General features: G+C 43.9%; 1 protein-coding gene and 1 long non-coding RNA gene across 2 annotated transcripts; both read right to left on the bottom strand.

The window, feature by feature from the left end:
- Nucleotides 1-59,574: 59,574 nt before the first annotated feature.
- On the bottom strand, nucleotides 59,575-141,126 carry BBS5 (Bardet-Biedl syndrome 5). Its single transcript, XM_089660442.1, has 12 exons — nucleotides 140,916-141,126; nucleotides 123,697-123,779; nucleotides 115,029-115,094; nucleotides 111,328-111,377; nucleotides 108,565-108,692; nucleotides 91,790-91,925; nucleotides 86,565-86,660; nucleotides 80,020-80,082; nucleotides 73,669-73,803; nucleotides 62,899-62,982; nucleotides 61,445-61,468; nucleotides 59,575-61,352 (listed from the first exon to the last, which is right to left on the bottom strand). The coding sequence occupies exons 1-12, from the start codon at nucleotides 140,975-140,977 to the stop codon at nucleotides 61,251-61,253; spliced, it is 1,029 nt and encodes a 342-aa protein (XP_089516568.1). The 5' UTR covers nucleotides 140,978-141,126; the 3' UTR covers nucleotides 59,575-61,250.
- A 3,660-nt stretch (nucleotides 141,127-144,786) lies between these two features.
- On the bottom strand, nucleotides 144,787-217,530 carry LOC149470836 (uncharacterized). Its single transcript, XR_016308009.1, has 4 exons — nucleotides 217,435-217,530; nucleotides 169,748-169,895; nucleotides 147,387-147,455; nucleotides 144,787-145,099 (listed from the first exon to the last, which is right to left on the bottom strand). It is a non-coding gene; the product is annotated as an uncharacterized LOC149470836 (long non-coding RNA).
- Nucleotides 217,531-227,758: the final 10,228 nt, after the last annotated feature.

Genomic DNA, 227,758 nt, shown 5'->3' with positions numbered 1-227,758 from the left:
ACATTGGGCGGGCAGTGACATGTGGGAGGTTAGGGACATGTGGGGGGCCAGGCATGGGGAGGACAGTGACGTGGGGGAGCGTGGCATGGGGAGGACAGTGACATGGGGGGGGGGGCAGTGACATAGGGAGGACAGCGACATGGGGAGTGGGTACTGACATGGGGAAGACAGTGACATGTAGGGGGGGGGGTCAGTGACATGGGGAGGACAGTGACATGTGAGGGGGTCAGTGACATAGGGGGCCGTGACACGTGGGGGCAGTGACATGGGGGGGAGTGACATGAAGGGGGGACAGTGACGTGGGGGGGGGCATGACATGGGGAGGACAGTGACATGTGGTGGGGGGGCCAGTGACATGGGGGGGGCATAACTTGAGGATGGTAGTGACATAGGGGGGAATTTACATGGGGGGATGAGGACAGTGCAATTGGGGGGGCAGTGACATGGGGGAGTGGGCCTGACATGGGAAGGACAGTGACATGTGAGGGGGTCAGTGACATAGGGGGCAGTAACATGTGGGGGCAGTGACATGGGGGGGGAATGACATAAAGGGGGGACAGTGAGGTGGAGGACAGTGACATGTGGGAGGGTCAGAGACATTAGGGGGGTAGTGACATGGAGAGGGCAGTGACATTTGGAGGGGCAGTGATAGTGACATGGGGGGGCAGTGACATTTGGAGGGGCAGTGATAGCGACATGGGGGGGCAGTGTCACTCACACTGTCATCCCCATATCACTGACACTGCCTCCCCCATATCACTACACTGACACTGCCCCCCCCCATGTCACCGACACTGTCCTCCCCCCATGTCACTGCCCCTCCCCTCATGTCACTTCACTGCTCCCCCCCATGTCACTGACGTTGTCCTCCCCATGTAACTGCCACTGCCCCTCCCCCCCATGTCGCTGACACTGCTCCCCCCCCCCCATGTCGCTGTCTGATGCTGCCAGATTGTGCTGTAGACTGCTCCCCCCCATGTCACTGACACCGTCCCCCCCACCATGTCACTGACACTCCTCCCCCACCATGTTACTGACACTTTCTCCCCCCCATGTCACTGACACTCCTCCCCCCCATGTCACTGACACTCCTCCCCTCCCCCCAATGTCACTGACACTGTCTGATACTGCCATATATCGCTGCAGAATCCCCCCCCCCCAGTCACTGACACCATCCCTTTATGCCACTTACACCCCTCCCCCCATGTCACTGACACTGTCCGATGTCGCTGCAGAGAATTTGGCATGTAACAGCCCCCATTTGTGGGACACACAGATTACCTCTACACCGGCCTCCCTGTCAATCTGGCCCCCTTGTGTCTCTCAGTCCCCCTGCGGTCCATGCTGAGATTTGCAGTCTACCCGCCGAGCTTCTCCTCACCCCATGAAGACAGATCTCATCTCTCTGGCCGAAGCTCTGTCCGAGATAGAAGCACAGCATGTCCCCTGTCTGTTAACCTATCACCCTCACAGCACTTTCGGGAATGGGGGGTTAAGCCACGCCCTCAGCGAAAGAGGGGTGGAGTCCTAGCTAAGGCACCTGCGCACAACACAACTGCGCACACAGGACCTCCTTGTCATTTAGAGCCGGGCAGAACTGAGAGGAGGACGCAGAACGGAGAGCAGGAGGAGTCCTGAGGAGCGACACACCCCCGGCCATTACCAAGGGGCGGACTCCCATAATAGGCACACCCACTTGTTGTCATGGTGACAGACGCCGTCTTTTATTTCTCCCTCAGAACGGATCCCTCTCCGCCAATGGACGGGATTTCTGTTCAGTGGGCGGGACGAGGGAAAGTTTCCTTGTCATGTGTGCCGTCCAATCACATCTCTCCCATCTCCGATGACAAGCGCGAGCCCCCCACAAGTACTACAAGACCCAGCATGTCCAGCTTAGGAAAGAAGAGGACTTCTACCGCTGGATGGACCCCCCGATGTCCGGACACAGCGTCGCACAGGACCGTCCTCTGAGCGCCGGGCTGAGGGGAGGACGGGAACCGGAGCTACTGGAGCCAGGAGCGGGGAGCCCGGTAAGAAATCCCCTTCTATCTCCGATTATTCTTCTATCTGTAATTGGGGTGATTTTATTATTGTCTGTTATTAGCGATTCTATCTACTGCTAATATTTGATGTACTATTATTATTGTTTGATTTCTATTGGGATGATTATTATTTATATCTATTATTCTTCATTATATGTAATTCTATTCTATTTATTGTTTATTAATATTGATTATAGCGATAACTGCTATTTATATAAAACATAAAATAACAATATAGATTTAAACAAGAAATAGAGATGAAACAATACATACAATAATAAGATATAAATAATAATAATATTGATTATACTTATTATGATTATTTTATATTTTATCAATACTATTATTGATTTTATCTGTTGCTAATATTTTATTATTGTTTATTGATTAACTAATATTGCTATAATTTTATTGGTTATTATCATTGATGTGATCTGGTATTGTTATTTTATTTTTGATTTAATGTATTTTTATTATTGAATATATTTATATCTATTATTTTTTATTGTAAAGCATAAAAATAAATTAACAATATTACATGAAGACATAATCTATATCTAGGTTATTGATCAATATTTATTGCATTGATTATTATTGCTATTATTTTATTATCTATTATTATTGATTATATCTGGTGTTATTATTGACTTTTATTTATCATTTTATTATTATTGATATTTATTAATATAGTATTGATTACTATTTTATTACTATTATATCTGTTATTTATTATTGTCTTAGTTTATTGATTACATATGTTCTTAATATTTTAATATTAATATTGTTTATTATTGTCTTTTATTGTTTTATCTATTTTTAAATTTTTTTTTGTATTTTACCTATAATGTTTATTGATACAGTGAATATTTTATGTATTATCTATTATTGTTATTTGATTTATTAGTTTTTTTTTATCTATTATGGATCCCTCATGGATGTCCATTGGGACATCAGTCAGACTGCATGGATGTCCATTGGGACATTAGTCGGACTGCCTGCATTGAACATCTGTGCATCCCTAAGCAGGTTAAAACAGCTTCTCCTCGGTATTTGCTGTGGGATGCCCCCTGTGAATAAGGAAATTTTCCCCTTACGTCTTTCAGGCCAGCACCTTGAGAGACCTCGGCTCCTTCCCATCTGAGGAAACACCTCCACCCTAAAATAAAAGACCTCCACTCCCCTCCGACCTCAGTTCAGGTGTTTCCTCCGGTGGGGAGACACGAGGAAGCTCAAGGTGCTGTCACCCAGATGGCAGGGGGGCCTAGGGCCGGATAGCCGGCTGTCAGGCCTATCGCAGCCGGGAGTGAAGGCCGGAGGGTCCGGCTGCTCATCCTCCCTAGGCAGGATGTGTGGCAGTGGGCGCGCACCCCGGGTGACGGGGCTCGGCACGTACCTGCACTTCGCCCCCCGACCCCCTCCGGCGAGATGGGGTGTCGGGGTGGCCGTGGTACGGTCTGGTGAGGATCGGGGTGAGGTCTCGCTCCTTCCCATGCTGGCAGGCTTGTTTACTGGGCCGGACGCCGGGAGACGGTGAGTTCCGGCGGAAGGGGCGTGGCTTCACCCCGGGCCGCGACTTCCGCTTCCGGTCGCGGCCCTCAACCATGGCGTGCGAATTTCAAATGGCGGTGCGGTGCATAGTAGCCTGGGGGACAGGCCTGCACCTAGCGACCACCCTCCCGGAGCGCGATGTCGGAGGCACCGGGACCAGGAGACGCAAGCACCAGCCAGCTGCAGGTAAGGTGCCTCAGTGGAGGCCTCCCCTATCTGTTGCCCCCTAGCTCCAGAGGCATTCCCGGTAGGGTAGGGCAGGGGGTCTGCGGTGGGTGCAGGCCCTTAGGCTCTGCCAGGGAAAAGGATCCGGTGGGGATATTGGGTAGTATGGTGACTTCCCCCCTGCCCTTTTATGTTTTTCAGGGCAAGGCTCGGGCTAAGACTAAGCACCAGGAGCCCAAACGGAGATGCCCATCCTGCAAGGAGGTGTTAAGAGAATCTTGGAGGAAGGTGCTGTGTGGCCCATGCATAGAGGGGTTGGTGAGGGAAGACAGGCCTGAGCAGGGGGACTTAGCTAGGTCAGTGAAGGAGTTGACTAGTACAGTTGACTCCTTTAAATCACTCATGGAGCGGTTTGCGCTTCCCCAGTCTACGCATCCCCCCCCCCCCCGGCGACCTTAGGTCGCAGCACGGAGCCTCTCGTGGCTAGGGACGAGTGGGAACCATTAGGGGATTCCCGGTCAGAGGAGGAGTCCGCAGGGGAGGGTCCCTCGGAGGGAAGTAGGGGTCCCTCCCGGTATAAATTGTCCTTAGAGGAGGTGGATGAGCTCTTGGGGGCTATTTATGAGACCCTGGACATAAAGGAGGAGGTTAAGACCCTATCTCTCCATGACCAGATGTATCAAGGGTTGGAGGAGCATAGTTACAGAATCTTCCCTGTACATGACGTCTTAATCGAGACTATTAAGAAGGAATGGCAGGACCCAGAGAGAAAACCGTTCTTTTCTAAATCGTTAAAAAGACGGTTCCCGTTTAGTGAGGATCCCGCTGCAGTGTGGAACAAGAACCCCAAACTAGACGCAGCCTTCTCCCAAACGACTAGGAGGACTGACCTGGCGTTTGAGGACATGGGGGTCCTACCAGACTTGCTGGATAGGAGAGCGGAATCCCTTCTTAGAAAAGCCTGGGACTCAACCTTGTATAATCTAAAACCAGCCATGGCCTCGACGGTGGTAGCCAGAAGCTTGGAGTACTGGCTTACTCAGTTGCAGGCTCATATAGTGGTAGACTCCCCCAAGGAAAGGATCCTGGCCTCTTTTGAGACCCTTCTGCAGGGGGCAGGTTATATAGCGGATGCATCTGTTGAGTCGGTGAGGTTGGGGGCGAGCTCTGCGGCTCTCACCAATTCAGCTAGGAGGGCACTATGGTTAAAGACGTGGCAAGGGGACATCACTTCCAAGGTCAGACTGTGCGGTATCCCTCTCACAGGAGATTGTCTCTTCGGCCCAGGGTTAGAGGAATCACTGGACCGAATGGCAGACAAGAAGAAATCTTTTCCCCTCAAAAGGAAGTTACCGGAGGGAGGGACACGTAGGTCCCGTCCATTAAGGAGACTGGGCCTTAGACCGGTGGGCCAGGGTAGGCCTACTGGACAGAGAGGTCGGGGCAGGGGAGGAGCGATTTTTCGCCCTCCTGAGCAGCCCCGGAAGCCACACTGAGTCGGTGCCTCCTGTGGGAGGAAGATTGGCGGCCTTCCTCCCGCCGTGGGAAGCGGTGGTCACCAGCCCCTTCATTTTAGATATTGTCAGAAGGGGTTATCGGGTGGAGTTCGTAAGGACACCGTCCGAAAGATATATGGTGACGTCGCGTCCGAGAAGCCCGGCAATGGCCGCTGCCCTGATCGCTGCTTTAGAGGATCTAGAGGACCGAAGGGTTGTAGTCAAGGTCCCAGAAGGGGAACAAAGGAAGGGGGTGTACTCCCATGTATTTCTGGTTCAAAAGCCGTCGGGAGCTATCTGGCTGATTTTGAACCTAAAACCCCTAAACAGGTCTGTGCGTTACCGGAGGTTCCGCATGGAGTCTATATTTACAGTCAGGTCCCTGATCCCACCAGGGTCCTTTCTGGCATCCATAGACCTGCAGGACGCATACCTGCACGTGCCCATTGCGGAAACTTCTCAGCGGTTCCTCAGGTTGGCAGTAGAGGGAGAGGGAGGAGTGCGACACGGGCAGTTCAGGGCTCTTCCATTTGGCCTGTCCTCCTCCCTGCGAATTTTTACCAAGGTTCTGACGGAGGCACTAGTTCCTATTTGTTTGATGGGAATTTCAGTGGTAGCCTATCTGGACGACTTGCTGCTCTTCGCAGATTCAGAGGCTCACCTTCTGCGGAATCTGGGCATAGTGCGGGGCCATTTAAAACACCTGGGGTGGATGGTGAATCTGGAGAAGTCTTGTCTGGTGCCTTCTCAGAGGATGGTTTATCTGGGTTACTCTCTGGACTCGGTGAGTCACAGGGTCAGCTTGACCTCGGAGAAGGTGGCCAAGCTGGAAGCTGGGATCAGACTGGTGCAGGGAAACGGGCCAATAGCGATAAGGCAGGTCATGTCAGTGCTGGGTCTACTGACGGCTTCCATCCCGGCAGTGCAATGGGCGGGTCTGCATATGCGTCCCCTCCAGTTATGGATCCTGAGAGTTTGGGACGGGTGTACTCTCTCCTTGGAGGACCGAGTACTGGTTCCCCCCAGTGTAAAGAGGTCGCTGTGGTGGTGGAGAAAGGCGTCCAGTATAACCCAGGGGTTATTATGGTGCTTCCCAGTATCCAGGGAGGTAACGACGGATGCCAGCTCCAACGGATGGGGAGCCCACCTGGGAGGATTGGTGGCTCAAGAGGAATGGTCCTGGGAACAGAGGAACATGTCCTCGAACTGGAGGGAGCTGAGGGCAGTGGCAGAGGCTCTTCAGGCCTTCCAGGGGAGAATCAGGGGCCACCATGTGCGAGTCCTGTCGGACAATGCCACGACAGTGGCGTACGTAAACAGGCAAGGGGGAACGAGGAGCAGGACCCTTGAAGCCTTGGCAGCGATGCTCTTGTCCTGGGCAGAGGTGACCTTGGCATCCCTGTCTGCGGTGCATTTAAGAGGAGAGCTAAACAGGAAAGCGGATTTTCTGAGCAGAACACGACTCAGGGAATCGGAATGGGCCCTGAACCCCGAGGTGTTTCAGGAAATTGTGCTGAGGTGGGTGTCCCCGGACGTGGACCTTTTTGCCTCAGGAGGGTACAACAAGGTCCCGGCCTTCTTTTCCCTATCTCGCGGAGACGGTTCAAGGGCGGTGGATGCGCTGAGTCAAAGGTGGGACTACCGGCTGTGTTACGCCTTCCCCCCGGTTCCCTTGCTTCCCCTAGTTTTCAGGAAATTCAGGACAGAGAGGACCTCATTGATTCTGATAGCTCCCTTCTGGCCACGGAGGGCTTGGTTCGCCACACTGAAGAGTTTAACCTCCCGTCCGCCCTGGGAACTGCCACCAAGGGAGGATTTGTTATCACAGGGACCGGTCCTTTGCCCCAACGTGAGGAAGTTGAGGTTAACCGATTGGTTTCTGAGCAGCAGCTCCTCTTAGGGAAAGGTTTTTCACCCAGGTTAGTGGCCACGTTACTGGCCAGTAAGAAAGAGGAGACCCAGGCCATTTATGGTAGGGTCTGGGGTCGCTTTACTGCTTGGTGTGATCAGATGTCGCTGACAACCCACAGCTTAGTGTCTGTGTTGGAATTTCTGCAGGTGGGGGCTGACAAGGAGTTATCGGTTAGCACGCTCAAGGGACAGATCTCTGCTCTCAGCGTGTTCCTGGAGACACCCCTGGCCAGGGAGGCGCTGGTGGCTAGATTTTTTAGGGCTCTAGTTAGACAGAGGCCTCCAGGGGCCAGTCCATTCCCGATGTGGGATTTGGCCAGGGTTCTTGGTGCGATGATGAGGACGCCATTCGAGCCCTTGGAGTCCTGCTCGATTGACGAACTCACCATCAAGACTGCCTTCTTGGTAGCGGTCACCACGGCAAGGAGGGTGTGTGAGTTGGAAGCGTTGTCCATTAGGTCACCCTATCTCCGTGTTTTTCCGGACAGGGTAGTTTTTCGAACAGACCCATCCTTCATCCCAAAAGTGGCACAAAGATTCCAGAGGGAACAGGACATAGTCCTTCCCTCATTTTTTCCTGACCCGGTTGGGGATGATCAGAAAAAGTTTAATTTATTGGATGTCAGGAGGTGCGTACTCCAGTATCTAGAAAGGACTAGGGAGTTTAGGAGCACCGAATCCTTTTTTGTTTTTTTCAAGGGAACTAGGAAAGGGAAAAGGGCGTCCAGAGGGACGCTGGCAGGGTGGTTGAAGTTGGCAATTTCTGGAGCATACCGGGCAGAAGGCCTGGAGGTTCCGGACGGTATCAGGGCGCACTCCACACGAGCGGTGGCAGCTACTCAGGCTGAGTTTGCAGGGGCGTCTCCGGGGCAGATCTGCAGAGCGGCAACATGGTCCAGTTATGACACATTTGCCAAACATTACAGGTTGGACCTGGTCTCGGTGCAGGAGCAGGCCTTTGGTCGTAAGGTCTTGCAAGCAGTTAGCCCGCCCAAGGGGTGAGTACTCGCTTATCCTCTCAAGGTGCTGGCCTGAAAGACGTAAGGGGAAAAATCAAGTTACTTACGGTAACATCTTTTCCGGGAGTCTCAGGCCAGCACCGGTTTCCCACCCAGTATTGATATGGTTTATGTGAGCATGATTTGCGGTGATTACGTTGTCTCACGTTGTGTCTCCGGCAGGTGACCGGAGGATGTTTGGTGAACTGAGGTCGGAGGGGAGTGGAGGTCTTTTATTTTAGGGTGGAGGTGTTTCCTCAGATGGGGAGGAGCCGAGGTCTCTCAAGGTGCTGGCCTGAAAGGCTCCCGGAAAAGACGTTACCGTAAGTAACTTGATTTTTTTTTTGTGTTGCAATGTTATTATTACAGCCCTGGTGGGGGATCTTTGGTGAGATATCAGTGGGCAGCACAGTGGCTAAATGGTTTGCACTTCTGCCTGGCAGTACTAGGGTCATTGGTTCGAATCCCAGCCACGGCACCTCCTGCCTGGAGTTTGCATGTTCTCCCTGTGCCTGCGTGGGTTTCCTCCCACACTCCAAAGACATGCTGCTAGGTTAATTGGCTCCTGTCTAAATTGTCCCTAGTATGTACTGTATGTATGAATGTGAGTTAGGGACCTTAGATTGTACGCCCCTTGAGGGTTAGGGACTGATGTGAATGTACAATATATATGTAAAGTATATGTAAATTGATGGCGCAATATAAGTACCTGAAATAAATAATAATAAATATCAGGGGTCCAAATAGACCACCAAAATAGTTTTTGAGACACAGAAAAAGGGACTGAAGATGGAGTCTTTACTTATTTTTTCTCTGCAGCCTCAGGTGCACCGCAGATAATTAGGAAGATTCTGCTTTCTATTTCTTTATAAACGGAAGCATAGTAAAGTAAAAACTATGCTTCAGTGATAAACACAGCAGCGATTGCTCACTGTCTTCATTCACGAAAGGAAAGGGCTGGTAATCCTGATGTGTTTACCATCGCCCCACCCCCCCCGCACATTCTTATGCAATGCCCCTCCCTGCCTGCTCGCTGTCCTGTCACCTGAGCTGCACATACTCAGCTCAGCTTACAGCACTGGGCCTGTCTCTGTATGCCAGAATGACTAGCCTCATCCCAAGCTGACCAACGAAGATAGCCTGACACAGGAGAAGATGCTGGGAGGCAGTGCAGCTTCCACATACGTGTACAACTAAAACCTCTGTTTTGTAATGTATATTGTTAGGGTCAAATTGTGTTTTGTTTTCAGGCTAGCTGGTAAGCGTGCTGGGAAATTTCAGTTTGTTTGTACTGTGCAATGCCCTCCCATGTGCACCTTACTTCAAAAGCTAGTTATTAATTGAGGTGCTTCAAATTCCTGTATAGCTTGTTCACTGGATTCGGTGTGGGGGACATACTGGACACCATTAACCCTTTCACTGCCAGGTCTGTGGATGGGGGCGTCTGTATATCTGACAAGTATACCAGTATGGTAGGGAAAGACTAATGCAATGCGATCTGCACTGGATTCCATTAAGTGGAGCACAGGGGAGAGATCAGATGTTTCATTAAAGAGTACCTGTCACCACAAAAAAAGTTCATGGACTTACTGTGCGATGGGCCAAAGAGAGCTTGTAGACAGTCCTCCTTTGGGCTACCTCGAGGGAAATTTACTTAAAATGGGTGCAGACAGGATCCAGAGTAGTTGTGCATCGTAAGCAATCAGCTTCTCACTTTAGCTTGTTGAGTGAAGGTTTGAAGTGGACACAAGGAGCTGAGTGGTTGCCATACTCAGTGGCTCCAGATTCTGTCTTCTCCCTTTTTAGTAAACTCCCCCTCAAAATACTACAAAGCTCTTTACTGCTGTCCCGTCTGTGTGTGCACGCTCGACTGTAAAACGGGGAAGAAGGTGTACCCCTTTACGGAGGATAGACAGCAGGACCTGTTCGCCTAAAGTGTGGTTTTCCCATAGGCGTGGTCAACCCATCATTCTTTACACAACAGTCACTGTTGTTAGAGAGATGGATGGTCAAAGTTGGCCTGAAAAGTGACAAACTGCCAGCCGTTTTATTGCAGCACGGGTAGGGCGGTTGCATGCCTCGTGCGCACCCCCTACTTGTTTTGCAATATCCGGTTTTAAATGTGATTTTGCCCAACGGTGCCACCTTGTGGCCGTTTTTCCACAGTGGCTGGATGGCAAGCAGTTAAATGCCCCTATCTGCCTGCTCGATGTCATCTCCAGCTCTGTAACCTGATCTGCACATGCACAGCTCAGCCTACGGCTCCGGGCCAGTCTGTGTGTCAGAATGACTAGCTCCTGTGCATGCGCAAAAGTGACGTCATCTCGTGCCAGCCAATAGAGATGGAGAAGATGCAGGACAGGATTGTTGGCGGAAACATGAGTATATCTTTCCTTTTAGTTCCATTTTTATTTCTGTTGTGAATGCTCCAACAGGAAGACTCTCACATTTATAAATTGGACCGCACTTTACAGAGGAGCCTTGGTGAGGCAGTGCGGCTTCCACATACATTTGCAAATGGCTGCAACTAAAATCTCTGTTTTTAATGTAAATTATTAGGTTGAGTCATTTTTTTTTCAAGCTAGCTGGTAAGTGTGCTGGGAAATTTTCCGTTTGAACTGTGCCATGCCCTCCATGTGCACCTTCAATAGCTAGTTATAAATTGGGATTGTTGTCATTTTTTTTTTATAGCTTGTTCACTGGATTTGCTGTGGAGACACATTGTAGGCCTTCAGGTGCCATTGTGCTCCTGCTGGGCTTCTATTGGGAGGAATGGGCTCCCTCCAGGTATACTTGCCTTTACCCGCTTGATGCCAAATCACGTACATGTATGCCATTTGGTGTTAAGTGGTGGTACTGGGATGATACATGTAGCTGCATGCAGGTTAGTGCAGTGTAGGTTAGGGTAGAGTAGTGTATTTTAGTGTAGTGTAGGTTAGGGAAGAGTAGTGTAGGTTAGAGTCGAGAAGTGTAGATTAGGGTAGAGTAGGGTAAGTTAGTGAACTGTAGGTTAGGTTAGTGTAGTGTAGAGTAGTGTATTTTAGTGTAGGGTAGGTTAGGGCAGAGAAGTGTAGGTTAGTGTAGTGTAGGTTAGGGTAGATTAGTGAAGGTTAATGTAGAGTAGTGTAGGTTAGGTTAGGGTAGTGTAGTGTAGGTTAGGGTAGTGTAGTGTAGGCTAGGTTAGTGTAAAGTAGGTTAGAGTAGTGTAGTGTAGGTTAGAGTAGTGTAGTGTAGGTTAGAGTAGTGTAGTTTAGGTTAGAGTAGTGTAGTTTAGGTTAGTGTAGTTTAGGTTAGTGTAGTTTAGGTTAGTGTAGTTTAGTATAGCGTAGGTTAAAGTAGAGTACACTAATCTAACCTACACTACTCTACACTAACCTAAATTACACTAACCTACACTACACTACCCTAACCTAACCTACACTACACTAACCTACACTAGTGCACATTAGGGTAGAGTAGTGTAGTGTAGATTAGGGTAGGAAGTTGTAGTGTAGAGTAGTGTAGATTAGGTTAGTGTAGGTTAGGGTAGAGTAGTGTAGTGTAGGTTAGGGTAGAGTAGTGTAGGTTAGGGTAGAGTAGAGTAGTGTAATGTAGAGTAGTGAAGATTAGATTAGGGTAGAGTAGTGTAGATTAGGGTAGAGTAGTGTAGGTTAGGGTAGAGTAGTGTAGTGTAGGTTAGGGTAGAGTAGAGTAGTGTAGGTTAGGGTAGAGTAGTGTAGTGTAGTGTAGGTTAGGGTAGAGTAGTGTAGTGTAGGTTAGGGTAGAGTAGTGTAGAGTAGTGTAGAGTAGTGTAGTATAGATTACGGTAGAGTAGTGTAGTGTAGATTAGGGTAGAGTAGTGTAGTGTAGATTAGGGTAGAGTAGTGTAGTGTAGATTAGGGTAGAGTAGTGTAGATTAGGGTAGGGTAGAGTAGTGTAGGGTAGGGTACAGTAGTGTAGGTTAGGGTAGAGTAGTGTAGGTTTTGAAAATGAGCGGTGTGCTCGAAACATGTTAGGGGATCCACCCTACTGACGCCTATACCACCAGGGAACCACTAACCACCAGGGAATTCTTTTATTGGATCTGGGTGGTCATTTTAACCCTGGGATCTATGGGATATATATTTATATATGATCCCTTTCTGTTACTAGCCACCAGGGACTTTTAATTAAACCTGGATGCAAGTCTTTTATGTTGGTGGAACCACTAGCCACCAGGGAACCTATGAATGACACCTGGATGTACCTTTCTATGCTGATGTGAGTTCCTTCCTTTTGTTTGTTTTTTTTTACTCTGAATAAAGGTACTACACCATTGATACCTTCTTGCCTCCTGGCTCGTTTATAATGAGCTTTGTAAGGTGGTGATCTGGAACAAGGAGCTACTAGATGCCTGGACAACGTTGGACCCACTGGCCTTGATGTCCTTACATGACCAGATGCTGCTCATGCTGCTGACCAGACCATGATGTCCTGTTGCTGATTTACATACAATGCTCGTATTGTATGTATCTGTGGTAAGCGCATAACCGCACTATATACATTTTCCGTTCTGTCAAGTTGGATTGGGGACACCATAGGATCTTATCCGTCTGCCCTCCGGATAACTTTATAAACAATATATGCTTGATATTTCTGTGACGATATATGATGACACTTTGTTTGTTTGGTATTTTTAGCGCTACATACCCCATTTTATATGTTAGTGTAGGTTAGGTTAGTGTAGTTTAGGGTAGAGTAGTGTAGTGTAGATTAGGGTAGAGTAGTGTAGGTTAGGGTAGGGTAGAGTAGTGTAGTGTAGGTTAGGGTAGAGTTGTGTAGTGTAAAGTAGATTAGGTTAGTGTAGAATAGTGTAGTTTATGTTAGTGTAGGTTAGGGTAGAGTAGTGTAGGTTAGGGTAGAGTAGAGTAGTGTAGTGTAGATTAGGGTAGAGTAGTGTAGTGTAGATTAGGGTAGAGTAGTGTAGATTAAGGTAGAGTAGTGTAGATTAGGGTAGAGTAGTGTAGTGTAGATTAGGGTAGAGTAGAGTAGTGTAGATTAGGGTAGAGTAGTGTAGTGTAGATTAGGGTAGAGTAGAGTAGTGTAGATTAGGGTAGAGTAGAGTAGTGTAGATTAGGGTAGAGTAGTGTAGATTAGGATAGAGTAGTGTAGATTAGGGTAGAATAGTGTAGTGTAGATTAGGGTAGTGTAGTGTAGTGTAGTTTATGATAGAGTAGTGTAGGTTAGGGTAGAGTAGTGTAGTATAGATTAGGGAAGTGTAGATTAGGGTAGAGTAGTGTAGTGTAGGTTAGGGTAGAGTAGTGTAGTGTAGGTTAGGGTAGAGTAGTGTAGATTAGGGTAGAGTAGTGTAGATAAGAGTAGAGTAGTGTAGTGTAGACAAGGGTAGTGTAGTCTAGGGTACAGTAGTGTAGAATAGAGTAGTGTATATTAGCGTAGAGTAGTGTACATTAGGGTAGAGTAGTGTACATTAGGGTAGAGTAGTGTACATTAGGGTAGAGTAGTGTAGATTAGAGTAGAGTAGTGTAGATTAGGATAGAGCAGTGCAGATTAGGATAGAGCAGTGCAGATTAGGATAGAGCAGTGCAGATTAGGGTAGAGTAGTGTAGATTAGGTTAGAGTAGTGTAGATTAGGATAGAGTAGTGTACAGTAGTGTAGTTTAGGGTAGTGTAGTTTAGATTAGGGTAGAATAGTATAGTGTAGATTAGGGTAGAGTAGTGTAGGGTAGATTAGGGTAGAGTATTGTAGATTAGGTTAGTGTAGTGTAGATTAGGGTAGTGTAGTGTAGATTAGGGTAGAGTAGTGTAGTGTAGATTAGGGTAGAGTAGTGTAGTGTAGATTAGGGTAGAGTAGTGTAGGGTAGATTAGGGTAGTGTAGTGTAGATTAGGGTAGAGTAGTGTAGGTTAGGGTAGAGTAGGGTAGTGTAGTTTAAAGTAGAGTAGTGTAGTGTAGGTTAGGATAGTGTAGATTAGGGTAGAGTAGTGTAGATTAGGGTAGAGTAGGGTAGAGTAGTGTAGGTTAGGGTAGAGTAGTGTAGGTTAGGGTAGAGTAGTGTAGTGTAGTGTAGGTTAGGGTAGAGTAGTGTAGTGTAGGTTAGGGTAGAGTAGTGTAGTGTAGATTAGGGTAGAGTAGTGTAGTGTAGATTTGGGTAGAGTAGTGTAGTGTAGATTTGGGTAGAGTAGTGTAGTGTAGATTAGGGTAGAGTAGTGTAGTGTAGATTAGGGTAGAGTAGTGTAGTGTAGATTAGGGTAGAGTAGTGTAGTGTAGATTAGTGTAGGTTAGGGTAGAGTAGTGTAGGTTAGGGTAGAGTAGTGTAGATTAGGGTAGAGTAGTGTAGATTAGGGTAGAGTAGTGTAGTGTAGGTTAGGGTAGAGTAGTCTAGATTAGCGTAGTGTAGATTTGGGTAGAGTAGTGTAGTGATTAGGTTAGGATAGTGTAGATTAGGGTAGTGTAGATTAGGGTAGAGTAGTGTAGATTAGGGTAGAGTAGTGTAGATTAGGGTAGAGTAGTGTAGGTTAGGGTAGAGTAGTGTAGGTTAGGGTAGAGTAGTGTAGGTTAGGGTAGAGTAGTGTAGATTAGGGTAGAGTAGTGTAGATTAGGGTAGAGTAGTGTAGTGTAGATTAGGGTAGAGTAGTGTAGTGTAGAGTAGTGTAGACTAGGGTACAGTAGTGTAGATTAGGGTAGATTAGTGTAGGTTAAAGTAGAGTAGTGTAGTGTAGATTAGGGTAGACTAGTGTAGGTTAGGGTAGACTTGTGTAGGTTAGGGTAGACTAGTGTAGGTTAGGGTAGACTAGTGTAGGTTAGGGTAGACTAGTGTAGTGTAGATTAGGATAGAGTAGTGTAGTGTAGTGCAGATTAGGGTAGAATAGTAAAGTGTAGATTAGGGTAGAGTAGTGTAGGGTAGAGTATTGTAGATTAGTTTAGTTTATGATAGAGTAGTGTAGTGTAGGTTAGGGTAGAGTAGTGTAGGTTAGGGTAGAGTAGTGTAGGTTAGGGTAGAGTAGTGTAGTATAGATTAGGGAAGTGTAGATTAGGAAATAGTAGTGTAGGTTAGGGTAGAGTAGTGCAGTGTAGTGTCGATTAGGGTAGAGTAGTGTCGATTAGGGTAGAGTAGTGTAGTGTAGATTTGGGTAGAGTAGTGTAGTGTAGATTAGGGTAAAGTAGTGTAGTGTAGATTAGGGTAGAGTAGTGTAGGTTAGAGTAGTGTAGATTAGGGTAGAGTAGTGTAGATTAGGGTAGAGTAGTGTAGATTAGGGTAGAGTAGTGTAGTGTAGAGTAGTGTAGATTAGGGTAGAGTAGTGTAGTGTAGATTAGGGTAGAGTAGTGTAGTGTAGATTAGGGTAGTGTAGATTAGGGTAGAGTAGTGTAGTGTAGAGTAGTGTAGGTTAGGGTAGAGTAGTGTAGTGTAGAGTAGTGTAGATTAGGGTAGACTAGTGTAGATTAGGGTAGAGTAGTGTAGGTTAGGGTAGAGTAGTGTAGGTTAGGGTAGAGTAGTGTAGTGTAGATTAGGGTAGAGTAGTGTAGTGTAGGTTAGGGTAGAGTAGTGTAGTGTAGGTTAGGGTAGAGTAGTGTAGGTTAGGGTAGAGTAGTGTAGGTTAGGGTAGAGTAGTGTAGTGTAGATTAGGGTAGAGTAGTGTAGTGTAGATTAGTGTAGATTAGGGTAGAGTAGTGTAGTGTAGATTAGGGTAGAGTAGTGTAGGTTAGGGTAGAGTAGATTAGGTTAGAGTAGAGTAGTGTAGATTATGGTAGAGTAGTGTAGGTTAGGGTAGAGTAGTGTAGTGTAGATTAGGATAGAGTAGTGTAGTGTAGAGTAGTGTAGTTTAGGGTAGTGTAGTGTAGATTAGGGTACAATAGTATAGTGTAGGTTAGGGTAGAGTAGTGTAGGGTAGATTAGGGTAGAGTATTGTAGATTAGGGTAGTCTCTGACCGTCTTCTGTATCCTGTCCGCAGTCTCTGACCGTCTTCTGTATCCTGTCCGCAGTCTCTGACCGTCTCCTGTATCCTGTCCGCAGTCTCTGACCGTCTCCTGTATCCTGTCCGCAGTCTCTGACCGTCTCCTGTATCCTGTCCGCAGTCTCTGACCGTCTCCTGTATCCTGTCCGCAGTCTCTGACCGTCTGCTGTATCCTGTCCGCAGTGTCCGACCGTCTGCTGTATCCTGTCCGCAGTGTCCGTCCATCTCCTGTATCCTGTCCGCAGTGTCCGACCGTCTGCTGTATCCTGTCCACAGTCTCCGATCGTCTCCTCTACTATGTCTGCAGTTTCTGACTGCTTCCTTTACTATGTGCGCAGTCTCTGATCTCTCTTCTATCCTGTCCACAGTCTCTGACCATCTCCTGGAGTATATCAGCAGACGCTGATCATCTTCTGTATCATGTCTACAGTCTCGGACCATTCCCTGTATCCTGTCCAGGGGGGGGAAGAGAGAGAGAGGGGGGGAGAGAGAGAGGGAGGGGGGGGAGAGAGAGGGGGAAAGCATACACAAGGCTGGCTGGAAGTGTGGGCAGGGGAGACACAGGAGGAGAGGCAGCTTTCTCTCTTCTCTCCCGCCTGTATGTGGGGGGGGGGGGGGGACTGTCAGCACTGGGGAGTGCATATGCTGCTGACAGATCCCCTACAGTGCTGGAGGGGGGGCCGTGGGGGTGCATGCAGGAGATGGATAGCGGAGGCACATAGAGCAAACAAGAAATGCACAGTCCTCTATGTGCCACCCGTCTCCCTCTCCAGCCGGCTCCATGGCTGACAGGTTCTCTGTCTCCTCACTGCCTGTTAAGTTGTCCCGGAAGTTCCCCGGAGGTCCATGTTGAGACTTGCAGACCCCCCGGGCTCCTCCTCACCCCCAGAAAACGGAGCTCAGCTGTCTGGCCGAAGCTCTATCCTCCGGAAGAGAAACACAGCATGTCTCCAATCTTGTAACCACCCACCTTCACAGCACTTCCGGGAACGGGGTAAGCCACGCCCCCGCACAAAAAAGGGGCGGAGTTCTAGCAGAGGCACCTGCGCACAACAGAACTGCGCACACAGGACCTCAGTCAGAGCCGGGATTTGCTGACAGGAGGATGCAGAATGGAGAGCGGGAGAAGGCGGAGTCCGGAGGAGGAGCGGCACACCCCGGCCTTTACCTTCTATCCAATACATGTAAATCTTGTTCCACAGAGTCACCGCCAATCACCGGATGTCCGGGAACGGGTAACGCTACACCCCGAGAACTCACTGAACAGGGGCGGAGTCCACTAACAGGCACACCCACTTGTTGCCATGGTGACAGACGCTGTCCTTTATTTCTCCCCCAGAACAGATCCTTCCTCACCAATGGACGGGAGTTCTGTTTGGGAAGTTTGCTGGTCATGTGTGCCGTCCAATCACATCTCTCTCATCTCCGATGACGAGCGCGAGCCCCCTATAAGTACTACAACTCCCAGCATGCCCACCTTAGTCAAGAAGAGGACTTCTGCCACTGGATGGATCCTCCCTCCCAATGTCCGTATACAGCGCCGTCCTCTGAGAGCCGGGCTGAGGGGAGGACGGTGAGCCAGAGCTACCTGAGCCAGGAGCGGGGAGCCCGGTAAGAAATCCCCTTCTATCTCCTATTATTCTTCTGTCTGTGATTGGGGGGATTTTATTATTGTCTGTTATTAGCGATTCTATCTACTGCTAATGTAGCCCTGTTTTGGGGGGGGTTATGTGAAATGGCCCACACCAAACAAGCTATGGCGCTAACCTGTATATGAGTAGGCAATCCTGAGCCTTTGCTATATGGAAGAGGGGGTTGTGATAATACAAATGGCAGTGCCTCCACCTAGACTAGGGATCCTGCAATTGAGGAGACTCACCCCTTTCTAGGAATGTAACAGGTAAACAACTTAAAGTAACTATACATAGCAGTATTAATGCACCCAGCTTATATTTCTAACATGAATACATGTCACCACACCTGTATGAGATTAATGCAAAGTTTATATAAAGCAGCCATATAAAACAGGATGCATAAGAATAACATTCAGGAATTACAATTTACCATAAATTGGGAGGTTGCAATTATACCCGGGTATATGTGCATGTAGTATACAGAATACCTCCAACCATGGGTTATAGCGCAGTCCGGTTGCAGGGGCCCCTGGAGAGGTGAGAGTCAATAAGATGCACGCTTCCACTTTAGATGCTGTGATGGCGTCCAAGTAACATGTGGATGATTGCACGGCTTGTCTGAAGATCAGCGATGCATCACCTAAAAGGATAAAATGCCCTATCTATCCTTACTCTTAGTCCCTATCCCTAAACTGGGCTGTCACTGCAACCGGGCCTCTATCTGTCTAAGTGGCCATCGGATGCCTAACCTACCTCTAGCCTAATCTATCCAACGCTCCCTATGCTAATTCTAGCTAAAAGGAGATCCAGACCAATAAGGATGCTATAGCTTTAAGCAAAGAGGCTGCAAAGATACACTGCAATTAACAGAAAGTTCACCTGACAGTCTTATGCAGGTGAAAACACGGATCTATCTATCTATATAGACAACTATAAGGATTCTGCAGTGTGTAAATAGAATAATGATAATGAACCACAACTCTCTCTCTTACAGAGATATTAGGGTTCCTATACAGAAGTTGAAATATAACAGAGGCAGACCTAATCTGCTTCAGTAACAACTAGATAGATAACAGCCTTGTTAATCTGGATCATTACTCACAGAATCCCCATACAGTTCTCCCCAGATACATAGCACATGGCAGGCTGGTACCCTCTGCCTGATACTTCCTGGAAAAACAAACTATATAACATCCTGGGGTTTCTTGACCTCCTTGTAGGGGGAGGAAGCACACCTAGGGACTTGTCTGTAATGGGACCTCTATGGTAGTGGCTGTATATGAATGTAAACATACCACAACTAGTGTATAAAATAACAGTTCCCTACACTAATATTTGATTATTGTTTATATCTATTATTCTTCATTATATGTAATACTATTCTATTTATTGTTTATTAATATTGATTATAGCGATAACTGCTATTTATATAATAAATAAAACAACAATATAGATTTAAACAAGAAATAGAGATTAAACAATACATAAAATAATAAGATATAAATAGTAATAATAATATTGATTATACTTATGATTATTTTATTATTATCTAATATTAATATCATTGATGAGATCTGGTATTGTTATTTTATTATTGATTTATTGTATTTTTATTATTTATTATTGACTATTTATATCTTTTTTTTTTAATTATAAAGCATAAAAATAAGTTAACAATAGTACATATAGACATAATCAATATCTAGCTTATTGATCAATATTTATTGTATTATCTATTTTATTAATTATCAATTATTATTGATTATATCTGGTATTATTATTGACTTTTGTATTATCTTTTATTCTTATTATTGATTATATCTATTAATATAGTATTGATTACTATTTTATTACTATTATATCTATCTGTTCTTTATTGTCTTTGTTTATTGATTATATCTGTTGTTAATATGGTATTATTAATATTGTTCATTATTGATTATCTTTTATTGTTTTATTTATTTTTAGATTTTTTTTTTGTATTTTACCTATAATTTTTATTGATACAGTTAACCGCTTGCCACCCTGCCACTGTATATATACGTGTGCAGGGTGGCACTCGGGCGCAAAACCACGTTTTAAAACGGGTTCCGCGCTCCTGACGTTTTCGCCGGCAGGGGGCGCGCGCATGCTCCCGCCGAACCGCGGGTGACACCATTCGATCCCGGAGGGATCAATCATTAGATTTCAGCCAGTGATGTCTGGCTGAAATCAGATGATCGGTCCCTGTCCTATCCTGTCCTGTGTTGAAGTTTACACAGGAGAGGATATGATGTCATTCTTCTCTGCCTGGGCACATTCGTCCCAGACAGAGAAGAAGACACAGTAAAAGTGAGTAAAACAGCACATACCCACAGTCAGAACACACCTAGGTCACATTTAACCCCCTGATCGCCCCCTTGGCGACTTCCGATAGTGTTAGCGCCCCTCCCAGATAGTGCCAGATTGCCCGCCAGTACACCAGTAATCCTGTTTAACCCCTTGATCGCCCCCCCCAGTTAACCCCTTCACTGCCCTGTCACCAGTGTCATTGATCAGTGAACAGATTTTTACTGATCTCTGTATCAGTGTTGCTGGCGACTTCCAATAGTGTTAGCGTCCCTCCCAGATGGCGCCAGTTTGCCCGCCAGTACACCAGTAATACTGTTTAACCCCTTAATCCCCCCCCCCAGTTAACCCCTTCACTGCCCTGTCACCAGTGTCACTGATCAGTGAACCGATTTTTACTGATCACTGTATAAGTGTCGCTGGCGACTTCCGATAGTGTTAGCGCCCCTCCCATATAGCGGCAGATTTCCCGCCAGAACACCAGTAATCCCGTTTAACCCCTTCACTGCCCTGTCACCAGTGTCATTGATTACAGTGAACAGATTTTTACTGATCACTGTATTAGTGTCACTGGTGACTTTCGATATTGTTAGCGCCCCTCCCATATAGCGCCAGTTTGCCCGCTAATGCACGGGATTTTTTTTTACCAAAAACATGTAGAAGAATACATTTTTGGCTTAAATTTATGACTAACTTTGAGTTTACAATATATTTTTTATAGCTGAAAGTAGAAAATAGTTTTTTTTCAAAATTTGTGTTTTTTTTTTTTGTTTATAGCGCAAAAAATAAAAAGCGCACAGGTGATAAAATACCACCAAAAGAAAGCTCTATTTGTGTGAAAAAAAGGACGTAAATTTCATTTGGGTACAGCATTGCATGACTGCGCAATTATCATTTGAATTAGTGCAGCGCTGTATAGCAAAAAAAGGCATAAATTACAGTATCTATACCATAGTTTGTAGACGCTATAACTTTCACACAAAGCAATCAATATACACTTATTGGGATTTTTTTTACCAAAAACATGTAGCAGAATACATTTTGACCTAAATTTATAACTAACTTTGAGTTTACGATATATTTTTTATAGCTGAAGGTAGAAAATATAGTTTTTTTTCAAAATGTTTGTGTTTTTTTTGTTTATAGCGCAAAAAATAAAAAGCGCACAGGTGATAAAATACCACCAAAAGAAAGCTCTATTTGTGTGAAAAAAGGACGTAAATTTCGTTTGGGTACAGCATTGCATGACCGTGCAATTATCATTTGAATTAGTGCAGCGCCAAACAGCAAAAAAAGGCCTGGTCATTAAGGGGGGTAAATCCTCAGGAGCTCAAGTGGTTAATATTTTATGTATTATCTATTATTTGATTGCTTGTTATATCTATTATGGATCTCTCATGGATGTCCCATCTGGAGTAGCTGCTGTGTCCCAACTGACATCAATTGGACTGCCTGCATGGGGATGCATGGAACATCTGTGCATCCCCAAGCAGGTTAAAACAGCTTCTCATGGGTATTTGCTGTGGGATGCCCCATGTGAATATGGCCATTTATTTTGTGTTGCAATTAGGGTCAAATTTTTTTTTTTTTTTTTTTTTTTTAGGCTAGCTGGTAAGCGTGCTGGGAAATTTCAGTTTGCTTGTATTGTGCAATGCCCTCCCATGTGCACCTTAATTCAAAAGCTAGTTATTAATTGAGGTGGTTAAAATGCCTGTATAGCTTGTTCGCTGGATTTGGTGTGGGAGGACACCTTTAACCCTTTCACTGCCAGGTCTGTGGATGGGGGCGTCTGTATATCTGACAAGTATACCAGTATGGCCGGGAAAGACTGTAATGCAGTGCGATCTGGACTGGATTCCATTAAGTGGAGCACAGGGGAAATATCAGATGTTTCATGAAAGAGTATGTGTCACCAGAAAAATCAACACCTTAGGGGACGTTTTGTCCACTATGAAAAAAAAAAAGTTAAAACAAAAGTTTTCAATTGTAAAAAATGTAAATTTACACCCAAGCATCCCCCCCCCCCACATGCAACGTCAGGGGTGCCTACGCATCAAAGGGTCCTTGGCTTGCCCAGGACCCTTTGATAACGTGCACTGCACGAAACGCGTCAAGGGGCTGCATTATCTGGACGTCCTTTACAGTATCTGGTCAGTGTTCCATTTTACTCCTTTGTATTTTTATCATGCTGCATCTTGAATAAACTTAGCTCATACGGTATTACACTATGTGGTGTCCCTTATTGGGCTCTCCTCTATGAGAGTCCCCACTTGCAGAATCTGCCTTAAAAGGGGGACCCCGGATGGTGATATGCCTGAGATGCGCTTATGAAACTTGAAGCACATACCCAAGGGGCGATCTGGAAGGTGTAGGATTCTATCCCTATCTTGGCAACGGATGATCGGTCTCTGACATTACAGGATAAAACCTACATGCGTTTTTTTGACGCACTTCTGGTGAGTGCGTAATCCTTACCTCAGATTCACCGTGTGCTGCACAGAATCTTATCCCACGCACATACTAGGATCGTTTGGATCCCCACTTCTGATCAATTCTGAGACTATTATTTATCTCACCTAACTTCACCGCAGTGTGATTTGATATTGGCACTTTTATGTTTTTATAATTTTATATGGTATTATAGCGCTGCACCTTTTATATGGTCTCTATATATAAATGTCTTTGTACTTTATTTGAAGGTTTTCTATTGGTTACCTTTTGGTGTTCTAGCCGCTTTCAGACTTCCGGATAGCGCTCGCTTTTGATTTTATTTAATATACAGTCAGGTCCATAAATATTGGGACATTGACACAATTCTAACATTTTTGGCTCTATACACCACCACAATGGATTTGAAATGAAATGAACAAGATGTGCTTTAACTGCAGACTGTCAGCTTTAATTTGAGTGTATTTACATCCAAATCAGGTGAACGGTGTAGGAATTACAACAGTTTGCATATGTGCCTCCCACTTGTTAAGGGACCAAAAGTAATGGGACAGAATAATAATCATAAATCAAACTTTCACTTTTTAATACATGGTTGCAAATCCTTTGCAGTAAATTACAGCCTGAAGTCTGGAACACATAGACATCACCAGACGTTGGGTTTCATCCCTGGTGATGCTCTGCCAGGCCTCTACTGCAACTGTCTTCAGTTCCTTCTTGTTCTTGGTGCATTTTCCCTTCAGTTTTGTCTTCAGCAAGTGAAATGCATGCTCAATCGGATTCAGGTCAGGTGATTGACTTGGCCATTGCATAACATTCCACTTCTTTCCCTTAAAAAACTCTTTGGTTGCTTTTGCAGTATGCTTTGGGTCATTGTCCATCTGCACTGTGAAGCGGCGTCCAATGAGTTGTGAAGCATTTGGCTGAATATGAGCAGATATTATTGCCCGAAACACTTCACAATTCATCCTGCTGCTTTTGTCAGCAGTCACATCATCAATAAATACAAGAGAACCAGTTCCATTGGCAGCCATACATGCCCACGCCATGACACTACCAACACCATGCTTCACTGATGAGGTGGTATGCTTAGCATCATGAGCAGTTCCTTTCCTTCTCCATACTCTTCTCTTCCCATCACTCTGGTACAAGTTGATCTTGGTCTCATCTGTCCATAGGATGTTGTTCCAGAACTGTGAAGGCTTTTTTAGATGTCGTTTGGCAAACTCTAATCTGGCCTTCCTGTTTTTGAGGCTCACCAATGGTTTCCATCTTGTGGTGAACCCTCTGTATTCACTCTGGTGAAGTCTTCTCTTGATTGTTGACTTTGACACACATACACCTACCTCCTGGAGAGTGTTCTTGATCTAGCCAACTGTTGTGAAGGGTGTTTTCTTCACCAGGGAAAGAATTCTTCGGTCATCCACCACAGTTGTTTTCCATGGTCTTCCGGTTCTTTTGGTGTTGCTGAGCTCCAGGTGCATTCCTTCTTTTTAAGAATGTTCCAAACAGTTGTTTTGGCCACGCCTAATGTTTTTGCTATCTCTCTGATGGGTTTGTTTTGTTTTTTCAGCCCAATGATGGCTTGCTTCACTGATAGTGACAGCTCTTTGGATCTCATCTTGAGAGTTGACAGCAACAGATTCCAAATGCAAATAGCACACTTGAAATGAACTCTGGACCTTTTATCTGCTCATTGTAATTGGGATAATGAGGGAATAACAGACACCTGGCCATGGAACAGCTGAGAAGCCACTTGTCCCATTACTTTTGGTCCCTTAACAAGTGGGAGGCACATATGCAAACTGTTGTAATTCCTACACCTTTCACCTGATTTGGATGTAAATACCCTCAAATTAAAGATGACAGTCTGCAGTTAAAGCACATCTTGTTTGTTTCATTTTAAATCCATTGTGGTGGTGTATAGAACCAAAAATTTTAGAATTGTGTCGATGTCCCAATATTTATGGACCTGACTGTATATATACATAAATATACAGAGAACAACAGCACAGCAAAGGGATAACAGAGAGAAGTTAGAGGGTTAAAGTACTTGCAAAAGTCCTGGGTTAGCAGTGTCTCTGAAGTCAAGGACCAATACCTCGTTTACGGAGGGAAGGTCTGGGCGTAGACCTAAACTAGAGCCAAAATCTCTTATAGTTCATATTTTGGCTCATAACTTTCTCTATGCAGAAGTGACATTCCACCCGCGGATAAATTATTATGCAGACACATCTGAGGAGTGGGTAGATATGAAATAGATATTTGAAGGGTTCCAGAGATCTAGTTTTCTGCTTTCCTAGGTATTCCAGTCAGGGAGTGTGACCTATCAAACTGTCTCCTCGTGGCCAATCTGAAGATATGCCTGGTTTTTATGTAAGTTTCTCATATTCCAAGATATGAGACATAGGGGAAAAATGGATTTTAAAAGTGCTATCTGGTTCGTGCTTCTCTGGAATGTCTTTGAACTCCTGGGAAGGCTTGCGTTATCTATTACGAGGTGCTATATTGCACAGCTCTCTTAGACAACCAGGCGCTTTAGCTCAAAAATGTTTTATAGCTCTGGGTTCCCTGCTGTGCCCTGGCTGGCCTGTGACACTCCTAACACATAGGCCATATGTCAATGTGTATGAACAGAGAGGAAGGGGGGAGAATGAGGGGGAAATATGTTTGTCAGGATGGTTGACCCTTTCCCAAGATGGAGGTTGAAGTCAAATTGGTTGAACCGCGTCCATCTCTGGGTGTACGCCTGCTACACCTCCCCCCTCAGGTGGTTGCATTGGAGGGGACTGCAATTTCCCTCCTGACGCAACTCACTTCTGCCGTGGGCTTGCCTGACCAGGGCAGAGAGCCACTGTCAAACTAAAAAAATCCCAGCGCCAATCAAAGAAAGTATACAATTATGCAGCTGTGCACCAGTGAAAACCACCAATAATAAATAACACAAAAAACAGCGCAAAAATTAAATACATAAAAATAATCGCAAATAAATAAATGTCCGTGCAAAAATATATATATAATATTTCAAACATAAGTCCTTATTTTCCCAAAAGGATTTTCAAAACAATGTTCCAAAATGTGCTTCCACCTAATCACCACGTGAAAAATAATATTGACCGCACTCACCAGATGGAGGTGAGTAATAAGCCTCATAGGATATAAGGGATCCTATAGCCCCTCAGGAGGAACTCAAATCGCCTTCACCCTGCTTAGATACAGCAATCGACTCCACTCTACTTCTCCATGGAATCCTCAATAGTGTGCAAGGAAAGAAAGGCTACATAGTGTAATACTGCCACTCAATACCATATAAATCAATAGATAAGGACACTCACATGTTTCAATAAAATAACAGGCCTTGTTTAATAGCCTCAAAGGCTTCAAAGGAACAAGTTTCCAAATTGTAAATATAGGGATCTCACGCTTTAAGGATCACTGTAGAGGATGACCAGCTTTCCACCTCAAAAATGGCTGCTTTAACCGCAAAAGTCAGCATGCGTTCCAAATACCGGAAGTGACGTAGGCCAAGAAGACGGCAGACCAGAAGTGCGTCAATGCATTTCGCCCCACCCACAGGGCGTTTTCAAGACCACTTGAAAGCTGGTCATCCTCTACAGTGATCCTTAAAGCGTGAGATCCCTATATTTACAATTTGGAAACTTGTTCCTTTGAAGCCTTTGAGGCTATTAAACAAGGCCTGTTATTTTATTGAAACATGTGAGTGTCCTTATTCTATTGATTTATATGGTATTGAGTGGCAGTATTACACTATGTAGCCTTTCTTTCCTTGCACACTATTGAGGATTCCATGGAGAAGTAGAGTGGAGTCGATTGCTGTATCTAAGCAGGGTGAAGAGATTTGAGTTCCTCCTGAGGGGCTATAGGATCCCTTATATCCTATGAGGCTTATTACTCACCTCCATCTGGTGAGTGCGGTCAATATTATTTTTCACGTGGTGATTAGGTGGAAGCACATTTTGGAACATTGTTTTGAAAATCCTTTTGGGAAAATAAGGACTTATGTTTGAAATATTATATATATATATTTTTGCACGGACATTTATTTATTTGTGATTATTTTTATGTATTTAATTTTTGCGCTGTTTTTTGTGTTATTTACAGAGAGCCACTGTACCCAGGGGTTCACCTTGGGGTGATATGCACTGCAGGAGAACCAAGTTCCTTTTGAAAAGTAAGCTGTTCTCCCCGGCAACACTGCTGTGCCAACCAAGTGAGTGGTCACGGGTGAGCACCAGTCGGCTGTGACTATCCGGATATCGTGGCGACTGCCGGGGTGCCCACCTGTTCACGAAACACTTCGGCTCAGGGGTGTCATCTGCTAACATATTAATATGTAGCTTCTTGTCGAGGTAGAGATTTCCCTCTCCCATCTTCTTCCTCAGGCCTAGCACTACATCTGGCCCGAAGGTAGTGGTGCCTGTGTGCACCGGAACCGGACAGGCGAATTCTGGAACTCGCCTCCCAGATGTGTCCACAGGTACCTTCATCCAAGATGAACAGTCCTCTTTACCTGCTAGCATCCAGGACACCAGTTCCGCCAGTTTCCTGTCTACCAGGTCAGTCACAGGTCCAGCTGAGCCAGGATAGTTGCACTCGGGTGTCTTACTGTAGCCAGCTGTACCCAAGACTGACGTAACCTGCTTTTTGGCCTGGGGAGTAGACCAGGCCACACCTGCCTCAGTCTCCCCATGCCCAGACCTCTGGGGGTCTCTTCCTACCGGTGGGTCCCAAAGCTGAACCACTGACTTGCCCCTCTGACAGTTACCCTTCTCGACTGTCAGAATAGGCACGGGCAGTTGGTTCCTGACTAGTGACAGGGGCCCAAGTTGCTCTTCCCAGACAGGGCCGAACACTGCAAGGCCCCTAAAGTGGGCAACTGCACCCAGTTCCACTCCACATTGCAAGTCATTCCTGACACTTGGGGAGGTGGTTGGTGCGTTCTCAACCCCAACTAGCTTTCCCGTGAATTCAGGTAAGCCATATGGGGTGGTGAAGGCTGACTCGTCCTGAGCCTCCTGGGTTAGAGATGGTGGCCCATACCCTCTGCTCAGGTCCATGATGGTTAAACAGTGGGCACCTTCCGGAGGCTTCATAACGTCATGGTCCCTGAGCATGGGGTGTGCCACACCCACAGGGCTGGCGCTCAGTTTTCCAAGGTCCTCAAAAAGCCTGGTCATCTGATCCGGTTCGGGGATCGAGACTACCGGGGATGCCCAGACTCTAGCTGACCCCTGGATTCCTGACTGCGCCATTCCCTCTGTCTCTTTGGCCAATTCAGCCTGCACCTCCTGGGAGATGAGGTTGGCAGAAGGCAAGAGGGAGGCATGCATTCTGCCATCTAACTCCTGAACCGCACAGTGAGCTCTCCCCGGGTTTCCCAGAACCCAGACACCATCTATCATAGGCATTGCCAGCAGCTTCTGTACCTGAATAGAAAGGAGAGGTGATTGTAGCTGAGGGCCGCAGCCCCCTCTCTGAGATCCGCGGATCAGCTCCAATGATGTCCCTCGCACTTCCAATCCAGGTGTGCGGTCACTGCCTAGGACACATGTTTGTCTGCCTAGTGGCACACCAGGACAGGTCAGATGACATGCTTTCAGGCTCCAAGCCCCCTGCTAATAGGCCATTCATTCCATCCTCCCTGTCAGGCCTTTGTTTACCCTTCGCAACAGGGAAGCTCACATCTAGCTGAAGGCTGAAATCCCTGTGTGAATTGCTTCTCAGTGCTGATCTGCACGTGGGACTACAAGTATTAGCCAGCTGTTTACCCTTTTCAGCAGGAAAGCTCTCAGCTAGCTGGCCTCTGAAGTTCATTTGTGGATTGCTTTTCAGGGCTGCCTTACGCGTGGAACTACAAGTCCCAGCCGGCTTCCCAGTACCATGCAAGGCCAACGGCTGGGCACTTATCAAGGCATAATCTTCTGGGCCTGAGCAAGGAACAGACCTATCCAGACCATCCCTTTGCTCAGCCCCCAGAGATTGTACCTCTGCCCCCTTCACAGCACTGTGGGTGACCCCCAACAATGAAAATGCATCATTTGTTTCATCATGACCATCATAATCATTAGCATTACCAACATTCTCATCATTACTGACATTATCAATATCAGCATCATCGTCATCATTTGTATCATCATGACCATCATAATCATCAGTAGCGTTACCAACATTATCATCAACATTACCGACATGATCAATATCAGCCTCATCGTCCTCATCATTATCAACAGTCACGTTTATAATATCAATGACACATGCGTTCGATACCTCCCGAGGCAAAGGGATTTCTTTTCGTTCTCCAGCTAATGGAGAATCCTGTAGCCCCTCTCCATTCCCAGCCCCCTCCCTCTGTCCATCCACAGGTTGCCCAGACATTACCCCAACATCTGCACACAGTACCTTGGCATGTCCAAAGAGTTCCAGGGGGCCCTTCCAGGTATTCTCGGTAGGGGCATAATAGGCAACAAGAGTGCCTAGATCAGCACACAAAAAAACAGGTGTGGGAATTTTATCCAAGACCCCCACCTCCCTCATTCCCCTTCCCGCACCCCAGTCTATGAATACCTTGGCACAGGGTATGCGTGAACGGGTCCCCCCAACTCCTGTGAGGGTAATGAACTTTCATGGGATGAGGTTCCTTTGCTCAATCACCTAGTGAAGCATGCTTCTCACATCCTCTAGAGCTTTGAAGGTCAGTAGCCAGGTTTTAACCTAGCAGCTCTCCCCCCACTTTGTGTCTTTTTGCCTCATGTTGGCATTGTGTCCACAGTAGCATTTGCTTTTGGTAGAGTAGGGTTTGGCCAGAAAGGTTTAGTTTGACGCAGTTGGCCAGCTTAAACATGTATTGCAATATGTGTGAACTAAAAATCTCTATGTTTATGGCAAAGTTTGCTGGAAAGGATATATAGCAGTGTGCAGAGGGTTGTTCCTGGATCTTCCCATGTCTGTGTGGAGCACAAAGGTGCCATTTTACAAGTGTGACAACGGTTGCACTGTAGGCCCTAGTGGAGCTCTGACAGAGTCCTCTTTGGGCTACTTGTTGGGATTTCTTGAAGGTGAAAGTCAAGCTTTCACCTGTAGCCTCTAGAGGTTCTCTAAAGGTTGGATGTTTCTGTGGATAATCTGTTGTAGAGAGGAGAAGAGCTTGGTACCAAAGCCAATGTCTGAGACAGGGAACCAGCTCAGCACCAGTGTCCTAGACAGTAGCGTCCGAGGCCCTGAAATAGGGGATGAACTCCACGCTAATGTTGGAGGCTCTACAAGACAAGTGTGAGAGGCCCTGAAACAGGGGATAAACTCCACTCTAATGTCGGAGGCTCCGCAGAGACACAGGAGTGCAAAGCCCTGAATATGGGGTACGAGCCTAGTATCTGGTCCAGATTAAAGGCAAACTGAGCGGCCATGAGCTGCAGCCAAAGAGCGCGGGATGCCCTAGTGAAGCATGCTTCTCACATCCTCTAGAGCTTTGAAGGTCAGTAGCCAGGTTTTAACCTAGCAGCTCTCCCCCCACTTTGTCTCTTTTTGCCCCATGTTGGCATTGTGTCCACAGTAGCATTTGCTTTTGGTAGAGTAGGGTTTGGCCAGAAAGGTTTAGTTTGACGCAGTTGGCCAGTTTAAACATGTATTGCAATATGTGTGAACTAAAAATCTCTATGTTTATGGCAAAGTTTGCTGGAAAGGATATATAGCAGTGTGCAGAGGGTTCTGCCTGTATCTTCCCATGTCTGTGTGGAGCACAAAGGTGCCATTTTACAAATGTGACAACGGTTGCACTGTAGGCCCTAGTGGAGCTCTGACAGAGTCCTCTTTGGGCTACTTGTTGGGATTTCTTGAAGGTGAAAGTCAAGCTTTCGCCTGTAGCCTCTAGAGGTTCTCTAAAGGTTGGATGTTTCTCTGGATAATCTGTTGTAGGGAGGAGGAGAGCTTGGTACCAAAGCCAATGTCTGAGACAGGGAACCAGCTCAGCACCAGTGTCCTAGACAGTAGCGTCCGAGGCCCTGAAATAGGGGATGAACTCCGCGCTAATGTTGGAGGCTCTACAAGACAAGTGTGAGAGGCCCTGAAACAGGGGATAAACTCCACTCTAATGTCGGAGGCTCCGCAGAGACAGAGGAGTGCAAAGCCCTGAATATGGGGTACGAGCCTAGTATCTGGTCCAGATTAATGGCAAACTGAGCGGCCATGAGCTGCAGCCAAAGAGCGCAGGACACCTCCAGCACTGGGGCAGGGGGGGACACCTCCAATACTCGAACAGTGGGGACATCTCCAGCACTGGGGCAGGGGGGACACCTTCAGCACGGGGGATACCTCCAGCACTGGGGCAGGGGGTACACCTCCAATACTCGGACAGTGGGGACATCTCCAGCACTGGGGCAGGGGGGACACCTTCAGCACAGGGGATACCTCCAGCATTGGGGCAGGGGGGACACCTCCAATACTCGGAAAGTGGGGACATCTCCAGCACTGGGGCAGGGGGGGCACCTGACACCTCCAGCAGGGTGGATACCTCCAGCACTAGGGCAGGGGGTACACCTCCAATACTCGGACAGTGGAGACATCTCCAGCACTGGGGCTGGGGGGGCACAGTTAATACCAGGGGCCACTCCAGTACTGGGGGGGGCAGCGGCCACCTCCAATGCTGCAAAAGGGGTGGACACTGCCAAATCTAGGACAGAGGGGATATCTTCAATATGGGGAAAGAGGGGACACCTTCAATACTGGGAAGGGGGGGGACATGGAACATCTGACAGCTCTAATACCAGGACACATCCAATACCAGGGGCCACCTCTCCAGTACACCAGGATGGGGGGGGGCACTTGACACCTCCACAACCAGGACACGGGGCAGGTCCCCTCCAGTACATGGGGGCGATATCGGACACCTGAGATAATAGGACAAGGAGAACATCTCCAATACCAGGGTGGAGGGGGACCTGACGTCTCTTAATACTGCAATGGTGGGGGGGTGGAGGAACATCCAACACCAGGGAGACAACACTTCCAATACTGGGATGGAGGGGACACCTCCAATACTGGGGCAGGGTAGAAAAGTGATAACTCTAATACCAGGGGGATACCACCATTATTGGGACGGGGGCATCTGATACATCCAGTAATGGAATGGGGGAGGGGGCGGCATTTTAAATATCACAGAGACACTGCCATTTCTTGGGTGGGAGGTTCCCCACCAATACCTGGATGGGGGAAGGGGGTACACCACCAATACCAGCAACTCTCTAACACCAGGGAGACACCTCCAGTACTAGGATGGAGGGGACACCTAACACTAGGGGCACACTTCTAATACTAGGATCCCTCCAACACCAGGGAGACACCTCCAATACAAGGACAAATGGGACACTGCCAACACCAGGACAAGGGGTAGGGACACCTGACACCTCCAGTACCTGGATACGGGGTAATATCTGACACCTCCAATACAAAGGGGACCCCTATAGGACTGCTACTAATGATTGTTTTTAGAGATGAGCGAATCGAAGTATCCGAAGTGGAATTCGAGTCGAATATCTGAAAAATTTCGATTCGTGCCGAATCCGAAAAATAGCCTAATTCGGACGCGCGAATCGAAATTTTTCAGAAAATGGCGGCTGACATGTGCGGCGACGGAGCGGGGATGTCTGGGAAGGCGCGCAGACAAGGCGCGCTGACCCATAATGCATGCCTCAACTACATGTGATCGCATCAGCCTATCAGCAGCCAGCCAGCCAGCACTGTGTAATGGTCGAGCTATAAATAGCGGCCATTTTGGAATTCTTCATTTGCCTGCAGTTATTGAACAGAGGCAGACCGCTCTGTACTAGGGACAGGGACAGAGTTAGGGCCACAGAAACGATAATTGGGGACAGAGAAAAGTTACTTAGGGACAGAGAACCATTACTCAGGGACACAGACTTGTTAATGAGGGCCACAGAATCGTTATTTAGGGACAAAGAAACGCTAGTTAGGGCCACAGAATTCATAATCAGGGACAGACAGAATTGTTACTCAGTGCCAGAGAATTGTTACTTAGGGCCACAGAAACGTTATTAGGGCCACAGAATTGTTACTCAGGGACAGACAGAATTGTTACTGAGTGCCAGAGAATTGTTACTCAGGGACAGACAGAATTGTTACTGAGTGCCAGAGAATTGTTACTTAGGGCCACAGAAACTTTAATTAGGGCCACAGAATTTTTACTCAGGGACAGACAGAATTGTTACTCAGTGCCAGAGAATTGTTACTCAGGGACAGACAGAATTGTTACTGAGTGCCAGAGAATTGTTACTCAGGGCCACAGAAACTTTACTTAGGGCCACAGAATTTTTACTCAGGGACAGACAGAATTGTTACTGAGTGCCAGAGAATTGTTACTCAGGGACAGACAGAATTGTTACTGAGTGCCAGAGAATTGTTACTTAGGGCCACAGAAACTTTACTTAGGGCCACAGAATTGTTACTCGCACAGACACAGAATTGTTACTCGCACAGACACAGAATTGTTACTGAAGGCCACAGAACTGTTACTTAGGGCCACAGAATTGTTACTCGCACAGACACAGAATTGTTACTCGCACAGACACAGAACTGTTACTGAGGGCCACAGAACTGTTACTTAGGGACAAAGAAACGCTAGTTAGGGCCACAGAATTGTTACTCAGGGACAGACAGAATTGTTACTGAGTGCCAGAGAATTGTTACTCAGGGACAGACAGAATTGTTACTGAGTGCCAGAGAATTGTTACTTAGGGCCACAGAAACTTTAATTAGGGCCACAGAATTTTTACTCAGGGACAGACAGAATTGTTACTCAGTGCCAGAGAATTGTTACTCAGGGACAGACAGAATTGTTACTGAGTGCCAGAGAATTGTTACTCAAGGCCACAGAAACTTTACTTAGGGCCACAGAATTTTTACTCAGGGACAGACAGAATTGTTACTGAGTGCCAGAGAATTGTTACTCAGGGACAGACAGAATTGTTACTGAGTGCCAGAGAATTGTTACTTAGGGCCACAGAAACTTTACTTAGGGCCACAGAATTGTTACTCGCACAGACACAGAATTGTTACTGAAGGCCACAGAACTGTTACTTAGGGCCACAGAATTGTTACTCGCACAGACACAGAATTGTTACTCGCACAGACACAGAACTGTTACTTAGGGACAAAGAAACGCTAGTTAGGGCCACAGAATTGTTACTCAGGGACAGACAGAATTGTTACCGAGTGCCAGAGAATTGTTACTCAGGGACAGACAGAATTGTTAATGAGTGCCAGAGAATTGTTACTTAGGGCCACAGAAACTTTAATTAGGGCCACAGAATTTTTACTCAGGGACAGACAGAATTGTTACTGAGTGCCAGAGAATTGTTACTCAGGGACAGACAGAATTGTTACCGAGTGCCAGAGAATTGTTACTCAGGGACAGACAGAATTGTTACTGAGTGCCAGAGAATTGTTACTTAGGGCCACAGAAACTTTCATTAGGGCCACAGAATTTTTACTCAGGGACAGACAGAATTGTTACTGAGTGCCAGAGAATTGTTACTCAGGGACAGAGAGAATTGTTACTGAGTGCCAGAGAATTGTTACTTAGGGCCACAGAAACTTTAATTAGGCCCACAGAATTTTTACTCAGGGACAGACAGAATTGTTACTGAGTGCCAGAGAATTGTTACTCAGGGACAGACAGAATTGTTACCGAGTGCCAGAGAATTGTTACTCAGGGACAGACAGAATTGTTACTGAGTGCCAGAGAATTGTTACTTAGGGCCACAGAAACTTTAATTAGGGCCACAGAATTTTTACTCAGGGACAGACAGAATTGTTACGGAGTGCCAGAGAATTGTTACTCAGGGACAGACAGAATTGTTACGGAGTGCCAGAGAATTGTTACTCAGGGCCACAGAAACTTTACTTAGGGCCAGAGAATTTTTACTCAGGGACAGACAGAATTGTTACTGAGTGCCAGAGAATTGTTACTCAGGGACAGACAGAATTGTTACGGAGTGCCAGAGAATTGTTACTCAGGGACAGACAGAATTGTTACTGAGTGCCAGAGAATTGTTACTTAGGGCCACAGAAACTTTAATTAGGGCCACAGAATTTTTACTCAGGGACAGACAGAATTGTTACTGAGTGCCAGAGAATTGTTACTCAGGGACAGACAGAATTGTTACCGAGTGCCAGAGAATTGTTACTCAGGGACAGACAGAATTGTTACTGAGTGCCAGAGAATTGTTACTTAGGGCCACAGAAACTTTAATTAGGGCCACAGAATTTTTACTCAGGGACAGACAGAATTGTTACTGAGTGCCAGAGAATTGTTACTCAGGGACAGACAGAATTGTTACGGAGTGCCAGAGAATTGTTACTCAGGGCCCCAGAAACTTTACTTAGGGCCAGAGAATTTTTACTCAGGGACAGACAGAATTGTTACTGAGTGCCAGAGAATTGTTACTCAGGGACAGACAGAATTGTTACGGAGTGCCAGATAATTGTTACTCAGGGCCCCAGAAACTTTACTTAGGGCCAGAGAATTTTTACTCAGGGACAGACAGAATTGTTACTGAGTGCCAGAGAATTGTTACTCAGGGACAGACAGAATTGTTACTGAGTGCCAGAGAATTGTTACTTAGGGCCACAGAAACTTGAATTAGGGCCACAGAATTTTTACTCAGGGACAGACAGAATTGTTACTGAGTGCCAGAGAATTGTTACTCAGGGACAGACAGAATTGTTACCGAGTGCCAGAGAATTGTTACTCAGGGACAGACAGAATTGTTACTGAGTGCCAGAGAATTGTTACTTAGGGCCACAGAAACTTTAATTAGGGCCACAGAATTTTTACTCAGGGACAGACAGAATTGTTACTGAGTGCCAGAGAATTGTTACTCAGGGACAGACAGAATTGTTACGGAGTGCCAGAGAATTGTTACTCAGGGCCCCAGAAACTTTACTTAGGGCCAGAGAATTTTTACTCAGGGACAGACAGAATTGTTACTGAGTGCCAGAGAATTGTTACTCAGGGACAGACAGAATTGTTACGGAGTGCCAGATAATTGTTACTCAGGGCCCCAGAAACTTTACTTAGGGCCACAGAATTTTTACTCAGGGACAGACAGAATTGTTACTGAGTGCCAGAGAATTGTTACTCAGGGACAGACAGAATTGTTACTGAGTGCCAGAGAATTGTTACTCAGGGACAGACAGAATTGTTACTGAGTGCCAGATAATTGTTACTCAGGGCCCCAGAAACTTTACTTAGGGCCACAGAATTTTTACTCAGGGACAGACAGAATTGTTACTGAGTGCCAGAGAATTGTTACTCAGGGACAGACAGAATTGTTACTGAGTGCCAGAGAATTGTTACTTAGGGCCACAGAAACTTGAATTAGGGCCACAGAATTTTTACTCAGGGACAGACAGAATTGTTACTGAGTGCCAGAGAATTGTTACTCAGGGACAGACAGAATTGTTACGGAGTGCCAGAGAATTGTTACTCAGGGACAGACAGAATTGTTACTGAGTGCCAGAGAATTGTTACTTAGGGCCACAGAAACTTTAATTAGGGCCACAGAATTTTTACTCAGGGACAGACAGAATTGTTACTGAGTGCCAGAGAATTGTTACTCAGGGACAGACAGAATTGTTACCGAGTGCCAGAGAATTGTTACTCAGGGACAGACAGAATTGTTACTGAGTGCCAGAGAATTGTTACTTAGGGCCACAGAAACTTTAATTAGGGCCACAGAATTTTTACTCAGGGACAGACAGAATTGTTACGGAGTGCCAGAGAATTGTTACTCAGGGACAGACAGAATTGTTACGGAGTGCCAGAGAATTGTTACTCAGGGCCACAGAAACTTTACTTAGGGCCAGAGAATTTTTACTCAGGGACAGACAGAATTGTTACTGAGTGCCAGAGAATTGTTACTCAGGGACAGACAGAATTGTTACGGAGTGCCAGATAATTGTTACTCAGGGCCCCAGAAACTTTACTTAGGGCCACAGAATTTTTACTCAGGGACAGACAGAATTGTTACTGAGTGCCAGAGAATTGTTACTCAGGGACAGACAGAATTGTTACTGAGTGCCAGAGAATTGTTACTTAGGGCCACAGAAACTTTACTTAGGGCCACAGAATTGTTTCTCGCACAGACACAGAATTGTTACTCGCACAGACACAGAATTGTTACTGAGGGCCACAGAACTGTTACTTGGGGCCACAGAAACGTTAATCAGGGACACAGAATTGTTACTGAGGGCCACAGAACTGTTACTTAGGGCCACAGAATTGTTACTCGCACAGACACAGAATTGTTACTCAGGGACACAGAATTGTTACTCAGGGACACATAATCGTTTAATTAAAGAGTATGTCAGACAACATGCAGAGGAGTGGCAGAGGAGGCAATGTTTTAGGAGCGAGCAGACGTGGCAGCAGAGGAAGGGGTCGAGGCAGCACTATTCGCAGCCAGAGGCCAGTGCTCCCGGTGTCATCCAGCGGTCGTGTCTCCACCGACAACCCTGCCGTCGTCGATTGGTTGGCTCGGTCGTCTTCCTCTTCCCAGGTCACCTCTGACACCTACAGCCAACGGTCGGTGGGTACGTCAGACACAACCGTTAGTTGGCATGGCCCGGGACCAAGCCCACTGAAATCACGTGTCCTCTACCTGCCCCTGTCCTTTGGTGTTCCCTCACCAAGCGAAGTATCGCATGCTGTGGGCTCAGCCCCACTGTACAGTGAGGAAGAGCTAACAGAGGGCGGTCAGGAACGGGGGGAGACATCCGCCTTTTCAGCAGCCAGGCGAAGAAGTAGTGGCGAGGAGAGTGGCTCGGTAGCCGGTCTAGAGACAGGTCTGTCTCCTGACCCAGACGCAGCCGAGGGGGCTAGTAGTGAGGCGGAGACCCTACTTGATGATGAGGAGGTTGATCGCACTTGGCAGCCTCGTCGTCATCAGGCAATTTCTTCCGCATCATCAGGAGAAGAGGGTGGCAGCTTGGCAGCGAGCAAAACAGTCGGTGGGTTGCCCAGGAGACAGCAGCAGGGTCGCAGCAGTGTCAGTGGAGCCAAACGGCCACGGAGTAGAGCACCAGCTCCACTGCAGCCTACCACCACGGCCAGTAGTGGTGCCAGTGTGCACGGAGGAAGCAGCAGTCAGCCAGTGAGGAGTATCGGGGGCAAAGTTTCCTACTCGGCGGTGTGGCAATTTTTCGTCAAGCCGCCCGAGGAAGTAAACGTAGCCGTATGTCGACTATGTGGCCAGAAAGTCAAGCGTGGCCAGGGGGCCCATGTTGGGACTACAGCGTTGCGGCAGCATATGCAGCGTCGCCATTTGGTGGCCTGGGAAAACCGTGATAAAGATACGGCGGTTCTGCCCGCCCCAGCCCCCGCTCCATCACCCGCTCCGTTACTTGCTCCGTCACCCGACGTCAATCGCCCTCCATCAGCCAGTCAAGGCTCCAACACCTCTGCTGAGGGGAGTTGTCGCTCGTTGGCATCTTCCGCTCGTTCAGATGCTCCTTCTCCTGCTACTCCTCTTCACGGATTCCGTCAGCAGTCTTTCTTGGAATCCGTTTCCAAGAGACAACAGTTTGCGAGCACGCACCCGACGGTGCAAAAGCTGAACGTCCTCCTGTCCAAATTGCTGGTGCTGCAGTCCCTCCCTTTCCAAGTGGTGGACTCAGCACCTTTCAGAGAAATGATGGCTTGTGCCGCGCCGCGGTGGAGAGTGCCAAGCCGTCATTTCTTCGCCAAAAAGGCAGTGCCAGCCCTGCATTCACATGTAGAAGACATGGTGGGCCAGTCTTTGAGCATGTCGGTCTCTGCCAAAGTGCACGGCAGCGCCGACGTGTGGAGCTGTAACTACGGTCAGGGACAGTACATGTCATTTACGGCCCACTGGGTGAACGTGGTGCCGTCACAGCCGCACCAGCAACTTGGACAGGTCACGCCGCTTTTACCTCCACGTTTGCACGTCCTTGGTCCGGCAAAGATGTCCGCCTCTACCACCTCTTCTTCCGCCGTGTCCTCAGCCGCCACCCCCGTGCCAAGTCCCATTACCCGACCGGCATATCACATGTGCAGGGCGCAACGGTGTCACGCTGTTCTGCACCTGGTATGCCTTGGCGAACGTAGTCACACAGGGGAGGAACTTCTGAGTGTAATGAACAGAGAAATCGACAGATGGCTGTCTCCGCGCAAACTGAAAATCGGAACCATGTTGACCGACAACGGAAAGAACATGGTGTCTGCTCTGCGTCAAGGAAGGTTGTGCCATGCGCCATGCATGGCTCACGTGTTCAATCTGGTTGTCAAGCGGTTCTTAAAATCCACCATCCCACTGCAAGACATCCTTAAAATGTCACGTAAACTGTGCATGCATTTCAGCCATTCCTACACCGCAAAGAACACCCTCATTGAGCTGCAGCGGCAGAACGGAATTCCACAGCATCGCCTGATCTGCGACGTTGCAACAAGGTGGAATTCAACACTACACATGTTAGACCGCCTTTACGAACAGCGAAAGGCCATCACCGATTTCCTGATGTTACAAGCGGATAAAGGTACTCCCCTGTGTAACTTAGATGTCAGCCATTGGCAGCTCATGCGTGACACCTGCCGCTTGCTCAGGCCCTTTGAGGAGGCCACGCTATTCGTGAGTCGGCAGGACTATGGGATGAACGACGTCATTCCTCTGTTGCACGTCCTTGAACAAATGCTGTTAACAATGGCTGGTCAGGGTGCGGTAGACGTGGCGCACAGATCTCAACGCCACATGACCCCTGTGGGGGCAGGACAGGAAGAAGAGGAGGAGGTAGAGGAGGACATTTGTGCTCAGGAATTATTGAGTGAAATGGGTGGTTTTTCCACTCAGCGGACAGGAGTGGAGGAGCAGGAGCATCTGGTAGAGGAGGAGGAGGAGGAGACAGAGGACCCAGACGCACCGTGGCAGTATGCTGTGGAGATGGAGGCAGGGAGTCCCTCGCATTCCTTGGCACAAATGGCCCATAGCATGCTCGGTTGCTTGCGTAGCGACAGCCGAATAATAACCATCAGACAGAGGGATGACTTTTGGCTGTCCACCTTGTTGGACCCTCGCTACCGTTCCAAAATGGTGGCCTTTTTCACACCTGCTGAGAGGGAGGCCAAAATAACGTACTATAAAAACCACCTATGTAGTCAGTTGGTCTCTGCCTTTGTGCGCCAACGTCCATCCTCAGACACTGTGGGCCCTGTGCGCTCGCGTTCCGCTGCCATGGCAGAAGGGGAGGGGTGGGGTGGTAGGAGCAGTGGCAGCTCCACCAGCAGCAGCTGCCTCAGTCTGCAGTCGATGATGAGTAGCTTTCTTCACCAGCGCAGTGAGGAAACTACTAACCAGCCGCAGCAGCAGCAGCAGCATCAGGTGGACCTGGAGCAGGACCTCAAACAACAGGCTTGGGCCTACTTGGACAGCACCCTGCCAACCGAGGTAGACAATCCCCTTGACTACTGGGCAACGAAACTTGACCTTTGGCCCCAACTAGCTGAATTTGCCCTTGAAAGGCTGTCATGCCCAGCCAGTAGCGTGGCATCGGAGCGCGTGTTTAGTGCGGCAGGAGGTATTGTAACTCCGCGGAGGACACGACTGTCCACCCAAAGTGTGGAGAGACTCACGTTTGTGAAAATGAATCAGGCGTGGATTAGTCTGGATTTCAAACCACCAGTTCCTGACACAACTGACTAAATCCGCCATGAATCATGCCTCAAACATGTGCCACTTTGAGGTCTCCTCACACACTGCTGGTGTGTAGATTTTTTTGACATAGGGTGCTGGCAGATTATGGGCCTCCTATAGCTGCTGCCAGGCCCCTAATCTGCCATAGGCCCCTATATACCGCTTCCTCATGCTGCTGCCAGGTCCAGAGTCTCTCATGGGTCCCTGTACGGCCTCCCATTGCTGCTGTCTCCATCGCCACACTCTGCCATGTGCCACTTTCAGGTCTCCTCACACACTGCTGGTGTGTAGAATTTTTTGACATAGGGTGCTGGCAGATTATGGGCCTCCCATTGCTGCTGCCAGGCCCCTAATCTGCCATAGGCCCCTATATACCGCCTCCTCATGCTGCTGCCAGGTCCAGAGTCTGTCATGGGTCCCTGTACGGCCTCCCATTGCTGCTGTCTCCATCGCCACACTCTGCCATGTGCCACTTTCAGGTCTCCTCACACACTGCTGGTGTGTAGAATTTTTTGACATAGGGTGCTGGCAGATTATGGGCCTCCCATTGCTGCTGCCAGGCCCCTAATCTGCCATAGGCCCCTATATACCGCTTCCTCATGCTGCTGCCAGGTCCAGAGTCTCTCATGCCATGTGCCACTTTCAGGTCTCCTCACACACTGCTGGTGTGTAGAATTTTTTGACATAGGGTGCTGGCAGATTAAGGGCCTCCCATAGCTGCTGCCAGGCCCCTAATCTGCCATAGGCCCCTATATACCGCTTCCTCATGCTGCTGCCAGGTCCAGAGTCTGTCATGGGTCCCTGTACGGCCTCCCATTGCGGCTGTCTCCATCGCCACACTCTGCCATGTGCCACTTTCAGGTCTCCTCACACTGCTGGTGTGTTGAATTTTTTGACATAGGGTGCTGGCAGATTATGGGCCTCCCATTGCTGCTGCCAGGCCCCTAATCTGCCATAGGCCCCTATATACCGCTTCCTCATGCTGCTGCCAGGTCCAGAGTCTCTCATGCCATGTGCCACTTTCAGGTCTCCTCACACACTGCTGGTGTGTAGAATTTTTTGACATAGGGTGCTGGCAGATTATGGGCCTCCCATAGCTGCTGCCAGGCCCCTAATCTGCCATGGGCCCCTATATACCGCCTCCTCATGCTGCTGCCAGGTCCAGAGTCTGTCATGGGTCCCTGTACGGCCTCCCATTGCTGCTGTCTCCATCGCCACACTCTGCCATGTGCCACTTTCAGGTCTCCTCACACACTGCTGGTGTGTAGAATTTTTTGACATAGGGTGCTGGCAGATTATGGGCCTCCCATTGCTGCTGCCAGGCCCCTAATCTGCCATAGGCCCCTATATACCGCTTCCTCATGCTGCTGCCAGGTCCAGAGTCTCTCATGCCATGTGCCACTTTCAGGTCTCCTCACACACTGCTGGTGTGTAGAATTTTTTGACATAGGGTGCTGGCAGATTAAGGGCCTCCCATAGCTGCTGCCAGGCCCCTAATCTGCCATAGGCCCCTATATACCGCTTCCTCATGCTGCTGCCAGGTCCAGAGTCTGTCATGGGTCCCTGTACGGCCTCCCATTGCTGCTGTCTCCATCGCCACACTCTGCCATGTGCCACTTTCAGGTCTCCTCACACTGCTGGTGTGTTGAATTTTTTGACATAGGGTGCTGGCAGATTATGGGCCTCCTATAGCTGCTGCCAGGCCCCTAATCTGCCATGGGCCCCTATATACCGCCTCCTCATGCTGCTGCCAGGTCCAGAGTCTGTCATGGGTCCCTGTACGGCCTCCCATTGCTGCTGTCTCCATCGCCACACTCTGCCATGTGCCACTTTCAGGTCTCCTCACACACTGCTGGTGTGTAGAATTTTTTGACATAGGGTGCTGGCAGATTAAGGGCCTCCCATAGCTGCTGCCAGGCCCCTAATCTGCCATAGGCCCCTATATACCGCCTCCTCATGTTGCTGCCAGGTCCAGAGTCTGTCATGGGTCCCTGTACGGCCTCCCATTGCTGCTGTCTCCATCGCCACACTCTGCCATGTGCCACTTTCAGGTCTCCTCACACACTGCTGGTGTGTAGAATTTTTTGACATAGGGTGCTGGCAGATTATGGGCCTCCCATTGCTGCTGCCAGGCCCCTAATCTGCCATAGGCCCCTATATACCGCTTCCTCATGCTGCTGCCAGGTCCAGAGTCTCTCATGGGTCCCTGTACGGCCTCCCATTGCTGCTGTCTCCATCGCCACACTCTGCCATGTGCCACTTTCAGGTCTCCTCACACACTGCTGGTGTGTTGAATTTTTTGACATAGGGTGCTGGCAGATTATGGGCCTCCCATTGCTGCTGCCAGGCCCCTAATCTGCCATAGGCCCCTATATACCGCTTCCTCATGCTGCTGCCAGGTCCAGAGTCTCTCATGCCATGTGCCACTTTCAGGTCTCCTCACACACTGCTGGTGTGTAGAATTTTTTGACATAGGGTGCTGGCAGATTATGGGCCTCCCATAGCTGCTGCCAGGCCCCTAATCTGCCATGGGCCCCTATATACCGCCTCCTCATGCTGCTGCCAGGTCCAGAGTCTGTCATGGGTCCCTGTACGGCCTCCCATTGCTGCTGTCTCCATCGCCACACTCTGCCATGTGCCACTTTCAGGTCTCCTCACACACTGCTGGTGTGTAGAATTTTTTGACATAGGGTGCTGGCAGATTATGGGCCTCCCATTGCTGCTGCCAGGCCCCTAATCTGCCATAGGCCCCTATATACCGCTTCCTCATGCTGCTGCCAGGTCCAGAGTCTCTCATGCCATGTGCCACTTTCAGGTCTCCTCACACACTGCTGGTGTGTAGAATTTTTTGACATAGGGTGCTGGCAGATTAAGGGCCTCCCATAGCTGCTGCCAGGCCCCTAATCTGCCATAGGCCCCTATATACCGCTTCCTCATGCTGCTGCCAGGTCCAGAGTCTGTCATGGGTCCCTGTACGGCCTCCCATTGCTGCTGTCTCCATCGCCACACTCTGCCATGTGCCACTTTCAGGTCTCCTCACACTGCTGGTGTGTAGAATTTTTTGACATAGGGTGCTGGCAGATTAAGGGCCTCCCATAGCTGCTGCCAGGCCCCTAATCTGCCATAGGCCCCTATATACCGCCTCCTCATGCTGCTGCCAGGTCCAGAGTCTCTCATGGGTCCCTGTACGGCCTCCCATTGCTGCTGTCTCCATCGCCACACTCTGCCATGTGCCACTTTCAGGTCTCCTCACACACTGCTGGTGTGTAGAATTTTTTGACATAGGGTGCTGGCAGATTATGGGCCTCCCATTGCTGCTGCCAGGCCCCTAATCTGCCATAGGCCCCTATATACCGCTTCCTCATGCTGCTGCCAGGTCCAGAGTCTGTCATGGGTCCCTGTACGGCCTCCCATTGCTGCTGTCTCCATCGCCACACTCTGCCATGTGCCACTTTCAGGTCTCCTCACACTGCTGGTGTGTTGAATTTTTTGACATAGGGTGCTGGCAGATTATGGGCCTCCTATAGCTGCTGCCAGGCCCCTAATCTGCCATGGGCCCCTATATACCGCCTCCTCATGCTGCTGCCAGGTCCAGAGTCTGTCATGGGTCCCTGTACGGCCTCCCATTGCTGCTGTCTCCATCGCCACACTCTGCCATGTGCCACTTTCAGGTCTCCTCACACACTGCTGGTGTGTAGAATTTTTTGACATAGGGTGCTGGCAGATTAAGGGCCTCCCATAGCTGCTGCCAGGCCCCTAATCTGCCATAGGCCCCTATATACCGCCTCCTCATGTTGCTGCCAGGTCCAGAGTCTGTCATGGGTCCCTGTACGGCCTCCCATTGCTGCTGTCTCCATCGCCACACTCTGCCATGTGCCACTTTCAGGTCTCCTCACACACTGCTGGTGTGTAGAATTTTTTGACATAGGGTGCTGGCAGATTATGGGCCTCCCATTGCTGCTGCCAGGCCCCTAATCTGCCATAGGCCCCTATATACCGCTTCCTCATGCTGCTGCCAGGTCCAGAGTCTCTCATGGGTCCCTGTACGGCCTCCCATTGCTGCTGTCTCCATCGCCACACTCTGCCATGTGCCACTTTCAGGTCTCCTCACACACTGCTGGTGTGTAGAATTTTTTGACATAGGGTGCTGGCAGATTATGGGCCTTCCATAGCTGCTGCCAGGCCCCTAATCTGCCATAGGCCCCTATATACCGCTTCCTCATGCTGCTGCCAGGTCCAGAGTCTGTCATGGGTCCCTGTACGGCCTCCCATTGCTGCTGTCTCCATCGCCACACTCTGCCATGTGCCACTTTCAGGTCTCCTCACACTGCTGGTGTGTTGAATTTTTTGACATAGGGTGCTGGCAGATTATGGGCCTCCTATAGCTGCTGCCAGGCCCCTAATCTGCCATAGGCCCCTATATACCGCCTCCTCATGCTGCTGCCAGGTCCAGAGTCTGTCATGGGTCCCTGTACGGCCTCCCATTGCTGCTGTCTCCATCGCCACACTCTGCCATGTGCCACTTTCAGGTCTCCTCACACACTGCTGGTGTGTAGAATTTTTTGACATAGGGTGCTGGCAGATTATGGGCCTCCCATTGCTGCTGCCAGGCCCCTAATCTGCCATAGGCCCCTATATACCGCTTCCTCATGCTGCTGCCAGGTCCAGAGTCTCTCATGCCATGTGCCACTTTCAGGTCTCCTCACACACTGCTGGTGTGTAGAATTTTTTGACATAGGGTGCTGGCAGATTAAGGGCCTCCCATAGCTGCTGCCAGGCCCCTAATCTGCCATAGGCCCCTATATACCGCTTCCTCATGCTGCTGCCAGGTCCAGAGTCTGTCATGGGTCCCTGTACGGCCTCCCATTGCTGCTGTCTCCATCGCCACACTCTGCCATGTGCCACTTTCAGGTCTCCTCACACTGCTGGTGTGTTGAATTTTTTGACATAGGGTGCTGGCAGATTATGGGCCTCCTATAGCTGCTGCCAGGCCCCTAATCTGCCATAGGCCCCTATATACCGCCTCCTCATGCTGCTGCCAGGTCCAGAGTCTGTCATGGGTCCCTGTACGGCCTCCCATTGCTGCTGTCTCCATCGCCACACTCTGCCATGTGCCACTTTCAGGTCTCCACACACACTGCTGGTGTGTAGAATTTTTTGACATAGGGTGCTGGCAGATTATGGGCCTCCCATTGCTGCTGCCAGGCCCCTAATCTGCCATAGGCCCCTATATACCGCTTCCTCATGCTGCTGCCAGGTCCAGAGTCTCTCATGCCATGTGCCACTTTCAGGTCTCCTCACACACTGCTGGTGTGTAGAATTTTTTGACATAGGGTGCTGGCAGATTAAGGGCCTCCCATAGCTGCTGCCAGGCCCCTAATCTGCCATAGGCCCCTATATACCGCTTCCTCATGCTGCTGCCAGGTCCAGAGTCTGTCATGGGTCCCTGTACGGCCTCCCATTGCTGCTGTCTCCATCGCCACACTCTGCCATGTGCCACTTTCAGGTCTCCTCACACTGCTGGTGTGTTGAATTTTTTGACATAGGGTGCTGGCAGATTATGGGCCTCCTATAGCTGCTGCCAGGCCCCTAATCTGCCATGGGCCCCTATATACCGCCTCCTCATGCTGCTTCCAGGTCCAGAGTCTGTCATGGGTCCCTGTACGGCCTCCCATTGCTGCTGTCTCCATCGCCACACTCTGCCATGTGCCACTTTCAGGTCTCCTCACACACTGCTGGTGTGTAGAATTTTTTGACATAGGGTGCTGGCAGATTAAGGGCCTCCCATAGCTGCTGCCAGGCCCCTAATCTGCCATAGGCCCCTATATACCGCCTCCTCATGTTGCTGCCAGGTCCAGAGTCTGTCATGGGTCCCTGTACGGCCTCCCATTGCTGCTGTCTCCATCGCCACACTCTGCCATGTGCCACTTTCAGGTCTCCTCACACACTGCTGGTGTGTAGAATTTTTTGACATAGGGTGCTGGCAGATTAAGGGCCTCCCATAGCTGCTGCCAGGCCCCTAATCTGCCATAGGCCCCTATATACCGCCTCCTCATGCTGCTGCCAGGTCCAGAGTCTGTCATGGGTCCCTGTACGGCCTCCCATTGCTGCTGTCTCCATCGCCACACTCTGCCATGTGCCACTTTCAGGTCTCCTCACACACTGCTGGTGTGTTGAATTTTTTGACATAGGGTGCTGGCAGATTATGGGCCTCCTATAGCTGCTGCCAGGCCCCTAATCTGCCATAGGCCCCTATATACCGCTTCCTCATGCTGCTGCCAGGTCCAGAGTCTCTCATGCCATGTGCCACTTTCAGGTCTCCTCACACTGCTGGTGTGTAGAATTTTTTTGACATAGGGTGCTGGCAGATTATGGGCCTCCTATAGCTGCTGCCAGGCCCCTAATCTGCCATAGGCCCCTATATACCGCCTCCTCATGCTGCTGCCAGGTCCAGAGTCTGTCATGGGTCCCTGTACGGCCTCCCATTGCTGCTGTCTCCATCGCCACACTCTGCCATGTGCCACTTTCAGGTCTCCTCACACACTGCTGGTGTGTAGAATTTTTTGACATAGGGTGCTGGCAGATTACGGGCCTCCCATAGCTGCTGCCAGGCCCCTAATCTGCCATGGGCCCCTATACCGACTCCTCATGCTGTGACGTTGCAACAAGGTGGAATTCAACCCTACATATGTTAGACCGCCTTTACGAACAGCAAAAGGCCATCACAGATTTCCTGATGTTAAAAGCGGATAAAGGTATTCCCTGTGTAACTTAGATGTCAGCCATTGGCAGCTCATGCGTGACACCTGCGCTTGCTCAGGCCCTTTGAGGAGGCCACGCTATTCGTGAGTCGGCAGGACTATGGGATGAACGACGTCATTCCTCTGTTGCACGTCCTGGAACAAATGCTGTTAACAATGGCTGGTCAGGGTGCGGTAGACGTGGCGCACAGATCTCAACGCCACATGACCCCTGTGGGGGCAGGACAGGAAGAAGAGGAGGAGGTAGAGGAGGACATTGGTGCTCAGGAATTATTGAGTGAAATGGGTGGTTTTTCCACTCAGCGGACAGGAGTGGAGGAGCAGGAGCATCTGGTAGAGGAGGAGGAGGAGACAGAGGACCCAGACGCACCGTGGCAGTATGCTGTGGAGATGGAGGCAGGGAGTCCCTCGCATTCCTTGGCACAAATGGCCCATAGCATGCTCGGTTGCTTGCGTAGCGACAGCCGAATAATAACCATCAGACAGAGGGATGACTTTTGGCTGTCCACCTTGTTGGACCCTCGCTACCGTTCCAAAATGGTGGCCTTTTTCACACCTGCTGAGAGGGAGGCCAAAATAACGTACTATAAAAACCACCTATGTAGTCAGCTGGTCTCTGCCTGTCTGCGCCAACGTCCATCCTCAGACACTGTGGGCCCTGTGCGCTCGCGTTCCGCTGCGATGGCAGCAGGGGAGGGGTGGGGTGGTAGGAGCAGTGGCAGCTCCACCAGCAGCGGCTGCCTCAGTCTGCAGTCGATGATGAGTAGCTTTCTTCACCAGCGCAGTGAGGAAACTACTAACCAGCCGCAGCAGCAGCAGCAGCATCAGGTGGACCTGGAGCAGGACCTCAAACAACAGGCTTAGGCCTACTTGGACAGCACCCTGCCAACCGAGGTAGACAATCCCCTTGACTACTGGGCAACGAAACTTGACCTTTGGCCCCAACTAGCTGAATTTGCCCTTGAAAGGCTGTCATGCCCGGCCAGTAGCGTGGCATCGGAGCGCGTGTTTAGTGCGGCAGGAGGTATTGCAACTCCGCGGAGGACACGACTGTCCACCCAAAGTGTGGAGAGACTGACGTTTGTGAAAATGAATCAGGCGTGGATTAGTCTGGATTTCAAACCACCAGTTCCTGACACAACTGACTAAATCCGCCATGAATCATGCCCCAAACATGTGCCACTTTCAGGTCTCCTCACACTGCTGGTGTGTTCCATTTTTTGTCATAGGGTGCTGGCAGATTACGGGCCTCCCATAGCTGCTGCCAGGCCCCTAATCTGCCATGGGCCCCTATACCGCCTCCTCATGCTGCTGCCAAGTCCAGAGTCTCTCATGGGTCCCTGTACGGCCTCCCATTGCTGCTGTCTCCATCGCCACACTCTGCCATGTGCCACTTTCAGGTCTCCTCACACTGCTGGTGTATTCCATTTTTTGTCATAGGGTGCTGGCAGATTACGGGCTTCCCATAGCTGCTGCCAGGCCCCTAATCTGCCATGGGCCCCTATACCGCCTCCTCATGCTGCTGCCAGGTCCAGAGTGTGTCATGGGTCCCTGTACGGCCTCCCATTGCTGCTGTCTCCATCGCCACACTCTGCCATGTGCCACTTTCAGGTCTCCTCACACTGCTGGTGGGTTCCATTTTTTGTCATAGGGTGCTGGCAGATTACGGGCCTCCCATAGCTGCTGCCAGGCCCCTAATCTGCCATGGGCCCCCGTACCGACTCCTCATGCTGCTGCCAGGCCCGTAATCTGTCATGGGCCCCTGTTGTCGCTTGTTGGCATATTCCGCTCGTTCAGATGCTCCTTCTCCTGCTACTCCTCTTCACGGATTCCGTCAGCAGTCTTTCTTGGAATCCGTTTCCAAGAGACAACAGTTTGCGAGCACGCACCAGACGGTGCAGAAACTGAACGTCCTCCTGTCCAAGTTGCTGCTGCCAGGCTTGTAATCTGTCATGCGCCCCTGTACCGCCTCCTCATGCTGCTGCCAGGTCCAGAGTGTGTCATGGGCCCCCGTACCGACTCCAAATGCTGCTGCCAGGCCCGTAATCTGTCATGGGCCCCTGTACCGCCTCCCCATGCTGCTGCCAGGTCCAGATTATGTCATGGGTCCCTGTACGGCCTCCCATTGCTGCTGCCAGGCCTGTAATCTGCCATGGGCCCCCCTACCGACTCCTCATGCTGCTGCCAGGCCCGTAATCTGCCATGGGCCCCTGTACCGCCTCCTCATGCTGCTGCCAGGTCCAGAGTGTGTCATGGGTCCCTGTACGGCCTCCCATTGCTGCTGTCTCTATCGCCACACTCTGCCATGTGCCACTTTCAGGTCTCCTCACACTGCTGGTGGTTTCCATTTTTGTCATAGGGTGCTGCATGGCCTCCCATTGCTGCTGCCTCCACCGCCACACTGTGGCTCCACACTCTGGTTTTGGCCCCGTGACTGGCCAAATGAGTGAAGTGTGCGGTGATTCTAAGATCGACGGCACTCATCTGCATGTCATACTGCCTGACAGTATTATTTCTCTTCCCCAGCAGACTCCAAGGGCATTTAAATTAAAGGTACAGTGTTCAGCACTAATATTAAGTCTCTCTGAAGCCTAGAAACACCCTTTTTTAAGTTAAATTCACAGCGAATATATTCGACTCGAATCGAATTTTTTCTACGAATTCGCCGAATCAGTCGAATCGAATTTTTGAATACTTCGCTCATCTCTAATTGTTTTCATAATCGATTAGTTGGCCAATTATTGCTTTGATTAATCAGATAAAAAAAACCTTGACAAAAGTGTGTTAGTTAGTATGTAAAGTTTAAAATAGACAATTTCTTGGATATCAATATGCAGTGGTAAATATAAATAACCAGCTATGTGGTTAAGGAACAAGATATCTTATCCACTCTGAGAATGACAGAAGAGACTTATATACTATTAGAGGTTGAATCTGGTACATATCAGACTCAATTTTTATTTAACCACTTCAAGTCCGGACACTTTTGCCCCCTTCCTGTCCAGGCCAATTTTCAGCTTTCAGTGCTATCATATTTTGAATGACAACTGCGTGGTCATGCAACACTGTACCCATATGAATGTTTTTTAGGATTTTTTGGAGACCAATAAAGCTTTATTTTGGTGGTATTTATTCACCACTGGGATTTTTTTTGTTTTGCTATGTAAATGAAAAAGTCCAAAAATTTTGAGTGTTTTTCTTATAAATTTTTTAAATAAATATTTCATCATAAATCTTGGCCGAAATTTATTCTGTTATCTTTTTTTTTTTTTTACATACTGTCACTCTAGCAGTACAGTGTCACCATGGTGACACTGTACTACTTGTGGGGGATGATTTTTTATTTATTTTTTTACACTGATTGTTTTTACAGCCTTTATGGGTATAAAAGCAATCATTTCTCCTTCTCTCTGACTACATTCTTGCATCCATTGAGAACTACTGTGTGAGCTGTGATTGGTCCCAGCTTGTCACATGGTACAAGGCTGTTCACAACAGCCTTGTACCATGTGATCTCTGTGATCATTCACAGATTTCACACGTAGTAAGCAATGTTGTCAGAAGTGACATCTTACTTACTCCTAGATTGTTAGCTCCGAGGAGCAGGGCCCTCAAACCCCTCGTGTATTGCATTGTATTGTTACTGTACCCCACTATAATGTACAGCGCTGAGCATACTCTTAGCGCTATATAAATACCGTATAGTAATAATACTTTGCATGTGATCACTGATTGGCCAATCAGTGATCACATAATCGGGACCTCGCACAGAGGTTCCGTATGACGATCGGTGTTTCACTGTGTCCGGAGGACACAGCGGGCACCGGATCGTGGTGCTGTGCGATCCCAGGGAGCGCGCAAAGGCAGGGGGCGGGGAGGCCGTTTATAACCGGCCGCTCGACCTTGCACTGCCACAGTCCGGCCATTTATATACAACGGCCGGACGGGAGGTGGTTCAAGAAATGAACAGATCTAAAACACTGTTGCAGATTTTCAGACAGGACTGTACATGGCAGATTCCCTTGTCATAGGCAGGTAGCTTGATACAAGTTACCTGCTCCTGCTTTCACTTATGTTGGCCATAGACAAACACATTTTTCATTCGAAAATTTTTGTCCTAAGAATTTCTTTTCATTGCCGAAATATGGTCACCTAGCCATGGCCAAATTTTGGCAATTATGCCACCATTTTCCTGCCTCCTTATTTATATAGCTGTGAACAGCTTGGAAAGCTGCCATTTGTTAGTGTTACCGTCGGGGATCAGTCGCGTGTGGCGGGTTTTCTTTTTTTTTTCTTTCAGTGTGTCAGTAATGGCGGACATCATGATTAATGATGGATTTAGAAAGAACTTTTTTTTTTTATGAAAGGGGACTTCCAGATTCTGGTAAGTCTCCCAACCGCAGTCCCTTGCCTAGTGATTGTAAGGATAAGGCCCTTGTACTCATTAACATGGGGACAAAGTGTTTTGCCAGTGGGTACACCCTTGCAAGGTACCCCCCCCATGTTGAGGGTGTGTGACCTAGTATGATTCAAAAGGGGGGGTGCACACTTGTCTCCATCTTTTCCTGGCCTACAAGGCTGCATGATCTGATTAAGGGTCTGGTGTAGATTTCCTAGGGGACCTCACACAACTATTTTTTGTCTGTGTGTGTGTGTGTGTGTGTGTGTGTGTGTGTGTGTGGTACCCCCTTAAAATTCATACCAAATTCAAAGGGCTGGTATACTTTTGGGGAAAACCAAGCAATTTTTTTATTTTTGCTGTCAGATGTGCTGCAGCAAAAATTTTATTTCTAAGGGAAAAAAAGACTCAGTTTAAATTTTCAGCAAATCACATTCAAACTCCTCCACATGATAAATGAATATCCTTGGCTGAATCCCTCATAAATATCCCAAATTCATGGATGCACTCTCCCTCGGTTTGCATCAAACACCAAGCTTCACTGTGGATTGGATGGCCCCCGACCATGAACACAGGCTCTCTCAAGCATTAGATGCTAGCATGCTTAAAGAAGAACTTTATAGCACTGTTTTTTGCAGTTAAAAAATTAGCTTTTTTTTCCGATTAGTAGGTCGCGGGTGCCCTGCAGGCTTTAAGTACACTGTCTGTCCGTACCTCCCATACAGGCAGACACTTACTGAAGTTCAGGGCTCTCACCAGTACCCTCTCAGTTCATTGACAACTACAAGCCATCTCCCGCAATGTATGGCCTTGCAGTCCATTCATTCACAGAACTCTGCTGCACGGCCATGCTGTATTTTATTGTGAGCGGATGTGGGAAGAAGATCCCCTGTTCGCTGTTAAAAAGGGGATCAGATTGGGGTGCTCTGAATATACCTGTAACATGTAACATGTTAGTAAAGGTGGACTTATCCTTTAAGCATGTTGGGATCTAAGGCTTGAGAAAGTGTCCATGGTCATCGGCCATCTGATCTACAGTAATGCTTGGTACAAACCGAGGGAGCATGCCCCCATGGCTTTTGAGATATTTATGAGGGTTTTAATCTGAAGATATTCATTCATCATGCGTGTTTGACATTTGTAATAATACTCAAAGGATGACCTGAGAGCACACACCTGGGGGACCATAAGGAGGTGTCGATGTGATCTGGCACTTCAAGATTTACAGTGGATATTCCAGTGCTGACTCACCATGCTTTTCTGAGCGCTGACACTTTTGGGACATTTTCACTTGCATGGTTGATGTGCCACTGCCGATTTGTCATGTTTTTAAGCCAGACTTTCTTCTTTCAGTTTTCACAATGTTGTGTAATTGATTTTTTACACTTGTTTGCATTTGTTGTTAATAATATGATTCACATTTATTGTACATTTTATAGCACAGCACACTTTATCTTGTATTGTATCTTCTATTTGATTTTCCACATACAGTATATATCTTTGTGCGTACAGCTCAATTTGAGAACTAGTGTGCAAACTTCTTTCACTTAAATCTGTACTGGATTGATTCTCTATGCCTGAAGTTTTTTTACCTTTGTGAATATATTGTGAGTTTTCTTTTGCTTAATAAACTAATTTTATGGTAAGACACTAGGCTAGCACACCCTCTCTTTTTGTCTTTGTTTCAACTATAGTAGCAGTGCCTACCTATTTCCAGTGATTGGACAGGTATGGCACATATATACATACATTGGTCTAAGCTGGGCCATTGTAACTAGTCAAAAATATCAATGCCTAAAACGGCAGCTTTAAGAAATAGTATTCAGTAATTTCTATTAAAATGTAAATGTTTTCCCAACTTAGTATAGCACTGATACAATTATTGTATGTCTACAGGGACAAAATATGTACACGTCTGTGTAGACACAATCAATACTGTACTGACACAACCAGGAACATGTCTCTAGAGACATAATCAATACTGTACTGATGCAAACAGAAGTATCACCGCACAGACACAATCATTACCAGGAACACAAAGAGTACCATGACAAGAGCAGGTATACAGCCAAAGAGATAAAATCAGCACAATATTGTCAATACATTGAATGTGGCCGAAGACACAGATTTATTACTGAAAGTCCACAACCAGGAATATAATAATGTTCATACTGACACAACCGTAAGGTTGTTTTGATGTTGTTGTGGTTTTAGTATGGTGTTAGGGAAAAAGGTTTTTGCTGTTTAGGCATTTGCATGTTTATTTCTTTTGTTTGCATTGGTATGACACAAAAAAGAGGAGAAACAAAAAGCATAATCTGACACATTCCACGCAAAACTCCAAAAATGGACTGGACAAAATTAATGAATGTCCTGGCGTGCTGTTACAAAGATAGTACAGTTCCATCATAACCTGAGCTGTGGTGCACTGGCATTTCATTCAAAATGAATAGGCTGCCTTACTACAAGGGATATTAATGTGTATGTTTTGGCACACCATCAGACAGGCACTCTGAGCACAGTGCAGTGTGCTAGAATGAAAGAGATACAGTGCATCCAGAAAGTATTCACAGCGCTCAACTTTTGCCACAATTTGTTATGTTACAGCCTTATTCAAAAATGGATTAAATTAATTTTTCCCCTCAACATTCTACAAATACCCCATAATGACAACGTGAAAGAAGTTAGTTTTGAAATCTTTGCAATTTATTAAAAATAAATGAAAAAACACATGTACCGTATTTGCCGGCGTATAAGACGACTGGGCGTATAAGACGACCCCCTACTTTTCCTGTTAAAATATAGTGTTTGAGCTATACTCGCCGTAAAAGACTACCCCTCTTCCAACGCACACCAAATAAAAATGAAAAAACATCAGATTTGATTTCAATATGGTATGCTATTTCAGTATGGTATTCCAATGATGGGGTGCTATTCCTCCCACTGACACCAATGATGGGGCATGATTCCTCCCACTGATACCAATGATGAGGCACTACTCCTCCCACTGACACTAATGGTGCCCCATCAGTAGTGTCAGTGTGTGAGGAATAGTGTCCCATCATTAGTGTCAGTGGGAGGAATAGTGCCCCATCATTGGTGTCAGTGGGAGGAACAGCGCCTCATCATTGGTGTCAGTGGAAGGAATAGTGCCCCATCATTTGTATCAGTGGGAAGAATCATGCCCCATCATTGGTGTCAGTGGGAAGAATAGCACCCCAACATTGGTATCAGTGGGAGGAATAGTGCCCCATCATTAGTCAGTGGGAGGAATAGTGCCCCATCGTTGGTGTCAGTGGGGAGGAGGAATAGTGCCCCATCGTTGGTGTCAATGGGGAGGAGGAATAGTGCCCCATGGTTGGTGTCAGTGGGGGAGGAATAGTGCCCCATCATTGGTGTCAGTGGGGGAGGAATAGTGCCCCATCGTTGGTATCAGTGGGGAGAAAAGTGCCCCATCATTGGTGTCAGTGGGGGAGGAATAGTGCCCCATCGTTGGTGTCAGTGGGGGAGGAATAGTGCCCCATCATTGGTGTCAGTGGGGAGAATAGTGCCCCATCGTTGGTGTCAGTGTGGAGGAGGAATAGTGCCCCATCGTTGGTGTCAGTGGGGGAGGAACAGTGCCCCATCGTTGGTGTCAGTGGGGAGGAGGAATATTGCCCCATCGTTGGTGTCAGTGGGGAGGAGGAATATTGCCCCATCGTTGGTGTCAGTGGGGGAGAATAGTGCCTCATCGTTGGTGTCAGTGTGGAGGAGGAATAGTGCCCCATCGTTGGTGTCAGTGGGGGAGAATAGTGCCTCATCGTTGGTGTCAGTGTGGAGGAGGAATAGTGCCCCATCGTTAGTGTCAGTGGGGGAGAGGAGCGGCTGCTCCTTCTTTCAGTTCGGCAGCTTGATTTTCACGGGGCCATTTGGCTCCGCCTCCTCGCCGGTGATTGGTCGCCTGTGTGCGCTGGCGCCCAATCACCGGTGAGGAGGCGGAACTGAGCAGCCGCACGACCATCGAGCGGCCGAACTGAAAGAAGGAACAGCCGCGCTTCCTGGACCGGATCATCGTGGGACCGGGACCGAAGCCAGGTAAGGTACAGCAGCCCCTCTGCCCACCCCTGTACTTACACCGCCCCTGGAAAAAGTGCCGCCCTGACACACCGGCTCACCGTATACCGGCGTATAAGACAACCCCCGACTTTTCAGAAGATTTTCAGGGGTTGAAAAGTCGTCTTATACGCCGGCAAATACGGTACATAAGTATTCACAGCCTTTGCCATGACACTCAAAATTGAGCTCTGGTGCATCCTGTTCCCAGTGATCATCCTTGAGATGTTTCCACAACTTGATTGGAGTCCACCTGTGGTGTAAAATTCAGTTGATTGGACATGATTAGGAAAGGCATAAAGGTCCCACAGTTAACAGTGCATGTCAGTGCACAAACCAAGCCATGAAGTTCAAGGAATTGTCCATTGTGACGGGAGTGACCTTGGGTGGGGGGCACAGCTCACGTTGAAGGGGTGGGGAGACCGATCTCAGCTCCCCATATCCCTCCTATGTGTAAGTCACCCTGTGCCTGTTAGGGGTACAGGGTGGAATGTCCTGATATTGTGTAGACATGTATAGGTGGGGTGTGGGGGTTGTTCATTGTCTACTGCCATGTGGTGCATCCCATTGTTCTATTGTGTGTCTTGCTTGGGAGCAAACTATTATGGGATGTATGCGTTTGTGTGGGGGGGGGTCTGCTGATATGTCTCTGGTTGCTAGATTTGGTTTGCCCCGCCCTGTGTCCATACGCAGGGAGGGGGTTGTACACTTGAATGTTTATATCTTGTGTCTGTGTTAAAATAAAGCAGTCTATTTCCTGATTTTTACTTTGAGTGGTGTCCGTGGATCTGTGTTCGAACAGGGAAGCGGGAGTCTAACGGAAATACCCTAGTGCAGTCGGGGTCCGGTTCCATTACATCCGTAGACCTCCGAGACAGGATTGTATCAAGGCATAGATCTGGGGAAGGGTACAGAAAATTTTCTGCAGCATTGAAAGTCCCAATGAGCACAGTGGCATCCATCATTCCTAAATGAAAGAAGTTTGGAACAACCAGGAATCTTCCTAGAGCGAGCCGCCCGGCCAAAAAATTGAGGGAGAAGGGCCTTAGCCAGCGTTTCTCTGTGGAGAGAGGAGAACCTTCCAGAAGAACAACCATCTCTGCAGCACTCCACCAATCAGGCCTGTATGGTAGAGTGGCCAGACGGAAGCCACTCCTCAGTAAAAGGCAAATGGCAGCCCGCCTGGAGTTTACCAAGGCACCTGAGGGACTCTCAGACCATGAGAAACAAAACTCTCTGGTCTAATGAAACAAAGATTGACCTCTTTGGCCTGAATGCCAAGCACCATGTCTGGAGAAAACCAGGCACCGCTCACCACCTGGCCAATACTATTCCTACAGTGAAGCATGGAGGTGGAAGCATCATGCTGTGGGGATGTTTTTCAGCGGCAGGAACTGGGAGACTAGTCAGGATCGAAGGAAAGATGAATGCAGCAATATACAGAGACATCCTTAATGAAAACCTGTTCTAGAGCTCTCTGGACCATAGACTGGAGCGATGGTTCAACTTTCAACAGGACAACAACCATAAGAACACAGCCCAAATAACATACAGGTGGCTACGGGCCAACTCTGTGAATGTCCTGGAGTGGCCCAGCCAAAGCCCAGACTTGAACCCAATTGAACATCTCTGGAGAGATCTAAAAAATGGCTGTGCACCGACGCTCCCCATCCAACCTGATGGAGCTTGAGAGGTACTGCAAAGATGAATGGGAGAAATTACCCCAAAATAGGTGTGCCAAGCTTGTAGCATCATACTCAAAACAACGTGAGGCTGTAATTGGTGCTAAAGGTGCTTCAACAAAGTATTGAGCAAAGGCTGTGAATACTTACAGTTGTGTTCAAAATAATAGCAGTCAGACATCACTAACCTGATCAATCACTGTTTTTGGTAGAAATCATATTTCTACATGGCAAATAATTTACTAGCAGGTGTAGTAGAGTAATAGAAATCCAACAGACCCAACAGTCATGACATGCATGCTGCTGATTCTGTGTAATTGAATCACTAATTGAAAGGGGCATGTTCAAAATAATAGCAGTGTGGAGTTCTATTAGTGAGGTCATTCATTCTTTGAAAAACAGGTGGCAATTACTGCCCTTATTTAAGGAAGGAAGGCAGCAAATGTTGTACATGCTGGTTACAGTGTATTTCTCTCTGAAATTCTGAGGAAAATGGGTCGTTCCAGACATTGTTCAGAAGAACAGCGTACCTTGATTAAAAAGTTGATTGGAGAGGGGAAAACATATAAAGAAGTGCAGAAAATGATAGGCGGCTCAGCTAAAATCATTGCAAATGCTTTAATGGCAACCAAAACCTAAAAGAGGTGGAAGAAAGCTAAAAACTACCATTGGAATGGATAGAAGAATAGCCAAAATGGCAAGGACTTGGCCAACAATCAGCTCCAGGAAGATCAAAGAAGGTGTAAAGTTACCTGTGAGTACTGTTACAATTAGAAGACGCCTATGTGAAGCCAAGCTATCTGCAAGAAGACCCTGCAAAGTCCCACTGTTGAAAAAAAGACATGTGCTGAAGAGGTTACAATTTGCCAAAGAGTACATTGACTGGCCTAAAGAGAAATGGCGCAACATTTTGTGGACTGATGAAAGTAAGATTGTTCTTTTTGGGTCTAATGGCCGGAGACAGTTTGTCAGATGACCCCCAAACACTGAATTCAAGCCACAGTACACTGTGAAGACAGTGAAGCATGGTTGCACAAGCATCATGATATGGGGATGTTTCTCATACTACGGTGTTGGGCCTATTTATCGCATACCAGGGATCATGGATCAGTTTGAATACATCAGAATACTTGAAGAGGTCATGCTGCCTAATGCTGAAGAGGAAATGGCCTTGAAATGGGTGTTCCAACAATACAACGACCCCAAACACACCAGTAAACGTGCAACATCTTGGTTCCAGACCAACAAGATTGACGTTATGGAGTGGCCAGCCCAATCCCCGGATCTTAATCCAATAGAAAACTTGCGGGGTGACATCAAAAATGGAGTTTCTGAGGCAAAAGACATAGAGAAGAACTGTGGAATGTAGTCCAATCATCCTGGGCTGGAATACCTGTTCACAGGTGCCAGAAGTTGGTTGACTCCATGCAACACAGATGTACAGCAGTTCTCAGAAACAGTGTTTATACAACTAAATATTCATTAAGTGATTCAAAGGAAAGCAAAATCTTCAAACATTTTTCAGTTTATATAGTGAATGTTTGCGTTTGTAAAGAAGAATACAAACACTGCTATTTTTTGAACAGTCTAATATTCACTTTTCTTCAAATTTTTTAGAGGAACAACACAAATTTGATATATTTTTCTTCATGTTTTGAATTGGAATAGAATGTGTAGTGTTTCCAATGCATTTGTGTGTATGAAATAAAAGCTATTAGAAGGATTTTGAGCTTTATTGACTTTTTTCAACACACTGCTATTATTTTGAACACAACTGTATGTACGTGTTGGTTTTTTTTTCTTTTTTTTTTTTTAATAAATTGCAAAGATTTCAAAACTAACTTCTTTCACATTGTCATTATGGGGTATTGTTTGTAGAATGGTGAGCGAAAAAAATGAATTTAATCCATTTTGGAATAAGGCTGTAACATAACAAAATGTGGCAAAAGTTAACCGCTGTGAATACTTTCTGGATGCACTGTACTTTCATGGTTGAAGTAGAAAGCCAAGTTAAAGATTAAATAACCCTTGCCATTGAGGGTATAGTCACACCAGGTGCGGTGGGATTGTGTTGGGTGGCAATTTCAGCACAGTCCCACCCCAAGACAAGGCAAAATGCTTTGTCTCCTATCTGGCCGAATCACACAACTGCATAACAGTGAGGGACATTTCAATAAAGTTTGTTTAAAAAATAGGCAAACAGTGTGATGCGCTGTGATCGATGCATTCAGGCTGTTTTCACATCGCATCGCACACCAACCACTGCCTTGTAATGCAGCGGCTGGTGTGAATAGGCGCTAAACTATTTGTACAACTTTCTTCTGCTGGATGCACCTGAAGCTCACATGAATAAGGATGAACATGCGCAAACGCACCAATACAATAATGGATAAAACCATACTGCATTTTTTCATTTATTTCTTAAAGACTGTAGAAGCAAAGATAACAAACAGAAACATATACATCACATTATCCACATACTAATTAGAAAAAAAAAAAAAAAAGTATAAATTTCCCTGCATAAAGTACAGTAAATTATACAGCATAACATTTTTGTTCTATACAAGATGCCCTCGTCTAGTATCTATAAATATAGAAAGATATTCTCTAACCGCTTCCCGACCGCCCTATAGCAGATATACTGCTACAGCGCGACACGGGTGCACAAAATCACGTATAGTACAGTGACAGCGCTTTTTTTTTTTAGCACTGATCACTGTATTGGTGTCACTGGGGATGTCAGTGACACCAAGTCAGTTCCCCCCAGTGTCTGAATGCCCGCCGCAGTCTCGATATAAGTTGCTGATCGCCGCCATTACTAGTAAATATTAAAAAAAAAGAAAAAATTCCAATATCTATATCACCATTTGTAAACGCTATAAGTATATCGCCAATTAATTTAAATGTATTGGGATTTTTTAGCAAAGGCATGTAACAGAATAGATTTTGGCTTAAATTTATAACAAAATTAGATTTTTAAAATTTTTTTACTGGACATGTTTAATAGCAAAAAGTAAAAATATTGTATTTTATTTTTAAAATTTTTTTTGTTATAGCGCAAAATATAAATATACGCACAGGCAATCAAATACCACTGCCGCGGGCTGCGAATGGTTGCGCGAGTAAGGTGCGCACACCCCCTACCCGGAGATGGAAAATCATGCATATATACGTGATTTTGTGCACCCGTACCACCCTGTAGCAGTATTTCTGCTATAGGCCGGACAGGAAACGGTTAAAAGGCTCTGTCCACTATTACTTAGGAAAATGAAAAGACAAGATTTGTGCACCTAAGTTCCCAACTTCAGCCACATTTCACAATCAAAGTGTCACTATCTCCAGATCTTTAAATTATTATACAGTACAGTAAATACAGCAGAAAAAGTGAGGCTCTTCAAAAAGTGGGGAAACTAGGAACTCCTGCACTAAGATGTAATATTGGTGTCCCCGAAAGAATTCAGCAAGCGGTTCGGACAGCCAGCATCCCCCTTGAAAGATTAGTTTGGGCTGGATTGACTTTCCATATGTATATTTGTAAAAGACAACATCATTAACCACTTGACGTCATATGACTTCCTTAGGTTTGAGTGGAGATATCTGGATGAGGCCTGCAGGTACAGGCATCATCCAGATATCTTTTTTTTTAGCCAGCGTTCAGGACATATCCCCCTAACCGTCTCTCTACACCTGGTCTGGGTGGGAAGCAGTTAAAGCACCTGTAGCCCTACAACACGTAAGAATTTAATATGCAACTACCATCTTCCACAAGGAAGTTAGTACATACACCCACCCCTCCTGTACCTCACAACTGGTCTACAAGACCGCCTTATAAATTGATCAACAGATCATGAAGCAAAGAGTTGTGGCCAGTCTTATTCTGTCACTTATAAATAGAGGAGCTGGCCACTTTAGCAGAAGACACATCTACACAAGCTTTGGAATGCTCATGGCCATAATCAAAACTAAAAAATTGTTTTTATAAAATGCACAGTGTCTCTCTCTGGAATATTACCCTAAAGAACAGTATTTTCTTCTTTGACCACTCTATCATAACTGGGCAGCTACTTTTAATGGATATCATCCCATGACATCCCATAGTCCTTGAAGAGTGAAGCCATCCTTTAGTTTTTCCACGGCAAGGCCAAGCTCTTCAGAGAACACCGGTTCACGATCTTGTTGCTGGAAATATTTACAGTACAGGGCAGAAAAGAAAGAGTCAGTTTGTTATACTACCATAGCGGTATAAATGCAGAAAATCAACATAAACCTACCTTGTTTCCATCAGCAAAATATGCCTGTAATCAAGAAAAAGTAAATCACAATGTTACATGAAAAACAAAGACTAAACTAAACAGTAAAACACACACTATGAATAAATTAAAGTACATTTGTACAATTAGCCTCTTCTGTTTTGAGCTTTTATATAATCATATAATATATAGCTTCTGTGAGTGATGGTACGAAAAAGAAGGCAGTGACTATGACAGAATAGGGATCATTAAATTATCTATATAAATTTTTTTAGTTTTGGAATAGGAAAGGACTAGATACCTCTGTGCTGTTTTTATCGCTGTCTGTTTCCCAACTAGATAGATTCTTGTGCCTCCAGAAACGCAGGCAAAAGGTCCCTGTAGCATTTTAGAAATTGCAGCCCACATGGGAACAGCAAGTGCAGTGCGGTTCCCGGGGAAGGAGCGATTTCCATTGCGTGCAGCTTGCCATTAGGATTAATGGCACCCGCACACATCCAGCACGTTTTTCTGTGCAGGTGGTTGCGGCTGCGGAAACAGGTGCAGACCCGCTGCAGGAACCATCCGCACAGATATGAACCTACCCTCAAGCTTAACTTCAGGCAAAATGATACACAGTTCAAATACATATATAATCTGTCCAATCTGTAATTCTGTACACTGACAATTCCTAAACTCTCTAAGACCTGCCTGCAGACTACAGTATTGTTAGGAAATGCTGCTTGGTCTAGCAATGGCCCCAGCTTGTAATTAGGCAAAGGAAGGAGCAACAACCCCCTGGTCTGGTCATCATTCTGTTTCTTCCTCTTCTCAAAACAAGCCTAAGAAATTGGCAATATACTGTTCTTGACTTCTGCTCTAAGGCTAACCATACACAAAAAAACTAACTGGTTCCTCCATCCACACAAACAAGGTGGATGGAGGAATAAACCCCCTTCTCCCTCTTCGGGACATTGTATTCTGACAGCAACACCCACTACTGTCAGAATACACTGATCAGTGGCTGCAACTGCTGATTATCTGAACATTTTCTGACATGTCTCTTAAATAATCAAAATCTGTCCAGTGGGGTAGGCCACACACTGATTAATATTCCTCTGATCCAGCAGGGACTGACTGCATTTTGATCAGTGTGTGGGCAACTTAAGTCTTGATCCTTCCTGAAAATTTACATTCAGTATAGAACCTCTGCTGCCAACTGAGGTTCCCTCATTAGTTTGTTGTATTTCAAGGGAATAGAGATTATTTCCACAAAGTGGCAGCTATTTTAATGTATTGTTAGTACGTTGTATATTACATTACCTTTAGTCTGAACTAAAGTGTTCACTTAAAACAGAAGTATCAAAGTGGCCAGAACTGGCATCCACAGCTTTACAGATCATGGCATCTTGTTGATATTACGTTTATCACATGACACATGGAAAGTCACCATTAACAATTAAATGTTTTCATTTTCAATGGAAATGCAGTCTTACCACAAAAGCATCTGTGTGTTCCTCAGCTTCAATTTCCACATCATCCTGAACTTGTTCTACAGTCAGCTCCTCCAGAGCTTGTGGCTGAAAAACATTAAAACAGTTTATTATACTGCAAATCAAATAACAAAATCGGAATCTTGGTTTAACAATTTATGTAATTTAAATAGATCAGTCATTTTATTTGTAACTGGATTGATAATTGTCCATCCGTTAGAAACATGAAAAGGCAGAAGTAGACAAAGCTACTGTCACATAGTTTTATAGAATGTCACAATTCTAAATAATACATTAACCCCCTGCTGTCCGCCCTACAGCAGATTTAGTGCTACAGGGCAGATATATATATAGATATATATATTGTGACAGTAGGCAGGTGAAATCACCTGGTTGCGTCCTGGATGGACGATATATTTGTCCAAGGTTCAGGCTTTATGGGGATTTGTACCACTAGAGGGAAGTGCTGAGTCCTTCAGCACTGAGGTAATGAGCCCAGCTGAAGGTAGTGGGCTCATTAAACACCTCTATAAAACCTCCCAGAGTGCTTAGGGAGTTGCTCCACCCTGGAACCAGATCTGTGCCTGAACTGTCTGGGGAGCTGACCTGTTATCTGTGTGCAGAGAGACCAAAGCCTGTGTGGCTAGCCTCCAAGTACTAGCAACTAGGTATAGCAGCAGGCTGTACCTAGTGGGTAGCTAGGGAGAAGCTGTTGTTGCAGTAAGTAGCCAAGTTGGCCAGGATTTATTTTGATGTTTCTTTTTGTTTATCCTTTTTTCTGTAAATACTGTAAATAAATTGCACCTGTTGGTTTTCACCTCCACTATTGTTGTGCTGTGCCTATTTTTTTTTGTGTTGTGCACCCATCCAGGGGGTCACACACACCCGCTGCCGAGCTAACCCTGTTACATATGGTGGAGGACGGCGGGCAGTTGTGGTAACTAAAGGCCAGCATGGAGGAGATAATCAGACAGTTGGCTCTGGCAAATGCCAATCAACAACAGGCAAATGCAAGTTTCCAGCAGAGCATTGCAGCCCAGCAGAGGGCCTTGGAACAAGCAGAGGTCCGCCATAGGGAATTGCTGGTGCAACAGGACCAGAAACACCAGCAACAAATGGAGGCTGTTTTGAAGCAGCTCCAGCAGAGGCAGCAGACTGAGGCTGATTCTGGTAAAACACCATCATTTTCTGTGGGCCGTTTATTGCCAAAAATGACGGGAGAGGATGATCCGGAGGTGTTTCTAACCACCTTTGAAAGGACTGCTGAAAGGGAAAAGTGGCCTAAAGAACAGTGGGCTGGACTGATGGCCCCATTATTAACTGGAGAGTCGCAAAAAGCTTACTATGACCTGGAGCCGGACCAAGCCAAAAACTATGATGTGCTAAAAGTGGAAATTTTGGCCCGGTTGGGTGTTACCCTCGCTGTCCGTGCTCAGCGGGTACATAATTGGACTTTTCAGCTTGGGAAACCTCCCAGGTCACAGATGTATGATCTCATTCACCTGAGCAGGAAGTGGCTGCAGCCAGAGACTTTGACCGCCCCAAAAATTGTGGAACGTGTCGTCATGGATCGGTTCCTAAGGTCTCTGCCTACTACTATTCAAAAGTGGGTCAGCCATGGAGACCCAGAAACTGCAGACAAGCTGGTGGATCTAGTGGAGAGATACTTGGCTACTGAGAACCTGACCTCCTCTTCCAGAGACTCACGGACTTTCCACCCTAAGACCAGACCATCCCCAGCGGCGGGTAAGATGACTACAAGGGGTGAGGGTGGAGAGAGTGAGAGGGTGGGAGTGTTACCCAATGTCTGGCAAGAGCGGCCAGGAAGGCCAAGGCTGCAAGAAGCGGGGAAAAAAATTGTCTGTTACCGCTGCCGGCAAGAGGGACACATTGCAGCTAATTGCCCAGTGGTGGATGAGCCTATGCAGTGTGACTTTCTGAGCAATAGACGTCAGTCGCTGTTTGCGACAGTGGTATGCACGGCCAGCCCGGGCACTGAGAAACATTTGTGCAAAATGACTGTTAATGGAAATAATATTGTGGGGTTGCTAGATTCAGGTAGCCTGGTAACCTTGATAAGAGAGGAGATGGTCACTACAAAGGTCTCTGGGCATAAAAAGGTGGCGGTGATTTGTGTGCATGGGGACACTAGGGAGTATCCCGTGGCTACTGTGTTTTTTGAGACCCCCAAAGGTAACCTGTCTCATCAGGTAGGATTGGTACCTCATTTACCACATGATGCCATTGTGGGGAGGGATTTTCCAAAATTCTGGGAACTCTGGGATTGTTCTGACCCCCCCACTGTCTCCCCTGCAGACAAGGAAGGTGAATCCCAGAAAGCGTCTGAGTGTGGTGAGGTCTCTCCTAAGTTCCCCTTGTCGGTACTAGCTGGGGAGACCCAAGGAACTGAGGAGGAGCCCGCCTCCTCAGATGAAAATCTGCCGGTTGTGGAGTTCTCGGACTTAGAGGTGCATAGGGAAAATTTTGCAACCGAACAGCTGAAAGACCCCACACTGATAAAAGCCCGGGAAAATGTAGTAAAAGTAGATGGTCAACTAGTGAGTCCTGAGAAAACTGCTGCTTATCCATACTTCCTTGTGGAAAGGGACCTACTCTATCGAGTTGCTCAAGGGGCAGAAGAAACCATTGAGCAACTGGTGGTGCCCAGACCTTACAGGAAGTTGGTGTTGGAGTTGGCCCATGGACACATCCTTGGGGGTCATTTGGGGGCGGAGAAAACACGGGAAAGAGTACTGCAGCGGTTCTATTGGCCTGGGGTCATTAAGGAGGTGAAAAATTACTGTTCCTCTTGCCCTGTGTGTCAGAAGTCGGCCCCTATGCCCCATTTCCGTAGTCCACTGGTACCTCTTCCCATCATTGAGGTCCCCTTTGAAAGGATTGCCATGGATTTGGTAGGTCCGCTGGTGAAATCCGCTAGGGGGCATCAGTACCTGTTGGTCATACTCGACTATGCCACCCGCTATCCAGAAGCAATTCCACTCCGAAATACCTCTGCCAAGACAATAGCTAAGGAGCTATTCCTCGTTTTCAGCCGAGTGGGTATTTCAAAGGAACTGCTGACGGATCAGGGAACCCCCTTTATGTCCCGGGTGATGAAAGAGCTGTGCAAACTGTTCAAGGTCAAACAGTTGCGCACCTCTGTGTATCATCCCCAAACTGACGGGTTGGTGGAAAGGTTCAACAAAACCCTGAAACAAATGCTAAGGAAGGTGGTAGATAAGGATGGAAAGGGTTGGGATTATTTAGTACCCTATTTGATGTTTGCCATCCGGGAGGTACCCCAGTCCTCCACAGGGTTTTCACCATTTGAGTTGCTCTATGGGAGACACCCAAGGGGGCTGTTAGATATTGCCAAGGAAACTTGGGAAAGTGAGAGTTCTCCCCATCGGAGTGTGATTGAGCACGTCGCCCAAATGCAAGATAGAATTGCCCAGGTCATGCCTATCGTAAAGGAACATTTGTCCCAAGCACAGTTAGCGCAGCAGAGGGTGTACAATCGGGGGGCCCGGACCAGGTCATTTGCTGAAGGAGATAGAGTGCTAGTGCTAATCCCTACGGTTGAAAGCAAATTCCTGGCCAAATGGCATGGCCCCTACGAGGTGATTGAGAAAGTGAGTGAAGTGAATTACAGGGTCAGACAACCAGGAAGGCAGAAACCGGAGCAGATCTACCACATTAATCTGCTAAAGGCCTGGAGGGACAGGGAATCCCTAGTTGCTGAGGGTTTGTCACCAGCGCCATCTAACTGCTTGGTTCCGGAGGTTGGAATAGCAGTCACGCTGTCTACAGTTCAAAAACAGGAGGCTAAAGAGTTTGTGCTCCGCAACACAGATGTTTTTTCTGAGCTGCCGGGACAAACCTCGGGGGTGGAGCATGACATTATCACCCCACCGGGTGAAAGAGTAAAACTGAAACCCTATAGAATCCCAGAGGCTCGACGGGAGGCAATACGTGGGGAAGTACAGAGAATGCTAGATTTGGGGGTGATAGAGGAGTCCCAAAGTGACTGGTCCAGCCCCATAGTGTTGGTGCCCAAACCAGATGGGAGCTGGCGATTTTGTAACGACTTTCGACAGTTGAATAAAGTTACAAAATTTTACACCTACCCCATGCCAAGGATAGATGAACTAATCGACCGACTGGGAGCAGCCCGGTACATGACAACGCTAGACTTGACAAAAGGTTATTGGCAAATTCCCCTAGCTAAGTCGGCAAAGGAGAAGACTGCATTTGTAACCCCAGAAGGGTCATTCCAGTATAAAAGAATGCCGTTCGGGTTACAGAATGCACCGGCCACCTTTCAGCGAAAAATGGATCAGATTCTTCGTCCCCATCAGAAGTATGCTGCAGCGTACTTGGACGATGTGATTATCCATAGCGCAGACTGGGCCTCACATTTGCCAAAAGTTCAGGCTGTGCTAGACTCAATATGGAAAGCTGGGTTTACGGCCAACCCAAAGAAGTGTACGATTGGACAGGAGGAGGCCAGGTACCTGGGGTACACTATTGGGAGAGGGGTAATAAAACCTCAGATAAACAAAGTGGAAGCAATACAGAATTGGCCACGCCCAAATAACAAAAAGCAGGTACGGGCTTTTCTAGGAATTGCTGGCTACTATCGGCGATTCATTCCCCATTTTGCTTCTATGGCAGTACCCCTAACCAACCTGACAAAAGGGAAGGAGCCTGTCATGGTTAAGTGGTCCCCTGATGCTGAAGCAGCCTTCCAGTCTTTAAAAAGGGCCTTATGTAGCCAGCCAGTCCTATACTCCCCAGACTTCTCAAAAGACTTTGTGGTCCAGACGGATGCATCCAATGTTGGCTTAGGAGCAGTGCTGTCCCAGGTTTGGCAGGGGGAGGAGCACCCGGTAATCTATCTCAGCCGAAAGCTAAAGTCTCACGAGGAAAATTACGCCACGATTGAGAAGGAGTGTTTAGCGGTGAAGTGGGCCCTAGATTCCCTTCGGTACTATCTGCTGGGCAGACATTTTGACCTGATCACAGATCACGCTCCCTTGAAATGGATGGCTCAAAATAAGGAGACCAATAGAAGGGTAAATAGGTGGTTTCTGGCCCTACAGGAATTTACCTTCACGGTGAAGCATCGCCCTGGTGTTCAGATGGGAAATGTGGATGCTTTATCCCGGGTACATGCCTGCCTGGCTACTGGTGTTACAACCCCAAGGTTGAAACAAGAGGGGGGGTATGTGACAGTAGGCAGGTGAAATCACCTGGTTGCGTCCTGGATGGACGATATATTTGTCCAAGGTTCAGGCTTTATGGGGATTTGTACCAATAGAGGGAAGTGCTGAGTCCTTCAGCACTGAGGTAATGAGCCCAGCTGAAGGTAGTGGGCTCATTAAACACCTCTATAAAACCTCCCAGAGTGCTTAGGGAGTTGCTCCACCCTGGAACCAGATCTGTGCCTGAACTGTCTGGGGAGCTGACCTGTTATCTGTGTGCAGAGAGACCAAAGCCTGTGTGGCTAGCCTCCAAGTACTAGCAACTAGGTATAGCAGCAGGCTGTACCTAGTGGGTAGCTAGGGAGAAGCTGTTGTTGCAGTAAGTAGCCAAGTTGGCCAGGATTTATTTTGATGTTTCTTTTTGTTTATCCTTTTTTCTGTAAATACTGTAAATAAATTGCACCTGTTGGTTTTCACCTCCACTATTGTTGTGCTGTGCCTATTTTTTTTTGTGTTGTGCACCCATCCAGGGGGTCACACACACCCGCTGCTGAGCTAACCCTGTTACAATATATATAGATATCTATCTATCTATCTATACACACATACACACACACACGTGATTTTGCTCTTCCACTGTGGGGGGCGCATGCGTGCAGCCGAAGCGGAAGCAGCAGAGGACGATCAACAGGTGCTAGGCAATGGATGAGCGTGGACACCCGTTGATCAGCGAGGAGAGTGACAGGACACAGCTCTGCCTATGTAAACAAGGCAGAGCTGTGTTCTCTCACCGGCAATGTGCTGGATTGTCTGTTCCCTGCAGAGCAGGGAATGCAATCTATCACATCAAAGAGTAAAAACAGCACATAACACACAGTAAAACACAGGTTAGGCACATATTTCACCCTTTGATTGCCCTAGATGTTAACCTCTTCACAGCCAGTGTCATTGAATACAGTGACAGTGTAAACAGTTATTTTTAGCACTGACCACTGTATTACTGTCAGACTGTCCGCCGCGATATCGCAGTCTCTGTGGAGAAAAAAATTATATAAATTTCATTTATGGACAGCGTTGCATGCAATTGCCAGCTAGCCCTTTTGCAGCCAGAACAATTTTTGCATTTTTTGCACAAGTTTAAAAAATTATTTCACCTATAACTGAAATACCATGTTTGGACTGGTTGACTCTAAACAAACAGTGTAACATATCTGTTCTGGAACAAACATGAGTGACACTAATCCAATCTTTTCTAACATCTATATATATTCTTGAAAGGACCTTTAAAATGATTCATAGTACAGAAATGTGCTTCTGTGCCAACAGTTTTACAGAATACACATAAGCCATCTCGGAGCGTAGAGGACAAGGATTGGGACAACTTACAGCAACTCTGTTGCTAAAACAAAATTCCCTCTTTAAAAGGGTCCCCTGCAAAAAATAAAGTATATACACAGTATCTCTTTCGCTGATGTAATGAACTGTAATTACCAAAGATTCTTCAGAATCCAACACTTTAGGGTGCCAGCTTTCTCCCACCAATGTTAATACTGTGCCCTGCAGTGATCAAGTGACTGGAAGGAGGAACCGCATAGCGCAGCAAAGGGCCAAAAAATGTAAACTCTTGAAAGTGGCAGATTCTAAATAATCTTTCGGTGGCTATTTATTTTCATTACAGTGACATTCAGTGGTGTGGGCAAAGGAATAGGTATTTACTGACTCTTTACAGGCATCCCTTTTATTAACAGTTTTTAGTCACTTGAAGCTGAGCATTAATGTAAAATATACATTTTGAAAACCATGCTTAGTTTCTGCTGGCATGCAGCTTACAGATGAAACTTAATCTGCTTATATATAAAATTGAGCCTGCGCAATGGACTATAATTAATATATAGAGAAACTGGCTGCTACTAGCAATACCACAAGTGTATATACAAACAAATGTGTAAATACAAGTACAGGCGTACCTTGGCTTACGAATTTAATTCGTTCTGCAGGACTTTTCGTATAGCGAACAATTCGTAAACCGAAACGCCGTTTCTCATAGGAATGCATTGAAAACCAATTAATCTGTTCCTGAGGTCAGAAAAAAGTGAACGCTACTAAAATACCACATGAGTTATTTTATAAAGTCATGTGGTATTTTAGTAGTGTAGTGACAACCATGTGTTAATGTTTCAGCTGTCAGCAGAGTTCCCCACTGACAGCTGAATGTGTGAAAAAATTGTGAAAAAAGACAGGACACGGTCTTTGACAAGTCCTTTATTAAAAGAAAAAACTAAAATAATGTCCCCCGCAGTGGATTCAACGTCAATCACGATGCCCGCCACCGCTGCCGACTCGCAAAAAAAAGAATTTAAAAAAAAAAAAAAAAGGCTCCGCTTCTGACGATGGCTTCCAGCCATCTGTCTGCTCTGGTGGTTTGACAGTTCTTAAATAGGTAAGGGGCGGGGCCACCCAGCGACATCACCCAAGTGACCCTGTCCCATGTGGGGTAGAGTGTTTCACATTGGGACTTTAATTATTTGGATGTGGAAAGTGGTGCACTGGGACTTTAAAATTTGTATTAAGTGCACTAGATTTATGTATATTAATATTAATATGTTTGACTGATATTGGTTTAATTTGGGAGCATTGATGTTCATGATTTTTTTTTTGCACATTACTTCACTAATATAGCACAGGCTTAAAGCATTGGTCTAAGCACACGATATATAAGAATGTCATATTTCCCCCTGTCATAGGGATACACGGAGGGGTACACTTTAAGTTTTTATGTTATATAAAGGTCACATTTATTTGGGGGCCACCATCACGAATGGAGTGTGGCACACTTAATCTCTATTGGCAGCGCCGCATTTATTTATATTTTGAATCTGTTTATTTTTTGTCATCCCTAATTCCCTCTTTACACCATCATCATGCTGACTAATAGCTTCAATAAACGTTTTCATCTTTAATTACAGTGGATATAAAAAATTCTACACACCCCTGTTAAAATGTCAGGCTTCTGTGATGTACAAAAATGAAAAAATAAATAATTTCAGAACTTTTTTCACCTTTAATGTAACCTATAAACTGTACAACTCAGTTGAACAACAAACTGAAATCTTTTAGGTGGAGGGAAGTAAAAATAAAAACTGAAATAATATGGTTGCATAAGTGTGCACACCCTTAAACTAATACTTTGTTGAAGCACCTTTTGATTTTATTCCAGCACTCAGTCTTTTTGGGTAAGAGTCGAGCAGCATGGCACATCTTGACTTGGCAATATTTGCCCACTCTTCCTTGCAAAAATACTCCAAATCTGTCAGATTGTGAGGGCATCTCCTGTGCACAGCCCTCCTCAGATCACCCCACAGAATTTTGATCGGATTCAGGTTTGCTGGGCCATTCCAAAACTGTAATCTTCTTCTGGTGAAGCCATTCCTTTGTTGATTTGGATGTATGCTTTGGGTCGTTGTCATACTGCAAGATGAAGTTTCTCTTCACGTCCTGCTTTCTAGCAGAAGCCTGAAGCTTCTGTGCCAATATTGACTGGTATCTGGAACTGTTCAGAATTCCCTCTACCTTGACTAAGACCCCAGTTCCAGCTGAAGAAAAACAGCCCCAAAGCATGATGCTGCCACCACCATGCTTCACTGTGGGTATGGTGTTCTTTTGGTGATGTGTAGTGTTGTTTTTACGCCAAACATATCTTTTGGAATTATGGCCAATAAGTTCAAACTTGGTTTCACCAGACCAAAAACAAATTTTCCCACATGCTTTTTGGAGACTTCAGAAATGTTTTTGCAAATTTTAGCCAGGCTTGGATGATTTTCTTCGTACGAAGAGGCTTCTGTCTTGCCACTCTACCCCATAGCCCAAACATATGAAGAATACGGGAAATTGTATTCACATGTACCACACAACCAGTACTTGCCAGAAATTGATACAACTCCTTTACTGTTGTTGTAGGCCTCTTGGCAGCCTCCCAGACCAGTTTTCTTCTGCTCTTTTCATCAATTTTGGAGGGACGTCCAGTTCTTGGTAATGTCATTGTTGCACCATATTTTCTCCACTTGAGGATGCCTGTCTTCACTGTGTTCCATGGTATATCTAATGCCTTGGAAATTCTTTTGTACCCTTCTCCTGACTGATAAATTTTAACAATGAGATCCCTCTGATGCTTTGGAAGCTCTCTGCGGACCATGGCTTTTGCTGTTGGATGCGATTAAGAAAATGTCAAGAAAGACCTACTAGAACAGCTGAACTTTATTTGGGGTTAATCAGAGGCACTTTAAATGATGGCAGGTGTGTACTGACTCCTATTTAACATGATTTTAAATGTGATTGCTTAATTCTGAACACAGCTACATCCCCAGTTATAAAAGGGTGTGCACACTTATGCAACCACATTATTTTAGTTTTTTTATGTTTACTCCCCCCACCCTGAAAGATTTCAGTTTGTTTTTCTGAGTTTACTGAGTTGTACAGTTTATATGTTACATTAAAAGGTGGAAAAAGTTCTAAAATTATTTATCTTTGTCTCATTTTTTTACAATGAGAGCTGGGAGTATAATTGAGGGGGCTAATGTGCAGAACATTCATGGGTGTGGCCTGAAAGTGGGCATGGTAAAAAATGTGGGATTTGTTTCATGTTGTATAGCTTGTAGTATGCCACCTTTCTCCCTTGGTTTACACACAATAGGGCATAGGGGGTATACTGAACAAACTGTTGCATTAACTTTTACTTAACAAGTAGCAGAGTGTTCGTTTTACCACCCCCTTTTGTTGCAAAGGCAAGTGGAGGAGTGTGCACACATGTAGCGGCAATAATGCTTTAAATGGGTGTGACAAAAATTATATCTTCAACTGAATGGTGCCACCCCAAAACCACAATGGTGACACTGTACTACTTGTAGGGGTGATGAAGATTTTTTTTTTTTTTTTTACACTGATTGCTTTTACACCCATAAAGGCTGCAAAAGCAATCATTTCTCCTTCTCTCTGGCTGCATTCTGGCAGCCATTGAGAACTACTGTGTGAGCTGTGATTGGTCACAGCTTGTCACATGGTACAAGGCTGTTGTGAATAGCCTTGTACCATGTGAGCTCTGTGATCATTCACAGATTTCACATGTGGTAACCAGTTATGTCAGAAGTGACATCTTGCTTACTACTCTGCATGTGATCACTGATTGGTCAATCAGTGATCACATGATCGGGACCTCGCACAGATGTCCCGTACAATGATCGGTGTTCCACTGACAAAGCAGGCACCAGATCGCAGTGCTGCGAGCTCCCAGGGAGCGTGCATAAACAGGGGCGGGGAGGCGTTTATAAACGGCCACCCGCCCCTGCACTGCCACCGTCCGGCCGTTTACATACAACGGCCGGACGGGAGGTGGTTAAGGAGCTGTGAACAGAAAGTGCCTATTTTGCACTAGCTGTCCTTTAATAAGGACATTTTTTGTTCATCTGTTACATGCAAATATTTTTACAGATGTGGCCATGTGACATCAAAATCTTAGTCAAGCCTCTTAAAATGCATACTTGTACAAAATGTTTCAATAGCCTTGAAAAATTACCTTCTCCTCCATTTCATAGTCAACTCCGAATATAGGGCTTGCAGAGTAGACTCTGTGCAGAGAGTTTATCTCTTTTACCGAATCCTGCAGTTTCTCCACTGGATCAATCTTAAAGCCAAGTACATAGCCACCACTCTGATTTTCAAGAGAAGACAAATAACACAATAATATGAAACAGTGTTACATTTCAAGAACATTGCAGTTTTCTTCAGCATTCAGTGCAACTATAGACAAAATACAAAATTACATATATAGCATTAAAACAGCATCTTCATTTTGAGTCCACCCCTGTAACAGGTTCATTCTGCAGCAAAATCACATAGCAGCATTTTCACCCTGTGTGCAGGGTAGTCTTAGAAGGACACAAGCATAGTTTTAAATGGGCTTTAAAGTGGAACAAAACTCTCAATAAACATTTTAATTCATCTGCTGCTAGCATTAGTAAATAGGAAGGTATATTATATTTGTTTTAAACTTTATTTTTGCATTTCTTCAGTTGCTTTCTTGTTTCTGGCCTAGACCAAAATGATGTCATATATCCCAGAAGCCTTGATGTGCAATTGTTTTCTTTCATCTGGAGGAGGGACTCTCTAACTTAAGCACACTCTCCTGTCTGCAGATGGATTTCAGGAAGTAAATGCTACACGAGTCATCTTCCCTTACTTAAGATGGCCATGGCTTAAAAAGCTATGGGGATGTTTTCCAAAGTGATTTCTCACCAAAATAAAGCATGGGACAAGGATGGATGGGAGAGTTTGCTTTAACTATTAAAAATGAATTAAACTGTGTTTTCAGCTTATGGTTCTCAGATTCAGTTTAGTTCCATTTTAAGTAAAAGACAAACAAAATAAATACCCACTATTGCAAAATCCCGCCCACCATAATACAGGCTTTAGTTCCACCTTTAAGCCCAACTGCAGCTAACAATTTTTAAAGGCAGGAAAAGAATTCAGACACTTTGTAAAATATGCAACGGTGTGCATGACACCTCTTGGACTTGTCTCTTACATTTACATCTCACTTCTTTTGGACTTCGGGAGGACAGCTACATTTTGGGAGCTCTGATGCTGGACACTTTGGTGTTAGCTTTTTCAGCTGCAGAGTCCTTTCCAGCTGCTGCCCCCCCCTCCCCCATCCTACTGTGCAATCACATACTGCTTGGTATTATGTAAGCTCATTAAAAAAATACAAAAGCTTTGAAAAACAGGCAGAGGACGGGGGGGGGGTGTCAAAGCCAAGTGTAGTGCCAGGAGTGCCAGTGGAGGACACGAAAAAAAATAGGATTAGGGCTGCTCTGTGCAAAACCATTGCACAGAGCAGGGAAGTATCACGTTTGTTATTTTTTTAAAAAAAGAACACTTCCAAAAAACAAACCTTTAATATCACTTTATGCAGTTACAGCAATATTTTTTTACTTCGGGAAAAATACAAATAAAAGGTGATTATTAGAAGCAACCTGCCAGTGTAATATGGTTTTTTAATCCCCTCCAACTTCCACTTTTGCTGGACAGCTTAGTATGCTAAGTGGAAAAATAAGGCCTCATTCACATGGTGTTTAAAGTGATATTAAAAGTTCATTTAAAAAAAAATTAAAATAACATACATGTCATACTTATCTGCTCCGTGCAATGGTTTTGCACAGAGCAGCCTCAATCCTTCTCTTTTCTAGTCCCCCGCTGGCACTCCTAGCTCCTCCCCACTGCCGAGTGCCCCCCATAGGAATTACCAATATAGTAGTGCAGTCCTAAATAGCAAAAAAATGGCCTGGTCATGAAGAGGGTAAAACCTTCCGGAGCTCAAATGGTTAAACTTCAGCTGTGGTGGTAAAAATCCAACTCATGCCTGTGGCTGGCTTCACAGATGCATGCAATTGTTGGGATATATATGGAGAGATTACCTGTGATTAGGGACAGATGATTGCTCCAGAACACAAGCTGTTTGCAACCAGGAGTAAATATCTGTCACTAACTGCAGGTAATCGCTCCATGTGCAATTACATCTGAACACTGGCAGACAGATGCGGCCACTGTCAGCTTGTCATTGCTTTCTAGGGGCTGAGCAACCACAGCTCTTTGCAAGCATCTGTAAATCAAGCCGCAGGAATTGCTGGATTCTTGCCAGAGCTAGAGTTAAAATTCTGTGTGCACAAGGCCTAACAGATCTATCTGTAGAATCAACAGGCAATATAACTATATTATAGGGGGACTCAGAAAATAAGAAATCTGCTATATAATGTTATTCATAGACTGTATCTAACATTAATTTTAAGAATTTTGCTTATAGCTACTATAAAGGCTACTGAAAATATGTATACAGATCACTGCAGTGAGTATTAATTGTAATTTTGTTTAATTAATTAATTTTTTGTTTAATTAATTCCATTTTACATTGTTTTATATCTTTACATTTACATGCAGACTAAGTTGATCAGAAAATGTGGGAGGAGTTAGAACAAACTGTAACACTGTCAGGGATTTGTGTGTATGAAAGATGAATGTAGAATCCCTGGCAGCTTGGGCTAGGTTAGATTCTTGCTTGCTCCAGGTATTTGGAGATGTGAGTGTTTATGCTTTGTGTTTTATGGTCACATTAGAAATACTTGGATCAATCAACAGTTTACCTTTGTGTATGGCTTAACTCCCTGAAAATACAGAAGTAGACCAGTGTTTCTCAACCTTTTTCAAGTCGAGGCACACTTGAAAAGTACTTTCAGTCCCGACGCACCCCATACTACAGCTTGATTCATGTTATGGTGTGTCACGGAACACATGCAAAATCCTACTCGTTCCTGACACACAGACAAATGTTCTGCTCTTTGGGGGTGCCATTAATCCTTAATGGTACCCCACAAATTGGCAAACGCGGTATGTTTAAAAAAAAAAAAAAAAAAGGGCCAGGGACTTCTTTCCCTGCATCTCTGAAAATGAAATGAATGGCCTGCCCTGTACACAGACACACAGATGTGAACCAAGGGCTTTTTCACACGTGAGGTTGGAGGGCAGTAAAACCATGCAGTTGAGCTGTTTTTACCACCCCCAACTGCTCCCTCTTTAGCTACAGAGATAGCAACTGGGGATGTATGCAGGCTGGGGCACAGCTGAAAGTATACCCAAAGAGGAATGGGGCTGCATTGCACACAGTTGCGGTGTGATGTTGCTGAATTTATGGGGTTAAAACAGGTATTGAGGAGTCAACTTATTGTCTCCTCATTGTCTGTCAAATTCCTGTGAAAAATAATCTGAGCATGGATTGCTTTTCAGAGGAGCGGCAGTACTTGCTGCTATTACAAATGATAAAAAAAAGCAGTTCTGATAGTACAATAGGGGGGTCACATGTACAAACACATACACACACAAACACATGTATATACGTATACACACACACATGCAAACACGTACATGGACATGTACACACAAAAACATGTACAAACACACACACATATACCGGCCACTTTATTAGGTACACCTTGCTAGTACCGGGTTCGACCCCCTTTTGCCTTCAGAACTGCCTTAATTCTTCATGGCATAGATTGGAATCTCCTCAGAGATTCTGGTCCTTATTGACATGATAGCATGCCTTTCTATCATCTCGAACCAATCTGCCCATTCTCCTTGGACATCAACAAGGTATTTTCATCTACACAACTGCAGCTCACTGGATGTTTTCTCTTTTTCTGACCATTCTCTGTAAACCCTGGAGATGCCTGTGTGTGAAAATCCCAGTAGATCAGCAGTTTTTGAAATACTCAGACCAGCCCGTCTGGCACCAACAACAATGCCACAATCAAAGTCACTTAAATTCCCTTTCTTCCCCATTCTGATGCTCGGTTTGAACTTCAGCAAGTCGTCTTCACCATTTCTAGATGCCTAAATACATTGAGTTGCTGCCATGTGATTGGCTGATTAGCAATTTGTGTTACCAAGCAATTGAACAGGTGTACCTAATAAGGTGGCTGGTGAGTGTATATACAGCCCTTTAAAATTTGTAGTACAGTACATTCCCTCACACACCGGGTATAGCACTCTAGGGGGAGGCAGACAGCACAACACACACTCCCCTCCTTTCACCTTGCTTAGCTTGACCGAGCTCCCTCATAGCTGAGCTCAGGCTCATCTGACCGCTTTTCTCTACCAGGATGCCACGGCACCCCTGTGGACCTCAGGCGGCTCCCCGGTTGAGAACGGCTAGACTAAACAACTGAATTCCACAGTACAGGACAAACATTTACTATTTCTACGACATCACAAGATTCTAATCTCTGCTTCCAAATACCTACTCAAATCCTGCAAACGGTAATCAGTGCACATTATTCAGCAACCTACTTTTCTGTTTCCATTCTGATAGTGCTTGACTACATTAGTCATCTTACTACTACCGTATGTCTTAAAATGATAGAGTTACTGCTGTACCTTTAAAAAATGGTTGAGTGAATTAGAAACTCTTCTGTTAAGGTCAGAACATAATAAATAGGTATCTAGCACAGTGGCTAAATGGTTAGCACTTCTGCCTGGCAGTACTAGGGTCGTTGGTTCGAATCCCAGCCACAACACCACCTGCCTGGAGTTTGCATGTTCTCCCTGTGCCTGCGTGGGTTTCCTCCGGGTACTCTGGGTTCTTTCCACACTCCAAAGACATGCTGGCAGGTTAATTGGATCCTGTCTAAATTGGCCCTAGTATGTGCATATATGAATTTAAGTTAGGGACCTTAGATTATATGCCCCTTGAGGGTTAGGGACTAATTTGAATGTACAATTGACAGTGCTATATAAGTACCTGAAATAAATAAAAATAAAAAAATCTAGTTACTATTCAACACTGACTTTGAAAGATAGTAGTCATAGGACTAGGGAACAGAGGGATGCATTTATACCAGACCTGACGAAAGAGATGTAGTTGGAGGTACTCAATTCATATGTAGCTACTGTCATCTCCTCCAAGGATAAAATGATACAGCTATGTTATTATGTATTATACACCATTGCATTTATTCAAGATGGGCAAATGAGACACTGCGACCTGTCAAGTGTTTAGCAGCCGAGGGATCCTTCCGTCACATGGTGTGGGACTGGAAAAGGTTCGGCCACTCTGGTCACAAGTTACTCAGTTTATATCTATCATTTCTGATTTTCTAAATATATGTAGCCCATTAATTTGCTTTCTGGGGGTAATTGAGGATGATATTATGAATAATGATAGAAAAACTTTGAGACTTTTTTTTGTACTTAAACGAATTGTGTTAAATTGGATACAAACTTATGTTCTTGGCTTGGTAGGCTGGAAAAAGTTGGTTAATTTTATTGTCCCTTTATATGAGATGACCTATGAGGCTAGGGAATGCCCAAAATAATTATGCAAATATGGTCTAGATGGATAGAGACATCAGACACGGTAGAGGAATGCCCTTGAGGGGTAGAATTAGTATAATGTATACGACATGTTAACTGTTGGTCTATTATATACATTTGCTTCTTTGTTGTAATAGGATAATTAGAGACAGTAAATCACTGATGCAAGCACATCAGTTTGCTAGCCTTTTTCCTTTTATATATGAAGTGGTTGTGCTGAGTCCATCTCTCTGGGAACCCAGTTAAGCCACACTGTGCAATGTTATATTGTACATGGACATTGATTGTAGATGTAGCTTTGTACTGAGCTTCATAGATTATGCAACATGTGGTGGATGTTTGAGTGTTTACAAAGGCACTTCAAAAACACAGACAGGGCCAGTGTGCCAGTGAATGGCTGTGAACTGAGCCACCATCAGACAGCTCAGATCACAGAGAGTGCACAGAGCTGATCAGAGTAGATCTGTACTGTGTGAAAATACTTTTGTGAGAAGAAGGGAAGGTGCAGCATTAACCAATGACCACTTGCCACTGCTCACACTGTGCCGTAATGCAGCTTCTGGTGCTGTGTAGAAATGTTTTACAATGCCGACCCCTATACTGGCTGAAGGGGGCAGTGGAAAATAAGGATCATATAAAGGTACATGCAGCGGTAACTGGAGGGGCGGGGAGGGTGGTTAGTGCACATTTTAATTTTGTGTGAAAAGGCAAACTAACCATTTAAACATACTGTAGTACCCACCCTTACTTACATTATACTTTAAAATAAATCATCTGCAGTCAATAAAACACATTTTACATGGAGGCCCCTTGCAGATGCTGGCCAACAGCACTAAAACTATCAGGTTCACATTCACTGTTAACAAACACTGCACTGTCAAACAGATATTAAAAGCATGTAGACTTATGCAATGGGAAAAGAAAACATATGAAGAACATTTGGCATTACTGTTATTGGATTTTACACCACTGCCTGAATATGTTTGAACTTTAAAATATTTATTACCTGTTGGGAGCTTTCAATAACCAGTGCTAAACCAAACTTGGAGTCTCGGATCTTAATGGAGCGCTATTTAGAGAAAGGAAATGAAATAGTAATTTATTAATAGTTTTTTTTAACAAGTGATTTTTTTAATAATATCTTAATATTTCACTACTAAGCATACACAACTTTTTAGCTATCAATGACAGACAAGGAAATCTGTAAACTCTCATACCATTGGCAGTTTTAGTTTTTACGCTCTTCTTTTAAATTGAGAAAAGAATAAACAGTGATCAGCCATACTTTTATGACCATCCACCTAATATTGAGCAGGTCCTCCTTTTGCTGCCAAAACAGCCCAGACCCGTCGAGACTTGGACTCCACTAGACCTCTAAAGGTATGCTGTGGTATCTGACACAAAGCCATCAGTAGCGGATAATTAAAATCATGTAAATTGAGAGATGGGGTCTCTATGGATCGTACATGTTTTTCCAGCACATCCCAGAGATGCTCAGTTGGCTTGAGATCTGGAGAATTTGGAGGCCAAATTTGCAATGTTACAGGCCACTGCCATCAGGGAGTACCGATTCGACAATGAAGTGTACTTGGTCAGCAACAATGTTTAGGTAGGTAGTACATGTCAAATAACAATCACATGAATTGCAGGACACAAGGTTTCCCAGAAGAACATTGCCCAAAGCATCACACTGCCACCACTGGCTTGCCCTCTTCCCACACTTCATCCCTTCTGCAGGAAAGAGACGTACACACAATCAGCCATGCACATAATGTAAACGAAAATGCTATTCATTAGACCAGGCCACCTTCTGAAATTGCTCCATCATTCAGTTCTGATGCTCAAGTGCCCATTGTAGGAGAAAGAGTGGAATGTTGATAAAATGTAGTAAATGGTGAACTTGATTTGTGATTAAAAGATGCATATTTAGAATTTTAATTTCACAGTATGGGGTTACCACTCTTTTTTAAAGCAAGATCATATCCCAACTAAACACAAGGCAAATAGAACCACATCACAAGTAATAAATAATTGCAATCAAATATTATGATGAAACTGCAAAATACCAAAAAACCTAAATAAGATAAAACTTGAAGTTATGTTTTAACATCAACTAGGTGGACAAAAGCCACTTGAATGGATATAAATCAAATATATTGTTTTCTTAGGTCCTCAGACTATATAGTTGATTGTTAATGGAACTAATGAAGATTATACAATCATAGTAAAACTCATGTGTGATTAGGGAGGCGTGGCCAGGAGCAGCATGGAGTATCATGCTATAGTGAAGAGCTTGCTAGTACGATATCCTGCATTGCTTATTCTGGAACCCCACAGTCCTCTGTTCCATCTCATTGTGTCCCCTGTGGCTCCTGTGACCAAGCTTGCCATGCCATCCCTGAGAAAAGTCACAGATTCTAGCTCTAAATTGGATAGATTCCAGCGGCAAGACAAGGAACCTCCCAGAAAACATGACAGTGCTTCATCTGATGAGTCAGATCCTGCAGGAAATGAGACAGCGAAGATCTTGGGGGCCATTTCATCTTGCCAAACTACATTACCTACTAAAATAGAGGAGGTGAAAGTGGACATTTCACTCATACATCAAGATCTGCAAATGCTTAGAGACCAACTCAAAGAATCAGAGACTAGACTCCGTAGCATGGAGGAGGCTCTTCCCCTATTTCAAGATGTCTCAGATTGACTCCAGCAGTAGGTGAGACAGCTTTTACAAAAGCAGGATGATTTGGAAAACAGGCTACGCAGCAGTAATTTGCAATTTATAGGACTGCCTGAGGGAGCGGAGGGCTCAAAAATATCGGCCTTCACCTCCTGGTCTGTATGTTTGGTTGGGAGGCCTTCTCTCCCACATTCATGGTGGAGAGGGTGCACCGCATTACGGCAAGATCTCCACCTCAGGGGGCACCTCCTTGTACATTTATTGTCAAGCTTTTGAAATATAAAGATTGGGAGCTCTGCCTCACAAGGTTGGAGGGCAATATTCCTTTTGGGAATGTGAAGATAGCTGTATTTTTGGACTTTTTGGTGGTCTTCCAACGCCAGCATAAGAGCTTCACGGCAGCTAAATGCTGCCTCATGATTCAGCACCTCAAGTTTTCCATGCTGTTTCCTGCCCTCTGCGAGTGGAAGGGGATGAAAGGGTACATTTCCTTGATGATCCTGAGCCAGTGCTGACCAGCTGGAACACAGAGTGGTAGAGAAGCTTCCTGATCTCCACACTTCTATCCACTGCTTGTAAGTGATGAAGATTGCCTCTCATCTTCTATGTGGCCACTGCTTTTGTGCCTTGACTCAGAGAGAACAGTTACTGATGGGTTCCTTGTTTCATCCCTACCTTCCCTTCCTCTTCTTTCGAACTTTTTCCTTTCCTCCTCTCCACAAATAGTGGAGGGTCCCTGAAGGGCCCACTATTGGCTGTCACAGATTGTCTGTTTCTCAGCACAGGCAAAAGTCCTATGATGTGCTTTGCTGGTCAGCTAATTTTCAACCCCCTTTCCCTCCCAGAACATTCATTGTTGTGACTTGTTTGGTTTACTGTCCATCCACTGGTCATTACTGTTTCATGTTAATGGGAGTGTCTGATCCACTGCAACAAAGATGTCGGATTGTTCCTGATCATTTTTTTTCTCAGGATGGACTTTTTCTTTCATTGGCTGTTTTGGGGGGTGTAGGGCAGGGTATAAGGGATTCTATAACCTACTTGTAACAGGCATAACTACTCCTATTTGGTGGCTTAACTGTATCTTTATGTATTTGTTTGCACTTCGGTAACTTAATTGTCCATTGTGCACTGGTGTGCTGACTCCGAGGGTAGAGGGATCTCCCCCAGCATTCATGCTTTGTTACTACGACCATGGCCTCCCTAAAATTTCTTACGTGGATTGTCCATGGTATCAGGGACAAGGTGAAGAGATCTGCAATTTTCTCTTTCCTTATAAAACAATGTGAGGACATCTTGGTCCTGGTAGAAACCCATGTGAAGGGCCGCTTACAAATGGATCTTACATGGCCCTGGATAGGCTGGGCCTTTCACTCAACTTACAGGACTCATTCCCAAGGATTTTCCGTCCTTATCCCAAAATCCACTTGTTTGAGCTGTGGAGATCTGTTTTAGATCCTCAAGAAAGATTTGTTTTTCTGGGGAACCACTATTGTTGATAGCTACTACAGTTGCAAGAAAAAGTATGTGAACCCCTTGGGATTACGTGGATTTTGCATGAATCGGGCATAAAATGTGCTCTGAACGTCATCTAAGTCACAACAATAGAAGAAAATAGTCTGCTGAACATAATAATACACAAACATTAGATGTTGCCATGGTTTAATTGCACATAACATGTAAACATTCACAGTGCAGGGAGGAAAAAGTATGTGAGGCCCTAGCTTAGTGACTTCTCCCAGAGCTAATTGGAGCCAGGAGTGAGCCAACCTTGACTCCAATCAGTGTGATGATATTGGATGTGTTGCTGACAGCTGTCCTGCCCTTAAAAAACACACACCTGTTTTGGGTTTACTGGTTTCAAGAAGCACTGTCTGATGTGAACCATGCCTCGCAGACAAGAGCTCTCAGAAGACCTACGATCAAGAATTGTTGACTTGCATAAAGCTGGAAAGGGTTACAAAAGTATCTCCAAAAGCCTTGATGTTCATGTGTCCACGGTAAGACAGACTGTCTACAAATGGAGAAAGTTTAGCACTGTTGCTACTCTCCCTAGGCATGGTCGTCCTGTAAAAATGACTTCAAGAGCACAGCGCAGAATGCTGCATGAGGTAAAGAAGAATCCCAGAGTGTCAGCTAAAGACCTACAGAAATCTCTGGCACATGCTAACATTTTTGTTGACACATCTACAATAAGGAAAACATTAAACAAGAATGGAGTACATGGGAGTACACCACGGAGGAAGCCATTGCTGTCCAAAAAGAATATTGCAGCACGTTTGAAGTTTGCAAAAGAGCACCTGGATGTTCCACAGCACTACTGGCAAAATATACTGTGGACAGATGAAACCAAGATTGAGTTGTTTGGGAAGAACACACAACACTATGTGTGGAGAAAAAAAGGCCCAGCACACCAACATCAAAACCTCATCCCCACTGTAAAACATGGCGGAGGGAGCATCATGGTTTGGGGCTGCTTTGCTGCCTCAGGGCCTGGACGGATTGTTGTCATTGATAGGAAAATGAATTCCAGAGTTTATCAAGACATTTTGCAGGAAAACGTACGACCATCTGTCCGTCAACTGAAGCCCCGCAGAGGATGGGTGATGCAACAGGACAATGACCCAAAGCATACAAGTAATTCAACAAAACAATGGCTGCAACAGCACAGAATACGCCTTCTGGAGTGGCCCAGTCAGAGTCCTGACCTCAACCCGATTGAAATGCTGTGGCATGACCTTAAGAGAGCGATTCACACAAGACATCCCAAGAATATTGCTACACTGAAACAGTTTTGTGAAGAGGAGTGGTCCAAAATTACTCCAGATCATTGTGCAGGTCTGATCTGCAACTACAGGAAACGTTTGGTTGAGGTTATTGCTGCCAAAGGAGGGTCAACCAGTTATTAAGTCCAATGGTTCACATACTTTTTTCCTCCCTGCACTGTGAATGTTTACATGTTATGTGCAATTAAACCATGGCAACATCTAATGTTTGTGTAGTATTATGTTCAGCAGACTGTGTTCTTCTATTGTTGTGACTTAGATGACGTTCAGAGCACATTTTATGCCCAATTCATGCAAAACTCCACGTAATCACAAGGGGTTCACATACTTTTTCTTGCAACTGTATGTACCTCCTCCCTTTAGTTCTACAATCCTCAGAGAGGGGTTTTCCTTTATTTACAGCTAGGAAATTGATAGCAAGACAGTGGATGTGGACAATACCAAAACTGAGAGCCTGGATCTGTGAAGTAAATAATACTTTGCCCTACAAGAAATTTCTATACATCCATAGGGGTTGCCCATTAAAGTACAAGTTTTGGGATCGTTGGCTGCAGTCCACCACAACATGCATGTGATTATACCACACCGCAGTAGTTTTCTCTTTGAATAACTCAAAGTCCAATCTTATCTGCCTTGTGCACTCCTTCCTCACATTTTTAATTTACAAGAATATTGTGTACCTGATACCCATGCTCTTTCCTTGGAGCAGCTGTTAATACTGTATGATTTTTGAGACCTCTTTGGCCTTTGGTGATCTATTATGTCCTGTTGCACATTATTATGGTTGTTTTTTTCTGTGATCCTGCCTATACCTACTTTAATAAAGATTGCTGTTTCCATAAAAAAAAAAAAACTTGTGTAACTTTTATCAGACACCCACTCAGTATAATTATTTATGTTTACCTGAATGTATAGATAATAGTGGTAAAATCAGTTATGAATGGTTTCATTATCATTTGAAAATAGAGAGTGAGGCCCTGTGTGGGTGGGCTTTTGTTTGCTTCAATCTGGTTTTGCATTTCAATACTATGGGAAAGCAAAACCAGCTTAAAGCAGTTCAAATGCAGGTCAGAAAGAAGACCACTGCAGGTCAAATGCACCTGTCAATGAATCCTGACTGATCTCTGAAGCATGTCAAAGTGATGTCAAAGTGATTCCATTGACTCAAGCCCAAAGACCATTGGCTCAAGTTTGATAGCTGGCTGGAAAAACTTACTGAACCCTAACTAAAATGTTGTTAGTAATTAAGGAGGAACTTCAGCCCTCCCCATCTTTTACTCTTCCCCCCACCTGATTTGATAGGTTATCCTCAAGATAAATACTCACAGGTCTAGCAAATCCAGTGTTGTCCTGCTGCAATCCGCTGATCTACTGTTGCATTCTGGGTCGCATATCTCCTATTTTTTTACTTACGTAATCAGAGGCCCACTGTTGTTTCTGGGTACTTGCATCTAGCCCCCTGATGACACACATGTGCCTTGCAGTGTCATAAGTGGGCGGTCTGCAGGAACTAGTAGGAGGAAAATTGGCCCTCTGATGACACACACTGGTGTATGAAAGAGTACCCTGACATATCCTGGGATGCATGATGTTGGGATACAAGGAGGTCATGGGTGAGTGGGACATTATACTGGTTCTGGTCAGCTCAGTGGATTGCTTTAAAAAAGGCCTGTATTCTTTCTTAGACACACATAATATAACTGGTTCGTAACATTTATAGGTAAAGTTGATCCAGGGAATATCCGATTGCCTCTCGGGGGATCAGGAAGGAATTTTGTTCCCCTGCAGGAGCAAATCAGATCATGCTTTTCTGGGTTTTTTGCCTTCCTCTGGATCAACTGTGGGTACAGGATATTTTTTTTTTTTTATGGTTGAACTGGATATACTCTTGCCTAGGCGAGAAACCTGGAAGTGCTGGGAAATGTTCCTAAAAAAAAAAAATAACATTTGTGACAGGGAGGAGTGCAATGATGTTAAGTGAGTAGGGAGGGTAAATAAAAATCTGCAAAGTACCTAAGCTGCATGCTTTTCAGAGTGTACTATTTTATGCAAGCCATGAAATTAAAAAATATTTGGAAAACTTACAATTTGCAGGTAAGGAATGCTGACATTAAAGCTGTCATTCATGTTGGCATGCCACACAATTCTGACATTGGTTATGAAGAAAGTGCCAAGGTTACCCTTTGAAGAAAGAAAATGCTTGTAAACTTGAATCTGTCATACAATAAATACGCAGAAGCAGCAATGGCTGTATAAAATATATGCCGTTTGTTATCACTGAAATCCAGACAAATAGATAAATACACAGCTTAAAGCCAACCAAACATAAAAATATAAAGTCCACTTTTTCCGCAGTCCCCTACTCTGGGATAAAAAAAACTAAAAGAGTAAACCACTGAAAGAAACAGAATGTGCTCACCTAGATGAGAGTGACATGAGAAATACTGTCATCCCCTGAACATGGTGCCAGGAGGCTGTTAAGCATAGGAGCTCCTGATGCCCACCATGCAGATCTGGCCTGTGCCGGACTTCCCTGGATGGTACCCCCGTGAGCCTACCTGTTAAGTTCAGTGGCTCTAGTCGGGGGTCTGAGAGGTGTGGGCGGTGCTGGTGAGGATCACGTGGCGGCCGGCGGTGGTGGTGAGCCCGGTGAACAGGGCGGTACTACGGCAGCGTGGGGCTGTGATCCCGGAGTTGCCGGTGGGTCCGGCGCTCGCTGACAGAGGCACTCCCTGGAGGCTGGAGGAGCGTGAAGAGAGTTGGAAGGTGGAGGTGCCTGAAGGATTGAGCACGGAAGGACCCCGGGAGGGACTGCACACACGGGGCTAGACGCCCCACCGGCCCAAAAAAGGCTGAAACCCTGGGAGACCATGAGACCCGGAGACATCTGAATACTAGGTACCCTGAGTAGCACCCAGACCCCCCTTAGGATATGAATCGGGACACGAGTCTCAGATTGGGACAGAAGAAGAAGGTCCATGATTTAAGTTGTACATATCCCCTTTCCTTTGAACAGAAACGCGGAATGAAAAGAGAAACATCAAATGGGTATCAGCGGGATTAATCTCATGACCTATAATGTGAAAGGTTTAAATTCTCCCACTAAAAGGCATAAGATACTCAGAGAAATCCACTAACATTCTATAGATGTAGTGTTTTTACAAGAGACACATTTAATATATGAATCCAATGTTAAGTTATATTCGAGGTATTACCCAACCTGGTACTATGCAGACTCACCAATAAAGAGGGCTAAGGGAGTAGCGATCGGGATCTCGAGGAGTGCGGGCTTTGATGTGGAGGGGAAATTGGTAGACCCAGAAGGTTGTTTTTGTGTGTAAGAGGGAAAGTGTAGGGACAAAACTATACATTGGTTAACATCTACTGTCCGAATCAAACCCCAGAAGTATTCTTGCAGGGAGTGTTGGGGAAAATGATGGACTTTAAGAGGGGTAGTTTGATCCTGGCAGGGGATTTTAACTTATGTTTGGATCCATGGATGGATACGACTTCAAATGCGCAGAAAGGAGGAGGAAAAAAATTAAGATTAAAAAAGATGTTACATCAAAGTCAATTAATAGATACATGGAGGGTGAAACATCCCAGAGAAAGAGATTAAACCTTCTTCTCTGTAGCGCATAGATAGTATTCACGTTTAGATTATATAATGGTCGAGAATAGACAACTGGACTTTTTGGTTAAATCTAATATAGAAGTTATGTCTATCTTGGATCATGTACCTGTCACAGTGAGACTACAGGTAGGAGAGGATGGGAATAAGAGGGCTATGTGGAGATTAAATGAGATGCTTATACAGGAACCTGAAATAGAGAAAAGGTTGAGGGATGAAATAGAGGGAGTCTCTGTGGCTACTATCTGGGAGGCACATAAGGCTTACATCAGGGTATTTTTGATAGCCGCAGGGACCAAAAAAAAGAAAGATCGTGAGAGAAAAAATAAAGGAGTTGACAGAGTTATATAGATTAGAACAGGAACATAAAAAGAGACAAGATACAGAGATACATCAGAAGACCATCCTTAAAAGAGAAGAGTTAAAGTACCTGTTGGAACAAGAAACGAGGAAGATTTTTAATAGGGTCTCAAAGGAAAGATATCAGTGGGGGAATAAACCAGGAAAATATTTGATGAAAAGACTGAAGGAAAAGAAATCTATTAACTATATCGAAAAAATAAAAAAAAAAAGGGGAAAAAGGAGAACTGGTATATTCCACCACTGATATTGCACAAATATTCCAGAAATATTATAGTAGGCTGTATGATGTGAACCCCAAGAACCAGAAGGTAACAGAGGAAGAAAAGTGAGGGAAAAGGTGGGAATACTAGCGGCAGCAGACCTGCCAAAAATATCAGAGAAAAAGTTAGCATCCCTAGAACGAGCAATCTCCCAGGATGAAATAAGTACGGCTCTGAAGGATACAGCGCAAGGAAAAAGTCCAGGACCCGATGGGTACATGGTGGGGTATTACAACAAGTTTAAAGATCTATTGACCCCTAAACTCTGTACATATATGAATGCCGTAGGAGAAGGAATGGGAATAAGAGAAGAATCGCTCCAAGTGCATAAAACAAGTATTCTTAAAGAGGGGAAGGATTGTTCACAATGCGCCAGTTATAGACCCATAGCATTATTAAATACAGACACAAAACTCTTTGCGAAAGTATTAGCTACCAGGTTAAAGGAGTTGATGCCGGAATGGATACATTTAGATCAGGTGTGTTTTGTCCCAGGCAGAGAAGGAAGGGATAATGGCCTAAGAACACTGCTTTTACAAAAAACAAGGAGAGAAAAGCTGCCGACCATCATCCTGTCGATTGACGTTGAAAAAGCTTTTGACAGGGTGGACTAGGGAATTATGATAAACACACTAGAGGCTTTAGGAATAGGGACTAGGATATTAGAGTGGTTAAAGGAGCTTTATAATGATCCATCAGTGGCAGTTAAGGTAAATGGATCCCTTTCAGGGTTTTTTAAAATGTATAATGGCACTAGAGAGGGATGTCCTTTATCCCCGTTGCTATTTGTTATATCCCTGGAACCTCTGTTGGTGACAGTAAGAAAGAGTGTAGATGTTAGAGGAATTAAAATAGGAGAGGTGGATCACAAGGTGGCAGCGTATGCATATAACATGATGTTTTATATTGTGAACCACAGATTAACGCTACCTAACCTAATGGGATTATTAAAACAGTATGGTGAGCTCTCAAATTTAAAAATAAACCCTACAAAATCAGAAATTTTGAATGTTAATATTTCAAAGAAAAAGAAGCAGATCCTACAAAAAGACTTTCCATTTACATGGAGGGAGAAGGAACTAGGTTATCTGGGAATACAGTTAACCCCCTCAATAAAAAATATATACCAGGTAAATTATATTCCACTAATAAATTAAATAAAGGAAGAGCTGAGAAGAATTTCAAGGGGTAGGGTCTCCTGGATCGGGCTTATAAATCTGGTTAAGATGGTGATAGTCCCAAAAATTTTGTATAAATTCCATATACTCCCAGTTCTTATAACAGAATTCTTTTTCGCAATAATAAAAAAAATTGATACTTAAATATATATGGACTAATAAGAAACCAGGAATCAAATATGAAGTTTTGTGTAATAACAAAGGGAAAGGGGGATTAAATCTGCCCAACATTAGGAATTATTATATTGTGGTTATGCTGTCACGAGTTGTAGATTAGACATACAATTCACAGGTGAAAAGTTGGGTTAAAATGGAAGGTATTTTAAGTAATACATGTCTTGAGAAGATTATCTGGATAGCACGAACGTTTCACACTATTATTATACAGGAATTATATAGCGCCAACAGTTTGCGCAGCGAATTGCAAAATGAAGGTAGAAATTACAGTTACAATATAAAATGGTACAAAAGTAAACAGAGGGCCGTGCTCTATGGATGAGATTAGCAGCATGTTGACACGGGAAGTTTTGAGAGTCTGGGATGGAGTACACTTGTTTATGGGGTGGAAGTATAATTTTTTGTTGATTCCCCTGGTGGGCACGGAGTTTTTCCCACCAGGGAATGACAATATTTCAGGAAAGTGGTTTAAAAATGAGGATGCACATCGGATGTTGCCAAGGCAACCAGGGTTGTTCTTCCGCTGCCGAAGCTGCTGGGAGGTCTACGCTGAGGCCAGACTCCCGCAGCCAACCCCGCTGAGCACTCTGCATAATACTCCGGGGAGATTGTAGGAATATTATCCGCTGGGCACTCTGCACAATACCCCGGTAGATATCAGGACTGTTACCCGCTGAGCACTCTGCATGATACTCCGGGAGATATTGGGACTATTACCCGCTGGGCATTCTGCATAATATTCTGGGAGACTCAGGATTATTACCCGCTAAACACTCTGCTAATACTCGGGGCTCAGGAGGGGTACCCGCTGCTACACTGCCGGATACTGTGGGGCCAGGATTGCCCGTGCTGCTGTGTGCGGAGGCTGCTAATACTCGGGGCTCAGGAGGAGTACCCGCTGCTACCCTGCCTAATACTGTGGGGCCAGGATTGCCCGTGCTGCTGTGTGCTAGAAATACCCGCTGTGTGGATCCTCTGGTGTGTGCTGAGAAGTATCGATACCTGCTGTCGGCTGCTGTGAGCCAGGAAAAACCCCTGCCAGAACTGTGAGTGTCATTTGCCCGTTTTCCCCCTGTACGAACTGTCAGTGAACTTTCCCCCCTTTCTCTTCCCTGCCTGGATTACAATTACCTTGGCCCTTCCCTGCTCCAGAGACTTGGACGCTACCCTCAGACCCAAATTGAAAGATTGTCATAATTCAATAAAGCTTTGAGTGTTCGTCATCTTCTCTTTGTATTCTGTCCTGCCTACGCTCCGTCACATATATGGACCGGGGAAAACTGGTTGGTGGGAAGGGACTTGGGGGGGCGGTTGGGGGTCAGGGTGGGATAATGTAGGAGAATGGCTTGTATTTCTTTTTTGATAATTATGAAAGAGTGTTGTTTTAAGTACTGAAAAAAAAATTAATAAAAGATATAATAAAAAATAAATAAAAAAAAAGAGAGAGGGAAAGATTAATTAAACTCATACTGGACTTGTTAAAAACTTGTGGCGCTCTTACCTTCTACATCCTGTTAACCACTCCGGGCATACCCAGTATATTAGAAAGATTCCTTTAAGAACTGGAGATCACCCTTGACTATACTCTCTACCCTTGCGTTCAACACTCTGTTAACACTTTCTAAGCACTGGTTTCAAAGGCAAATTCACAGTTGTCACTAAAGCTATTACTTCTACAAAAGTTTCAATGTGTTGTGTTACCTGATCACTGGATAGATTCCATACTCCGTTGATTTTATCATAAACTTGTTCTTTGGGAAGAAGTCTTAGCTGTTTATTCTGAATCAAGGCTCCTCTTAGTTTGAGATCTCTATACATTTTGGATGTTTCATATGCTCTATAATAAAAGAACAATTAAGGTTAAATCGTTAAAATCTTTTCTTCTTTGAGGACCCTTTCACATCTGTCCACTGATCACCCACTGAGCAAAGTGGAGCAGGTGGATGACAGGTCCGTGTTGGCTCTGCTAAATGCAGAGCAGACACTGACACAGCCTGCTCTGCTCTATGGGCAGCCATATGTAAATAAACTGGCTGTCCGTTTTCACCCGACTGCCTTCCGATCCACTTAGATGAAGTGGATTGGATTCCCTTCCATTTGTTTTCAGCAGATCGGGTTGGAGGTAGGCAGGTATAAATGACACACGTCTGTTTACATCCGCCGCTCCATAGAGATAAATGAAGGGTCCAATTGGGTCCGCCTGTAAAAAAACCAGACAGGCACACATGATCGGAATGCTAGTGTGAACGGTGCCTAAGGATCATCATTACTTAAAAAGTAGTAATTATTCCATGCTGAAAATTATCTTACAACATTTACAATGCAAACAGCAAAATTCCTAACCATTTAGCTTGCAGCCAAAAGCATTTCCCTATATCCATATTCTCTGCTTGCATAGTGATTTTAGCCATGTCTTTCCATGTTCTTAAAACCCACAGGCATGTTGTATATTCCTGGGAATTCACTGGCTTGTCATTGGTTATTGCATGTAGGAAACAGTCCAACTTCAGGGTATCCAGACATTTATCTAAAAAAAAATTGTTCTGGAGAAATATGGCGGAAGCGAAAAGAGCTCTGAATCGGCAAATATGCTTCTGAAAATGCAGTTTGCCTGGCTGTAATGTTGACCTGTGGCCTCAACGTTTCTGACCCAGAACAAAAATGCAGGTATGGGGTAAGAGTACTCTGGTTTTATTTGCTTACTTGATCACAAAGTTTTGCTTTTGGACATTCAGACTTAATATTTATGGTGCTTTTATTATTGATTGCATGATTTATTAAGTGTTCTTGCATGGCAAGACTTCTTACTGTTATCTCACATATATATTCTTATTATTATAGCCAAAATTACCACCCTAACTCCTCCCACAGTTTTTACACTACATAGACAGTAATATACCGAAACGTGCAGATTGTTCCCGATTGGTGTGCTATTACTTTGTGGAACGAAAAATCAGGACATGATTTCTAAACTGCCATCACTCCCTCATTTTCAAGCCCACCTACACAAATCTTATATCAAAACGTTCAGCTATCCCTGCTGCCACTAAAAATGTCCATGGCTAAGCCATAGTCCTGATAGTTTTCACAATATTACCATTTGTTTGTAACTCACGCCGCCCATTGACATTCATTGAAACTCCACTCTAGCCACCTCAAATTTGAAGGGCAATTTCTAAACTGCGACTGACTTCATTTTTAATATTTCAGAGACATACTATGCATCAAAATGTAGGTCTGGGTCTTGTGATTCTCACAATATAAAGCTCTTCTGTGTAGGATTTATCATTTTTAAACTATAACCGTTTGAAGATGGCAACGGCCAGTGAAGTGAGCAAGTTGGAGCAGTTTGTTTTTAAACACTCTTCTCTGCCCTTGCTGTAGAGTGAGTTGCCATAGGAACCCAGGTGTGTGAGCAGGCAGCAGAGTGACAAAAGCTAGAGTGTGAGTTGTAGACTACTGGTGAAGGAAAGAACACTTCACACAATTTCCCCAGAAATTGTAGCTTTTCCAGTTATACTAATGTAATTGTATGTTCACAAAGTTGTTAGCATATTTAAGCACTTTGTGTTTGTTTTATTACTAGTGGATTAGTAGATTGCAAGGCTTATTCTTTTAAGCTGACCATACATGGATCGAAATTTGGAAGGTCCACGCTGAACCAGCTGAATTTCAATCCACGTATGGGCTCCCTGGTTGTACACAAGCTGATCTATCAATCGATTAGTGTACAACCATCCTGTCAGGTTATTCCCAAACAATTAGTGCTGCCAGCTATAGTCAGCAACACTAATCATTGTGTTCTGCCACCAGGGAAGGCTCCCTGATGGAAGAACACAACACATTCCCCAATCAACACTGACTGTGTTCATGGGGGAATCTAGCAATTTTCTTTCCTTTCACTTGTTGTGGTGGGAATCTAGCAATTTTCTTTCCTTTCACTTGTGGTGGAAGGAAAGAAAAATGTATGGCTTCCTTAAGTGCTGCAGTATTATATATGAGAGAAATATATAGGTAGCTTTCCACTGCTGTCCTTTATCTTTAAAAATGCTAACTGACTGCTCAGTGCTAACTAGAGATGAGCGAAGTATTCAAAAATTCGATTCGACTGATTCGGCGAATTCGTAGAAAAATTTCGATTCGAGTCGAATATATTCGCTGTGAATTTAACTTAAAAAAGGGTGTTTCTAGGCTTCAGAGAGACTTAATATTAGTGCTGAACACTGTACCTTTAATTTAAATGCCCTTGGAGTCTGCTGGGGAAGAGAAATAATACTGTCAGGCAGTATGACATGCAGATGAGTGCCGTCGATCTTAGAATCACCGCACACTTCACTCATTTGGCCAGTCACGGGGCCAAAACCAGAGTGTGGAGCCACAGTGTGGCGGTGGAGGCAGCAGCAATGGGAGGCCATACAGCACCCTATGACAAAAATGGAAACCACCAGCAGTGTGAGGAGACCTGAAAGTGGCACATGGCAGAGTGTGGCGATAGAGACAGCAGCAATGGGAGGCCGTACAGGGACCCATGACACACTCTGGACCTGGCAGCAGCATGAGGAGGCGGTACAGGGGCCCATGGCAGATTACGGGCCTGGCAGCAGCATGAGGAGTCGGTACGGGGGCCCATGGCAGATTACAGGCCTGGCAGCAGCAATGGGAGGCCGTACAGGGACCCATGACACAATCTGGACCTGGCAGCAGCATGGGGAGGCGGTACAGGGGCCCATGACAGATTACGGGCCTGGCAGCAGCATTTGGAGTCGGTACGGGGGCCCATGACACACTCTGGACCTGGCAGCAGCATGAGGAGGCGGTACAGGGGCGCATGACAGATTACGAGCCTGGCAGCAGCAACTTGGACAGGAGGACGTTCAGTTTCTGCACCGTCTGGTGCGTGCTCGCAAACTGTTGTCTCTTGGAAACGGATTCCAAGAAAGACTGCTGACGGAATCCGTGAAGAGGAGTAGCAGGAGAAGGAGCATCTGAACGAGCGGAATATGCCAACAAGCGACAACAGGGGCCCATGGCAGATTAGGGGCCTGGCAGCAGCTATGGGAGGCCCGTAATCTGCCAGCACCCTATGACAAAAAATGGAACCCACCAGCAGTGTGAGGAGACCTGAAAGTGGCACATGGCAGAGTGTGGCGATGGAGACAGCAGCAATGGGAGGCCGTACAGGGACCCATGACAGACTCTGGACCTGGCAGCAGCATGAGGAGGCGGTATAGGGGCCCATGGCAGATTAGGGGCCTGGCAGCAGCTATGGGAGGCCCGTAATCTGCCAGCACCCTATGACAAAAAATGGAATACACCAGCAGTGTGAGGATACCTGAAAGTGGCACATGGCAGAGTGTGGCGATGGAGACAGCAGCAATGGGAGGCCGTACAGGGACCCATGAGAGACTCTGGACTTGGCAGCAGCATGAGGAGGCGGTATAGGGGCCCATGGCAGATTAGGGGCCTGGCAGCAGCTATGGGAGGCCCGTAATCTGCCAGCACCCTATGACAAAAAATGGAACACACCAGCAGTGTGAGGAGACCTGAAAGTGGCACATGTTTGGGGCATGATTCATGGCGGATTTAGTCAGTTGTGTCAGGAACTGGTGGTTTGAAATCCAGACTAATCCACGCCTGATTCATTTTCACAAACGTCAGTCTCTCCACACTTTGGGTGGACAGTCGTGTCCTCCGCGGAGTTGCAATACCTCCTGCCGCACTAAACACGCGCTCCGATGCAACGCTACTGGCCGGGCATGACAGCCTTTCAAGGGCAAATTCAGCTAGTTGGGGCCAAAGGTCAAGTTTCGTTGCCCAGTAGTCAAGGGGATTGTCTACCTCGGTTGGCAGGGTGCTGTCCAAGTAGGCCTAAGCCTGTTGTTTGAGGTCCTGCTCCAGGTCCACCTGATGCTGCTGCTGCTGCTGCTGCGGCTGGTTAGTAGTTTCCTCACTGCGCTGGTGAAGAAAGCTACTCATCATCGACTGCAGACTGAGGCAGCCGCTGCTGGTGGAGCTGCCACTGCTCCTACCATCCCACCCCTCCCCTGCTGCCATGGCAGCGGAACGCGAGCGCACAGGGCCCACAGTGTCTGAGGATGGACGTTGGCGCAGACAGGCAGAGACCAGCTGACTACATAGGTGGTTTTTATAGTACGTTATTTTGGCCTCCCTCTCAGCAGGTGTGAAAAAGGCCACCATTTTTGAACGGTAGCGAGGGTCCAACAAGGTGGACAGCCAAAAGTCATCCCTCTGTCTGATGGTTATTATTCGGCTGTCGCTACGCAAGCAACCGAGCATGCTATGGGCCATTTGTGCCAAGGAATGCGAGGGACTCCCTGCCTCCATCTCCACAGCATACTGCCACGGTGCGTCTGGGTCCTCTGTCTCCTCCTCCTCCTCCTCCTCTACCAGATGCTCCTGCTCCTCCACTCCTGTCCGCTGAGTGGAAAAACCACCCATTTCACTCAATAATTCCTGAGCACCAATGTCCTCCTCTACCTCCTCCTCTTCTTCCTGTCCTGCCCCCACAGGGGTCATGTGGCGTTGAGATCTGTGCGCCACGTCTACCGCACCCTGACCAGCCATTGTTAACAGCATTTGTTCCAGGACGTGCAACAGAGGAATGACGTCGTTCATCCCATAGTCCTGCCGACTCACGAATAGCGTGGCCTCCTCAAAGGGCCTGAGCAAGCGCAGGTGTCACGCATGAGCTGCCAATGGCTGACATCTAAGTTACACAGGGAGTACCTTTATCCGCTTTTAACATCAGGAAATCGGTGATGGCCTTTCGCTGTTCGTAAAGGCGGTCTAACATATGTAGGGTTGAATTCCACCTTGTTGCAACGTTACAGCATGAGGAGTCGGTACGGGGGCCCATGGCAGATTACGTGCCTGGCAGCAGCAATGGGAGGCCCGTAATCTGCCAGCACCCTATGTCAAAAAATTCAACACACCAGCAGTGTGAGGAGACCTGAAAGTGGCACATGGCAGAGTGTGGCTATGGAGACAGCAGCAATGGGAGGCCGTACAGGGACCCATGACACACTCTGGACTTGGCAGCAGCATGAGGAGGTGGTATAGGGGCCCATGGCAGATTAGGGGCCTGGCAGCAGCAATGGGAGGCCCGTAATCTGCCAGCACCCTATGTCAAAAAATTCTACACACCAGCAGTGTGAGGAGACCTGAAAGTGGCACATGGCAGAGTGTGGCGATGGAGACAGCAGCAATGGGAGGCCGTACAGGGACCCATGACAGACTCTGGACCTGGCAGCAGCATGAGGAGGCGGTATATAGGGGCCTATGGCAGATTAGGGGCCTGGCAGCAGCTATGGGAGGCCCATAATCTGCCAGCACCCTATGTCAAAAAATTCTACACACCAGCAGTGTGTGAGGAGACCTGAAAGTGGCACATGGCAGAGTGTGGCGATGGAGACAGCAGCAATGGGAGGCCGTACAGGGACCCATGACAGACTCTGGACCTGGCAGCAGCATGAGGAGGCGGTATATAGGGGCCCATGGCAGATTAGGGGCCTGGCAGCAGCAATGGGAGGCCCGTAATCTGCCAACACCCTATGTCAAAAAATTCTACACACCAGCAGTGTGTGAGGAGACCTGAAAGTGGCACATGGCAGAGTGTGGCGATGGAGACAGCAGCAATGGGAGGCCGTACAGGGACCCATGACAGACTCTGGACCTGGCAGCAGCATGAGGAGGCGGTATATAGGGGCCCATGGCAGATTAGGGGCCTGGCAGCAGCAATGGGAGGCCCGTAATCTGCCAACACCCTATGTCAAAAAATGCTACACACCAGCAGTGTGTGAGGAGACCTGAAAGTGGCACATGGCAGAGTGTGGCGATGGAGACAGCAGCAATGGGAGGCCGTACAGGGACCCATGAGAGACTCTGGACCTGGCAGCAGCATGAGGAAGCGGTATATAGGGGCCTATGGCAGATTAGGGGCCTGGCAGCAGCTATAGGAGGCCCATAATCTGCCAGCACCCTATGTCAAAAAATTCAACACACCAGCAGTGTGAGGAGACCTGAAAGTGGCACATGGCATGAGACACTGTGGACCTGGCAGCAGCATGAGGAGGCGGTATATAGGGGCCCATGGCAGATTAGGGGCCTGGCAGCAGCTATGGGAGGCCCATAATCTGCCAGCACCCTATGTCAAAAAATTCTACACACCAGCAGTGTGTGAGGAGACCTGAAAGTGGCACATGGCAGAGTGTGGCGATGGAGACAGCAGCAATGGGAGGCCGTACAGGGACCCATGACAGACTCTGGACCTGGCAGCAGCATGAGGAGGCGGTATATAGGGGCCCATGGCAGATTAGGGGCCTGGCAGCAGCAATGGGAGGCCCGTAATCTGCCAGCACCCTATGTCAAAAAATTCTACACACCAGCAGTGTGTGAGGAGACCTGAAAGTGGCACATGGCAGAGTGTGGCGATGGAGACAGCAGCAATGGGAGGCCGTACAGGGACCCATGACAGACTCTGGACCTGGCAGCAGCATGAGGAGGCGGTATATAGGGGCCCATGGCAGATTAGGGGCCTGGCAGCAGCAATGGGAGGCCCGTAATCTGCCAACACCCTATGTCAAAAAATTCTACACACCAGCAGTGTGTGAGGAGACCTGAAAGTGGCACATGGCAGAGTGTGGCGATGGAGACAGCAGCAATGGGAGGCCGTACAGGGACCCATGACAGACTCTGGACCTGGCAGCAGCATGAGGAGGCGGTATATAGGGGCCCATGGCAGATTAGGGGCCTGGCAGCAGCAATGGGAGGCCCGTAATCTGCCAACACCCTATGTCAAAAAATTCTACACACCAGCAGTGTGTGAGGAGACCTGAAAGTGGCACATGGCAGAGTGTGGCGATGGAGACAGCAGCAATGGGAGGCCGTACAGGGACCCATGACAGACTCTGGACCTGGCAGCAGCATGAGGAGGCGGTATATAGGGGCCTATGGCAGATTAGGGGCCTGGCAGCAGCTATGGGAGGCCCGTAATCTGCCAGCACCCTATGTCAAAAAACTGAACACACCAGCAGTGTGTGAGGAGACCTGAAAGTGGCACATGGCAGAGTGTGGCGATGGAGACAGCAGCAATGGGAGGCCGTACAGGGACCCATGACAGACTCTGGACCTGGCAGCAGCATGAGGAGGCGGTATATAGGGGCCCATGGCAGATTAGGGGCCTGGCAGCAGCTATGGGAGGCCCGTAATCTGCCAGCACCCTATGTCAAAAAACTGAACACACCAGCAGTGTGTGAGGAGACCTGAAAGTGGCACATGGCAGAGTGTGGCGATGGAGACAGCAGCAATGGGAGGCCGTACAGGGACCCATGACAGACTCTGGACCTGGCAGCAGCATGAGGAGGCGGTATATAGGGGCCCATGGCAGATTAGGGGCCTGGCAGCAGCTATGGGAGGCCCGTAATCTGCCAGCACCCTATGTCAAAAAACTGAACACACCAGCAGTGTGTGAGGAGACCTGAAAGTGGCACATGGCAGAGTGTGGCGATGGAGACAGCAGCAATGGGAGGCCGTACAGGGACCCATGACAGACTCTGGACCTGGCAGCAGCATGAGGAGGCGGTATATAGGGGCCCATGGCAGATTAGGGGCCTGGCAGCAGCTATGGGAGGCCCGTAATCTGCCAGCACCCTATGTCAAAAAACTGAACACACCAGCAGTGTGTGAGGAGACCTGAAAGTGGCACATGGCAGAGTGTGGCGATGGAGACAGCAGCAATGGGAGGCCGTACAGGGACCCATGACAGACTCTGGACCTGGCAGCAGCATGAGGAGGCGGTATATAGGGGCCCATGGCAGATTAGGGGCCTGGCAGCAGCTATGGGAGGCCCATAATCTGCCAGCACCCTATGTCAAAAAATTCTACACACCAGCAGTGTGTGAGGAGACCTGAAAGTGGCACATGGCAGAGTGTGGCGATGGAGACAGCAGCAATGGGAGGCCGTACAGGGACCCATGACAGACTCTGGACCTGGCAGCAGCATGAGGAGGCGGTATATAGGGGCCCATGGCAGATTAGGGGCCTGGCAGCAGCAATGGGAGGCCCGTAATCTGCCAGCACCCTATGTCAAAAAATTCTACACACCAGCAGTGTGTGAGGAGACCTGAAAGTGGCACATGGCAGAGTGTGGCGATGGAGACAGCAGCAATGGGAGGCCGTACAGGGACCCATGACAGACTCTGGACCTGGCAGCAGCATGAGGAGGCGGTATATAGGGGCCCATGGCAGATTAGGGGCCTGGCAGCAGCTATGGGAGGCCCGTAATCTGCCAGCACCCTATGTCAAAAAACTGAACACACCAGCAGTGTGTGAGGAGACCTGAAAGTGGCACATGGCAGAGTGTGGCGATGGAGACAGCAGCAATGGGAGGCCGTACAGGGACCCATGACAGACTCTGGACCTGGCAGCAGCATGAGGAGGCGGTATATAGGGGCCTATGGCAGATTAGGGGCCTGGCAGCAGCTATAGGAGGCCCATAATCTGCCAGCACCCTATGTCAAAAAATTCAACACACCAGCAGTGTGAGGAGACCTGAAAGTGGCACATGGCATGAGACACTGTGGACCTGGCAGCAGCATGAGGAGGCGGTATATAGGGGCCCATGGCAGATTAGGGGCCTGGCAGCAGCTATGGGAGGCCCGTAATCTGCCAGCACCCTATGTCAAAAAATTCAACACACCAGCAGTGTGTGAGGAGACCTGAAAGTGGCACATGGCAGAGTGTGGCGATGGAGACAGCAGCAATGGGAGGCCGTACAGGGACCCATGACAGACTCTGGACCTGGCAGCAGCATGAGGAGGCGGTATATAGGGGCCTATGGCAGATTAGGGGCCTGGCAGCAGCTATGGGAGGCCCGTAATCTGCCAGCACCCTATGTCAAAAAACTGAACACACCAGCAGTGTGTGAGGAGACCTGAAAGTGGCACATGGCAGAGTGTGGCGATGGAGACAGCAGCAATGGGAGGCCGTACAGGGACCCATGACAGACTCTGGACCTGGCAGCAGCATGAGGAGGCGGTATATAGGGGCCCATGGCAGATTAGGGGCCTGGCAGCAGCTATGGGAGGCCCGTAATCTGCCAGCACCCTATGTCAAAAAACTGAACACACCAGCAGTGTGTGAGGAGACCTGAAAGTGGCACATGGCAGAGTGTGGCGATGGAGACAGCAGCAATGGGAGGCCGTACAGGGACCCATGACAGACTCTGGACCTGGCAGCAGCATGAGGAGGCGGTATATAGGGGCCCATGGCAGATTAGGGGCCTGGCAGCAGCTATGGGAGGCCCGTAATCTGCCAGCACCCTATGTCAAAAAACTGAACACACCAGCAGTGTGTGAGGAGACCTGAAAGTGGCACATGGCAGAGTGTGGCGATGGAGACAGCAGCAATGGGAGGCCGTACATGGACCCATGACAGACTCTGGACCTGGCAGCAGCATGAGGAGGCGGTATATAGGGGCCCATGGCAGATTAGGGGCCTGGCAGCAGCTATGGGAGGCCCGTAATCTGCCAGCACCCTATGTCAAAAAACTGAACACACCAGCAGTGTGTGAGGAGACCTGAAAGTGGCACATGGCAGAGTGTGGCGATGGAGACAGCAGCAATGGGAGGCCGTACAGGGACCCATGACAGACTCTGGACCTGGCAGCAGCATGAGGAGGCGGTATATAGGGGCCCATGGCAGATTAGGGGCCTGGCAGCAGCTATGGGAGGCCCATAATCTGCCAGCACCCTATGTCAAAAAATTCTACACACCAGCAGTGTGTGAGGAGACCTGAAAGTGGCACATGGCAGAGTGTGGCGATGGAGACAGCAGCAATGGGAGGCCGTACAGGGACCCATGACAGACTCTGGACCTGGCAGCAGCATGAGGAGGCGGTATATAGGGGCCCATGGCAGATTAGGGGCCTGGCAGCAGCAATGGGAGGCCCGTAATCTGCCAGCACCCTATGTCAAAAAATTCTACACACCAGCAGTGTGTGAGGAGACCTGAAAGTGGCACATGGCAGAGTGTGGCGATGGAGACAGCAGCAATGGGAGGCCGTACAGGGACCCATGACAAACTCTGGACCTGGCAGCAGCATGAGGAGGCGGTATATAGGGGCCCATGGCAGATTAGGGGCCTGGCAGCAGCTATGGGAGGCCCGTAATCTGCCAGCACCCTATGTCAAAAAACTGAACACACCAGCAGTGTGTGAGGAGACCTGAAAGTGGCACATGGCAGAGTGTGGCGATGGAGACAGCAGCAATGGGAGGCCGTACAGGGACCCATGACAGACTCTGGACCTGGCAGCAGCATGAGGAGGCGGTATATAGGGGCCTATGGCAGATTAGGGGCCTGGCAGCAGCTATAGGAGGCCCATAATCTGCCAGCACCCTATGTCAAAAAATTCAACACACCAGCAGTGTGAGGAGACCTGAAAGTGGCACATGGCATGAGACACTGTGGACCTGGCAGCAGCATGAGGAGGTGGTATATAGGGGCCCATGGCAGATTAGGGGCCTGGCAGCAGCTATGGGAGGCCCGTAATCTGCCAGCACCCTATGTCAAAAAATTCAACACACCAGCAGTGTGTGAGGAGACCTGAAAGTGGCACATGGCAGAGTGTGGCGATGGAGACAGCAGCAATGGGAGGCCGTACAGGGACCCATGACAGACTCTGGACCTGGCAGCAGCATGAGGAGGCGGTATATAGGGGCCTATGGCAGATTAGGGGCCTGGCAGCAGCTATGGGAGGCCCGTAATCTGCCAGCACCCTATGTCAAAAAATTCTACACACCAGCAGTGTGTGAGGAGACCTGAAAGTGGCACATGGCAGAGTGTGGCGATGGAGACAGCAGCAATGGGAGGCCGTACAGGGACCCATGACAGACTCTGGACTTGGCAGCAGCATGAGGAGGCGGTATATAGGGGCCTATGGCAGATTAGGGGCCTGGAAGCAGCTATGGGAGGCCCGTAATCTGCCAGCACCCTATGTCAAAAAACTGAACACACCAGCAGTGTGTGAGGAGACCTGAAAGTGGCACATGGCAGAGTGTGGCGATGGAGACAGCAGCAATGGGAGGCCGTACAGGGACCCATGACAGACTCTGGACCTGGCAGCAGCATGAGGAGGCGGTATATAGGGGCCCATGGCAGATTAGGGGCCTGGCAGCAGCTATGGGAGGCCCGTAATCTGCCAGCACCCTATGTCAAAAAACTGAACACACCAGCAGTGTGTGAGGAGACCTGAAAGTGGCACATGGCAGAGTGTGGCGATGGAGACAGCAGCAATGGGAGGCCGTACAGGGACCCATGACAGACTCTGGACCTGGCAGCAGCATGAGGAGGCGGTATATAGGGGCCCATGGCAGATTAGGGGCCTGGCAACAGCAATGGGAGGCCCGTAATCTGCCAGCACCCTATGTCAAAAAATTCTACACACCAGCAGTGTGTGAGGAGACCTGAAAGTGGCACATGGCAGAGTGTGGCGATGGAGACAGCAGCAATGGGAGGCCGTACAGGGACCCATGACAGACTCTGGACCTGGCAGCAGCATGAGGAGGCGGTATATAGGGGCCCATGGCAGATTAGGGGCCTGGCAGCAGCTATGGGAGGCCCGTAATCTGCCAGCACCCTATGTCAAAAAACTGAACACACCAGCAGTGTGTGAGGAGACCTGAAAGTGGCACATGGCAGAGTGTGGCGATGGAGACAGCAGCAATGGGAGGCCGTACAGGGACCCATGACAGACTCTGGACCTGGCAGCAGCATGAGGAGGCGGTATATAGGGGCCTATGGCAGATTAGGGGCCTGGCAGCAGCTATAGGAGGCCCATAATCTGCCAGCACCCTATGTCAAAAAATTCAACACACCAGCAGTGTGAGGAGACCTGAAAGTGGCACATGGCATGAGACACTGTGGACCTGGCAGCAGCATGAGGAGGCGGTATATAGGGGCCCATGGCAGATTAGGGGCCTGGCAGCAGCTATGGGAGGCCCGTAATCTGCCAGCACCCTATGTCAAAAAATTCAACACACCAGCAGTGTGTGAGGAGACCTGAAAGTGGCACATGGCAGAGTGTGGCGATGGAGACAGCAGCAATGGGAGGCCGTACAGGGACCCATGACAGACTCTGGACTTGGCAGCAGCATGAGGAGGCGGTATATAGGGGCCTATGGCAGATTAGGGGCCTGGCAGCAGCTATGGGAGGCCCGTAATCTGCCAGCACCCTATGTCAAAAAACTGAACACACCAGCAGTGTGTGAGGAGACCTGAAAGTGGCACATGGCAGAGTGTGGCGATGGAGACAGCAGCAATGGGAGGCCGTACAGGGACCCATGACAGACTCTGGACCTGGCAGCAGCATGAGGAGGCGGTATATAGGGGCCTATGGCAGATTAGGGGCCTGGCAGCAGCTATGGGAGGCCCGTAATCTGCCAGCACCCTATGTCAAAAAATTCAACACACCAGCAGTGTGAGGAGACCTGAAACTGGCACATGGCAGAGTGTGGCGATGGAGACAGCAGCAATGGGAGGCCGTACAGGGACCCATGAGAGACTCTGGACCTGGCAGCAGCATGAGGAGGCGGTATATAGGGGCCTATGGCAGATTAGGGGCCTGGCAGCAGCTATGGGAGGCCCGTAATCTGCCAGCACCCTATGTCAAAAAACTGAACACACCAGCAGTGTGTGAGGAGACCTGAAAGTGGCACATGGCAGAGTGTGGCGATGGAGACAGCAGCAATGGGAGGCCGTACAGGGACCCATGACAGACTCTGGACCTGGCAGCAGCATGAGGAGGCGGTATATAGGGGCCCATGGCAGATTAGGGGCCTGGCAGCAGCTATGGGAGGCCCGTAATCTGCCAGCACCCTATGTCAAAAAATTCAACACACCAGCAGTGTGAGGAGACCTGAAACTGGCACATGGCAGAGTGTGGCGATGGAGACAGCAGCAATGGGAGGCCGTACAGGGACCCATGAGAGACTCTGGACCTGGCAGCAGCATGAGGAGGCGGTATATAGGGGCCTATGGCAGATTAGGGGCCTGGCAGCAGCTATGGGAGGCCCGTAATCTGCCAGCACCCTATGTCAAAAAACTGAACACACCAGCAGTGTGTGAGGAGACCTGAAAGTGGCACATGGCAGAGTGTGGCGATGGAGACAGCAGCAATGGGAGATCTCCCATTGTCCCAACATGGCCCAAATAGTCCCAACAAATTGACTTTCTGGCCACATAGTCGACATACGGCTACGTTTACTTCCTCGGGCGGCTTGACGAAAAATTGCCACACCGCCGAGTAGGAAACTTTGCCCCCGATACTCCTCACTGGCTGACTGCTGCTTCCTCCGTGCACACCGGCACCACTACTGGCCGTGGTGGTAGGCTGCAGTGGAGCTGGTGCTCTACTCCGTGGCCGTTTGGCTCCACTGACACTGCTTCCACTGACACTGCTGCGACCCTGCTGCTGTCTCCTGGGCAACCCACCGACTGTTTCGCTCACTGCCAAGCTGCCACCCTCTTCTCCTGATGATGCGGAAGAAATTGCCTGATGACGACGAGGCTGCCAAGTGCGATCAACCTCCTCATCATCAAGTAGGGTCTCCGCCTCACTACTAGCCCCCTCGGCTGCGTCTGGGTCAGGAGACAGACCTGTCTCTAGACCGGCTACCGGGCCACTCTCCTCGCCACTACTTCTTCGTCTAGCTGCTGAAAAGGCGGATGTCTCCCCCCGTTCCTGACCGCCCTCTGTTAGCTCTTCCTCACTGTACAGTGGGGCTGAGCCCACAGCATGCGATACTTCGCTTGGTGAGGGAACACCAAAGGACAGGGGCAGGTAGAGGACACGTGATTTCAGTGGGCTAGGTCCCGGGCCATGCCAACTAACGGTTGTGTCTGACGTACCCACCGACCGTTGGCTGTAGGTGTCAGAGGTGACCTGGGAAGAGGAAGACGACCGAGCCAACCAATCGACGACGGCAGGGTTGTCGGTGGAGACACGACCGCTGGATGACACCGGGAGCACTGGCCTCTGGCTGCGAATAGTGCTGCCTCGACCCCTTCCTCTGCTGCCACGTCTGCTCGCTCCTAAAACATTGCCTCCTCTGCCACTCCTCTGCATGTTGTCTGACATACTCTTTAATTAAACGATTATGTGTCCCTGAGTAACAATTCTGTGTCCCTGAGTAACAATTCTGTGTCTGTGCGAGTAACAATTCTGTGGCCCTAAGTAACAGTTCTGTGGCCCTCAGTAACAATTCTGTGTCCCTGATTAACGTTTCTGTGGCCCCAAGTAACAGTTCTGTGGCCCTCAGTAACAATTCTGTGTCTGTGCGAGTAACAATTCTGTGTCTGTGCGAGTAACAATTCTGTGGCCCTAAGTAAAGTTTCTGTGGCCCTAAGTAACAATTCTCTGGCACTCAGTAACAATTCTGTCTGTCCCTGAGTAACAATTCTCTGGCACTCAGTAACAATTCTGTCTGTCCCTGAGTAAAAATTCTGTGGCCCTAAGTAAAGTTTCTGGGGCCCTGAGTAACAATTATCTGGCACTCAGTAACAATTCTGTCTGTCCCTGAGTAACAATTCTCTGGCACTCAGTAACAATTCTGTCTGTCCCTGAGTAAAAATTCTCTGGCCCTAAGTAAAGTTTCTGTGGCCCTGAGTAACAATTCTCTGGCACTCCGTAACAATTCTGTCTGTCCCTGAGTAACAATTCTCTGGCACTCAGTAACAATTCTGTCTGTCCCTGAGTAAAAATTCTGTGGCCCTAATTAAAGTTTCTGTGGCCCTAAGTAACAATTATCTGACACTCAGTAACAATTCTGTCTGTCCCTGAGTAACAATTCTCTGGCACTCGGTAACAATTCTGTCTGTCCCTGAGTAACAATTCTCTGGCACTCAGTAACAATTCTGTCTGTCCCTGAGTAAAAATTCTGTGGCCCTAATTAAAGTTTCTGTGGCCCTAAGTAACAATTCTCTGGCACTCAGTAACAATTCTGTCTGTCCCTGAGTAACAATTCTCTGGCACTCCGTAACAATTCTGTCTGTCCCTGAGTAACAATTCTCTGGCACTCAGTAACAATTCTGTCTGTCCCTGAGTAAAAATTCTGTGACCCTAAGCAAAGTTTCTGTGGCCCAGAGTAACAATTCTCTGGCACTCCGTAACAATTCTGTCTGTCCCTGAGTAACAATTCTCTGGCACTCAGTAACAATTCTGTCTGTCCCTGAGTAAAAATTCTGTGACCCTAAGTAAAGTTTCTGTGGCCCAGAGTAACAATTCTCTGGCACTCCGTAACAATTCTGTCTGTCCCTGAGTATGAATTCTGTGGCCCTAACTAGCGTTTCTTTGTCCCTAAGTAACAGTTCTGTGGCCCTGAGTAACAATTCTGTGTCTGTGCGAGTAACAATTCTGTGTCTGTGCGAGTAACAATTCTGTGGCCCTAAGTAAAGTTTCTGTGGCCCTAAGTAACAATTCTCTGGCACTCAGTAACAATTCTGTCTGTCCCTGAGTAACAATTCTCTGGCACTCAGTAACAATTCTGTCTGTCCCTGAGTAAAAATTCTGTGGCCCTAAGTAAAGTTTCTGTGGCCCTAAGTAACAATTCTCTGGCACTCAGTAACAATTCTGTCTGTCCCTGAGTAACAATTCTCTGGCACTCAGTAACAATTCTGTCTGTCCCTGAGTAAAAATTCTGTGGCCCTAATTAAAGTTTCTGTGGCCCTAAGTAACAATTCTCTGGCACTGAGTAACAATTCTGTCTGTCCCTGATTATGAATTCTGTGGCCCTAACTAGCGTTTCTTTGTCCCTAAATAACGATTCTGTGGCCCTCATTAACAAGTCTGTGTCCCTGAGTAATGGTTCTCTGTCCCTAAGTAACTTTTCTCTGTCCCCAATTATCGTTTCTGTGGCCCTAACTCTGTCCCTGTCCCTAGTACAGAGCGGTCTGCCTCTGTTCAATAACTGCAGGCAAATGAAGAATTCCAAAATGGCCGCTATTTATAGCTCGACCATTACACAGTGCTGGCTGGCTGGCTGCTGATTGGCTGATGCGATCACATGTAGTTGAGGAATGCATTATGGGTCAGCGCGCCTTGTCTGCGCGCCTTCCCAGACATCCCCGCTCCGTCGCCGCACATGTCAGCCGCCATTTTCTGAAAAATTTCGATTCGCGCGTCCGAATTAGGCTATTTTTCGAAATTTTTCCGATATTCGACTCGAATTCCACTTCGGATACTTCGATTCGCTCATCTCTAGTGCTAACTATTGGATCATGATGGTCCAATAGCTTTGGCATTTTCTAAATCACTGACCTGGATCTAGTATGCACTTACTCAGAAAAGTATTGAAGACACCAGGCAACCAGCATTTTTAGATGAATGTCACCAATGGCAGCCTACACATTTTTTAGTACAAGTTTCCTTTATAGCATCTAAAATACAACAATATGTGGCTTACCGATGCACAGCAATAACTGAAGTGAAAAGCCGAGGGCTTCCTGGTACCACATTTGTAAAAATAAACTCAAAGCGTGTGTTGTTGCACTTTGTCAATATATACAGAGCCTCTGTCTGTCCCCTCAATTTCTATTAGAAAAAAAAAAAGAGAAACATCAGCAAGTTCTACCCACTAAAATCAGGATTAAAAAAAAAAATTGAGGTAAAATAATACAGCTGGATTAAAAATCTATGATGGAAGCTGCAGTACCCAGAGAAACTGGGCTGAATGCATTTCACAGCAGGAAGTCTGTAACTATTTGTCATGTAGCCCTACTGCAAAACCATTCCGGGGCACCATGTCTCTCTAATAGAGACATAGAATACCATTCAGGGGATCAGGAAGGATTGGGGCAAATTGGACCATGCTTTATAGGTTTTGTTTTTTGCTTTCCCCTGGATCAACTTTAGGCATAAGGCTTCGTATATTGACATTATTTATTCTTTTTTTTCTATTGGTTGAGCTTGATGGACTTTCTTCAATAGGACTAACTATATAAATTGTGTGCCGGTTCATTATAAATACACATTCATGTGCTTGCTGCTGACCGAGCCCCAGAGTGCTCACATAACTTGCTATGGCTATAGCTATTTTCAAATCTAAGAAAGTAACATCTCTTCATAAGTTTTCATTTTGTTAAGGGCTCGTTCACACAATGCCAGTGACCTGCATTCTTCCACACTGGATAAATGCAGGCCACTTCTTTCTATGTACCCTGTTCACACCACAATGCTGGTATGATGTGCAGTGTGTTGCAGTGTAGAATAACGCAGCATGTCTTTATGTAGCACACCAATAGGTCACTATGTCACTTTTCAAATATAGTTGAAAAAAAAGCAATGGAATGCATTGGCATTGGCACTGACTAGCCTGCATGTTAATATATTGCATTTTACTGTGCAAGCTATACTGTGATCATAATCTTAAAGCTGCAATGTTGACAGAACAGTTTCCTCTTTCAATAACTGTGTTTTAATATTACCAAGGAAATATTTAAAGCAGAATCATTCCTCATTATTTTCCCTTAATATTAAATCTGTAGCACATACAGTTGCAAGAAAAAGTATGTGAACCCCTTGGGATTACGTGGAGTTTTGCATGAATTGGGCATAAAATGTGCTCTGAACGTCATCTAAGTCACAACAATAGAAGAACACAGTCTGCTGAACATAATACTACACAAACATTAGATGTTGCCATGGTTTAATTGCACATAACATGTAAACATTCACAGTGCAGGGAGGAAAAAGTATGTGAGGCCCTAGCTTAATGACTTCTCCCAGAGCTAATTGGAGCCAGGAGTGAGACAACCTTGACGCCAATCAGTGTGATGATATTGGATGTGTTGCTGACAGCTGTCATGCCCTTAAAAAACACACACCTGTTTTGGGTTTACTGGTTTCAAGAAGCACTGTCTGATGTGAACCATGCCTCGCAGAAAAGAGCTCTCAGAAGACCTACGATCAAGAATTGTTGACTTGCATGAAGCTGGAAAGGGTTACAAAAGTATCTCCAAAAGCCTTGATGTTCATGTGTCCACGGTAAGACAGACTGTCTACAAATGGAGAAAGTTTAGCACTGTTGCTACTCTCCCTAGGCGTGGTCGTCCTGTAAAAATGACTGCAAGAGCACAGCGCAGAATGCTGCATGAGGTAAAGAAGAATCCCAGAGTGTCAGCTAAAGACCTACAGAAATCTCTGGCACATGCTAACATTTTTGTTGACACATCTACAATAAGGAAAACATTAAACAAGAATGGAGTACATGGGAGAACACCACGGAGGAAGCCATTGCTGTCCAAAAAGAATATTGCAGAACGTTTCAAGTTTGCAAAAGAGCACCTGGATGTTCCACAGCACTACTGGCAAAATATACTGTGGACAGATGAAACCAAGATTGAGTTGTTTGGGAAGAACACACAACACTATGTGTGGAGAAAAAAAGGCACAGCACACCAACATCAAAACCTCATCCCCACTGTAAAACATGGCGGAGGGAGCATCATGCTTTGGGGCTGCTTTGCTGCCTCAGGGCCTGGACAGATTGTTGTCATTGATGGGAAAATGAATTCCAGAGTTTATCAAGACATTTTGCAGGAAAACGTACGACCATCTGTCCGCCAACTGAAGCTCCGCAGAGGATGGGTGATGCAACAGGACAATGACCCAAAGCATACAAGTAATTCAACAAAACAATGGCTGCAACAGCACAGAATACACCTTCTGGAGTGGCCCAGTCAGAGTCCTGACCTCAACCCGATTGAAATGCTGTGGCATGACCTTAAGAGAGCGATTCACACCAGACATCCCAAGAATATTGCTACACTGAAACAGTTTTGTGAAGAGGAGTGGTCCAAAATGACTCCAGATTGTTGTGCAGGTCTGATCTGCAACTACAGGAAACGTTTGGTTGAGGTTATTGCTGCCAAAGGAGGGTCAACCAGTTATTAAGTCCAAAGGTTCACATACTTTTTCCTCCCTGCACTGTGAATGTTTACATGTTATGTGCAATTAAACCATGGCAACATCTAATGTTTGTGTAGTATTATGTTCAGCAGACTGTGTTCTTCTATTGTTGTGATTTAGATGACGTTCAGAGCACATTTTATGCCCAATTCATGCAAAACTCCACGTAATTCCAAGGGGTTCACATACTTTTTCTTGCAACTGTAGTTGTAATATAACCAGCAAAGCATTACATTTTATAGATCTAAATTATACTTACTGAGTTAGCAGTCCTTGTAGTAATATTTATAATACAATTGTAGCCAACAGCTATAAAACAAAACAAGGATATTTAAAAGTAATTACAGTATGAAACAAGTTGTGATATGAGGTGTGAAATATTATGTAATATCAAATACTAATAAGGGAAAATGAAGTATTCTAAACATTTTAAATACATGTGAAAAAGACCAGCTGTATCTAAATCAGGGGAGGGCAAACTTTTTGACTTGAGGGCCGCAATGGGTTCATATATTGGACCCGGGGGCCGGACCAAGAGTAGATGAATGATGTGTATGTGTCATCCATAGTAAGTATAGTAATATTCCCCCATAGTAAGCATAGTAATTAATCCCCCATATAGTAATTCATCCCCCATAGTAATTCATCCCCCATATAGTAATTCATCCCCCATAGTAATTCAACCCCCATAGTAATAATCCCCCATAGTAATTAATCCCCCATATAGTAATTCATCCCCCATAGTAATTCACCCCCCATATAGTAATTCATCCCCCATAGTAATTCATCCCCCATAGTAATTCATCCCCCATATAGTAATTCATCCCCCATAGTAATTCATCCCCCATAGTAATTAATCCCCCATATAGTAATTCATCCCCCATAGTAATTCATCCCCCATATAGTAATTCATCCCCCCTATAGTAATTCAATTCACTTACCTTTGCTCCGCACGTTCCTCTCGCTGTGTTCCCGCGCCGTTCCGGTCTTCAGGGCGGACTGTGAGAGGAGCCTAGCTCCCCTCACGTTCGTCACGCTGCCCCGCCTACACACATCCTGACAGCCATCCTGACAGTATCACTCCGCGGGCCGGATTAAAAGGTCCGCCGGGCCGTATACGGCCCGCGGGCCGTAGTTTGCCCATTGCTGATCTAAATAGTCTAATCAATTTGTGCTGGTGTTTTAAAATTCTTGTTTTTATACAGTTTGTAAAGATATATGTACAGTTGCAAGAAAAAGTATGTGAACCCCTTGGGATTACGTGGAGTTTTGCATGAATTGGGCATAAAATGTGCTCTGAACGTCATCTAAGTCACAACAATAGAAGAACACAGTCTGCTGAACATAATACTACACAAACATTAGATGTTGCCATGCTTTAATTGCACATAACATGTAAACATTCACAGTGCAGGGAGGAAAAAGTATGTGAGGCGCTAGCTTAATGACTTCTCCCAGAGATAATTGGAGCCAGGAGTGAGCCAACTTTGACTCCAATCAGTGTGATGATATTGTTGCCGACAGCTGTCCTGCCCTTAAAAAAACACACACCTGTTTTGGGTTTACTGGTTTCAAGAAGCACTGTCTGATGTGAATCATGCCTCACAGAAAAGAGCTCTCAGAAGACCTACAATCAAGAATTGTTGACTTGCATGAAGCTGGAAAGGGTTACAAAAGTATCTCCAAAAGCCTTGATGTTCATGTGTCCACGGTAAGACAGACTGTCTACAAATGGAGAAAGTTTAGCACTGTTGCTACTCTCCCTAGGCATGGTCGTCCTGTAAAAATGACTGCAAGAGCACAGCGCAGAATGCTGCATGAGGTAAAGAAGAATCCCAGAGTGTCAGCTAAAGACCTACAGAAATCTCTGGCACATGCTAACATTTTTGTTGACACATCTACAATAAGGAAAACATTAAACTAGAACGGAGTACATGGGAGGACACCACGGAGGAAGCCATTGCTGTCCAAAAAGAATATTGCAGCACGTTTGAAGTTTGCAAAAGAGCACCTGGATGTTCCACAGCACTATTGGGAAAATATACTGTGGACAGATGAAACCAAGATTGAGTTGTTTGGGAAGAACACACAACACTATGTGTGGAGAAAAAAAGGCACAGCACACCAACATCAAAACCTCATCCCCACTGTAAAACATGGCGGAGGGAGCATCATGGTTTGGGGCTGCTTTGCTGCTTCAGGGCCTGGACGGATTGTTGTCATTGATGGGAAAATGAATTCCAGAGTTTATCAACACATTTTGCAGGAAAACGTACAACCATCTGCCAACTGAAGCTCCGCAGAGGATGGGTGCTGCAACAGGACAATGACCCAAAGCATACAAGTAATTCAACAAAACAATGGCTGCAACAGTACAGAATACGCCTTCTGGAGTGGCCCAGTCAGAGTCCTGACCTCAACCCGATTGAAATGCTGTGGCATGACCTTAAGAGAGCGATTCACACCAGACATCCCAAGAATATTGCTACACTGAAACAGTTTTGTGAAGAGGAGTGGTCCAAAATTACTCCAGATCGTTGTGCAGGTCTGATCTGCAACTACAGGAAACGTTTGGTTGAGGTTATTGCTGCCAAAGGGGGTCAACCAGTTAATAAGTCCAAAGGTTCACATACTTTTTCCTCCCTGCACTGTGAATGTTTACATGTTATGTGCAATTAAACCATGGCAACATCTAATGTTTGTGTAGTATTATGTTCAGCAGACTGTGTTCTTCTATTGTTGTGACTCAGATGACGTTCAGAGCACATTTTATGCCCAATTCATGCAAAACTCCACGTAATCCCAAGGGGTTCACATACTTTTTCTTGCAACTGTATATGAAGGCAGTCCTATTTTCTCATTACCTGCTTCCGGCTAAGTAGTACTGCTCTGTGACTATGCCTTGATCTGCTTTCCCCACTACAATTCTACAAGACGTGGTCTGTCTGACCAATATTAATAACATGCAGCAAACGTTACAACAACCCTGAGGATACAGTGTTACCAAATATTTGTCAAACAAGAGAAACTATCTGCAAAGCAGGGATACAGCAGAAAACAGTACACCACCTCTGCAGTCTCTTGATGTAAAATCAACCAGAGTAATCCTGGACAGAGAAAATGAGAGCTTTGTCTAAACTTTAGCTCAAATGATGGAACTCAGAAGTAGATATTTTTTTCTATTTAATACAGAGGTTCTTTTTTCAGTAAAAAACACTGATTAATGTCAAAAATTAATTTAATAAGAGTTCCAATTTGGGTTTAGGGTTCCATACACACTAGCTTTTTTTCAGCTCCTAGAAGCTATTATCAGCATATATTTTTCTGCTCCTAGAAGTTAAATAGTGATATCTTATGTGTCCATGCACACTACTTTAGGCTATTAGTGTTTTTTGAACTTCAGTGACTAAGAGCAGAACAAAATAGTTTTTGTAGAGGTTTTTTGGAGTTTTTCCAGCAGAAAAACAAATGCTAAATGCTCCTATATGCTACTAAAACGCTCATACCAGCTTTTTTTCTTTCCTCTACATGTATTGTAAAACGCTAATGCTCCTAAATGCTCATAAAACGCTACTAAACAACACTATTGCCAGGGCTTTGTGTCCAGCATTTTTTGAGCTTAAAAAAAAATGCTAGCGTTCATTGAGGCTTAGAAGTATTACTGCAAAAATATGTGAATTTATCAATTTTTCCTCAAAAGTGAACTTATCCTTAAAGGAAGATACAGCCATGTTTTGTCCTGCTTAGGTGTCTCAAACAGTCAGTACATTTGTAGACAGCCTACTGCCAGAAATGTTTCCGGCTGTGATTATAATCAGCCAGACTGGGTATCGTCTGAGGATTCAGAAACAAGTAAAAACTTCAATTGGCAAAACATGCATAACATTGGGATTTTACCGGACAGGAAGAACTATAGAGTGTGAGCAAGTATATCAGTACAAACAAACCTATTCTACTTACCAAGATTGACTCGAGGTAGTGCTATGGAATGCCATATTATCCGCAGATTAGTCACTAAAAGTCTGCCTGGAAAAACAACACATACACAAGTAAACAGAAATCCTGTAACTACACTATACTGCCAAAAGTATTGGGACACCCCTCCAAATCATTGGATCCGGGTGTTACAATCACCTCCATGGCCACAGGTGTATAAAATCAAGTGGTATTATAACAAAGTGGAAGCAACTGGGAACAACAGCAACTCAGCCACGAAATGGTAGGCCAAGTAAAATGACAGAGTGGGGTCAGCGCATGTTGAAACGCACAGTGCGCAGAACCCCGCCAACTGTCTGCAGAGTCAATAGCTAAAGACCTCCAAACTTTGTGTGGCCTTCAGATTAGCACAACAACAGTGTGTAGAGTGCTCATAGAATGGGTTTCCATGGCCGAGCAGCTGCATCCAAGCCTTACATTACCAAGTGCAATGCAAAGCGTCGGATTCAGTGGTGTAAAGCACGCCGCCACTGGACTCTAGAGCAGTGGAGACGTGTTCTCTGGAATAATAGATCACGCTTCTCTATCTGGCAATCCAATGGACATGTCTGGGTTTGGCGTTTGCCAGGAGAACAGTATTTGTCTGACTGCATTGTGCCAAGTGTAAAGTTAGGTGGAGGGGGGATTATGGTGTGGGGTCGTTTTTCAGGGGTTGAGATTGGCCCCTTAGTTCCAAGGAAAAGAGCTCTTAATGCATCAGCATACCAAGACATTTTAGACAGTTTCATGCTCCCAACTTTGTAGGAACAGTTTGGGGATAGCCCCTTCCTGTTCCAACACGACTGCGCACCAGTGCACAAAGCAAGGTCCATAAAGACTTGGATGAGCAAGTTTGGGGTGGAGGAACTTGACTGGCCTGCACAGAGTCCTGACCTCAACCAGACAGAACACCTTTGGGACGAATTAGAGCGGAGACTGTGAGCCTGGCCTCACAAATGTGCTTCTGGAGGAAGGGTCAAACATTCCCATAGACACACTCCTAAACCTTGTGGACAGCCTTCCCAGAAAAGGTAAAGCTGTTATAGCTGCAAAGGGTAGGCCAACTCAATATTGAACCCTATGAACTAAGACTGGGATGCCATTAAAGTTCATGTGTGTATAAAGGAAGGTGTCTCAATACTTTTGGGAATATAGTCAGGGATGTTCAATTCATATCGCCCAACACCCGGGACATGTTGTTCCGAGTGTTGGACAGGTAGTTTTTTTTTTTACCTTCAGGGCTCACCAGTCAGGTGGAAGCATTCGGGCGGCAGTGCTAGCGCCCGATTGCTTCCACACAGCCCACTATCGTGCCAGCCTCAGCCCCCAGGCTCGCTATGTCTCCCAGGCTCCACTTGCTCATCTGCAGGCCCGTGACCAGTTCAGTGGCTGCCGGCAGGCATAGGGGGAGGGAGGAGAGCGTACACATCTGCTCCCCTCCCCTTTTTGTTCTGAAGTGATGTGACGTCACTTCCGGGTCCCCGTTGACAGATTCCTAGCCACTGAGGCTGGGAATGAATGTAATGCAGTGCAGTGTGGTATTTGATCATCACTGGGTTTTTTTATTTATTGCGCTATAAACAAAAAAAAAAAGACTGAAATAAAAAAAAAAAACAAAATTAAAAAAAATATTTTTTACTTTCTGCTATATAACATATCCAATAAAAAAGTTTTTAAAAATCAAATTTCTTCATGAATTTAAGCCAAAATGTATTCTGTAACATATTTTTGGTATAAAAAAAACAAAAAAAAACCCCAACATTTAAATAAGCATATATTGTTTGGTTTGCGTAAAAGTTATAGCGTCTACAAACTATGGTACATATACACTAGATTTATTTTTAATACCAGTAATGGCGGTGATCAGTGACTTATTGCGGGACTGTGATATTGCGGCAAACAGTCTGACACTTTATGGGAACCAGTGACACTAATACAGTGATCAGTGCTAAAAATATGCACTGTCACTGTATAAATGACACTGGTTGGGAAGGGTTTAAACATCTAGGGTGATCAAAGGATTAACTGTGTGCCTATCTATGTGTTTTGTGTACACACACTGCTGTTTTTACTATGCAATCTGCTAGATTTTCTTTCCTTTCTTTGCAGGAAAGAAAATCTAGCAGATCGCCACTGACAGGACACAGCTTTGCCTTGTTTACATAGGCAGAGCTGTGTCCTGGGCCTCTCCTTGATGCTCAACGGGTGCCAGCAATCATCCATTGGCCAGCACCTGTTGATCAGCTTCTGCTGTGTCTAATCACAGCAAAAGCAGTGTTCCAGCAGCCTTCGCGCACGCCCCTTCGCGCATTTATATATGTGATTTTGCACAGAACATCCACCCTGTAACAGTAAATTTGCTGTAGGGTAGACCGCAAGTGGTTAAAGCAGGGCAAAATGTTTACATATTGGTAAGGAACATGGGAATAAACGCTCAGAGCTGCCTTCTTTTAGCACCAATCAAAAGAGCAGATTTTTTTTTTAATAAGATAGGATATATAACCAAAAAAGTAGGGAAAAAATGGAGCTGCCTCTTTTTTGCTGCAAACCCTTCAACTGCATTGCTATAATTTTCTTTAATATGCAATGCAATATGGCAACCTGGAGGCATTCTGTACAAAGATGGTGTATAGAACGCCCCCCAGAAATGTCATTTCCTGCTTGTGTGCTTGGCTCAATGATTTTCCCAGAAGTCTGCAACTAAGATACAAGATTTTTGGTGAGATACTCCCAAAGGGAAATCACATCTAAAGGGAGGCAGACCCTTTCATTACAGCTCTGCAAGTACAGCAGCTGATTGATAATAAAATTACTCCCATAAAGATTCTCTCAAATCAAACAGCTACAGTATTTCTTCATAACAAAAAGGTAGGAAACTGCAACAAAGTTAAAATCCCTGCAATTTCTCAACAAAAGTGGAGTTATTCTATACCTATTCAATTCCCACCACCTCCCGCCCATACGGCGCTGCCTACTTCCAGGTTTCGGGTGCACAAATGTACACCCCCCCGGCCAGCACCCACTGTTATTGACAATCAACACAGAGCTTTGTAAAGCAAGGAAGAGAAACTTCAAGATCTATTAGTAAAAGTAACACACTTTACACATAGTTAGGCACATATTTAACCCCTTGATCACCCTATGAGTTAGCCCCTTCCCAGCCAGTGTCATGAGTACAGTGACAGTGTATTATATTATCACTGATCACTGTATTAATGTCACTGGTGATGTTAATGGCAGTTAGGTCCCCCAGCGTCAGTTAGTATCAGATTGCCCGCTGAACTATTGCAGTCCCATTGTAAATCACTGATCACCGCCATTAATAGTATTTTAAAAAAATAAATAAAACTTTCAATATATATACTATAGATCGTAGGTGCTATAACTTTCACACAAACCAATCGATATACATTTATTGGGATTTTATTATCACATGTAGCAAAATACATTTTGGATAAAATTTATGAAGAAATTCTATTTTTTTATTGAATATGGTTCATAGCAGAAAGTAAAAAATATTGGGGCTTTTTTCCCAAAAAATTTTGGTCATTTTTGTTTTTAAAAAAAAAAACAGCAGTGATCAAATACCACCAAAAGAAAGCTCTATTTCTGTGAAAAAAAATTATATACATTTAGTTTGGGTACTGTGCTGCATGACTGCACATTTACCAGTTCAAGCAGCGTAGCATTAAATAGCAAACATTGGCCTGGTCATGAAGGGGATAAAATATTTTGGAGCTCAAGTGGTTAAAGAAAAAATATTTCATGAAAGGAATATGAAAGCTGTCATTGCTGAAGTTCTTTTTTTTAATGTTGGTTATCTAGTTGTCTTAGACTTAAAGCGGAGCTTCACTCAAAAGGGGAAGTTCTGCTTTAATGCTTGTCCCCCGCTCCCCATTATGGATTGGCACCTTTGACAGGTACCCACTACCACTTCTGCTGGGATCGCCTAGGCGATCAGAAGCGGAAATTGTTTTCCCTCCCCGTAGTCTTCTGGGACATGTGACAGGTCTCAGAAGACTACAGGGCTATTCACAAAGCGCAGCGCTTCTCGTGCATGTGCAGTGGGAACCAGGATGTGAAGCCGCAAGCTTTCACAGCCGGGTGCCCACACTAAGGATACCGGCGCTGGGGAGAGAAGATGGCCGGTGAAACCAGCGGTGGTGAGGACACCGCTGGACTGAGGGACAGGTAAGTGGCTGTATTTTAAAAGTCAGCAGCTACAGTTTTTGTAGCTGCTGACTTTTATCTTTTTTTTTTCAACTGGAACTCCGCTTTAAGTACTTTGAGCCCCTCACCTAGAACTATCATATAGCTGTAATGTCCATGTTAAATCAGGATTACTAATCTGCATTCTTGTTCTGGGTTAGTAAAACTGAAGCGAGCAGATCAGAATAGCAACTAGGAAATTAACATTTTCAGAAGGCATTCATCCTGTGTATTTCTTTTAACACAGGCTTCCCTTAAGCTGACAAGTGAGATGTCAACCCCGCGCGACTCTTGGGGGAAATCCTAAACTGGTTAAACCTTACCATGTTCCTATTGTTCCTCCTTACCCCACAAAGACTTGCAGCACTGGAGTGTCTAGGTGCTTCTGTTTTCTCTTTTTTCTAGTCCATCTAACAGTACAAGTGCATAGAAACTGTTGTAAAATTTTAGTTATATCTATACTCTTGTCACAGCTCTCTAGTAATCACTACATAGCAGCTGTGAAAAATCAACCTTACCTTCAGATCTGCATTGTCTGCCCAGTTACAATCACATCATCCCTCCTTTTTTGACTCACTGATTTTTTTTTTGTCTGAAGTTTTAGGAAACCTGTACTGAGAGAAATATTCAGACTTCCACTGCAAATTTCATTATAGAAATGCAAGTTGGGAAGTCATGTTGATCCTCTTGTTTCAACGCTTTCAGAATCTAACTTCACCCTGACATGCATCCTGTATGCTTGACCAGTTTACTGAAAGATCACTCCCTGACCCACTTATACTCATGTTCTCTGTGTTCCCTGAGTAGCTCTGGGTGGTAAAAATAGGTGGTTGTGCTGTGGTTTTATTGCTCCCCTAAGCTGCAATGGAAACTTTGCTTCCTAGCAAAAATTATACCTCATGGCGCAATGCAACTGTCCTGCAACCACATGTAATGCCCACAGTTATGGTGCTTTGGTGAGGGCTTTTTATGGTTAAATGCAGTGGTGAGGAGGTGACATATCACCTCCCAGCTGCCTGTCTACTGCTCTCTGAAAGTAATCCATTGTGGATCACTTTTCAGAGGGGAGGCAAGCGCTACCACAAGTGCAAATAATCCCTTAACCTCCGGTCACATCAAAGCCGATTTTAAAATCGTGTGACTTACAGTGAAGTTGTGTGATTTCAAAATCGGGTGACCTGCCAATTTCAGTTGCGATTTGCAAGACATCTGACACAGATGTCTATGAAAATCGCAACAAAAGTAGTGCATGCACTACTTTAGAAATCGGTGTGGCTCAGGCCAAGTCGGAACCGCACCAATATGACCACTTTAATAGCAGACAATAGGATGCAACTTGGCATACGATTTGCAAGTCGCATGGCATGCAAATCGCATGCAAAGTCGCGCCCGATGTAACCGGGGTGTTAAGCGTCCTTGCAAAAAATATTTCTGGGTCTGGTAGAGCAAGCGACCTCCTCCCAGGATGCAGTGGTCAGGCCTGAACACTGTCATGTGGAAGGAGGATATTATGAATTCTGTGCAAACTTCGGACGTTTGTCATGAAGCTTACACAAGGTTTAGACTCCAGAGGAGTGTAGCAAAGGTGAGTGTACAGTAAGTGAGTGTGGGTTGAATTTCAAGATTCCCCTAATGGACAAAGTGACCGGGACTCCATAATCCGAGTAACAGGAAACTGAAAAAGTATATGGAGGATGCCATTGCTTACTTCTAAAAATATCAGCTGCCTGGCTATCATGCAGAATCAGTCAAGTTTCAGTACTTCAAATGCTGACTCAGAACCATTATGCAGATTTCTGACTTTTTATACTGTATACAGTTGCAAGAAAAAGTATGTGAACCCCTTGGGATTACGTGGAGTTTTGCATGAATTGGGCATAAAATGTGCTCTGAACGTCATCTAAGTCACAACAATAGAAGAACACAGTCTGCTGAACATAATACTACACAAACATTAGATGTTGCCATGGTTTAATTGCACATAACATGTAAACATTCACAGTGCAGGGAGGAAAAAAGTATGTGAGGCCCTAGCTTAATGACTTCTCCCAGAGCTATTTGGAGCCAGGAGTGAGCCAACCTTGACTCCAATCAGTGTGATGATATTGGATGTGTTGCGGACAGCTGTCCTGCCCTTAAAAAACACACACCTGTTTTGGGTTTGCTGGTTTCAAGAAGCACTGTCTTATATGAACCATGCCTCGCAGAAAAGAGCTCTCAGAAGACCTACGATCAAGAATTGTTGACTTGCATGAAGCTGGAAAGGGTTACAAAAGTATTTCCAAAAGCCTTGATGTTCATGTGTCCATGGTAAGACAGACTGTCTACAAATGGAGAAAGTTTAGCACTGTTGCTACTCTCCCTAGGCATGGTCGTCCTGTAAAAATGACTGCAAGAGCACAGCGCAGAATGCTGCATGAGGTAAAGAAGAATCCCAGAGTGTCAGCTAAAGTCCTACAGAAATCTCTGGCACATGCTAACATTTTTGTTGACATCTACAATAAGGAAAACATTAAACAAGAATGGAGTACACGGGAGGACACCACGGAGGAAGCCATTGCTGTTCAAAAAGAATATTGCAGCACGTTTGAAGTTTGCAAAAGAGCACCTGGATGTTCCACAGCACTACTGGCAAAATATACTGTGGACAGATGAAACCAAGATTGAGTTGTTTGGGAAGAACACACACCACTATGTGTGGAGAAAAAAAGGCACAGCACACCAACATCAAAACCTCATCCCCACTGTAAAACGTGGCGGAGGGAGCATCATGGTTTGGGGCTGCTTTGCTGCTTCAGGGCCTGGACGGATTGTTGTCAATGATGGGAAAATGAATTCCAGAGTTTATCAAGACATTTTGCAGGAAAATGTACGACCATCTGTCCGCCAACTGAAGCTCCGCAGAGGATGGGTGCTGCAACAGGACAATGACCCAAAGCATACAAGTAATTCAACAAAACAATGGCTGCAACAGCACAGAATACGCCTTCTGGAGTGGCCCAGTAAGAGTCCTGACCTCAATCCGATTGAAATGATGTGGCATGACCTTAAGAGAGCGATTCACACCAGACATCCCAAGAATATTGCTACACTGAAACAGTTTTGTGAAGAGGAGTGCTCCAAAATTACACCAGATCGTTGTGCAGGTCTGATCTGCAACTACAGGAAACGTTTGGTTGAGGTTATTGCTGCCAAAAGGAGGGTCAACCGGTTATTAAGTCCAAAGGTTCACATACTTTTTCCTCCCTGCACTGTGAATGTTTACATGTTATGTGCAATTAAAGCATGGCAACATCTAATGTTTGTGTAGTATTATGTTCAGCAGACTGTGTTCTTCTATTGTTGTGACTTAGATGACGTTCAGAGCACATTTTATGCCCAATTCATGTAAAACTCCACGTAATCCCAAGGGGTTCACATACTTTTTCTTGCAACTCTACTTGATAAACAAACGAAACCAGCGCTTCAATCCTCATACAGACTAAAAGAAATTCAGGATGCCAGACGAAGAGGTACTGCCCTTCAAAGATCTGGAAATCTGAACACTGGTGAAAAAGAGCAGACAAAGGAGCACTCTCATCGTGCATTGGTGTACCACATGTTTATTAAATAGACAAATGGATGTATACTCACAAACCAACAAAGATAAAAGCAGTATATGTGGTCCGCAATAACAGTCACACAAATGCTGTATCCTTAATAGGGCTAAACTAACGCGCTTCGGGAGATAAACCCTCTGAGCTCTGAGGAAGGGGGTATACATCCATTTGTCTATTTAATAAACACGTGGTACACCACGGTAATGCACGGTGAGAGTGCGCCCTTGTCTGCTCTTTTTCACTGTATACTTGATGACCAATAGGCTTCACATGCCAGGCAACTTTTCTTTCTAAATGGGGTCAAAAATTGCAGCCCACATATTTCTCTCAGTACTGGTTTTCCTTCAGTAGTTTTCTGCAGTGCTATTCTAGAAACCAATTTCAAAGAGGCGTTCCACAAAAATGCAAAGAATTTGGATCTGCAATTCTAACTTTCATTTCAACATCACTTTCTACTGAAATATAGTACAGTTGAGCAACTATAAAATATGGTGCCCATCTATGAGAATCACTGATTGATAAACCAGATCGTACGATTTTCGTTTAATCAGTACAGTAGTCGTCTGAAAATACAAAACAAATACAATGCAATACATGACATCACTTTCGAAATTCTTTTCTTTCATAGAAGAATTTTCGTATCTTTAGTAACCTTTTTACTTTCGATGTGAGACTAGCAGGTGAAAAAAGACAGCCGATATTCGTCCGATATTCTCATCGTGTGTACGGGGCATTAGTGTATTAAAATGGCCACAGTGGATTTTCTTTTAAACTTTAATTTCAATTATATACAAAACCAAAGAACACAAATGATGACAATTCAAACAAATAATACATATATTTACCTCGATCACCATTGTTCCCCTTAGTATCTTCAATAGAATCCAAACAATCTATAAGCACTTCTCCAGGTCTCATTTTCATTTGTCTGAGGAAAGAATAACCGAAACACAGAAAATAAGGACCGAAATACAGATGTCCAGAAATTAAATAAAAGAAGAAAGCATATGGTAAAACAAACCATACAACACAAAATGGATCAGTCTGCTTTCAGCATCTATGACTTGAAGCAAGATCATATTAGGGCTTCATTTGTCATATGTTGACTCTTATTCGCCATCAAATGCTGGATCATTTGCATTTCATGCCTCTGTGTTTGCCAGATGAGTTTTATTAGCTGCAAATTTGGATATGGCAGTCTTCAAAATAAATCCATATCTGCTCTAAGTAACATTCACTGTATTGTTAACATGTTACAAACCACCAGATCTGTGCTGCTGTGTAAATCAACTATTTGGACATTGCAAACCACTGTGTTTATTAATGATTTGCCCTTTGATTCCTATGGAGGATCTGTCATACCCGATTGCTCACCTGCTGTCACCACACATCTGATGCAAAGCATAAATATCCTTATATGTATACAGACACTCTCTGCAACTTCTGCTAGGGTCTGAATGCACGGGTATAGTTTTGTATGGCCCCATACACACTGCTGCAAAAAGATCAGTAAACAGCACTGCGTTCAAAATGAATATAAAATGATAATAAAAACAAATCTGTGTCCACAGTTCTGTGTATGGATTATTTTTTTTGCTGTATGCATGTAAACATTTGTGCTAACATTTACATGCATGAAGTGCAAACATAATCTACTGGCCTGTTCAGGGCCAACATGTAAATGATAACGTGAATTTAGTTGTTTTTTTTTTTTTACACACTATTTGGCTGACTAACATGTTAGAGACCTTGCGCTCCTCCACCTTTTCGTTTGAGGATGCCCCACAGATGCTCAATAGGGTGTAGGTCTGGAGACATGCTTGGCCAGTCCATCACCTCTACCCTCAGCTTCTTTAGCAAGGCAGTGGTCGTCTTGGCGGTGTGTTTGGGGTCGTTATCATGTTGGAATACTGCCCTGCAGCCTAGTCTCCGAAGGGAGGGGATCATGCTCTGCTTCAGTATGTCAGAGTACATGTTGGCATTTATGGTTCCCTCAATGAACTGTAGCTCCCCAGTTCTGGCAGCACTTGTGCAGCCCCAGACCATGACACTCCCACCACCATGCTTGACTGTAGACAAGACACACTTGTCTTTGTACTCCTCACCTGGTTGCCGCCACACACGCTTGACACCATCTGAACCAAATAAGTTTATCTTGGTCTCATCAGACCACAGGACATGGTTCCAGTAATCCATGTCCTTAGTCTGCTTGTCTTCAGCAAACTATTTGCAGGCTTTCTTGTGCATCATCTTTAGAAGAGGCTTCCTTCTGGGACGACAGCCATGCAGACCAATTTGATGCAGTGTGCGGCATATGGTCTGAGCACTGACAGGCTGACCCCCTCCACCCCTTCAATATCTGCAGCAATGCTGGCAGCACTCAGACATCTACAGTGAAGGAAATAAGTATTTGATCCACTGCTGATTTTAAATGTTTGCCCACTCACAAAGAAATGATCAGTCTAAAAATTGAATGGTAGGTGTATTGTAGCACTGAGAGACAGAATAGCAACACAAAGTTCAAAAGAAATGCATGTCTAACAAATTATGCACTAATTTGCATGCTCATGAGGGAAATAAGTATTTGATCCCCTTCACAAAACATGACTTAGTACTTGGTGGCAAATCCTTTGTTGGCAATCACAGAGGTCAGACTTTTCCTGTAGTTGGCCACCAGGTTTGCATACATCTCAGAAGGGATTTTGGCTCACTCCTCTTGGCAGATCCTCTCCAAGTCATTAAGGCTTGGTGTCTAACGTTTGGCAACTTTCAGCTCCCTCTACAGATTTTCAATCGGATTAAGATCTGTAGACTGGCTAGGCCACTCCAGGACATTAATGTGCTTCTTCTTGAGCCACTCCTTTGTTGCCTTGGCCGTGTGTTTTGGGTCATTGTCATGCTGGAAAACCCATCCACGACCCATTTTCAATGCCCTGGCTGAGGGAAGAAGGTTCTCACCCAAGATTTGATGGTACATAGTTTTGTAGCCCAGTCCAGCCTTGTGTAGTTCTACAATCTTCTCCCTGACATCCTTGGACAGCTCTTTGGTCTTTGCCATGGTGGAGAGTTTGGAATCTGATTGTTTGATTGCTCCTGTAGACAGGTGTCTTTTATACAGGTAACAAAAAGAAATTAGCAACACTCCCTTTAAGAGACTGCTTCTAATCTCAGCTTGTTACCTGTATGAAAGACACCTGGTAGCCAGAAATCCTGCTGAATGATAGGGGATCAAATACTTATTTCCCTCATGAACATGCAAATCAGTGCATCATTTATTAGACATGCATTTCTTTTGAATTTTCTGTTGCTATTCTGTCTCAGTGTTACAATACACCTACCACTCGATTTCTAGACTTATCATTTCTTTGTGAGTGGGCAAACATTCAAAATCAGCAGGGGATCAAATACTTATTTCCTTCACTGTATTTCCCAAAGACAACTTCTGGATATGACGCTGAGCACGTGCACTCAACTTCTTTGCTCGACCATGGCAAGGGATGTTCTGAGTAGAACATGTACTGTTAAACTACTGTATGGTCTTGGCCACTGTGCTGCAGCTCAGTTTCAGGGTCTTGGCAATCTTCTTACAGTCTAGGCCATCTTTATGTAGAGCAACAATTCTTTTTTTTCAGATCCTCACAGAGTTCTTTGCCATGAGGTGCCATGTTGAACTTCCAGTAACCAGTATGAGAGAGTGAGAGCGATAACACCAAATTTAACACACCCGCTCCCCATTCACACCTGAGACCTTGTAACACTAACGAGTCACATGACAACAGGGAGGGAAAATGGCTAATTGGGCCCAATTTGGACATTTTCACTTAGGGGTGTACTCACTTTTGTTGCCAGCGGTTTAGACATTAATGGCTGTGTGTTGAGTTATTTTGAGGGGACAGCAAATTTACACTGTTATACAAGCTGTACACTCACTACTTTACATTGTACCAAAGTGTCATTTCTTCAGTGTTGTCACATGAAAAGATATAATAAAATATTTACAAAAATGTGAGGGGTGTACTCACTTCTGTGAGATATTGTATATAGGATTTTGCTGACAGCATTTGTCTACGTAAAATTATACACCCATATGCATGAGCCCTTTAACCTACCTTAATGTGTAAAACCAAAGGCAGCAAAAAATGGCAAATGGAGAATGGGCGGATAAATGAATTCATATTCATACAGCACTTTTCATTCTGGGAACTGACTGCAGCTTTTATGGATGGAACAGGGGCACAGAAAAGACAGGCATAGTTTGCACTTTTGACAAGTGCCTGTAACAGGTCCAGTGGTGTGCATTAACCCCCGTAGCACCAGAGGATCACAGTTGCGGGGGGGGGGGGGGGGGTATGCAGGGGTGGCAGAGGACTGAAGATTTAAAAAAAAACATGACAGCTATCAGCACAAGAAACACGTTACCTTCAATGTAAGTATTGTCCCTGGTGGTGATTAGAAAAAAAAAAAAATTAGCTAAACCTAAAGCGGAACTTCATTCTTTCATCAACATTTACTATTCTTAATCCTTATGCTTCTAGCATTAGTAAATAGATAGGAAAGTATATTATATTTTCTTGTTATAAACTTTTTTTTTTACATTTCTCTGTTATGAATAAGCAAGCTATTTCAGTGTGAAAGCATCAACAGTTTATCTTGTACTGCTCTCCTTATTGTGAAGATATTTGTTTTGGATTAGTTCTGTAGTGGTGTACAGCCATTTATCCTTTACTTGTTTTAACCTTATGTTTACTGCATTTCTTCAGTTACTTCCTGGTTTCCAGGCCTAGGCAAATGATGTCATACATTCCAGAAGTCTTGAAGAGGAGCATTCTCAGCTAAGCACACCCTCCTGTCTGTGTGCCTGAGCTAAGGGCAGATGGATTCCAGAAGTAAATGTTACATGAATTATCTTCCCTTACTCAAGATGACCACGGTCAGAAATTCTAGGGGGGTGTTTTTCAAAGTGATTTCTCAGCAAAATAAAATAAAGCATGGGGGAGTTTGCTTTTAATATTAAAAATGAATTAAATGGCGTTTTTGGTGTGTGGTGCTCATATACAGTGTAGTCCCAGTTAAGCTTTAGATGCTAGGAATATTCTCTTGGAAAGGCTGCACAATATGTATGTAATATATACAGGAAAATAATCCAAATTATACTGTTATATGTACATATAAACAGAAAAAACAGTTTTATTCCTTAATAATGTATTTTAAAGCATCTAAATAACTATAATAAGGTATAATATTGTTGATATACCAAGCAATTATATATAAGCAGGATCCTAGCTCTGCTTCAAAAGACTGGTACTTCCTTCAGATTTAACACAAGCATCAGATTAGCAACTAGGCACTTAATCAGATTAAGCAACATCAGCTTGCAAGGTCAGATGAAGCAAGTGTAGTAAGTAAGGAAAATATGATGACATGGGTAGTAACCTTGTTCATTTGCCATCACTTTAGTTCAAGTTTACTAAAAGCTGACCTCCAGGAAAATTAAAATTCCTCCTTTGCAGTGGGGCTGCGATCTCATTGAAATGGTTAACGGCTTGTTTATGTTTAGAGGTCTGGGTACAACAATTGTATTTGCCCAATCCTCTGCTCCCACAGATCAGTCCCTGCAGCCTCTTCTCCCCTATCTGCTGCTCAGAGGTCCTTTGACATCATCAAGCCCAAAGCATGGCACATAGTCCTGCACTGGAAGTGAAGATGTTGAGGAACAGTCCATTGTGAAAGCATGAGGGAGCATACGCAGTATGAGAGAGAAAAGAAAAGTTCAGATTTTATGTAGAGATGGGATGGGCTTCCCTGAAGAGATGAGTATTAAGGGACTGCCTAAACGAAAACAGAGTAGGAGACAGCTGAACAGATTTGGATAGGGAGTTACAGAGGAAGAGAGGCTCTGGAGAAATCTTGGATGTAAATAAGGGAACAGGAGGTCTTGGAAGGAGAAAAAAAGGACGGTTTGGGTGTTATTTTGAGATGAGGTTGGTGATGTAGCTTGTGTCTTAGTTGTGGATGGCTTTATATGTTGTTGATGGTATTCAGATTTTTTTTTTTTTGGGCAAATGGAAGCCAGGGGAGGGATTGGCTGGAGGAGGGTTGACACCAAGCATTTGGTAGGGTGGATGAATCTTGCAGCAACATTCACAATAGACAGAAGAGGGGATAGTTTGTGTATAGGTTAGCCATACGTCCACATTAAGTCAATGATGTCACCAGCATCCCTGCCCCTTTGTGCATAAGCATCTGCAGAGTGGGGAATGCCTAAGTGTGTCTGACTAGGTACAGCAATGACAGATAACGTCTGTGTTCAAACCAAACCCAAGCTCATTCCTAGTAGAGGTAGGCCAACCAAGATGGAGTTGTAATAGGCGAGAGTGAACAAATGAGTGAATTAAAAGCTCCACACAATACAGAGATATGTGTTACAAATGACATACGTAAGTGTAAATATAAATAAAAAGTCACAAATTAACCACATGCCGACCAGCAGTAGTAATTTAATTGCTGGCAGGCAGTTACGTTGTTCCCAGACAATGTACTGGGTTGTCTTCCCGCTCATGGGGAGTGAAGCAGCGCAGTCTGCGACTACTGTTTCCATGAGGTACAGCAGATCACGGTGCTTGGTATTGGGTCTCTGTGATTAGCCTGGATACCATGTGATTGCGGTCATCTCAACTCAATCATGTCATCTAGTGAACTACAGCTACAGCATCTAGTGAACATAAATGGAATCCATTCGTGACATCCTTCTTTACTACTGTGTGCAATCTGTAATTTGTCAAAGTGACAACATGGTACCTGGATCAATCACAACACCCTGTACCATGTGATAGCTGTGGCCAATCACAGCATTACAATAGTAAACAATAAGTCATTAACTGCTTCCCAGCCACCAGCAATGTACTGTGGCCGTGCGGCAACTACAGGCAAAGCAACATACGGGTATGTTGCTCTGGCTGTACTAAAACAGTCCCCACCCACGACTGCTGTGTCTGGCGGACACAGTGGAATGAAGATCCCAGTGAACAGGACCCAGTGATCATGTGATCGCTATGCGATCACATGATCACCATGTTAGCAAAGCTGCTATAAATTAATCTGATTCATAACAGCTCTGTTTCTCCTCCTATTGAGCCGAGATTGGCCAACATCTGTCACATGATACATGGGGCCAATCACAGCACCCTGTACCATATGACCAGCTCCAGCCAATCACAGATCACTATCTTGCGCTGTCAAAAACCTTACACATTCATGACAGTTCTTGAATGAGTTAGGTTCATTACAGCAAGCTTTGCAGGAAAAATGATCTTTATTTCTCCTGCAAAGCAAAGTGTAAAAAAAAAAAAAAATCCCTGATCACCCCCCTCCACAGTAGTACAATGTTACTATAGTGGCATTTTACTATTCTGATAAAAGTATTTAAAAAACAAAAGTTAAAATAAGTAAAACAAAAAATACTATATTGGGTATTCTAAAAAATAATTCTTAAGGGTTTTTTTGTGTAACTACTTGCTGACCGCTTTTACGCATTTTGTGGACGAGCAGCGACTCTGGACAAAGCGACGTCATCTTACGTCGCTTTCCATTTCGGGGTGTGAACGCACCTAGGCCCCTGCTGCTCCCCATCGGTCCAGGGAAAGAAGAGAGAACACCGCACCGAGCAAAAGCACTACATTTTAAACACACATACGTTAGATTAGCACATTTAACTCTTTGATCGCCCCCTATTAACCCTTTGATCACCCCGTCACCCAGCCAGTGCCATTAGTACAGTGCCAGTATATAGAATTTTTCACTGATCACTGAATTCCTGCCACTAGCGACATCAATAGCGTCAGGGTCAGTTAGCGTTAGATTGCCCGCACATTATCGCACTCATATAGGTCGCTGATCACCGCCATTACTAGTATAGTGTTTGTACAGATCAAGATATTGATCGTGTACAGAACTATACTAGTGTCTACTTTGTATAGTGTCCCCAAAAACGCAGTGTTAGCAGGATCAGCCCCGTTCGCTGTCAGCACAAGCATTTTACCCCTCTGCTGTTTTTCACGGAAGATTTGTACCAATTGATTGTGGGCCAAAGCAATTTATATGCACAATACATCACTGCCCACCCTTATTCAGCTCTTGCCAGACAATTCGCATGGAAACCTATCACAGTTTCTGAATTTAAAACTTTTTTGGGCCTAGCCCTCAATATGAGCATTACAAAAATGTATGAATTGAAGTCATATTGGTCCACAGACCCGATTCATCATATGCCCATGTTCTCTGCTGTTCCATATATACCCAACATGGACCAGCAATGTACTGGTACATTGCAGGACTTTGAGTGGTTATACCGGGATGATGCCTGCAGCTACAGGCATCATCCTGGCTTCATTTTTGTCAGCTAGCGGTAGGCTTTCATGTAAAAGCAATCCTAGTGGCCAATTATCTGAATTGTTTTTAAAAACAGCAGGAAAGGACATCCCTCCTACAGCCTTCCACAGTTTTCTTGAGCTCTCTTGTCCCAGAAGGGAATCCGAGAATGCAGCCGGAGGTTCCGCTGGCTGACCAAAGAGCTGATCAGAGACCAGAATGGCTCCAATCATCTCTATAGTCTAATAAATTGGAAGCCATGAGCATTTCATCACTTCAGTTTCACAGGATATAAACAGCGCTATTTGTAATTTGGGAAAGCATCTGATCACACCGATCTTAGTGAGATCAGATAATGTAAGGGCAGAGGAGATATCTAGAGTCGTATAGACCACAGATTTCTCAAAAAAGAATACCTGCCAATGCCCATTGCAGTCACAGGGGACATTTACATTCCCTGTGATAACAATAAAAGGGATAAAAAAAATGAATGGGACAGTGTAAAAATAATTAATAAAATCAAAAGAACTAAAAAAAAAAAAAAAAAAGCACCCTGCCATCCCCCCCTCCGCGTTTACTGCCCCCCATGCTGGATAGTAGAAGCAAATGCCAGGATAGTAGAAGCAACACCTCCAAATGACTCCTTTTTGGAAAGCAGACACTCCAAGGTATTTGCTAAGAGGCATGGTGAGTATTTTGCAGATCTCATTTGTTGCCATGTTTTTGGAAAACGAAGAAAGAAAACATAATTTCTTTTTCAAAACCCTGTAACAAAAATTATATCTGTAAAATACTCACCAAGCCTCTTATCAAATTCCTTGGGATGTCTACTTTCCAAAAAGGGGTAATTTGGGGAAGTGCTTCTACTATCCTGGCATTTTAGAGCCTCCAAAACTGTGATAGGTAGTGGGGAAATGATATGAGGAAATATGCCGTTTGAAAGCCTGGAGGGGGTAATTGGATTTTGGGGGCTTGTATGTAGCTAGGCTGCCAAAAAGTATCTCACATGTGTTATCCCCCTTACTCAGGAGAAATAGAAGAATATGTTTTGGGGTGTTATCCCACATATACCCATAGCATGCATGAGCAATATATCATTTAAGTGACAACTTTGTGTAAATAAAAAATTTGTCATTTTCAAAAAATTTGTGGCAACAAACAAAATGCTCTATGGACTCAACATGCCTATCTGCAAAATCCTTGGGGTGTCTACTTTCCAAAAAGTGGTCATGGGGTGGGGGGTTGTACTGCCCTGGCATTTTAGCACCTCAACAAATGTGAAGGGCAGTCAGAAAGTAAAAGCTGTGGAAATTCCAATATATAGTTAGGTCTATATATATTTGGACACAGGCACAGTTTTAGTTTTTTTCAGGTATTTACAAAAACATATTCAAGCTATAGTTATACAATGGATATGGGCTTAAAGTGCACACTCTCAGGTTTACTTTGAGGGTATGTACATCCAAATTGAAGGAAGGGTTTAAGAATTAGCGCTCTTAAGAGTAGCCACCCCCCCTTTTTCAAGGGACCAAAAGTAATTGGACAACTGAATCAAAAGCTGTTTCATGGCTAGGTGTGGGCTACTCCTTTGTTATTTTTTCATCAATTAAGCAAGTAAAAGGTCTGGGGTTGATTCTAAGTGTGGTATTTGCATTTGGAATCAATTGTTGTGAACCTACATCATGCGTTCAAAGGAGCTGTCCATGTAAGTGAAACAGGCCATTGTAAGGCTTCAAAAACTAAACAAATCCATCAGAGAGATAGCAGCAACATTAGGAGTGGCCAAATCAACAGTTTGGTACATTCTGAGGAAAGAAGAATGCACTGGTGAGCTCAGCAACATAAAAAGGCATGGATGTCCACGGAAGACAACAGTGGTGGATGATCACAGGATCCCCTCTATGGTAAAGAAAAACCCATTCACAACATCCAGACAAGTGAAGGACACTCTGCAGGAGGTGGGTGTATCATTGTCAAAGTCTACAATCAAGAGAAGATTTCACGAGAGCAAATACAGAGGGTTCACCACAAGGTGCAAACTATTCATAAGCCTGAAGAATAGAAAAGCCAGATTTGACTATGCCAAAACATCTAAAAAAGCCAGACCAGTTCTGGAAAAGCATTCTTTGGATGGATGAAGCTAAGATTAATCTGTACCAGAATGACGGGAAGAAAAAAAGTGTGAAGAAGGCTTGGAACAGCTCATGATCCAAAGCATACAATGTCATCTGTAAAACATGGTGGAGGCAGTGTGATGGCATGAGCATGCATGGCTTCCAGTGGCACCTGGTCATTGGTGTCTATTGATGATGTGACAGAAGACAGAAGCAGCCAGATGAATTCTGCAGTGTTTAGAGATATACTGTCAGCCCAGATTCAGCCAAATGCAGCAAAGTTGATTGGACGGCACTTCACAGTACAGATGGACAATGATCCAAAACACACTGCAAAAGCAACCCAGGAGCTTTTGAAGGAAAAGAAGTGGAATATTCTGCAATGGCCGAGTCAATCACCTGATCTCAACCCAATTGAGCATGCATTTCACTTGCTGAAGGCAAAACTAACGGCAGAAAGACCCACAAACAAAGGACAACTGAGGACAGCTGCAGTTAGAGCCTGGCAAAGCATCAGAAAGGAGGAAACCCTGTCTTTGGTAATGTCCATGGGTTCCAGACTTCAGGCAGTCATTACCAGTAAAGGATTCTCAGCAAAATATTAAAAATGAACATTTTATTTATGATTATATTCATTTGTTCAATTACATTTGAGCCCCCGGAAATGGAGGGACTGTGTATAAAAATGGTTGCAGTTCCTAAAATTTGTACTTGATATTTATGTTCAACCCATTGAATTAAAGCTGAAAGTCTACACTTCAAATTCATTTGGACTGTTTAGTGCTTGTCTGTGTCCAAATACATATGGACCTAACTGTATATCATAGTTTGTAGACGCTATAACTTTCACACAAACCAATTAATATACATGGATTGGGTTTTTGTTTACCAAAGACATGTAGCAGAATACATTTTGGCCCAAATTTATGACTAACTTTGAGTTTTTTGGATATTTTTTATAACCAAAAGTGAAAACTATCATTTGTTTCCAAAATGTTTGGTCTTTTTTGTTTATAGCGCAAAAAGTAAACCACCGAGGTGATCAAATACCACCAAAAGAAAGCTCTATTTGTGTGAAAAAAGGGACATGCCGAACAGCAAAAAATGGCCTGGTCATGACGTGGGGTAAATCGTCCAGAGGGCAAGTGGTTAATGAAGGCCATTCATGACAGTTCAAACGATTGCGGTTACAGTGATCATCACAAGCAATCATAGTGTAAAAAAAAAAATTCTGATCACCTGGCCAGAGTAGTATAGTGTTACTATGGTAACACTGCACTGCTCTGGTCACAGTACAAAAAAAAAATGTACAGAAAATTTTTTTTTTTTTAAAAATTGAAAAAAGTTTGGGTTTTTTTTGTCACAAGACGGTATCCCTGATCACCAACACAGCAGTCATACGAGTACACTGTACTGCACTGGTGACAGTATGAAAAAATAATTCATTGTGAAAATTTTTTTTTATTTAAAGTGTTACTAAACCCAAGAAAGTAAAATCAGTCTGTATGCAGTAAAGCATGCTTGTTCTACTTACTGTGGAACCTAAGGGGTTAATCCACCGCATTGAGTAAAATGGCTGTTTGATTCTGTCTTCTCTGATCCTTCCCTTCTTCTACTGTCCCCATTCCATCTGCTGATAGTACAGAGCTCTAGGAGTCACTCTGCACATGCTCAATTTAGTGTGTATTGTTAGAGGTTTTTTTTTCTTTGAGAGGGTGCATGTGATCAACACAGGGCCAACCAGTACTGTCCAGACAAAGGGTCAGCGGTTATGCAGCCTCATAGGACAGTCAGAGCAGAATGAAAACTCCTCCTACAACCTTTAACCAGTTCTCAGCTGGACACAGATAGAAGTCACAAGACTGCTATTTACCGCTGATTAGAAAAGGTATTTGGCAGTTTATATTTACTATCATAATTGCATTTCCATGTTGTGTGTACTGTGGGAGACCAGATATAGTGAATGCAGAGTCCTGGGTTTAGTAACACTTTAACCATTTCAATACTGTGCAATTTTACACCTTCCTGCCCAGGCCATTTTTCACGTTTCAGCGCTCTCACACTTTGAATGACAATTGCGCGGTCATACAACATTGTACCCAAACTAAAATTTTATCATTTTCTTCACACAACTAGAGCTTTCTTTTGGTGGTATTTAATCACCGCTGGGGTTTTTATTTTTTGCTAAATTAACAAAAAAAGACTAAAAATTTTGAAAAAAAAACACGTTTTTCTTTGTTTCTGTTATAAAAGTTTACAAATAAATAATTGTTCTTCGTAAATTTAGGCCGAGATGTATTCTACTACATGTCTTTGGTGAAAATAACCCAAATTAGGATGTATTATTTAGTTTGTAGGAAAGATATAGAGTTCACAAACTATGGTATAGATCTGAATATTGATCAATCCTGAAGTACTGACAGCCAATCTAATTTCTTGAGGTCCAAGAATGTCAGAATAGTACAGATATCCCCCAAATGACCCCTTTTTGCAGAGTAGACAGTCCGACGTACTTCATAAGAGGAATGGCGAGTTTTTTGAAGTTGTATTTTTTTTGTCATAATTTTTTGGAAAATAAAAAAATTAAAAAAATTATTTTCACTATTTTTTTTTTTACATACTGTCACCAGTGCAGTACAGCGTCATCATATAACTGGCATGGCGGTGAACAGGGACACTGACTGGTGACAGTATGAAAAAAATATATATATATATATTTTTTTTTATATTACTTTTTTTTAAGATTTTTTTTTCATATTGTACTATGACCAAAGTAGTACAATGTTACCATAGTAACATTGTACTACTTTGGGGAAGTGATCAGTATTTTTTTTTTTTTTTTACACAATTTGCTTATAGCAAAGAATTACTTTGCTATAAGCAAGCATTTACCTGAATGAAATCGATTCATTCAGGTTTTTTTTTTTTGTGCTTAGCTGTGATTTGGTCACAGCTAATCACATGACATGTGCATGTGATTAGCTGTGACCATTCACAGCTAGGCAGTAGTATACAATGGATGGCATGAATGAAGCCATCCATTGTATACAACTGTCATGTGACCTGCTGTGATTGGTCACAGCAGGTCACATGGTACCAGCAAAGGGGGCCGGTACTCAGATTTGTCATCGGCCGTGTCCGAGGTACACGGCCGGTGACAGATCGCGCCGCTGCGAGGCTCTGCATTACCGCAAACTGCGCATGTGCGGGAGCACGCCTAATGGCGTGCACCTGGAATGTCGCAGCACTTCTGAAGCCGCCAAACGGCCATTGGCCGGGCAGCTAATGGTTTATTTGTACTATCCTGCCATTACAAAATGAGGCAGGCTGTCAGTACATCAGGATTGATCAGTTTTAAAATATATGAGGGTTCTTCAAAAAGTTTCTGCACTTTTTTTTAAAAACTCTTGTTTTTGAAATTCTTAATAAATAATTACATCACTTTTCTACATAGTCACTTTCCTTTGCGTTGCAGACAGACTAGTCGCATGACACTCTCAGACACGACCAACTGCTACTCCTCCCGTCCTCATAATTTCCAACAAAAATATAAAAGTGAGGAAACTTTTGAAGACCCCTCGTATGTGCCATAGTTTGTAGACTCTATAACTTTCACACAGACTAAAGTTCACTCACTTGGGATATTTTTTGAAGGATTTAGGGCTAGGTTCACCCCTAACTAGCTGTGTGAGCCACGTTTGCACAGGCAGGCAACAAGATTCATTAATTCATTTTAATGTTGGGCTGAAAGGAGAGGTCACAGTTCAGGATTACACCTAGCACACTAGTATGTGTGAAGAGACTGATAGTTATCCATCCAATTAATGGTCCACACACCAAAGATGTGCAACTCCAGCCAGGGATTACTGAAATGACAAAACACCGCTCACTCCCACCCATAGTGATGCCCCCAACATGTTTCACCAACAGTAGGGCTTAGTCATCCCCATGATTAGGACCTGCTGTGGGTGAAACATATTGGGGGCATGGCTTTGGATAAGAGTGAGCATTGTGCTGTCATTGCAGTAAACCTTTGCTGAGTTTACCATCTTCAGTGTGCAGCCCGTTATTTGGATGATAATGGAGTATAATCAGACTCTAGGGCCCTGGCGCCTGGCTGATTGCAGGGAATCGAGCAGGATACAGGCCAGGATGCTGGCCTGTGAGTGGATAAAGGAGTTAGGTTCATCTGACTGATAGTTTGGCTATTGATCTTGATTAAATAGTTTAGGAAGGGGACAGAGAGGAAGTAATTATTATGAGCTCAGTTTTGTAAAGATTGAGTTTTAGACAGTGGTGTGGCATCCATACTGATATGCCCATAATTAGTGATATGTGAGGAGACAGACGGGGAGAGCTGAAATGATGGATCCACCATCCTTTCCTATACTGAAAAACATCATTCATTACTTATCTTGTTTTTGTATGTCTGTTGAAACCTTAGTAATGTCTGTCTTATCTTAGTAATGTCCAGCTTGAAGATGTTTATTTCTGTCTGGCTACAGTTATGAGCAGAGAGAACAGACACACAGCGGATTGTATCTGATCACTCCATTGTCAGTTACAGGTGTCTGTGGAGGAGATCTATAAACTGCCATTACTATCAAACAGAAAGGTGCGCCCTGCTCCCCCTCATCCCCCAGAGCACAGAAGGGGGGGGGATCTGTCAGCATATGCCCTCTCCAGTGTTGACAGCCCCCCCCTCCCCCCCACAGACGGGAGAGGAGAGAGAAAGCTGCCCACACTCCCAACCAGCCTTGTGTTTTCTCTCCCCCTTCTTTCTTTCTTTACTTCTCTCTTTCTCTCCCCTTTCTTTCTTTTTCTCTCCTTTCTTTCTCTCTGTCTCCCGTTTCGCTAATTTTTTCTCTCGCTTTTAAACTTCTCTCTTTCTTTCTCTCTTCCTCTGTCCCGTTTCTCTCCTTTCTTTCATTCTCTTCCTTTTCTGTCTCCTGTTTCTCTTTTTTCTTTCAATCTCTCTCTCTCTCTGTCCTGTTTTCCCCTCTTTCCTGATTTCCCTCCTTCCTTCATTTCACCTTTCATTCCCTTCTTCTCTCTTTCCCTTCTTCTATGCATCTCTCTTTCTTTTTCAGTCTCCTGTTTCTCTCCTTTCTTTTTCTCCTCTTTCTTTCTGTCTCCTGTTTCCCTCCTTCCTTCTTTCTTTCCCTCCTTCCTTGTCTCCCTCCTTGCTTCTTTCCCTTTTTCTTTTGGGCTGCTCAGTCCAAAATGTTTTTGTCCCAGTCCAGGCCTGGTGGAGACTGTGAGCCAGTCCTTCTCATCCGACATCAGTGCCTGACCTCACAAATGCACTTCTGGAAGAATGGTCAAACATTCCCATAGACACACTGCTAAACCTTGTGGACAGCCTTCCCAGAACAGTTGAAGCTGTTATAACTGCAAAGGGTGTGCCAACTCAATATTGAACCCTACAGACTAAGACTGGGATGCCATTAAAGTTCATGTGTGTGTGAAGGCAGGCGTCCCAATACTATTGGCAATATAGTGTATATGGATAGAAGGATACGGATTCTGGAATACAAGGACAAGGCCAGTGTGGGATGATCAGTAGTGTGTATATATCTATGTCAACAACGTCACCATCAAACCCGCCGCGCAGGCCAGAGTACTTGGTGTCATTCTGGACTCCAACCTATCCTTCCAGCCCCAAGTCCAATCTTTAACAAACTCGTGCAGACTCCACCTTCGCAACATCGCCAAAATAAGCACATTCCTAACCCCAGAAACCACTAAACATCTTATCCACTCTCTCATCATATCACGACTCGACTACTGCAACTCCCTCCTTACTGGCCTGCCTCACCGCTGGCTATTCCCGCTTCAGTTGATCCTGAATACGGCTGCCAGACTCATTCACCTTTCCAACCGCTCCATCTCCGCCACCCCCCTCTGCCAATCCCTCCACTGGCTTCCGATTGCGCAACGGATCAAATTCAAAATCCTAACACTGACGTCCAAAGCTGTCCACCATACTGCCCCGAACTACATCACTGACCTAATATCCAAGTACCACCCAGCACGCACACTCCGCTCCTCACAAGACCCCCTTCTCTCTAGTTCCCTGGTCTCCTCCTCCCATGCCCGCCTCCAGGACTTCTTCAGGGTGTCACCCATCCTCTGGAACTCCCTGCCCCAACCCATCAGATTATCACCTACTCTCCTCTCCTTTAGGCGCACCCTGAAAACCCATCTCTTCAGGGAAGCCTACCCCACCCCCTGCTAACCTGCCGACCTCCTCCACTCTTCCTACCACTCCATCCCCCACAGCTTTCTCCTCCTGTGCCACCATCCCCTCCCTCCTAGATTGTAAGCTCGAAAGAGCAGGGCCCTCGATCCCCTCATGTTTTGCATTGTATTGGTATTGTTCTGTCACATGTTCTGTCCCCCTTTGTAATGTACAGCGCTGAGCAAACCATTGGCGCTTTATAAATACTGTATAATAATAATAATGTCAGGGTCCTGGTAGGAGGCCAGTGTGGGATGGACAGTAGTGTGTATATATCTATGTCAGGGTCCTGGTAGGAGGCCGGTGTGGGATGGACAGTAGTGTGTATATATCTAGGTCAGGGTCCTGGTAGGAGGCCAGTAGTGTGTATATATATCTATGTCAGGGTCCTGGTAGGAGGCCGGTGTGGGATGGACAGTAGTGTGTATATATCTATGTCAGGGTCCTGGTAGGAGGCCGGTGTGGGATGGACAGTAGTGTGTATATATATATATATATATATGTCAGGGTCCTGGTAGGTGGTCGGTGTGGGATGGACAGTAGTGTGTATATATATCTATGTCAGGGTCCTGGTAGGAGGCCGGTGTGGGATGGACAGTAGTGTGTATATATATCTATGTCAGGGTCCTGGTAGGAGGCCGGTGTGGGATGGACAGTAGTGTATATATCTATGTCAGGGTCCTGGTAGGTGGTCGGTGTGGGATGGACAGTAGTGTGTATATATCTATGTCAGGGTCCTGGTAGGAGGCCGGTGTGGGATGGACAGTAGTGTGTATATATATCTATGTCAGGGTCCTGGTAGGAGGCCGGTGTGGGATGGACAGTAGTGTATATATCTATGTCAGGGTCCTGGTAGGTGGTCGGTGTGGGATGGACAGTAGTGTGTATATATATCTATGTCAGGGTCCTAGTAGGAGGCCGGTGTGGGATGGACAGTAGTATGTATATATCTATGTCAGGGTCCTAGTAGGAGGCCGGTGTGGGATGGACAGTAGTGTGTATATATCTATGTCAGGGTCCTAGTAGGAGGCCGGTGTGGGATGGACAGTAGTGTGTATATATCTATGTCAGGGTCCTGGTAGGAGGCCGGTGTGGGATGGATAGTAGTGTATATATCTATGTCAGGGTCCTAGTAGGAGGCCGGTGCTGTGTATGTAGTGTTGAGGTGTGAGCAGAGTCCTGCGATGAGGTGACGGATCTCCCAGGAAGAACACCGCACGTGAGGTCCCTCTGTACACAGCTCACATCCTCCTCCCCATTCCGCACAGATTCCAGTTGCTCGGCATCCTATGTTCTCTGTGATCCCGGAGCTCCCCCCACATTCCCCGGACACAGCACTCACTGCGGAGAGATATCAAAGCGGACATCGCGGTCCTCCCACAGAGCGTCCAGTACAGACAACATGTTGCTCCGGCCTGTTTGGGATCTGGAGGTAGAAGAAGTTGGCTTCGGTTGCCACGGCAACCCCCCACCGGAACCCTAGAGGTAGATTGTAGAATACGCATGCTCAGAGCACGGACTACGAGTTTACGCATGCGCCATTGAGGCGTTTAGGTCGCTCTAGGGGGCAGTGATCGTTGAGGAGGTGGTATGGTGAACGCTGTCCTCCTGTTTCATAGGTGACCTGATGTCATGTGACTTCTACCAGCGAAATAGTTCTTGTTATAGAGGCAGAGAGTTATCGACACTCATCCTTTGCAGAATTCCCGCAATAAGGATCATACCAAAGGCTAGCTTCACACCTGTGCAGGTTTCTGCGTTGCGTTTTGCATTCTGAAATCGTTATAGTCGCATTTTGATGCGTTTTTAAATTTTGTTGCTAGGCGGATTTAGGGCCAGTTCACACTACATGCGTTTCAGTTGCGTGTTTTTTTTCTGCATCCAAAACGCACAGAAAGTAGGTTACATGGTTGTCAATGGCATAGTTCACATCAGTGCTTGCAGTTCCTGTGCATTCTGGATGCAGAAAAAAAAGTGGAACTGGCTGCATTTTTCCTCCACAGAACTGTACTGGAACGCAGTAAAACGCATCAAAAACGTGTTGGAACTCACATGTCCCTATTTGAATTGAAGAAAAAAGGGGAAAAATTAACTGCAATGCTTACAAATCGAACAGGTACGCCTCAAAAACACACTGGAAAGTGCCAAAAACATCAAAAATGTGCATGCAAAAACACATCCAGAATGCATCTGGACTGCGTTTCTATAGTGTGAACCAGCCCGTAAAACGCATCAGAATTGCAGCAAAATCAATGATTTTCAGCAGCGTTTCCATTGAAGTCTATAGAACCAAAAAACGCAACTTTTTGTGTTAAAAAAAGTCCCTGAGGGCTGGTGCACACTATGGAAACGCAGTCCAGATGCGTTCCGGGTGTATTTTTGACGCATTCTGGTGTGTTTTTGATGTGTTACAGTTCATTGTTTCCCCTCTCTTTTTCTTCAATTTAAATAGGGACGTGCGTTTTTGGTGAGTTCCGGTGCATTTTTGATGCGTTTTACCGTGTTCCCGTACAGTTCTGTGCAGGAAAAATACAGCCTGTTCTACTTTTTGTTCTGCAATTGGAACGCACTGGAACTACAAGCATTGATGTGAACTATGACATCGACAACCATACAATCTACTTTCTGTGCTTTTTGGATGCAGAAAAAAAGCAACTAAAATGCATGTAGTGTGAACTGGCCCTGACCCTTTCCAAAAAACGCACGGGGTGAAAATGCACAGGTATGAACATGTCCCATAGGAAATCATGTTAAATGGATTGTACTGCGTTTCTGCAAAATGGTGCAGAAAATACTTAGGTGTGAACCTGGGAATAGACTGTTCATGACATCAGCTTACCTAATATCGTGCCGGAGCATACCTTTTCATTGAATACCACCCAATGTCTTGAGGGGGCTGACAACACTCTTCAGCTGCTTTGCAAATGGCTGACTCTCCAGCATTGTTGGCACCCGGAAGCAGCACTGCCGGTCTATATTTTTTATTTTTATTTATTTCAGGTACTTACAGTCAGGTCCATAAATATTGGGACATCGACACAATTCCAACATTTTTGGCTCTTTACACCACCACAATGGATTTGAAATGAAACGAACAAGATGTGCTTTAACTGCAGACTGTCAGCTTTAATTTGAGGGTATTTACATCCAAATCAGGTGAACGGTGTAGGAATTACAACAGTTTGCATATGTGCCTCCCACTTGTTAAGGGACCAAAAGTAATGGGACAAATGGCTTCTCAGCTGTTCCATGGCCAGGTGTGTGTTATTACCTCATCCCAATTACAATGAGCAGATAAAAGGTCCAGAGTTCATTTCAAGTGTGCTATTTGCATTTGGAATCTGTTGCTGTTAAAGAACATCTTGTTTGTTTCATTTCAAATCTATTGTGGTGGTGTATAGAGCCAAAAATGATAGAATTGTGTCCATGTCCCAATATTTATGGACCTGACTGTATATAGCACCGTCAATTTACACAGTGCTTTACATATATATTGTACATTCACATCAGTCCCTAACCCTCAAGGGGTGTACAATCTAAGGTCCCTAACTTACATCCATACATACACATACTAGGGCCAATTTAGACAGGAGCCAATTCACCTCCCAGCATGTATTTGGAATGTGGGAGGAAACTGGAGTACCTGGAGAAAACCCATACAGGCACAGAGAGAACATGCAAACTCCAGGCAGGTGGCACCGTGGTTGGGATTCGAACCGACGATCCTAGTACTGCCAGGTGGAAGTGCTAACCATTTAGCCACTGTGCTGTATATACATAAACTAGGGGCACATCAGATCATTCATCTTAGCCCCCAATCACACCTAGCGCTTGGCAAACGCGCCTCATTTTTGCACTTTTTTGGCCCGACACACACATAGGTATGAATGGAGGCTTAGCCCCTGTTCACATTTGCATGTTCTTTCCTGCGTTTTCTGTCGCGCTGCGCTGCATGACAGAGGAAATCACATTATTCTCTATGGTGCCCGTACACATCAGTTCAATGCATTTTTAAAAAATTCTTTTGGTGCAGTGCAATGCCTTTTTTTTGGTCCCCATAGATATCCTTGGGCACACATGGAAAGAGCATGTAGGCGTGTTCTTAGGCTCCATTCACATCAATGCATTTTTTAGTGCTTTTTGCAGAAACGCACTACAGTCCATTTAACATGGTTTACTATGGGACATGTTCACATCTACGCTTTTTTTGAGCCGCTGCTTTTTTGGAAAGGGTCAGGGACTTTTTTTAAAAGCAAAAAGCAACATTTTTGCTACAATAGAGTTCAATGGAGAAGCTGCTGAAATGCATGGTAGTGCATTTTTGCCACATTTTGCATTTTTTATTCTGCCCAGCAACAAAAAAAATTCCAGTTTAACAAAAAAAAAAAAAATACTGAGCAAAACATAAAATGTGGTAAACACGCATCAAAAATGTGTCAAAAACGCATGTAGAAAAATGCAACACGAAGTGCGAAAAACACTGCAAAATGGAGAAAAAGCAAACTGCATAGGTGTGAATTGAGCCTAAGTCTGCTTTTAGTAGAGTTTTGTGTATCATCCGCCTGCAATATACTGCAGATGGACATTCCGCACAGGTAGATCGACATATCCGTATACGTCACTGCCTGTTTCTGGGTTTTGGACGTGCATGTGCCTACTTGCACTGTGATTGTACACAGCAGGAGCCTGTCAGCAAGTCCCAGTCAATGACTCACAGCCAGGACCTGCTGATCAGCTGTGTACAATCACAGCTCAGAGCTCTGTGTTGACATTCAACACAGAGCTCCATGCAGAGGGAACAATTTCTCTGTTTCTTCTCCCTGAAAAGCAAGGATAAGAAACGTAGAGATCTATTAGTAAAAGCAGCACACTTTACACACATTGCAGGTAGTTAGGCATGCATTTAACCTACTGATCGCTGTAGATGTTAACCCCTTCCTAGCCAGTGGCCTTAGTACAGTGACAGTGTATCACTGATCACTGTATTAATGTCACTGTCGATGTCAATGGCAGTTAGTCAATTCCCCCTACAGTCAGTCAGTGCCATCGCAGGCCCATTATAAGTCACTAGTCACCGCCATTAGTAGTATGAGAGAAAAAAAATCCGGTATACTGTATATACCATAGTCTGTAGGAGCTATAACTTTCATGCAAACCAATCAATATACACTCATTGGGATTTTTTTTTTTTACCAAAGACGTAGCCAAATACATTTATGAAGAAATTTGATTTCTTTATTTTTTTAATGGATATGTTTTATAGCAGAAAGTAAAAAATTTTTTTTTTTAAATGTTTGGTATTTTTTTGTTTATATCACAAAAGATAAAAAACCCAGGGGTGATCAATACCACCAAAAGAAAGCTCTATTATTGGGGAAAAAATTATTAAAATGTAATTTGTGTATGGCATTGCATGACTGTGCAATTACCAGTTAAAGTAGCGCAGTGCTGAACAGCAAAAATGGCCTGGTCACAAAGGGGGACAATCTTCTGGTGCTCAAGTGGACAAAATCCAGTTTCCTTCTCCTACAAAAAAAAAAACAAATCTACATGAAAAACATAAAAAGAAACTTGCAAACTCACACTACAAAAACGCACTGCATCAAGCAGCAGCACTAGTGAACCTAATTCTACCAAGAAGTATCAGCCCCCCCATGCATTTAAAGTAGTATTAAACCCCCAGAGTTTTTTGTAGTTTAAAGTAGAACTTAAGTCCCCGGTCACATCGGGTGCGACTTGGCATGTGATTTGCATGCTATGCGACTTGTAAATCGCATGCCAAGTCGCACCCTATTGTTCTCTATTAGAGCGCTCATATTGGTGCGGTTCTGACTTGGTCGGAGCCGCACCGATTTCTAAAATGGTACATACACTACTTTTGGTGCGATTTGCATAGACATCTGTGTCAGATGTCTTGCAAATCGCACCTGAAATCATCATGTCCCCCGACTTTGAAATTGTGTGACTTCACTGTAAGTCACAAGATTTCAAAGTCGGGCTTGATGTGGGTAAACCGGTGGGTAAGGCAAAACTTTTTTTTTTTTTCAAATTTTGGATAGAGTAAGGAACGGTGATAACCTCTGTCAGATTTTTTTGCCATCTGTGCCATATTGGGAGGTTTCCCTTCACTTCCTGTCCCATAGCCACAAAGGGAAGTGACAGGAAATCCCTCCAAAGTGAGGGAATCCTGGGTGTCACCAGAACTAGTGTCCCCATTGAAAGATTTCCACTGGTAAAAGATTCCTGTTCTGGTGACAACCCAAAATCTAGAAATCTCTCTCACTTCCAATCCTGGTGATAATGGTAAATAGGACAATAGAGAGGGTGAATCTCACTAACAGGGACACAGACAGGCTGGGAAAGAGCTGGATATCGATTGTGAAAAAGGTACTTTGATTTAGTTTTTAATTAAAATAAATGCAGTACCATCATCCATATACTGTATGAGGGTGGATAGAAAAGTTTAGTCTCATCACCAGAGAGCAGGACAATCCACATCATTTTGAATAGGGAAAGTCAGTAAATTGTCCGTTTTCTTGGTTTCATTATGATGTGTGGTATTTATGCCACTGCAGGAACACAACCTACCCACCACATTTTTGAAAAAGCATTTTTGGCTTTTGACTGCTGGTCAGCAAGGTGTGCATTTAAAGACATCATCTGACTTGCCTACTAGTCCATTTTCAAGCTGATTCTGCAAACTTTATCGGCAGATTTGATGTGTAAATAAGGCTGCTTTCACACTGATCCGTTCTTCTGTTTTTGTGTTATAAAAGCAGAAGAAAAAACGCATGATCACTAAATCCTATGTAACTCTTCACACTTTTCAGTTGCAGGTGTGTTGCATTTTCCAAAGTCCTGCGTGCTGCATTTTTGGTGCATGCTGTTTTGGTCCAGTAAAAAAAATGCACCAAAAATTCATCCCTCCATTGAAATGAATTGAAACCGCATCAAAAACATAGCACAGAGTGCCTAAGTCCAGGTTCACAGAATCGCATGACAAGGGAAATCACATTATATTCAGTGATGCCCTACTAATTAATGTGACTCAGCGCAGTGCAATTTAGGAAAAGGTTTTTAGGAGATTTTCAGTGCAATTTTAGCCCCATAGCCTTCTATGTTTTCTCACAGAAGTCGCATCAGCATAGAAGCATTCCTATGCAACTTTGATGGATGAAAGTTTTTTTTATAACCATCACCTCTCCTCCCTGGTCATTCTGCACTCATTGCTTTTGATACAGTTATGATTATAGACCCTTCCTTGGATCCTTCCTTCGATTGATAGATCGATCAACTTTTCCTTCGATCAACTGACCCTTCCTTTGATCAGTCTATTCTTCATTCGATCGATCCTTCCTTCAGTCAGTTTTTCATCCCTTACTTTGATCAAATGATCGATTGATTGAAGGAAGGCTTGATCGATCGAAGGAAGGATCAAATCCGCTTCAGTGTGAACCTAGCCTAAGGTAACAAGGATGGCTGGGGAGGAGAGGTGGAGTTAGAAAACAACACTCATCAATCAAAGTTGCATAGGAATGCTTCTTATCTATGCGAATGCAACTTCTAATGCCGTATTAAAGTTGCATCTAAATCACAAACATGCCACACTGGAAATTGCATGAAAATCATATTAGAAAATGGGCAGGGATATGGGGAAAACAAAACGCAAACGCAGCAAAAACACATCATACATTGCATTAAATTTATTGCAACATGGCAAAAACGCATATGCGGTTTTAATACAGAGCAGTGTGAAAGCAGCTTAACACAAGTATCACAATAAAAGCACATGTGCAACGGACATATTACTGACCTTGCCTATTCAAAATGATGTGGATCGTTCTGCCCTCTGGTGATGAGGCTAAGAACTTTTCCATTCACCCTTGTACATAAAGAGAAGAGATTAATGAAAAGTAAACAGTGTTTATAGGAGGACTGCGGGACTATGGCAGGCATTCTGACACTGGGGGGAAAACTGACTTGGTGTCACTGACATCCCCAGGGACACCAATACAGTGATCAGTGCTAAAAAAAAAGTACTGACACTGCACTAATGGCACTGGGCAGAAAGGGGTTAACATCTGAGGTGATCAAAGGGTTAACTGTGTGCTGGGTGTGTTTTACTAGGGGGCCGTGTCAGTGTGCTTCACTGTAAGCACACTGCTTTGGATGGCTGTGCTGTGCACAGCTATCCAAAGCAGTGTGCCCGAGTTGATAGGGATCCCCTTTTACATTGTTCACTGGGTTATGCTCACAATACAGAAGGTGCAGGGAGGAGTGGAGGATCTGGTAAGTATATTTCCTTTCATTGTTCCCTGACATTGGGTTTTGAAGTGTAATTAAGGTCTAAAAAAAAACTGAGCCAGCAGCTCTTTATTGCAGATGAGATTTGCTATGTCTCTTCTGCAACAAAATAAACCTACCTGCATGTTCACAGTCATCTGCAGAATGTACACTGAGCTGCACATGTGCAGGAGTGACATCATTCCACACTGGCTAATCATAACAACCAAAAATTGGCACCCAAAAAAAAACAAAACAAGGAGATGATGGTGTTGGTGAGGGACCTCACAGGCATCACACTGTTGAATCAGAGGTACATATTGCAGAAACCAAGCTCCTAGTTTTCCCCCCAGCCCGCGCCCCCCCCCCATCCTCTCCATCATGACCAATAACGCCACCATCAGTCCCACCCCACAAGCCAAAGTCCTAGGTGTCACTCTAGACTCAAACCTGTCCTTCCTACCCCATGTCCAATTGCTGGCAAATTCATGCAGGCTCCACCTCCGCAACATCTCCAAAATATGTTTGTTCCTAACCCCAGAAACTACTAAACAACTCATTCACTCCCTTATTATCTCACGACTCGACTACTGCAACTCCCTCCTCACCAGCTTACCTCGTCACAGGCTATCCCCGCTTCAGTCTATCCTGAACTCAGCAGGCAGACTCATCCACCTTACCAACCGCTCCGTATCTGCCACCCCCCTCTGCCATTCCCTCCACTGACTTCCGATTGCCCAACACATAAAATTCAAACTACTAACACTGACGTACAAAGCTATCCATAATACTGCCCCAAACTACCTCACCGACCTGATATCCAAATACCACCCAACACGTACTCTTTGCTCCTCACAAGACCTCCTACTCTCTAGCTCCCTAGTCTCCTCCTCCCATGCCCGACTCCAGGACTTCTCCAGGACTTCCGCCATCCTCTGGAACTCACTACCCCAATCCATCAGACTCTCACCTACCATCCTCACCTTTAGGCGCACCATGAAAACCCATCTCTTCAGGGAAGCCTACCCCGTCCTCACCCCTCCTCCTACCACTCCATCCCCCACAGCCACTTCTTCCTGTACCACTATCCCCTCCCTCCTAGATTGTAAGTTCCAAAGAGCAGGGCCCTCGTGTATTGTATTGTTACTGTATTGTCTCATGTGCTGTCCCCCACTACAATGTACAGCGCTGAGCAAACGTTTTGGCGCTATTTAAATACTGTGTAATAATAATAACAATTTAGTTCTGCTTTAAATGCAACAAGTGTAAGTACATGCATTTTCCTTGATATTGGCATTCAGCATTGACTGCATTGAATATTTCTCTTTTTTTCTTCCCACTAGCACATAAATCAACTTTTGTAGATATTTTAGAATGACAGTAGGTGGTGCAGTGCTCACAGCAAGGTAAAGGTACCACCACTTAGTAACCCTGCATGGAAGATTTAGTTGAGTGAGTCTGCTGAAATGAAAGGAGTTGCTGGAGCTGATCAATTGTATAATTTTTCTTGTGATTAGTTTTGCAGTTTTACCTTAACGGAGAAATACACTATATTGTCAAAAGTATTGAGATGCCTGCCTTTCCACACACATGAACTTGAATGGCATCCCACTCTTAGTCCATAGGGTTCAATATTGAGTTGGCCCACCCTTTGCAGCTATAACAGCTTCAACTCTTCTGGGAAGGCTGTCCACAGGGTTAAGGAGTGTGTCTATGGGAATGTTTCACCATTCTCCCAAAAGTGCATTTGTGAGGTCAGGCACTGATGTCAGACGAGAAGGCCTGGATCGCAGTCTCCGCTCTAATTCATCCCAAAGGTGTTGTATCGGTTTGAGGCCAGTCACGTGCCTCCACCCCAAACTCACTCATCCATGTCTTTATGGACCTTGCTTTGTGCACTTCTGCACAGTCATGTTGGAACAGGAAGGGACCATTCCCAAACTCTTCACACAAAATTGGGAGCATGAAATTGTCCAAAATGTCTTGGTATGCTGACGCCTTAAGAGTTCCCTTCACTGGAACTAAGGGGCCAAGCCCAACCCCTGAAAAACAACCCCACACCATAATCCCCCCTCCACCAAACAGTACCCTGGGCACAATGCAGTCAGACAAGTACCGTTCTCCTGGCAACTGCCAAACCCAGACATGTCCATCGGATTGCCAGATAGAGAAGTGTGATTGGCCACTCCAGGGATTACGTCTCCACTGCTCTAGAGTCCAGTGGCAATGTGCTTTACACCACTGCATCTGATGATTTGCATTGTACTTGGTGATGTAAGGCTTGGATGCAACTGCTCAACCATGGAAACCCATTCCATGAAGATCTCTACGCACTGCTGTTGTGCTAATCTGAAGGCTACACGAAGTTTGGAGGTCTTTAGCTATTGACTCTGCAGACAGTTGGCGACTTCTGCGCACTGTGCTCGTCAGCATGCGCTGACCCCCCTCTGTCATTTTACGTGGCCTACCACTTTGCGGCTGAGTTGCTGTTGTTCCCAGTTGCTTCCACTTTCTTATAATACCACTAACAGTTGAGCGTGGAATATTTAGTAGCAAGCAAATTTTACGGATGGATTTATTGCACAGGTGGCAACCTATTACGGTTTCACAAATGTCTGTAGAAGCAGTCTGCATGCCAAGGTGCTTGATTTTATACTCCTATGGCCATGGAGGTGATTGTAACACCTGAATCCAATGATTTGGAGGGGTGTCCCAATACTTACGGCAATATAGTGTATATACTAAAATAATCCTATTGTTTAGTAACTGAATGGGTTTAGAGAGTGTAGGACTGGAATTCGTAGCAAAACTTGGTCTTGTGACTAACACCTAAATGAATTAATTATTGATTTTTTATTGAGGATATCCTATATATTTTATTTGTATATATAAAATGTGTATATAATGTGTATATGTATTGTATATTTTATTGATGACAGTCTATAAGTGCACAGAAATGAGCTGGAGTTGGTTTGCTTCTCTCCCCACTGATCACCTTTCAAGTCCTCCCTACAACGCCATCTCTATCCTTCTCTTCTTTTGAGACTCAGTGCATTCTGCTATTTTCTCCCATTTCTCTGAAGATTGCAGTGATCTATTGGCCTCCTGGACCGGTGTTACTCTTTCTTGATTACTTCTCTGCTTGGCTACCCTACTTTCTTTCCTCTGAAAGACCCACTATCATTCTTGGAGATTTTACCTCCCAATTAATGTGAACAACCAAGCTACATCTCAACTCTTCAACTCAACTGCATCTTTTGCCTTAACACAATGGGCACAGTCCTCCACTCACTCTGATAGGAATACATTAGACCTTGTTTTCTCCCATCTTTGCGCTCCCTACAACCTCACAAACACCCCCTTTCCTCTCTCTGATCACAGTCTCATCACCTTCACAGTGTCCTCATCTTCAAACACCTATCCCTCCAAGCAGCAAACAATTACCTGCAGAAACCTTCACAACTTTAACCCTTCTCTTTTCCACTCTGCAACTGACCGCCTCTATGACAGAATATCTCCCGTCTTGCCCTGACCTGGCCACTTCTATCTACAACACTTCGCTTTCATCCACACTAGACTCACTTGCTCCTCTAACTACAGGAAGTTTCAGGCCCGACCATTACAACCTTGGCAGACTGACAACACTAGAAATCTTAAGAGACATAGTCGTGCACTGGAGCGACTGGTCTAAAACTAAATCCCAGCAAGCATTCACCCTCTATAAATCTGCTTTCTTAAAATACAATTCCTCCCTCCATACTGCCAAACAAGCCTACTTTGTCACTCTTATTAATACCTTGTCATCCAGCCCTCCTCGTCTCTTCTCTACTTTTAACTTTCTATTTTCGACACCTCCACCCAGTAAAATCACTCACTACTTACGAGATTGCCAATCATTTCAAAAACAAGATTGATGCAATACATAGGGGCATCTCCACTACATTGACATCTATCCCACTTAGCATATCTTATACTAAAACAACCTCAACACTTTCCTCTTTTGACCTTGCTACTACTGAAGAGGTCACTAAAGTTTTCTCAGAAGCCCATCTCACCACCTTCCCCCTGGATCCGGTCCCCTGTTCTTCCGTCCTATGCTCCCTCACTCACATCTTCAATCTCTCCCTCTGTAACGGTGCCTTCCCCTCCACTCTAAAGCATGCATAGATCACTCCCATACTTAAATAGCCCTCACTGGACCCCACCAGTCTCAACAACTTAAGACCCATCTCCCTGCTCCCATTTACCTCTAAACTCTTAGAACGCTTAGTCTACAATCGCCTGAGCTCCTACCACACTGACAACAACCTTCTTGACCCTTTACAGTCTGGCTTTCGCTTACTACACTCCACTGAATCTACCCTATTAAAGCTCACTAATGATTTACTAACTGCTAAAACCAATGGCCAGTACTCCATACTCTTACTACTTGACCTTTCTGTGGCTTTTGATACTGTTGACCATCCCCTCCTCCTCAAAAACCTCCTCTCTTGGCCTCCGAGACTCTGCTCTCTCCTGGTTCTCCTCCTACCTATTGTGGCGCTCCTTTAGCGTTACCTATAACTCTGCCTCCTCCTCTCCACTTCTTCTTTCTGTTGGGGTCCCTCAAGGTTCTGTCCTTGGACCCTTTCTCTTCTCCATCTACACCTCCTCCCTTGGTCACTTGATAAACTCCCATGGCTTTAAGTACCATATCTATGCTGATGACACACAAATCTATCTTTCTACTCCTCACCTCATGCCTTCAGTCTCCTCTCGCATTACTAACCTACTAAGTGACATATCAGCATGGATGTCACTCAACTTCCTCAAACTAAATCTTTCTAAAACCAAGCTCATACTATTCCCTCCAGCCCGTGCCCCCTCCACTGACTTCTCCATCAAGATCAATAATACAACCATTAGTCCCTCCCCTCATGCCATTGTACTAGGTGTAATCCTAGACTCCCATCTGTCCTTTCAGCCCCAAATCCAATCACTGTCCAAATCTTGTAGACTTCACCTCCGCAACATCTCCAAGATACACCCGTTCTTAACCTCGGAAAATACTAAGTAACTTATTCACTCCCTTGTTATCTCTCGCCTTGACTATTGTAACTCCCTCCTCATTGGCATACGTAATCGTAGACTATCCCCTCTTCAGTCTAACATGAATGCCGCTGCCAGACTCATCCACCTTACCAACCATTCCATATCTGCTGTCCCTCTATGCCAATCCCTCGACTGGCTTCCCATTGCCCAATGAATAAAATTCAAAACATTAACAATAACATGTAAAGCCATTTATACAGTCAGGTCCATAAATATTGGGACATCAACACAATTCTAACATTTTTGGCTCTATACACCACCACAATGGATTTGAAATGAAACGAACAAGATGTGCTTTAACTGCAGACTGTCAGCTTTAATTTGAGGGTATTTACATCCAAATCAGGTGAACGGTGTAGGAATTACAACAGTTTGCATATGTGCCTCCCACTTGTTAAGGGACCAAAAATAATGGGACAATTGGCTTCTCAGCTGTTCCATGGCCAGGTGTGTGTTATTCCCTCATTATCCCAATTACAATGAGCAGATAAAAGGTCCAGAGTTCATTCCAAGTGTGCTATTTGCATTTGGAATCTGTTGCTGTCAACTCTCAAGATGAGATCCAAAGAGCTGTCACTATCAGTGAAGCAAGCCATCATTAGGCTGAAAAAACAAAACAAACCCATCAGAGAGATAGCAAAAACATTAGGCGTGGCCAAAACAACTGTTTGGAACATTCTTAAAAAGAAGGAACGCACCGGTGAGCTCAGCAACACCAAAAGACCCGGAAGACCACGGAAAACAACTGGGTGGATGACCGAAGAATTCTTTCCCTGGTGAAGAAAACACCCTTCACAACAGTTGGCCAGATCAAGAACACTCTCCAGGAGGTAGGTGTATGTGTGTCAAAGTCACCAATCAAGAGAAGACTTCACCAGAGTGAATACAGAGGGTTCACCACAAGATGGAAACCATTGGTGAGCCTCAAAAACAGGAAGGCCAGATTAGAGTTTGCCAAACGACATCTAAAAAAGCCTTCACAGTTCTGGAACAACATCCTATGGACAGATGAGACCAAGATCAACTTGTACCAGAGTGATGGGAAGAGAAGAGTATGGAGAAGGAAAGGAACTGCTCATGATCCTAAGCATACCACCTCATCAGTGAAGCATGGTGGTGGTAGTGTCATGGCGTGGGCATGTATGGCTGCCAATGGAACTGCTTCTCTTGTATTTATTGATGATGTGACTGCTGACAAAAGCAGCAGGATGAATTCTGAAGTGTTTCGGGAATATTATCTGCTCATATTCAGCCAAATGCTTCAGAACTTATTGGACGCTTCACAGTGCAGATGGACAATGACCCAAAGCAGACTGCAAAAGCAACCAAAGAGTTTTTTAAGGGAAAGAAGTGGAATGTTATGCAATGGCCAAGTCAATCACCTGACCTGAATCCGATTGAGCATGCATTTCACTTGCTGAAGACAAAACTGAAGGGAAAATGCCCCAAGAACAAGCAGGAACTGAAGACAGTTGCAGTAGAGGCCTGGCAGAGCATCACCGGGGATGAAACCCAGCGTCTGGTGATGTCTATGCGTTCCAGACTTCAGGCTGTAATTGACTGCAAAGGATTTGCAACCAAGTATTAAAAAGTGAAAGTTTGATTTATGATTATTATTCTGTCCCATTACTTTTGGTCCCTTAAAAAGTGGGAGGCACATATGCAAACTGTTGTAATTCCTACACCGTTCACCTGATTTGGATGTAAATACCCTCAAATTAAAGCTGACAGTCTGCAGTTAAAGCACATCTTGTTTGTTTCATTTCAAATCCATTGTGGTGGTGTATAGAGCCAAAAATGTTAGAATTGTGTCGATGTCCCAATATTTATGGACCTAACTGTAACTCTGCCCCAAACTAAATCACCAATCTTGTCTCCAAATATCACCCAAACCGTACTCTCCGCTCCTCCCACGACTTCCTGCTCTCTAGCTCCCTTGTCTCCTCCTCCCATGCTTGTTTCCAAGACTTCCCCAGAGCCTCCCCCATCTTCTGGAACTCCCTACCCCAGTCTATCGCCTACTCTGCCTTCTTTTAGGCGATCTCTGAAAACCTCTCTTCAGGGAAGCCTATGCTGCCTTCAGCTAATTACCAAATCTTCTATTTCTCCTATCAGTTCACCCCCCACAGTTATTACCTTTTATACTACCAGCCCCTCCTTCTTAGATTGTAAGCTCCAAGGGGCAGGGCCCTCCTAACTCTCTTGTACTGAACTGTATCGTTGCTGTATTGTCTTCTTTTTATATTGTAAAGCGCTGAGTAAACTGTTGGCACTATATAAATCCTGTATAATAATAATAATAATAATAATAATAATAATAATAAGTTTAACAGCACTGACATGATTTGTTTAGTTGAGCTACCTTGGTCATGATGCAATACCCAGAGCATTTTCCACTTGAGCATAGCATCTTTTTTTTTTGCGCTTTTTTTGCATGTTTTTTAAGTGATTTCAAGTTTGGGCATTTTTTATTAGCCAATAGAGAAAAATGTTATCTGTTGCATCATTTACTGTCAGGTTTTTCAGCTTTATTTATTTATTTTTATTATTATTCTTTTTTTTTTGTTAGGGTAAGGGCTTAGCGTTAAGGTTAGATTATTTAATTCTTATTATTTATTTATTATGATTTTTTTGTTAGGGTTAAAGTGTTAATAATAATAATAATAAAAAATTAATAAATACACGTAAAATTAAATAAATACACAAATAAATACAAATAATTATAAATTATTATTATTATACAGTATTTATATAGCGCCAACAGTTTGCTCAGCACTGTACATTACAATGGGAGACAATACACGAGACAGTACAATAACAATACAATGTGATACACGAGGGGTTCGAGGGCCCTGCTCCTTGGAGCTTACAATCTAGGAGGGAGGGGATAGTGGTACGGGAGGAATAGCTGTGTGGGATGGAGTGGTAGGAAGAGTGGAGGAGATCGGCAATTAGCTAAGGGCGGGGTAGGCTTCCCTGAAGAGGTGGGTTTTCAGGGTGCGCCTAAAGGAGAGGAGAGTAGGTGATAGTCTGATGGATTGGGGTAAGGAGTTCCAGAGGATGGGGGAAGCCCTGGAGAAGTCCTGGAGATGGGCTTGGGAGGAGGAGACCAGGGTATTAGAGAGTAGGAGGTCTTGTGAGGAGTGGAGAGTATGTTTTGGGTGGTATTTGGATATCAGGTCGGTGATGTAGTTTGGGGCAGTGTTATGGACAGCTTTGTACGTCAGTGTTAGCATTTTGAATTGGGCAATCGGAAGCCAGTGGAGGGATTGGCAGAGGGGGTGGCGGATACGGAGCGGTTGGTAAGGTGGATGAATCTGGCCGCAGTATTCGGGATAGACTGAAGCGGGGATAGTCTGTAGTGAGGTAGGCCGGTGAGGAGGGAGTTACAGTAGTCAAGTCGTGATATGATCAGGGAGTGAATGAGTTGCTTAGTAGTTTCCGGGGTTAGGAACGGACGTATTTTGGAGATGTTGTGGAGGTGGAGTCTACATGAGTTTGTCAGCAATTGGACCTGTATAAATAATAAATAAATAAATATGATAAATGAATAATATGTAATATTAAATAAATAATAATTAACCCCTAACCTTAACCCCCTAACCCTAACAAAAAAAATAATAACAATAATAATCATTATCATCTTTTTTATTATTATTATTATTATAAATAATAATAACAATAATAATAATAATATTATTAATATATTTTTTTTTCAGGATTAGGGGATTAAGGTTAGGGATTATTTATTTATTTATTTATTTAGAAGTAGTATTAATTAATTAATTTATTTGTGTATTTATTTTACATTTACAGTGAGGAACAGAAGTATTTGAACACCCTGCGATTTTGCAAGTTCTCCCACTTAGAAATCATGGAGGGGTCTGAAATTCACATTGTAGGTGCATTCCCACTCTGAGAGACAGAATTTAAAAAACAATTCAGGAAATCACATTGTATGATTTTTAAAGAATTTATTTGTCTTGCACTGCTGAACATAAGTATTTGAACACCTAAGAAACAGCAAGAATTCTGGCTCTGAAAGACCTGTTACTGTGCCTTTAAAAAGTCCACCTCTACTCTACTCATTAATCTAACTTAGTAGCACCTGTCTGAGCTTTTTAAAGACACCTGTCCACCCCACAGTCAGTCAGACGCCAACTACTACCATGGGCAAGACCAAAGAGCTGTCAAAAGACACCAGAGACAAAACTGTGGACCTCCACAAGGCTGGACAGGGCTACGGGGCAATTGCCAAGCAGCTTGGTGAAAATAGATCAACTGTTGGAGCAATTGTTAGAAAATGGAAGAGGCTAAAGACGACTGTCAGTCTCCCTCGGACTGGGTCTCCATGCAAGATCTCACCCCGTGGGGTATCACGATGATAAGAAAGGTGAGGAATCAGCCCAGAACTACAAGGGAGGAGCTGTTCAATGACATGAAGAGAGCTGGGACCACAGTTTCAAAGGTCACTGTCGGTAGAACACTACGCGGTCAAATCATGCATTGCACAGAAGGTTCCCCTGCTCAAGTCATCACATGTCCAGGCCCGTCTGAAGTTTGCCAATGACCATCTGGATGATCCAGAGGAGGCATGGGAGAAAGTCTTGTGGTCAGATGAGACCAAAGTAGAACTTTTTGGTCTAAACTTCACTCGTCGTGTTTGGAGGAAAAAGAAGGATGAGTTGCATCATGCTTTGGGGGTGCTTTTCTGCAAAGGGGACAGGACAACTGCACTGTATTGAGAGGATGAAAGGGGCCATTTATTGTGAGATTTTGAGCAACAACCTCCTTCCCTCAGTCAGAGCATTGAAGATAGGTCGTGGCTGGGTCTTCCAACATGACAACGACCCGAAGCACACAGCCAGGATAACCAAGGAGTTGCTCCTTAAGAAGCATATCAAGGTTCTGGAGTGGCCTAGCCAGTCTCCAGACCTAAATCCAATAGAACATCTTTGGAGGGAGCTGAAACTCCGTGTTGCTCAGCGACAGCCCCGAAACCTGACAGATCTAGAGATCTGTGTGGAGGAGTGGGCCAAAATCCCTGTTGCAGTGTGTGCAAACCTAGTCAAGAACTACAGGAAACGTTTGACCTCCAATTGCAAACAAAGGCTTCTGTACCAAATATTAACACTCATTTTCTCAGGTGTTCAAAGACTTATGTTCAGCAGTGCAAGACAAATAAATTCTTTAAAAATCATACAATGTGATTTTCTGAGTTTTTTTTTTAATTCTATCTCTCAGAGTGGGAATGCACCTGCAATGTGAATTTCAGACCCCTCCATGATTTCTAAGTGGGAGAACTTGCAAAATCGCAGGGTGTTCAAATACTTCTGTTCCTCACTGTATATTGTACATTCACATTGGTCCTTAACCCTGAAGGGGTATACAATCTAAGGTCCCTAACTCACATTCATACACATACTAGGGCCAATTTAGACAGGATCCAATTAACCTACCAGCATGTTTTTGGAGCGTGGGAGGAAACCAGAGTACCTGGAGGAAACCCATGCAGGCACAGGGAGAACATGCAAATTCCAGGCAGGTGGTGCTGTGGTTGGGATTTGAACAAACGCCCCCAGTGCTGCCAGGTGGAAGTGCTAACCATTTAGCCATTGTGCTGCCCAGTATTCAATAGTTTCAAATGGCAAAAAAACAGGCACATAAAGTGATAATAAGATGACCACAGGCTTATGGTATGCACAACTTTATTTGAGTGCTTGTGGAGCATATATCTGTCTTCACAAAGAGGAAGACAAGATTGCTTTTGGTGCTCTGGGGATCCCAGTCCTAGGTCTGCTTGGTGGACATCAGGGTGATGATATCAACTTGGTACCAGTAGAAAAAAACAAGAGATTTCTTGTGTAGAGAGGCATTTGTTGACAGATTGGTTATATAATGTTGGGAAATGTAGATTATTTGGAAAGCAATCCTGGGGAATTGTATTGTTTTTGTATGAAAATATTTATTTGAACACCAATTATGTGTTTAGGTGTTTTCTCACACAGATCATTGCTGTTGACTGCTGTAGCTGTATTAACTTTCTAAATCTGTTACAGGGAAAATTTGTATCAGAACACCAACATATTCCAAAATGACTTTTTTATTAATTCATAAAATCAGTTGCACAGGAGAAGAGCAAAGACTTCTAATGTGTTTCACGCACATACAGGTGAAACTCAAAAGATTAGAATATCGTGCAAAAGTTCATTTATTTCAGTAATGCAACTTAAAAGGTGAAACTAATATATGAGATAGACTCATTACATGCAAAGCAAGATAGTTCAAGCCGTGATTTGTCATAATTGTGATGATTATGGCTTACAGCTCATGAAAACCCCAGACCCCAATCTCAGAAAATTAGAATATTGTGAAAAGGTGCAATATTCTAGGCTCAAAGTGTCCCACTCTAATCAGCTAATTAAGCCATAACACCTGCAAAGGGTTCCTGAGCCTTTAAATGGTCTCTCAGTCTGTTTCAGTAGGAATCACAATCATGGGAAAGACTGCTGACCTGACAGTTGTTCAGAAAACCATCATTGACACCCTCCATAAGGAGGGAAAGCCTCAAAAGGTATTGCAAAAGAAGTTGGATGTTCCCAAAGTGCTGTATCAAAGCACATTAATAGAAAGTTACGTGGAAGGGAAAAGTGTGGAAGAAAAAGGTGCACAAGCAGCAGGGATGACCGCAGCCTGGATAGGATTGTCAAGAAAAGGCCATTCAATAGTGTTGGGGACTTTCACAAGGAGGGGGCTGAGGCTGGAGTCAGTGCATCAAGAGCCACCACACACAGATGGATCCTGGACATGGGCTTCAAATGTCGTATTCCTCTTGTCAAGCCGCTCCTGAACAACAAACAACTTCAGAAGCGTCTTACCTGGGCTAAAGAAAAGCAGACCCGGTCTGTTGCTCAGCGGTCCAAAGTCCTCTTTTCTGATGAGAGCAACTTTTGCATCTCATTTGGAAACCAAGGACCCAGAGTATGGAGGAAGAATGGAGAGGCACACACTGCAAGATGCTTGAAGTCCAGTGTGAAGTTTCCACAGTCTGTGTTGATTTGGGGAGCCATGTCATCTGCTGGAGTTGGTCCACTGTGCTTCATTAAGTCCAGGGTCAGCCGTTTACCAGGAAATTTTGGAGCACTTCATGCTTCATTCCGCAGGCGAGCTTTATGGGGATGCTGACTTCATTTTCCAGCAGGACTTGGCACCTGCCCACACTGCCAAAAGCACCAAAACCTGATTCAATGACCGTGGGATTACTGTGCTTGATTGACCAGCAAACTCGCCTGACCTGAACCCCATAGAGAATCTATGGGGCATTGCCAAGAAAAAGATGAGAGACATGAGACCGAAAAATGCAGAAGAGCTGAAGGCCACTATTGAAGCATCCTGGTCTTCCATAACACCTCAGCAGTGCCAGAGGCTGATAGCTTCCATGCCACGCCACACTGAGGTAGTAATTGCTGCAAAAGGGGCCCAAACCAAGTACTGAGTACATATGCATGCTTATACTTTTCAGAAGTCCGATATTGTTCTATGTACAATCCTTTTTTTATTGATTGTATGTTATATTCTAATTTTCTGAGATTGTGGATTTGGGGTTTTCATGAGCTGTAAGCCATAATCATCACAGTTATGACAAATCACGGCTTGAACTATCTTGCTTTGCATGTAATGAGTCTATCTCATATATTAGTTTCACCTTTTAAGTTACATTACTGAAATAAATGAACTTTTTCACGATATTCTAATTTTTCGAGTTTCACCTGTATGTGCTTAGAATACCTTATCCTAAGTATGTTAGAAGTCTAGAAAGGAGGTATTCCATGTCTACGAGCCTGTGTGCATGAAACACGTTAGAAATCTTTGCTTTTCTCCTGTGCAATTGATTTTCTTGATCAATAAAGAAGCTGCTTTGTGCCACTATCCATTTTCCCTGTAACAGTGATTGTCAGTGCCGAGCTGTGCAAACACCTGACTGTGGCAGACAAGCATGGATTGACCTAAAGTGGCACAAAGTTTTACTTTCTAAATCTGTGTTACACCAATAATCCGAGGAAGTGATGGCTAGTCATGAAACATGTCATTGGTGTTCAAATAAATATTTTCATATATATAGAGCAATATTATTCATTGGAATTTATTTCCAAATATCCTGCAGTTCCCAACACTATATAACCCAGGGGTTTCAAACTCAATTTCATTGCGGGCTGCATCAGCATTATGGTTGCCCTCACAGGGCCGGTTGTATCCATATCTGTAAGACTAGATGTCCAGAGCACCCCACCCCTCATATCAGATGTCAAGAGCCCCCCCACCATGAGAAGTCAGGAGTCCCTACCTTCCCTTACATCACAGTGCACCCCTTACTTTGGGCTGTGGCCAGAACAAAGCTGGAGGCAGATCTGGGAAGGAGAAGAGAAAGTGCAGGGTCTGCAGGTCAGCTGCTGGAGTCTGCTGAATGCTGAGATTGAGACAAGGGGGTGATGGGGCTGCACAGAGAGGTGCAGGATCTGTAGAAGGAGTTCTGTTCTCCTCTCTGCTGCCGACTGCTGAGATGAGCCTCTCTGTAGCTGCAAGGAGAAGCGCATGGAGTTCTATCCTTCTCTATGCTGCCAACTTCTGAGACAAGGTGGGAGCAGGGATAAGGGGGTGCAGCAGCTGCAGAAGTGTGTGGGCCACATGAAATGGCTCGAGGGCCTTGTGTTTGATATATGTGATATAACCAATTTACCAAGGGGGACTTCTGATATATGAGAAACCTACTTGCAAAAAGCAATTAGCCATCCGAGTTCTTATCTTGGACTACAGAAACACTAGTCCTTATGTTGTGAACAGGAGGTCTGACATACACTTTAAAAAAGGATTGTCTCTGTTAATTCACAGAAAGCAAAACATTCAACTTATCAGATTGCATCTAGCAAGTTTAAAGGGTAAGTCCACTTTCATGGGAAAAAATTAGCAAATAAAAAAAATAATATAGTATGTACAATTGCGACATATTGTAATTGAATGCTATTAAAAATTACCTTTCCCTTTCAATCTGCAGTGTTGTAATGGTCTGTAAAATGCAATGCAATATGGCTACCTGGAGGTGTACTGTACAGAGATTATGTACAGAATGCGCCCCCAAAAATGTAACTTCCCGCTTGTGTGAGTGGCTCACTGCTTTTTCCAGAAGTCTGTACTTAGATACAAGTCAGATTTTGAGCATGCCCTGCAACAAAAATGTCATTTTTAGTGAGATACTCCCAAAGGGAAAACATGTCTAAAGGGATGCAGACCCTTCACCAGATAGAAGGTCAGCATTGTGGCTGTTATATTTTTACTTGTAATGGGCAACGTTTTTTTGTTTTTATTTAGGTTAGAAACCGTAGTGTTGCTTTAAATCTGATTAGTTGCTGTGGGCAGCGCAGGTCAGGACTACCTTTGTATACTAAGGTAGATTCATAGCAAGCATATTTTGATTTTGCTGTTTTCAATGTTTTAGAAGAGTATAAAATGTAGAATATAATTGGTAGCAATTAGATAGAAGAGTTGGCATTCCTTCAGACACTAATATGAATGAGGCACATGGATCTTGACAAACACACTTTCCACAGTGATCACCAGTATATATAGTGATTAGGACAATTCGTGAAGAAATTATGCTGATCCACTGAGTTTAATACTTAAGGAGTCCTTGTCCCAAAGTATCAGTAATGTGAAGAGAAGAAGTTTAGCCCTCACTGGTTGAATGCTTGATACTTGGGCATTAGATCAGACAAAGCAGACCTATTAAAGTCTGATGAAAAAGCATGTGTTGCTGCTAAAGATACCTGCTACTGTATGTTAGAGAAGATTGTAGGCAGTGCAGTCTACTTTCTCCACTGTAGGTGGTGCTTGACTGCAGCTGCATTGCAGAGGGAAAGAAAGTCAAGAGGAACATGCTCCTCTATGGTTTTCTGAGTCACTGGGGAAGCAATTCAGTTGGATGCTGCTGCCCCATGTGTCTCTGATGGCCATCTTGGGTCAGGCAGAGTAGAGTATTTAAGACCCTGGCTCCTGCGTTAGGTGCGCATTCTTTATGTGGTTAGTGCAGGGACAGGTCACCTGTTTGTCAGGGACAGTGAATAGCAGTAGGGAAAAGTTACAGACAAGTAGGAAAAGGATAGGGACACGCCTTCTTTCTTGGAATACTCCAATTTGGGTACAGACCAGCTAGGCCACATTCCACCCCTATCAGCTCGCCTGAGTCCTGCTACCAATCGGGTAGCTTCCTACAGGGTGGTCTGTAAAGTGTGAACTTTGGCTTTAATACACGTTCTGTTCCTGCAATTGGACTCTCTGCGTTTAGTGCCGCCACACCACGCTGCACGTCCCCACAAGCTAACTGTAAAAGCGAAAAACCAATTCCACAGCCAAATATGTACTGCCACTGTATGTTGTCACTGAACTGTAAAAATCGTACTGTTCTGTAACACCACATACAGTTTTCAGGCATCACCAAACATGTCCTTTAAAGGATTTTCATTATTTTCCAGGTTGCCCTCAAAGCCCATGAAAAGACCCTCTCTCCTCTGTACAGTATTTTTACTTTCATTCATTTTTATTAATTTCAAAGAGAATTACAAAGCCAATGTTATATCCACCGTAGACAGTTGCAGTAACAAAAAAATTAATGATAGCGTGTACGAGGATACATAACTTAATATATCAATGCCAATGGCACAAAAGATGATAAATAAAAACACAGGAGTGCAAGTTGTACTCTTGTTCATTACAGCCAGCCTATTTGCCCCTTAGGACTCGTTAAAAGTCAGAGATACATTTAGCCAGTGGATTGTTCCCGACTAAGAACCTAACATCGTATCCTCATTGGTCCTGAGAACTAAGATAGGGGAAAAGAGAAAAAAGGAGAAAAGGTAGAGAAAAGGGATAGAAGGGACTTCAAAAGAATTTGCTTCTAAGTTTAGGTTTGCCAATTTCTAACACGATTCGCCCAACCCTTGGCAGATCAAATCTAGACAGGTTCATCCATCTCTAGTTAAAAATTTCTTATCTCGAGATTTAGGAAAGTTGATTATTGCCAGAAGAGGGGAGTGGTCAACAACCACAAATTCTGACATGGCAAATATGCATACTAGTTAGCGCAAACCTAAGAATTCATTTTTCCCACCCCATAGTGTTCGCTAAAAAGTGATTTTGGCTGTGACAACATAGAGGCAGGTCAATCAGTGGAAGACTGAATAGTCTAATCAGTGGCTTTGCCTGCACGCAGATCTATGACTATGACACCTAAGCAGCATCCTCAGGTTCAGCATTCGGAAGGAAGGAAGGATAAAATACAACTTGATAAAAGAGGTATGTTAGCCAAACTATGCAGACAGTAATAAAATATTTACTGTGTAACAATTATTTTCTTCCATAACCCAACTACTGGCTGCTTTGCAGGTGTCTTTCAATACCTTCCTAGTGAAACAAGAAGTAGCATGTGTTTGTAAATTGTATTAGTGATTTTCAGATAGTAATGTGAAGGATAGGCCTGTTGCAGCGGCAAAGCATGACCAGGCAAGTAATTTGCTTGACCTCAAAGCACATTCTTCAGACATACTGTCAGACGTGCAAGTTCAGAGGTCAAGTCATGTCAGTGACACAAGCCACAGGAGAAATACTCCACTCACGAAGGTACATGTAGACCATTAGAAAGTAAGACTGCAAAAAATTTTTGAGGATAGCTGTAACAGATTGTTCAAGAAAATAATTATGAGCCCATCATATGGAATCAAATGCAACTTGTAACTTGATTTTTGGTTTTAAAGTTTTTGCTTTTCATTTATGTCCACCATTTTCTTTATTCCTTTCTCCTGTATCTTTCCAATTGTCTGTGGCCAAAGGGTCATACCTTGCTCTGAGCTATTATGTGGCATCGACAGCCAATCCCAGCTTAAAACAAATCTGATCTGGTAGGACATCAGGTTATCATTTTAAAATGAAGAGCTGTTGAAATCTCTAACTACAACTATTTGCCACTTGCCAACATCATTTCCCCCTATCCACTGCAGTGACAGAACTGAGCGTTATTATGTAGTACAGGATCTGAAATCGTAAAAAAAAATGTGTGGCTCTGCTTACCCTTCCTACTACATCATGGTGATTGGCAGCAGACTCTGATGCATAAAGTGAGACGATATTGCTGTCTTCCTAAAAAAGCTAGCTGCCTGGCTGTTTTGCATATTTTTACATTATATACAGCTAACATAATATCAGCTTCCTATCACCCTTAACATAGCAGCACTCTGGGAGTGCGAGGGACAACAATAGTAGCCCTTCAGGCTTTGCTGCATACATGTGTGCTGACAGGGGACATACTGATAGGAGGAGAGAGCAGAGTAAAAAGAGATAATGACATTTTCATTATCGAATCAGCTGGTTGTATGCGGAGAAGTGACACCAGATTCCTTAAATGCTTCCTGTCCGCTATATGTACATATACATCCTTGGATGGGAGTGGTGATATCTTGGTTATCAGTGCAGCAATAATCGAAATAACATTTTGTTTGTACCAGCGATTCCCTACAAAGTACAAGTGACTGGAACAGGTGGCAGAAGCCCCCCCACTGCTGCTGCCGCCTTTGCTGGCCTCTCCCAAGCATTCACTGAGAAGAGTGGCAGGAACGGAAGATCCAGCCCCTCTTCTGTGACATCAGAAAGCGATGAGGATTTTGTCACTTCCTGTTTCGATTCTTTGTTTACTAGCCTGTTACTAGCCAGTGAAGCTGCCAATCAGACTGATCTGTGTCTGATCAGCTGCTTTGGAGGCCAGAGGAGAGGTATGGAGTCTAATAGACCCATAGATGTTCATCCCTTGTGATAGCAATAAAGTTGATTAAAAAAATGTAAAGTTACAGTGTTGAAAAAATATTTTAAATAAAATAAATGATAAAATAAATATAATTTAAAGTGTCCCCGTCCCCCTGTGCTCAATCACAAAGGCGAACGCACACGTCGATCCTGCACGCATACGTAAAGTGCGATTGCACCATACATGTGAGGTATCGCCACGAATGTCAATATGCAATAACTCTAGCACCAGACCTCCTGTGTAACTCTAGACTGGTGACCTGTAAAGGCTTTTAAAAGCATCATTTAAGCAGATTTTTAGGTACATTAGTTTGGTGCTGTTCCACGGGCATACACAATTTTACAGTGTAACATATTTGATATCTATTTAGTCGGCATAACATCATCTTTCATACTGTATTTTGCCAAACAATTAAGTATTGTATTATATTGTATTTTGTGCATTGAAATTCATTAGAGTGTATGTTTTCCAAAGAAAACCCGCTGCACAAATATCGTGAGATAAAAAAATGCAACACCCACCATTTTTTTCTATAGGGCTTCTGCTTAAAAAAATATATAATGTTTGCGAGTTCTAAGTAGTTTTCTAGAAAAAAAAATACTGATTTTTACATGTATTAGAGAAGTGTCAGAAATTGCCTGGAAGTGGTTAAAGCCGACTATCTGCCACCCTAGTGCTCCTCTCCACGCCGACAAAGATTGAAATCCTGTAGTGCCCACAAGGTCCCTCTACTCAAGAAAGCACATGTCCAGGCCCGTCTGAAGTTTGCCACTGAACATCTGAATGATGCAGAGGAGAACTGGGTGAAAATGTGGTCAGATGAGACCAAAATCGAGCTCTTTGGCATCAACTCAACTCGCTGTGTTTGGAGGAGGAGGAATGACCCCAAGAAAACCATCCCAACTGTCAAACATGGTGATGGAAACATTCTGCTTTGGGGATGTTTTTCTGCTAAGGGGACAGGACAACTGCACCACATCAGAGGGACGATGGGCTGGGCAGTGTACCATCAAATCTCGTGTGAGAACCTTCTTTCCTCAGCCAGGGCAATGAAAATGGGTCGTGGATGGGTGTTCCAGCATGACAATGACCCAAAACACACAGCCAAGGCAACAAAGGAGTGGCTCAAGAAGAAGCACATTAAGGTCCTGGAGTGGCCTAGCCAGTCTCCAGACCTTAATCTGATTGAAAATCTGTGGAGGGAGCTGAAAGTTCGAGTTGCCAAACGTCAGCCACCAAACCTTAATGACTTGGAGAGGATCTGCCAAGAGGAGTGGGCCAAAATCCCTCCTAAGATGTGTGCAAACCTGGTGGCCAATTACAGGAAACGTCTGACCTCTGTGATTGCCAACAAGGGATTTGCCACCAAGTACTAAGTCATGTTTTGTGAAGGGGATCAAATACTTATTTCCCTCATGAACAGGCAAATCAGTGCATCATTTGTTAGACATGCATTTCTGCTGAATTTTGTGTTGCTATTCTGTCTCTCAGTGTTACAATACACCTACCATTCGATTTTTAGACCGATCATTTCCTTGTGAGTTGGCAAATATTCAAAATCAGCAGTGGATCAAATACTTATTTCCTTCACTGTATGTCCATCGCAACACAGACTTCTGAAGGGAGCACGGCAGTACTGCTGTAAGTGCAAAATGTCATTATGATATCCTCTCAGTGATCCTCTTGAACTCACAGGATGTCCTCATTCTTCTGAGTTACATGACACTAGACATTATTCAACCCAAAAGACAGAGGACATGTAGGAGTAAATAGGAATTACTGCAGGGGGCTGCACTCGGGAGAAGGTAAGTATTGCAGGTAGAGCAACTTATTTTGCTTTAAAGACAAAAGACTTAGAGGTACCATTTAAAAACAATTTCTGGACAGAATTACAAATGTTCACATACTGTATGTGTATTTCAACTTTGTATTCAGCTGTTGGCATAGAGCTCAGGTGTAAAAAGACATTTTTAAAGGAAAGATAAAATAAAGCACAGATCAATCATAGGCAGCTTTTTGAGGGCCATAAATATTTCATTTTCGATGTGTTGGAGAGATAAGCCATAGAACATAAAGGCATTTGTGTAGTAAGAATTCCATGCTGAATAGTGATTTGGGTGAGATTTGTTATCACTGATATGAAATCTTTTTGAAGAGTTCTCGTTTATCTCCTGGACGGAGCAGATTGTCAGACCATATTTAGGCTGCAAGACACCTAAGTAAACACGCTAAATGGCATAGCAGCAATGAAAAAAATTCTGATGTTGGGTACAAGTAAATTGATCTGGGATTTGTAGGGGATTGAGCAAATCAAGGAGTGTCAGGCAGATCAAATTTTGGGATTTGCCATCAAAGTATCAGCTTTACCTAACTTTGTTGTTTACAGAGAAGCACAAATTGATTCGTTTATCTGTTGCAGCTATATTTTCACAGAAAAATATGTTCTAGAATTGTTGATTATTTACAACAAAATCGTATGGATGGATGTGGCAAGTATAACTTGGAGGCACCGTAATCACTTTTGCTTAGTTTAAGAAATAATCTTTCCTACCTTTTTTTATAAGGTTGAAAAGTTCTGTCATTTGACCATTCTACCTGATAGTGTAGGGCAGGGTTAGCGGACATTGTGCAGACACACAGAATGCCTGTATTCCATTGTCTGTTCAAGGTGTAGGCTGTGGTTGAGCAGGGAGGTATTGAAGAGGTAAGCTGTGATTGGGAGGCGGTTAATGTCAGGGACAAGTTGTGATTGGTCGGAGGGCGTGGTGGCTGAACAAACTACCCAATACAGGCATACTGTATGTGTGCACAGTGTCCTGTATCTCTGAATAGCCAGCCAAATGATGAAAAAGAACCATACTAACATAGATAAGCTCCTGTGCTTCGTGTGGTCAGTTTAGAAGAAGGAAGAAAGGTAATTGGCAGGATCAATCAGGTACTTCAGATGGAAAAAGTACATGAAAATGATAGAGATAGAGGCTCTAATTTATAAACTACACATATGAGAGCACACACATATAAAAAAATAATAACATAGAGTAACATACACTTTAGAACTTTATTTTGGGAACTCCTCTCACACCTTGCCCTCCAAACTAACTGGCTTAGTTTTAAAATCAAACTAAGTGCCCAGAATGCTTACCAACATCTGTGGGCACATAACATACATCAGATTTTTCGGTCATTTACAGTGGTTCAGTAATATTGATCATATGTTTATTGTGCAAATCAGGTATCAAGTTGGTAAGTAGTGGAACCATATATTCCTATGCTGGTGCTGGTATGTTTTAACGCAGAAGGGTTCATTTTTCTAACAGAGCTTCATTACATAGTTACTTATAGCTACATAGTTGGTAAGGCTGAATAAAGACACCAGTCCATTCAGTTCAACATGTGTGGGTATGTGTATATATTACGTCTCTTCCACATCCCATATTCTTGTATATTGTGCTCACTAAAATGCCCATCTAAAAGTTTTTTTAAATTACTGACACTTCCTGCTGGCACCACCGATTGTGAAAGGGAGTACCACATCCTTATCGTTCTAACCGTAAAGAACCCTACAGCCTAAGGTTAAACTGCTAATCATCCAACTTCATTAAGTGGCCATGTGTCTTCTAAAGTGTCCTGAGATGTAATAGTTTCTCCTATGCTAGAACCACCATTTAGATATTTGTACAGTATATTGTGATCTTGTCTCCTCTCCAGGGAAAATAAGAATAATGTTTGTAGCTGTTCCTCATAACTGAGATCCTCCAGCCCCCTTATTAGTTTTGCTGGCCTTCTCTGGACAAGTTCCAGTACATTCTTCCTGAAAATTGGTGACAGCATACTCAAAATGTGGCTGAATCAGAGTTTTGTAAAGCGGTAGAATAATAGTTTTATTTCTTGATGATGCAGGAGAGATGAGTTAGCTAGCAAGGGGTTAAAGCCCAACATACTTGTGTACATACCTATTGTGTTCAGTCAGATGACTTTCACCTTCTTCTTCCTCCAATGGTGAGTGGATCCTAAATGATGGCATGGGGAAAGAGGATTGGCTGTGCAACAGGGGGCAGAACCTTCACACCCTGGGCTCACAGGAAGTGGGTGTTATTCAACCTGAAATAGGAGTGGAGCTGGATCAGTGATTGGGTAAGTCTGTGGAGGATGGAGTCAGAAATAGGGTAAGCATAGCAGTCAGAGCTGTTTTTTTTCCTTTGCTTCTCTACAGTGTATTTCTAAATAATAATGCACAGCGGGAGAGAGTCTTTTCAGCCACTGCATATTACTATTGGATGGGTCTTGAATACACTGGAGTACACTGGAGGTGCGTGCGCTAAGGACTGGCACTGCCCCTATAAATTGGGAATCTCCATGCAATTAAACAGTGTAAAGCTGCAGGAGATTGCTGTGTTTCTGTACACATAACATAATCATTACAACAAATTGTTACTCCGAATTGCATAGCCACACTTTTGAGAAATGTAACAAGAAATAAAAGTGCGGAGAGGAAGGCCTCATTCACATGGGTGCTGACACCGATAGTCTGTGAGTGGGCCATGTGGTTTCAGTAAACAGCCTGAGCCATCAGGTGCTGTGTGTAATCAGCCTATTCAGGGCTATAGGGATCCATGGACACAGTTGTTTGTCCCAAGAGCAAGAGCTTTTGGCATGACATGGCCCATCCAAGGACTATGGGTGTCAGCACCCATGTGAATAAGGCTGACAGTGAAGAGTTTGAGGAGCAATGCAACTGTATTATATAAGATGGGTAGTTTAGGGATCATCCTTTTTTCGGAAATAAAATAAGTGATAAGTTTAAAGAGCAGCATTTGTTTATTTTACTACTATTTGTATTTGGTGATTTTGTATATATTATTTCTTATTTTTATTAGTTCAAATTCAAAATCTAATTAAGTCAAAATCTAGATGATTTTTAATCCTGTCCATCCAGTCTTTGCACAGCTCCATCACACAGCACAGCCCTGTCTACTGTAGTTCACTACAGGCCTCCTGCTCACCCACAGTCTGGACTGGACAGTGAAAGGAGAAGCAGTACAGTAATATACTCTTCTCTCCATCACTCTGCTTTCTCTTCCCCTTCACATACTCCCTGCACTGCAGTACAACTGATTGGCTCCTTGTGCTGTTTTTTCCTTCCCCAGTCTCAGCACTGCTGTACAGTGGATAGCAAGAAACTGATGCAAGTTTGGGTACTAACGTTTACATTTAAGGATGCATAATAAATACAGAACTATATTAATTTGTGTCTCTTCTGTTTGCCTGGAGTCCACCATTAAATATTGGATTACACCATACATAGGTTTCCATAAAATTGTTTTGTAAACTTGCAGCACAAAACTCCTGACACCAAAAGCATATGTATCTTGAAAATGGGTCTCATGCTGCTGTTTTCTCCAAATAATAATTTTTTTTTGGGAACCTAGGGTGTCCTAAATCTTCTGGATAATAGATACAATTTACCGTTTACCGCTTTAAAAACAAAGTATGTTCCATCTTCTTGCAAGACAATTTCCAGCTGTCATGTACGGTATATCTTGATCTTTTATATCCTTGGTATCTTTATTGATATTTTTCATACCCTGTATTTTAGAAAGTTTGCAGGTGTTAGTTGAAAATTATGCCTTGAGGACAATGTGTAGAAAAGGGTGTTCTATGAATACTTTTCCTTGTTCTGTAGCTTCCTAATCCTGACTTGGGCAAAGATACCCTAATACAGTTTTACAGATGACATCATTAACGTTATAAATTGACAATATTTCTGATGGATGTTGAAGTTGTCTTTTATGGCTTCAGTTGGAGGATCTCTGTTGACATCTGTCAGGTAAAATATGTGAACAATTTATGAAAATTCCTTTACCAGATGGATAAGTTCCTAAATTGCCCAGGTGCAGAGGGTTAATTACACTTTACAGTTGTACAATAGGAAATGTTGCCTTTTTAAATTTTTTACACCCTTTCTTGGGTTATATAACATTTTTATTTGGTCAACAAAACTGTATAGATAGGTAGATGTTTGAAGTAGTGTCCTTACACTGATACAATCAAACACAAGAGAACATCCAAAAACAGTATTACTGTTGCATTTACATATCTCTAAAATAGAAATCCAGGTAACACAATTTTTTTTAGTTTTGGGCAGAATGACTAAGGGTTAGGACCCCTATCCAGTTTTTATTCCTGTCTGTGACAAAATTGGGGATATTTACCCTTTTTGTCCTGATGACTATTGTTGTTATGGACTGGTTTACTCCTGGGGGAGGGAGAGGGGGGGCGAAGGCTTTGAGTCATTAATACAATGCAGCAAGAAGGGGTTAATGTTCTGTCACTGGTCACTGATGCACTAGTGACCAGTGACAGTTATTTAAACCCTTAGTGATGCATTAGTGGCACCAATGTCAGTGTTAATTAACCCCTTTGTGAAGGGGTTACAAATCACTGCCAGTTGCCACAAAGGGGTTAATTAACACCTCCGATGCCCACCAATAGGGAGAGATTAAAGTAGAATTTCCAGCTTAAACCTAACTATCCTTAAAAATTCTCCCATCCCCCTTCCTAATGCCTATGCTGGCTAAGTTATGTAGAAAAGATGTATGCACCTATTTACAGGCTGCTCCAGTCCAGTCACGTTATCCCCTGTGTGAGGCAGTGGTGTATGCAGAGGGGGAGGAGGGAGCACCAACAAGAGATGGAACATGGGATCCAATGGGTGATGTTAGCCGGCCATAGTCAAGCGCTCTCTCCTCTCCCTTGCAGCCACCGCTGACTGACACACAGGATCATGTGACCAGACTGGCATGAACTGAGAATATGTAAATTAATTGGTTAGGCGGTGAAAATTACTTCTCTTGCCCCAGGTACTAACAACCCATGCTATGCCACTGCACCCACCAGATGTGGATGACCACTTATCTCTAAGTTGGTGAAAATTCGTGTTTTAACTGGATCCAATCTCGCTTTACTTCTTTTTCCTCCACCAATATGCAGGCTCTCCTTTCAGCAGTAACTCATGACTATAAGGGAGAAGAGGATCGCATTGTGTAAAACCTTTATAAACTTTACTAAAAGCCAATATAAAAAGTACTCACTTTACCATGTGTTGTACATCACTGTTAAACAAATGCATTACTGGACACCACTACCTCCATGTGTCAGGAGTGGAGTCACTAATATTTTCCTGTTAGATATGAGGACATCACAGACTAATACCATTCAGTTAAAACAAGCAGTGAACAATTTATGAGATTTGTGGAAGACACAGAGGAGTGATTGGAAAGTGTTTAAACACATTTTACACTGAGCACATTATTTCCAAAGGCATGGTCCTGGAAGATGAGGAATTGTTTTAGAGTGGACTTTTTATGATATGAAGAGTTTCATTTGCGCTTATATTTGTTTTTTTGTAGATCATGATTGTTATCATTTCAATTCTTGATGTATAATCTCAAACAATTGCAATTTCACTTGAGACTTGAGGCTTAGTGGATACCACACTGACAATGGTGGACTGTAGATAACCTATACACTAGATATCATGATCTGGGAAAATTCACAAAGAAAAAGATAAAAAAAACTTCTTTAAAGTATTCATAGCATCAGTTTTTCCAAGATATCATCAGTAGTTTGGATTCAACTCACCCAACTACACCTCCCCCCACCATCCACACAATGTTTTCAGACATCTCCTCCAGTTCATACTTTGTTCTGTAGTTCCCCTCTGAGCTATTGTTCATGCTACATACACAGCAGTTCTCACTCCACTGTTATGATAGATTGACTCCCATTGTGAATGCCTCATTCTCTAGTAGCCTAATCTACACTATGCTCCTTGACAAGCACCTACCCTCAGGCAAGTTTATTGCGACCTGTCAGTTTGTGATTTACCAAGTGGCCCAAAACAGCAGCAACTTCACAGTCCATGGGTAATTTACCTTGTTCACCTGTATCTGTACAAAGCCAATGCACCCAAAATGTCCACAATCTGGTCTCTTTCTCTCATCAGGACAGCAGCTGAATCAATTACACTCTGCCTGACACCCTGAGGGCCACAAGAAAAAACATCAGCAAACCTGCCCCCACACTTCACAGGTCCCACAAGGTTATATAGACCTTTCACACCCATCCACAATGTCATACTCATTCCAGCATGCCCATTAATGGACTGTCCAATAAGGAAACATGCTTTTCTGCTTACTTCATTGAATAGTAAACAGCATTAATGGGTCTAAATAATGTACTCACCCATAGAACTATCCTCCTGAATGACTGGCTTAGGTGCAAAGGTGGGGCTTGCTTAAGCCCAGTACACATGGGCCAAAAATTGTTCAATAATCAAAAGCCCTCCTGTCAGAATGCAATAGCTCAGTGGGGGAGATCCTAGCATCAACAATGCTTGTGTCAATGCAGGAATCTATCAGTTTTTTTTGTTCAACCCACTGGTTGAACAAAAAAAAAAAGTGTGTGTACCCAGCTTAGGAAGATGACATGTGGTACCATCACCTGCTGGAGCTCTCCATGGTTCTTCTATTTCCATACACCATTACACTAGCAGCTCCAAAAGGGAAATAAACTCACACTTGCAAGCAGTTTACTCCACTCCCTTTTGTCCACACTATAATCTTTTCCATTTCCCCCCACTATCCACACTACATTGCCTGGCATATCTTACCTCACCATTTGCATTTTGTTTTCTGGAAGGTTTCCCCTGCCATTCATTCAGCATGGCAGCATGTAGGTAGGTGGAAGTTTCCCCTTTAGGGTTGCTCTCTGTAGTGGTGTGGTGATCTGGGTGCCACTTTATAAGCTACAAAGCTATGATACACTTGTTACAGTATTTGTAGCTCACCCAGATGACGAGTTTACCCTATGTTATTGTATAGGCAAGCTTGTGGATAAACAGAAGAGAAAATATGTAAAAATGCTCGTACGGCAGAATCTGCACTAAGAACCAGTGGTTGCAGTAATAGTAACATGCAGTGTGAAACGTGTGAATGTTGTTTTGCAAAAACACAGGTCATCCAGACCACGTCTTCGCTGGTCTTTGGGTTACCAGGCTGGCATGTTTACTGTGGGCAGCTTGGTTTGAGACCTTGCAGCTTCATAGCCAGCTGCCAACTGATCATGCGCAAGCTATGCTGTGCCTTGTGAATGGTCACGCAATCTTCTGGGACCTGTGACATGTCCCAGAAGGTTGTGGGCAGGGGAGAATTTCCAGAGGATCACAGCAGTGATTCAGCAGAAATTGGGAGCGAGTACCTGACAAAACTCCAAAAATAGAGGGAGGAGGAGGATATAAAGCAAAACTTCTCCTTTAGGGTGAAGTTCCACTTTAACTCCAGAGCTACAAATCATATGACCATTCACTCAGCTCGATCAAAGGAAGACAGAAAAAATTACAACAACTACTCGACAGTATGTGGTCTCAGAATAAGCTATGGAATGGAAAGACGCCTGACCTTAAAAACAAATCAAAATCTTTTAAATAAAAATATGTTCCTAAAGAAAAATGTACAAAATAGGAACCTTGTGCTAAGGAAGGTAAATTTGTCAGCTGCAGTGAGCCTCAAAAGAGTTCCAGAATTCTGCAGCAAGATACCAATAAGCTAACAATCATGAGAAGTATGTTAGCATGCTGTTTATAGAGACATACAGTAGGTCTCATACTGTATATTATACTACGGTTAATAGTTCTGCACTAGGTGGTGGTGTTCTAGTTTATGCTTGATTATTGTGATGTTCTTCCTAGAGGAAATACACAGTTATGATGTAATTTCCTGTTTCTTTGTTTCTTTTGTTTCCAATAAAACAAGAAGAACGTCGAGGAAAGCTATGTGTACAGCACCATCATGGCTAGTAAAACACATGTCTGCAGCTTTCCAACAGCTTCCTATACCCCTAGCTCCTTAATCCATTTTCATAGTTCAGTCTAATATTACTTGATTATTAACGGCATACATATTCTAATATTAAAACTAGCATATTGGACCTTATAGTAATTTAGAAATATTCACCATAATACTAGTCCTTGCAGCAAATGTCAAAGGTGACTGTTTGCTATATTCAGACTTGATCTGGGCCAATCAGGTATGTTAGAACAGACATTTAAATTCACTGTCACCCTTAATATTTTGTGTCATAATTTAGTGCAGTCTTGGAATTTTTCCTAGTCAAGGAAAATACAGACACTACCTGTTCTTGAAATAACTATAGTTATATTTTGTTGTGTCATAAAACCGACTCTTCTAAAAAAATCAAATGATGAAACTTATGGATGTACAGAAAATTGACAGTAATATTTTGTCTTCTTGTAACAACTGGTGGTCTGTAAATCTTTCAGTTCATGTTACATGGAATTACATTTGTTCCCTAACTTCAATGTTACATGCTCCAGGGCCATTTACATCTGTCTGCCAGCAGACAGAAATTGAAAGCATTCTTTGTTGTCAGCTAATAGATGTTACTTACAGTGTACGCAGTTTACAGAACAGTTACATTCAGCACACATTTTGAGATACAGCCCTTGACCAAGTCTACAAGGTACTATCTATATTTAAAAGGTTAGCTCACCTTCACCAAAAACTGCCTATGAAGATGAGGGGTGTCTGTAGATAAAAATGAATTGTGCAGCTTTGACTAAAGTTGAATAATGCTATAGGTGCAGGCCATTTATGTACCCTGTGAAGCCTGACTGGAAAACTCCAAGGATGTTGCTAAGGGAGGCTTAGATGGTACTGTCCACAGGAGCAAGCTCTCATGCATGAGCTAAAAGGTACTGCATCAAGGGAAAGCGCATGTGAGGGGGTTTGAATCAGAGAAAGATATTGCTTATGGTCTGGGAGCATTCCATTCAGGCTTCAGGAGGTACATAAATGGCCTACACCTATAACAAGGGCATTATTCAGCTTTGGTCTGTAAAGGCACTTCTTTGGTAATGGTGAACTATGCCTTTAAAACTGCCACTATATATCTCCCTTGTTACTTTAGAAAACGCTATGACCCTTTCTGTGAACATATACAGTACTTTAACTGATTCCCGACCGCCCTATAGCAGAAATACTGCTACAGGGCACCACAGGTGCGCAAAATCATGTATATATATGTGACTTTGCATTTCCAGGTAGGGGGCGCGTGCCCTACCCGCACCGCCATTCGTGGCTGCGGCTCTGAATCACCAGGTCCCGCCCGGTGATTACTCTCCAGCGCCCGGTGATTACCGAGGATCTCTGAGGGGAGGAGAACTGTTTTGTTTACTAACAGTTCTCCTCCCTGTCAACTCGGGCACACTGCTTTTAATGGCTGTGCACAGTAAAGCACAGACACCGCTCCATAGTAAAACACACCCAGCACACAGTTATTATTATTATTATACAGTATTTATAAAGCGCCAATGGTTTGCTCAGCGCTGTACATTACAAAGGGGGAAAGAACATGTGACAGAACAATACCAATACAATGCAAAACATGTGGGGATCGAGGGCCCTGCTCTTTCGAGCTTACAATCTAGGAGGGAGGGGATAGTGGTACAGGAGGAGATAGCTGTGGGGGATGGAGTGGTAGGTAGAGTGGAGGAGGTCGGCAGGTTAGCAGGGGGTGGGGAAGGCTTCCCTGTAGAGATGGGTTTCCAGGGTACGCCTAAAGAAGAGGAGAGTAGGTGATAATCTGATGGGTTGGGGCAGGGAGTTCCAGAGGATGGGTGACACCCAGGAGAAGTCCTGGAGGCGGGCATGGGAGGAGGAGACCAGAGAACTAGAGAGAAGGAGGTCTTGTGAGGAGCGGAGTGTGCGTGCTGGGCGGTACTTGGATATTAGGTCAGTGATGTAGTTCGGGGCAGTGTGGTGGACGGCTTTGTACGTCAGTGTTAGGATTTTGAATTTGATCCGTTGCGCAATCGGAAGCCAGTGGAGGGATTGGCAGAGGGGGGTGGCGGAGATGGAGTGGTTGGAAAGGTGAATGAGTCTGGCAGCCGTATTCAGGATTGACTGAAGCGGGGATAGCCAGCAGCGAGGCAGGCCAGTAAGGAGGGAGTAATCGAGTCGTGATATGATGAGGGAGTGGATGAGCTGTTTAGTGGTTTCCGGGGTTAGGAACGTGCGTATTTTGGCAATGTTGCGGAGGTGGAGTCTGCACAAGTTTGTTAAAGATTGGACTTGGGGCTGGAAGGATAGGTTGGAGTCTAGAATGACATCAAGTACTCTGGCCTGCGGGGCGGGTTTGATGGTGGCATTGTTGGATGTGACAGAGAAGTCAATGGGGGGTGGTGTCCAGGCTGGGGGGAAGACAAGAAACTCGGTTTTGGAGAGGTTCAGTTTAAGGAAGTGGAGCGACATCCAGCCTGATATGTCTGTCAGTAGGTGTGTGATTCGGGCGGGGACCGAGGGGGTGAGGTGGGGGGGTTGAGAGATAGATTTGTGTGTCGTCGGCATAGAGGTGGTAGTTGAAGCCGTGAGAGTGTATGAGTTGGCCAAGGGAGGAGGTGTAGATGGAGAAGAGAAGGGGCCCGAGGACAGAGCCTTGAGGGACCCCAACAGAGAGGGGGAGTGAGGGAGAGTGGTAGCATTATAGGTAACGCTGAAAGAGCGTTGAGACAGGTAGGATGAGAGCCAGGAGAGAGCAGAATCTCAGAGGCCGAGGGAATGTAGTTTTTTGAGGAGGAGGGGGTGGTCGACTGTGTTGAAGGCCGCAGAGAGGTCAAGGAGTAGGAGCACTGAATAGTGGCCATTAGCTTTGGCGGTTAGCAAGTCGTTGGAGAGTTTGAGTAAGGCAGTTTCGGTGGAGTGTAGGGGATGGAAGCCGGACTGTAGGGGATCGAAGAGGTTGTTGTCGTTGAGGTGAGAGCTTAGGCGGGTGTAGACTAGGCGCTCGAGGAGTTTAGATGTAAATGGGAGCAGGGAGATGGGTCTGAGGTTGTTCGGGTCATGGGGTCAGTTAACTCTTTGATCGTCCCTCACATTAACCCCTTCCTACCCAGTGTCATTAGTACAGTTTCAGTGCTTTTTTTTTTAGTACTGATCACTCTATTGGTGTCACTGGGGATGTCAGTGACACCAAGTCAGTTCCCCCCCAGTGTCAGAATATCCGCCGCAGTCCCGCTATAAGTTGCTGATCGCTGCCATCACTAGTAAAAAAAAAGAATCCCAGTATTTATACCGCCATTTGTAAACGCTATAACTTTCACATAAACCAGTTAATTTACAAGTATTGGGGTTTTTTTTTTAGCAAAGACATGTAGCAGAATACATTTTGGCCTAAATTTATGACAAAATTAGATTTTTTAAATTTTTTTACTGGATATGTTTAATAGCAAAAAGCCAAAAATATTGTTTTTTTTTCTCAAAATTGTTGGTCTTTTTTTTTTATAGTGCAAAAAATGCAGGCAATCAAATACCACCAAAAGAAGCTCCATTTGTAGGAAAAAAAGGACGTAAATTTCATTTGGGTGAAGCATAGCATGACCACGCAATTGTCAGTAAAAGAAAAACAAAACATGGCCTGGTCAGGAAGGGGAGTAAATCCTCAGGAGGGCAAATGGTTAATGTTGCTTATATTCAGGGTAGATTTGAACCTTCTTAGAAAGTTTATTTTACCAAAATTGATGCTTGGAATAGACTTCCAGCAGAGGTAGTGAGTCAGTCAAGATTAAGTGAATTCAAACATGATTGGGACAAGCATAGATCTATACAGTAAGTCACCTTTATACGAAAGTTCAACTTGCTTAGTTTTAAAAATGTGAATGTTTGCATGTCCAATCATGTAAAGCTGGGTATACACACTCAAACCTGGCAGATCACCATACCAATGCAACAATGTTGGTACAGCAATCTCCCCCTGTCAGAGCACACTGATCAGTGCTTGCAGGCATTATCTGCAAGCACTGATCTTTGTTGGGCTTACAAACAAGTTGGTATTATAAACAAGCTCCTGGGACGGAGTTCAATCGTAAGTAGGGGACTTACTGTACTAAAAAAAAAAGTAAAAAAACAAAACAAAAATACCCCCCCCCCCAGAAAAAACATACAGTATATAAATAAAACCAAAATGGGGAAGACTTAATTGACCACTTTTCTGCCATCGCTGTTCTATGTTGCTATGTTTACCATTCCCAGCTTCCAGCAGTCATGTGTACACCTCCATCTCAGCAACCATTTATAAATCTTCACCCCAACTACCTTGTCAAGTGCATATACACTATCACCTCAAGCAGCAGCCATAAATACACCAGCCCCCCCCCCCCTTCTACAACAGCAGAGCAATATTCCCACTACAACTTTCCTCCACAGCAGCCATATATACACAATCAAGCCTCCTCTTAGTAGCCATACATACAATGCCAGCCACTCTTCCTCCCACATCAGCAAAATATTTAGCAGCCACCCTTCTTCACAGTATTTTTACATTATTAGTCTCCTCAGCAGCCATATACACATCGTCAAGCACCCTTCCTTCTATAGCAGTTATATACGATCCCATCCAACATCCCCCCATGGAAACATTTGTCCATCAGCCATCTCAGCAGTCATATACACGCTGTTTTTCCTCCCACTGAACTCCATTAGGCATATATACCACCATCTTTTAGCCTCCCCTTTTATAGAAATATACGTACTGTACTGTACAATTCTAGAACTTTGCTATCTTTCATATTGTTCCAAATTATTAGATTTCATATTGATATCTTCCTAATACATTTTTACATTAAGTACCATTTTGTGCAGCAAGGTGACATATTACTCTATCCAGTGTCAGCTTTTCATTTTAGTACACCATACTTCTGCTTCACATGGGACAATAAGGACTCCTGCTGAAGTGTGCAGTCCTAATCCTACACCATGTCCACATCTCTGACCATCTCTTGTAACACATCCCAGTTGCTGACCATCTTCTGTAGAGATGCTTTCTATTATTACAAATGCTGAATATGGGTGGTGGCCCATTTTTGGTGACATTGGGTGCTGCACGTGAGGCCCCACACATCTTGCAGATTGACCACCACTAACCTTCAAATCATTTTCTCTACTCCTGGGTATCCCTCAGTACCAGGTGCGCTGTAAATATAGGCCTCAACTTCCATTCTGACTTGAAGCCAAACCCTGAACCACCATTCAAGAATCCAATGCCATAGCCTTTACAACCATCATAACATCAGAAACAATTTGTAAGGTTTGAAATTTATGTTAGCTACTCTTCAGTTATTGTCCACCTAACTCATGGGGCTGTTTCACTGTATGTGGGCCTGCTTGTGTAAGTTTTTTTAATGTCATACTGCGGTGGTGCAGTGATCAACAAGACAGGACAGAGCTAGGTTTTTGCACCCCTACCCCTTTTGATAGAGAATGGGGAACTCTTTAGTTACTTCCTATCTGTGGGAAAGTTTCTGATAAGCTCCCAAAAAATAAGTTACACAAAGCAGTAACCTAGTAATCAAAATGTATCTTTCATTGATCTGCACTTAAAACATGTTCTGGTTTAAGGAATAAAACTATTTGAGAAATTGAAGTGTGTAGCATCTAAGTCTATATATACAGTGTTCAGCATAAATGAGTACACCCCAACAGATTTGTCAGAAAACCGTTCCTTTACTTTCCTTTCCTTTCAGAAACAACATTTTCTATGGGACACTATACTACAAAATACTCCCACAAATGCTGGCCATTGATTGCAAACAAGATTTGTTAATTTGCACACACAAAAAAACTATTTTTCTCAACAAATGCATTCAAGACCATGTTGCAAAAATTAATATACCCCAATGAAAGTCTTAGGAGCAAAGCTAAATTTTACAAATCCTAATTAACAAGAATTCAACTACAGGTGAGTCTAATTATTCAGTAAACAGGTGTTCAGCAGACAGTTGATTATAAAAGGGCGATACTTAGCAAAGAAAACCCCTTCCCATTTTATGCTGTCAGCAATGGCACCACATGGAAGAGAAATGTCACAAGGCCTGAGAAAGCTTTACTTATCAGTCAGAATACTGTACTAAAAGTGATACAAAAATTTAACAAAAATGGAACCTCAAACATCTCACAGAGACATCCAGGCCATCCTCTGAAGTTGACACCTCAACAAGAGTGTCTTCTGATGAGAAGGGTTGAAGAAAATCACAATGCAAGTTCACTGCAGTTAGCTAAAGAAGTAGAAAGCCAAACTGGAGTGACTGTTTCCCATGACACAATACGTACACTTCAGAGGAATGGCATGCATGGGTGTCGTCCATGAAGGAAGCCTCTCCTAAAGCCCATGCACCAAAAAGTCCATCTAGAATTTGCCAGGGCCCATGCTGAAAAGAAGAAGACTACTGAGTCATGAGAGCAAGATAAATGTTTTTGGAACATGTATGGCATCAAAAAGGTGAGGAGTACATAGAAAAATGCATGGTGCCTGCAGTGAAACATGGTGGTGGAAGTGTCCTTCTGTGGGGCTGCATGAGTGCTGCTGGTGTCTGGGAGTTGCATTTCATTAATGGTATCATGAATTCACAGATGTACTGCTCTATATTGAAAGAGAAGATGCTACCATCACTCTGTGCCCTTGGCCATCGTGCACTTTTCCAACATGACAATGATCCAAAACACACATCTAAGGCCTCTGCTTCATTTCTGAAGAAGAACAGGGTGAAAGTGATCTTTACAGGAAAGCCACTGAAGGCAATACAATCCTTCATGCTCAGAGTTCACACCCTTGGTCCCTAATTTCATCAATTCCTTATATCCAGTATCTGCGCATTAGGCGCAATTGTTTCAATGATAGTGATTTCTTAGTGCAAGCAGCCAAACTAAAAGAGAGATTGCTCCAAAGGGGATATACCCCCACATGCTTTAAAAAAGCTTTTTAGGAAAGCCAGAGTGAAATCTAGACATGATCTTCTGTTCTCCAAAAAATCTTCTCCTTAAAAAACAAGAGGTATCAGTATGATCACAGGAAAAACATCAACAAATTAGAAAACTCTTTCAGAGATTCTGGCATCTCTTGCAATTAGACCTGTCACTCAGTCCCCACATTTCGGTGAATCCCACAATAACCTATTGTAAAGCAAAATATTTGAAAGACTACTTGGTACACAGTGACTTTGAAGGTTGCTCTAAAAAGGACCCTTGTAAAAAACGTGGGTACCTTTAGGTGTGGGGGTTGCCCCTATTATCAATATATGAATACTAACAGTAATACCATTCTACCAAGCGGGGATAGATTTAGGCCTCGACACTTTGCCAATTGTAAGACTGTGGGAGTAGTCTACGTTTTGAGGTGTGAATGTGGAGGCTTCTACATCGGGAAAACGAAGCTTGAATTCTGGAAACGAGCATATCGCCATATTTCCAGTATGAAATTAACTAAGCCTGATTTGCCTCTAGGTTGCCATGTTAGGGATATTCATGGCAGAAAGCTTCCCAAAATTACCTTCACCATCCTTGACAGAGTCCACCCTAGTGGTAGAGGGGGAGATTGGATTAAACTCTTACTTCAAAATGAGACTAGATGGAATCTGCTGCTTAACGCTGCTACCCCTCCAGGGCTAAACTACTCAGTTGTAAGCCCTTTTTAGATGGTTTTGCTTCGGGTGGGTGGGAAACATAGTCTGAGACAGAGTCCATCCCTATGGATTATCCTCATGAGGTTTTCCTTTCCCACATACTTAGACCTTGAAAATTAATCCATACATTACTTCATCTTGTAATATTGAGAATTTGGGTGTCATGCTTGCCAGTTTTTTATGTACTAGACATCTATTATGTTTACATCCATCTTGTTGACATTGAGCTGTACACTTTATTTATTTTTATTCAGTTTGTATGTATGTTTCATGTTGCCACCACTAGATGTCACCATGGTGTGATCCAAGGACTATATGCTGAAGAGTCCTTGCTTCTTGGGGGAGGTGCGTCCCCCGTTTGTGTGGTTTCTTTCCACCTGTGTACCAGGGCCATTCGGTTTTTTGCAGCCAGCCCTGTTCATTTTCCAGCAGTCTTGAGGGGAGGTAAATGGCTGCACCACCCACACTCTCCCTTCATGGTCAAATCAATCCCGCCCTGTTACTGGCATTTTGCTAGTCTGCTGGAATTTTACGGCGGCAGAGTGCTGACGCGTGATGTCATCCCACCCCTAACCAGGCGGGGTGGCGCTGCGCACAGGCAGCTTGGGGGGGTTGTCATGACAGTGGCAATGCGCATGCACGTTTCATGGTCCAGACACTATATTAAAATTCTATGCAGTACATGATAGATCTTTCTGATGCCATATCACCACGAGGAGCTTACTTTATGAGAATTATTGGGGGATTCAGGTAAGAAAGGGCTATTTTGTCCTCTGCTTGGCCTTATATTTTGAACACCTAAACACTTTCTTAGGAGGTTTTTGCCCAGATTTTGATAGGTTCTGAACTGTTGAGACAATACTAAGTATATAGAGTTCATGGCTAATGTGGTACATATATATATATATATATATATATATATATATACACACACACACCTTCATTATTGAAGGTACATATACCCACTATTGGACATGTAGTTGATTTAGTACCTTGTATAGTTCCTTGATAGGACTTGAACTGTCTGCACAATATTTAGTGCAGAGAGTTTGTGGCTATTGTGGCACATATGTATTTGTCCATTCATATGTACGCATATGCCCCTATTTTTGATAATACATTTTTGGCATTGATATGCCATCTTACTCTAGTAAATGTATTTTATATATAACCCAATTGTGTCATTTTGAATTTTTTGATTTATCATATATGATTATTTTCTCTGATAATCTGTTCTTTAAGTCATGAGGGTAGATAGTATAGTAATGGCTTTATATTGTGTCTTTATAGGTCTATATTTGGCCCTTTTAGCCACCAAAGTGGCTCTGCTGTCCTCTCTAGGTGATCCCTGTGTGAGAAGATCACTTTGGGGATTGGTCTCCTTCCCCTCCTCCTGAGCTTCTTTCGTCCATCCAGCCTTGGTGCATCAGGGTGTCGTTGGTGAGCATATCAAGAAAAGATTATTTCATGCCTTTCTTTGTGCAACTATGGCGAGTTAAAAGTATAAAAGAAAACTGGATGGTATGTAGGATGCAGAACATGTGTTCTTGATTGTATATTTTTAGTAATGTTATTGCTAATCCTGATTTGTGTTTACTATATTCTGTAGAATGTTTTCTTGGCCATCCTCCCCCTTCAGCATACCCCTGAACAAAGACTTTTGTTCTGAAACGCATCAGAATTTTCAGCTGAAGCTCACTCGCCTCTTGCTCTCTTCTGGGTCACAGAAGAGGGTGAAACACTATTTCTCAGCCTATAGCAAGTGTCACAGGCAGTTTTTTGGATGTTGGATGTATGATTTTAATATTTGTGTGATGTGTCTAACTATATTGTTTCTTAACTTTGCAATACAATTATTCACGTTTACATTATTTGGTTTGAGTTGCCTTAATAGTCCCACCTAAACTGTTGGGGAACACACCTTTGGGTATATTACCTTTGGGATGTTGGCAACTAGAGAATGAACCCTGTGTTGGATCCATATACAAGCTCTAAAAGAGGTCGTTCTCAAAGAATGGAAAAAGATAGATGTTGCAATATGTTGCCAATTTGTTAATTCCATACCTAGAAGACTTGGTGCTGTCCTTACAAATCATGGAGGTCAAACAAAATACTAGATGTAGTAGTTTTTGTTGTGGGGTGTATTCATTTTTACATCAACTAATTTGAGTAAAACTGAAAATTTTATAATCTAAGTTATATTATTAACCTTACTTTCATGTAATGACCTAAACAAATGTTCTATAAAACTTAGTTTTGTCAAAAGTTTTGAAATTGATCTTGTGTAGATATTGATTAAAATCTGACTTTTCAAACGGGGTGTACTCATTTATGTGGAATACTGTACATTGTTGTGCTCCAACATGCCAGTTTAGTGATATATTTTCCGATTATACGAATTCCTGTCACCAGTGACCAGACAATCATAAGAGCAAGCACTGAAGGCAAGTTTAAATTAGACAAATGCTAATAATGCAGAGGTGAAAAAGAGCTTACTATGTGAGGGGAAAGGTCAGCTTATCCAGAAGTTTACAGGTGAAGATGCATTCCTTTACAAGTCAATAAACAAGCTACAGGGCTAGGTAATATTTTATGCACTGGGTAGATAACATGACCATAGAAAGCCAAACATTTTAACACTCATAATACCACAAAGCAGTTCAGAGCAATGAAAATATTAGGAAAAGTTAGGTGAGGCATACAAACTAATCAAGTAATTTCTGACTGGTTGCCATTAGATATTCAACCTTGTATATTGTTTTTTTGCCTTACTGAATACAGTCAAATACTATATTAGGCCCTGTATTATATGTTAAAGAAGTGGTCTTCAAACTGTGGCCTGGCAGATGCAGCTCTTTGCTTGTCTTTATCTGGCCTTTGGGGTCCTGTTCCTCTCACTGATACGACACACTGTTTCTCCCACTGACACCAATGATGGCATACTATTCCTTCCACTGACACCATTGATGGGGTACTGTTCCTTGCAATACCAATGATTGGGTACTATTCCGATCACTGACACTAATGATGGGGCACTATTCTTCCCACTGACACCAATGATGGGGTACTATTCCTTCCACTGACACCAATGATGGGGTACTATTCCTTCCACTGACATCAACAATGGGGTACTATTCCTCCGAAAACATCTGGCCCCCCTAAAGTCTGAATGACAGTAAACTGGCCCTTTGTTTAAAAAGTTTAGAGACCCCTGTTTTAAAGGAACATCAAGGTAGAATCAGACTGCTAGAGTACAGATGTCACAGAATAGCATTTGTCACGAGGTGGTGCTTTGGTGTGCATATCTTAACCCACTTTTGGGTCACTTACCTAACCCATCCCTCTCAGGCATCCTTTTCCTCTCTGTTGGTCAATGAGGCCACCCATCATAACAATGAGCCAAAAATGTGGTGGAAAGGTGGAAGAAGCAGACTATCAATTTAGAGCGTGGGTCAAAATAGTATAATAAAAATTATATGCAAATAATTCTACTATAGTGGCCTATTTCAAGTCTAGCTCTAACTTTAGGTATGATCTAAAGGTCAACCCCATTGTCTGGCTTTGCCACTTTTTATCTATAATTAGGTAATTGTTTATATGTAAACTCAACATTTCATATTTCTGATATGTGCCTGCTGTACTGTGTACTTGTATGAAAAAGTATCCTGTTCTCTTTGTATTGCTTCCTTTGTGTGAAATGCCTGGTGTTCCTGCCAGTCCCTCTGCTTTCCTATCAAAAACTGACCACACTAGGCATGAGAGCACTTCTGGGAACTCATCCAGCTCTTCTCCAATGATCAAATTTGTGTTGACACACCCCCTTTCAATGGGAATATCAGTGTACTGCTGTTTTTCATTCCCCACCTCTCTCTGCGGCTGAGAACAGAGGGTATGTGATCATTTATTAAAAAGGGGCAACACGGGTATTTATAATGTTTAATTTCTATTTAAAATTTTTAAAGTTGTTTTACAAGGTGAGGGTTTACCTACGCTTTAATACATTTTTATCAAAGTTTTATCTATATAAGAAACAGATCAGATTTCAAATACAGTGCATATACTGTACCATTACAGTGTGTTATAGTCATAATGCTTTAGAGGGTGTTCTACAAATTTGGATATGCTTGTATTTGGTAAGTAGAAATATGTAAAAGGATGGTTGTAACAGTTGCAACAAAGGAAATCAGTATTTTAAACAGTATACAATTAGGCACAAAGATGCTAGGCACACAAAAGAGGGAATCTCTGTGTAATACAGGAAGTCACCTGTTTTAACCTGTATCTAATAGATCTTCTCACACTACAGTGGTTGATATATAATATAATGATTTCTTCTGAAACATAAGGACTGGGATTGTCTCCAGTAGAGACTTGCAGGAGTCAGAGTTTTTCAAAATGTTGGCAGCTTGCCGTTTTTTAATATGTGTCATCGTCTGCATTTAAAGAATTGTAATCTCTTCCATCAGATCTCATCAACTTCCATCAATATCCATTCCGTTACTGACAGTGTTCTGGAAGATTGCCATTACTTAGGGATCAAGCTCTTGGCCACATTCAGGAAATATGGTATCAATGATTTTTGGGCATGCTTTTTCTAGATCACATGTAGCCTTCTTTTATTCACTTGAGACTCCAGCAGTGCAAAATCCAAAAATGTTAAAATTTCATTACAAAAAACCTGAAAGGCCTTGATTGCATAAATATCCACCCTTTTGTAACCAGTTATTCCCATAAGTCACATAATTAAAGTTCAGCTGTGTGCAAATAAAGTTTCTGGACAGCCCCAGAGTTTGTTAGGCAACAAATCTAAACAAATGTGTTTATGAAGACCAAGTAGCTTAAAAATACATTAGGGATAAAGTTTTAAAAAAACACTATTCAAGATGGGGTTAAAAAAATTCCACTGTCAAATCCACCATAAATATAAATGAATAGGGTACATGTGCAATTAGACTAGCCCATTCAGATACACCCAGAAGGGGAGGGACCTGAACATGGCGCTGTGAGCGGTCCGCACTCCAGGCACCCGCCACCCATGTAACACGCCAACGAAGACAGCCAGCACCTGTTGCCCTAGAGCTTACCTGGGGGGGAGTCCTGCGGACGTGGAACTGGGGTGGCCGCGGTGTCTCAGCTGTTGGGAAGTCCCGGTGGTGGCGGACTGAGTCGGAGGCCCCCTGCAGAGTTTGGGCTGCTGGACGGTCCGTGGAGACCGTAAAGTGCCAAGGAGTCCCGGGTTCCCGGCTGCTGGGAGCAGGAGGTGGCAGCTGGGAGTATCCAGGTGACTGAACACTCCCCCCCATGTGACATTTGGCATGTGACAGGTGTCAAACCTTAAAGATCTGGGAGTGCTGTGTGGCCCCGTGGATGAAGAGGAGATAGGACGCTGGAGGGATCCCTCTAGGTTCTGAGAAATAAATCCCAGGAGACCCACAGACCCCCCAGGTCACCGCGAATAAACAGAGTCCCCTCACAGATGTTCAAGCAAGTTTGGCTCAGCGGTCACAGCTGGAGCTGAAGAGCTGACAGTGTCTGAATGGCCTGCAACAGTCGGTTCGGAGGGAGATGTTTAGTTGCCATGGGCAACGGCAGGACATTTAAATCCTTGTTGTATCTGATGCCTGTGTGATAAATCCAATACATACCTTTTGGGGGGACTGAGGACTATACTGGGGGGTGTTCTCCTAGGGCGGTGGAACTGTTTAACCTATTCTGGCCCCCAAAGAAATTGAATAGGGCAGCAAAAATTACTAGAGAAAAGGAAAAAGGGACCTTCCTCTCTGAGGACGATAGTATTGCATTCTAATAGATAACCTGTTGGTGGGATGTTCAGGTGACCATCTATCTGACATCCCTTGGGAGTCTATGATAATAAAAAAGTAACAAGAGAGCTGAGCAGGGATGAAAAGTAAACCAGCTAAAGAAGGAGGAGTAAAAACCACCCAACCAAATTCAAATGCTAGTACAATTAAAAAATACATGCCTCTTCAGGAGAAAAGTCTGGGAAATCGAACCTGGGAAAAACATCAAGAAGCAACTAGAAATTGGATGGAGATCAATCGAGACTATCAATCAAATCTCAGGAAGGAAACCAGACCAACAAATCAATAAGCATTGACAGTGTCATGGAGCAAAATGTTACGGAACAACAAGGAGCCATGTCACAAATTCCTACAAAAACTGAAATGGAGGATATGTTCGCAAAATTGTCCATCGAAAATGAGATGGGGACATTACGCAATGATTTGGATCGGATACTAATGGGAGTAGAAGACGTAGAGGGGAGAATGGAGGCACATGCTCAAATAATTAAGAAATTAGAAGTGCAGGTGGAGGAGATGCGCAGAGAACAGAGAAAGCTCTCATTTAAATTAGAAGACCAGGAGAACCAGGATAGAAGAAATAATCTAAGGATCCAGGGTCTACAAGAAGAAGAACACGGCGAGAATCTAAGGGAGAAAATAAGGACAGTGTGTAATCCAATAATGGGAAGACCAGTGACAGAAAATCTGAAAATTGAGAGGGTACATAGCATTAGACGGCCACAAGGAGTTCCTGCGGAAAGCCCCAGAGACGTGATAGTTCGATTTCATCACCATGAAGACAGAGAAAGAATATGGAAAAATTTGCAGGACACTACCGAAATAAAATACGAGAAAACAAAGTTGCTTATTTTTGCTGACGTTGCTCCAGAGACACTGGCTAGAAGAAGAGCCTTGAAACAGCTGCTGGAACATAAAGTTCAATATAACTGGGGCTTTCCAGCTTGCTTGATTGAATGGAAAGACGGAAAATCGGCAAGTCTTAGGTTCCCAGATGATCTCAGTGATTTTTGTGAGAAATTAAACTTACAGAAAATAGACCTTAAGGGTGGTCAGAGGCGTTTAAGGAGAGTGGAGGGCAGGGGTTGGGAAATTGACAGCGGGTAGCAAGGAATAAGAGGTAGGGGGAGTGGCGAGGGGAGGTCAGAAAGAGAGAGGGTAAGGGGATAGGAGAGGAGGAGTATCCTTATGTGTACTCTGGAGTTTGGTATTATGCTCCCCCTCTTTTTTTTCTCTCTTTTTGGCCCATTGCTCTCCCTTCGGCCCCTTTTTTCCCAGCTGAGATTGCCATGTGGGAGGGACGGAGGAGTAGAGGGGGCTATGGGTTGGCGGGTAGCCTGAAGGTCGGACATGACATCAAACTCCATTCAGATCAATGATGCGAGCTAGGGATTGGAGTGGGCGTGCATGTTTAGAGTCTCACCCCAAATTAGGAATCACTAGTGGATATAACTCGCGACAGATTCCAGGACAATATGTGGACCATGAGAGTTTTGGGGGTAGGATGGGTTGGGGTAAGTGAGGTTGGGAAGTAGGGTGGTGGGATGAACAGAGAGTGGAGAGGAATGGTGGGAGGGTGGGGGGGAAAGGTCACACCTTAAGTTGTCTATGTTTGGAAAAGTGGATAGGGTGGTGTAATGACATCAGCAATGAGCTTGATTAATATGACTTATAATGTGAAAGGATTAAACTCTCTGACAAAAAGACATAAGGTACTTAGGGAAATATACCAACACTCCATAGATGTAATGTTTCTACAAAAGACACACATAACCCATGATACAAACATTAAGTTCTATACAAAGTACTATCCTATACTGTTTTATACTGATTCTCCAGTTAAAAGGGCTAAAGGAGTAGCAATCGGGTTTTCAAAAAATTTTAGTTTTACCCTGGAGGGGAGAATGGAGGACCCAGAGGGTCGGTTTTTATTTCTGAAGGGAAAATTACAAGGATTTGAATATGCTTTAGCTAATATCTATTGTCCGAATAAAAATCCAGTAACATTTTTGGAGGGCGTGTTAAGAAAACTGTCTGAACTTAAAAAGGGTAGTCTGATTGTGGCAGGAGATTTTATTTTTTTTTTGGATCCACAGTTGGATACGTCATCTGGCACACAGAGAGAGGGTGGCAAGAAATTAAAATTCCTGAAGAAGCTATTATATCAATATCAATTGCAGGATACCTGGAAACATCCAAGAGAAAGAGATTATACCTTCTTCTCTTTAGTACATGGAACGTATTCAAGACTGGATTATATTATGATTGAACATAGACAATTGGAGTCGTTGGTGAGCTCCAATATAGAGGTTATGTCCATTGCTGATCATACTCCTGTCATAATAAGACTGCGGGTAGGAGGGGATCAGGAAAGGACAAATACCTGGAGGTTAAATGAGATGCTTATACAAGATCCTGAAATAGAGAAAAGGTTAAGGATGGAAACTGAGCAATTCTTTGAGCTCAATGAGACTGAGGATGTTTCTGCGGCTACAACATGGGAGAATATTGATTGTGATAGGAGCTAAAAAAAAAAAGAAAGAACAAGGGGAAAAAGTAAAGAAGGTGACGGAGGAGCTTTATAATTTGGAGCAGTCACATAAAAAGAAATTAGGTTCAGATTTATACCAGAAGATAGTTATTAAAAGAGAAGAATTAAAAGACCTTATGGAAAAGGAGTCACGAAGGATACTCAATAGGGTATCAAAAGAAAGATATCAGTGGGGGAATAAACCTGGAAAATATTTAATGAGGAGGTTAAAGGAAAAAAAAATCAAAAATTTTTGTAGATAACATTCAAGACTTACCTGGTGTACGCCACTACTGATATTGCGAGCAGGTTCCATAGTTACTATAGTAAGTTGTATGATGTGAGCCTCAGAAACCAAAAAGAAGAATACAGCCGCAGGAAAAAGTCCTGGTCCAGACAGATACACAATAGGCTACTTAAAAAAATGTAGAGATATTTTGGTCCCGAAAATGTGTGGCTATATGAATGCAATAGGAGAAGGGTTAGCAATGAGGGAAGAATCACTGCAAGCATATATAACGGTCATACTTAAAGAAGGGAAGGATAGCTCCCAGTGTGCTAGTTATAGGCCCATATCCCTGTTAAATATCGATACAAAAGTATATGCTAAGGTATTGGCGACTAGATTGTAGCTGCTGATGTCGGAGTGGATACACCTTGACCAGGTAGGTTTCATCCCCATAAGAGAAGGAAGGGATAATGGCTTGAGATCATTTTACCTATTAGAAAAAGTAAAGAGAGAGAATCAGCGGACATTATTCTTGTTGATTGATGCTGAAAAAGCTTTTGACAGGGTTGACTGGGGATTTATGTTCGAGGTACATTAGAGGTCTTATGAATAGGGCTTAAAATGTTGAAGTGGATAAAGGGACATTATAACGGCCCGTCGGCGGTGGTTAAGGTAAATGGATCCCTTTCCCAATTCTTCAAAATGTACAACGGAACTAGGCAAGGATGATCATTATCTCCATTGTTGTTTGTTTTATCTCTGGAACCCATGCTGGCGAAGGTAAGACAGTGCGTAGATATAGCTGGAATAAAGATAGGGGAAATGGAACATAAGGTGACAGCATACGTAGACGATATGTTATTTTATATTGCAAATCCCAGAATAACGTTGCCTAATTCAATGAGATTATTGAAACCGTACGGGGAGTTATCAAACTTGAAAATAAACCCCGCAAAGTCAGAGATCCTAAACATCATATCCCAAAGTCAGAAAAGCTGAGTCTACAAAATGAATTCCCATTCACTTGGAGGGAAAAGAAAATAGATTATCTGGGAATAAAATTGACCCCTTCCATAAAGGATCCATACCAGGCAAATTATATACCTTTAATAAATGAAATAAAAGATGAGCTGGGGAGACTTTCTAAGAGAGGAGATTCCTGGATAGGTCGTATAAATCTGGTAACTATGGTAATAGTACCTAAAATTCTATATAAGTTTCACATGCTTCCAGTAAATCTACCTAGATCTTTTTTTGGGATAATAAAGAAGATGATATTCAGATTTATATGAGCAAATAAGAGACCGAGAATTCAATATGAGGTATTGTGTATGGCTAAAGGGAATGGGGGATTGGGTTTGCCTAACTTTAGGAAGTATTATTTAGCGGTGATATTATCATGATTAGTAGATTGGACATTTAATTCACAAGGGAAAGGTTGGATAAATATGGAAGGGATTTTGAGTAAGGCACACTTAGGGAAGATTGTTTGGATACCACAAACATTTTGCATATTAGACGTAAACACTAGTTCACTAACAAAGAAAGTTTTAAGTGTTTGGGATATAATATATAAGCAAAAGGGATGGAAATATAATTCAGTATTTTAGGACTTAAAGGAAAAATAGAGAGTTATTTCTCATATTAGATGAGTGGTAGTACTGCCAATTAGGACATTTTGTTGCAATGCTCCCACAACCATTGAGGACGTCGGAGGATATGTATCCATTTGAAAAATTGTTGAACGTAAAGGTGGCACCAAAACAAGCCACCTCGAGGATATATAAGATCCTTATGGATCTGGAAGGAACTGATCCGCCCCTGTACTTGGGAAAATGGGAGAAGGAGCTTGGAACAGAATTGAATGAGCAATAAAAGAATAAAACATTCAAAGTTGCACATGAGGGGATAAATACGAGCACAGTGGAAATGAATTACAAATGTTTGGCGAGATGGTATGTTACACCAAGTGTGGCACATAAGCAGCAAGGGGATATTTCAGCTTTATGTTGGAGAGGATGTGGGAAAACGGGAACAATGGCACATACAGTGGGGATCGAAAGTTTGGGCACCCCAGCTAAAAATTTGTATTAATGTGCATAAAGAAGCCAAGGAAAGATGGAAAAATCTCCAAAAGGCATCAAATTACAGATTAGACATTCTTATAATATGTCAGCAAAAGTTAGATTTTATTTCCATCATTTACACTTTCAAAATAACAGAAAACAAAAAAATGGCGTCTGCAAAAGTTTGGGCACCTTGCAGAGTTGATATCTTGTACTGCCCCCTTTGGCAAGTATCACAGCTTGTAAACGCTTTTTGTAGCCAGCCAAGAATCTTTCAATTCTTGTTTGAGGTATCTTTGCCCATTCTTCCTTACAAAAGTCTTCCAGTTCTTTGAGATTACTGGGCTGTCTGTCACGCACTGCTCTTTTAAGGTCTATCCATAGATTTTCAATTATGTTGAGGTCAGGAGATTGTGAAGGCCATGGCAAAACCTTCAGTTTATGCCTCTTGATGTAATCCCCCGTGGATTTCGAGGTGTGTTTAGGATCATTATCCATTTGTAGAAGCCATCCTCTCTTTAACTTCAGCTTTTTCACAGATGGCATCAAGTTACCATCCAAAATTTGCTGAAATTTTATTGAATCCATTTTTCCTTCTACTCGTGAGATGTTCCCTGTGCCACTGGCTGCAACACAACCCCAAAGCATGATTGATCCAACCCCATGCTTAACAGTTGGACAGAGGTTCTTTTCATTAAATTCTGTGCCCCTTCTTCTCCAAACGTACCTTTGCTCATTCCGGCCAAAAAGTTCAATTTTAACCTCATCGGTCCACAGAACTTGTTTCCAAAATGCATCAGGCTTGTCTATATGTTCATTTGCAAAGTTCAAACGATGATTTTTGTGGTGAGGACGTAGAAGAGGTTTTCTTCTGATGACTCTTCCATGAAGACCATATTTGTACAAGTATCTCTTTATAGTGGAATAGTGTACCACAACTCCAGTGTCTGCCAGATCTTTCTGGAGGGATCGTGCAGTCAAACGTGGGTTTTGAATTGTTTTCCTCACAATCCTGCGAGCTGTTCTGTCTGATATTTTTCTTGGCCTTCCAGATCTTGCTTTAACTTCCACTGTTCCTGATGACTGCCATTTCTTAATTACATTCCGAACAGAGGATATTGACATCTGAAAACGCTTTGCTATCTTCTTATAGCCTTCTCCAGCTTTGTGAGCGTCAACTATTTTCAGTTTCAGTTTTCTAGACAACTGCTTAGAAGAACCCATGGTGCTGATTGTTGGGGCAAGGTCAGATGAGTCTGGGCATTTAAAACCTTTGAGATTGACATCACCTGGTCTTCCCAGACGATGATTGAGAACAAGCCATGACACTGGCAGGTCTCAGCTTTGCAATGGGGGCAGTGCATGCTATAAATTCTGCAGGGTGCCCAAACTTTTGCAGACGCCATTTTTTTGTTCTCTGTTATTTTGAAAGTGTAAATGATGGAAATAAAATCTAACTTTTGTTGACATATTATAAGAATGTCTAATCTGTAATTTGATGCTTTTGGAGATTTTTCCATCTTTCCTTGGCTTCTTTATGCACATTAATACTAATTTTTAGCTGGGGTGCCCAAACTTTCGATCCCCACTGTATATGGTGGGATTGCCCAAAAATATAGGTCTATTGGAAGGAAATAATCCACTATATCCAGTAATTATGTGGAATTACCTTACAGAAAGACCAGTGGACGTATTTATTTTATAATTTGAGCCTTCAGTGCAACTGTACCAAAACAGGATATTATATCATTTACTCAGAGCAGCTAAGGGCCTGATCCCCAAGTTTTGGTCGGGCCCCAGAGCCACCAAGAATAAATTATTGGATAAACAGAGTCGAAAATATTTTTACTTTGGAGGAGTTATATCATATGGAGGAGGATAAAATGGAAAAATTAGGGAAAACGTGGAATGGTTGGTCAGATTTTAAAACATCTAAAAGATACCTGGACATGGTCTGGAGTTCAGGGGGATAGCCTAGAGAGAATTCGATGGAGAATCGGACAGGGAGAGTGGGTGAGAAGGGGAAAGGTCACAAATTTAGACAGATAAGTGTAACGAAGAATTGAAAGTAGGCAATAGGTGTGGGGTAACTGGATGGGGGAGGGGGATGGCATGGGTGGGTGTTGGGAAAGGAGCTTTAAAATGGAATTACGTATTTATAAAATGTGCGTGTATTAGGTTGTTTTATATTTGTATTGGAAATTTTTATAAAAGATATAATAATAATAAAAAAGAATAGCCCATTCATAGCTGAGAGCTCCATCCAAGACCTGAAAATTGCTGTTCACTAACAGTCCCTATCCAATGTGACAGAACTTACAGTTTGCAGGATAGGATGTACATTAAAAAATTCAGATATGCAAAGCCTCAGAAATGTAATTGTAACAGAAGATGATTCTATGAAGTACTGTACTGATTCAATGGAGTGTTAACTTTAACTAATTTATTAAAGTGTGCTTTAACATTGAAAATAGTATGCTCGGAGGTGAAAATGTTGCATATACCTAGAGGCTAAAAATAGTTGCAGAAATCTAGAGGATCTGATGTTTACTGAGGTGTCTTTGGGAGCACTGAAACCTGTGGTGCTCTATTAAGCAAACTCCAACTTTAGTGGTTATTTTTAGGCCCTCCCTCTACCTCTGTCCTAGCTCAAAAATGATAATGGGCACATTACCAATCAATAGGTTGAAAAATCAGGTTGTACCCAAACTTGACTGACGCACCTGAAAATTGAGTTTGCACATGCGATGGTGGGATTATTAGGCATCTCTGGATGCCTGCACTTGTTTCCAGCTGCTACGTACTACTTTCTACTGTCAGTGTAGGTGTTTTTAAAATTTGGATTTTGCTAATTTATTTTAAATACAAAAAATTAGTTTATAGTCCAGTCCAGGATTTGACACCATAACAAATGTTCTATCTGTTCTCACCATTTCCTCCACAAAACATTCTTGTCAGGCCAATAACACGTGACTTAGCCTAGGTCTCTGTACTCACTGTATCCATTGCCATTATGCCAACATAATGGATTTAATATTTTAAATGCATTTAGGCAGGGTTTGTGTGATTTGCTTATCAGTACATGGTGAATAATTGCATATCCATAGAGACATTCAATATGGTACAAATCAGCTGCTTTAGAAGCTGTGGTCTGACAAGAGCACCCTTTACTTGTGTGACAGACTGTTAAATGTTCATATTGGGGCTTGTAACTCACCCTATGGATTACCTGCTCTCTACCTTAGAGAGCACTCACATACTGTATAACAGCCTTTTTCAACCAGGTTGCCCTTGCACCCTGGGGTGCCTTGAGGTTTCTTCAAGGGTGCCTTCGCAAAATGTCTAAAAATTGCCCAAAACTTGTATACAAGCCAGCGGGTGGAACAAGCCTACCTTTTAGTTACACAAAGCCACAGGTTTTTGTGTGCCATTTCGACCTTCTAGCTGCCGGCATCCTGACAACCAATAACATCATCAGTTGATAAGGAGATTGTTAGTTGCCTGCACAGCATCTTAGTTTGACCCTCCCCTACCCCTTTCCATCAGTGCTGGGGTTACATTAGCTCAGTGATGGAGGAAATACTGAGGGAGAAGAGAAACAATGGAATACTAGTCAGTACCAGTGTGCAAAGGTGTATTTGCTTTGGAAGAATAAATCACCTCTAATGTTGGGTGTCCTACATGTGTGGATGTTGCTGCATTATATAAAACTATTAGAATAGTTTTTCACATTTTAGAATGAGGTGCCTCAAGACTGTCCATAATTTTAAAGGGTGCCTCAGGACTGGCCATAATTTAAAGGATTGCCTTGACTAAAAAACGGTTGAGAAACACTGCTGTATAATATTGAAAGTGACGCATATGGCATCTGGGTATTGAGTCTGCACAAACACCTAGCCTGCTCATGTTTGCTTACATACTTGCTGGATATGGTGTACAAGCAGGGGTGGACTGACCATTTGGAAACTTGGGCACTGCCCGAGGGCCCGGGGTCAGTAGGGGGCCCCATGAGATGCCCCTGGTACCTTTTTCATAGGCTTTTTTGAGTTTGAGCAAGGACACAGGGGCCCCATGATCCCCTATTGCCCGGGGACCCCATGAGTTGTCAGTCCTCCCCTGTGTACAAGCCAGCATTTCCTTGTATGCGGTTCTCCAGCTAGCTTTCCAGACCTAAGGATTTTGTCTCCTTGCACATTTCTGGTATATCCAGACAATCTGGACACCCCCAGTCTAGAGACACTTTTGGAAGGACACAGAAATCAGTTAATGCCTATGTGAGATTATTCTAGTTTAGGTAGGTTGTTTGGTCTACACAGCTAGTGTATGAGTCCACCCTCAAAGAACGATTTTGCCAGTTTTTTCAAATTATGATATGATATATGGACTATATGCTACTACATGTGAGTCTTTACTGGCTTTCTATCAATATTAACATGTGAGACAATTTTCAATGGAATATGGCAGCAGTGTGTATGATTTACTCTTGGCCAAGATTTTTAGTTTGCTTAATGGTTTTAATTTATGGATGAATAAAGTATATGGCGTTTTATTGTAGTTTCCACTTGGATGTGTCATATATAATTAGGCTATTATTGTGCAGGGGTTGGTAGTTAAGAGTCTGTTTTTCTTTTTTCTCAGTTGCTTACATTTATCTCATTATACCAGCGACTCCTCCCCCAATTTATATGGTTGATTAAAGATTTTCTACCAGTCATAAGAAAGACCTGGTTTGAGGACTTTGTATTGGTGATTATGCTTCCATCTTCTCCTCATCTTCCTTCCAGGTTTGGTCTGTCTGATCACTTGAAAGACCAGGCCTCAATGACGTCACTCCTGCATATGCATATTGGGGGTCACATCATCATGGCACAGATTGGCTGCCATAAATGTATGCTATGTTGTGCATGCTTGGCTCAATGTACATGACAGCTGACAGGCAGGAGGAAGCATTTATGACAGAAGAAACTGTCAGGGTCTCCTCTGTAATAAAAACTCTACCTGTCATCATTTAAAAAAAATAGCTTAATAGCACTTTAACATGAGCTAAGAGGTTATTTTTCTGACTCAGACCTGTAATATAGTAGAGATTGGGAGGAGAAGTGACAATAAACATGAGATGAAACATCTGTGCCATTGGAAAGCCTTAAAGTGATTGTAAAGGATAATTTTTTATTTTCTTTTAAATAACAAACAAGTTATCCTTGCCTGCTCTGTGCAATGGTTTTGGAAGCTGCATGCAGAAGGCTTTCTACTTTAAAGTGGTTGTAAAGGCTCAAGGTTTCTACCTTCATGGATTGTATGCATGAAGGTAAAAAAAATTTTTTGTGTAGCAGCCCCCTCTAAAACTCACCTGAGCCTCATCTCAATCCAGTGATGTGCTGAGACAGCAGAGGTAGTCAGTAGCTCCTGCTACTGTCAATCATAACCAGTGAGTCAATGATGAGAGAGCAGGGGCAGGGCCAAGCCATGCTCTGTGGTGCCCCCATAGCAAACTGCTTGCACTAGGCAGGAGAGAGGTGACTGGAGTGCCAGTAGGTGACCTGGGAAGAAGAGAATCAGGGCGCCTGGTGTTTCCTATATAAATCAATGGGCCTCATGTCGTCCAATCAATTCCCCCTGATAAAGTCACGTGACCCGGTGATGTAACACGTAGGGGAGGGGCTTTGACATCACGATGCTTAAAGCAACATGCAGAAAGCATTCAGTAATATTGGAAAACCTTACTGTGGACTCAAATTTTAACTTTTAATGCGGTTTTAACTTGTAATACATGTGGGTGCACTACTTTATTTGCATAATTTAACTTTTAAAGAGGATAAGGCACTATATCTTTTATTACATTTCATGGCCAATACACCCAAGGAGAAAAATCCCTAAGGAAGCAAGCAGACCCCCTAGTGGGAAAAGGGATACTCCTGTCCATCCATTCGGCTCCAGGAAAATCCATCAGGAAGTGAGGGGACCCCCTGCTGGGAAAAGGGAACACTCTGTCCATCCATCCATCCCAGGGAAAGCATGATGATTTTATCCATTTACCACTTTGTCCAAATAAAGGGACACAAGCTTTTTATGACCTCACTTAACGGTTTGGTCATATACATCAGGTGACAGCACAACCGGTGAAAGTGCACAATATATTATTTAAGCTTGGTGAATTGCACGATTATTATTTCGTATCACAGCAATAGAAGAAGTACTAAAGGCACGGACTCATTAAGGACAAGATTGTAGTAGCAATAGAATTGCAGTGATGCTTTTGATGTGGGACTTTTATTTATCTATTTAACACTTATTCACTCATAATCTTTGCAATTTTCAGTGGAGTGCGACACTATTTCTGATTTTGTGCTTTATGATACAATGGTATAAGTATGTGTAGAGTGTAAGCGAACTACATTTTCACAGTTTCATACATTATCTAATTTAATTTCATTTGTATATCACAATTTTAGGATTATTTATTAGCACTTTACATACACCATAGTAGCTCACAATACCCCACAAGACTTGAGGATCAGGGTTGCTCTGTGCAAAACCACTGCACAGAGCAGGAACATATGACATATTTTTTATTTATTAAAAAAAACAACAACATTCAATATCACTTTAATGCATATAATGCATTAAGGAAAAAAAAACCTACCTATAGAACCACTTTAAAAGCTAAATTGTATTCACAAACAGTTTACAGTTTTTCAAAAATGATGATGGTGCTAGTTATCTAACCAATTTACTGTATGTACTAGGTGTGCCTGGTGGAGTTCTTCTTTAAACTCAGAAAGACCTTTAACATCTAACATTTTTGTAAAAGAGAGAGAAAATCCAGTAACAGCATTTATATGCACTGGGTTCAAGATGTTATCAAATTTTATGTAACATATTCATACAATACATCCTTACATATGCCATTTATTTGGGTTCTGAAAGATGACTGAACATAAAGTTTCAACTAATGAGTGTGGTGTAATTTCCGCTATGTACAAGTCTTGAGGTGCATAGAGACAATTCACATAGTTCAAATTCTGTCCAGGAAGCAGCCATGTGCTGTACATGTTTAACTACAAAATTACTGAGGCCCAACTAAACATTATAGACAGCTTTACACCTGGGAAACATATCTGCAGGGTAGGATCCAGTTAAAGATGCCATGATCTGCAGAGAAATTAGCTGTGTAAATACTGGGTTTGAAATGCACTATTCTCTTAAAAACTGAACATGCTTATTAAAGCTGAAGTTTGTTCTGCTTATTACTTGCCTTCTTTGGTTTATCCATCCCTTCTTCAGCAACATTCTATTTAGTAAATACCTGTTTTCCTTACATATCTTATTTTAGTGATGACCTCACTGGGTTTCTGAGCTTCTCTATGCAATGCAGACAGATCATGGTTGGTAGCTTCCTGAACACAGCAAACTGCCCTAGGTAATGCCACATGTGATGCTGAACTTCCATGACTGAAATAAATGAAATCCAATGAATGAAAGGGGTAGATTACGGACAGTAAGGCTGGGAAATGAAGGGCCAAATGATGCTGAATGTCCTCCAGCTAGGAAATGAGGCTAGCTCTATCTGACTTGCAACTTCTAATACACACTGTGAGAAGCTCAAATGTAAAAAAAAAAAAAGTCATTATGAAAAGTAATTAGAAAAACATACAGGCCAAGCCAAAACCAGACTTTCTGTATAATTTGTGTAATGCTAGCCAAAGTATGGAAAGTATTCTTTTCTATTACCAACGCCTTACATGCATGTGAATAGTAATATGCTTCCGGCAATCATGTGCTGCAAGCAAAGGAGGCAGAGGATACAGCTGCTTAACCTCTTCATGTCAAGCGCACGCAAATGTGCGGCCTCTCGGCGTCTGGGCCTTGACGTGCAATTTGCGTGAAATTAAAAAAAAACATATGTGCTGAGAGAGCGCACCCTGCACGCTCCGAGCACACATGTCTGTTACTCATGGAAAGGTCCCGATCTCCTCTTGTGACCGGGATCATTCCCGATCATGTGACTGCCGTGACAGCGAATCACGGCGGTCACATGACCCTAAAACCCCGCCAGCCTCCCGGTTTTTTTTTTTTATATTTTTATTCATTTTCCATAATAAATTATACATCCATTCATTCCCTCCCGGCTTCTTAAACCCTTAAAGGGCTGGGAGGCACCTGCGCCAAGGGGTTAAACAGCAAACAAGATATGCTAATTGAATCTAAAATATCCAACCTGAATTATTTTGTCCTTGAGCCAATGCTCAATCCAGTACATACAGTCTTGAAGTGTTTTTCCAAATCGAAGTCCAATTTGAGAAAATCCCTCTATATGTATGTTTGTTATGCGTTCCTATTCACAGAGTAAGAAGGAGAGAAGCGCCTCTAAGTGCAGTATTTTTTTTAAATAATAATATAATATACTGTAAATATATTTTTTATATTTCCCACGTTTTAGATTTTTCTCACAAGAAGGTGTCATGGGTAAGTGCAAGCATTTCTGAACCATTTCATAGTGACTTCATCTATGAACAGACTAAGTTTCTTTTCATTAACATACACAATATCTAACCTTCTGTTAAGACAGACGCTGTTCAAGTCTTGATTTCAACTGATAATGAGATCTGCCAGCACAACACAGACAGGATTAATTATGACAAACACCCCAGTTCTCTCATAAACAAAGAGAACTAAGTAGGATTTTTCACTGCTGGGGTTTTCATAAAAAGAGTAATTTAAAAAAATAAGCAGAATTTTTTATATATTTCTATAAAGTTATTCTATGTGTACTGTAAGGCTACTTTCACACTGATCTGCAGCAAATACACGGCAAAAAGGCATATGCTTTTTTGCTGCGTTTTTACTGTGCTTTCTGATCTTTTTTTAAAGGACACGTGACTTAAAAACTGCACCAAAAACTCTTCTCGGAGGCATTTTTGAGGAGATTTTCAGGCATTTTTAATTGATTTCAATGGAAAAAGGCATTTTTGGGGCATTTTTTTTAACTGAACGAACATGCTGCAGGCAGGAGATTTAACACTGCAACACCCCAATATGAAAACATACATAGTATAATATGTAGGGAAGCATTTTTCTTGAGCTTTTCAGGTGCTTTTGTTTAACGCAAAAGCACTTCAAAAACTCCTCAGTGTGAAAGTAGCCTAATACAGTATGTAACACATATTATGTAGGTGTTATCCCAGTTTGACTGCAAATGTGGAAATACGTCTTTTTCAGAAGAAATTAAAAGGTGAGTTAACACCGTAAACATTCACCTCCACCCCATTGTATTTACCTCTGTGGGTGATGAGCTGTCAGTACCTACGTAACTGCAGGTCAGAACTATTCTGATTGGTCAGCACTAGCACAGAACATCATTCTGATCTGTATCAGAAGCGCTACAGAATAAAGAGAGAGAGAAGAGTGGGGATTTCAATTCCCCAGACTGACACACTGGCTGCGTGGGCACTGGTAGTTCATCACTCATGGTGGTAAGTATGGTGGGGATTGAAGGTGGTGGTGTGGGGGTGCGGTGGGGGGGGTGTATGGTGTTAAATCATATTTAAATTTTTTCTGAAAAAGGTGAAACAATACCCTTAAGGCAAAAAACTTTCCATAGTTATTTTCATCAAGGCCAGTAAATTGAACTGTCCATACCAGTGTTTCTCAACCTTTTCAACACAGAGGAACCCTTGAAATGACTTTTTGTTCTCGGGGAACCCCTGCTAAAAATTACTGTACTTGCAGCTCATGATACATTCATGTGATGGTCAAGTGGGAAGAATGTTCCTTACACTTATGGTCATTGAGAATTACCCCCTTATAGAGAGCTTAAAATATCGATAGTGTCAGCGGGAACCTATCTGAAAGACGGATATTGCTCATTGCTCAAGGAGCCCCTAGCAACCTCTGGAGGAACCCTTGTTGAGAAACCCTGGTCCATACAATGGACTATTTCATAGCTGTTCCATTCATTTCAATAGAGCTACAACATGCATGATATAAAAATATGTACGCTTCAAAATTTTGCTTTAGCATATAAGGGAGGTTCAAAGTAGGAATGTAAAAAATGTTCACCTGGTCTCTATAGGCAGAATAAAGTTCTGTTTGATGAGTGTTTAATGCAGAATATTTCATAAGGAGATAGGGAGGAGAAAAAAAAAAGTTATGCTATATGCTTTGGAAGGCTAAAAATGTCAGCTTTAATAGTTGTACAAGTATTTAGAGACTAATCTTGTGTAGGAAAGCTTTATTCTGGAAAGCAGTTTAAAATGTCTCATCCCTATTTTATAACCAAACCTTATATTGCAGGAAAAGTAAAGGGGCAGCCTCTGCATAAAACGATATCAATCCCTGTAGCACAGATGCTGCATGCAGTTCTTCCAGTGATCGTCTCCCTAATCTGCCTATACTGTTTGCCTGTAACTGCCGATCGTATGTAATTTACTGACACATTGGTGGAGGTAGCATGAGCAATGGTGGGAGGAGATCACTGGATCATACCACTTCTAGCCAATCACATCAGGGCTTCACAGCTAAAATATAAAACAACAACTAGGCACAGGGTTACAAGGGGAACTCCAAACCATGGCACCACCTGCCTGGAGTTTGCATGTTCTCCCTGTGCCTGCGTGGGTTTCCTCCAGGTACTCTGGTTTCCTCCCACACTCCAAAGACATGCTGGTAGGTTAGTTGGTTCCTGTCTAAATTGGCCCTAGTATGGATATGTATGAATGTGAGTTAGGTACCATAGATTGTGAGTTAGGGACTGATGTGAATGTAGGATATCTATCTATCTATCTATCTATCTATCTATCTATCTATCTATCTATATGTATGTATACACGTGTAAAGTGCTGCGTAAATTGAAGGCGTTATATAAGTACCTGTAATAAATAAATAAATAAATAAAACTCCAGTTTATGCAATATTGTTTTTTAGGCAATACAAAAGCATCAAATCTAACACCTTTTGGGCTTTGTCCACACTGACATTAAAAGCAGTTTGAGGCACATTTTTATCACTCTTCAAATGCCTAGTAAAGCATTTTGCAATTGACAATATGGACATCAAGCAGGGGTGCGTTTTTAAGGTGCCTTTAGCACTTGTCAAATGCATATAGGGCATTTGGGGAGTGTTAAATTCTTGTCAAATGGGCCAAATAATGTGCACTTTACAGGTGCATTTGTTCAGTGTCATTATTTTGAGCAAGTGTGAACAAGGCCTTGAAGTATATATTACTAAAGCTGACTCTAAGGGCTTGTTCATACTAGTGGTTGAGGGGCAGGAAAACACTGTTGTTCCCCTGCTCTCCAACTGCTCCCTCTTTAGTTGCACAGGCAGCGGCTGGGGGTTAACACATGCTGCGACCACAATATTTTGCTTTATGGCGGTGGCAGGAGTTATACCCCCTGTCACTTTTGGCAGTCATAGTGCCCACTGAGCGCACCTTTTCAAGTAAATGAGGATGCTTTGTAAGTGGCCCGCAATTGTGAACAATGCACGCAGTTGTGTGAGGTTCAAGAGGTAAAAGCAGGTGGTGAGGAGGCAATACAACACCTCCTCACCACCTGTCAAATGTGGATCGCTCTTTAGAGAGCAAAGCGATTGTGAACGAGCCCTTAGAAAGCTACATTCACAGTTGAAGCACATACAGAATGTGCTCTATAGTATTTAACTGTCTAAAATATTTCTGTTTCTGTTCATCCCAGAGTGGAACTGCTGTAGTTTTCTTCAACATAGTAAAAAACAAAATCCTCCTCCTCATTGTAGCAATGCTGCTTCTCTCTTTTTTATCGGTATGTAAGGCAATGACACGTTTGTGTTAAGTCCAGAAAAAAGGTTTTTGTTAAGAGTGACATGGAATAAAATCCAACATATTATGATGCCACATCGGGGATACAAGAAGATAGCATAATCAATATCATCAGTAAATGTATCTCATAAATTTTCACAAAGTAATTAAGTATAAATGATACATGAAATTTAGTACATCTGCATTAGTCACATGATCAAATTATACATCTAGCTTTTGTTCCAATATTCACCATCAATCTAGAGATTTCACCCACAGTACTTTTTTTTGCTGCAAGATGTCCTCGGTCTGAAGGTCATAATCTTTTGACCCACTTCTTGGACTCATTTCTGCCTGTGACTGGACAGTGAAAGGAGAAGCCGCACTGCAATAAGCTCATCTTTCTGCTTTTTCTTCCTATAAGCATGCTTCATTTCAGCACATGAACTGATTGGTTCCTTTTACTGCTTCTTCCCCTCATTCTCAAACTCTGCTGTACAGAGACTCAGGAGGCTGATACCAGGTCTAATTCAGTAGCTTACACTGCTTGCATTTAAAGTGGTTGGAAAAGCTGAAGGTTTTTTTTACCTTAATGCATTCTATGCATCAAGGTAAAGAAAACGGCTCTCTCTGCTCTCTCCCTTCTCACTGGGCAGATTGATAGCAAAGGGAGCCATTGCTCCCGCTGCTGTCAATCAATTCTGTGATGAGGATGCAGGGGGAGGGGCCAAGCCACCCCTTCTGTGTCAATAGACGCAGACAGGGCCACTCGAGAGTGAGCCTGCACAAGTGCCCCCAGAGAAAGCAGCTTTCTATGGGGGCAATTGCTGAAGAGGTGGAGCCAGGAGCGTTGGCAGGGGACTCGAGAAGAGAAGGTAAGTATAACATGTTTATTATTTTAGTTTTAAAAAAATTGAAGCTTTATTATCATTTTAAAAAAAAATTTTAAGATGTATTAATGAATACAGAGCTGCAGTAATTTGTGTCATTTACAGTAAATCTGCATACAGTACACAATCAGTGTTGACGGAGGAAATCCTCCTGTATTGTGTTATGCTGGTGGGGAGCCATACCTGCTGGCAGAACACAATGATCACTGCGGGCAGCTATAGCTGTCCGCAGTGATCGTGTGAAAAAAATCAGATAGACAAGTAGTACTGAAGACAATTGATTAATCAACATTTGTACAACCAGCCTGCCCATAGATGAATCGAATTTCACCCAGTCCCTGCTGAACTGGCCAAGATTCAATCCATCTATGGCTGGCTTAAAGTGATATTAAAGGCTCAGTTTAAAAAAAAATAAAAAATAACAAACATGTCATACTTACCTGCTATGTGCAAAAGCACTGTGGGAGCCATTGGTCCCCAGAGAGAGAGAGATGAGAGAGAGACCTGGGACAGAAGAAGGGGCTCAGGTGAGTACTGGGGGGGGGGGAGCTGTGGGGGAAGAAGCACGCAGAATTTTTATCTTCATGCATTCTATGCATGAAGGTAAAAAACCTTCTGACAGTATTGTCAATATTGGCGTACACGCTTCAAATTTATTTTCTAGTCGGTTGTTTAGCAAATATATCTAACTTCCCTTCTGATCAAGTTAGATCTAGATTTAGATTTAGAGTCGAACAAACTGAATTGATCGTTAAGGACGAAAAATGATCAATCATGTTGCATTGATAGAAAAAACCTAGGTGCTTTGTTCATAAATGCAATCATTTTTTGATCAACTGGATTATGAGACTGTATGGTGAAGACAGAGATGCAAATGATAACTTACAATGCTATCTTCCAAATACCAATCAAAATCCACTTTCATAAAAGAAATCATTAATTTATTGAAGCGTGTATGGCTATCATAACATTAAAACACAATCTCTGATGAACTACTTGATGCAAAGCCTGTATACAGTATTTTTTTTGTGATTATGGCCATTTATTTTCAAATACACCTAAAAATATTCTTTTAAAGCAAATAAAGGACTGCATATCATTTGCCATTTTAAAAAATAAAATACTTGTTTTAACCTTTTTTTATCATTGTTGCTTCTCAGTTCTAGTCTTTGCAGCCTCTCGGTCACCTTCACCTTCTCTTTCCTCCAATGAAGGCTGCATGGCATTTCTCAGGGCAGGTTTTCTCATGATCACAACCATAGACCATGCCTGTGTGATATGTCCTGAGATCACCATTTGAAGTCAGAAGCCTGTGTGACAGATTGACAGCACAGAAGCACAATTGGATGTGTTGTCACCCCATAAAAGGAAGCACTTGAATAAGTACCTTGCTGAGAGGATTACCAGGTATTGTTTTAATGAATGTTGAGAATTTAAAGGGATTAATAAGTACTTTTAAAATGATGTTATCATGCTACAGCTTGTATGAATTTTTGCTGACTGGGTTTATATATACGTTAAATACAGATATGGATCTATGACACCAGTACTCTGAATTTTAACCAATTTTAAATGAATTTAAACCAAATGCAAAAAAAATCATACCAAATTCTAGATGTGTGTCATCTGGTGTTAGAAATACACTTTTTACTAGGCGAAGACTAACTTCAACATGAAACACACAGAAGCCCAGTGGCAAATGAATATGAGGCTCAGCTTCCAGAGGTGAATTCTTCAGTGACAGCTCCATTCTACAAAACTATTTTTGCCTCCAGGTTTCAACTTGGAATGACACTACAGTCCTGGCCACAGCTGGCTCAGGTATTACAGCGCACCATACTCCTAAACATACAGACAAATATTTTAAATGCTGCAAACAGCTGCATTTTATGAGCAAGGCTTAGCAGTTCTACTTAAGCAAAATGACAAATGGAATTTTTTTTAAGTACCCATTTAAAATGTAGTCTTAATGATGGTGACATTTGGGGATTTACTGTATGTTTTTATTTTATATATTGAGTGGAAGACAATTTATATGCTATAATAGAAAGACCAAAAGTATTAAACTATAAAAGGAAAAAGTACACATACAATCCAAATATTGATTGACAAAGAAGACTGCAAAAAGGCAGAGCTGTATGACTGTATGAATTTCCACAAATGGATTTCACGGTGAGTCAGCGAGTCTTAGCATGTTACATAGCAGATGATTCATAGACTGATTCTGACTTATATTAAGTTATGTGGTGCACTGTATTGTGCATGCTATCTATCAGACGCATTGAAGAGACTGGGACAAGGACTGGCCCATTGTTTCTGTGTCCCTTAAGCCAGCCATAGATGGTTTGAATCTCAGCCAATTCAGCAGGAACCAGCCAAGTTTGAACCATGTGGGCAGGCTGAATGTACCCAAGTTGATCAATCGATCAATCAACTTGGGTACAATCAACGTGCCAGATTTCATATGTGGCTGTTAAAGCCGCTAGCAATAATCATTGTATTCTCCCAGCAGGGATGGCTCCCCCTGCCTTCCCACTGGGAAAACACAATAGCTCAACGGTAGGGATTCCCCTGTCAACACTGTCTATGGGGGAACCTGTGGTTGCCGGAAAGAAATTTGCACCATCTATGGCCAGTCTTTTTCAACTAGGGTGCTATGACACCCCAAGATGCCTTCTGGGTTCTTCAGGGGTGCCTTGGAAAAATGACAAAAATTGCCACAAATTGCTCAACAATTGTCAACAAGCCAGCAATTGGATCAATCCTGCCTTTTTATTACACAAGCCACAGGTTTTTATTGTGCAGCATTGCAACCTTGGGCACTGTGCAGGCCAGCCACTGCCATCCTATCGACCAATGACATTATCAGTTATTAAGGACACATTGGGTCCATGTTTTTTCCTCTGCTGCCCCTCTGGTGTCATGTTAGCAGAGAAAGGGAGATAAAAAGGGAGAAGAGAAACGCTAGAATACTAGTCAGTACTAGATGGAGGTGGAGGAATAAATAAATAAATCACCTCTAATGTGGATGCTGCTGAGGTATGTAAAACTTAGTTTAATTTTCTACATTTTAGAATGGGGTGCCTTGAGATTGTACATAATTTTAAAGGGGGCCTTGGCTGAAAAAAGGTTGAAAAACACTGTCTTGGATAAACATACCAGTTACCCAAAGAAGCAGTTTAACCTAGTTTTAATATTTCTTCTTAGAAAAGGAGAAGTTATAATTTGAAATAGGGCATATGATGTGAAATTGGATTTGAACTGCTCTTACAGAGTCAATCAGTCTACAAGTAATATTTTAAATATAGATAGTACCTGGTGGGATACTTATATTTAATTGACACTCCAATAGCAAGAGCTCCGTGCCATAATTCCCAACTCTGTTCTTGTCCACCTATTTAGGGCCAAGCATCTTCTATTGCATTCTTCATAATGTAATATAAAACTAAAAAAAACTAACAGGCAGAGCAGGGCTCCTCATAAATGGCAAGAGTAGTTGTGCAGACTTGGGACCTAAAGCATAGAGATCTTGTCAAAAGAGTTCCCACGAGATGAAAATGTCTGGTGATTTGACACTCCAGAATCTACCAAAAACTAAAACAAAATATTTCATGTGTTTCAACTTAGCTTTGTAGAGAACCCCAATAATGCATGGAGCTCAAAGAATGTTGATACTTTGCAAAAGGGGTGAAATGACCAATGGTGTTGATTAAGCTAATACCTTACCTACTATGCTTCTATGTTTCAAATTAGATTTCTATCCTTTATTCATGTGCTGTGTACATTTTGTTGGTTAATCAAAGGTGGGTTATTTAAGCATAAGAGTGGAGAAACTTAAAATAGTAGTATCAAGCATTTCCAAATCATGGCATGAGAAAAGTAGTGTTCAATAACAGCAACGGCATTCAGCTACTTTGTGGATCTTGACTAAAGGAGATAATTCTTCCTCCTAGTCCTTGTTAAATCTCCACTTGGTGCTGATCAACTCTTTTCAGAGGGGAGAACAATGGGAAACACTAACGTCCCCCTTCTCCACAGGTCTCTGTTCCAGCCTCTTTCTTTCTATTGGTTCTATCTCCAACTTCCCTTCTCAAGCCTAGTTGAGGGAATCCTTCTTCACCCTCTTCCCCAAAGGGGAGAACATGAACACCCTCAGAAGAGACCCAATTCTCTCTCTCTCTGGCTGCTGGGTCAGCATCTGTAATCTAAGGTCCACCCACCTCATATAGGGACACCCTTGTGACACCCCACCAGTAAGAGGAACCATTCATAAGGGGACCTCTACCTGCCTAGACTTGCAAAGATATCAAATTGGGAGCAGCGACTGTGTTCAACATCAATGGAACTGCCTGCACAGGGATGAATAAACACCTCTGCATCCCCAGGCAGGAAAACACAGCCCTCACATGAGGTATGCATGGATAAGCCCCATGTGATTAAGTGGGGTCAAATATACCTGATGGATAAGCTGTATCATTCAGTTAGTGTGAGACTGTTTCCTGTAGTCAAAGTTGGAATTCTCTCCAGACACATTCTTAAAGTTTTTGATTTGTATGGTGCTATTCTAGTTTGTAGCAGGTATTGGTACATTTTGAATATGAAGTCTTTGAAGCCATAAGATCCATTGGAGATCCATGGAGAGGGCACATCTAAATGGAGAGAGCATATCTATCTAAATAAAGAGGGCATATCTATCTATGAAGAGAAGGCAAATCTATCTAAGTAGAGAGGGTGGATCTGTCTAAGTAGAGAGGGGCAGATCTATCTAAGTAGAGATGAAGGATCTATCTAAGTGGAGAGGATGGATCTATCTAAGTGGCAAGGGTAGATCTATCTGAGTAGAGAGGAGGGATGTATCTAAGTAGAGATGAGGGATCTATCTAAGTGAAGAGGATGGATCTATCCAGGTAGAGAGAGCAGATCTCTCTAAGTAGAGAGGACAGATCTATCAAAGTGGAGAGGGCAGATCTATAAGTGACTAGGGAAGATCTATCTAAGTGGAGAAGATAGATCTATCTAAGTGAAAAGAGAAGATCTATCTTAGTGAAAAAGGGAGCAGGTTAGCGGGTCTATTCTTCATAACAGCAGCAGCTTCCTTTTTGCAAGAATAAGGTGCCTGCAGGTAATAGGATAAAAATGATTACCCATAACTAATGTGTTTGGAGAAGCATACCCAAGAAACACAATTCAGCTTTAATATGTTACATATTGAAACATAAGTGTCTCCTCTATGGACAGTGGAAAAAATAATGGTGAATGCCATTAATTTATGCTCTTTTCAAGGTATTTCACAACAAGTTGGGATTCTTTAGGTACCAATCCCTTTGGATATGATACTATATGTGATGATGCCAAAGCCAGTAAAGATACGTTGCAGATATAAGATATTACTGAGTATGAGCTGTACATTTTAATCTTCACAGGGCTTTTTTTTCCTCTGAGAATATGTGCAGGTACTCCCCCCTTCCAAGTCACCCCTTATCTCTGCCTTTTACTTACCTCTGAGTACCATCACTTGGTTAAACCATCTACCCACCACATAGTAGCTCCCCTTTTAGAGAATACAGAACCAAGAATCATTTTGTGCTGCTATTTGTAATTTGTATGGAATGTGCAGCAAACAAAGATCCTCCCCAGCAACAACAGATTGCCCGAGAAAAAATAGACCCCCCAGCAGCAATAGATCCCCCAGCAATAATAGACTCTCTAAAACAAAACACCCTCAGCAACAATAGACACGTCAGGAACAATAGATCCCCAATTAGCCAGCATCAATAGACACTCCAGCACACTCAGAACTGCATTTTCCCATGTTTCACATGTTTCAGCTGAAAGAATTCCTGAATCTCCGAATTATAAATGGGGTTGCACTATTGCTGATATTTATAAGGCACAACACAATCTGTTCTAATAGTATCTGTTATATTAATATGGATACATTGCCCACTATTTATGAAAGCTTTGTAATGATGAAACTGTAATATTATAGAGGTATAATGTAATTATTATGTTATGCTGAGCTTTGCAGGCAGAAGCATATCTACATTAATTGTCAAGATGAAAAATGTATTTTCTGGGATTTTCAACATCCTGTTGCTTTCATTGAAGATTGGCCATTTTCTCTTTTAATGGCATGGAGGAGACCATACAATCCACAAATTACTTAATAAGGACTTATTAGGAACACAAAAGACTAGCGAGGAAAGAACAGCATATCCTGTGTTGACATTGGCAAAACCCACAGATTTTTTAACTAAGATTATTATTGACAAAGGCCAACCTTTTGCTTGAAGCAGAACTAAACCTAAACTTCAATAAAGAACTAAACTGCTAGCAGCCAGCTCTTTATTGAAGACATGCTATGTCTCTTCCGAAATGTATTTAATTTTATTTATTACAGGTCCTTATATAGCGCCGTCAATGTACGCAGTGCTTTACATGTGTGTATATGTATACATATTGTACATTCACATCAGTCCCTAACCCTCAAGGGGTATACAATCTAAGGTCCCTAACTTACATTCATACATATCCATACTAGGGCCAATTAAGACAGGAACCAATTAACCTACCAGCATGTCTTTGGAGTGTTGGAGAAAACCAGAGTACCCGGAGGAAACCCATGCAGGCACAGGGAGAACATGCAAACTCCAGGCAGGTGGTGCCATGGTTGAGAAATAACATACATTTACCTGCCTGCTTACAGTCTTTCTTTGAATGTACACTAAACTGTGCATTTGTAGTTCAGTGTGCATTCCTGGTACACTCTGGTTGGACGGGAACTACTGACGTCCATGCCCATGTGCAGGATGACATCATCCCCCATTGGTCAATCAAGAGACTGAAAACCCAGCACCCTGAAGTAGCCTGGGGAGAAGATAACAGCAGCCAGCAAGGGATGTAATTGCTGCATTAGTTACATTCTAATGTTTGGTTCCATTTTAAGATGTCAGAAATATTGGTTGCAATATTAAAGCGGAGGTTCAGTCAAAATAAAAAAAAACCAAAAAGTCAGCAACCACAAAAACCGTAGCTGCTGACTTTTAAAAAACAGACACTCACCTGTCCCTTGATCCAGCTGTGTGTTTACAACAGCCGGCTTCAACCGGCTGTTCTGTGTCTCCGGAGCCAGCATCTTCAGTGTGGGCACCCGGCTGTGACAGCTTGCGGCTTCACAGCCGGGTGCCCACTGCACATGCGCGGGTTGCACAGCACTTTGTGAATGGTCCTGAAAGGCAACTCATAAGACCATATTAAGCTTTTTTCTAATTGTTTTAGAATAGAGCATCACCACAAATTTCACTAGGGAGCTAAAGTTAAACTCCAGGCAAACAGCTAAATACACATAAGGGAACCATTTTACCTGGCAAAGGATTTATTTTTCTGTTAGTCCAGTCCTGTCATTTACACAGCTCTTCCACACAACACAGCCCTGTATGGCAGGGAATGGGGCCTGATTTTTCTCTGTGACAGATAGACAACAATTACATTTCACCACTGCATCAAGGATGCAGAGAGGCACAGTAGCAGACATCTCCTGGTACATGAGAATGCCACTGTCGCTAATCAATGCTGCCGCCTGATCATTGAGGAGAATGACACTGTCACTGACCATTACTGCCGCCTGATGATTGGGGAGAACATCACTGCCCCTAACTTTGCTGAGCTGTCGAAGGAGAGCAGAGGGAGACCAACTGTCATCCTAGGAGTTGGTGAGAGGCTGCTGGCCAAACCCTGCTGCACCCCAATAAAAAGGAACAGTATTGTTTGCCTGGGGCACAGTGCAGGCCTATTGCAGCCAATACCTGGGTTAGGAGGAAGTTATCTTGAGTACTCCAACACTAGATCTGGGCCTCAACATGCTGGCTAGCAGGGAAATGGTTTGATAAAGACTGACAGACTGTTATTGTAATAATGACCCTTAGGCAAGACCCTTCTCAGTATATGGCTTAGGGGTTATTCTCGGGACCCTTGGCATATTGTCACTGGTGTATCCTATTTGCTACTGTGTGTGTGTGTGTGTGTATATATATATATATATATATATATATATATACATATATACCTGTATATATTATATATATAGCCCTACCCCTTTAGGAGTCACTGAATTATTTTCAGGCTCCCTGTCGTTCTGGACCCCTTTCTGAAAGCCCAAACCCTGCTGACACTACAGGATTCTATTGACCAGAGTAGATTACCACCAGGAAGTAGACTCACACACAAACTAGAGTAAACTGATGTGAATTTAAATTAAACTCCAATGTAAGCTTGGCTAAACAGTACAAAATGGTATGGATACATGTAATGTCAAATATTACTCTTATCAACTCTCAGCAAAGAAACAACACATACAGCAGAATTTCAATCAGTGTTAGCAGGCCCGCTTTTCAAAAGTTAACCATATACCTCCAACCTGAGGTGTTGTCAATCCCCCAGCGAGCAATGAAAACTAGCAATATTGAACTAGCTCTCTCCAGACCCTCAGAATCTGATTGCAAGATTTAAATCTGAGATAGTAAGAGCTCTTTGACCAGAGTAGTCAACGTCCCTTTAAATGCAGTGAGGATTGTTCTGCGTGCTCGTTGGGGCCCAGTTGGTGCACAGATAGGAGGTGATGTAGGTGACAGTTCCTTAAAGGATCAACATAAGAAGAGGAAGAAGAAAGGACAAGTACTTTCCCTTTAAGTGGCACTTAACTTGGGTGTTGTCCCCTTTTTTTTGCACTGAGAAAAAGGGCAGCTTTAGGCAAATGAAGTATTAAAATTGGCATTAGGTCTTATTGGCAAACGACAACTCCACTTTGAGCTGCAGTAACCAATGACAATGGTGGTAGATGCCCCTTTATGATGTCAATAGTTAAGGGAGCACTAATGTGATCTGGCCTACAGAAGGATTGGACTTTGCTGCAAATGTGTTCAACAGTAGCGGCTGTGGGAAGTAGGCCGCAATACGTGTTAACTGAATGCAATGTCCGCAACTATGTGCAGGTAAAGTAGCAGATATGAGGGGGATGTCAATGTTCACTTGTTTGGCTGGTGTATGGGGCACTCTCACCCAATCGGTGGTTTCCAGCAGGTCCTGGCTTTCTCTTCTTCTATGCGGATGGGGGCCCCCACATGGTCTCCGTTCTCACTTGCAGTGTTCTGTCTGGGCACCACACTCCGTGTCATCTCATGGCAGACTATCTCGCTGAACAGGGTGGCAAGGCTAGTGGTCAGCGACTTCTCCGCGCCTCTTCTCTCTCTAACTCTGCAGCCTGGTCCAGTTCTCCGGCAGCCAGCACAACTCTCTCTCTCTTCTGTTCTCCAGCTCTCTCCCCTCTCACTTCCTGTACACTCTCCTGGGCTTCTGTGTATATCTGCCCCCACCCACACGCCAACTCTTCTGGGAAAGGTAGTCCTCTGATACACTGCTCCCCAGCAAAGTCCTGCAGTTCAGCATACAAGGTCCATGGTGCTGCTCTACAGAGTGTGAGTGCCACTGAGTTGCAGGACACTGCCATCTTGTGTTGGTTTTAACATCCTGCAACTGACATTACAGCACGGTGTTACATATACACTCACTGGCTTTATTAAGTACGCCTGTTCATTTGCTTGGTAGCACAAATTACTAATCAGCCAATTACATGCCAGCAACTCAATGCATTTAGTCATCTAGACATGGTGAAGATGAATTCCTGAAGTTCAAACTGATTATCAGAATGGGGAAGAAAGGGGATTTAAGTGACTTTGAACATGGCATGGTTGTTGGTGCCAGACAGGCTGGTCTTAGTTTTTCCAAAACTGCTGATCTACTGGGATTTTCACACACAACCATCTCTAGGGTTTACAGAGAATGGTCCTAAAAAGAGAAAATATCCAGTGAACGGCAGCTGTGTGGACAAAAATGTCTAGTTGTTGTCAGAGGTCAGAGGAGAATGGGAAGACTGGTTCAAGAAGATAGAAAGGCAACAGTAACTCAAATAACCACTTGTTACAACCAAAGGACGCATAATACTATCTCTGAATGCACAACAAGTTGAACCTTGACGCAAATGGGCTACAGCAGCAGAAGATCACACTGGGTGCCACTCCTGTCAGCTAAGAACAGGAAAAGGAGGCTACAATTTGCACAGGCTCACCAAAATTGGACAACAGAAAAGAAAACCTTGCCTGGTCTGATGTGTCTCGATTTCCCTAGAGATGGTTGTGTGTGAAAATCCCAGTAGATCAGCAGTTTTTGAAATACTCAGAGCAACCCGTCTAGCACTCACAACCATGCCATGTACAAAGTCACTTAAATCCCCTTTCTTTACAATTCTGAAGCTCGGTTTGAGCTTCAGCAAGTCGTTTTCACCACGTATAGATGCCTAAATGCAATGAGTTGCTGCCATCTGATTGGCTGAATAGCAATTTGTGTTATCAAGCAAATGAACAGTAACTATTAATGTATCTATTAAGTGGCCGGGAGTGTGTATATATATTTATATATATATATATATATATCCTTTTAGCTTCTGTTTTATATATTTGTGTGAGGGGTTGTTTCTATTTCTCTGGTTGCTGCATATATAATATCCACTCTTCTTCCCAGGTGTGTCAGAGTGCATGGTGCTGCTTCCAGTCATAGACTCTGACAACAGGAGACCTGAGAAAATAGCAGCTCCTCAAGGGTTAGCACTACATGTTTATGAATACAAAACTGCATAAATTTGTGTCTTTTATATCTGCCTGGAGTTCAGCTTGCACGAATAAAAATTTTAAATCAAGCCCCCTATATTATTCCATGCCTCAAGCAAGCCAAATCACTGTTTACCTTGGCTGATGATAAAAGTTTCCACTTCGGCATTAGGTAATGCTTGTTGTCCAATAAATCATTTCATTCTGAGAGGCCTCCATTACAGAGCAATGCTATATATCAAAAGAGAAGCCAACTTTTAAAATCAACATATAGGAGACACAAAGGCAGTTATGTGTAATGTGATGAGATCAGTAAAGAAATTGGAACATTGGACATGGGTTGGAATGTCAATGGGACTGATTTACTAAAGGAGTAGAGCATGTTCACTTTGCAAAGTGAATTTCCAGTTAGCTTAGTGAATGAGGTGAAGTTATGTAAAAAAACGAAATCACTTTGTAAAGAATATCCGATCATGTGCAAGGAATCTTCACCTCATTCACTTAGCAAACTGCTCTACTCCTTTAGTGAATCAACTACTATGTGTTGCAAAGTATTAAAACATTTTGTAGCTAAAGCAATGGTATAAACAATGAACAACCAGAATTTTCAGAAGTAACGAGACAAACATAAAAACATATTGACAGTGTTTCAATCATTTCCTAGGCCACGCAAAACAAAAAATGTTGGCTTTAAATATGCTTTAGTCTATAACCTCTTTTGAAACAACAGCACCCAAAGCAAGTAGCCCATATAGTCCCCCCATCCTGAACAGATGTCTAATTATATAGGATCCAAAAGGTGGTAGCCTTAAATAGGTCTTCCATTTACTGCAACTGAATGCCTGAAGTGAGAGTATTTATAAGACCAATAAACTGATAATAACCTGAAAGTGTTACTAAACCCACAATAGTAACATCAGTCTGTATATGCAGTAAAGCATGCTTGTTATACTCACTGTGGAACCTAAAGGGTTAATCCTCCACATTGTGTGAAAAGGCAATTTGATCCTGACTTCTCTGGTCCTCCCCTTGTTCAAATGTCCACATCGTATCTCCTGATAAGACAGACAGAATTGTAGCCATCCTGCACATGCTCATTTCAGTGTGTATTGCTAGAGAGGTTTTTTTTCCTTGGGAGAGTACATGTGATCAGCCCAGAGCCAATCAGCACTGTCCAGACAGAGGTCAGGGGTTCTGCATCCTCCTAAAGCAGAAAGAAAACTCCTCCTACAAGCTTTAACCAGTGCTCTGCTGGACACTGATAGAAGTCACAAGACTGCTCTAACTGCTGATGAGAAAAGGTATATTATATTTACTAAAATATTTGCACTTCCATGTTGTGTGTACTGTGAGAGACCAGATTTAATGAATGCAGGGTCCTGGGTTTAGTAACACTTTAACCTCCCTGGCGGTATGATTATTTCAGATTTTTGGTGCTGAAAGCGGTACCATTTTTTTGCATGGAAATATGTATTTTTTTTATTGTAGGCTGTAATTTTTAGGAAAAACTCACTGAAATCTGTCCGAACAAGAGTCTAGTAAACATCCCGGGTATGATAAAATTTGAAACACAAAATCATAAATTATAATTTAATAAATAATCATAAAAATAATATAAAAATAATAAAAAATGTAATTCAATAATATAATCAAACCAAAAACACTGAAATGTGAAATAGAGCGCCAAGTTCGCACATTGCTGAGCTCAGTCGCAAAATCGTTTTCAGTTTCTGATGACGAATTTCCCCACAAATCATTATCACTCAATTCTGCAAGTGGTTCTGATTTACTATCGCTGTTCTCTAGCTGATCTAAACCGCTTTTGACCTAAAGGGACACTTTTTGGACGCCATGGACATTTCTCAGTTTCCAGGCAGAAAGAACAGACAAAATGCAGGCAGGGCGCAGGACAAAGCAGTAGGGACAAAATGTATGTGAAATAGGTTGAGACAGCAATGTTTTACTGTGTAAAATGAAAAAAAAAAAAAATGACATTTTTTAAAATTTTAAAATTTCCCGCCGCCGCCGGCGGCGGCGCCCGTACGTCCCGACGTCACAGGGACAGGAGACAGAAGCCGGATGCCGGCATCGGCCGGAGGAGATGGCCGGGGACACTGCAGGGGACACATCGTGGGAGCGCAGGGTAAGGTAAGTGAAGAACACATGCCGGAGCAGCGCCGCATGGTATTCCCGAGTGTAGCTCGGGGTTACCGCTTTTGGTACTGAAATGTTACCCCGAGCTACACTCGGGAATACCGCCAGGGAGGTTAAATATGTTATAGTAATTTAAAAAGTCATTATTCAATATTTAATGCTAACCTAAAGTATCTATTCTTGTAATGCAAACATAAATGCGGACATTGTGCATGCATACACACTTAGAAATCTGTGTTACCTTTTGTATTATCTATATTTCATATTGTCTATATGCCATTTTGCCTCATGGACTCACTCATATGCAAATCCCCCTGAGACTCATTCATAAGGACAGCTGAGGGAAACTCCTCCTCAACTCCAGCCAGGTTGCACAACCGAGGGGAAGACTTCCTACTACACTGCATCTCTCCATTGCATCTGTTCACTGAGTATAGGGGGGGTAAGGGGTCTGTGCTGGTTAGGAAGGGGGATCTGTACAGAAGGGAGGGGGTCTGTACTGGTGGGAAGGAAACACTGCACCCTGTATACTGGGTGTGACGGAACACCTATCACCCTGATTGGGTGATCCCGTCAGAGAACCGCTTCCTTACCATTGGCACACAGGACCAAGGTTTTATAGCCGGGCATTGCACCCAAGATTAGATGAGACTAGCTTAGATGTCAAAACTGGAACTACTTTATTGAGCAGAAATACAGTTTTTATACACTCCAGAAATAGGGGCAGTCCCTACAATAAAACAAATATTACACATTAAGATAAACATCACACCCTGATTAGATAATGAGGTTAAGCTGACATCAGTCTAATCCTATCATGTAGGCACCTCCAGAAGGACAAACAATAGGTGATTCAATTAACTCAATTAACAATGGGTATGCACACCTAGGAGGCACACAATGGGAGAAGATAGTAAACACATAACACCTTAATAAACAGATTAGAGCAAGAGTCCTTAGCATGAGGTTGTTTTGAGCTGATTATATCAACATCTTCTTAGAGTCTCTCAGTATAGGAAGGAGGGGGGTTGAAGCAGTCAATGCTAGTTTGGGCACAGAGATCCCAAATCTGTATCCTGGTCCTCTAGTTCTCAGAGTCTGTGTGTTTTGGGGAGACATGGATTGAATCTGAAGTAAACTACTCCAAAGGTCCCCCCAGGTGCCCAACAAAGAATAGAGCCACCCTGGTGAGTAGGCAAGAGGCTACCCTACAGTCCACTCCAAAAGCCCCTGTCCAAGTTGGGTCTGTCACACTGGGCTTTACATGACATATTCCTGACCACTCTAAATACATTATATGTCCACCTAGCAGCACTGAGATTGTTGGTTCGAATCCAAATCACGGCACGTCCTGCCTAGAGTTTGCATGTTCTCCCTGTGCCTGTGTGGGTTTTCTCTGGGTACACCAGTTTCCTTCCACACTCCAAAGACATGCTGGTAGGTTAACCAGCTCCTGTCTAAATTGGCCCTAGTATGTGCATGTATGAATATGAGTTAGGGACTTTAGATTATTAGCTCCTTGAGGGCAAGGACTGATGTGAATGTACAATATATATATGTAAAGCACTGTGTAAATTCATGGTTCTATACAAGTATGTGAAATAAATAAATAAATAAATAATAAGTTCTTCTTTAAGGTAGGTTGCAGAAAAGTATATATATAATGGAACAGTTGAATTTTCAAAAAGTGAGTGTGCTGAAGTTTGTACATGTAGCCCTCTGACAAATTACCTTCCCATACAGGATATTGTGCTAAACCTGTAGGTAAATAACAGAACCAGAACCTTCGCTAAGTAGAAGAGTGGGTTTGATAATAAAGTTGGCAGTGCCTCCACCCAGGACAAGACCTCTGTGAGCAGAGGGGATTCCCTCCCTGGGAAATTAACCAGTGATCTAATCAAAGTAATTGGGAGCAGAAGAACTACTGCAGTCAGAATTTAACATTAACCAAAAGCATATATATGCACATCAGTATGGAAATAATGCAGGCTTTACATAATAAAAGATTAATAATAGTACATACATCCAATTCACAAACAGGGATTATCTGCAAATGGCCAAACAAGAGTTCAGGTGGAATAGTGCACATATACCCAGGTATATAAAGTTAATAATAGAGATATTGTCATATGACGGTTGCAGCAATGTTCACTTGCAGGTGCCCTAAGGATGACTGCAATGTGGTGTTTGCCTTGAAAATGTATTTATTTTTCATTTATTTCAGGTACTTATATAGCGCCATCAATTTACACAGCGCTTTACATATATATTGTACATTCACATCAGTCCTTAACCCCCATGGGGCGCACAATCTAAGGTCCTTATTCCCAGTCATACACATGCTAGGGCCAATTTAGACAGGATCGAATTAACCTACTAGCATGTCTTTGGAGTGTGGGAGGAAACCGGAGTACCCAGAGGAATCCAATGCAGGTACAAGGAGAACATGCAGACTCCAGACAGGTGGTGCTGTGGCTGGGATTTGAACCAATGACCCTAGTACTACCAAGCAGAAGTGCTAACCATTTAGCCACTGTGAGAAATGAAGACAAGATCTGCGATGATGGGAAGACCTTCCACTTTGCAGTGCCCTCACAGTTCATTGAGAACTCTTGTGAATGAATGATGCGGCTATGTGGGTGGAGCCCTGCATGGCTGTTTTGTTTTCATTGTGACCACGGATGTGGGAAGAAGGTCCACTGCCCACTGTCATAAGGAGAGGCAGATCAGAGATTGGGGTTACTGGTGTAAGAGCACAGAGATCACCTCAACAAATAGCTGCTTTTTTCATCATTAAACTGACAAGAGGAAGTCCCAGATCTTTAGAATAGTTGCTGTGTGTTGTCATTTGCCATAAAGGATACATGAAGGGCACATTTGGTCAGGTAGGCAGACATATAAATTTGGGATCTGCATCACCCAATATGTATGTCACCATTGAATGGACCCTTGCAATAGCTAGTTTTCCCTGAGGTACAGTCTTTTTAATGGGTTACAGATGAACTGTAATTTTGATTGACATGGCTCTGATGTGTAATCTCAAATAACACAAGAAAATGTACTAAAAAGTAATTTAGTTTAAGGAAGTAGCACATTACAAGATTTTTCCACTCCTGAGGTGCTAGAACAAAGACTACTAAAATATTTTGCATCAGCTAAAAAAGGAAGGTTTTTTTTTGCATGTCTTGCAAAATATACACATCTTCCCAAATATACACATACAGTTGTGTTCAAAATAGCAGTGTGTTGAAAAAAGTGAATATAGCTCAAAATCCTTCTAATAGCTTTTATTTCCATACACACAAATGCATTGGGAACACTACACATTCTATTCCACATCAAAACATGAAGAAAAATATATCAAATTTGTGTTGTTCCTCTAAACAAATTGAAGAAAAGTGAATATTAGACTGTTCAAAAAAATAGCAGTGTTTATATTCTTCTTTACAAACTCAAACATTCACTATATAAACTGAAAAATGTTTGAAGATTTTGCTTTCCTTTGAATCACTTAATTACTATTTTGTTGTATAAGCACTGTTTCTGAGAACTGCTGTACATCTGTGTTGCATGGAGTCAACCAACTTCTGGCACCTGTGAACAGGTATTCCAGCCCAGGATGATTGGACTACATTCCACAGTTCTTCTCTATTTCTTGGTTTTGCCTCAGAAACGGCATTTTTGATGTCACCCCACAAGTTTTCTATTGGATTAAGATCCGGGGATTGGGCTGGCCACTCCATAACGTCAATCTTGTTGGTCTGGAACCAAGATGTTGCACGTTTACTGGTGTGTTTGGGGTCGTTGTCTTGTTGGAACACCCATTTCAAGGGCATTTCCTCTTCAGCATAAGGCAGCATGACCTCTTCAAGTATTCTGATGTATTCAAACTGATCCATGATCCCTGGTATGCGATAAATAGGCCCAACACTGTAGTATGAGAAACATCCCCATATCATGATGCTTGCACAACCATGCTTCACTGTCTTCACAGTGTACTGTGGCTTGAATTCAGTGTTTGGGGGTCGTCTGACAAACTGTCTCCGGCCACTAGACCCAAAAAGAACAATCTTACTTTCATCAGTCCACAAAATGTTGCGCCATTTCTTTTTAGGTCAGTCAATGTGCTCTTTGGCAAATTGTAACCTCTTCAGCACATATCTTTTTTTCAACAGTGGGACTTTGCGGGGACTTCTTGCAGATAGCTTGGCTTCACATAGGGGTCTTCTAATTGTAACAGTACTCACAGGTAACTTTACACCTTCTTTGATCTTCCTGGAGCTGATTGTTGGCTGAATCCTTGCCATTGTGGCTATTCTTCTATCCATTCGAATGGTAGTTTTTCGCTTTCTTCCACGTCTTTCAGGTTTTGGTTGCCATTTTAAAGCATTTGCGATCATTTCAGCTGAGCAGCCTATCATTTTCTGCACTTCTTTATATGTTTTCCCCTCTCCAATCAACTTTTTAATCAAGGTACGCTGTTCTTCTGAACAATGTCTGGAACGACCCATTTTCTTCAGAATTTCAGAGAGAAATGCACTGTAACCAGCATGTACAACATTTGCTGCCTTCCTTCCTTAAATAAGGGCAATAATTGCCACCTGTTTTTCAAAGAATGAATGACCGCAGTAATAGAACTCCACACTGCTATTATTTTGAACATGCCCCTTTCAATTAGTGATGCAATTACACAGAATCAGCAGCATGCATGTCATGACTGTTGGATTTCTATTACTCTACTACACCTGCTAGTAAATTATTTGCCATGTAGAAATATAATTTCTACCAAAAACAGTGATTGATCAGGTTAGTGATGTCTGACTGCTATTATTTTGAACACAACTGTATAATTCCTTATCACAAAGAGTAGCAGAGTGAAAGAGGTAATTCACTCTGTGGTTCTCTAATATTTAGCTATCATTGTTGCGTCACATTTAATTTTGCCTGTTATTTGAGTTTAAGCACAACCTAGCTGATTCTAATGACATTTATGCTTCTTTTTTATGATTATAGCTTTGTTTAGAGTGGGGAAGAGGTAAAATCCCTATTTGTTATTGCTGTCTGTATCTACACTGGGGACATTTACTGTACATTTTCTCTTTATCTTGGTTACCATTGCCACCAGGACTGAAAGTAAAGAAGGATCCTGAAAAGATTTTGAATTGTTACCAGAACAGGAATAGAGGAGAAAGTTTCCAATGGGGACATATGTCCAAATAGCAATAGCTTGACTCTAATTGTGGAGGGATTTACCATCACTCCCTGTTGAGTCCACAGGACAGGATACCTCCCCAGTGTGGGAGACACCGAAAACACTAAAAAACAATTTAAGGGATTGGTATCAATAATCGAAATACCCAAATATATAGACCTAACACATATAGACCTATTTTCTTTATCCTGTGCCATCATCCCAAATTACATATTAAATCAACAAAAAAAGAAAAAAAAAGTTTTTAAGGTAATAATTGTAATGCATTTAACCAAATAAAGTTAAAAATAAATATAGAAAATACATTAATAATACAGGATATGTTTATATATGTAATATTGATCATGTTAAAGCTGTTCTTCACCCTAGGAACAAAAAATTAAAAGTCAGCAGCTACAAATACTGTGCAAGAACTACAAGAACGTCTGGTGAATCTGCTGCAGCAATCTGATTGGAAGTGGGAGCGGGTACCTGCCAAAACCAGGTACTTGATCCCCCCCCAAAAAAATAAAATACTGTCCAAAGGTGGTGGGGGGGAGGAGGAAAAATGGAACTTCCCTCTTTTGGGTGATGATTATGTTAATATATCATCTTATGAAATCTTATTCAGTACATTTATAATCAAGAAAACTCTATACAGAATTATTTCAAATATAATTTTTAGCACATGCATTTCATTAAGAGCTGCACTGTGATGTGTAGGATTGGTTTCATAAGATGATATTTAACTGTTTTGATATTGATTGTGGTATTATATATTACAGATATCTTACCCCCTGGTTACTCCTGATGAAGTGAACTGTTGGTCTAAGAGGAATGTGCTCTTCAATTCCATTCTGGCCATGTGACATGTTTACATTATGGATGTGAATACCTGATATCCAGTAGAAATATTCAAAATAATTCTTACATGGTGTTGAACTGGGAGGATTGCCTACTATGTAACACAGTGCTATACCATTTAAAAAAAATATTTTCTGTTAAATGTTTTTATATTATTGATTTTAATAATACATTTTCTATATTTGGTGTCATTCATTACAATTAGTACCTTAAGTTAGTATTAAACCCTCAGTGTTTTTTAGTTTAACACACTGAGCACAATAAATGAAGCATTCCTTTTTAAATGTAAATTTAACTGTTAAAAAGGGAACAAATAAGAGACATTCAATGTGAGGTTTACTTACAGGTTAGGGCCCATTCACACCCTTGCCCTGTGATAACACGACCTTAGTGCACATTACAATTATTGTTGTACTGTGGTGCCATTTATTTTGAATGCTATCCCAATGTACCCTCCACTACGCACCTACCTTGCAGCTCACTGCATTTTGCAGTAAGATATTACCACGCATTGCTGTGCACTGCATTATCAAAAATGCAGCAAGATCAGTTGCTCGACTAAGGGTCAATAATCAGGCCACTAAACCTTTTAATATACAGAGGAACTAAACAGGGGTGTAAACTGTCACATTTGTTGTTCACCACTGCAGTAGAAGTGCTGGGGGAACTGCTTAGGAGGACTCCTAGATACATAACCTAGGAGAGAGAGTATCTCTGTTATGCAGATGACATGCTGCTGTACTTTGCCAACACTGCAGTATCGTTGGCTTCTGCCCTTTCAATAATATTAATAGAAAGATTTGGGGGGGGGGGTTAGGATTTAGAGTTAATTGGGATAAATCAAATGTATTCCACTTAGAATCCCAATCCACAATGACCATAGACTCTACCTTACCCCATAAAAATGTGCATACAGTACATTTCGATATCTAGGCATTGTAATTTAATCCCCTCTACACACATGCAGTATGCTGATAACAATTTATTTCCTTTAATACCAAAGTAGGGAGTGTGTCTCTACTTGGACTAAACTACCTTTAAACTTTTGGGGGAAGATTAATATTTTCAAAGCTCACCCGACTCGGAACTTACAGTCAATGAAGCAGAGAGTCAGTGGTAGTAGGCCCGAACAGAAGACAGCACTTGCCAAGAGAGGTGGAATGCGGCCTGGTTGGTCCAACCCAAGAAGGAGCTTGCAGAAGTGCAGATGTAGGCCTTGACCTTTCCCATTTCCTCCAGAACCTCTTCCTACCACTAGTGCTGTCCCAGACAGACAAGTATGCTCTCTCTACACTAGCCACTTCTGAAAAGTGTGGCAAAACCTGGGGGCAAGGACTTAAAACCACTCTGCATGACCCAAGATGCCCACCTGGGTCACCTGGATGCAGAGAAGCCAACCAATATTCTACTCTGGAAACCATAGAGAAAACAAGTTTCCCTTGACTTCCTCTCCAGCTGCAGTACTGCTCTGGACAAGGGCCACGTACAGTGGAGAAAATAGACTGCACCTGCCTACAGGCTTGTGTGTTTCTTACATCATTTTCATAATTGCATCATAACATTTTTAAAGTAGAGGCCACGCCATCTTTTGGTAGTACCAAAAGAGGAAAAAAAATGTGAGACACGGATAAATATGCCAGGCAGGAATGTATTTACCACAAGGCAAACAAGGCATTTGCCTAGGGCGGCATGTTTTAGGGGGGCAGCACTGCCCCCTGGAAGAAGGGACATGTGCTGCATGGGGACCAGGTGAGATCCGAGATGGGCTGCTTGATGGTGCATGCAGAGCCCAACTGTTGTTCCCAGGGATGTCCAGAGCTGTGAAGGTGAGTGTCTTTCTCTCTGTCACCTTGGGTGGTGGGTGTTAGTGGAAGGCTCTCTTGGGGGGGATGGGGCAGGGGTGTTGTTGGTCACTGTCAGGCTCTCTCCATGGGGAGGGGGGATCTGGTGTTGGTATGCATGAGTCTCTCTCTCTCTGCCAGGGAGGGGCGTTCATTTTTCGTGTTGCCTAGGGCAGCACAAAACCTAAATACACCGCTGATGCCAGGACTACAAAAAAATCAGAGTCCAGAAGCAATACATTGGCTGGATAATGCATGCCCTTCAATAACCCTTAATGAGAATCAAAACATGACCACACAGAAAGGTGGTTGCATCAAAACAAAAAGAATATGTTATATTTTACATATTTATCACAAATAAAACACAAAACTGCAACACAAAAAAAGGAATAATTAAAAGCCAATTTTTA

This window comes from Staurois parvus, unplaced genomic scaffold (genome assembly GCF_062004578.1).
Source record: "Staurois parvus isolate SC_StPar_1 unplaced genomic scaffold, SC_StPar_1.0 ptg000031l, whole genome shotgun sequence".
Lineage (NCBI taxonomy): Eukaryota > Metazoa > Chordata > Amphibia > Anura > Ranidae > Staurois > Staurois parvus.
This window is presented reverse-complemented; position numbering and strand designations above follow the sequence as displayed.

Excerpts from the sequence above, each read along its gene's own strand:
- BBS5 (XM_089660442.1), bottom strand. The coding sequence starts at position 140,977 with ATGTTGTCTGTACTGGACGCTCTGTGGGAGGACCGCGATGTCCGCTTT. Across the intron at positions 108,693-111,327 it reads CTACAAGGACTGCTAACTCA|AAATTGAGGGGACAGACAGA; the intron begins GTAAGTATAATT and ends TTTTTCTAATAG. Across the intron at positions 61,469-62,898 it reads AACACACAGATGCTTTTGTG|GCATATTTTGCTGATGGAAA; the intron begins GTAAGACTGCAT and ends TCTTGATTACAG.